At 44.4% G+C, this 288,358-nt stretch overlaps 2 protein-coding genes and 1 long non-coding RNA gene across 6 annotated transcripts; 1 reads left to right on the top strand and 2 right to left on the bottom strand.

Moving 5' to 3' along the window:
• The first annotated feature begins 10,320 nt into the window (after positions 1-10,320).
• LOC130542936 (uncharacterized) lies at positions 10,321-18,384 on the top strand. Its single transcript, XR_008957860.1, has 3 exons — positions 10,321-11,060; positions 11,572-11,777; positions 12,868-18,384. It is a non-coding gene; the product is annotated as an uncharacterized LOC130542936 (long non-coding RNA).
• A 32,817-nt stretch (positions 18,385-51,201) lies between these two features.
• On the bottom strand, positions 51,202-197,937 carry FER1L6 (fer-1 like family member 6). 3 transcript variants are annotated; one of them, XM_057307982.1, is made up of 42 exons: positions 197,678-197,937; positions 167,655-167,693; positions 164,093-164,175; positions 160,019-160,139; positions 157,264-157,318; positions 157,038-157,169; positions 153,896-153,958; positions 150,081-150,159; positions 148,669-148,825; positions 147,878-148,064; positions 145,132-145,324; positions 143,287-143,639; positions 138,056-138,164; positions 137,112-137,295; positions 132,343-132,463; positions 130,032-130,132; positions 126,667-126,757; positions 123,631-123,750; positions 122,010-122,162; positions 116,533-116,710; positions 113,305-113,429; positions 108,241-108,375; positions 104,930-105,079; positions 97,333-97,443; positions 96,904-97,065; positions 95,398-95,578; positions 92,957-93,183; positions 91,292-91,414; positions 89,984-90,023; positions 88,478-88,593; positions 87,577-87,708; positions 86,536-86,661; positions 83,156-83,283; positions 78,933-79,103; positions 76,384-76,544; positions 74,354-74,496; positions 71,798-71,886; positions 71,214-71,312; positions 68,507-68,748; positions 66,966-67,129; positions 54,523-54,623; positions 51,202-53,192 (listed from the first exon to the last, which is right to left on the bottom strand). In XM_057307982.1, exons 1-42 carry the CDS (start codon positions 197,698-197,700, stop codon positions 53,006-53,008), a joined length of 5,655 nt encoding a protein of 1,884 aa, XP_057163965.1. In that variant the 5' UTR covers positions 197,701-197,937; the 3' UTR covers positions 51,202-53,005. The 3 variants fall into 3 exon arrangements, with proteins under 3 accessions (XP_057163965.1, XP_044238541.2, XP_057163966.1); XM_044382606.3 differs by lacking the exon at positions 197,678-197,937 and adding an exon at positions 172,678-172,895; XM_057307983.1 differs by lacking the exons at positions 167,655-167,693; positions 197,678-197,937 and adding an exon at positions 172,678-172,895.
• A 46,757-nt stretch (positions 197,938-244,694) lies between these two features.
• Positions 244,695-287,966, bottom strand: FAM91A1 (family with sequence similarity 91 member A1). Of its 2 annotated transcripts, none has more exons than XM_026495459.4 (24): positions 287,645-287,966; positions 282,630-282,714; positions 281,371-281,522; positions 279,671-279,728; positions 278,907-278,974; positions 278,232-278,345; positions 276,605-276,695; positions 276,131-276,193; positions 271,914-272,020; positions 271,140-271,178; positions 270,516-270,628; positions 269,968-270,083; positions 269,045-269,157; positions 268,625-268,711; positions 266,180-266,312; positions 262,190-262,338; positions 260,310-260,444; positions 260,050-260,163; positions 256,093-256,165; positions 253,633-253,782; positions 251,517-251,621; positions 250,887-251,010; positions 249,552-249,621; positions 244,695-247,604 (listed from the first exon to the last, which is right to left on the bottom strand). In XM_026495459.4, exons 1-24 carry the CDS (start codon positions 287,714-287,716, stop codon positions 247,419-247,421), a joined length of 2,517 nt encoding a protein of 838 aa, XP_026351244.1. In that variant the 5' UTR covers positions 287,717-287,966; the 3' UTR covers positions 244,695-247,418. The 2 variants fall into 2 exon arrangements, with proteins under 2 accessions (XP_026351244.1, XP_026351243.1); XM_026495458.4 differs by having other exon boundaries at positions 266,114-266,312; positions 287,645-287,965.
• Between the last annotated feature and the right edge of the window lie 392 nt (positions 287,967-288,358).

Below are 288,358 nucleotides of genomic sequence, written 5' to 3'. Positions count from 1 at the left end.
AAGGCTAGGAAGTCTGCCTTCCCTCCTTTCCTGTTTTCTAGGCCCTTTCTTGATTTCAGAGACCACTCCCCACTGCTGTCCAGGGTCTCTCTGGTGGACCCTGTATAAAACTCCACATGTTATAAAGGTTAGAAACCCTAGCTCAAGCAAAGGGAAGCATTATCGGCTCATAATTAGTCCAAGGGATGCTCCGGCTTTAGGTATGGCTGGATCCAGGTGTTCCACAATTCCATCTCTCTTTCCGTCGTTACTCCTCTCCTGTTCTCAGCTTTGTTTCATTCTCAGACAGGCCCTCATCCCATGGAGAAAACATAGGCTTTAGCAATTCAGGGTTTAATTGGTCATTACTCCTCTGAGTGATCGCAGAGGAAGAGAACTCCTTTATCAAATCAAATAGTAGGAGGACACTATCTGGTCTTGCATGAGTCACAGACCCCCCCAGTGGTCTGGAGAGTACTGTCTTCTGATTAGATGAGCCCAGGTCACCTGTCCACCCCTTTGGGGATGGCATGGGAATGGGGTGCAGGGTACACAGAATTTATTCAAACAGGAAAGGAGGATATAACCAGAAGAAGGAGGAGGGATGAATAGATAAACAACAGCTATTCACGCACCCACTGTTTTGTTTTGTTTTGTTTTTGTTTTTGATGACGTTGTGTCCCTGACTTATTCCTGCTCTGGTTTTCCACCATCAAAGCTTCCAAGTCCAGCGTTTCATTCCAACAGTTCTGATCTCTGACATGTTGCCCGGTCGATGCCTGGTAGCCGATGTTCAATACATGTGCACTGTTGAATAAAGAAGTAATGGTTTTCTTTCTTATTCGATCTGAGGGAATTCTTATTTTATGAGGGACATTCTGTTACTTCTATAGTCAGTCCTTGAGGACAGAGACCAGGCCTTGCTTATCTTGGGGTTCACCCAGCATGTAGCTTCATGCTTCTTGTGAAGTGGGTGCCCAGAGAGTGCCTTGTTGAGAACCCTTCTCTGCCTCTTCTGCTGCTGTTCTCATCCCCACACCCTGTGCTCTGTCCACACTGAAGGTCCCACTATTCTCAAAACCCCTGAGACCCTCAATCTATGCTAAGATGCATTGCCCCTACCCCAAATGTCCCCTATCTTCTTCAACAAACCTGAGCTCCCCGAAAGTGGGGACCAAGTCTTTCTTGTTTATCCTGTGTATTGGTCAGCATTCTGGCAGAAATGGATGGCACACTCAAATCAAATGGCTTGAGGAGAGTTTATTTTATTTTTTTTAAAATATTTTATTTATTTATTTGAGAGAGCGTGAGAGAGAGCACAAGCAAAAGGAAGAGGCAGAGGGAGAGGGAGAAGCAGACTCCCTGCTGAGCAGGGAGCCTAATGCAGGACTCAATCCCAGGACCCTGGGATCGTAACCTGGGATCAAGACATTTAACCGACTGAGCCACCCAGGCACCCTTGAGGTAACTTTAATAAAGGGACTATTTGCAAGGCATGGGCAGGATTTAGGGGACCCATAAGGAATAGTGCTGTGCCCTGGGCTGGTAACAACGGGAAGCCTTTCTACCTAATTGGGCCTGAAAGGACAAGTTGAAGGAATCTGGAGCTCAAAGGGAGAGCCATGTGGAGGGGGCCACCTGTCAGGAGCCACGCTTTTGGTGGAGGGATGGAATCAATCAGAGGCAACCCCAGGGGGACATTGCATGGGTTGATGTTTGTGTTCCCCCAAAAAGCATATATTGAAATCCTGACCCCTAAGGTGATGGTGTTAGGAGATGAGCCTTTGGGAGGTGTGCAGGGATAGATGAGGTCATGAGGGTGGGGCCTCACATTGGGGTTAGTGCCCTCATAAGAGTCAGGAACGAGCTCGCTTCCCTTCTGTCTTTTCACCATGTGAGAACAATGAGAGGAGGCCACTTGCAGCCTGGGAGAGGCCCTCACCAGAAGCCGACCCCGCTGGCACCCTGCTCTCAGACTTGCAGCCTCCAGAGCTGCGAGAAACACATTTCCACTGTTTATAAGCCACCCAGTCTATGGTACTTTGTTACAGAGGCCAGAACTAATGAAAACAGCCATGCTCTAGCAGATAAATACCTGACCTCATTCTTCTTCCACATGCTAATCTCGTGTTGGTGCTTCTCACTGGCCAAACGCAGCCAGACGCCAGAGGGCAAAGCAGCCTGGTGATGCGGTCCATGTGGGTCAGCCTCCTGGGGCACAGAGCAGGCAGGAGAAGGTGGCCAGGGGATCTGCAGGAGGAAATGGAAATGATCCAGTACATTCTCATGTCTTTAGTACTCAGCACAGTGTTGTCAGTGAATTGATTAATTCGTTAATTTGCTTGATTCATTTCTGAGCTGAAATGCCACCCCCTCTTAGAAGCCTTCCCTGATGTCCCCTGCCAGGTCTTTCCTCTCTTTGCTCATTCGTTCTTTTTGAGCACTTCCTGCAAGTTATCACAAGTCCTCTCTCACAAGTCTGCTGCCTCCGTGAGGCCCCACATGAGCTCTGTTAGGGTGGGGCTGGCTGTTACCGATTTGGACATCTCCAGAGCTCCACACAGGAAGCGGATTCAGAGCTCCGAAGGTGCTCCAGAAGTGAAGGGCTATGCACATGACTTGTTGAATTCATCAGTGCAGAAAAGCTTGCCCGCAGTATTCCAGCTGCCGGCCCCAAGGTAGATGGGAAGGGGCATGGTTCTGGCATGCTGGGTGCATACGTATCAGGGCCTCAGCTGCAGGGGAGCCTGCAGGGCCGCTGTGGGACTGAGAGCTTGTGGCTGACCATGGCCAACATGGGCAACAGCATCCTACCCCAGAGCCATGACTGGAATCAACAGACCTCCATCCTCAGTCAGAGTTCTAGTGCGTGCAGGTGAGAGGTCGTTTACTGTGGGGGTCAAGAGAATGAACATCTGGGGTGCCTGGGTGGCTCAGTTGTTAGGCGTCTGCCTTCAGCCCAGGCCATGATCCCAGGGTCCTGGGATCGAGCCCCACATCGGGCTCCCTGCTCCACTGGGAGCCTGCTTCTTCCTCTCCCACTCCCCCTGCTTGTGTTCCCTCTCTCGCTGGCTGTGTCTCTCTCTGTCAAATAAATTTAAAAAGAGAGAGAGAGAGAATGACCATCGGAGCCAGCCTGCCTATGCTCACATCTTGCCCCTGACATGAACAATGAGCTGTGTGACCTCAAACCAAGTACTCAACCCTTGCATGAAATGTGATGATGTGGCAGGCCGGTACATTGTGGGGACTAAAGGTAAACTCATATAAGGTTCTCACAACAGAAGCAAGCCTTTATTTATAGATATTTTAATTTATGTATTATAATTCCCAACTTACAGGTGGGCGAGCTGAGGCACAGAGAGGCTAAACGAGTTGTCCGAGGTCACACAGCCACTGGGCTGTAGGGCCAGAATACCAAGCCAGGTCTGTTGGCTCTGAGGGGACAGCTCCACCATCTGCCTCACTCCATGTGACCATGTCGTTAAAGAATATTTCTAGAACTGGGCGTTGAAGGGAAAGAGAAACCATATGAATCCGTTCAAAACTGGAAGTCCCATGGCAGGAAGAGTGAAGATGACCACATCGCATTGGTCAGAAAGCCCTGACCTCAAGAACGTTTTAAATTCCCATTTTTCTAAGCATCTTCACCTTAAACAAGATAATGCAGGTGAATCAATAGTAATTAGTTCCCTCTCCTCAGACCAGCTTCCAGAAGTAAATAAACTACCTGGAAGAAAGCCTGCATTTCTGATGTTACAGTCTTGAGGAAAAGAGACCGATGAGGCCCAGGCACTGATTTTTATGGACAGGAGGGATGAAAGGAGAACAACCTAAGACTTTGCTACCCAAATTCTGGTACTTGGACCAGAAGTGTGGGCATGATCGGGAAGTTTGTTGGCAATGCAGAATCTCAGGCTTCACCCCAGACCCGGTGAAACCAAATCCACATTTTAACAACTTTCCCAGGTAATTCAAAGCACTTTAAAGTTTGAGAAGCATTGCCATTATGCAGATACCTGGGTCCTACTCCTGCAAGTTTAAAGTAATTGGTTTGGTGAACCACGAGAGACTATGGACCTGGGAAACAAACTGAGGGCTTCAGAGGGGAGAGGGGTGGGGGATGGGATAGGCCAGTGACGGGTATGAAGGAGGGCACATATTGCATGGAGCACTGGGTGTTATATGCAAATAATGAATCATGGAACACTGCATCAAAAACTAAGATGTACTGTATGGTGATTAACATAACATAATAAAAAATTATTATTAAAAAAAATTAAGTAATTGGTTTGGAGAGTGGCCTGACATTAGGATTTTTCAAAGCTCCGCAGATGCTTTTAAAGAGACAAGCCCAGGAGAAGAGTCAGAGCATACTGTTGGCATAACAGTCATTACTACATACCGTCACCATGCTGAGAACTTCAGACATCCAGGTTTTAACTGGAGACACTCAACACAGTCCTGCACTAGTCTGGCAGGAGCACCAAAGTGCCTTCTGCCACTGGCCACCGCCATTTTGCAGAACGCCTGGACCACAGAGACACCTGCCCTGAAGCACAGGCCGAGATTTGGAGTGAAGGAGTGTTGGGACTTCCTTCTACTTCTGCCAGTGTCCACTACACCCAGTCAGTAGGTCCAGTTTCTAATGGTTAAAAGCTTCCTGTGGAGGTCTTGAGTTGGTTGACCCATGAGGGTATGTCAGGCAGGATTTAGGTAAGTTTTAGGCTCAGAGCTTTGAAACTACAAATCCTTCTGGAAGAGGTCAGAGGAAAAGCTACTTTCTGTCGGCCAGAGAAGGGATACATTTTCTCTTCTCTTTCTGCGGTAGGTTTAATTATCAGTTGAACGAGGAAACACTGGACCCAGGAGAGACAGACCTCACTGGGTGGACTTAGAATGTGTATAAAACTAAAAAGCAGAGGATCAAGTGCCAGGCAAATATTTGCTGCTGGAAACATTTGAGAACAGCCAGCCCAAATGTTGACTCAGGGCTGACCATTGTTCTAAGGGGTTTGCAAGAATGAATCCTCACAATAACTCTCTAATGTAAGAACTGCTATCATACCCACCTTTCAGAGGTTATCACTGAGGCTCAGAAGAGTTCAGGTTGCTCAGCTGGTAAGGGCTGGAGCTGGCCTTCCAAACCAGGCCTCCTGCTGACTCCCAAGCCTGCTGCCACCGGGAAATAGCACGCAGGATTCTAAGAAGCGATCATTTTCATTCTGGAAAAATGCAGTGATGGTTTTTCAAAAGGCCAAATGGGAAGACACACATTGAATAAGAAATAACGTGGAAGGTACTCTTCAGTCCAGGCAGCATTTAGAAGAGAACAAACTGCCACTTGATTTAGATGAGTCTTCATATGTGGACAAGGAACGGTCCTTGCGGTCATCAGTTTAGCACAATTTCATTTTAACAGGACCAGTGAAGTCCTAGGTTCCTGAGAACAAATGCTCCATTGCTTTTCGCCGTTAGCATGTAACTGCTGTTAATGTCAAAGGGGCATTCAGTGACTATGAAGTAGCAGCATTTGAGATGCTTGCATGTTGCATGCAGATTTCACAAGTTTATTCAACCAGTGTTCATGGAGTGGGCTCCTTTGTCACACCCTATATTTTGTGTGTTATAGACACTATTTCCTCATCCCTGAGGAGTGAGCAGAGTATCCCATTGTAGAGAAAAGAACCCTGAGTTTCAATGAGGACCTGAATTAGGTCTCAGACTTCTGGCTCCAGAGATTGTCCTCTTGACTGTATCTCAACTTTATAGTCCAAGGGTTCTTAAACTTCAGTGGACATAGGATACATTTGAAGAGTCGGTTAAAAGGCAGATTCCTGGTTCCTCCCCCAAGAGATTCTGATTCTGGAAACAGCCTGGGGTTGGGCCCCAGAACATGCCTGTTCAGTGGTAAGCCCCAAGTGACTCTAATTCCAGTGGTCTGAAGACCACATTAGTGATTACTGCAACAACACTTCCCAGGTCCAGGCCCTGCATTGAGAAAACCACGGCCCAACAGAGGAAGCGGATACACAACCAGTTATTAGCACACAGCCTTGTAATTGCTAAAAGAGGGATATGTCATAGGAGGTTCGGGCATCAGTGGCCCAGGGAGGAAGAAACAGCCGAGGGGGAGGTTACAAGGCACAGTTGGGGGCCCTGCACTGAAACCAGCAGAAGAAAAGGCCTTCCAGGCCCTGTGTTGCTGGCACGCCCTCCCTTTCTGAACGAAGGCTTCCTGCCCTTGCCCCAGCACTGCCCCGCCCAAACAACCCACCCAGCCACCCACCCACATCCCACTCAGTGAGGACGCCCTGTTGGCTGGAACTTGCACAGGCCTCTGAAATCCATCCATTCTTTCCATGCTGTCCACCGTCCCCCCACCATGCGTGTACATTAACCCTCTCGAGCACCCACCCTCGCTTCCCTCTGGTTCATTGCCCACACAGTATCCAGAGAGATCTTTTGAAAATGCAAAGCAAATCACATCACCCAGCTCCCGTTTTAAGCAGGACTTCTCTGCATATTAGAGGCCCCAGTCTCTCAATATCTTGGTCTGCAGGGCCCTTCACAATCCGGTCTGATTACTGGGCATCTGTGTTGCTTACTTCCCTCTCCCACCAGCACACTGTGAGCCCCACGCAAGTCCTGGCACCTTCTTTCTCCCTGGTCTATTGCATTACGGTTGTATATACTGTTCTCTCTGTTGGGAATGCCCTTTCCCCTTTCCATCCGGGGAATGAGCATCCTTCAGGGCTCTGCTTGTGAGCTGGGTGGCCACCAGTGAGTCGGGTGGCCAGCCTCTGTCTCCCACAGTCCCTGCAGGTTTCTTCTTGATTCAGGACTCAGCACCCTGCATTTTAACCATTCACTGCTCTCTGTTTCCCACGAGACGTAAACCCCATGAGGACAAGGGGCCCACAAACCATGACCTCCCTGTGTGCCAAGCCTCGCTTGGCGCTGTCCTCAGTCTGTGCTTGTTTCATGCTGTTTGGGGGATTGAAGGGACGGGGTGGGTTAAGAAGTGGGGGCAATACCAGGGCTACCCTCACTGCTTCAGAACAGTGCGACCACCACTTACACACCATGAGCCTCACGTTCCACATGTGTAGAGTGGAGCTGGTATTTCCTCCCCCAATGACTGCTGTGAGAATTAGGGACAAAAATAAACCTAAAGCATCCAGTAGCATCTGGCAGGAAAAATGCAACATGAATAGTGAGCGAAGACACGAGGCCGGAGTCCGACCTTGGAGAAGAGGGAAGCTGGATAGGAAGCTCATCCAGTCGTTGCTCCACTCAACTGAGTACCTGCTATCAGCCAGACATCATTCCCAGCACTGGGAATACAGACAGGAGCAAGTCCTCCAGTGCTTCATGGTCAAATGGAGGAGAAAATGTGGCAGGTTTTGGAAGCACCGACAACACAGGCTGAATCAGGAACTTCTCACTGGTACGGCGCCCGGGCACCAGGAAGGGCCACCGAATTCCCAGCTTGCAGCAGGTGAGCGAATTCCAGCCCCCACCACGTGGCTTCACTCCTCCCCACCTCGTTCCTTCTCATTGGTTTGGTTCAAAAAAAAAATGGTGGACATGAGCCCATAGCTGCCATCTTGAAGAGTCTAGTCAAATTAACAAGAAGGAGGAGGAGGAGGAAGGTAGGAGGGTGGGGGAGAAGAGGAGGAAGAAAAGGAAGACGAAGGAGAAAAAGGTAGCTTCCATAGAATGAAATAACCTTTTACCAGACATTATGTCAAACATAATGTATGGATCCATTGTATTCAACTTTTTTCTTAAAGATTTATTCCCTTTTGGGTGTAGGTACTGCGGGGTAGTACAGAGTACAGAGATTTGGAATGAGGCTTTGCTATTTTTTTAAAAAAGATTTTATTTATCCTTTTTTGTCAGAGAGAGAGAGAGAGCGAATGAGAAAGCACAAGACGGGGGAGCGGCAGGCAGAGGGAGAAGCAGACTCCCCGCTGAGTAGGGAGCCCGATGCAGGACTCGATCCCAGGACCCTGGGATCGTGACCTGAGCCGAAGGCAGACGCTTCACTGACTGAGCCACCCAGGCGTCCCTGCAATTTTTTTAAAAGTAAACCCTACCCGCAATGTGGGGCTTGAACACACGATCCCAAAATTGAGTCAAATGCTCTCTGACTGAGTCAGCCAGGTGCCCCTGGATCATCTCATTCAACTTTGGAGGTAACCCTTTGGGGGATACCCCAAGCTCTCACATCAGCAAACCTAGATCTGAATTCAGGGTGACTTGGATAAGTTACCCAACCTCTCTGAGCCTGGGTTTCTCCATCATATTTTAAACAGGAAAATAATGGTACCTACCACAGGGCATGGCGCATGTCAGTAACAGTATTTTTGGAACTGAACTGAATATGTCCACGTCAAGGAGACTCCCAACCACCTTTCTCTCTGAGAGGCACTTGGTGTTACTCCAGCTCTGAAAGAGGCACCCCCAGTTCTCAGATGTCAGCTGGCAGTGCGCCCCCCCCCCACACACCACCAATGTTTTGTGAAGGCGTTCATGGATTGCAGGGAAAAAAAGAAGGAATCAGACTTTTTATTTTGGGGTAATGAGCAAGTTGACATTTCTCAGAATTATTTCTACACCTTTATGAAGAATTCAATGCCCTGCGCTAGTGAAGAGAAATGAACATCACACCGGAAGGACCCTGGGCACAAGCTTCGAGCTCATCCAGAATGTAGGCTCTGGGAGTCATCTCATTGCCTGGCACATTTTGCTCCTTTTTCTTCCTATCTTCCCCCTGCCTTCCAGTGGAGGGACTAAGAAAAATCACCAAGGAGAGGAACGAGGTTTAAGTTGAGATACAAGCAATTAGAAGACTAGTTTTCATCATGGAGTGTCTCACTTTCTGATAATTACAGTTTATTTTCTGTTTCCCCCACGTTATTATCTAAGCTCCATGAGAGTAACGACTTTGTTTGGTTCACTGCTGTCCCTGGGCACCAAGCATAGTGTCTGGCGGTAAAAGAGCATGCTCGATAAATATGTGTTGAATGAATGAGCAAATGACAGCCTGAAGTCGTCGTTTTAAATGCCGACTATCGCCCAACAACATTGCGGGCTTTAAAACGAAAAACGTTAAGTTTTCAGATTCTCCATCCTGAAAATTCTGATATAGAAAACCTGGCGTGGGGACCCAGAAGGGGCGCTTCTTAAAATCTCATATCTCTGGAAGTATCCACAAAACTCGTGACATCAGTCGCATCTGGGGAAGATACCAGAGTGGTTTGGGGCTACGGAGGGAGATTTTTAACTGTATTCCCCTTTGAATTTTTTTTGTTGTCAGTCATATGTTACCTACTCATGAAGGAAAATAAAATTTATATTAAAGTAAAAAAAAAAAACACCCACCTGCCTAGATAATCCTGATATGCAGCCAGGGTTGAAACTCGCCGACAGAAGATAAGTTGTTAGGTTTAAAAAGAGGCTGGGGTGGGGGCCACACTATTGCTTGGGTAACGGGCTGTCACCGAGGCAGGACTAGAAGGAGTCCCGACATACTGAGGAGCAGACATACTGAGTCCCGGAATCAACTGGGGAGAGTGAGTGAGGACTGCTGGCTGTCACGGCAGGTGCTCGGAGGTCTCACAAGCCTGTGCTTGAGTAAATTAGGAAAGAAATTTCCTGTGCTCTCGGATAGCCAAGCATTCAACAAGAAGCCAAAATGTCTGCCCTTATGTGGTAATCAAAAGCTTACCAGAAAATCAGATAAATTTTCTTTTTTGGTTTATCGGATTGACAGTGCTTCAAAGAATAACGCCCAGCCTTGGGGAAGATATGCAAAAAGGGGGTGTCTTATGGACTGTTTGTGGGAGAAGACAATGCTATAGCCTTCCTGGATAGCAATTTTGTAATTCAGACCCGAATCCTTAAAGGCATCGTATGCTACCTTTTGACTCAGGTAGCATTTTCTGAATTTATCCTATGGAAGTATTGAGTCAATGAGCAAATTTATACACATAAGATGTTTATCATGGTATTTATAAAGCATTTATAGTGGTTAAAAACTACAAATGATGTCCATCTAAGATCATTTAAATTATGTACATACACACAAGGGAATGCTTTGCCACCATTAAAAATGTGAAAAGAAAGTCATGATATAATATTAGGCACAGAGAGAAAGCAGATTACAAAACTCTGGGCAGAATATGATGTCATTTTTGTAAAATAAATATATGTATATATGCCTGGAAAAAGGATATAAACTAGGACATAAACTGGACTCTTAAAAATAATTTCATGGAGTAGAATCTTTTAAGATTGATTTCTGTATACATTTTTATCTTTGCTTAGGGTTTTTGTAATAAACGTGCAATCTATGCTGATTTTCAAATAAACATTAACACTTTATTTTTAAAGATTTTAATTTTTTGTCAGAGAGAGAGAGAGAGAGAGAGCACAAGCAGAGGGAGCGGGAGGCAGAGGGAGAAGCAGGCTCCCCACTGAGCAGGGACCCCGATGTGGGGCTCCATCCCAAGACCCTGGGATCATGACCCAAGCCAAAGGCAGACATGTAATGACTGAGCCACCCAGGCATCCCCTATAACCATTAACATTTTAAAACATAAAGTCTGGAATCCTTGTCCTTATATCAGGTAGGAGGGCTTTGCTTACAAGTAATAGAAATCCTACAAAAAGACGCTCTATAACTAGAATATTCACTGCTTCCCCCGGAAAGTCTGGAGGTGGCTGGTTCCAGCGTTGGTTTATGGGTGAGGGCTCAGGGTCAGCCTCTTAAGGGCACTTCCTCTTCCTGAGGTCATAGAGGGCGAGCGGCCAGAGTGCCATGCTTGCGGCTACAGATTCATGGCCTAGGCAGGCAGCATGGGGCGTCTATTCAATACTCTATGTTCCCCAGAGGAAGGTCCGTTTCCAGAAACTAGCTAATACGTTTCCCCTTGGTTCCTCTTGACCAGACTTCAGCCATATGCCCGTGCTCCGACTACACAAGAGACCTCCCGCCTTTGTAGTTCCACTACGTCCGTCAGGAAGAGTAGGCATGTCGTCAGGGTACCGAAATAACATGGTCTGCTGTGCAGGTTAGTCCAAATTGCACCTGATTCGCCACCCATTCCCACCTTCTAGAAGCGAAGGTCTTTGATTTTGCTGCTCTGTTTTGCTCAAGTTGGGGGCCAGGGTGATGATGGTTGTGGCCGAAAAAACATCTCTTCCCAGCCGCCTCTGGAACTCACACTAGTGGGCCAAAGAACACATTCGCAGCCTCCGGTGCCGTTCCAAGCCAGCGGCAGTGATGGAATGACAAGGCCTCACCTTGTACCTGGCTCACACCTGTTTCTCACCGGTGTGACTTTGCTTTACTTCTAAAGACCCTCAGAAAAGAAGATTTTACAATTTTCCTCCATTACCAATTCCTGTACCTGTAGGGTGTTGTGGGCTGAATTGTGCCCCCCTAGATTTGTATGTGGAAGTCCTGACTCCTGGGACCTCAGAGTGAGAGTGTATTTGGAGATGGGGGAACCTTAAGAAGCCATGAAGTTAAAAAAGGGGCCTGTGGGGTGGACCCTAATCCAATCAGTCTGGTTTCCTTAGAAGAGGAGGAGAGACTCCAGGGATGCGCGGGCACAGAGAAAAGGCCACGTGGGGACACGGTGAGAAGCCCATCTGCAAGCCAAGGAGGGAGGCCCCGGAAGACACCAACCCTGCCAACACCTCGATCTTGGACGTCCAGCCTCGGAAACTGTGACAGCCAGTCTGTGATCTCCTGTCGCGGCAGCCCTCGCAAACCCACATATGAGGTAAGAGGACAGTCTCTCGCAAAACGCGGCCCTCCAGCCATCGGCAATGGAATCCCCTGGGGGACCTTGGTTAACGTGGCCTTCTGGGCCCGCTCGAGACTTACCGAATCAGGGTCTCTTCGTGGACAGGTACCCTGTGTCGGCCTGTAGAGCCCAGTGACCACGAGCCATAGACTCAGTCTGACCTGGGTTCGCCTCAGGGCTGCCACTGATGACTAGGGTGACCCTACGAATTGTCATCTAAAAGGGGAAAATTATGAGAACGAAGCAGGGCACTTTAACTAATTACCCCGAGACAACAGGTAGAAACCGGGGCGTCCTTAGGCCGGGACCTTCGGCTCCCATCCAGAAGCTGAGAGACTGAGGAGATCCCTGACCCGTTCGCAGCCTCAGTGAATCGTTTAGAAGCTGTGACTAACGTGTCCCCCTCTCGGGGGTGTGGTCAGAATAGAAGAGCCTCTCACGGGGCGGAGCGATTCGTTTCTCCCAGGCCCGTACTAGCGCGTTACACTGAGATTGCGACACAGCGCAGACCTTCCTCCCGGCGTCACTTCGGGGTCTGTGTGTATATAAACAACCCTGAGGTGATTGCATTTAAACTTCTAAAAAGTGCCTATGAACGGAATTGCCTCCGGAAACGAGCTGTTAGCAGACCAAGAGGGTATTTTTGCATCACTGTTTTATCCGTGCAGTTTAATGAATTTTTATTTTTGGAATAACTTAACCCAGGTCTTGATTCTAGCTTTGGAGGTTTTGTCCCTAGGCTGTGGGAGTAGTTGTTGTGTAGGACTCCATAGCTTTTTTCTGGTCTGGTCTTGTCTTGTCTTTTCTTTTTTCTTTTCTTTTCTTTTTTCAAAGTTACAGATCTACGTAATTGGCAGACCATCAGCTCAGGAATTCCCAAACCCATGTGACCAGCCCCAGTAAGCAAATGGGCAGGTTGTGATGTGAAGGAGGTCGGCATACGGTCACTTTTACCTTCCTCTATGCAAGGGTTTTGGAATCCTTTCGGTCTGGATTCAAATCCCAGTCTCGCCACTTACAGAGCTGTGTGACTCTGAATGAGCCGTAAAACCTCTCTGATCCTTAGGTTCTTAAGCTGAGAAATGAAATCACAAGAGCGTTCATCTCACAGGCTTATAATGAAGTCAAATGAGATATTGCATCGGTTCCTTCTTAAGACTGGTCCCAGAATGGCGATGCTTCCAGAAGGATAGCAAATGCAAACTAAAACTCTTGAAGGTAATGTGAGACTTTCTGAAGGCTCTTGGGGGGGGGGCAAAAAGAGGGGTGTTACACCAGACAGTGCCAGCAAATGCGCCCCAACCCTTTTAAAGTGTCACTTTCCCCAGAGTCTCCCTCATCGTTGTACCTCTCTCTCCAATGTCTCATTTCTGTTGCCCTCCCTCCTACTACCAGCCTGTAATCCACCCCCCCTCTGTCCCTCTTCTTTCTTCCCTGCGTAACTCTGAGGCATTTCTTTGGCTTATTCATGAAATCTATTCCCACATGAGGACTTAGGAGCTGAAGAACTCAAACAAGGAATCCTCCTTGGAAAGAGGGAGATTAGAAATGCTGTGAATACCTATCTTAGATACTTATTTTTGGGTTTGCTGTTGTTTATAATGTGTCCTGGCACGAAGTCGTTGCTCAGTAAATGTGTGTTCTTGTCTGGTGCCCGTCGTGATTCTGTCCGGCTTTCCACCTCTCCTGCTTCCCCACCGTGAGATGCAGGGCGCTGGATTTTCCTGTCATCCCCCCACCACTGTCCATTCTGACAGTCCCAGGGTTCAAGCTTCTCTTCCCAGGTGCCCTCAGTTCTTTACTTTCACTTACGCATCTAGACAAAGGGAGAGGGTTAATAAGACGTGAGTTTAAAGCGAATACCTGATGGTGGACCGAGAAAAAAAAAAAAATCTTTGACTTTGGGAATCTGAAATCTTGGGTTTCGGTTAACGTTGGTCAGGTTTTTTGTTGCAAACAACAAAATAAGCTCTTGCTATTTTAAGCAACAAAAGAATTTATTTAAAGGTATTAGGTGGGTCGCAGAATCTGGAAAGGCTCAGCAAGCTCTGAAGCTACGTAGTCCGGATCAGCACCCCGGGAACTGCTGCAGCGGAAGCACCAAACCGGGGTATCAGGTGGCTCCCACAGTGAAGCCTCTGCCTCTGGCTCAGGTCATGATCCCAGCATCCTGGGATCGAGCCCCGCATCGGGCTCCTGGAGCCTGCTCCCCCTGCTTGTGCTCTCTCTCTCTCTCTGACAAATAAATAAATAATATCTTATAAAAAAAGAAAGAATGAATGAATGAAAGTAAGGAAGAAAGAAAGAACCACAACCACAGCCACGCTGGCTCGGGATGAGACCCCAGAATGTCCACCATGGCAGTGCCCACACACCGGCTGCCCAGCCCAAGGACTCCTTAGCGCATGCATATCCGAATCCAGCCCTGCCTGCATCCAGTTGGTGGGACCTGAGTCCCATGCGTGCAATGAGCTGCAGAGGAACATGGGAATGTGAGAAGTCGGGGAATGGCAGGGCTCGTAATGTGAAAAGTCACCAAGGAGCGGATGAGGGAGTTGGGGAGCCACAGTGCAAATGCCTATACCTAGTCCCCTCCCCTGATATTCACGGCTGTGCCACGTTGAGACAGATCCGGCTGAACTTGTGTCTGTATCTGGAAAATGATCAACACCTGGTGAGGGAGGATGTCGTGGGACCAAGAATCCATTTTCCCCGTATCTGGGTCCTCATCATTGAAATGCAGTCCAAGGAGCCAGATAAGGTTCCAGTGTCAGCTTCGGAAATGACTGCAATCAATAACCCCAAGTGCAAAGCTCTCTGGTAACTTCTGGAGTGAAGAAGGGGGGGCCCTGTGTACCTCAGTGTACTGCATACCTTGCTTGCAGAATGGGTATCCTAGGTCCCAGGGCTGGGCAGCCTCAGGAGGCACCAAGCACAGACGAAACAGCCGAACTATGGCTGGTTTTGTCGGGGCAGGAATCGGGACACACGAGCTCCCACGGCACCCAGGCGCCAGCTTTGAATAGCAGGTCGTCAGGCCTTCAGGAATCCAGCTCAGCTGCGGGACACAGGGAGGCAGAGCTAGGGTTGTATCATTATAGGAACATGCCTTCCTGTGCTTGCCACTGGCAATATGTGAGTGGTAAAGGAGCAACAAGGTTTGAAGCCAAGCCAGAAGCTACCAGAAGCTACTCTGTGTACAGTTTTTCCAGGCATCAAAGGTAATTGTACCTGGCATATTCTGTTTTCATTAATGCCTCATCAAAATGGAAATATTTTCTAGTTATTCAGGAATAAATGGTATGACGCAGTGCATACAATTATAAATGCACCTTTTCCTTTTATTGATGGGGACTGAACAAAATGGAATTTGTGAAAATGTCTGTGTCTGTGGGGAGGTCCAATTCTATGGCAGTAATTCGAGGAGTGAGCGCATCTGTGTGTGACGTTTCACGTTCTGTACTCTGAAGTATCAGTTTGCCCTCCGCGCACCAGACAGGACCTGTGTGATGAAATCTAATGGGTCCAGATGAAACAGCCTGAAGACAAAGCAAGTGTGTGTTTAAGGCACGGGGGCGCTAGGTGTCCTGGGAAGCCTGCCATCACCAGCACAGGGGGTCCCCGTTATGCCAGAGTCTAGACAAATCAACTTCATGGAATGCAATTCAGCTCATTGAAATGGAGCAATGACCTGAGGTGGTCATTAGTACAGACTTTTGGGAGTGGGGGACCTGGAGAGTTCTGCCTTTAAGGACTTCCAGGTAAAAATCCCTCGCAAAAAGGGGTGCCTGGATGGCTCAGTTGGTTGGGTGGCCTACTCTTGGTTTTAGCTTGGGTTGTGATCTTGGAGTCGTGGGATTGAGCCCCGTGTTGGGCTCCTCACTGGGCAAGGAGGCCGCTTGGGATTCCCTCTCTCCCTCTTCTACCCGTCCCCACCCCAGCTCTTGCTCTCTCTCTCTTTCAAATTAAAAAAAAAAAAAAAATCCCTTGCGAACAAATGCAAATCATTCTTGTTCACATTCACTCACTGAGCCGCAGGATGGCCAGCGGTGAGATCTCAGCCCTTGCTGAGAACTGCTGAGAAGAAAGCTCTCTCTCCTTCTATCGGGCTTAACCCCTATCATCTTGCACTTGTCCTCTGTGACTGTCATTACAGCCCGACTGTAACATAAGCTAATTATAGTCTGATAGTGACTAAGTGTGGCCTGGATCAGAAGACCAGGATTAAAGCAGGCCAGGGCTGTGTGTGTGTGTGTGCGTGTGTGTGCGCGTGCATGCGTGCGTGTGTGTGCACTTGTACTCATTTGTATGTTATAAGGCCAGTAATTATACAACAACAATTAAATCGGGCTTTCAGTCCATTCACTGTGATGACAACTACCCATTTCTGATGGATGGCAGATGCTTCTTTAGGAAACAGGCCCAGGAATCCCTGAGAAATCAAATGACCCCTTGAATGACAGAGGACATCTGTTGTCCCATCAGATGAGAGCTGCCCTCCTCCTTCCCTATCCTCTGCCCCTCTCGGGCTGGCCTGGTCCCGGGGTCCTGCCCGCTGGCTGCTGCACTGCCGTGGTGTTCTACAAACTGCCATGACCTGATTCTACCTGGGGGACCCTTTCAAGCTTTCCATCTTGGTTTTTCCCATCTCTCCTCGTATTGCCTAGAAGCGTGGTTCTGGTAGACACCTGTATTGCTCTCGAGTCTCATAGGTAGCTAAATAAAGGTAATTTTTGAAATGTGATACACCATTTTTAACTTGCTGGATTGGCAATTAAAAAAATAATACTCGGCGATATTGCAGATACAGAGGGCTGCAAATACCCACAGGGTACACACAGTTGCGTAGTTTGCTACAATCTTTCTGGGCTCCGGAGAGCATCAGCTGCACTGTGTGCAAGTGTTAGCACGTACCTACCCTTTAGGTTACCAATACCAGTGCTCAGAAATTTAGCCGAAGGGCATAATTAAGCATATGACAAATATTTAGCTACTTGGTATTATTCATAATAGAAGAAATGTGTTGGCGGAGAAGAAACCCTGCGGGTCCAACCACAGATAATTGATTTAATTAAAGCAATATATATCAGTGTTGTGGAAGAACACACCACCATTAAAATGACAATATGAATATATTTATTTGCACAAAAAGATGTTGCATTGAAAGCAGGTAATAAAACAAAGAGGTCAGAGTTCTGCTTCTGGGAAGATGGAATAGATACGCTTTTCTTATTCTCCCCACTAAATACAATTAAGACCTCTGGATATGGTATCTAAAACAAGCCTAGAAAGACTCTGAAAGGTGGAGAGAAGAAGGCAGACTGGCTGGGGACCTCAGGACCCAAGGAATGACCGGGTAGTGAGTCCCCTGGGGTTTTGTTTTGTTTGCCTCATGCACCCCAGAGTGGAACTGATGAAACCAGCAACCTGGAAACATCACTGGGCACAGACATCAAAAGCCCTAAGGAAGACCTATGTTCTCTAGTCACCAGAACAGGGATAGCTTAGCAAGACAGAAAACTTTTAGACAGTAAGTTCTCTCTTCCAGCTAAACACCACAGAGAAGACTGTAGACCCACCCTCATCAGCAAGGTCAAGTGAGATGCTTAGACTTCCACACTCATCTGGTTGTATTGAGACATCCCGTACCCCCACCAGGATGCCCATACTCAGAGGCATCAAGGAGTTTCCCAAGTGTCACAGCGGTTAGAGTCCTGTGTTACTCTAGGACCCTCTCAGTGTACTGTCGTGAAGCCTGTACTGTTTTTGCTGGCCTTGGCCAGGTTTAGCTCAGGGAGACAGAGGAATGAAGTCCTCAGAGCTAGCAACAGGGTGGGGGTGGGGAAGGCCCTGTGGCTTTCCCCTTTCCCCTTCCACATGTGAATGCATCACCCCTCTTTATAGCCCTCCATGCTCACATAGTCTTCTTCTTAGAAGAGACTGCTTTCAGGAAGCTATCCACCATCAATCACTTACACCACAGTGCAGACTTGTCACTGAGCTCTCTTATCCATGGGTCTTTGGAAATGAAATCATAGCTATCCTTCTGTTAGGAAGGACCATGTCCCCCATTACAGGGATTGGGATCTACAAGGAGATGGAAAGATTGGGAGGTATTTCTTGGATTTCTAGAATCTCTTGCCTTTATGTTGGCTTGGGTCCAGGAAACAAGCTGCCAACTGGATACAGGAAGCTATTGTCTGAAGTAAGACTTGGTTGCCCCAGGGCTTAGCCAAGAGGATAATCATTACTCCTTCTGGGAGACAATGGTTCTATTGGTAGTGTCTATTAGGATTAAAAAGATTTGCAGGTATAACTCCTTGCTGGAGTAAGAAGAAATTTACTCTATAGTTATACACCTAAAGGCCAAGGACAGACCCCTAAAAAGGATGTCTTGTTTTTCAAAAGTTTTTCTTTAAGGAGCGCCTGGGTGGCTCAGTCATTAAGCATCTGCCTTTGGCTCAGGGCATGATCCCGGAGTCCTGGGATCAAGCCCCACATTGGACTCCCTGCTCCGCTGGGAGCCTGTTTCTTCCTCTCCCACTCCCCCTACCTGTGTTCCCTCTCTTGCTGGCTGGCTCTCTCTTTCTGTCAAATAAATAAATAAATAAAATCTTTTTTAAAAAAGTTTTTCTTTAATTAAAACAATGAAACTCTTTGTTAAAAATTAAATAATAGATTTCCAACTTTAGTTCCAACATGTAAAAAACTCGAGGTCATCACTCCCATCCTTATAATAAGATAAAAGCTAAACAAACTGAAATCCATGACTTTTCTTGGACCCACCAGAAAGCTGAGGTCACAAGGCAAACAGCTAAGCTGAAATGGAGAGAGATGGTGAATTAAGAGTCAGAGCCAAGATCTACCTACCTGAAGCAGAAACCCCCTGCAGCTAAAAGCTAATGGTAACACTTACATGGTAATTTTTGATGAATTTCTGAAGGCTGAGTGGAGTAGTTTGAGAGTGAGAAACTCACGGTGGCCACAGTTTGGGTGGAGTGTCCCATTTTTGTGGGTTTTACCTCTAGTATCCCCACCAGCTTCTCACAGGGAAAATCCAAGAATTATCTCCTGTGACTCTGGCAGGGGAATTGAAAAAGTAACCATTTGGAAATATGCCAGAGTATTCTGCATGATAAAAGCCTATCTAGAAAGGGAACAGACTTTATCAGACCCATATTCCACCTGGGGGAAGGGCATTTATTAGACTCCAGCTGGCTGCAGCCTTCCTATGTCACTCAAGGTGGTGAGAGGATGCAGGGAGGCTAAGAAGCACTTGCAAAGGTCACAGTCCAGGGACACGGGCTCACTAAATGACCGAAATTCAATAATAAGATTAGAATGCTCCCCCTCCTTACCACATCTTACCACATCCTTACCACATCTTACTGCCTCATCAACAGGACACCAGCATAATGACAGGGAAATACAGCGGAAAGGCGGCAAGGCTCAGACTCTATTGAAGGAGGAGTCCTTAGGGAAACCTAAAGACAAACACAGGGACCCTACAGGAGTTTGAAGGTTCTGGCACCTACAGCTACAGCAAATATTAAACAGAGGCCAATGCCTAGACAGATTAACATAAAACATATTGCCGATACCTTCTGCCAATCCCTCACGGTATTGCTGTTACTCATTTCACTTAGCCACACGCTATAATTATCCAGCACATTGTTGCTATTATTACATTAAACAAGCAGTTATCACTAAAGCCCTGTTTCCTTCAGTTCCTATTACTCAATACTTCATGTCCATCTTTTGACAAAAAAAAAAAAAAAAAAAATTATCAGGCATGACAAAAGTCAAGAAAAAAACCCAGTCTGAAGAGGCAAAGTAAGCATCAGAACCAGACTCAGATATGTTACAGATGTTGAAATTATCGGAGCAGCAATTTAAAAGAACTGTGATTTAACGTAACTATGATTAATATGTTAGAGGCCGTAATGGAAAAAGTAGACAATATAAAAGAACAGATGGGTAATGTAAGCAGACAGATAGAAATCCTAAGAAATAATCAAATGAAATATAAGAAAAAAAACTCAACCATAATAGTCATGAAGAATGCTATTCCAATGACTTCATCAGCTGACTACATATGGCTGAGAACAAGATCAGCAAACTCAAAGATAGGTCAATAAAAACTCCCTAAACTGAAATGAAAAGAGGAAAAATAATGGGAGGAGGGGAGAAAAACACCAGAACAGCACACCTAAGAACCGTGGGATATCAAAAGATATAACCTAATTGGATATGCCAGATAACACATAATTGGAATACCAGGAGAAGAAATAATAATGTAGCAGAAGAAATCATTGAACAGCGGCCAAGAACTTTCCAAAATTAATAACACACCCCAAACACAGATCCAGGAAGCTGAGAGAACACCAGGCAGAAAAATACCAAAAAATCTACATTATTTATGCTATCATATTCAAACTTCAAATAACCAAGGACAATGAGAAATTCTTGAAACAAGCCAGGAGAGGGACAGATCTTGCCTATAAAGGGACAAGGATAAAAATTACAGCAGACTTCTCATCAGAAACCATGCAAGCAAAAAGAGAATGTACTGAAATATCTAAAGTCTTAAAAGAAAAAAAACCCCACCAACCTAGAATTCTACACCCAGCAAGATTATCCTTCAAAAGTGAAAGAGAAATAAAGACTGTCTCAGACAAACAAAAAACTGGGGAAATTCATCGCCAGCAGAACAGCCCTGTAAGAAATGAAGAAATGTTCAAAGAAATCCTTCAGGGAGAAGGAAAATTATTTAGGTCAGAAATTTGGATCTATGTAAAGAAAGCAAGGGCATCAGAGAAGGAATAAATGAAGATTAAATTATTTTATTATCCTTAACTGAGCTAGTGATAACTGCTTGTTTAATGTAATAGTAGCAACAATGTGCTGGATAATTATAGCGTGTGGCTAAGTGAAATGAGTAACAGCAATACCGTGAGGGATTGGCAGAAGGTGTCGGCAATATTTTGTTATAGGGTATCGGTAGCAGTATTGGGTTATTTGAAGACGGATTTAGATCAGTTATAAATGCATATTGCAAAGCCTAGGGTAACCACTAAGTTTTTAAAAATTAAATAATGGAATTGCAAAAAATAAAAATGAAACACTCCCTCCTCTACATTTCCTAGCACTATTCCGGAAGAGTAGCTTCTCCTGGTAACCCAGGGCGCATTCTCTGGGAAGGCCTGGAGTAAGATCAGCTCCCCCCTCTTTTTCGGCACCCTCCTTATATTTCTTCCGCCAGCATTACTAGGTATCTTCCGTGCAGGTCTACTTCAGACTGGGTTCTGCTGGAAGGATTTGGGGGCTCCCAGTCTAGTCTAGAAGGTTCCCTTGAGAACAGTAGTGATGGAGGCAGGTAGCCAGAGAAAAACTGCTTGAGGGAGAAACAACTCATGTGAAGGAGACCCTCTTGACTCCCAGATTTGGTGAGACACTGAATGAAGAGCATTTGCCCAACGCAGGAAAGCTGGATCTGAGGCCTTTGTCCTGGCAATGTGCATTGGGGCAAATTATCCACGTCTTTGAGCCCCATGGAGCAGGCATTCATCACTCCATGCACAGAGTCTCCATGATGCTTTCCATAACACCCTCTCTATGTGACAGCCTCTGTAAGTGGTCACCCAGTCTGCTTGAACCCTGCAATGATGGGCATTTGGAGGGCGGGTGGAATGAGGGCTTCAGTAGTTCTGTAAGTAGCTAATATTGGTGGTGGAGTGGGGAGGTGCTGGCGAAAGCAGTGAGAGCAGGCAGAGGCCAAGAAGGCTGCCAACTGTCAGATAAGAAGCAAGGAGCACCCCTGGAGGTGGGGGTGGGCGGGGGGGGGGGGTGGATCTTGCACTGGAACTGACAAAGGAGGGTGGGTTTCCAAGCCAACTAACCTAAGGGTATTACCCAGGTCCTCAGCGAGTATACAAAAGGGTCCTGCTCAGAAGAGAAGAAGGCATTTGCATCTCCGTTCCCTCTGGCTATCAAAGCTGCCTCCAGTTTTGGAAGAGGTGCTGTTTTCCGTGGGAGTCAGCCAGATTACAGTGGGTTCTGATTCCATGACGTTGCCAGGAGAAAAACAAAGCATTCCGCTTTCTCAGCTGGGGAAGCTCGTTGCCCACAGCTCACAGAGGGCAGGACGGAAGCAGACCACGCACACAGGGTACAGGCACAAACACGGGGTCTGGGTAATTAACATCTCAGGTTTCCTGGAAGGTTCACATTGACTGATTTGGTTGCCTGGAAAATAGTCCAGCTTGTTCTCTGCCAAGCTCAGAGGTGACAGAACCAGAATTAAATTTCTATTTTCCAAAGAGCTGATGGAGGCAGATTTTCAGTGAGATTTCTGGACCATTATTTAAATCTGTATTTTAGACTTTCAAGGGGGATCTGCAGAATAAATACTTTCATGCTTGAGAAAGTGACACTTTTTTTTAAAGGAACCTCCAACCCACAGTGGAGTCTTTTGTTTTAATTCTGATTCTGGAACATTACCAGCAACCATTGGCTGTGCCAACCCCAGGATGTTTTTGAACAGAGTTTTTAATTCTAAAGCATGTGGTTTTACTTGTGGCATATATTAAAATGTTGAATAATTAACAAGAATTCGGCTTTGGGAAATCTAAATTGGTTGACTACAGAGCATTTTTAGAAAAGCATTCTGATGCCTTTAAAGCAGGCACCTGTTGGGATTTTCCCAGAAAGTCCCTTCTTATCTACCAGATGGAAGAAACGATTTAGTAACAAGGATTCCACCTTGTCAATAATTTATTGAGCACCTACTATAAGCTGAACACATGAGATGTATTATTTCTTATCTTCACGTGGCAGGATGTTGAAAGGAGACTCTTTTGACCCAGTTTTCAAAGGTCTATCACTATGCTGGTTACGAGCCAGTGTGAGAGAGCCCTCTCCACGCACAGGATTCACGATGGGAATGAAGGAGAACCTACTCCATGTCTACCAACCCCCGTACCTGATCAGAAATTAGGAAAGACTGAGGGAAGATTCATAAAGAAAGCGGGGTGTCACCTTCTAGCCTCAAGCCTAGCGAGGGCTTGTACAGACTCTCAGACTTTCGGAACATCTTTTCTGATGTCTTACTCACCTCCAGGGCTGGAGTGCAAAGTCATGCGGAAAGCGAGAACTGTCCTCTTCTCTTACCTGGATCCCACGTCCCCTTCTCAGAACGTGGCCAGCAGATCGGAAAGAGCAGCTCAGAGCAGAATGACAGCCTCTCCCTCCCCACTGTTCACGGAAGTAGGCCTGAGCTTGGAAAGGGAAGATGCGAAGCTAAGTCATACTCGAGAGTTCTGGATCGTTAAAAAGAACTGGACTGTGTTGTTGCTGAATTCCAGCTGCATTTGTAGCCTTTAGATTGTCAACGAAGTGTGAGCAAAGTAGGCCTGTGGGATTTGTCAGTCACAGACGGTGGGGGGGGGGGGGGACACTCCTCCCTGCCTTGCCCTACCCCTGCCCGCCCCCTCCCCGGAATCAAGGTTAAAGGGTGTAAGAATAACCAAGTGCGTTTTGATCACAGGGCACTGTCATGCTTGCTTGGCACACCAGTTACACCAACAGTACCACCAACTGTATGGGATTAGGCCCCCCATTTTGTAGATAGGAAAATAAAGGCCAGAAAGGTTAAATAGTGGAGCTGGGAATCAGAGTCAGATTTCCCCATCTTTTGAGGCTACATTATGCCGTACCTTTGGTTATTATACCCAGAGAGGAAAAATGTTATGCTAAAGATTAGAAAGAAGGAAGAAATAGATTTTTAAGGAGGAAAAATTTTCCCTAATAATTGACTTTTGATATTGTCTATACTTTCAAATCACTTTGACAAAGTTCACTATTAAGGTAGAAGTAATTTTTAAAAAGCTGGGTGTAAAATAAAAGCGAGGGGTATTGATTTGTTTCCTTTCAGTCTGTGTGAAACCACATAGTGGGTATATTTTTTCCTCTGCATCCACAACCTCCCAGGAGAACATCAAGCCCTGAGTCCCTTTCCATCTTGAGGGGCTATTATTCTATGTGAAAACCTATTTATAAATTGGAGATTTGAAGAGCCAAGCCTTTGCTTGATGGCTTTCTTTGTGTGTCTATTTACAAAGAGCAAGGGTACCAGGTGCACTTTACGTTTTGTTTGATTTACACAACTTGGAAGTAAGACAGACTTTTCAGGAACCCATCAACTTCCAAGACTTCAGGCTGTACCCGTCATCTGTCTTACCACTACCCATTGACGGTATCGATGGATGGGTGGGTGGATGGATGGATGGATGGATAATAGGGGTGATGAAAAAAATAATAGGGATGATGAGTGGGGCTCAGCTACAATCAGAACTACCTGTATAGGGGAAAACTTAGAGTTGTTTCCTCCTGTGAGGTTTTCCTTTACTACTCACACAGAACACTCGTGGTCCCCAAGTGTGTGGGTTTTTCCCCACACCGAGCGATCCTCCATACTGCCAACTTGGTATCCTATAAATTACCTCAGTGCGGATACTGTTTACCTGGAAATAGCATCAGATCCCACAGGTTAGGGGCTCCGTCCCAAAGACTGCTCCCACCCACTTCAGATGCCAATCCAAGGAGTCCGTCCCCAGGTTACCTGCGGCTTCTGTGTCAACAAGCCTGGTAAAGGATACGCAGGGCAGGGTCTGGGAGGGTCCTGAGCACAGGGGCTTTTGTTCCTGTGAAGGCGGATGTGCTCACCCACCGGGATGCTCTCTAGACCCCACACTTCCGGGATTTTTATGGAGGCTTCGTCATGCAGGTGTGGTAGATCATTGCTTCCGTTTTCAGCTCTTCTCCTTTCTCGAGAGAATGAGAGGCAGGGCTGAAAATTCCAAGCCTCTGCTCATGGCTTTGTCGTCCTGCTGACCAGCCCCACCCAGGAGCCCACCTACAGTCACCTCATAGAACAAAAGACACTCCTGTTACCCAGCAAATGGTAAGAGTTTCAGGAGCCCTGTGTCAGGAAGCTGAGTCAAAGATTGAATATAAGGAGCAAGGACTTGCCTAGCGCTCCGATCACTTAGGAAATGGCAGGGGTTTCAGGAGCTCTGTGAACCGGGGGCAGAGATCAGTATGTATTTTCTAGGATCTCCTACTACCCTTCTGGAAAGTCTACTCGTACAGGTGATTTGCATCATGATTACCTGGAATCCTCATCCGAACCAGGAGTAGTTCCCATTTCACGGGAAAGAGCAGGAAGCAAAGAGGCTGTGACTTGCCCAAGGCAAGGAATCCACCCTTGCCCTCTCCAGCGCATCCTGCCATTCCTGTGTCTTCACGGTGTTCAAGTCCAAGGTTGGCTGGCTCCAGAGTTGAGGGGTGAAGAGGAGGGAGGAATGGCCCCTCCCTGCAAGCTGTGCGACCGAAGCAGACCTGTCTGGCCCAAGTAAGTTTTGCAGGTACGGCTCTGTCTGTCCTGCCCCCCCTTAAGACGCATAATTGGGTCAGCCTCTCTCCTGCCCTCCACGCTCCAAACTGAAGTTGTTAATGTAGTAGAAATGCAAATTGAGCTAAAATTAGTTTAGCTTCGTTCTCCAAAGGCCATCTTTCCCCCTCCTTGCAGAGAATGATTTTACATAATTTTATTCTGAGAGGAAATAATCACTCAGCTTTTGGAAAAAATGAGCCTCTTTAAATATGCATTTCTGCCCTTCTCGGTGACCTTTTGCAAACCGAATAGCTGTTCTCCTTTAGGATCTTTGCTCTCATTTCAACGTTGGTAGACGCAACAAATCTCAACAAGACAGGGAGGCAGGCAAAGCAGGAAGATCTGGGGGACCTGCAAAGGATCCCCTCTGTCGATGACCGCACTGCATTGCTTCCTCCGGGTGGCACCCAGATTAGACCAACAGAAATCACAGGGGGCCCAAAGTTATCTTTTAAGGAGTAAAACTATGCAGGCAGGAATCCTACGACATATGATACTGGGATCCCAAAGCGAGACGGGTCAGGCCCCTTTGCCCTTTTCTAGCCGTAACCTTTCCCATCTGGAAAGTGGGGATTATGCTACAGAACCTGCTATCGTGACCGCGAAGGATCGTTGTTTTTTATTCTGGGTTTCTTTGGGTTTTGGGGGTTTTTTGGTTTTGTTTTGGTTTGGTTTTGCCTTTGTTTTTTGGTGGTGGCAAGGGCTGGGGGGGGGATTGCTTGCTTGTTTTAGGGCTGTGTAAGCTTGGGGACTGGTTAAGAAAACCTGGTGGGCTCTCTTATAGGTAGTACTCCCCGGGCTTGCTCCCCGGTTGATCTATCTTTTTCTTTGTGCCTGAAACCTCAGGGTGACCGGGGCTGGTTTTCAGATGACAAGACTGAACATAGGAGTTTGGATGCTCGTTGTTCTTTCCGAGACTCTGTTCATCCGGTTGCAGGAGTTGGGTATTTCTCAGGCTAGGTTCCAGTGTGCAGTAGGTGCTCTGGGGTGATTGCCTGGGGTGACCCCCACTTCTCCAAGAGCATGCTCAGTCCTTAGAGTCGGTCCCTGTGCCCTGGTCAGTACTGTGTAAGTGCCCATGCTCCCCACCCCTACTGGCCACAGACAGTTCGATTTTTCTAGAGGTGTTTACCTGGCCCGTGCCAAACTAATTAAATTTCTTTCCTGGAATTTGGAAGAAAGGGACAGAGACTGGGATTCGCATGGGTGGCAGCACCAGTAATGAAAGCCAGTGACCTGCTGCGGAGACCCTTCAACCACTGACATGCTCTGCTGTTGTTTCTTACTTAAGTGTTTGATGGAATTTACCAGTGACCCCATCTGCCTTTGTAGACATTTCTTTTTATTAGGAATTCTATTTTAAAAATAGATATAGCAGCATTCGAGTCATTCCTCTCTTGTTAGTTTCTGGCAGTTGTGTTGCCCAAAGAATTTGTCCGGTTGCCAAAGTTACTGGCAAAGTTGTTTATGATATTGACTTATTATTCTAATATCTGTAGGATATGTACTTATAGCCCCTCTTTTACTGCTATTATTAGCAACTTTGTTTTCCCTGCTTTTTCTCTACTATTTTTGGCTTTGTTAACTTTTCTATTGTTTGTTTTCCTTGTCGTTAGCTATTTCATTGATTTCTGATCTTTTATTTTCTTTCTTTGTACATTGGGTTTAATTGCTTTTATTTCTTTTTACTTCTTAAGGTGGAATTGGGATGATTTATTTTAAACCCTTCTTTTTTATTGCGATATAATCGATGTGTACCGTTATGTAAATTTAAGGTGCACAACATTTTGATTTATGTGTTGCAGAATGATTACCGCCCTAGCATTAGCTAACACTTCTATCACATTACGTAATTATTATTTCCTTTTTTTACGTGAACAATTAAGTTCTTGTCTCTTAGCGACTTTACAGTTATTAAAATACTGTTATTGTTATTGTGGATGAGGTCTCCCAAGACTTATTTATCTACTAGTTGCAATTTTGTACCCTTGAACAACATCTCCCCAGTTCTGTCGTCCCTCCAGCGCCGGTAACCAACATTGTCGTGGTTTTTACAAATTTGGCTTTTTTCTACCCCACCTTTGGTGATTTTATACAGTATGTTTCTTTCTCTAACGTAGCTCACCTAACATAAAGCCCTCAAGGGCCATCCATGGTGTCACCAACTGCAGGATTTCCTTTTTCCTCGTGGTTAAATAATACCCTGAGGTATGCGCACATCTCTCCATTCATCTGCTGGTGGCCACTTAGGCCATGTAGATGTCTTGGCCATTACTAATAATGCTGCAATGAGCACGAGAGTGCAGGTAGCTTTTTACTATCCTGTTTCTGCCCTCGATATATCCTTTCATTATATACCCAGAAGTGGGATTGCTGGATCATATGGTAGCTCTATTTTTAACTGTTTGAGGAACTTTCATACTGTTTCCTATAGCGGCTGAACCAGTTTGCATTCCCACCAGCCACGTCCTGGGCTTCTCTCTTCTGCACATCCTTGCCAACACTCGCCTCTTGTCTTCTTTGCGATAGTCATCCTAACAGGTGTGAGGTGGTGTCCCATTGCAGCTTTGATTTGCATTTCCCTGATGATGAGTGATGGTGAGCCTCTTTTTACGAACGTGCTGGACAATGGACGTGTTTTTGGAAAAATGTATTTAGTTCCTCTAACAATCGTTTAATCAGATCTTTTTATTTTTCAAATTAAAAGATATTTTATTTTATTGTTTATTTTTTAAAGATTTATTTATTTACTTGAGAGAGAGTGTGAGTGGGGGAAGGAGCAGAGGGAGAGAGAGAAAGAGAGAGGGAAGCAGAGTCCCCACTGAACTTGGAGCCCACACAAGGCTCGATCCCAGGACTCTGAGATCATGACCTGAGCCAAAGTCAGACGCTTAACCCACAGAGCCACCCAGGTGTCCCAAATGAAAATTTATTTTAGATGCTAGTAGATTTACCTACAGTTGTGTGCTTTTGTTGTTGTTACTGAGTTGCATGAGGTCTTTAGATATTAACCACTTCGCCAGTTTTTGTTCTCAAATATTTTCTTCCATTTCGTAGCTTGCCTTTTTGTTTGGTGGACCTTTTCTTTCACTGTGCAGCTTTTTAGTTTGATGTAGTCCGACTTGTTGACTTTCGCTTCTACTGTTTGTGCTTTTGGTGTCATATCCAAAAAATCACTGCCAAGATTCATGTCAAGGAGCTTCTGCCCTGTGTTTTCTTCTAGGAGTTTTATGTATCAGGTCTTAAGCTTATATCTGTAATCATTTGGAGTTAATGTCCTTCTCCTTTTTCCTAATACAAGCTGTATGTTTCCCCCTACGTACTGTTTTCGCTGCTTCTCCCACATTTTGATATGTAGTATTTTTTGTCATTTACAAGTGTGTTTGTATTGTACTGAATAACATATAAGACTGTTGAATCATTATAATATAGGCCTGAAACTAATATAACACTGTATGTTAATTATACTTGAATGTAAAAAATAAAACAAAATAGAAAAAATGTGCATATCGGATGAAATTGTATGTATATACATATACATATATAATTTATTTATATAAATACACATTATACATATATAAGTTTTATATATGTTTATAAATTCACATAATTTCAACTTTGACATATACATTTTAAGAGTAAAAAAGATCCTGGGGCTCCTGGGTGGTGAAGCGGGTAAAGTGTCCTACTCTTACAGACAGCACATAGGATCTTGCTTTTGGGACTTGCAGTGTTCAATCCATTTTTATTGAATATAGTTATTTACATGGCTGCATTGAAGTCTGACATCTTACTATGTGTTTTCTCTTTGTCACCTGTTTGTTGTTCCTCGGAACTTTCCTAAACTGATCTAAACTAAGGGCAGAGGAGCCCCAATCCTTGGGGGGGATATTCTGTTTCCCGTTTACTCTGACTCCTAGCAGGCAGCCTTTCCTATTGCCCAGTGAAAAGCCTTGCGTACTTTTCAAAATCCCCCCTTTTTGAAGCACTGTGAACGCCATTTCATTTCCCTCTCGTCCTGTGAGAATCCCAAAAGCTCTACTCAGCGTCTTAGGGGCAGCCTTTGTTTTTGGAATCGACATTGAACTGGGTAGTGAAGGAGCTCATTTCCCAACCACAATTCCTTTTTCTTGGCCAGACCTTGGCCCTAAATTCTCCGTGACTTGGTAGCTTCCTGATGTCTTCAGCTTGGCATTCGTTGTATTTTGTCTGCGTTTTCTTATGGTCCTCAGCAGGCTGGTTGGTCCAACACAACCTGGTCAGTCATTGCTGAAAACAAAACCTACCATTAATATTTGTAAAAACAAAGCAAAACACTAATTCAGAGACATCACGCCTTATCTGGAAATCTAACCTGTATGACTTACCGCTGGATAATTTGGAAAGTTACTGCCCTGCCCTGAGAGCTGGGCTCTACCACTGGCCAAACACTCAGAAATACCTGTTTTTCATGTGTTTGTTGGGGGGGGGGGCTTGCAGGGGTTAACCCTGTTGTCATTTGTCTGATTTTTTTTTTCAATTCTGTGGATGAATTTGTTTCATTAGACATTATGTAATTAAATTTCTGAAGCAGGTAACAAGTTTTATCATCTGGAAGGGTCAATTCATTTGGTTTAATCACAGTGTGGCGTCAACAGCAGAACGCAGTTCTGCTAAGGGCCCATCTTTCTCCACAGATGTCATTTTTTTCATTTTATTTTCATTTATTTTAGCATAATAAAGATTTACTCAAGCCTCTCATGACATTTCAGGGCACAATTTTAAATGTCACCTTTTATCTTGTCCCATCCACTTGTTAAATTTATATTGTTGTTTTCCCAATGTCGGAAGGAGGGACATTCATGATTAATTGATTAATTGGTTGATTTAAAGAGTGTGGTTGGGGAACCTCAGACTGGACTTACACAAGTAATTTTTGGTTTCGATTATCCTAAGCTAACTATTTATCACTTTATGGACAGAAATTTTTATTCCTTTTCTAATTAAAAAAAAAAAAAAGAAGAATGTAATACAAGAAAGTAGTGAGAAAGGAGCCCAGAGGGAAGGATGGGAGAACAGCTGGCTGGGAGGGTGGAGGGAGAGGTTGGAAGGGACTCTGCTGTTGCTAAGAGAACACATCTTTTTTTTTTTTTTTAAAGATTTACTTATTTATTTGACAGAGACAGCCAGCGAGAGAGGGAACACAAGCAGGGGGAGTGGGAGAGGAAGAAGCAGGCTCCTAGCGGAGGAGCCTGATGTGGGGCTCGATCCCATAACGCCGGGATCACGCCCTGAGCCGAAGGCAGACGCTTAACAACTGTGCTACCCAGGCGCCCCTAAGAGAACACATCTTAAAAGTTCTCATCACAGGGAAAAAAAAAAAAAAGAACTCTGTAACTATATATGGTGATGGAAGTTAACTAGACTTCATGGGGATCACCCCCTGATATATACAAATACTGAATCACTCCATTATGCCTCTGAAACTAATATAACGTGGTATGTCAATGAGACCTCAATTAAAAGAAAAAGAAGAGGAGGAGAGCCTGGGTGGCTCCTCCTCCTCCCCCCTCCCTCCTTCTATTCCTCCTCCTCCTCTTTTTCTGGTTGAGCTGCAAGTTGTTTGAGCCTCTGACTCTTGATTTCGGCTCAGGTCATGATCTCAGGGTCCTGGGATGGAGCCTTGTGCTCAGCGGGGATTCTGCTCGAGACTCTCTCTCTCCTTCTCCCTCTGCCTTCCTCCCTCCACCCCCAACCCTGCTCAAGCTCTCTCTCCGTCTCTCTCTCTCTCTCTCTTTTAAATAAATAAATAAATAATAAATTAAAAAAATATTTTTTACAGAAAAAAATGAAGAGGAAAACACAAGAGACTTAATGGGGCAGCACTGGTCATGGAAAGGGCAATGGGCTAGAGATTTTGATCTCACAGCTTCTCCTAACCAGCTATGAAGCTTGGGGTAGGTCACTTCTGCCTCCAGGAAGCTCGGGAAGGTGAGGGAGGGGATATCTCCCTTTCCCCAGCTAGCTCCCATGGGTGCTCCACACAGCAGACACTGCGCTTCCTGGCAGGCACTCTGAAGTTGATCCATCAGTAACTCCTTATCTCTAGTCTTCAGTTCTGTGTTTGTGAAGTGAGGACTTTGAAATCAATCATCTGTAAGCCCCTTCGAAGCCTTAATAGTTCAAGACTTTAAAAGGGATTTTTTTAGGTCTAACTCTGCTTTAGGAGCTCTGGGACCTTTTGAAATTGGTGCAAAATTTCCCGTGTTTGTGTGCATGTGTACAGGTGTGCATTCTTCTGGGGAGAGAGTTCTCAATGCTGTTGTTCTAGGATGTTCCATGAATGCAAAAATATTAAGAAACAAATGAATATCTAACTTAATCATATTAATTCATTTCATCATCATAAGCGAACGAGCACCTTATTGAGTACCTTCTGTGGGTTCATGTGAGCACATAGATGAACTAGACACATTTCGAAGAAGTCTTTAGTCAACAGCATGAACAAAGTTGTGCTGTTTCACCTGGGATGTGTTGAATTGGGTTCATGTCAGAAATTCGGGGTTCTAGTCCTAACTCTGGTGCCTGGCTGTGCTCTGACCCCTAGTTTTCTCAAACGAGATGTAACCTGAATTGCATAGATCCTGCTTACTCCTTCCGGTTACTCATTCAGTTGATAAACAGAGCAACATGGCCATATGTCAGGCACTGTGCTCGGTACAAGGGAGACAGCTGGGAATGACACTGACAGCTTGCTCCCATGGAACGACAGACAAGCTGGTAAGCTATGGGTTAGGTTTTCCTGGGTTGCATATGCGACAGTAGGGTTGAGAAGTGGGAAATATATGCTATTATTCACCTCAGATCAGAACAGGAGTAGGTGGCTTTGTTTTCCCTTCTTTTCTTCTTTAAATATTAAATTGAGCCAAGGGAATAAGAAAGCATCTAGACAAGCCATATACACACGATGCTTCCTGAATACAGAAGAGATAACGGAAATGGTAACTGTTTCTCTAAACAGGAGCGATGTGAGTTTTACCAATTGATCTCTGGGCTTTTGGAGATGTTCTGGGGCTGGCTTCCTGGAATTGGAAAGGATTGAGAACACGTGCTCAGACTTCTCACTCACGATGATAGATTGAGCATGGGGGAAAAAATGCCCTCATTTCAAAAGACATAGAAATAATGAAAAAAAACTGTAAAAATAGTCACCATCACAGAGAATTAATAAAAATAAAAAGTAAAATTGTGGAACAGCATACTAAAATAAAAGAAATCTCAGCCACATCAGACACCAGCAGACAATAGAGTGTCAGCCTCAAAGTGTCAAGGATATATGCCTTTGAACATGGAATTTTTTATCTAGCCAAGGAGACACGGGAACGGGGGAACAATCTGTTTTAACAAGCTTTCCAGAGAGTTCTAAGGCACACTGAAGTTTAAGAACCTCCAGACTTGAGCATTTTCTTTATAGGCATCCTGGAGAAAGCTTCTTCGTTCTGAACAACTCACAGCTACCCCCTTTCTTCCTGCAAATACCTAGAACTTGACTGGCCTAATTTTGCCACTTTCACCAACACCTCGTGTGGGTTGTGTAACAGGGACACTATCTTAACCTAAAAGGATGCAGTTACAGTGGGGTGGAGTTCCAGATACCCATAAGGCAGGTTGGAGTGGGACACAGTAATTGGGGAGCTGGGTGGCTTCCGGCAGCCGCCACGTTACATGGAGTGTTGCCTACCTGTGAGCAGTTCTCTCTCAGGGAAAGCAGGCCGTCTTGTCTTCCCTCAGCCTCAGCCCTCTGGGAGTGGGCGCTCCTCTGTCTGAATGTGTCTGCCTTTGTGTGTTTAATTACTTCTTCGCTCTAAGAGCTTCAAATAGAGTTTGCAATAAACTGTCATGAAGGGGCTGAGACCCTCCTGTTCTGTTTTTCAAAGGGTTTATTTTCAGCCTCCTGGGTGCGTGCCCCATGGAAGCTCTTTAGGGGAAAATCTTTTCTATCTGCTAATTCAAGTGTTTACTGTCTGGTTTCTCTAGGTCCAAGTCCAGTCTCCTGACTGAAGGGCTTTCATCATTTTTAAAGTGTTTATTTTTCCCTTTGGGTAAAAGAAAAGAAAAACGTGAGTTTCTATCAGTCACCAGGGGAGAAGCGGTTGGAAGCTTTGCTTTTCAATGAGATTTGTCTCCTTTCGGCCCCGTGCTGCTGTCATTATGGTTGCAGAGCCCAGACTGAGAGGGGTGGGTGAAAGGTGCTCTGGGAGCCTAAAGCAACATTGAATACTGTACCTCTCAGACTCGGGTCCCTGGTTAGAGATGGCCTTATTCATCTTTGGGTCTCCAGCTCTAAGCACAGAGGTGATTAGGAAATGCTGTTTGGATAAATGAATGAATGAATGAATGAATGATTGAATGGTTTCATTTTCCATTTGAATCGGTTTCTATGTTTCCTGGTTCCTGAGGCAAAAGGGTCAATCCCTTGATATGTAGTTGTGAATCTTTGGACAATACTCTGCAGTGTGTAGAAGAGTTCCGAGCTCACTGATTTTGATGCAGCCCCCCGGGGGCACTCAAGCTTGGGAGAAAAGTGCCTCCCAGCCACACAGTTTGAGGGAAGAACCCAAGTCTTGAGGATGTGTAAGGCCATACATTCAGGAAGTAGCTGAATTGAGACAAAAAATTCATCTCTTTAGATTTTCCTCTCCGTTAGGCAGGCAATAGAACAAATTTGTATCTTCAGCCATGCTTGCTCAGAAGGTGGGAAATGCTATTTAAGCAGAGAGCATAAGGTTGAATCACAGTTTCAGTTCAGAGAAGGTATTTGGGGAGGAATAGGTAATACGGTTTGTGTTTTGGAAGAATCCCGTACTTATAGCTGTTTATGATTGAGAAGGGAAAAGTCAGGGAACAGATACTTCCTAAAAATCGTGATACGACTGCTGGATAATCTCAGGTTATTCAGGGTAAATTTGGAACACATTTCCCATTTTCCTTACTCATTGTTCTGCTCCCGTTGATCAATGTAACTTTGCCTCTCAGAACATCTGGGTGCAGGAGAAAATGATCAAAAGATCCCATTTTATAAATGGGTTTATTATTTAAATTACCGGCTTTCTCTTTTTATTCCATTGCTTAACTATAATCTAGTTCTTTGTTTTGATTCCCATGCTACCAATGGTTATCACAGAAAGTTTGGAAAAAACAGAAAAGCATAAAAACATAAAAATCACCTGTAGTCTCAGCACACAGAGAGCAGTGCCGGTAAGGGGGGCGTTGTATTTACCTCCCAGATTTCATCCCCACACGCATACCAATCCACTAATTACCCCAGTTCTCATCAGCCTGGAGGTGCTGTTGGAACCACTATAGGGAGAAACCCTCCTCTTCCTCTCTCCACATTGTTGCCCCTTGTTAGAGACAACACACACACGCAAAGGCTTGAGGAGGATAGAAGGGGCCAGCTGGTCCTGCTTGGCCAGGGACTTCCTGGTTTTAGCATTAAAAATCCCATATCATGGCAGTGCTTCAGTTCCCAGCAAACCAGGATGGTGGATTTCTCTCTCCCACCCCAGCAGCAGAAAGGGGGAGTCCTGACTCATCCACCGGAGAGCTGGTGAGAGGCTGACACTCAGCAGCCCGCTGCTCTGTTGGGCAAGGTTAATGAATTCAAGTCACTGCTCCTTCATGGCAGGGCTCTTGTTTCTTGTTGGATCTGCGTCCAGGCTCAGTGAGTCGTATGATCTCGTCATTCTCCATCTTCCTCAGCAGAACCGAAAGCAGAGTGGTGGATTGGTTAATAAGTTCATCCCGCTCTGCTGGTCCGTAGACCTTCCATGCGGGGCAGGGACGGGGATGGTGACCATGACCCAAAGCAAGATAAGGGGACATTGCTGCCATTGATAAAACTGATTCTTTGGTCCCTGTTTGGCTCCTTGTGTCTATTGTCAACTGCTATAACCCAGAGGGAAAGCAAATGAGTCATTTATAGTCCCAATCTCCAACACACTGTGTTTTGACAGACAGACTCCCTTAAAGTAACGAAAAGTCCAGGGTTTTGGTGTGGGTGCTAGGGTGGGCTTTAGCATAATTTGGCTCATTGTATTATTACCCACAGCTGGTATTCCTGAGTGTGAACAGGGTGCTTTTTTCTTTGTGAAATGGGAAATATGAGAAATATTTTTCTTTGTAGAGGAAGCCAATTGGAAAAGCAGTGAATTAGATTAATGATTTGTGATTCTTACAACCGGTTGGTGAATTTCCTGTGGGCAGGTGTGACTCGAGCTGGCAGCTCTGGCTCCGTGAAGGCTGAATCAAGGTCAAGCAAAGATGAGGTCTCTAACTAGACCCAGCCCTGGCAATCGTGAAGCAGGTGTGTCGATCTTTACCGTCTCCGCCTTCTACTTGGCCTTCCTTGGCATCTCTGGTTCCACCACCCTCCCTTTACCCTACTCTTTCTCACCGTCTTCTGAGGAGCTCCTTCATGTCTGAGCAACTCTTAGCGTCAAAGTTGACTCATTTCTGGCAGTTTTTTAAATAAAACTAAACATACTCTTACCAAGTGATTCAGCGATTGTGCTCCTTGGTGTTTGCTCCTGTCCACACAAAAACCTACACACAGATGTTTTTAGAGCTTTATTTGTAATTGCCAAAGCTTGGAAGCAACCAGGTGTCCTCCAGTAGGTGAATGGCTAAATAAATTGTGGTACATCCAGATAATGGAATATTATTCGGTGCTAAAAAGAAACGAGCTACTAAGCCATGAAAAGACATGCAGGATCCTAAAAAAATGTTACTAAGTGACGGGAAAGGCGGAAAAGGCTACATATTATATAATCCCAGCCATATGATATTCTGGAAAAGGCAAAACCATGGAGACAGTACAAAAAAGCAGTGGTTCTATGGGATGCCTAGTGGAGCACGGAGGGGCTTCAGGGCAGTGAAGCTATTCCATATGATACTGTCATGATGGAGACAGGTCACTATATATTTCTCCAAATCCGTAGAATGGACAACACTAAGAACAAACCCTAATGTGCACTATGGACTCTGAGTGTTCGTGATATGTCAGCGTTGTAATAAATGTGATGGGGGTGTTGATAGTAGGGGAGGTTGTTCATGTGTGGAGTCAGGGCTACATGAGAACTCTGTTTCCCACTCAATTGTGCTGTGAACATAAAATTGCTCTAAAAAATAAAGTCTATAAAAAAACAAGCAAAACTGACCCATTCGTTTCTTTTCTTTCTTTTAATATTTTATTTATTTATTTGACAGAGAGAGAGGCAGCGAGAGAGGGAGCACAAGCAGGGGGAGTGGGAGAGGGAGAAGCAGGCTCCCAGCAGAGGAGCTTGATGTGGGGCTCGATCCCATAATGCTGGGATCATGACCTGAGCCGAAGGCAGACGCCTAACGACTGAGCCACCCAGGGGCCCCAAAACTGACCCATCCTGATGTTCCTTCCTTTAGGGTTGTGAGGCAAAAGGCAAGGATGGATTGAACTTGCCCATCCGGGTGGATTCAGTATCTTGACAGGTCCTTCTGCCTAGACCCAGGGTTCCCACCCTCTTCTCAGAGCCTTGACACTGATATTTTCTGAATAGTAGTGATTTCCCTGGATTCTGACTCCCATCCTACACTTCAGCCCTTCTTCCTCTTTCTGGTCTCCCTACATTCCATCCTCCCATCTCCTTTTCTGTCTGGGAACCCTTCAGATTCAGGGTTCTGCTGGACGATCTTCCTGACTTCAGTTTTGGTCCCTACCCAAATTTCTACGAGTCTCCCTCCCCCCCCCCACCTCCTGGTTTCTGCCCAAGCAGCAGGTGCCTTAGGCCACCCAAGCCAGTCGCCCTGGCACCAGATCATCCAGCAGAAGCCATCTCTGGCAGCTCTCTCAGTGAGCCTGTCTTCAGGGCAGCCAGCAAGGAAATCATGTGGTTCCCAAGGCAACCACCCCCAGGTCCAGAGGAGGAAGCTGTCGAAGGACAGAACAGTGGGTTTGCTGGCAATTTCCTCCCACTGGAGACGTGGTGGGTTGAGAGACAGGTCCCAAAGGGAGGACAGATGTGGAGCCAGCCTGTGAGATGTAATAAACCCTGACATTTTCTTTGCCTTTCTACAGTGCAGAAAGCAGTTTCACCTCCCCTGCCCCTGTGTTCACACCAGAGCCGCATGGGAGGGACAGGAGGGACGGCATGGTCAGCCTCCTGGGGAAGAGGGAGGGGCTGGCAAAAGAGCAGTGCTGTTGAAGCCTGGAAGTTCAGGATTCAGATCCTGGCTGAGTTCTGCACTAGCTGAGTGACCTTGGTCCTAAGCCTCTCACCTCTAAATCAGGGAAACCGCCTTCCTCCCTGAATTAAGATCAAATGACACAGTGTGTCAATGCCCACCCCCCACCCCCCACCCCCAGCGGAGTGTGTGGCCCATTAAATAATAGGGCTTACTTTTATTTTTCAGAAAAAGAAATTGAATCTTTAAGAGGTGAAGTCACTTGTCCAAGGTCACAAAGTCGATTGGCAGCTAAGCTGGAATTCAAATCCTTGTCTATGAATGTCTTATATTCTTAAAAAACGAAGGAAGGAAGGAAGGAAGGAAGGAAGGAAGGAAGGAAGGAAGGAAGGAAGGAAGGAAGACATGAGGGTATAAACCTGAAATTAGCTATTAATATCCAGAAGATCATTATGCAAGACCCAAGCCACAGGTCTGGGTTTTAATATTCTTTTATTGAGCGCTCACACTGTGCCAAGAATTTGACTTTCTTATCACATTTATCTCCATAGCTGGCCTACATGATCGGGACTCTTGTCCCCAACTTACATCTCACAAGGAAGGCAAGTGCTTGAATCTGGATTTAGATCAGATCTCGGGGATGTCAGCGCCCAGGCGTGCTCTTCATCACCGGGCCGCCTGGCGTCTCTTCCCGGCCCGCGTCCAGTCCCAGCAGGGTTTATGAGCCGAGACAGCAAAGCGAGACTAAACATGGGAGGAGACAGAAGCCCTGTCCAGCGATGGAGCTGGAGGCCTGGGGAAGGGGGGAGAGCTGCTCTGGAAGGATTCGACCCTATGGAGGACATACTCCTGACATCCGCTTCATCTTTATTCATTCTTTTCTGGAATCCCTGGCTGACAAGTTCCAGGCCTGGGCAAAGTGCCAAAATACAGCTGACAAGGCCAGGGCCCTGTGGCTCAGGCCCCAGACAAGGGGGACTGGCGTTGAAGCCCCACCAGACCCTTCCATGGCGCCGTCTGCTCCTTGATTCTGTCAGGCTGCCCGTGTCTCACTGCGTCTTCCTCACTCTCCTGTTTTCAAAGCAGCAAGTGTTTCCCCACTGACGAATGACACCGGCGACCCCACTGGGCCATCAATTGTCAGGTGTTTTGCATAGTCATTTGCAGAAGCAAGAACCGCAGAACCAGGACAACACAGGAGCTTTGCTGCCAGAGGAGACCGGATGTGAATTAGGATTCTACCACCACTGGCTAGCCGGGTGACTTTGTATAATTTACCTAACATCTCTGGCCATCCATAAAATAGGAGTGATCCGGGAAGGGGAGGTGGGGTGGAGCCCGGGCAGACCACACCAGTGACACCACCGTCGTCCACTGCATCCCAGGACCTGAGTGCGGGATTGGAAGGCCGGGGATGGAGTCATCAGGGCCGGGCTAGTAGAGTAGGCTTCTGTCCGACGCTGATTAAAGCGCACAGTAGACCAAAGCAAACACCGGAATTCTGATGTATTCCTTTATAGTGAAAAATAGATCCGCCACATGGACTAGCACGTTCGCATTAGAGGATCAACAAGTCACTGGGGAAGCCGAATCTCCAGCAGGAGATTTCTGGAGCCAACGTAGTAGTAGTAAAGTGGAGAAGGCAGACGTGGCACTGATGTGATGATAATACGTCTGAGGGCTGACTTTATGCCAGCTGTGGGCTGGGTCGTTTCCCCCCAAATCCATATGTTGAAGTCCTAACTCCCAGGACCTGAGCGTGGGACTGGATTTGGAGGTAGAGGCTTTCAAGAGGGAACGAAGTTAATATGGGGACGTTCGGGTGGCCCTCATCCAATGTGACCTGTGTCCTTAGGACGAGATCTGGACACCGATGGACGCAGAGGGAAGACCGCACGAAGACACAGGGAGAAGATGGCCATCTGCAAGCCACGGGGAGAGGCCTCAGAAGAAACCAGCCCTGCCAGCCTGCCTCTATCTTGCTCTTAGGAGCCCAGCCTCTAGAACTGTGAGAAAATTAATTCCTGTTGTTCAGCCGCTCGGTCCGCGGTGTTTGTGGTGCGGCTGGAGCTGACTCACACACCGCCAGACTCGGGTGTGGAGACCGTGGGGGCGGGGCAACACTCACCATCCTGGAGCTGCCGGTCCCTCGAGGGAGACTTGAATCCAAAGCAAGGAAGCCAGAGAGTCTCTCTGAGGAGAGACATGACCCAGGAGCTGAGACCCGAGAAATGAGAATGAGCCCAGCATGGGGGAGCCAGGAGACAAATATTCCAGAAGGACAGACTTGCAGGGGCAAAGGCCCTGGGGCTGCAGGACCCCGGGCCAGGTCAGAGAACAGGAAGGAAGCTGGGGAGCCCGAGCAGAGGCGCAGAGGTACAGGGGCTGGGGGAAATACCCCGAGGCTACAGGGCCAGAGCGTGCAGAGCTCAGGAGCCAGCGTACAGAGCTGAACCGTCCTCCTCAGGGCAGTGAGCAGTAACGGAACCGTTGGAAGCAGAGCCCCAGTACGACCTGGTCTACACGTTCAGATCACCTTGGTTGCCACGGGGACACCAGGTGAGAGGTCTGTGCGGCGGTCAGGCCAGCCTTGATGGTGGCAGAAGAACTAGAGAAGAGTAGAAGGATGTGGGTATTTTGGGGCCTACTCCATATTGCCAGGCACTGATCAACGGAACTTGGAGGGTATGGGAAAGAGTGGAATCAATGTGTCCATGGCAGGTGCATTTATCTAGCTGAGGAACCCGGGAGAGGTCCCGAATGATATGTGTTAAGCATACAAGTGACTTTGCCAGAGGGGACCAGATTATGGGAAGTCAGTGAACAAGTCTTCTCCCTGAAAAGCTCTCTGGGGGCTCAGACCAGGTCTCAGATCTGCCCAACTCAAACTAGCTTAACATAAAATATATTGGCTAAAGTAACTGGGAAGCTCAGGGGTAGGTATGTGCTTCAGGTATGGCTGTATCCAGTTTGCTTTTTCTCTCCCTCTTTCTCTCTCTCCTCTGAGATGCTTCCTTCTGGGCTGATTTTATCCTCAGGCAGGCGCTTACCATAAATTTTCCTCCCCCACACACACAAAAGTGAGGGGCAGTGATAGTCCCTGGAACAACCCTGAATGACTCACTGAATTGCTGTGCCCTTGGGCCGGAACACTCCCAGGCTGAATCTAGGATACATGTCGGAGCGAAGGGAGGTAAAGTTATCTCCACCTAAAACCCCTTGGACTGAAGGTGGGAAAGAGATGGTCCCCCCAAAGCAAGGGATCCTGAGCAGATAGCAACTACAGGTGATTATGACCACATTCCACCATGCCCTGGGTCAAGATCGACTCGATTTGGTTTCAGCCCAGAGATCCCACCTATTTCTAAGCCTTCACTGAGGCTGACCGGCTTCTCTCACTGACCAGTTTCCTCCAGTGGTAGTCTCCTAGTGTAGTTCATGGAGGTCAATTGTATTTCCCTTGTTCCTGGATTTTCTAGAAGCAGGGCTCACCGTAGCCTTGGGGAACTGAGGTGTTTATAAATGAAGAATCTGGCTCAGTGAAAGGCACATGGTAGGCCCTCCACAGAGGGCAGTAATTATTATAGTAATTTATTGGACAAGTGTCTAGTGACTGCCAGTCACATGCAAGACACGCCCAGAGACCTTGGGATTTGTATTCTCAGCCCGAGCCTCAGCTAGGGGTCAGTCCTATGAGGCCTGTCTGGGAAGTCAAGGCTCACACCTGCACAGGGTTCTTCCTAAGATAACTTAGGGGCCTCCTGAGAGAGAACAAACACTGGATGAGGAGGGCCATGCACCAAGAGCTTGACCAGCATCAAAACTCCAGTCTTCCGAAAGCCCAGGGTTTACCTCTGTTCCCCACCCCGGGGCTGATGCCTGAACCCTCCAGCTCCAGAGAGGGCCAGGAGGGAAAGGAGCTGCTGGACTGAGATCCCTGGAGGGCCATGGGACAGAGCCGCCCTCGGCCAGGCCCTTCCCGAGCACACGGTCAGCAGTGGGGAGGGCATCCTGCCTCTCAGCCCGGCCACAGCCCTGGGAATGGCAGTGATTCCAGCTGAAAACACAGGCATTAAGTCATTTCGCTGAAAATCAATTCTCTGAAAACTAATTTACTAAAAGCCAATTTGCCAAATGACCAAGTCACCAAATTCCTGAGTTTTTATGAAGTGTTCGTGTCTCTCTTGCCCCTGCCCCTGCCCCTGCTCTGGCCTCTGCTTACAGGTGAGTGGTACTGGTGGCAGGGACGGGGACAGGGATTGTTCTTGAACGTGGGCTACCATTTGTCTGTGGTTGTGTGGACGTCTGTGCTGACCTTGCCTCTTGCCCTGCCCTGCCTCTACAGTTTTGACTCAAATGGGTATGTTCTCCCTTAAAAGCAATTTAATATTATCTGTAGTTTTGGAGACATGTGCCTCGCCATTCTGTATCAGTTAGAATTGCTACTGACTGCAAGCTACAGAAAACCTAACAGGTTAGGGGGTGTTTTCTCCCACGTAGCAGGAAGTCTGGAGGGGAGCAGTGCGGCGCTAAGGCCTCTCAATGCATTATTGTTGCACTGGCTTTGGCTTCAGTCCTCATGTGAAGAAATGGCTGCTGTACCTCCAACCATCACATTTACATTCCAAGAAGGAATCAGGGGATAGGATAAAGGGGAAAAGCTGTGCCACAGCTTTTGACAGGTAAACCAGAGGATTTCAAAAGTGCCAGCCAGCAGACTTCTTAATATCTGTCATTGACCAACACTTGTCACCTGGCCACCCCAGTCTCTGCCCACTTATCTGTTCCTGCCCCTGTAGCTGGAGGTGAAACGATGGTGGGCGAATGGTCCTAGGCCTGGTTGAAGGTTTTATTTAAAAGATTCTGGGGCTGAGTGAGGGAATAAGACTTTTTAGGAGATCGAGGTCCGATAGATCAAATTGGATCAAGAGAATTGTGACTTTGGGGTTATTACTATGACTGTAATCCCCTTTCTACCCATCAGTTGATAGGACCTGAGGAAATTCAGTATGCACGATAAATACGGCATGGTGACAAGGACATATTGATTCTAGAGCCAGAGAAAAGGCATCTGGGTCATGGGAGAGGTATGAACAAAGTACACTGGGGCTTGGCAGCAAGAAAGGAACCCCCCACCACCACCACCAGAGGGGAGGAGCCGAGCATCACATACCTCTTGGTGGGTTTTGTGGTTTTGGTTTTTTGTTTTTGTTTTCATTTTGAAGGTACCATTGACATACAAGTTCTGTTAGTTTCAGGTGTACAACACAGTGATCCGACAGTTCTCTACATTCCTCAGTATTTACCACAATGAGTACAGTTACTATCTGTCACCGTACAATGTTATTACAATATTATTAACTACTCTCTCTGTGCTGTACTTTTCATTTCTGTGACTTATTTATTTTATAACTGGAAATCTGTACCTCTTAATCTCCTTCAGCTGTTTCATGACCATAGGAATGGACCTAGAGGGTATTATGCTGAGCGAAATGGGTTCAGACAGGAGGGGAGGGGTGGAGGGGATGCGGGTCGTGTACTCCTAAGACTTATTTTTAAGACCGACATCAGTGCATTGAATGTCGGCATCAATGCAAATTTACTCCTACATCGTGACCACCAGTGTTGGCTGTATGTGCGTGGACCCTGACTGATCCGGACGAGCTTCCTGAAAGCCAGAGGAAGGAAAGGGCCCCTGGGTGTCTCTTAAGAGCTGTGGGAAGACTCCTAGGAGCCGTAAGTGGTTCCGCTGAAGGAGCTCAGGAAAGCCATAGAAATGATTCACCACCATCTGAAACTTGTTGTTTTACTGAAAATCGGTTGGCTTACAGTTAGCAAGCAGCTTCCTTAAATCATCATAAACAGCACAGAGACTGGTGCAGGCAGAAAAACTGGATAATTCCCTAGGGAGAAAATAGTCTATATCCAGTACATTCCATTACAATAGCTACTCTGTTGGGAACAGGAAGAGAAGATGGTTTTAAAGCCGAAGAGAACTGCCTGGTAACTAGCTATGACACCCCAATTTCTGATCTGTGAATTGGGAGTAATCATACCCACATGTAGAAAGCGTTACTATGACTCACCAGGATCTGGTTCTCCTCTACTTCTGAGCACAGGGGGGGATCGCAGTTCTCTGCTCTCTTGAAGTTGGGTTTGTCCACGTCACTTATTTTGGCCAATGAGCTGTGAGTTGAAGTATCCTGTGCTATTTCCATCTGGAAGCATTTACTAGTCAGTGTTGGAGTCTCATTACTCTATTTTCCCGGACACAGAAATTGCGGGATTAATGTTGATACGGAAGGTCCATATGGAATCCTGGGCCAACATGTGGGGAGTTGCTCAGACCCAAAGCCAAATCTGCGAGTGAGAAAAACTATTTAGATAAAACTCTGAGATTTGGGTGTGTGTGTGTGTGTGTGTGTGTGTGTGTGTGTGTGTGTTACTACAATACATTCTAGCCTATCCTGACCCTACACTCTTCATGGAGTCATCACAGGGACTCAAGAAGATTATGAAAACATCAAGCACACTGGCTACTAGAAAGAGCTGCTAGCAGGAGTGGTTTGTATGAATGAAGCACAGGAAAATATTTACCAGGTGAGGTTTTCAACACACGGGGCTAGGGAAACTGGACATCCACATGCAAAAGAACGATGCTAGTCCCTTACCTAACAACATATACAAAAATTAACTCCACGTGTACCAGAGCCCTAAATATAAGAGCTGCAACTATAAAACTCCTAGAGGAAAACGCAGGGAAGATCTTCAGGACACTGGATACGATCGTGATTTCTTGGATATGACATCAAAGGCATAGGCCACAAAAGAAAAATAAGGCAAGTTGGGGGGCGCCTGGGTGGCTCAGTCAGTTAAGCGTCTACCTTCAGCTGGGGTCATGATCCCAGGGCCCTGGGGTGGAGCCCCGCATCGGGCTCCCTGCTCAGCGGGAAGTCTGCTTCTCCCTCTCTCCCTGCTCATGCTCTCTCTCTCAGATAAATGAATAAAATTGTTTTAAAAAAAAGAAAATCAAGGCCAGTTGGACTCCATCAAAATGTTAAATCTGTGTAGCAAAGGGCACCATCAACAGAGTGCAAAGGCAAGCCGCAGAATGAGAGAAAATACTTGCAAATCATGTATCTGAGAAAGGATCAATACCCAGAATGTATAGAGAACTTCTAAAACCCAACAACGACAACAAAAAACAACCCAGCGTAAAACGAGCATAGGACATGAGCAGCCGTTTCTCCAAAGAAGATAGATCAACGACCGATAAGCACATGAAATTGAGGTGGAGAAGCCGGAGGGACTCCAGTTCAGAAACGCTCTGTCTCTGCTGTTTCTCGGTGAGCCCCCATTTACTCACGTCCTATATTTTACATTGGAGCAAAATCCAAAGAAGCTATGTTCCCGCTCCAAGGGTTAATCCCGCAAGAGGGTTAATCATTCTCTGAGTTTCTCCTAGGCCCCCAAACACCTGATCACATCTAGGAAGAGCCGGATCCCAAACCTGTCCCAGGTCATCAGCTTCAAACAAACCTTGGCTGACACTGGCATCAACACCCCCTAACTTGGATGATTTCTGAAATCACACCTGTTACTCACCTGTCGCTCACCTTTGATTGGACCCTGCCCTGGATTCCTGAAGGAACGCGTTCCCTGACCCCTTTCCAATATAAACCCCTAACCCCAAGCGATGACGAGACTCGTTCTCCTTTCCTTTCCGAGTCTCCCAGACATTCCGCCTGCTATTTTCCGTCACTCATCCTACTCAATAAATTCTGCTTTGACTTTCTCTGGTTCATGTCTGATTTCTATCCTGCATGACGCCAAGGACCTTGGCTCTGGGTCCCCCACGCTGGGTCCTCGGATCTGGCCTGCCTCTATTAACAAGATACTCAATATCACTAAGCATTAAGGAAATGCAAATCAAAACTGTGAGATATTACTTCACACCCACTAGGATAGCTATTCTGAAGGAAAAAAAACCAGAAAAGTAACAAGATATTAGAGCCTTTGTGCACAGCTGGAGGGAACGTAAAACGGTGTCGTCGTTATGGAAAAGAGTATATGGTAATTCCTCAAAAAATTAAGCATATCATTACCGTATGATCCAGCGGTCCCACTACTGGGTCTAGCCCCGCCCCCTCCAAAAATGGAAAGTAGGGTCTTGGAGGGATATTCGTACACTCACTTATGGAGCATTTACAATAGCTCAAAGGTGAAAGCCATCTGAGTGTTTACGAATGAATAAGCAAAAGTTGGTGCACATGTGCAATGGAATATTATTCAGCCTTCCAGAGGAAGGAAGTCCCCACACGAGCTACAACACGGATGAACCTTGTAGACATTATACGAAGGGAAATAAGCCAGCCGCAAAAGGCAAACACTGTATGATTCCACCCACATGTGGCACTTAGAGTCGTCAAACTCATAGAGACAGAAAACAGAATCCTGGTTGCCAGGGGCTGGGGAGGGGGCACGGGAAGCCGCCGGTAATGGGGACAGAGTTTCAGCTTTGCAAGACGACAAATGTTCTGAAGGTAGGGGATGGTGATGGTTGTAGAGCAATGTGAATTCCCTTAATGCCACAGAACTGTACACTTAGAAATGGTTAACATGGTAAATTTCATGTATGTTTTGCTAAAATTAAAAATAAGTAAGTTTTTTTAAAGGTGAGAGTTAAGAGGAGCTCAGGAAGGAAGAGAGAGAACCTTCACATGGAGATTCTAACTGCCTGATTTCGTTCTCAGATGCAGAGGTGCCTCAAGGCCTAAAATTCTCCCTGGGTTTCAGCTCCAACTTGAAGGAAAATAATATGGCTTCACAAAGGGACTAGAGATGCCTGGTCCTCCACTGGCCCGAGGTGAAGAAATTCAGATAAGGTACTGGAGTAAACTGTTGCCAATTCTGTAAGGTCCAGAAGAGTGTTTCTGTATCAGGATTTGGTTCAGCTGCATATAACAATGAAAGCAACAACTACCACTCCCAAATTACTGTGGCTTTAGAAAGATAGTTTGTTTTGCTTTCATGTAGAAAAGTCTGGAGATAGTCCCTGCAGAAATGGTTTGGTGACTCCACAATCAGCAGGGATTTGTGCCTCTTCTATCTTTCTGCCGTACTACTTACGGCGGCTTCCATTGTCAAGGTTGCCTCAAGATCCAAGACAACTGATGGAGCTCCAGCCATCACATCCACAGTTCAGGTGCGATGAAGGAGGAGGAAAAGGCACAAAGGGTCTGTCAGCCGAGTCAAGTCCCTTTAGTGAGATTTCCTGTAAGCCCTATCCCTGAGCCAGGTTCACACAGCTGCAGCTACCCCCATAGCAAGACACAGACGGATGTGCTGCTTGACCTCAGCACGTGGCTGCCCTCATCCAGCTGGCCGCCTGTTACCAAGAAGGAAGGAGAAAATGGATATTCGGTATGCAGCTAGCAGTTTCTACCCTGCCTGTTTCTTCACATCCCTAACTTCCAAATCTAAGTTCTGTGGCTGACTTAGAAAGAGCCCAGTTAAATGTCTGCGTTGTTTTCTGGATTGGGGGTGTGGGGATTCTCACCACAAATGGCAAGATGAGCAAAGAGCATCAAAAGCATCTGGGGTAGCATGAACGAGAACTGCCTTTACATTCTCTTACCATCAAACGCGGTGCTTCAAGTAAGCAGAAGAGACTCCACCCTGCAGCCCTGATGTTGTGTGAAACACACCTGAAATATCGGGGGGGGGGGTTCATGGATGAACCTCCGGGGCATGGATGAACCTTAAAGAAAATCATCGAGGAATTTTCTGACGGGGCGGGGGGGTGGGCAGCCTCACCCACCGTAAGCCAATCATCAGACAGCCCCTGTAAGAGAGCACAGAGCAGAGGGGCAGGAGGGTCAGGAAGGGCTTGAAGTTGAGATCTGCTCCCAAGAGGCTTGGTCATTGCGGAAGCGCCTGGAGCTGTTTCCCTGTCTGCGCAACGGGACCTTTGGGAGAACGAGCAAGGAAATCGAAGTATTGCTCTATAATCTGTAATAGCACTCAGCGAACATTAGTTGTTTGATACTCAGTAAGTGATCACTCCTGGGGATCCCGTGATATAGAAGACAATACTAGACACTTAAGAAAATGTTCCCGTCCCTCCATCCGCAGTAGAGAGCCACCAGCCACCAGCCCACATGCCCAAACGCCGCAATCCTACAAGATGGACATCATCTTCCCCTTATACGTCAGAGAGATTCAGAGCTGTTGAGTAACTCAGCTGAGGTCACACAGCGACTGTCTGTGCTCTGGCTTCATGCCGCTATCTCAGCCTCCAAAGCCCGTTTTCTTTCTCCTGCTAAGATCCACAGAAAAATAGAGTGCTCTTTTCTCAAATGGGCCTTCCTACGTGAGGGAGAAGAGACACGTGCTAGCTCTTGATCTGGGAGCAGCTAGTGCCGCCTTAGAGGAAAGCTGAACTTCAGGGGCTGGTCTGGAAACTCCTGGGGCGGAGGTGGGGGAGGAACCGGGAGTCCTTCCCTTACCAGCTCTGAACGTTCCTCATCCACTGTGCTTGAGAGGATTTTAATGAGTCGGGGAAGGATGGAGCGCGGTGCTTCCTTTTCCCCAAGACACTTGTCACTTGAGAGGCTGAACAACACAGGGGAACAGCTTGTTCCAAAGAGAAAAGTGTCTGTGGAGCCTGGTTCTCTCATGCACCGTAATCACCCCGGCTTTCAAAGCTCTGCTGGGCTGGGCTTCCAAACTGGGCCGAATCCCAATGCCTGTGTGATACTCCCACAGTAGGCAAAATAAGGCCTCCCGCTCCCAAAACAAAGCCCACGTCCTCATTCCCAGAACCTGTGAATATGTTACTTTACAAGGCGAAAGGGTCTTTGCAGATGTGGTTAAGGACCTTGAGATGGGGAGATCTTCCTGGATTATCTGGGCAGGTCCAGCGTAATCACACGCATCCTTAAAAGCAAGAACTTGTCCATTACAGTCAGAGGGAAAAGCGACTATGGGAGAAAGGCACAGAGAGAGGTAACATTGCTGCTTTGAAGGTGGAGGAAGGAGCGACGAGCCAAGGAATGCAGGCAGCCTCTGGAAGCCAGAGGAGACAGGAGACAGGTGTTCCCCTGGAGCCTCCAGGAGGGAAGGCGGCTCTGTCAACACCCTGGTTTTTGTTCAGTGGGCTCCGTGGTGGGCTTCTGACCTACAGAACTGTCTGATAAATTCAGTCCACGGGGTTCGTTGTAATTGGTTACAGCTGCAATGGGAAACAAATACACTCAGGAGTATTACTGGCTGAAAAGGGTCTTAGTCCATGTGCCAGAACATTTCTAAAGCGTAAGTCTGATCCTCTTCCCTCACTCCTCATATCCAATTAGATTCCATGTCCTGTTGGTTCTACCCATAGAAATGATGTTTGTGCCACTAGCCACTGGCCTTCGAGAACTGGCTTCATGCCAGGCACGTGTGAAACACTTTACATACCTTTCCTGCAATCCTCACAGTTCTTGTCTGATAGTAATTCCTTCGTATCAGGTGGGAAAAGTGGGACGCAGAGGTTAAGTGAACTGTCCAGATAGACGTGGTGCGGCTGGGATTCAAACTTCTCTGTCCTCTCTGGCAGGTGCCTGGGCAGTGGGAGCCTCACCAACATATGGGAATCTGGCTCTTCCTCTCCAGCCCCACGGCCTTGGCTCTGGCACGGGTTCTTATCTGCCTCCAGGGTTTTGGCCACTGCTTCCTAAGACATCCCCCCACCCCTGGGTCTCATCCTCACCAATCCATCATGCACTATAGACAGAATAACTTCTTTAATATGCAGACCTGATCTTGCCGAGTCTCTGCTTAAACCCTCCCAGGGGGCCTCACTTTGTGCTGCATAAAGTTCAACTTGGCATTCAAAGTCCCTCACTATCTGACCCTGAGGTCCATCCACAGATCCACCAACATGTTAATTTTGCATCAGAATATGCCATGGACTTTTCATCACCATAGCTGCATATGCCATCCTATGACAAACAAGGAAAATGTAGATCAGAGATGTCAAGTTGTCTGCCTTAGGTCACATAGCTTGTATGAAGCAGAGTCAACACTAGACTCCAAATTCCCCAGTAGACCACCCTGGAACTTTAAAGAGATAACCTCCAATCCCTCCACTTCCCTCCTCTAGCATCATTACCGAGTGAAAACCACCATCCTGTCTTGTGGGGAGGACTACAGTACCTCCAATCTGCTCTCCACATGGAATAAAAATCTAATCGTGCCTCTCCACTGCTTAAAAATCCTGTGCCATCCATTCCTTTTAAAACAAAGACCCAAACTCTTAAGGATGCGACACTTACATGACTTTCCAGCTCCACCTCGGCACCCTTTGTCTCTCACTAAAATACCCACCCTCTTCAGACTCCTTCATGTGCCTCACCCCCTGCCACCCCAGGGCCTTTGCACATGCTATCTTCTCTGTCTGGCGTGCTCTTCTTCCTCTCCATCTTCCTTATGGTTCTACTCCATTCCTTCCCCAGTAGGTCCCCCTGACTGCCAGACTGAGTGGGCCCTCCATGAGATGCTCTTCCCATTTCCAATACTTCGCCCCTGTTCAGACCCTCAGTTGGTAATTATCCGCATGTGTGATTATTTGATCAATGTCTTCTCTCCACCAAACCCTGTGCTCCACTAGAGCAGGGACTTACTTATATGCTTGTGTACTTTTGTGTACCCACTGTTGATCACAGCACCGGGAACGAGGATGGAGCTCAATAATTATCTTTTAAATGAATAAATACCAACTAGCCCCAGCTGCGAAGTCAATCCTGTAATTTCCACTTATGTGTGGTTTAAGGGAAAGAGCAAGGAAGCCAAATGTTTCAACTGCTGGAGACACGGAATTGGATAGCCTCCCGCGGGTTGTTTGGTGGTGGTGCTGGTATTGATTTTGTTTTGCTTAAGCTTGGAGGAAAAGATCCAACTGTTGTGAAAAATAAAAAAATAAACAAACAAAACTGCTCTGAAACAGATTAAAGCCGAAAGAAAAACTGTTATCTGTCAAATGAATAAATTTAATCTTTTTTAAGACCATAAGTAGGGACTCATGGCAACTTCTTGGGAATTGGGTTTTTGCTTTCTAATTTTCACAATTTTTAATCTGTAATATCTTTAGGACCAAGCCTGCAAAATTAGGCCCAGAACATTATTTATTTTTTTACATGCAGGACAGGCCATAAGTGGTAACCTATGTATAGAACAGCAGACATCTCTGATTCCAAAATTACCCTTGCTTGCCACTTCTTCTCACACATTTCTTATGATGCCATCTGATCTGAAAATGTTTCAAATACTTCTGCTAAAGGTTTTTCAGCATTCGGACACCTTTGAGCAGCAAAGCAAAGTTGATGACTTTTATTTAACTTTGAAGGATTTTCAATTTTTAGCTTTTTTTGGTGGATTTGAACAATGCACATTATTTTGTCAAGAGTTAACATCATTTTACTGTCCAAAATCCAGCGGAAAGTATAATACCTTATTTCTAATTCTAACCTAAAATAATGGTATTCTTTTCCTTTTGAATGACACCACAGATGTATGTTGTCCTTTCTCTCAAACTTCATCCATGAAACACATCCCTGGCTCAGTGCTCTTCTCGGATGCCCCATAATTTGAAGATAAAACCAGACCCTGAGGAGCTACCAGAAGGTAAACTCCACGGAGAAGGGGCTAGGTTTGTCTTGTCTCTGCCGCAACCCCCCTGCCTAGCACACAAGAGACACTCAATAAATATTTTTAAAAGAACACATTTAAATCTGTATTTAATTAAATTTTTGCATTTAAAATAATACACATTTTATTTTAGAAGTTTTAGGAAAAATAGAAAAACAAGAAGGAAAAAAGATACCACTACCTAGAGATCATCACAATTCACTTTTGGGCATATTCCCCCAGGCTTTATCTATGCATGTTTACGTTTTCTCTTTGTATCATGCTGTACATACAGTTTGCTAACTTATATGACTTTTTTTACTTACAATGTACTCAATGTATGCATTCCATGCTGTCAAGTATTTTTGCCTCCACCATTCCTGGTGCCTGTGTGATTTCACAGCAAGAATATCACAGTTTATGTAACTAATCCCACCAGGAAACATTGCCAATGCCATAAATGCTCTATTTTCCACCACTTCAGGAAAATAGGGCATTATAGTTACTAGGCAGTGAGCACCTTGGGCCAGAATTCAATGAACAACACTAAGTCTAAAATCACACAGCACATGTTTCAATCTTATTTCCATCAACCAGGAACATTCTAGAATGACTTTCCATGTGGAAGTAAATATCCTTCATTTTAGAAGAGTTACATATGTGCAAGACGATCTAAAGAAAACAGTAGCCCAGGTGCTTCTGGTGTTGAGAAGTGAAGCCCAATCCAGCCTCCTGCCAAATGGCCCCTCATGTTTGAAAGAAGAAATGGTTGCCATATTTATGTATGAGGCCAAACACTCCAATTCCTTTGTTTTAACTGAGAACACCAGCTGCTCACTTCCACTCCCTGCTTTAGATGGGGTGGCAGATGCAGACAGTGCAGAAAATCAAGGTTTTCTTTCAAAAATAACTTGACCCCATCTGACAAGTACATAGGATATTATTTCTGGGCCTGCTTTTGAAATTAACGTGTGCTTGAGAGTCATGATAGTGCCTACTACATATGGCGGTAAGACTACGTGCTGCACAGTGCCAAGAATGGTCAGTCATAGCATGGTCTATGGGAACACCATATTTGGTGGGGCTTGTGTATCTGGCTAAAGAGAATTCCTATTGGTACCATGGAGGTACACCCCCCCATACACACATACACAAAAGAATATTTCATATTTATAAAATTCCCACTTGGAAATTGCTGTAGAGCATAAATCCAAATGGATTTCTCCAGAACTCATTACTACTATTGAACATGTTAAGTGTTGACTTTGATGGAAAACCAGCGACATCTCATCTCTAGATGGGAATTTCAACAACAAAGTATTTTAGGTGATAAAAAGTTTTCTCCAAGCCAATTTCACAGCCTGAGTAAGTGAACGTGTTCTATAAACCGTGAGGATTAAACAAGGTTAAGATACACGGGACAGGTTGAATGTCCAGTAATTTGCTGAAATGCTTTCAGTTTATTTGCTGTAAAAATTATTTAAAAGAAAGTACTTCCAATAAATCTCAGACCCAGAATTAGACCTCTCAGAATAAAACCAATTACATAAAGAAAACATTCACCTAAGTCAATCTGAAGTCACCATGGATTACGCTGAGGCAAAGGAGTCATCATTTCATGCTGTCCATGGGTGAAAACATGGCTTAAGGCTTGTGAGTTTGAAAGGTAGTGGCAGGGGTTGCAGCAGCGTGGGGAGGCTCCTTTCCCATTTCCTCCAAGAAGAGTTGATCTGTCCGAAGACAGAGGGACTGGTTTTTGGGCCCTTTGGGTTCGTCCTCTTAGCACCCAGCACAGTGCCTGCACAGAGCACACGCTCTTACATATTAGAGATGAGGAAGAAGAGAGCATTAGTGGAATGGCAGGGGCCCAGTCCTCCGTGAATCTCTAGGAGGAGCCCCCGACAATCTTATGGCTGATGGCTCCAGGCAAAGTATAGATGAAGAGGACCAGGAAGATGATGAGGATGATCAGAATGAAACCGATGATGATGTACTTTTTGTAATTCCTCCAGATGAGGTGGTAGAGGCACTTGAAGGGGCTCACAAACCAGGAGAAGGAGGTGTCTGGGCGGCTGTGAGGGAAGCAAGAGAAAAATCAGGGAAGGGGCCATGATGCCGACACATGGCATTCTCCAGACCTCAGGAAGTACTTCTGACTCGCACTTTCTAGAGGTCCACAAGGAGATGCCCGGGAATGGGATACGTTCATGTTGCCTTGAAGCAGGAGCCACCCAACATTCGGAGTGATGATTCCTGCATCAGTTTAAAGCTTGGTCTGGAGGAGGTCTGACTGCCCTCATCCGTCCAATCCTGATCAGCTCAAGCCCCCCTCTTCCATGAGGCCCTCCTTGACCACCTTGGTCCATAAAGATCCCCCTCCTTCCAAATTCCTATCGCATCTACCACTTGACTTTAGCTCCTTTTTGGACCTAACATACTGGTCTTCTATACTCTGTTAACTATTTTATGAGTCTGTGTTCTCCCTAAACAGATTGGAAGCTCTTAGAAGATAGAACTTATGTCTTAGATTTCTTTGGTGTTCTTCAAAGTGTTGGGTTTTGTTTTTTTTTAAGTACGTACACATTGTAGGAGCTCAACAAATAATGAATTAATGAATAAGTAAGTATCCATTATGTTTGTAACACTATGATAGATGAAAAGTAAGTACTGAGAAGGGACCACTCATCTTGAGACACTGGGGATCTCAGGAAGGATAGGACAAATACAATTTGAAAGAATATTTGTATACATATTTCATATCCACACATATTTACTTTTTAATTGATATGTAACCATGGATTAAATTGAATAGGGCAACTCTTCTAGTAATTCTACTTCTGGGAATTTATTTTAAAGCAGTATTTTATAAAAGGGAAATATTTTCATCATAGTACAATGATGGAAAAAGGCAGATGTAAATTAAATATCCAATTACGGGCTGGTGACCAAGTCAATTATGGGCACCAAGCCTATGGAATATTCCACAGGCATTAAAAAATCCTAATTCTGACCATTATGACAACAAAGCAAAACTTTGCAGCACAGGATAAATGAAACATTAAGACAATTGTATATGCCTGATTCAAAAATAAGTAGAAAAAATTCATGTGGAATTCATATACACATTTAAAAAAGGAGTAGAAAAAATATACAAAATTATTCTAAATATGCTCCTGTGGCAGTATTACAGAGAAGTACCCTCTCCATTTTCCAAACAGTCTATATTGTTTTTAGAATATTTCCTAATTATAGCAACAAAAAGCTACCTAGATTGGACAGCACCTGTGGGCTGTACCCTTGGGGCTCAGTCCCCCCAGAGGGGCCCTCTAGAGAAATGCCCAGTCCTCTGCTTTGGGGACTACAAAGGGCCTTTCCCATGCTCTTTCCCCCAACCCCACTCACTTGGGTTTGGCCAGAGGCTCTGGCTCCTTCCGGGCTTTTCCGACAGGATTTTTCTCCGCTTCTTCTGCTGTCACTAAGTGGAACTCGGCTTCAACCTTGCCCTGCACAAAGACAAAAGTTTCAGTTTCTAGTCACAAAGACCTGCTGGGAGCAATGCCAACCTTCTAGAAGTGTCTAGTGTAGAACACCAGAAGTATTTGGACTATCCTGCTGCTTTATTTTGAGAAAAAATGTTACCTTTTTGGTTTTGGGAGAAGCCATTTTTATGACGAACAGTAAAAGCCCTGAAATGATGTTGCTGTTGAGTTTTGTGAAAGGAGAGGTCCCACGTGTACACACAGACACACATATCCTTGGTTACCTGTGCTCTTTCGCTTGTCGTCATTCAGTCAAGATCTGATTATAGCAACTCAATAGCAATTAGAAAGGAGACGAATTACCTGAGTGACAGAACCCTTTAGAACCAGCTAGTCTTTCTTCTCTGCCAATGATTCTCCAGAGGAAATGGGTGGGGGTGGGGGGGCTACATTTGCCAAATGGCTTTTCTGTCACCCTTCATTGTTCCTGTTGTCTCCACACATTGTTTCAGAATTACCCTTCTCTTCTTGCACGTCCTCTTTCCTTCTCCTTCAATAAGAAGCAGAATCTCTGCTTTGAAAATCATGTCATGTGCTTCTTCAGAGCGCTGTGTGTTATTAGCACTGAGGTAAGTCTTGGGTTATCAAAGGGTGAGACAGGATGGCTGCAAAAGGTAAGGGCCGCTCTTTCTTGTTCGTTCAGTCATTCACTACTTTTAGGGACCCTCTGTATGCCAGGTACTGTTCTAGACACTGGAGACTTAATGATTAGGAAAAATCGGATCCTTGATCTCCTGGAGCTCCAGTGCTCGGTGAAGAAGGCCCTCTCTCTGCTTCTTTGGTTTTGAGGATTCAGATTCAAGGTAACAGGAGGGACACAGAACTGGAGGGGGACTAGGGCACCATGGAAGTATTTTAGACCCACAATTGTCAGTTTGGAATTACATGTGGATGGGGCATAACTTGATTTCCTACCCCAGTAAAAAGATTAAAGTTTCTGATGAACTAATGGGCCTGTGTTAATTTACCTATTCACCGCCCATAAGCCAGGACTTCTTAGCAGCCACGATGGCTGCTGGCAACCACAATTTTGTAATCATGGGAGAAATTAGAGAGGAGTAGTGTATCTAGGGTGGGGTTGAAGCCAGAGAAGAGAGGCAGTGGCATGGTTGTCTGAATTAGTAAAGAAATGCAGTGGGCATATTACAAGTGAAGTAATGAGTTCAAATCTAGGGGGTGTCATCCATTCTTTAGACTATAACCCTGGCCCAATTCAGAACACATTATATGTCCTGTGATCCAGAAATGTTCCTTAAAAACATGAATATATATAGTCTCTCATTCCTATTAGCAAATCTTGGCCCTATAGGTAATGACTTGCATATATGGGTACTCAGGAAATATTTGAAAACCGGGAAAGAAGGAATCCAAAGCTTCTATCCAGTCTAGTCACTCCTCTCCACTCCACCTCTATCAACAGTGAAGTTGTAGTACTATTACTGTTACTATTACTCTAACTGTAATTGCAATGCTTTATTGAATGCCCACTTTGCCTATGTTCCTTCAATTCATCTATCAAAAAATCACAGCAACAAGCAAGGTAGGTCTCCTTTTTATCGATGGAAAAATGAAGCAGTGGAGGTCAAATAATTTTCCCAAGGTCACAAAGGGGAGAAGCCAACCAACTGGAACTTGAACTGAGGTCCTTATGATGCCAAAGCTCACGCTCTTCCCATGATAGTGGGCTGCCTCCCGACTTACTCATGCATTTGCCAGATAGTTGGACTAGAAGATTTGCAAGGACCTTCCTAACTCTAACATGAGATGATTGGCTTGTTGTCATCATAGTTACCACTTGAAGGCATTTGTCTTCTTGAGCCCCAGATTCCATACCCGTCAAATGGCCAGATGTGCTTCAGGACAACTTCTGGCTCTATTTGTAGGTTTCATGAAAGGCAGGAGACCCTGCAAAGCTTGAGGGCTGGAAGAAACCCAAGAGGCCAGCCTACAACTCATGGCAGAGAGATTTCCAATACGCAAAAAGGGCTGATTCCCAGAGGTCTTCCAGGGGTGACCTACGCTCCACCGAGCAGTGTATTTGTATGTGAGGAACCTCATCCAAGTCCTCTCTCAGCTTAAGAGTTGCTAAGCAATTGCTGGGCTCCAGAATGTTTGGAGGAGAGGACAGAAATCAACAGTGGGTAAGTTAGGACCAGAGTAAGAGGGTCATGGCTGCCTCTTTGTCCATTGCTCGGTCATAAGCTCAGTCACAGGGCTGGAGAACTTGCACGGAGCTTCACACCTACGTCATTCCATCTAAACCTTCCGATAACCGGCAAAGCAGACATCTTTGTTCCCATTTTACAGCTGAGGAAACCAAGGCTTGATAATGCTTGCTAACTTGTGTTATAAAACCAGGATTTGTGCCAAGATACTATGACACCAAAGCCCATCCCCTGCTATTCACTGTGCCCAAGAGGCCCTTCTTTGTGGAAGGAAAGAAGCAAGCTATATATTTAACAGTAAGGAAATGTGCCTTCTTTGAAATGTTCAAGAGAAGCTCCATAATCCTTGCCATGGCCCTGGCGTGATGATATGTTTTTGGCTTCCATCTAAGGGATGACCTTGGGTAGTTTAAGGATTATTATCACGTAGCATACCATACCGTAAGAGCTGAGTGAACAGGATGGTGCCGACGGATCTGCCCTTGAAACCGGGCTCTACCACTTACTAGCTGTGTGGCTCTGGCTGAGTTACCTGCTTCCGTCTCGCTGTCCTGGAGAGGTTAATAGCACGTACCCCACAGATTTGCTTTGACAAATAAATGAAATAACATATATATAGTGCTCAACCTAGTGCCTGGTAAATAGTAACCTCTTAAGAGATTACAGTTGCTACCTTCAACACTATTTCATGGATGGAAACACGTAATTTGATAAGAAACATCTGCCCATATAACAAACACCCAGGCAAGACCCAGATTTCCACAGGAAAAAAAATGCAAAGAAAAGGGAAGCAGAGCATATGAAATTAATTCTGCACCAGACATAGGAGCCACTGGTTATTAGCATGAAGGGCCTTGCCCCCACTTCACTGTCCTGCCTCAGTGGCTACAAACGTTTTTCTGATATCACACAGGCCCCAGGAGGAAAGTGTTTACTGACATTCTGATAAATACCACTCCTCATTCTATATCTCTCCACACAGAGGGTTCCCAACCTTATTTTAATTATTGATACTCAACCAAGCACCAAGTAGAGGTCTTAAGCTAATAATATCTTCCAAATGTAATTTTAAATCAGAGCTAGGAAAAAAATGGACAGTTTGAGAGACTATCTATTAACCTAATGACATCTATGGATGGAAGAAAATGACCAGGAAAGGTCCCGAAAAGATTGGACTTGTTGCACTGAGCGTGTTATTTATGGGCTTTGAACTTCACCCAGCCCAGAGAGTGGATGCCCTGGGGAGGGGTGCAGGTCCTTTAGGTCAGATATGTCTTCTTCAGTGGTAATTATTGCTTATTAAAACAACTCTCACTGGTATGAGGTAAAGCATTCTCATATATTAATGGTGGGGATGTGTGCTGGCAAAGTCTTTTAGGAAGAGGGACACACACATGTATACATATATGTATATGCATGCATACATATAATGTCCATGTAAGTGTGTATATTACCTTATATGGTCATACTCTGGACCTAGGCATGCCATTTCTGGGCAGATAAATTAAGGAAATCATTCAAAACTCAGAAAAATCTTAATATGCAAAGTGCAGTCATTGTTCTGTCAGATGTTCAAATTGTCCTATTTGTCACAATGATATGTCCCAGGCTCATCCTGTGTTCTCTCTGTCCTAGGTCTGGAGTCAGCCAAATATGCCTGCCTGGTTCTTTCAGTAGAGACTGGTATTTAGAAACTAGGATCCGGATGCTAGGAGTCTTCTTGCTACGTGGTGATTTTACTTCTAGATCTTTTCAGTGAATAGAGTTAGAAAAAATATTTTTAAATCCCTAAGTCCATAGTGATACCAGGAAAAATGGAAGAGAAAAAAAATCTCATTTACCACCATTGGAGGTACCTCTTGTACCAAATCTTGATTCTACAGTGTGGTAATTGATAGAATGAAACATTTATCCTTTTTTTTTTTTTTTTTTTGAGGAGGTGGTGACTATAATTTATTTCCATTTGTTGAGAGAAAGCTCTTCTTAACAGAAGAATTCTTACTAATAAATGGAAAAAGATGGGACACCTGGGTGGCTCAGTCAGTTAAGCAGCTGCCTTTGGCTCGGGTCATGATCCCAGAGTCCTGGGATCGAGCCCCACATCGGGCTCCCTACTTGGCAGAGAGCCTGCTTCTCCCTCTCCCTCTACCTGCCGCTCTGCCTACTTGTGCTCTCTATCTCTCTATCAAATAAATAAATAAAATCTTTTAAAAAAAATAAATAAATGGAAAAAGAATGATAGAATTAGATACATAGATGATAGGGATATATAGATGGATGGATATATGGATGGATGGATGGACAGATAATAGACAGATAGATGGACAGGGATGGATGGATGGAAGGAAAGAAGGAATGGGTAAAGAAGGAAGAACGGATTAGAAAAATCATTTTGCAACGCCTATGAAATAATTAATTAAATCACCATTAGGTGAAAGGTGGTGGTAGGACAGGCATTTCCCACAGTGCCAAAGTGTCACCCCCTGGTTACTTGCTAATTGCGAAGAGGAAAATGTGCTTTTACAATGCAGAGAGCTCATGGTCACCAGCATGATCACGTGAGTAAACACAGCATCATTACTAGTGAGACCATCTGAGGGCATGTGCCTCCTGGCCTAATTCAGTATGAAATAAACAGTACCAGGTCTTAAGTATTCTTTTTTTTTTTTTTTAAGATTTTATTTATTTATTTATTTATTTGACAGAGAGAGAGAGAGAGAGAGAGAGACAACCAGCAAGAAAGGGAACACAAGCAGGGGGAATAGGAGAGGAAGAAGCAGGCTCCCAGCAGAGCAGGGAGACCGATGCGGGGCTCGATCCCAGGACCCTGGGATCACGCCCTGAGCCAAAGGCAGACGCTTAACGACTGAGCCACCCAGGTGCCCCAGGTCTTAAGTATTCTTACCAAAAATGTTTAACCTGATCCTGATAATGCTGTTATACCTAACTTCTAGTTCACAAGAAATACAGGGTCTAGAGAATAAGATAAACTACATCATGAGAAAACAACTGGAGAGGGGAGGCCAGTTTCATCAAACAGGTATTGTCATGGGGGAAAAAATGGTGGGAGACAGTTCTAAAACAAAATAGACCAAAGAGACAAAAATAACCAAAAGCAACACATGAACTATGACTGAATCTTGTTTTGAAAAAAGAAACAGCTATAAGATACATTTGAGGGTAATAGGGTATCCTTCTTCTAGATGGAGAAATGAATACGGTATGGATATCAGATTAGGTAATCGTTATTAACTTCATATATGTGATGATGGCACTGTGGTTATGTAAAGGATGCCCATATTCTTAGGACATGCATGCAGAAGTATTCAGGAATTGTTAAAAAGAAAACCAGGGGCCCATGATGGAGTTACTTAGGTTAAGGCCCCATGTCAACAAACCAAGACTTAATACCTACCCTAACTGCAGTGCCCCCCACCCCAGGAATTTAACCTTTAATCAGCCAATATGGAATTTCAACCTGTAAATTTACTGATAGACACCCTTTCACTCCTCTAAGGAGGGCACCTTTCCCAAATAATGCATTCTTTGCTAATAAATTCCTTCCTTTATGCCCTCTCTCTGCCTTTAAAAATCTTCCTTTTGTTTAACTTGGGGGAGTTCCCCTCTACTTGCTAGATGGGATGCTGCCCTATTCATGAATTGTTTAATAAAGCCAATTAGATCTTCAAATTTACTCGGTTGATTTGTTTTAAATAGGGTATAGTGTTGGGATGTCTACAATCTACTCTTAAGTGATTCAGCCAATAAGTATGTTTGCGGGGCGGGGGGGGGGGGGCGAGAGACTATACTCACATATATAGACAAAACCAGTACAGCAAAATATTAACAAGTGTTGAATCTAGGTGGTGGATAAGTGGTTGATCATTACCCTATTCTTTCAACCTTTCCACATTTTAACTTTTTTAAATGAATAAATGTTGAGGAAAAACACAATGATTAAACTGGCATTTCTACTTCAAGAATACAAAGAGTTGATAAGAACGTTGATACCATAACGTAGGGGAATGCTCATTAGAACACCAACCCAAACAAAAAAAAGGCACTATTTTTAATACGGAATGATCACTACTATGTAAAATTAACCAGAATCTACACAAATTGGGCACAACGCAAACATGAGCAGTGGCTTTCTTTGGCTGGTGTGCGTGTGGGTGCTTTCCTTCTGCACTCTTGTGTCTTTTGAATTTCCTGTAAGTGTATATTACCTACTCTGTCTTAAAATAATCTTCACATGAGAATACCCGCTCTGCTCCTAGAGCATCTGAATTCGCCACATACTGTTTAGATGGTCTGTCTACCACCTCCTCAGCTAAGCTGTGAACTTCTGGTGCCAGGAATCTGTCTCATTCATTGTTGGACCTGTACAGCCTAGTGGATGAGTGTGTGGACACAGTAGCCACTGACGGGTGTTTTTCACATGAGACCAGAAGCACAGAAACCTCCCTTTTAATTTTAGTTGATGTTCTTGAGACTGAGCTGGGCTATTTAACTGTCAATTGATGGGATTCACCTGTGTAAGAAACTTCTTGATCTTCACCTTCTAAAGTAGTGATTTCTTTAAAGGTTGCTTTTAGGAGGGTAACATGTACAAAATGCACAGTGCAATGTGTCTCATAAAGCCCCTGTTCCACACCACATTCCTTTTGTCCCAAGGGTACCTGTTCTTTGTGAATCCCACCTGGAGCGGTTTTTCACTGACTCTAAGCGCAGGCGCATTCCACACTAGGAGCTTTGTGATCTGGATGTCTAAACTGCATGGCCTGCGTGTACAGATAAGCAGCTTTAAAAATAAGCCAGGGCACGTGGCAGTGGCCCTAAGCAAATCCCTGCTGGCCGGCTGGTGCCTGGGACAGGATGGTGACGTCCCCACGGCTGGCTTCAGGAAGGGGGCGTGAGGTGAGGGAGCTCGGAAGCAGCGGGTGTCCGCACTGCAAAGGCACCTTGGGGGCACCCAGTCCAACCCACTCCTTTTACAGACGCGGAAACGGAGACTTGGAGATGGCAGGGACCTGACTGAGGTTTTCCATGATGCCACTTGACTCCCAGGGGCTCATCCAACTGGCTGCCATCCTGGGAGAAGGCTACGGGCTTGGCTTCCTCGGTGTGGTTACCCGTTCCCTTAGGGGTCGAGAGGCAGCTGGGTCAGACCCCTGCCACTGCAGGCCAAAGCAGGGATTGCAGGGCTGCCTGGTGGGTAGGGATGAAGTCAATTCTCATTTTCCCTCAGGATATGTAAAGACAAACCCAAATTAAAAACAAGGAGTGTAACATTTCCTGTGGAAAACAAAGGAAGAGATATCCCTCTCCTTTTTCTAAGAACGTCACTTCAGAAAATGTAATTTGAAAGCCCTTTTGTTTCTCTGAAGTGCATATAAATCCTTTGGATTACTAGACAGGCCCTTTGTCTTTAACACCCAGGACCCACCTTTCCCAAAGCCCTGGGAGCCATCTCTTCGCAATGCAAACATCTAGGGAGTGAGCACCCCTCCCTCCCAGTTTCTGGGGGTGCCTGGCTTCAAGTTGCCTATTTGAGGCAGACTCCCTAATTTTTGTGTCCCCCTCCCAGTATTCTCCCTTAACCAGTCACAAAGGATGCCCCCCTCCTAGTTACTCTGCCTGCCAACAACCTCCAATCAGAACGAACCTGAAATCTTCCCTTTTTTTCATTAGAAAGCCTCCCTACTCCCCTGTCTTTGAATCTGCCCCAAATCTGAATGATGGTGGCCGACTCTCCTGTCATAGCCAGCTCTGAATAAACAGCCTATCGCATTTGAGCTGCTTCCTTTCTTTTCGTGGTTCTAAACACTTCATGTATGTTAACTCATTTATTTGCTAAAACCCCATGAGTTACATATATATTATCAATCCCCATTTTATAGATAATGGAAGTTGAGGCACAGAGAGGTTAAGTAACTTGCCTCAGGTCATACAGCTACTCTGGAGGGGACAGGATTCAAACCCAAGCTGTCTGCTTCTACATTCTTTGGTCTTAACCGCTGAGTAACGCTCAGTGCAGCTAGGGGACACACTACCCCAGCCTAAACACCCCTTCATCCCGGTCTTAACCGCTGAGTAGCGCTCAGTGCAGCTAGGGGACACACTACCCCAGCCTAAACGCCCCTTCATCCCTTCTTCACTTGTCCTCACACAGCCTGCCTGCATCCTCGGAACCTCTCACCGTGAAAATCCACCTGTCCTCTCTCTTACTTCTTTGGCACGTTGTTCTCTGGTTTCTACTGGGACACTGAGTCTTATAAAGAAATGTGCGCTGACGTGTTTGCTCTCAAAGACTATTCGTTGAACACTTCCTATGTGGTCAGTCCACTGAATAAAAAGAGAAGGAAATCATAAAATCTCTTCGATGGTAGGTGATGAGGGAACAGAAGGCAAGCTGAGGACAAAGCAGAAACTGACACCCCGCAGCCCCCCCATGGGACGTATGTGACATTCCTCAGGCACTCCTGGCTGCCCTAAAGGACAAAGAAACAGTTAACCTATAGTGACCACGATCCTGCCTCAGTTTACCAATGTCTTAGCGATCTACAAGAACAAAGTGTTTCTATCAGTAACCTAGCTTCCAGAAGGAAATGTAGATACAATTAAATGTCCTTACAATCTGCAGCCTCCAGGAAGTTCCCAACTGTCTTCATGTTAATGCCTTACAAGAGGGGTAAACAACCTTAACTTGACAATGCCAAGGCCTTGGTAGCCTGTGAGTCTTCTTTAACATATGAAAGTACTTTCTTGAAACCTCCCCCGACCCCAGAGTATATAATCAGCCACCCCTCACAACCTGGGGCAGTGGCTCTTTCTGCCCACGGGTCCTGTCCCCATGTTTTAATAAACCACTATTTTGCACCAAAGACCTCTCAAGAATTCTTTCTTGGTCATAGGCTCTGGACTCCACCCCGATGAACCTCAATGATATTCAAAAACCACATCATACAGGGTCAATGTCTTAATTGTTGACTCATTCAGTAAAAATTCACTGGGCATGTACTATGTGCCAGACACCACGTGAGACACTACAAATTCAGAAAAGGAACAGAGAGAAAGCACACTCTCTGGACTCAGAAGAACCATGACGTATACAGACAATTCCAAATCAGTGTCACGAGAGCTATGGAAGTACGAAGGCAAGCAAGCATATCCCAGCCTAGGGCATCAGGGAGGCTTCCCAGAGGAGGTGACTGCTGAAAAGAGTCTCAAAATATTTAAGGAGGAGGAGATTTCCCAGAGAAGAAGGGAACCAAGGCATTCCAGGCAGAAGTACCAATCCCTACAAGAGCAGGGGTGTGGAGGGAACAGGGAGTGGCTGGCAGAGCGTAGCTGAGGACGTTGGCTGGTGCGGTTTGGGGGGAGGAGGGAGAGATGGAATTGTGAAGACTTCCAGTGTCTACACATGTTGTCTCTGCTAACTTATTCCCCACTCGCTCCACAGCGCATGCTAGCCTATGTCTGTCTTCACCGTTCCTCCAACAATGCTTTTTAAATATTGAGATATAATTCCCATACTGTAAAGTTCATCCTTTGAAAGTGCACAATAAAATAGACTGTGGTATATTCACAAAGTTGTACAGTCATCAGCACTGTCTAATTCCAGAACATTTTTATCACTCCAAAAAGAAATCCTGTACTGGTTAGCAGTCACTCCCCATTCCCCTTCCCTCCAGCCCCTGGCAACCACCCATCTACTTTCTATGGAGTTGCCAATTCTAGACATTTCCTATCAATGGAATCATATAGTATGCGGTCTTTTGTGACTGACTCCTTTCACTTGAATGTTTTCAAGGTCCATCCACGTTGGAGCCTATATCAGAACTTTATTCCTGGGGTGCCTGGGTGGCCCAGTCGTTAAGCATCTGCCTTCGATTCAGGGCGTGATCCCAGGGTCCTGGGATCGAGCCCCACATCAGGCTCCTCTGCTGGGAGCCTGCTTCTTCCTCTCCTACTCCCCCTGCTTGTGTTCCCTCTCTCACTGGCTGTCTCTCTCTGTGTCAAATAAATAAATAAAATCTTAAAAAAAAAAAAAGAGCTTTATTCCTTCTTATGGCCAAATTATATTCCACTGTATGGCTATATATCATCTTTTGTTTATCCATTTATCAGTTGACGGACATTTGGATGTTTCCACTTTTGGGCTATTAGGAACAGTGCTGCTACAAGCCTTTACAATACTACTTTTCAAAAGGTCACCAGTGATCTCCATGTTGCTAAATCCAATGGACACTTCTCTGCTTCTTCTATGACCACTCAGGGGCATCTGACAAGTGACCCAACTGTCCTTCTCAAAAGAGACTCTTCTCTGGGTTTATGTTTCAGGCACATTTTTATTATTTTCTTCCTACAGTTCTGCCTAGTTCTTCTCCTTCTCCAATTGTGACCCTCTCCCACTCATTGTCCACATAAGCAATGAGGGATTGTGTTTCCAGTCTGAGTCAGATCCCCTCACTTCCTGCTAGAGACCATTCGGTGGCTTCCCATTGCTCGCGGATAAAATCCGAACTCTTCAACATGGGTGTGTCTGTCTTTGACGCTAAACTGCAAGTAGGCTCCATGCTGGCAGAGACCCATGTCTGTTATCAGTCATGTTTTATTCCCAGGACCTATCACTTGATAGGTGCTCAATAAATAGATGTTGCATGAAATGAAGAAATAAGTGACAGAAAATAAAGAGTCACCTAGGATCAAATGAAATAACAGAAGTCTGAACGTATTTTGCGAACTCTAAAGGGCTATAAAAATGTAATAAATGACAATGGCCATTATGTAATCGTGCATACATAATTACTGTTGATGATTTTCTAAAAACAGGAATTGTATCAAAAGACATGAATTTGGATTTTGGGACTTGGCAGTCCCCATGTCCTGACCTCACGCTGCACTCGCAGTTCTGACCAGTGGCCAGTCAGCCTTCCACACGGGGAGGCTTCATGCCTCCATGCTGTGCTCGTCGTGGTTCCTCTACTCAAGGTATCCACCCTCTTCATCTAGCAAATGCCTTCTCATCAGCCTTTGCTCTTGAAAAACCGATGCTCTGCTTGACTCCTCAACAGCCTCAGAGATAATCAGCTCCCTCCCTCCTCTCATTTCCTTCCCTGTGTCGTTTATACTTTGACTACTGCATGTTCCACTGGGTTGTGGACACATCTGTCTCTCACTGGACTCTGAGCTGGTTGAAGGTACCGGCCATGCTGACTTCATCGCTGAATTCACCCATTCATCAATCAGTTCACTGACTGAGCATCTGTTATGTGTTAAGCCCGTGAGGCCTGCAGCCTCATTCTCTTGACCCAACCTCACCCACCAGAGGTTCAACTGAGAATGGCAGGAAGAGAAAACCTTCCAGAAAATATAATAAAACTAGATGCCATGGAGTCAGGACAGTCAGGTGCCTCACACACACTGGGCCCCTACAGCAGCAAGAGAGAACCAGGTGTGACCAGATAGTTCCAACCTGGGTGTGCTTTTGCCACTGGGCACAGGAGCAGAGGGGAGAACACGCTCTCCACCAAGAGGAGGAGGCAGCATGGAAAGGGGCCACCATGCACTCCCTTTTCTCAACCCTGCCCCTCACGTGGGTCATCTGCCCTCTCTTACGGAGGGGCACTAAGGAGGCTGCAGAACTTCCTTCCCAATACCTGTGAAAGGACTAAGGACCCACAGCATGTTCCACACGGTGGACCAGGCTGGCAATGCAGGGAAAAGGAGAAATGGCTTTCCCTGCTGCCCCCCCTCAAGTAAGTTTTAAAAGTCTGGATCACTTTTAAAATTGAGTCCTGCATTTGAGGGTGAAGGGATGAATTTGTTCCATTAAAATTGTACATTAGTCAAGACTTAATGCATAATTTCAAGAAATGTTGAAAAAAAATAATGCCAGGGGCATAAATTCAAGCTAAGAGGTTAGAAAACCACCTGACATAGCTATTAGATCAAGTATGCTGCAATACAGAAGCTTAATGCATTTATAAAGTTTTCGAAATTCTTCCCTCTCCACAGAACCTTTGCCCTAAAGCGCTCTGTCACTTCAAGGCACTTGATATTTACAACGTGACTCATTTAAAGAGCATGATGGTCCCTGTCTGCCCCCCCCCCCCCGTCTCCTACAGCTGGCACTTACTGTGAGTTCCTTGCTTTTAGCAAAAGGCCACCAGCCCCGCACACGCTTTTGCTGGAATATGGAGATCTTGCTCTCCTCACTTGCATTTTCAAACTTGGTGAGATCGCAGGCTTTGGCAGACTTGGCTGCTCGGGGGAAACTATTGAGGTTCATTTCCAGGGAGCCTAAGAAGAGATACCTTTGATAGTTAAGGAAGGGCTTTAGTATCCATCACCACCAATCATTCACCCACCTGTTCATTCATTCATTCATTCATTCACTCACTAGTCGTTCAACAGCACCACATTGGATCACTAGCATGTACTAGGTTTGGGGGATACAAATATTACCAAGACATGTTTGGTGCCCTCAAGGCCCCCAGTGTAGTAGCAGGTAGAAGACAGGGCAGAGCTACAATATATAACTTCCAAGGCTTAGTTTCGGGTGCTGTCGCTGCTGGACATCTTGTCTATTCCCTGAGTGCGTGGGGATTATGTGCCCGTCCTCGGAGCTCTCCTCTGTCTTAGCGTGGATCCGCCAAAAAGAATCTCCTCCCTCAACTCACCTCCCTCTGAGTCCACTAAACTCCTCCAGGTGCGGGAGTAAGTCTTACTGTCTTTGTAGCTACTGTCTAACACCTTAGTGGGCTCTCAACAAAGTATTTTCCGTGAGTGAATATTATGGAAAATAAGATAATACTACAAGAGTATTTTATCTCTCCCTCTTTAATAGCCTTTCCCTATTACAGAACACTCGTTAACTGTGAGCATTTCCAGCATGTACATAAACCAGAAATTAATAGAAAAAGTTTCCATAATTCCATCCCCCAATAGTTGATCACTGCCCTACACGTTCATTCTTATCCTCTGTCAGTCATTGTTTCTTTGCCTGTCTCTATCTCTGCCTCTGATACATATAAATATGTATTTTGCGGAAAGGGGATTTTTTTTTCTACGTTCCTTTTTCACTTAATAAATCCTGTACAACTATCCAACTCATTAAATATTTGAATATTTTTAATGGCTGCAAGACTATCACTTACTGAGTGCTTACTATGTGTGTTTTAAATTATATTTTAAGATTATTAAATCTATTAAATTATATTAATTTTACATTAAATTATATTAATTATATTTTTATGAAATTTATATTTAATTATAATAAATTAAATGATATTTTAAAATTACATTAGATTTGAAGCTGTACTTCAAATTTAGAGCTCCAAACACTCTCCAAACACTCTCAGAGGTATGTAATATTACTATCCCCATTTATAACTGAAGGAAACTGAGATACATAGGGGACTAGTAACTCGCTCAAAATTTAACAGCTTCTTGGTGGTAGAGCAAAGATGAATTTAAGCCTGTTTGAAAACATATCTTCCACCATAAGGATGAGCTGTAACCTATTCGACCAATCCCCTACTAATGGCTATTTGAAGTCTTTCTAATTTTTTGCTATCACTGAAATTATTATCCTTGTAGATACATCAAATCAAGCTCTCCAAAAACTGGGACAAAACCCTTAACATTAATGTGAGCTTTACGAAGCCACTGGCTTACCCAGAAAGTCATCCGAGGACAGCCTTTCAAAATCCCAAACCTGGAGCACCAGCACGGCTGGCGTCTTACACTCCATCTTCTCTAAGGAAAAGATGTTCTCCCTCTTGGTAATGACCATTTGTTTCTCCGCTGGGAGATACTGAAACGGAAACAGGAAGCGCCAGTTGAAGTTTCCCTCGCCAGTCAGGGAGTTGTAATGCACGTCGGTCTCCTGCTTGTCATCCTCCAGACCCTTTATCCACCTGAACAAAGACAGAAAAAGAATTACACACCCTGAGTCCCTGAGTACATTATTCACGCATCAGTATAATCAGGAGTGATTTAACTAGTTTCAATGTGGTCACAGATCATAGTTTTTAAATTATGATATAGTTAGATTGAGATGGAAGTTTCTATTGAGTCTGAAAGAGAGAAATAGGAGTCAAAGGGTCTGAAAGAGAAACGAAACAATTGGGGCGCCTGGGTGGCACAGCGGTTAAAGCGTCTGCCTTTGGCTCAGGGCGTGGTCCTGGCGTTACGGGATCGAGCCCCACATCAGGCTCTTCTGCTGTGAGCCTGCTTCTTTCTCTCCCGCTCCCCCTGCTTGTGTTCCCTCTCTCGCTGGCTGTCTCTGTCTCTGTTGAATAAATAAATAAAAATCTTAAAAAAAAAAAAAAAAAAAAAGAGAAACGAGACTCTCATTCTAAGCCAGGTTTGGAAGGTGTCTTCTGTTCTGGGGTGGCCCTGAAGCCCCATGCAGTAAAGAGGGAAGACTCAGGAAATGTGAAGGGAAAGTGTAATCAGAGTATCCTCTCCCCCTGGGGCTTCCTGTGAGGGTCCCACCTCTGCACCCACTGGGTTTAGGCTTGTGTTATCAGCCTGTGATTGGCTCCCTCTCCTCTGGTTCTGGGCCTCAAAAATCCAGCTGGCCTGCATCAACATGGCATGGAGGGTAGAAGCCTGTCTGCACCCACCTGGATTCTAATCCTGGCTCTGCCTTTACTAACTGGAAAGCTCTTGATAAGTTCTCCAACCCCCCTGTGCCTCTGTTTCATCTGGAAAATGGAAGCAATGACAGTACTTCATAGGGTTGCTCTGAAGAATTATAAGAGGTAATAGCCGTATGCTTCGTGCACTCCACATTTTATAGAATGTGGTTTCCTCTTATCTGCTCTTCCTCCTCCATCCCCAGGATAGAGTAAGCTACTATTAATATAGTTTCCTTTAGTACTTTATCCCTGGTGAATCATTGAGAAACTAGGTGCTTTTAATTTTAACTGATAACTCCAAACCCTTTGCTTTCTGAAAGCAGACATCCCTTCCCCACAGGTCAGGGAAGGATAAAGACCTTCTTCGTCCCAGAGGAGTGGTACCACTTAGAGTATGGATGCAATTACTTAGGTAAAGATGGTGCTCAATCAACCAATATATATGTGGTTTCTGTTATGAGGCAAGGAGTGAGCTAGTTGCTAGAGGAGTGATGGGAGCACACAGAGATGGTCCTTGCCTTCATAGAGCTACAGCCACAGAGGGAAGGGGATGGAGAGATGGGGGGGCGGCACAGAAGTCACCAGAGAGAGATGCACAAGGGCCCCGTGGTGTGGTGGCACATTCTGACGAGGGAGAGAATCTCAGCATGACTAGAGAGCACAAAGCAAGGAAGAATGAGATGGGCCTGGAGAGAGAGAGGAGGGGCTAGTTAGATGGGATATTTTAGGACATATGAGGGATATGAATCTTCGTCCAGAGAAAATAGGATGTCATTAAAGGGTTTAAAGTACAGGACTGATGCGATCAAATTGTGTTCTGAAAAGAAAACCCATGTTTCAACATAGAGAACAAGTTATAGGAGGCAAGAGTGAGTACAGACAGATCAATCCACGTGGTACTTCAGTGTCCTCAACAAGAAATGACGGAGGGAAAGACTATGGTGATGGTATAGATGAAAATGGACAGTGCTGATGGCTGTTTGGGAGGATAAATGGGCAGGATTCAATGGCACACTAGAAATGGAGCCAATGAAGAAGAAGTTTCCTTGTTTGGGGAAGGCAAAGAGATACCAAAAGGAGACTGAGATGAGTTCACTGTTTCTGAGATGGGTTTTATCCAAGGGGACATGTTTGAATCACTTTTCCTTCTGATTCTCTACCACCTCATCTGTCTCCATGACTAGGGGCTCAAAGGGAGCATTTGTGTCACAGCCAAGACGAGAGAGAGAGAGAGAGAGAGAGAGAGAGAGAAAGAGGAAGGGAAGGAGGGAGGGGGGAAGAGAAAGAGAAAGAGAGGGAATGAGTAGTTTCCTGAGTCCTAGGATGGCATCTTTCTTATTAGTAGAACTAGCACAGGCTAAGGTGCAACTTTTAGCTTCTGCATTAGTCTTACAATCTTCCTAACACTGAATCTCTCGTCAGTTGCACTTCTCTACTTGCTTCAGGTCTAAAGGTATTCTGAATGCCACTCAAAAAGCTTAGGTACCCAACATTTAACTGAAAGAGATGTTTATATAATAAGATTTTCTCACAAAAAATATTTTCATAAGGTAATAATTCTTAGCAAAATGACCAAACGATATTTGACAAAGGAAGTGGCCTTATCTAACAAGGTGAGTAAGATGAACTCCTTCTGTAAGAGACGGGTGGAGTACCTTCCACGACGCATAGGTTCGGTTAGGGGTTAGAGAGAGGAGCAAGGGAAGAAAAGGGGGCATGTAGTTTGTTGGTGACCTTACCCTTTAACGTAAATATCACTTGATTTTTGTCCTGTGAAGATATTCTCATCCTCTAAAATGACATCTTCAGTGTTCCAGATGGTTACTCTCAATTCATACCTGGGATAAGCGAAGGCAGCGTTAGGCTGAAGACCTTGAAAGCAGAGTCAGCTGGTGTGTATGGGATTCTGGTATTGCTGTGAGTCAACGGGCTTCCTCAACTTCACCAACATCAAAAATATCAACACTTAAGGTCTTGGTTCCATCAAAACCGAGTGTCCCAGCTGGAATCACTAAGGACATGAAGTTCTCTGAGCAGAAATTGCTTCTATTAGCTGACGTTTTTCAGAATGTTGTAGAATGCCTATGCGCAGTAGCCCCTCCATAAAACAGGGGCCAGCATTTCAACCATCACCCCCGCTACCATTACTACCACTCGCCCCTGTAGTAAATGGCCAGATGGAAAGTGAGATGTGATTACAGGTGTCAACTAATCCATGTAACCGATGTTACAATGCAACAGTCAACGTAATTGATCAAATGTCATGATCTTTTAGTCGGCCACCATGGTCTCTTCCCCTGAAGGTAGGCTGCAGCTGACTTACCCTTTTGGCTGCCTTGGTGAAATGTCAACAGGAGGTCCAGGTTGAGGCATATCTTTGGGAAACATGTCCACCCACATCTGCAGGCGGCCCTGGTTAAGAAAAGAAGCTCTTCTTTAACTTTGGTGGGATAACACATGGGCAACTGATCATTCGTGGTTTTAACAGATCCCTTGACTGGAAATGGATATTAGCTATATAGCATATCATATCTTATCATATGGATATTATTCATATTATACATGCTTAGGATATTTGCTGACAAAGACAGAACTTACATTTTTATTAAGAATTCGTCGGAGCATATGTTAAGAGCAGGTGAAGGGCAAACAAACCCTATTGAGCACCTACTATGTGGCAGACACAGTGCTATGCACGTGACAAAACATTATGTCAATTCTCCCCATATCCCCAATGGGTAGATGTTATTATTCCTACTTGACAGATGAGAAAACACCTTGCCCATGCTTACACAGACAATATGTAGCAGAGTCTGGATTCAACCATTGTCTGTTGACTCCAGAGACTCTGCTTTTTCTATAAACTCTTAAGGATTAAAAAGATAATACTATCTGTCAAAGGTATCATGCTTCATTGTTTCCAACGTACTTTAACTTCATTACCTCCATAACTGCTTAGCCCAGCTACATTTCTGTGTTACACATCAAAAGAAACCAAGGCTTAGAGCAGCCAAAGAAATGATATGAGTCCTGTGGCTCATTAGTGGCAGAATAAGGCCTCCCATCCATTGCTTTGCACTCCAAACATCAGAATTTACTCTGCTGCAAGGGATCTGAGGGCCCATGTAGGGAGAAGGCCCAGTGGATTCAATGCTCAGCCTATTGTATACATTCTAAGTACTGCATCAGCTCAGACAAGAAGATGAGTGATCAATAAGACCTGGAATGGTCAGAGGAGATTTTATATGAAGGAAGTGGGGTTCCCAACCAGAGCAGGGAGGATCTGTAGGATTTGGGTGAAGGAGGGGCTTTGGCTAGAAAATAAAAGGGCTTTCCTGGGGAAGGGACAATGCAAGCAAAGAGTTTAGCATTTGGGAAGAGAAGAACCAATTAATGGAGGATTACAATCCTAGAGTCTCTAAAGAGATATTAACATTCACTTGTAACCAGGGGCGCCTGGGTGGCACAGCGGTTAAGCGTCTGCCTTCGGCTCAGGGCGTGATCCCGGCGTTGTGGGATTGAGCCCCACATCAGGCTCCTCCACTATGAGCCTGCTTCTTCCTCTCCCACTCCCCCTGCTTGTGTTCCCTCTCTCGCTGGCTGTCTCTATCTCTGCCGGATAAATAAATAAAAAATCTTTAAAAAAAAAAAAAAATTCACTTGTAACCAAAAAGCCACAAGGTAAAATGAAGGACACCAGTAACCAAAAGGTTTTAAACATCTGGTAGCAAATTTCAGGAACCAATCATGGGCTTCTACATCTGATTAAAGCTATCCTTTCAAGACTCTCCCACACATGCTAGCTCTAGTTTTACATCCCAGCACCGCTGAGATGGCAGTGTGGGTGTTCCTGCCCCATTGCAGTCGAGCTCATGTGTTTAGCCAAGTGACACAGTGAGTGAGTCCAGGGCTGGGACAGGACTAAAACAAACTGCCTGGGTGAAATCCCACTCTACCACTTACCAGCTGAGTAACTTTGAGTAAGTTACTTAAACTCTCTGAACCTCAACTTCTTCATCTTAAAAGCAAGGATCATAACAAATACACCATGAGGCTGTATTAGGGAGTAAGGGTAAGGTGACCCACACGCCCCTATTTGTCTAGGAAAATCCTGCTGGTGACCCTTGTACCAGCTTAATTATTAACAGCAGGCTTTTTTACTCTGAAAATGGCCATCATTTAGATAAACAAATCTTTGATCATCCTGAGATAATTTACATAAAGGGCCTAGTATATAAGCACATATTAATTATGTACTTATAATTAATAAGTATGTATCAAGAAGGCTCTTAATAAAGTTGATCTTCTCTTCACTTCTAACTCATAATCCAGATCTCTGGTTATTTTTCCAAACAGCTTCTTCTTGTCAGTTCTTCAAAATAAGTCACCATCTATTGCTTCCCTGGGAAAACTAACGGACCGTGGGGTTACTGATAGATTTTGGACAAGGTCTTGTGCATGCCAGATGGATTTTGAAGTTTCTCAAATATCAGCATTCTTTCAAAAGAGTGTGATAACTCAAATCCATTAAAAAGGCAAAAGCATGAAATCCAGCTCTGACTTTAGGGCTGAATTTCTCAACCTCAACATTATTGACATTTAGGGCTGAATAATTATCTGTTGTGGGAGACTGGCTATGCAGTACAGGATGTTTGACTGCATCTCTGACTTCTACCCTCTAGATGCTAGTAGTATCCCCTCCGCCTCTTGAGACAACCAAAAATACTTCCAGGCATTGCTAAAGTCTGGGGCAGGGAGACAAAGCTGTCCCTGGTTGAGAACCATTACCCTAGGGCACACAAGAACAACTTTTAGGGATAAAGTCCTGTTCCTTGGGGGTGAACACTCCTATTGGGGCCAGAACCATCTTGGCCACTACCTGCTCCATTCCTGGTTTATCCTTGTGGTACAGCGGCCGAGTTTCTATGTGCTCAGGAACCAGTTTACACCCAACCTCTGGTATATCCTCCCACGAGTGTAAAACCCTCAGGGCCAGGTGCTCATAAGACTCCACCGTCTCATCTGCATGGAAGGAAGAAAAACAGAGACATTTGTCAGATATAGGTTCCCATAATGGAACAGTGACAGACTGTCAGATGCACTTTTAAACACTCCCTTAAAGGTTAAATTTAAATGTGCTGAGGCACAGGGAGAGAGCAAAAGAGTAAAAGGGCAAAAAGAGAAGAGAAAGAGGTGGGGTGGAGTGGAGGGAAGGGAAAGAGACAGGAGGTTTAGAGAGCGGGAAGTAAGACGGGTCGACAAGATGACCAGAGTGCAGTCAAGGTCTCAGAGTCTGAGGCTCCATTTGACCCTTGAATAAGATTCGTCTAGAACTTATGAACTACAGGCTTGGCTTTGAGGTACTGGAAAGGGTGTATTTCCTGGAGATATAAAACTGTTTGCTAACGCCATAGTGTAAGAGGGCCCAGTGGATCTGTGTGGTCCAGAACGAGGTGGTGAAATCCGCACAGTATGCATTCATGGAGGTCTTATCTTTCCTCATTGTTGCTCCTTCCCACCAACACACCTGCTCATGAGGAAGGTTCTCTGTTCTGTCAGCTTACCAAAGAAGGCAATACATAAGAAAAACTACCAGTAGATAAAGTACTTGCAAAAATAACATAAAAATTGTTGAAAAAAATCAAATCTTTTTGATAAGGTTTAGAGTGGCCAAATTTGACATAGGGAAAGTTGAGTTCAGTTTTTAAATAAGGCCACACACACACAAACACACAATCTCCCAATAGCAATAATTACAATCAGTAAAAGTTGATGAGGATGATCACATAATCAGTGAACTAAATCTTCTGTCAGAAAGTTCAATCAGATCTTGACTGAAACGAACATCATTTCAGATTTTTGGTGGCCAAAAGAAAATGGTTTCATCATGAAATGTAGAATGTTGACCAAGGACTTAAATTGACCTAATAGAGTATATTGTGAAAAAATACTTTTCTCAAGAGAAATTCATTCATAGGTCATTAATACACAATTTAAATGTCAATTAACTGCATGCAAAAAACCTTCAAGAGCTTCTTGGGGTCAAAATAACAAGGTGAGAAGAAATTTTGGTGTCAAAGTGGCAGGGTCAACGTAACAGTGTGAAAGCATCCAGTGAGATGTCCTTAACTGGGTGTTTTGCCTCAGAAGCTCCGAAACTCTGTTTTCCACGTTGGTAGCTCTGCATCTATCGATCTGCATCAAGTGGATGGGAATGGCATCACAAGAATTGTTCTGTATCATGAAGGTAAAGTAAAGGTGGCTTTTTTCTCACCCTAAATTTATGAAAGCCCCTCTGGGATCTTCCTGGTATGTCCCATGATGCTTCTTGGTGCCGAAGTAAGAGAGCTGTTGGTGTAACATGTATGGGGGTAGTTTGGGATGTGCCCAGTGATTTATTTCATATCATACTCATTTTAAGGTCACTGCCTACCTTCCAAAACAACAGTCCTATTTGTGTGATCGACGCTATAGAAATACCAGAAATGTGGGAAAATATCTATAAGGAAGTTCATGGTAGCTTTGTGTCACTGCAAAAAACAATGGACACAATGTAAATAAATGACACGGCCATAAAATGAATGTTGTCAATGACAGTCTCAAAGAACAAAGGAAAATCATCATAATCTATTGGAAACAGAAAAAGCAGGATACAATACTATATACGGTACACTTCTGATTCTGTAAAAATGTCACACACACACTGTAAGGAAATAGACCAGCAAGCAGCATGCTTATCTCCAGATTTGGGGATTCTGAGTGATTTTCATTATCCTCTTTTCTTTTCCAAATTATCTACCAGGAGCGTGATTACTTTACAAGAGAGGGCTGCTCTCCCCAGCCACAAGCACCACCAGAAGCAGGCTTTAAAAGAAGAGCCACGTCAGCAGGAAACACTGGGGGAGTTACCAGAGTCCTCCTCCGTGAAGACTGTTTTTCCAGAAAAGACCTGATTTCCTATCTGTATTTTCCCAGGACGAAAGTAGGGTCCATCCAGTTTGTTGTCTTTGCAGAGCTTTGTGAGGATTTCAGTGGGTTTGGAGGTGTCTCTCCAGGCGTTATATCCTTCTCTGGAAAGAGGGGGAAAGGATGGAGAGGGTGAGGCCAGCGTTCCCCTGGGAGGACACACTCAAAGTAGCTATGAAAGGGACCATCTGAGTATGATCAGTGGTTCCCTTCAGACTTCTTGCCATTCTATACACTTGGGGCTAATGTTTTTTGTTTTGTCTTCTCTCTTTTCTGGTTAATACCACTGCGTCTGCATGCTTGTATGAAAGGCAGGACTTCTGAGTAGCGTGACAGAAAAGCTCTTTGCTGGTACTTGTTCTTTTTTGGGTTTGGGGTTTTTTTTTGGGGGGGTGTTTTTTTTTGTTTGTTTGTTTTAGAAATGTACCTTAAAACAAAAATTGAAGTGACATTCACATAACATAAAAGACCAATTCAGCAGCATGTCGTACATTCATCATGCTGTACATTCACTACCTGTACCCAGTTCCAAAAACTGTTCATCACGCCCAGAGAAAACCCTGCACCTGTTAAGGGGTTGCTCCTCGCTCCCCGCCCTCCTCGGCCTTTGGCAGTCAGCCGTCTGCTTCCTGTCGGTCTGGGTTTCTTTGCATGCAGTTCTTGTTCAGCTTCGTTCTGTCCCTTGCAGAAGAGCCATCTGACTGCTACTTCTTCTAAGAGGAAGCCCGGCTCAGCCTTTCCATTTCTCTGCTTCTTTCCTCCCCTCTCCTCCCCCACCAAAACCATATTGGAGACAGGTGGAGAGTCTAAATGTGTTGGTTCTCTGATCAGTGATTTTCCTGGTGGTTAGTTTCTAAATCTTGCCAACCCCCTCTTCCCTTGAACACTAGCTGTTTGGTTAAAAAATATTAAGCTGCCATGAAATGCTCCCTAAGAGCCATGACCAAGACAAGCTTGGATTTCTCTGCTCACTGGGACACAGGATTCGTCAGAATTTAACTTCTTTAACTTTTAAATAAATCAAAACATAACTATAAAGCAGTGTTCCCACCTTGTGCCAGAGACATGAGGATCCTGAAAAGTTCATACAAGCCATGCCCAGAGCCATACATACAGAGGCTTCCCCAGAAACAGGTGCTCTGGTTTGGGTTTGGGTTTTGTTTGCTGGCTTTTTGTGCTCTCATCTATTTTTAAAAATTCACTGAATAAAGTTGACAACTCCCTTGACTAAACTATTCTGCTCCCTGGTGGTTCCACTGTCAGGAAATTCTTCTGAACAGAAAAGGCACGATCTTTGCCTGTGGCTTCCTTCCCTGACTTCAGAGTGAGAACCGCTCATCATTCTCTGAATGGTACCTTCTCAGGTACTGTGGATTGTGAACACCGCAGGGGGCTTATACATCCCCAAGAGTCCCCAAAACCAAACTGGATTTCTAGGCTATCAATACAATGATTTCAAAAAATACTTAATGACACTACAGAATGCTGGGGATATAGGGGCAGGTGCAAGTAGCAGCTTACAAAATGACGTGGATAGTGTGAGGCCAACTTCAGGGGAAAACAGCATAGAAAAAACACTAAAAGGAAATAGGTAAGAATTTTTTACATACGTTATGCCTGGGTGGAATAATTTGAGCATAATTTTGTACTTTCTGTATTTCCTCAATTTTCTGCAATGAATATATATTATTTTATATTCGAGAAAAACATTTCTAGAATTATACCATGGAAATCTAATGAATGTTTTTATATTTTTCCTGGTGGAAGTTCTTAAAGTTTTTGTTTTTTTCTCAAGATATCAGATAAAGCGCACTTAAAAAAAAAATCAAGCTGGTAGTCTATATTTTTAAATGAACCAGAGGGACATTTGTGTGGCTCAGTCTGTTAAGTGTCTGCCTTTGGCTCAGGTCATGATCTCAGGGTCTGAGATTGAGCCCCACATCGGGCTCCCTGCTCAGCGGGGAGTCTGCGTCTCCCTCTGCTCCTCTCCCTGCTCGTGTGCATGCTCTGTCTCTCAAATACATAAATAAAATCTTCCAAAAAATATTTTAATGAAGCAGAATTCAAAATCATTGTAAAGAGCGAGAGCTGATCCATTCCTCCCTCTTTGTAAGGTGGGATAACACCTCCATGGGTCTTGAGACAACCGGATGAGGTACAGTGTCTGGTGTATCATAAGCACACACGAGTGTTCGTTATAATTAACTGGGATATTGGCATTTGCGTACTATTAATCATTCTTCCAACATCATTCTTCACTGGGAAACTGCCCACCAGGCCCAGCTGACTGAGTGAACATGTTAATTCAACTCTTGACTCCTGAAGAGCCTGCTGTGGGTTCTAAGTCAGTGCTGCCTCCCAGCCCCAACCACCGTCAAGTGCAGCGAACAGTTTCTCCAACCAGCCTCGCTGACCTGGAACCCCTCTGAGACATTCAAGCTGAGCCTTGGCCGGCCCAGCAGTGCCCCCCCCCTTCCCCCAGAAGAACTTACATCTCGTACTGGCTCTGCAAGCCACAGATGGCTCGGTGTCTGCTGTAGAAACGGTTCTCCAGGTCGATCCTGGTCTCCCCAATTAGGTCATCTGTCCCGATCAGGTCATGGTCATAGATCAGGATGGACAGCAGGGAGTCCTTTGGGAATGTGGCCTGGATCTCAAATGACCTGTGGTCCAAGTAAAGGCGTTAGGAATCTACATCCGGCTACACAGGGAACATCTCCCCGGTCTGTTTCTAGGTAGTCTGCGGTTCACAGGAACTCACTAAACACTCGGCAACTCAGTGAATACTTACTAGATATTTATTTGATTTAATGTTTCATTGAGATTCAATTTCCAATTCTGCTGTCAGTTTCCAGTAGCCAATAATCTCCCCTTCCGTGGGCCGCATCCCACAGTCTTCAACTAGAGTGACAGCAAGATGGGTATGAAAAACCTGGGGGTTTAAATGTCTCCAACAGAACTGATTTCCAATTTTGGATTTGAATCTGCAACTTCCCGGGCGTAAAACTTTGGGAAAGTTATTTCATCCCTCTTGGCCTCCTTATGTGTAAATGGGGATCAATACGTCTTCTTTATAATGCAGCATGGTCGTTGAATGTGATTATTGTTTATACAAAGCACACACCTGGCGTGCAAGTATTCAGCTGGTGCCCAGTAAACTGCCATTGCCTTTCCCCTCCCTTGTTGCTTCACGGGGGGGATGTCAGCTAAGTTTGTTTTAAATGACAAGCCTCCTGAAGGTGGAAAACTCTGAAAACAGAATTGCGGGACTGTAATGCCACGTCTGCAAAATTCTGAGCCCCGCGACCATGAGACCTGTCTCCTTCATCTCTGTATTGCTGGGCCCTGGCTTCACCTGCAGAGCGTAAGCAATGAATGTCTCCCTGAACCGCAAGGGATCTCAGGAATCAACACATCCACCCCCTTCATTTTACGGATAAGGAAACTGAAATCCAGAGAACAGAAGTGACCTGCCTGGACCGTAAGTCAGGTCAAGCCATGGTCAGTACCACTTCCCTGACCCCCTAGTTCTGAGCTCTTTCCATGATACCACAGTGACGCAAGGTGTTGAGAGGAAAAGCGGTGCTGTGGGATTTCCCAGGAGAATGCATTACCCGTGCTGCTGAGCATTACAGAAGATAACTAAGGAGGGCACTTGCACTGAGGAGCACTGCGTGTTGTATGCGACGGACGAATCACTAAATCCACGCCTGAAACCAACATCCCACTGTACGTTAACTCGCCGGAACGTAAATAAAAACTCGGAGGGAAAAAAAAAGAGGTAAATTCTGAGTGCATTTAGGCAAGTGTCTTCTTGAAAACAAAATAAAAAACACACCAGCGTTGTCCAGCTGTTCCCCACTCCAGCTGCCCTGGGACAGGTGCGGTGGGCCAGCCTGTGAGCGAGGGACCGACCGGGAGGAGGTGGGGAGAAAGGGAGGATGGAAGGCCCATGATTTCCCTCTGGTCTGCAGGCCTGTCTGGGTGGCTGCCCTTGCAGTCAGACCCACGTAGCCCCGGCTCTCACGCTCCCGTGGCAGCGCCCGCAATTCTAGCACAGCCCCCGACCAGCGAAGCCTCCCCGAGAGGAGGCAGAGCCGCCACAGCTCCACTGACTGTAACCAACGGAGGCAGCTCCACTGGGCCGGGGACCCGGCTGTGCGGGGAGGATTCCACTGCCTTCCATCAGGACACACAGCATCGCCGGCGGTGCCAAGGTGTAGACCGAACAGGGCTTGATACCCTGGTCTCGCAAGGAAGCCTCCGGCCGCTCTCTCTGAGGCTGGCCATCGCACGGCTGCTGCCACCCAGGCAGGACCTGTTCAGCGCTTCACTACTGCGGCAGCCGCGACAGAAGACTCCATGGCTTTGGTCCATCTTCCCAAGCGGAGTGTTCACAGCTTCACCTTCCCTGATTTTCACCGGAGCTGTCAGTAAAAGAACTGCGGGAAACAGCTCACCGTGGGTGGGCTTCCAGCCCCCCGGGAAAACGAGGCTTATACCCGTTGGAGTGTCAGTGAGACACTACCTCTAAATACAATGGTGGTTGAGAAAAGAGAAGGCATTGGGACGCCTGGCTGGCTCAGCCAGTAGAGCATAAGACTCTTGATCCTGGGGTTGTGAGTTCGAGCCCCAAGCTGGGCACAGAAATTACTCAAAAGAAAAGAGAGGAAGCATCACAAAATGGGTAAAACTGAGCCTTGTTGAAACACTCAGTACCTCTAAGCTTCAGAGCAAAGCAGTTCATTCATTCATTCTCTTACGTATTTGTTTGTTCATATGACATTTATTATACACTGTCTGTATGCCAGGCACTGTGAATTAAGAAAATGAGGAAACGCCGAAGTCTGTGGACGTGTAGCACCTCAGCATGTTGCCGAGTGACGGGGGCCCATATTCTGACTGGAAACTGACTGAAGGTTTGTCCATCCAGCTATTCATTCGTTTCCTCTCCGAATACTTGCTGAGCGTCTATCTGTATGCCAGGCATACACGTAGGTTCTGGGGAAACAGCATTGGTTGGACTAGACCAAGTCCCTGCTCAAAGGGAGCTTACCTTCTCATGGGGAGCTGAGAGACAGCCAATAAACACAGAAACGTATCAATTCATGTCAGAAGCGATGAAGGGAAGGAAAGCAGGCACAGTGCCAGGCTCCAGGGGGTGGAGCCTGTGACATCCTCATACAGTGAGGTCGCCAAGAGGGATTCCCCAGCCCCCAGGTAGGGACAGAAGCCCTCTACTTGGCCTGCTGGAACATGCAGGATTGAGCCAGCAAGTTCTGTCCCCGCGTAACAAGAACACAACGAAGAAAGCATCTACATATGGAGGGCTCTGGGAGAGGCTCCACAATGCCAGGGGCTGGCGGGAATATTCCATCATCCTCTGCTTTTGTTTACCATAGCCATAAACAGGGCAATAAAACCAGTCGAACCCATGGCGCTGTGCTGAAGTACCTAATAAAAAAGTGACTACAGAGCACTTGGCAAAATGAAGTGCTGGTTACATAAGTAGCAAGTAATAATCAAGGTCATCTCTGGATCAGAGAAACAAGGGTAAGCCTCCCTGGCACCATTGTCTTGATCATTCTCATTAATCTGAACAGGCAAGATCATTTATTGCCTCATTTCCTCTGGAGCCATAAAGTGTTAAGAGGTTCATTCTGATCAAATGTCACAGAGTCCACGGTGATCACGAAAGTGTAAATGAATTTAAATGAGGCTGGTGGAGCGTTCCTCTCACGCTCCTTGCTACTCCGGAAAAAAAAAGAAATTAAGTACAGTTAGGACATAGCCATTGTTAAAATGATTATCACGGGGGAGAGGGAGGAAGCGGATGTGTTCTGAGTGTCAACGACATGCTCTTGTAGACGATATGCTAAGTGCTGTATGTTTCATCTTTTAAAGGCCACTGAGAGTCAAGTGTCACAATTGTTTGGTAGAAAAACTGGCATCAGAGAGGTTAAGCCACCTGCATAAAGTTACAGAGCCTATACGCGGCAGAATGTAACCCTCGTTTACCTGACTCCAAAGTTAATAGCAGTCAGGTGCACAAACCCAAGCGGGGAACACGAATGTGCACCACACACTTGTTAGAAGACAAATGGGGGCAGCAGGGCTGCTGCGAACTGGAGAACACCTCATTCGCCCAAACATGCACAAATGCAATGTGTGTTGAAACACTTTGTAGGAAAGCAAAACACAAGCAGAGGATGCAATTCAATTTGCTTACTTAGGGGTCACCTCAAATGAGCTGCAATATGATCTGATGGAAAAATCCTTTTGATAGGAGACAAAAGACCAACGGTATGGCCCCTTCTCCCCTATTCATGAGCTGCGTGAACTTGAATTAGTTTCTAAACCTCTCTGGGCTGTAATTGCCTTGTTTATAAAAAGGAAATCTCTCTGTCCAAAGGCAGGAGGCTGAATCAGATGACCATTCAGGTGCCTCTTAAACGTAAGATCTAAGAAAATCATTCTTGGAAAACTACGGGCATGCAAATCACCAGGTACCAGCAAATTCCTGAAGGGACCAAGGAGAGAATGTAGTGCTTCTCCACGAAGGTTAGTTTGATTGGCTATTACCACAGGCAGAGGTCAGCTCTTAACTTCCTGCCACATTCACTCCCACACACATGCCTACACACAGCTCCCCACAAAAACACAGCAGAAGCACACACACACAGGACAGCACGTCACGACCCAGATGGCCACTGACCTTCCAAATACTGGGTTCAGTTGTTTGGGGATGTATTTGTCCCGGTCTTTGATTTCCGTTTGGCCGAGCTTAACCACAATGTAGGGATCTGCTTTGCCATCCGGGTCAGCGGGGCTGAGATTAAATGCCTGGAGAGAAAGGAAATCCTTTTGGTCCTGTGGTTCCCAACATTGGCTGCTCACTCAGATCACCTGGGATTTTTAAAAAATATGGTTGCCTGAGTTCTATCCCCAGATTCTAATTTAATTGGCCCCCGGCTTTGGGACTTTCAGAAGCTCGCTAGATGATTCCAGTGTGCAGCCAAGGTTAAGAACCACTGCCTTAGCCTCTCCATCTTGCGGCTGAAAGAAAAGTTATCAGCTTTCCTCAAGTTGAACTTTCTCTGGAGTCCTCTCCCCAGTGGAAAGCAACGCTTGGCACAGAGTAATGAGCGCTCTGATGGACACGAGCCAGGAGGCATGACTTTGAGCTCTAGTCCTATGTCTTGTGTGATCTTGGGCAGGCCCTGTCTCCTCCCCGAGATCTATCTGTAAAATCATGGGGAGAGGACCTGAAGGCCCATCCTGCAACTGAGGGGCGCTGAATCCGTGACTCCATCAGGCCTGCATTAAGCACTGACCAGCTGAGGAGTGGTCATTTCTCAGAGTGAGGTCTGCTTCTAGACAAGCTGGGCTTTAACCCATTGCAAGGAAACGCTTTCTACATGAAGGCCCAGGTAAGGGGCTGGTGAAAAACCCTGTAGAAATGCGAGCTGAGTGAGAAACGATCCCATTTTTAGGACTCTGTCCCACAGGTGGAATACATAACCACACGAAGCTCTGTTTCAAGGAGGCTCATCGGAGCATTGTTTACTAGCCACATTTGTAAATAACCTGTATGTCAATTACCTAGGGAGAAGCTCAATCCAAAATACCCCTTCCCCATTTGCTCTCATCACATCACCCAGTTTTAATTTCTCACATGGCAGTTATCCCTGACATTCATCTCATTTATCTGCTCCTCTGCTTATTTCTGTCCTTTTTTTAGTCTCCACACCACCCCCCGCTGGTATGCGATCTCCATCAGAGCAAGGGTGCCGTCTATCGTGTCCATTACATTATCTCTAGGACCTAGAGCCGGGTCTTCTTAGTATTTGTTGAACGAATGAATAAACGGGTACTGCATTAATTCAAGAAAACACTAGGTGTCTACTACAAAGAAGAGGAACACCTATATGTACTGATCTGGAAAATGACCAAGTGATACTAAGAAAGAGAAAAAGAGCTCGATAGGTAATACATGAACCAAGATTCTATTAAGTAAGTAACTAGGTGTAGTTATAGACAAGTGTAAATACAGGTGACTCTTGAAAACGTGGGTTTGAACTGTGCAGGCCCACTTACATGTGGGTATTTTTCAATAAATACAGTACAGTACTGTAAATGTATTTTCTCTTATGGTTTTCTTAACATTTTCTGGTCTCTAGCTTACTTCACTGTAAGAATACAGTGTATAATACATAGAATACACAAAATATGTGTTAATCGACTGGCTATGTTATCAGCAAGGCTTCAAGTCAACAGTAGGCTTATTAGTAGTTAAGTCTTGGGGGGGGGGAGTCCAAAAATTACATGTGGATTTTCAACTGAGAGAGGGGTTGGCATCCCTTACCCCCACATTGTTGAGTGATGAACTATAGATATGGATGTGTTTACATATTCATAAGAAAAGTGAGTTATTTCTGGGGATAGAATTACAGAGGTGGGAAGATTTGATTTCTTTCTTGGAGCAACTTTTAAGTAGTAGTATTTTTTTATATTTGTGGATGTTTTATCAAATTAAAAGGTTTTTTTGAGAATTTATTTATTTATTTATTTATTTATTTGACACAGAGGGGGAAAGAGCAAGCACAAGCAGGGGTGGGGGGAGAGGCAGAGGGAGAAGTGGACTCCCCACTGAGCAGGGAGCTGTGATGCGGGGCTCGATCCCAGGACCCCAGGATCATGACCTGAGCCAAAGGCAGATGCTTAACTGACTGAGCCATCCAAGCACCCCTAAAAGATTTTTAAATTAACTTATTATTTAGATCTTCCCTGAGTATTAAAGAATAATTCTTCTTTGTTTTATGCCTCATTTATGCTTCTAAAAAAGGATACAGGCAATTTGAAGAAGGAACTTAGTATAAAATAAGAGTACTGCAATCAAATAGGATTATGAAAATCAACTCCAAGGGGAGGATATGAAAACAAATACATGAACCATAAAGATTTGGCAGAGATTTGCTTGACTGAACATCAAACGTGGCCCCTAGATTCCAGGCAATCAGGCCTAAAAGTTTCATAATCAAAGTGTAGTGTTCTCAACCAAAAAACAGACTCTTAACTACAAAGAACAAACAGATGGTCACCAGAGGGGAGGTGGGGGGGATGGGGAAATAGGTGATGGGGATTAACGAGTGCACCTGTTGTGATGAGCACCCGGTGACGTATGGAAGTGCTGAATCACTATAGTGTACCTCTGAAACAATATTACACTGTATCATAACTAAGTGGAATTTAAATAAAAACTTAAGAAAAGAAAACGTAGCACTCTCATTATCAGAAAGTAGGAAGCCTAGAGCAGAAACGAAAATTTTCTTGGAAATACATTTGAAATGAAATTTCTGACAGCGACAATGCTGAGGCAGAGCCAGGGGGGAGGATTTCACAGGGATAGCTGCCCTGCTCGGCCCTCATTCCGCTTTCCTGCCTGTGAGCTTTCTGCTCCAGTCCTATTTGGTTTCCAGCTACCAGGCAATCACAGAGAGCAAATGAAGCTACCCCAGAGCAGGCTCATATGCCTGCGAAGTATCTTCCTTAAGTGAAAAGCCAGTAATGTTCACGTTACCAACCAAACTTCATACCCCCTGTTATGGACAGCAGTGTGTGTTCTCAACATTCTGGGTCCAAGCCCTACCCCTTAATGTGACTATATTTGGAGACAGGGTCTTTAGGGAGCTAATTAAGGTTAAATAAGGTCTTAAGGGTGGTGCCCCAATCCAAAAGAACTAGTGGCCTTATAAGAAGAGAAGGAGACACCAGGTCTCCTACTCTCTGTTTCTCTCCCTCTCTCTCCTTCTCGCTCTCCTGATTGTTCACTCACTCTGTGTGTGTGTGTGTGTGCACGCATATATGTTCACAGAGGAAAGGCCATGTGAGGACACAGTAGGAAGGTGGCCATTGACAAGCCACAAAGAGAGGCCTTACCAGAAACCAACTCTGCTGGCAACTTGATCACTGATTTCCAGCCTTCACAACTGTGCGAAATAAATGTCTGCCGTTTACCCCACCCAGTCTGTGGTACCTCGTCATGGCAGCCTGAGCAGATTAAGACAATCCCTCAGAGTAAACAAGGCGGCTTACCGCAACGATGTACACCCTGATGAGGACTTTGACAGGGTGGTTGGGGGGAACCCCTTGCTGGATTCTCAGCTGCCCACTGTCCTCAGTGCTGGAATCCTTGGGGCTCTTGTAGATGCAAAAGGAGCCCTGGAACGGCAAAGCATGACCCAGTGAAACGAGATGGTCATATGCCCCACTGAAAGCCCTAGAGGGCATAGTGCCGGGAAAATGAGCATAGCCTGGGACCCAGCAGGACCTGGGCTGGTGCTACCCCCGTGTCTGGGTGTCCTCAGGCGGTCCACATAGCCTGCTTGCATGCGAGCTTCTTCACGGTTCGTCAGTGACTCTGTGTTGTACACTGGCAGCCTCTTCACAGGGCTGTTAGGTGGGGAATGCAGATAGGAGCATCCGTGGGAAACCGAATACCTTTAACACACGGGGAGCTGAGCTGGTGATTTCCCCCAGCATGTCCTTCAAGCCTGACTGCAGTATTCCTATTTTCAGATGCTGCCAGTAAGTCTCATGAAGGTCAAGTCCAAGATCACGAAGCTAGTTTGTATTACAATACCATAGAGGGGCCAACCACAGTCCCTGTGCTATTTCCAACACACTGCCCTGCACCAAATGGCCCAGCGCACAGCTGTTCAGAGTTAAGTGCCAACCACTGCTTTGTGATGCTGACACAGGGAGTCTGCCAGGATGAACAGCTAGTGTTGTTTGATTAGTTTAATCATCCAGTTGGTAGGTCTGCATAGATCATCTATTGTAGGTCAGGGGTGGGAGAAGCAAAAAAAAATTCAGTGATCTTTTTAGATAACAACTCTGTCTCCTTATATCCCATCAGACTGAGTTCCAACTCACTTCATTGGCCACACTGGCCACATAAGCCAAATATCCCAAAAGACCAGGGCTAGGCTTTGGGGGGTTCCACAGAGGCTCTGGCATAAAGACTAAGGAATTTTCTTACACACATTCCACACCACAATCTCATTAACAGAATTGAGTCATATTGGGCATTTACAGATAGGAGAGCCAAATAAAAGCGTTAACTCTGGAACTTGCCTTAAACTTCCCTATGACTCGGTCCCCGTCAAGGCCATGGTCATCCTCCGTAGACTTGCCTCTGAGGAGCTCAAAGGTTTTCACCCAGTCTTCAAAATGGTTGAATTCACTCTCGAGATCACCATCGTATATCTTTAGGGAGAATGGAGAAGAGAGTGCTCAGAGGAAGGAAGGCCCAGGATTGATTTAATGAGAAATTACAAGATTCTCCAAAACCAGCCTTGATATACACCCATTGGAAAAATCTAAGAGGCCACTGTTCGTTTATTTTTAGCAAAACAAGGAATATGATTGACTCAGCATTCCTGGAACTAGCTACCACTCTGGAATGTATAAAATCTTTTGGATAAACTTTGAAGTTCCAAGAAGTAGAGCTAAACCAAAATTTTAAAAATATATATGATTATAAATATGAGAAAGCTTTTTATAGCAAATTGATATCACTTGGTTATTGTATCTAAACTATAATATTTTGAGGACATTCGAATCAATAAATGTCCATTAAGCATCTAATTCTTAACACATACGAAATGATGGAATATTTGTTTTTATTATCATGCATAGAGACGTGAATTTTCCAAGTACAAAGTTATATATATATGTATTTTAGAAATGCAAAATTGAATTGAGTTTTCGGTTTGGTAATATAATTAAATCACTTATGCAAATTTCCTATCAAAATTACTTATCTAAATTTCTTATATGTAATTTTCATACTCCCAATTTTCATATCGATAAATATGCCTCTAGCTAATAGTCTCTAACTAATGTTAAGATTGGTCTGATGGAGCTGACTTTAGTGAGAGTTAAAACTCCTGTTCTTTGGGGGCATCTGGGTGGTTCAGTTGGTTAAGCAGCCTATTCTTGATTTTGATTCAGGTCATGATCTCAGGGTCCACACCTGCAAGACAGCCAGGTTGGGGATTTCGTCTTCTTTGGGTTTCTTCTTGAGCATTTTGTCCTTCTTCTTCTTCGGCCCATCTTCTATATTTACCACTACCTCGTCTGGTTTCGCCTCTGTGGATATTTAGTGGAAATTGTTAGACTTCTCAGCATTGTTGAGATGAGAAGAAACGGAGTCAACCTCCCTCTTTCCCTTTGTTCCTGCATGTGTCATGACTTTTATTTTATTTATTTATTTATTCTTTAAGATTTTATTTATTTATTTGACAGAGAGAGAGTGAGAGAGAGAACACAAGCAGGGGGAGTGGGAGAGGAAGAAGCAGGCTCCCAGTGGAGGAGCCTGATATGGGGCTCGATCCCATCACGCCAGGATCACGCCCTGAGCCAAAGGCAGACGCTTAACGACTGAGCCACCCAGGCGCCCCGTGACTTTTGTTTTAAAAAGGAAATAGTAACATTTCACTGCAGAGTTGCTACCTACAGCGCTGTAGTCTGCGTGTGCAGTGACAACAGACCCACAGGCCAGGCAATGTGTTGGCCTGTCCTGGTATAGGTAAGAATTCATTAAACTGGGCCCAGAGATGGAAGGAAGGAAGGAAGTTGCCCAGTCATCCAACCGGCTAAGAAGAGACCCAAGAGGGACAGACTCCAAAGATGTTAGTTACATCTCCTCTCAGACCTGCTTAGGGACTTGAGATTCATCTAGTTCGGCAAACTGAGACTCAGCTATGTTAAGGGTCTTACACCAAGTCCCAGATGTCGTTAGATTACTCAGGAATTTTCCAGGAGCAGCCTCTAGGAAAACACCGTCTGAGACTGACCTCTAGCTCTGCTTTTGCAGCATGTAAACACGAGCCAGCTAGTCAATCTCTTTGTACCTCTGTTTCACAAAGTGAAGATCTTGTTATTAATGTCATGAGGCTGGTTTGGGGATTAATCTGCCAATTAGGAGTGGTCTGAGGAACCGAGTGAGCCTGGTTCTGGTTCTCCTACTTCTCTCTTGTGTCACCTGAAACAGCACCTGCCACTTGCTGTCACTGCTGATTTTAGGTCAAGACCTACTGTTGGCCTGAATCAAATTTGTAGTCATTTCAAATCGTCAGCCTCTTTCATTTGAACTTCTGCCAAGCCAGATCTACCTGGTCCTTATAAACCAAATTGGGAACCTAAAATCTGGGTCACCCATATTAAAGTTCACCATGCTGGATCTGGCTCATTGTGCCGGCTTCCTCCTGCTTTTGCTTTGCTGTTTCTACACCAAGACATGAGCCAGAGGGGTGGTTCCAGCACTGAACTGGGTTCAGGAGACCTGAGAGCTGGTCCCAGTCCACCTCAAATCAGCTATGTGACATTTTTTACGTGACAACATTTTTTAGAATGTTGTCATGTTCATGAGCTTGTTCCTCACGTGGGAAATGAGGACATGGAGCACTAGTGTGCCCCTGCTGCTTCCTTTTAGTGTTCTCTTGCCCCAATGGTCCGATTCCATGCTCAAATAACTTACCTGCATTGCCTCTTTTCTCCTTGGAATTGCTCTCCTTTTCCTTTGAGAAAAAAGGGAGATAAGATTATTGACCCAACCATTTGCCTCGTTTATGTGTCCTGACAGCCAACCGCTCCAATTCCGTTATCTCAGCCTTCTGCATTCTCAGAGATGTAATTTTAAAAGACTATGCAAACTGTGTCCAAGAAGTCCCCAAACGAAGCCTCTCTGATAGACCGTGGACCCACCTACAGCAAGATGCCCGGCCCTACAAAAGAAGCCCCCACGTGTCTAAGAAAAGCACCAGCAAGCAGAAGACTTCCCTACCCTGTGTACACAGCCCCCTCTTGGCCACTACCTCTCTCCCCTATTTTCCCACCTTTGGAGCATCACCCAGTCAGCACCACGAGTTCTATCTGCTGGCATGCCGGGCTGTTGGGTCTTTGGGTTGGCTCCAGGGGTTGGGGAGGTTAGCAGAGCAAAGAGAAAGGGCTGAGCCCTCACTAGCAGTGGTAGTGTCCACTGCAGCAACAGGAGGGAGTCTGGAGGCAAATGCCACCATTTGGTTCAACTATATATCCATATTCATGGGTAGTCCTAGATGAAAAACCTATGGTCTTAACAAATGAAAGAATCAGAAAAGTTTCTATGCAATTGAATGTGATGACATATGACATATGAATGTGATGATGAATTTCCTTTCCTTGTTTACTCAAGGATGAGAAGTTTTACCAAATTTGGCCACTGAGGTTTTGTCTGAATCTCTCGATCCACTTTCCAGTGGTTCTCCAGTTTTGTAACTCAATTCCTTTCCTGTTCCATGTGCATGAGGCCCTGCTCTGGCAACCTGTTCATTATTTCCATTTGTTAGGGCCAACTCCTCTGCTTTTATGTTGATAGCTTCCCATACAAACTTAGAATCCTGCTGGTGACCTGGGGCCCTTGGATCTGGGTATCTCCAGGTGCATCTGAAGCCTCCATTGCTATACCCTCCTATCCAGAGACCCCCTTTCTCATGGCTGGATCTTTCAGAGTCTGACGAGGGCCAGATCTCTAGATGCCATGCCTGACTGAACGTCCTTCCAGCATTTACAACAGAGCTTGTCTCCAAGGGTCAGATCCAGCCAGAGGGTGAGGATTTTGCAATTCTGGATCCTTCCAGGCTTTAAACCTTTCTGCAGTTAACAGAACCGCACCTGAGTAAGGCCTAACCTATAGTAGAATCTAGAAGGGGATAATGTGGGTTTGCAGGGGTGGGTGAGGGTATTGTGGAGGGCACTGTGTTTTTGTATCAAATCCCTTGACTGGCACAGCCAGGAGACACTCTACCTTCTGTGCTTTCTTCAGGGAGGCATAATATTTGGACCACCAGTCAATGACGTTTTCAGCAGATTCATCCGCTATGGTCCTCTTTCTCCTTTTGGTAGACCTTCGAGTAGGTTTCCTGGCATCCTGGCAAGGGATGAAGGATGGATTATTCGGGAGGCCTCATGGATCTGCCTGCTGGTGGCTGGCTGGTTTCCCGAGAAGGGAACACACGGGTCCCTCTGGAAGCAGATGAGGGTGTGAGCAGCTTTTGACGCCCTAGCTCCCTGTACCACTTCCATAAATGACACTTCACTCATCAACCCATCCATTCGCTCGTTGACTCAGCAAATATTTACTATTCCTTAAACACACAGATGTGAGATATTGTGTCTGACACTGGGAATGTAAGGGGAATGAGAAACAATCCCCGCACTGGGGAAGCTTCATTCAGTAGGAGAAGACAGGCAGGCGGCATGATACAGCGTGCTATGGCAGAAAAGGCGTTAGTTGACAAGCAATTAACATACATTTTGTGATTCTCAGCTTCCTCTGCTGGGGACAACCTGCCTACTTCACTGTCGTGAGGATTAAGCGACGTCATGTAGACAATTTCCTGTTAGCATCATTTCTGATTTGAATCAAGGGTGCAAATCAATGACACCAACAACATAAGCAGGAGGAGAGGGAGGGACAGGAGGGGGGTGATACATGAACAGCAGAGAAGAGGCATTTTGGGAGATGACAGTGGTCCCATGACAGACTCATCATGCACTCATCATCTGTCTGCTCTCAGACATCTCTGGAGGAGCTACGATGTGCCAAGCACTCTATCAAGAGCAGGGGATACAGAGATCTTTAAAAAATCATCTGTGACCTGGCGGGGCCCACAATTCTATGGTGGTAATGCACACTTAAGCCAGGAATTCTAACAGGAAGGGGCAGGTACACTGCTGGTGGGATCCAGAGAGGCCTTGAGGGGCCATGAAGGGTCACACTGAGTGTAGATAAGACAAGAACAGCCTGAGCAAATATCCATTAATCTGTCCTCCTCCACTTTTAATTTCAGCCTTTACCATGTGCTGGGCAGGCAATCCCTCAGGACTTTTTAAAAACTGGCTGCTTCTTCACTGATTGACACACCAGGATTTTGCACTCAAATGTATGACTTAGAAAGATTCATCACATTCATGTTTTATGGTTCTTTGTGTACTTGTCCATCTTGCCTTCCGGAATCTCAGCTAAGGATGAGAAATCTCATTTCTCTTTAGACTCCAGAGAATACATCTTTTCTTTCTTTCTTTCTTTCTTTCTTTCTTTCTTTCTTTCTTTTTTTTTTTTTTTTTTGTTTTACTTGTCCTCGTACAAAGTATGTTCTAAATATTTGTGGAATAGGTCTAGATAAAGAAACTATCATCTTTCCAAGCTAATGAATTGAGAAGAGTTTCTGTTCAATGAAATATGACTGTCACAGTAGGCTAGCACTTGAATTTCGTATATATTGGTTTATCTGATTCTACAGCAATGCTGTGAAGTGGGTATCAGTATGCTCATTCTACAGATGAGGAAACTGATGCCCGGAAATGCGAAGTTGCTTGCTCACAGTCATACAGCTAGTAGGTGGGAGGACTGATATCTACAGCCTCCAGGGCAAAGCTCTGAAAATATGAAGAGGGGTTACGTTCTGACCTTAGCTTTACCATCTTTGGGTGGCTCCTGGGCTGCAGGTTTGGGTTCGGGCTCAAGCATAGGAGATGAGTCAGGAATGTCAACCGCGCTGCTTGGTTGAATCTGGGTGGAGTCAGGTACCACGGTGGGCGGTGGCTCAACGTCCACATAGATGTGATCTGTTGGCGGCTCCTGGGAGGAGTCAGAGGACCCAGAGGGCTCGGTGGCTATTGGCAAATCTGAAAGAGCTGAAATTAGAAGTACATCATCAGGAAAGCAGGCTGCAAAACAGGGTGGGCATTTCAGAGGCCCAGTACTGGGAATCAGATAGATCTGGATTCAAATATAGCAAGTTCTTAACACCTCTGACCCTCATTTTCCTTATTTACAAAATGACAACCAACAAACCCATCTCACTGGGGGTAAGTGAGAGCACGATGTAAAGCATCTGGTGCATCATCAGGAATCAATAAATGCTTATACTTATTGATCCCTCAGAGCAATTTTAAATAACTGTGGTCATAAGGAAAATGCATATCAAGGTTTAGGGCACAGGTCTTCTGTGTGGATTGTCTCTTCCCAGTCCCAGTTAACTCAGGGACACTTTGGAGGCTGCAGACGTCTGTGAGCTCCCAACTGCAGGCTAGACTCTGGGCACGTGAGCACATGTGTTCATCAGGAGCAGGGGGACGTTCCTGGACTTTGTGAGATTTTTAACTGGATTGTTGATCCAGTGAAAAGTCATAACATTGTCCTTTCTTGCCAAGGGTCCTCTTCTCTCCATTTTGTGCTATAGAATCCAGACACATTTCCTAGCCGGGAGCCTCCAGAGTTTCTACTCCCCAGCTGCCGACTTTTCAACAGCAAATCCAACTCCGTAACACTTGACAGGCGTCTACTCTGCGCTGGCCACAGAGATGGAGAGATCAGTGAGCCAGAAGAGAAAGCTCAGAAGTAGACTAGGGATGTATGGCTACTTGCTTGATGAAAAAGCTGGCAGCACAAAACAATGGGGCACAGTAGACTCTTTGGGGGGAAATGATGTACTCTATGGAGAAAAATGGAGCAGGATCCCTATCTTAAACCATATACAAACACAGATACCTGCAGATCTAAATGTGAAAGTTAAAAACGTAACACTAACAGAACAAAACATTTTTGTGACCAAGAATTGAGAAAGGGTTTTCTAACAAAATCTGAAAGAACAAACCATAAAGTTTAAAATTCAGATGGGTATGATTACATTAAAATTAAGAATTTCTCTTCAAAGATAGGGATCACAGGCAGGTTAGCAGTTGTCAGACTAGGAGAAGATATAATCTATAGGATATAGACACCTAGAATATACAAAAAAGAAAATTATAGAAAAGCACGGGATTTGGGCAAGGGATTTGAGCAGGTAAATCACAGGAGGAAAATCAAGGTGGCATAAACATATGAAGAGATGTGTAAAATCAGCAGTAATCAGAGACAACCAAGCTAAAATAAAAATGAGATACTACTTTATACACAACAGAGTGGCAAAAACCAAACCAAAACAAAACAAAAACTCAGAAATTCGGAAAATAGCTGGTGGTATTGAGGAAGAAGAAAATGGTACTCCAGATGCAGTAATGGTAGGAATGTAAACTGGTGTAGACTGGTGTAAACCAGCACAGCTCTCTAGAGTGCCCTGCGGTAGTACTTAGCAGAATTAATGTACACATCCTCTGGGAGCCAGTAATCTCATTCCTAAGAAAATCCCATGCAGGATCCTCCCTTGGGCAGCACTCACAAGGATATTCACAACAGCATCATTTATGGAAGTGGGGAGTTGGACGCAGCCTAGGGGTCCAATACGAGGGGCAAGGAAAAGCAAAGTGGGGTAGATCAGCAGGTAGTGGTAACAAGCTAAGGCACACTCGGCAGTATGGATAGATTTAAAGCACAGCTTTGAGCACAAGAGTAAGAAATCAAATGAAGATTACAGCATCATAGTATGTCATTTAAAAGAACTGAAATTTTACAAAGAGGGGCAGTGTGGGGCCTGCTGTGTGGGGAGAGGACAGGAGTGGGGGTGGGGAATAAGGTACAGGAGGGCAGTGGGTATAAGACAGAAGCCTTGACCAGACCGTGATGACTACACAGCACGAACAGAGAAGTGCAGTTAACTCTACTCTGCACCTGATATCCAAAAGGGAACAAATCAAAGTAACATCAAGCAAAGAAAAATGTCAGGGAGTGGAGACGGAAGGGACCTGGAGTCACATTCGTGGAAGCCTTCTTAGAGGAGCTGACCCTAATGGCAGTCTTAGAGTCAGAATCCAGCAGCTAAAGAAGCTGAGGGGACTGCAGGAGCAAATTCTTCAGAAAGCTCCATTTGACCGAGGGGCACCCTCTTCCTGTGGGGTCCCCTAGCAGGCCCCTGCAGGCACAGATGGCTCTGTAGTCTAAAGCTCCAGAATCTAGACGGTGCTTCCTACCTGGCTCAACTTGGGTTCCATCCACCTGGGAGGTGAGGGTCGGACGCTCCCTGGTTTTACATAAAAACTGCTTCAAGCAGTTGATGGTGTAGGTGCCCACCAGGGTGCTCCTCCCGAAAGCTCGCCAGTCCACCACGCAGATGCTCAGGGGCGGGTGTAGAAGCTCATTCTCAGGCAGCTCCTGAGAAGGGAGGAGAGGCCAGGGTGAAGTGGGGAGCACGGCCTGGGCTGAGCCCAGCTGCTGGTGCCCTGCTGACCTGCTTAGGGGCAAGAAAAAAGCAAGCCAGGCACCTATCCTCCCTCTGTCCCTGCCTTGTCATTCTGCCCCTCCAGGTCATCTCTGCAGCCCCCCAGAAGTCTGGAGAATTGCCTTCCAAGCCAGGGAATAATTACCCATAATATGAGGGATGGCACTGGCAAGTCATCCCAGGTGTAAATTGCAGATATCACAAACTACCAACTCAACTGAATGCTGACCCAGGCCCAAGATAGAAAACAGATGAAAGTGGACACATTAAAAATGGAGCTGAGGGTAAGGGGCCAGTGCCCTCCCTCTCGTGTCCCCCAGTGGCCCCAGAGGCTCAACAATGCCTAGTGTGAAAGGTTTGCAAACACCATGTACATTCTCTAATGCCACTCTCTGCTAATTTAGAAGATGTGTCCGTTGGAACTGACTGTGTTGCACAAAGCAAACTTTCTTCACAGTTAGTTCCAGATCAGAGCACAAAAATGTGTGTTGAAATATTGAAATAAACAGAAGCTCAGGTGTCAAAAAACATCACTTTAGAAACAAGTTCACATGCAAGCCACTGACATGCTACATACAAATAATTTTTTTTTAAATCTAACCACTAAAATAAGCTTCATTAAGGAAACTTCCAGGCCACTGGGTCACAAACTTGAACATGCATCAGAATCACCTGGAGAGCTTGGTAAGCCAGACGGGTCTGGGCCCCAACTCCCAGAAGTTTCTGATTCAGCAGAACTGGGGCAGGGCCTGAGAATCTGCATTTCTAACAAGTTCCCAGGGGATGCTGATGCTGATGAATTGGGGCCCACACTTTGGGAACCACTGTTCACCTGCTTTGATTTACTGAAACTTTATTTTTTTTGAAGATTTTATTTATTTATTTGACAGAGAGAGAGAGAGGCAGGCAGAGGGAGAGGGAGAAGCAAGCAAGCTTCCTGCTGAGCAGGGAGCCCAATGAGAGGCTCTATCCCAGGACCCTGGGATCATGACCTGAGCCAAAGGAAGACACTTAACCAACTAAGCCACCCAGGCACCCCAATTTGCTGAACCTTTAAAAACAAAAAAAAAGCAACAGCAATAACAAAAGTCTATTTTATCCCATTCTGAGATTCTCGCTTTTCACTCAATTAGACTGTTCTTTCTTATAGGTAGTGGACACCCAAAACTCCAAAGCATCTTCCCAAGCCAAGTGAATGGAGGAGACTCCATCTGTGGAAATGAAGGGATTGAGTGGTCAGGAGAAGGAGAGGCTGTACCACTTCAAAAGCGTCTGCCTGGACGTTGAAGTTCGGGTTGTTCTTGTAGCTCTGGATCACACAGGACTTGACTCCTCGTCCCCCACACTCAATGAGGACCTGAGGGCGATCCACGGAGAGCAGCTGCACCTTCTTCATTTCTCGGACTCCCCAGAAGAGGACCTGATGAGAAGACCAGCAGAGCTGTCACTCAGAGACCCAGGGAGGAGCCGGCATGAAGGCCCTGGTGTGGGTGCGGGAAGTCAGGTGTGCTGCCTGGAAACTAAAGTACGTTCTTCTGGGACAGGACGGTGCAGCTCCCTGAGAGCCCCATCCTATCAGCTATGCCTCACTTCTACCCCGCAATCCCCTTAGATAACACAGGCAGGCACAGCAGTGCATCACTGCCCTCAGCCCCAAAGAACAACTCAGTCCTCCCCTGCACCATACCTCCACTCGGTATTTACTCAGCACTGGCCGAATGTTGGCGGGAACTGGGTAGATCTGGGCAACATCCGGTGAGTCAATGGCAGGGAGCCCTTGCAGTCCAGACGAAGGGACCTACCACACAGAACAAGTGTTTCTTAGAAGTTGGGGGAGAGGTGAGGCAGACTAGCGCCGCCAAGCAACCACCTCCTCCATAGGACACTCGCTTAACAAAACTACTGTTTCCAGCGTGAAGTGTAGTCAAGACAGTGCATTTTACCACACTTAATGATTTATTCATTGACAAATATTTATTCATTGATTCCTTCATGAGGGTGACTAACATGTAGTGAGCACTTAAAATGTACTGCAAAGTTAATAATTTAATAGCTTTTGTAAGTTCACAATACAGAGGGGAGAAGAAAAGACAAGTGGATCCTCACAAGCTGATGGAATAACACTGGAATGACAGCAGAGGCATGGAGAGGGGCTCTAGTCCAGTTCTGAGCTCTGAGACTTAGCTACACCCTCATTACCTACTACTACAAAAGAGATTCGTATTTACTTATTTTTTAAAAATTGTATTTATTTATTTGAGATAGAAAAAGCACTAGTGTGGGGGGCGCTGAGGGAGAGGGACAAGCAGACTCCCCTCTGAGCAAGAAGCCTGATGCAGGGCTCAATCCCAGGACCCTGGGATCATGACCTGAGCGGAAGGCAGACACTTAACCAACTGAGCCACCCAGGAGTCCTAAGAGCTTCATATTTAGTCAAAAAGAGACTACATCTTCAACAGTGAAACAGAAATGAAGTCTTTCAAAGACAGACCTCCAGGATGACAAGGTATCATTTCCTGCGCATTTGAAGATACAGAAACTGCAGGAGGATAATCCCTGTGCTTCACTGAAATCTCACACAAATGGCTTGGCTTGACAAGTCTATGAAGGCCACCCCACACTGCTCTCAAGGCCTGGCCCAACATGTACATCTTCCAAAAAGCTGTCCCTGATTTGACCCCAGTCACTGTGGTGGTTCTCCTACACTTTGGTCCTTCAAATGCAATGTGTCCTCTGTGGAAGCTTATTACAGAAATTAGTGGCCTGAGCCCAGAAACCAGGCCCCACCGTGTGACCCTGTATGAGTCCCTTCCCCTCTCTGGGCCCAAGATATTGGGCCAGATGACCCTTCAAGCCCCTTGAGAGCCAGATGCACTGGGCACATTTGTCTGACTTGGCCAAGAAGAAGCCTCTGTTTACTTCATGTCATTCTCTAAGCCCCTCAAGCAGTGCTCCACATCCAGTGGATTCTTGATAAATGTTTATTGGCTGACTGACACATTAGCTCCATATGTTCGAAAAAGCTTAACTGCTCAAAACAGGCAAAGCACAAACATATCACCATTTCTTCTTCACAGACATATTCTCGCTGGCAACGGCAGATGTGATTAAGCTAATTGCAAGAAAGCTCAGACAAAGAAGACAGCAGACGCTGTGGACGCCAAGGAGGTGGAGACAATGAAGCTGCAGAACCAGACCAGATAAAAGCACTGAAAACCGTGAGGACGCACGTCCAGTACCGCCCGGCCCAAGCAATTCAGCCTGCAAAACCTCGCCTCCCTGAGAAAGCTAACTGCTCCTCTAGCTCTGGAGGGAAAGCCACAAAACAGCTAAAGTGGTGGCATAGGATGGTGCCCCTGGCCGGGCTTTTATAAAAGTACCACGTTTCCTCATTCTGGGGCCGCCAGGAAATGTCCTGAAGAGACGTTATTCCACGGTGCCTGACAGATGCCCTTGAACTCAACACAGATCCTGAAGGGCTCTGCATCATGGTGGAGACTGAATGACTGCTCCCAGCCAAGAGTAGACATTTGCACAGGAAAATGGGTTGGCTGCTGGCTTACAAATCTGCATGGTGTATAGTTACTCAGCACATGGGGTCAGAGGAAGGTAAAGAACAGTTATAAAAGCAGGAAGGTAAGCATCGGAGGTGGGTTGAATAAGTTGGTCCAAAAGCCTACTGCCCTACCATCCCAGTGGAAACAATATATCAGGACCTCAAAAGAGGTCCAGTTGCAGGGCCAGGATGAGGACCTAGAGTGCAAAATTTAGGGAGGTGCCACTCTCAGGTTCATGCATGACCCTAGTCTCAGCCTCGCTCATCTGAAAAGTCACTGCTGCTCAGAAGCCTTTCTGCATCCTGTGTCCCTCAGCCCATCATTTACATTTGCGTTACCCCTCTTCTTCGGTGCTGCGGGTAGCACAGCCCAGGACTCCATCGCTTGCTAGCTGTGTGGACTTGGAAAAGTTGCTCAGTGTCTCTGAGTATCAGTTCTGTCATTCGTAAAGTGAAGATCATGATATCTAATTCATGGGTTATTGTGATGAATGGCCAAGACAGCATGCAAGGTGCCTGGCACATTTTCTGGCACATGTAAGTTCCCTAGGAGTAAGGGTCTACTGGAGACAGCAAAGATGGAAGCTCAACTTCACACCATCTTTGATTCAGGCTCGCTAGGATTGCTAGTACCCCAAACTACCTCAGAAACAAATTTAAATCCTCTCGCAATGAAAACATTATCATCCTACACTCAGATTTTGTCTACGTATTTTTTTTTTTAAGATTTTATTTATTTATGTGACAGAGAGACAGCCAGCGAGAGAGGGAACACAGCAGGCGAGTGAGAGAGGAAGAAGCAGGCTCCCAGTGGAGGAGCCCGATGTGGGACTCGATCCCGGAACACCGGGATCACGCCCTGAGCCGAAGGCAGACGCTTTAACGACTGCGCTACCCAGGTGCCCCTGTCTACGTATTTTTGTGAACAAATGAGACGTGTTTGAAGATATTGTATTGAGAGTCTACGACGTGTGTCTACTATTGTTGGCTTCCATGTGTGACGTGGAGATGAACCTCACACCCTACTTCCAATCCATCAGCTAATCCTGCGGACTCTGCTGGAATTCTCTTTTTTCATGGCTACACTCTTGATCCAAGTCTCCAGTTCTCCAGTCTGGCTTACCTGAAGAGCCTCCCAGCTGGCGTCCTTCTTTCCCCCTTGGCCCCTTCCGTGTATACCCCATCTAGCATCCATAGTTATCAACATAAATCAGACATTAGACTCAAAATCCTCTCTTGGCTTCTCATCTTTTATAGAATAAAAGCCAAACTCCTTACGGTGCTCCACATAATCTTTCCCCTCTGACTTCATCTACTCTCAGCTCCAGACACACTTGTGTCCTTGCTGGTCCTTGAAAATGGCGTACTTCGGCTTCACGGGCTGGCATTTGCTGCTCCCACTGCATCAAATGCTCTTTGCCCCAATACCAGCATGGCTGACTCGCTCCTTCCTTTCAGGTCTTGACTTAAATACCACTTTCTCAGTGAGGCCTCCCTGGATGCCAAAATGTCAACCTGCCCCCTTCCCCAACACACACATGTTCACTCCACATCTAGCAGTGCATTACCTTTTCTTCTTAGCATGTATCACACTGCTGTTACATTATAATTGACACAGTATCCTCTATTATCTTCCCCTCACTAGAATATAAGTCTCAGGAGGTCAGGGAGTTTTGCCTGTTTTATTCACTGATGAATTCTTTTTATTTTTTAAAAATTTTTATTTATTTATTTGAGAGAGAGAGAGAGAGCACAAGCAAGTGGGAGAGGGAGAGGGAGAGGAAGAAGTAGGCTCCCCGCTGAGTACAGAGCCCGACTCGGGACTTGATCCCTGGACCCTGGGATTGTGACTGAGCCGAAGGCAGATGCTTAACTGACTGAACCACCCAGGCTCCCCTCACTGATGAATTAAGAACATGCCTGACACACAGTGGACACTCAAGAATACTTGTTTGACTACATGAACGAATGAGTGAAATTGTCTTGCCTTCAAAAAACTTACAAATTAATGGACACAAGCCGATAAACGATTGACCTTACTATAGCCAGAATTAAAAAGAGAAAGAGGCAATGTGCTATAGGACAGAAGAAGAGAAAACATTTAATTTGATGAGGGGGAGGGTGGAGAGAGCTTCCTGGAGGAGGCATCTCTTGTTCTGAACTTTGATGATGACCATTATCCTAAACAGGTGGCTGTAGCACAGAGGTTGGGGTGGGCGGAGTGGGGGGACATTTCGGAAGGGGCTAACAGCGTGGCTGAAAGCAGAGGAGCAAATCTGTGTGGTGAGGTCAGGGAACCTGGAGTAGCCTGACATAAAGAGGCCAGAGTGTGTGCAGAGTAACATGAGGAAACGTGAGGCTGAAGAAGCAGTTTGAAGACAAGTTTTAGGAGAACTTGAATGCTAAGCTGTGGAAATCTGACATTCTCTTATGGGCCAGGCTTTCTTTTCATGAGATATGAAAATCACGCCAAAAAAAAAAAAAAAAAAAAAAGAGAGTCACAGTCACAAGATTTGGGAAACTTCAGATCTTCTCAGAGTGTTGGCCATGGTAATGGGCATTCCAGATTCCCAGGAGGGATATAATTTGAAGCATTTCCCCAACTTTCTCTTCACTGTAACTAGAGGGACTGTATTTGGTGTTCCACAAAATAGACTTTGAGAAATGTTTTTGGAAGTAAGGAGTGGGGAGCCATTGATGATTTCGAAGAGGAGAGTGGAATGGGCCAAGTTTCTTCTGGAAGAAATGTGGAGGATGACATGAACAAGAAAAGAGTAAGAAGCTAGAACATCAGGAAAGAGGCCAATGCGAGGATCCTGAAGAGAAATATGGCAGCAAGGAAGATGGAAACCGTTCAAGGACAGGCTTCGCCTAGCTAAGGGTGAGGACGCAGAGGGAAGAATTAAACCTGAGTTTTTAAGGCAGAGAACAGTGGAGAAGAGTGGGGCCACGTACAGGGGGGCCACTGGCTTGGGTTGGGGGGGAAGTGGAGACAATGCATTCAGTCTGGACATGGAAGAGCCGAGTTACCAAATCCTTCTTCTGAGACAGGGAAGCATTTCAGTAGCGGAGGTGGAGAGGCTGAAGCAAACCACCCATGGATGAAAGCCGAGAGCAGCTGGTGACAAACGAAGGCATTTTCCAGCTCTTGTCTTCTCAGCACGTACAAGATCTACATACTAAGATTGTCGTGCTGATGATCAAATTACTTTTTGAACAAGCAATCAAATGAGAAGTCCTAATGAAACCCTAATGAATGATATCTCCTAGGCTGCTCACCTCTGACAATTAACGCAGCTGTCAGGAAGCAGCAGGATCTCCGGGTACCTCAGCAGTGGAGGGAGGGGTGAGGGGGGACCCTCAGTGTGGAGGGAGAGAGGGAGGGAGAGGATGGGAGGCCCCTCAGCATGAAGGGAGGTGGGGAGGTGTACTCTCAGCTTGAAGAGAGGGAGAGGGGACTCTTAGCTTGAAGGGAGGGGAGGGGGTACCCTTGGCATGGAGGGAGAGAGGGAGGGAGGGGGATCCTCAGGATGAAGGGAAGGGTGTGCCCTCAGCAGTGGAGGGAGGGGGTGAAGGGGGACCCTCAGTATGGAGGGAGATGGGAGGGAGAGGAGAGGGCGCCCCTCAGCACAAAGGGAGGTGGGGAGGGGTGTTCTCAACCTGAAGGGTGGGAGGGACCCTTAGCTTGAAGGGGGGGAAGGGGGGACCCTCAGTGTGGAGGGAGGGAAGACCATGGAACCCAGAGAGCCATCCCTCAGGAAGCCTATAGGAACAGTCACGCAGCCCCTCACTGAGGGACTAGGGGACTCAGGCTCAGAGCAGGGCGGCAGTTTCTGGTTGTTAAAGATTAGCTGACTGAATCCCCAGTCAGTTAACCCTGAGCCTGGGCTTCCTGACACGTGAAATGGGAGACTTACACTAGCTCTGGTTTTCCCAAGCTGGCCACTCCTCCACCACTTTTATCGCCTGTGTTTTATCCAGTGAGCACTTTCATTAGGTATCCTTTTAGTTTTTAAAAAGGGAACGAACTGAGAGTTTTAGAGGGGAGGGGGTGGGGGGATGGGCTAGCCTGGTGATGGGTATTGAGGAGGGCACGTACTGCACAGAGCGCAGGGTGTTATACGCAAACAATGAATCATGGAACACGACATCAAAAACTAATGATGCACTGTATGGTGACTAACATAACATAATTTAAAAAAAAAGAAAAAGTGGGTAGCCTAGAAATATACCAAAAAAAATTAAGAAAAAGTTATGATTGTAAAAATTCAGTATGTAATACATACAACAACAAAAAAAAAGGAATTTTATGTTGCTAAGTAAAAAAGTACCACTTTTCATAAATGAAAAGCAACATTAAAAAGAAGACCAATGAACACAAAAAAGGATATTGGAATATGTGAAGTATTTCTTAAACTTTCTTTTCACTACCTTTGGACTGGTGTTCCAAGAAACACACTTTGGGAAATGTTGCTACTGGCAACATTGATCTTTTTGAAAGGCACTCTCAGCTGTTTGCTGCCCAAGACACTTTCAAGCCGCTCAGCGATCAGGGGAATCGATCAGTATAGCTGGGTTCCAGGCCCTGACCCGGCTCGGTAAGCAAGTCATTACCTCTCCATTACTCACTTTCTTCACCTGAAATAAACAGGTGGGACTAGACATTTTGCTTTGGTATTCTATGGCACACGACAACTACCACCACTAAAATAGGCGGTGTTTGTTGTTGACTCCATGCCAGGCACTTTTGGTAGACTGATCATCATCCCTGTTCTGCAGGGGAAACAGAGATGAAGCAACCTCCTCGAGGTGACACACTACTAAGTAGTGGCAATGAGATCCATACCCAGGGGCTCCGACTGTCACTTCCCTCTCTCTCGTCTCTATGTGTTAGGAGGGCTTGCCTTCTAGTTTTTCTACCTAGTAATTTTTTTTTAATGGGATTTCTGAAAAACAGGCTTATTTAGAGAAGAATTGGTCTGACCCAAAGGTAAAGTGCCTCCTGCCTCAGTGAACGCAATGGTCTCTGATGCAGGCCCCACCCTGGGTCTTCTTCTTTTCCAGGTCTTCTCCGTGTCCCATTTGGTTTTCCACTGGACAGTCAGACCTAAGAGTCTCAGCTTCCCTCCCCAGTATCCTGCCTCTGTTTTCTGGAAAAGTCTTCTGAGGCACATGTTCAGAAATTCCCCTATGTCTTCATGGGACTGATTAAGAGCTCCCTGTCTTTGGGAAACTACGTGATGCAGTGTAAGAAGCAAAAGGCTTTAAAGGTCTCAGTCCAGCCCTTAGACACATGATGAGGTAGGTCAGTCAATTGCGCCAACCCTCAGTTTACGATCTGGAAAATGGGTTGAGGGAGGTCCATGTGAGGCAGCAAACATCACACGAGGTAGGTGCCCACAAGTTTGCTCCCTTCCTCCCCCGTATCCTCTCACGGTCCATATGAGCTCCAGGATGGGCATATAGGGCTGCTCTGGCATTGCTGGCCAAGCCCATAGGCTCTTTCATCCTGGGACTCTGACCTACAGCACAGGGGCTCTAGAAATAGCCTTTGTCACCTGAACTCTTAAGTGGCAGTTCCCAGATACTGAGAAAGAGGTGCCTCCAGACCCAGGGCAGCAGGGAGTGACCAAGCACAGCTTCATGGAGGGTACTGCCAGTGAGGGCCCTTCTCTGGCCAGGAAGATGGGGTAGGGTCTGGTGCAGATGACACTTCTGGTTTGCCTACCTGCAGCAGTTCAAATACAGCGAGGAGGTCCCCTCCGGAGAGGCTCCCACAAAAGATGGGGTGGTAGCACAGCTTGGGTGGCTCATAGTCCTGGTCAGCGAGCTTCACAACAGGAGCAGCCACTGTGGCACCCAAATATTCTGGCTTCCCCTAAGGCAGAAAAGAAAGGAGTTTGTCCCTCACGGTTACCCGCCTGGTTCTGACCTGCATCAGTACACTTTAAAAGTAATCTTACAAAACTGTCAGCCTCAGTGTCTCCCTCTTGCTACTAACCCACTCTCTTCTTCTGCCAAGCACCTTTTATCCCTGACCAAGGCTGGGGGCGGTGGGGGGAGTGCAGGGGAATCCATTTGGGGTCCCAGGGAAAACTTCCGGGCCCAAGGCTCTCAGGGGTTCTATTTCTTCTCAACAGATAGAACTCAGTGGAATTAAGTTAAAATGATCATCTAGGGTAGACTTGAAGGGGAAAAGAAGAAATTAGGTGGCACCGAACATTCCAAAAGCTCTCCAGGGCCGGACACCATTGTGGTCAGGAACGTGTGGTCAGGACCTGAGTCCAGGCTCCCAAATCTGCTGCTTTCTAGCTCTCTGGCCTTGGCCCATTTACTCAACTTTTTTGAGCCTCATGCCTTAAAAGGGGATTAAAAGTAATACCTGCTAATGGGGCCATTGGTATTGACTTGATGTATGTGCTTTGCATAGTGACTGGTACTCAGTGAGCACTCAGTACAAGGTGATATGATTATGATGATGATGATGATGATGGTCAGTATGTTCAAGTATTAGAGCAGTTCTGCCCCATTTTTCTTGGTAATAAAAGAGGCCATTAAAGTATTATTGTATGTACGTATGCATATTGGCCTCGAGTGCCCTTAAGAACTATGAGATGGTGCCGTCTCCTGCTTCTCCCCGCACCTGCTCCCTAGAGTATGGGTCAGCCTCCCCCAGGAGCAGCATGGGGCTGGAGCAGGGGGCCGCCTCGCTCTTTATCTCAGGAATGGCAGCGCTGCCTGCTTTCCTCACTGCTGTGTCCCCCAGCCCAGGGCAGGCACTCATTACGTTTTACTGAGTGAAAGCTGTTGGATTAACGATTTCCAGAGTACAAGGACAGAGTCCACAGTCAGCGCCCGGCTTCAGCCGGGTTTTCACGGCTGCCTTGCTCCGTTGCCTTGAGACTCAAACCAGCCCTTGCATTCCGGGCTGTAGAAAGAACCTTGATTGACGTGAAAGTGGGGTTTCGTTTCAATGAATGATTATTTGATGATTATGATTAGTTTAGATGATTAGTTTGACATTAAAACGAACGAAGCTGCCTGCTGGTATCTGCTAGTGGGGCCGGAGGGATGGATGCTAGATGTGACGCAAGTTGTCTGCTGTCTATTTCGTCCATGGTCCTAGCTGGGAATAATTAAGTAAAATTGCCCTGGGCACAAAAGAGTATATACTTAAAACCGAGCTAATTTGCCAAATATAAACTCATTGCTTAGAGAGGCAGTAAGCCCTAATGAGGGTTACAAGCCACTGGGTAATGAGAGAAAGTTCTAGACTGGAGCCACATTCTGGCAGAGTCAGAATGTAATCATCTGATCACCACTCTGGGGCTGTGGGCTCCGGGTAACTGCAGCCCCCAGGTGTAAACAGAACCTTCTGCGTGTCTACATGCATCTCTCCAGGAAGAAAATACAAAGTTTTCATATATTTTTTTCTCTCCTACATTTCCTTTGATTGTTTCTCTGTGAAGGGTCTGACTCAGGTGGGGCCCAGGAAGGCAGTCATAGAACGGGGATCTCAAAGGGGGTGAAAGCAAAGGGACAGCAAAGGGAAATCCACGTAGTACAGCAGGTTGGTTTAGGAGTTCACAAAGATGCTTGATCATTGCTACTGGTTTTCAAATACAAAAGTACTTAGGGTGGGAATCATGTTGTTAGCAACACAACTTAAAAGGTATTTATTTTGTGGCTGTCTCTACAGAAAATCTATACTATATGTACAACAGTAGAACTCATAAATATATAAATTTACAGCTCTGATTTGCAGCTGGAGGGATAGGGTGCAAAGAGAGTGATATAGGAAAGTGGAATGTGTGTGTCTAAAGGGATATAGCCACACCAGCTACTCCCACCCGTCCAAGAAAGGATGGACACGGGAGGCTAGTTCAAGTTCCAGCTCTGCCCCCAGCTACCTATGACCTTGAACAAGGCATTTGACTTTCCTGGGTCTCTGGTTCCTTCTCCACGAAGCAAGAGGGCATGGTCTCCAACGTCCCTGCTCATCCTCTACAATTCTCCCATTCTAATTTCCTTCTTACCTTGCATCAAGGTCAGAGCTGCCAGCGTGCTTGAGGAGGTGAGGAGGCGGTAGGAAGGCTTCTTGGAACTATTGTACTTAATATATTTGTGCTTCTGCAACTTCCCAAGGGGGCAAAGACTTCCAAAAATAAATAAATAAATAAGCTTTTGCCTTTTATCTTAGACTTTTTTAATTTAAAAAGGGAGAAGAAAAGTAAAATTGAAAAGAAGAAGGAGGTTTCTCTTAGTAATTAAAAAAAAAAAATCCTCCAGTAAGCTTTCGAACCTCCTTAGTATGGAACACAGACATCTTTGGAGAGGAAAAGTTTTGGTTAACATCATAACCGAAATGGGATGGAGATGAATGTATTGTTGCAGGGCTTGGGAGCAAAACTGAGAGAAAACAGGACCCAGCTACAAGGGCTGAATGGGTGATGATATCCACCCAGTTCCCTCCAGGCAAGAGAGGTCAGTAAACACCTCCAGTTTTCAAGAGGCCTGGACTTTTTTTTTTTTTTAAGATGTTATTCATTTATTTAAGAGAGAGAGAGCTAGAGAGAGAGCACACAAGTCAGGGGAGGGGTAGAGGGAGAAGCAGACTCCCCACTGAGCAGGGTGGCTGGACATGAGGCTGGATCCCAGCACCCTGGGACCATGACCTGAACCAAAGGCAGACGCTCGAGCTACGGAGCCACCCAGGCCCCTGAGGCCTGGACATTTTTACTGAGCAGCAACAGGACATAGCTGGAGGCTGGGTACAGCTGCAGGTGACTTTATACAAGAACCCTGTTCCTGTAGAAGTGTGCGCCGACTGAAGTTTCATGACCCGGATCCTATTCTAATTGCAATCTCATGGGAAATCCAAGTGAAAAACCCCTCAGGAAAGCAAATGACCATCACCCATGTTCCCGTTTCAAATCATCGTTTTCCCAGGTCAGAATGGCATCTGGGTACCTGCCGGGTCTGGTTAGACGAAGTACGTCAGGGGACTGCGGCCCAGTGGGCACCGCCTGGGACACTCACCACCGCGTCGCTGTCATAGAGCTCCACCACCACCGAAGGCGGGGACTCCGCCAGCTCTTTCTGGTCTCCATGCAGCACGAGGTCATTGAACAGCAGCATCTGGTTCCAGGTGGGGGAGAGGGTCTGGGAAATGACCTGGAAGGTGGGGCCGAGAGAAGAGCAAAAGATCATTCGATAGGGCTGGAGGGGGAGGGGTGCCTTCGTTCCACAGTTCCTGGTGGAGGACGGAAAGAATGCGTCCTTGTCATCCTCGTTCTGTCACTTAACATCCAAGCCACAGCATAGACCGACGTAGGGCCACTGTGTGCTAAGTGCTGGGATGCAGGTCCCCGGTCCCGAAGAGCTCACAGAAGTGCCCGAGTAGGGTCCCTGCAATGATGAACACCTTATCTGCATCCACAGTGTCAACTCAAGCCCCGCGGTAGGGCTATGCTGGTAACACGAGCTACCCGCGGTTGAGCACCAGGTACGTGCCGGCTGTTGCACTTTAGATACCCGGTCTCCTTCGAACTTCCAAACCACTCTGGGAGGTGGGCGGTTACCTGCTCACATTTTACAGATCAGGAAACCAGGGCTCACTTTGTCCGGAGCCAGCAAGTGGCAGAACTGGGATTCAACCTGAATCGTCTGGCATCAAAGCCCAGGCTGCTAACCTCATCCACCCTCACCAAGCTAATATGATCTCCGTTTCATGGAAGGCACATTGGGGGTGGGGAAGATCTAGTGATTCTTCACTTATGAGCAAATAAGTGGGGTTGAACTCTAATATTCCTTCTGAGCAAACAGTGGCATCGAACTCTAATATTCCTTCTATGGAATTCCACTGTTCTGTGGGTAGTTATTTGTGTTGAACTAATCAGTCTTCAAAATAACATTCACCATTTTGCATGACATCTTTTTTTCTGAGATAGCAAACTGTGACATTGGCTACTGGCTGTGTCCATCCTACAGATGGAGAAACCAAAGAACGGAGGACATTAGTCTGCATTATTGGTTTAGAACCATGAGTGTCTCACCTGAAAGTGGCTCACAGCCCCCCTGCCAGGCCATTCACTTGCTACCCTCAGAAGGGGGTGTGTCATTGGTGTTCGCCTCCTCTACTCTGGTTTGATGGGATATTTGGACACCTGCCAGTTTCACAGAGCTAAAGACTGGGGTCGTCTGCAGGATGGGTAGACTGTGTTCCTGCGCGGAAACTGGCCTGTTAATGTGTGAGGCTGCTCCCAGAAAGAGGCCACAGAGTCACATTTCCGTCTCTCCCAGGCTGTGCAGACAAATGGGTGATATCACAGGTGAACACAGCACCGAGGCTGCTGGGTCCTGGGGAATGTCCACACCCCCTCTGACCTACGCCCTTACTTCTCACTGTGCATGCCAGAGGGGTCACAAAGGGATCCAGCCTGGATTAACTTCCCAGACGCCAACGAACAAATCAAACTGGCATCTCAGAGTTCTACTTCAGGAGGCATCTCTAGTCAGGACATTAAACTGCTGGCACTGTGGTCAGGAGAGAATTTTTTACTGTTCTTCTTTATGTGAGTCGTAAAAATACCATGCATTCCACCATTTCCTTCCTTTCTTGCTTTTTGCTTTCAGAGTATTTTATGCTTCAGACACAGTGATGTTTTTGACATAAATCTCAAAAAAAAAAATCTTAACTTTTTGGACCAGAATGGCTTCAACCAACCTACGAACAGGAGTTAGGTAGTTGCAATGAAAAGTTACCCCATGTGGGTGTCTGACATCACAAAGAAACAAGAATTTTTATGTTGCTTTTTTAAAAATAGAAACGTGAACCTTTTTGCAGCACGCAGAAATGTGATACCAAAGCAATGTATGATCCTCACAGCATCTTCCCTATAGAAATATTTTGATAGCTTCCTTGGCACTTTGGGCCATAAATACCACTTGATAAGACCCCAGAGGCCAGCATTCATTCGTTCAACATATATTTCTTAGCACGTCAACATCCAATGTGCCGGGCACGTGTCAGGCACCGACACGGCACCCTGTGCGTAGCAGGTGCTCAATCACGATTTGCACGAATAAATGAATGTCCTCAGAGTTGTTCCCATGAGTATAACGTGTGGCTACCTTCAAGAGGTACTAAAAGGCTCACCCAAACAAAAATTCTCCCACTTCTCTGCCGAGGTGCCCATGACTAGCCTCTCTTCTTCAGGGCTTCCTTAAGGAGTTATGCATTATGACTGTGTTCGATGCCATCTGGGAGATTTGGGTAGCACTTAGCTGACACTCTGTAGAAGGAGTGAGGTACTATGGATGGAGCACGGCTTTCAAATAAGATATCCCTGAAATAGAACCCTAGTTCTATCACTTGCCTCAACTTGGGTAGGTGAATTAACCCCTGTGAGCATCCTACCCCCAGGTAAATGGGGTTAGTGCCGACCTTGTACAGTTGTAATGACCACTGTCTGAGCTAAAGCACGTTAAGTGCCTGGCACACAGTAGGTGCTCAGTAAGTGCTTGTTGCCCACCCGACTCCACCCCACCACGCTATTTATGAATGAGTAAGGAGTTACTGAACATCTACAACATGCCAGTCTTGGTGCATTGGGTACTCAAGTCTAACAAGAGACCGTCTGAGTCCTCAGGACTCTGACTGCCTGAAATGTCAAGTTCTGCACTGCCCCCGCTCCGTGATGTCCTCTCCTCTCTTCCAAAGCTCCTCTCTTCCACTTAGTCCCTCTCCCCTTCTGTCTCCAAAGCCTTTCTCTTGGGGGAGCTGTCTCCCTTTCCCTTTATTCTTTAGCTACCATAAGAAGTCTAAGTCTCACATCATCAGTGACCTCTGGAATAATTGGGTTCCCCTTCTGACATATTTCAGATCATGACATCACTTTAGAGAGGACTAGCTGCAGGACCAGCCCTGCTGACACTGCTCTCTCTCAGCTCCATGGCTTCAGTTCAGGCAGGTGCTACCAGGTGAACGGTGGAGCTCAGACAGGATTGCAGGGGCCCCAGGCTCAGCTTTCCCCAACAAGAAGAGTGTGAGAGCGGGGCGTGTCACACACATGCTCTGAGGCAGCAGGACACGGAAGCAGCAGAGGGACACTGGAACTTCTGCTTACCAAAACGGAAACAGAGTGGTTATGCAAGGTGGGTTTGGAACTGGACCAATGTGGGTTTCCATCTTGGCTCTACCACCTTCTACCTACGTGGTCCCTAAGCCTTCCCTTCTCATCTGCAGAATGGGGACGCTAATAACATCCACCTTTAGGCTGCAGTGAGATGTAGTAAACGACACATATAAAACGCTTAGCATGATGCCTGGCACATAGGGAGCTTTTAATAAATGGCAGCTATTATTCCTAACAAAAATTAGGAACTTGGTTCAAAAATACGGAGGCAAAGTCCAGGGCTCAACAGGAACTGTTTTCCCTTTCAAATGATAATTTGATAAATGCTATTTGTTCCTTTGAGATATGAGTTCAAATCAAATGAAGGTACTGGATAGAGATGCAAAATAGGAAGATAATCACTCAACCCAGTGGGCTCACCCAAACCCCTTCCCCATCCAGGGCCCTGAGAGTACCAGACCTGGAATCCCATGGTCTTGTGGCAGGTGGCGGAAGGCCCCAGGGTCCACCCTTTGAGAATCCTCCTTCCTTCTGGTGGGAAGCCTCAACAACAATAACAAGGAGTCACTAGAAACTGTTACAAGCAAGGCACTGTCCTAGGTGGTTTACCCTCTGGGAAGTGTACACAATGTCATCATCCTGAGGACTTTGCTTCTAGAGCTTGGATCTGAACCCAAACAATGTGGCTCCAGAGTCACTTAATCACTGAGCTATGCACTAACTCTCAAAACACAGGGAAGGGAAAGTAGTCTGGAGTCTTCATGCTTCATGGTTTTTCATGCTCCTTCACTAAGTGAGGATGCAGTGACCTTCTTTCCGAGGTCTCCCTTGCCCCCCTCAGACAGAACTAACCTCTCTCCCTGTGGCTCTCAGAAGACTTTGTCTAGCCATGCATTATGGGATTTTCCATGGTGCGGCCCCAAGCCCAGCACGGGACCTGTCACAGAGCAAGTACTCTGCAGGTGCCGGAGAGATGGACGAGATGATGATTCACATTGTGACCTAGGTCTGTGTGCCACAAATCTAACTCGATCTCCCAGGTCACCGGCCTCACTCTGGAGAGACATGTCAGCCTGTGTGCCACAAGCCAATGCTACGGTCTCATCAATCACTTTATACACTTAACTCTGTGCTTCTCTACAACAGCCTTATTTTTAGACGACAGATGGAGGTTTAGTGAGTAAATCTGGCCAGACAGTAGATGAGCTACTCAGGTCTCTTTGGGTCCTCTGTGTTTGTCTTCACTCCCAGAGATGGGAGAATCCCTTGTGAACTCTCTCTCAGAACACTGAATCCTTGGATATTACGATCTAATGGGAAAAGTGTCCTATGAAACGCCTACTGATTAGAGACCCTTCCACTTTTTAGCAGTCAATGTCTAGGAAAGCAGGAGAGCCCAGAGGAAACCAGTGTAGACCCACCTGCTTTAATCCTCACACATCCATTAGGAAGTAGTGTTTTCCAGAGTGAGACACCACATTGCACAGTTGAAAGCGTGCAGAGTCCCCCAGCTGGTAAGTAGAAAGCAATGGTGCAAAGTCTAGGGCTTCCTGACCACAGAGCTGGAAAGCGTCCCTCCCCACCGAGATGTCTCACAAAGGCTGGATCATAAGCCTCCCTCAGCCGTGCGTGTCTGTGTGCTGTTTTCTCGTGTGTTTGTTCCACTCCGAACCTGGCCTTGCGCCCAGGCACTCCAGATGTCCCAGGTTGCACTTCTCCTCCTCATCCCTCTTTCCTCACACCCTTCCTTCACCTTGGGGACTTGCTCTCTTGGCTGCGGGACCATGGGTCACATCAGAAACAAGAGACGTGCCCCGTGTCAATCATTCCTCGCACACGTGCTTTGGAGTCTGAAAACCTGCACACCCAGACACTGGTGTTTGTCACATGACCCTGCTTTGTGCTTTGCTGGGGGCTCTGCTGTGGATCAGCTCTGCACTGCAGGAAGAAGGACTTCGCTGCTTACCTTTGTGGTCTGGCAGTGGGAAAGGAACGTGACCTTGGCAAAGGGGTCTGAGAGTCCGCTGCTGTCGGCTGCGATGAGGCCCCGGGCTTGGTACATGTGCGCTCTCAGCTGAAAGACGTGCCGAGCTGTGGACGAATAGTGGAAAGGGACAGGCATCAGCGGGCTTTCCCAACAGCAAGTGCGACTAGCTGTATGCGCGCCTTGTACGTCTGCGGGTGTGCAGATGTGGGGGCAAAGACTAGGAGCACCACCGTCCTCCGAGGCTGAAGTGGGAGCACTCCAGAAAGTGTGTGTGGGGGTATCTATGGGTACTTCGGAGCCCTGCACTCTCCTTGGCGCCTTTACCGCACTGTGGGTTTTCATCTTCATAACAACCCCGTGATTATATATGTAATTATCCCCATATATGTAGGAGGCAAATGGCTACAGAAGTCTTCCAAGTTTGCAGAGCTATCAAATGTCAGAGCCTGGATTTCCCTTCTGTCAGATTTCAAACTCAACTTCTCTTTCCAAAATACCACATTTTATGTTTTAGTGATTTTCTTGATTCCACTGGCACATGCTCACACACACGCATGTGTGTGTGTGTGTGTGTGTGTGTGTAAGAAAGGGGCTGCCCCACTAATAGCTTTTGCTTCAATAAGCTCTTGAGTGAGCCACTCATCCATTCTTCCATTCGGGCAGCCAATGTCATCTTAAGTGCCTACTGTGTGCCAGGTACAGTCTGGTCTAAGGATTCTGGAGTGGCTACGACAGCCTCTGCCCTTGGGGAGCTCCAGGGAGGGGGCAGAGGCTAAAACAAGCACCTACACCCCAGTGACATGAGGCCAGGGACTAGCATCCTGGGAGAAATACAGGCAGAGGACATGGGCATGAAAGGCAGGAGTGAGCGCATCTGTGGACAGGAGCAGAGAGAGGGCTGCGGGTGAGGGTAGACCAGGGTTCAGTGCGGGGGGGGGGGGCAGGTAAGAGTTGACTTACATATTCCTGGGTTTGTGGGACTCTTTAAGTCCCCTCTTATTTTTTTTCATGTCCACTTGCTCCTTTTTATCCCCTTCCGCATTCCTGTTCCCTATCTCCCCCAAAGGCTACCTTATACTGCATTCAGGGTACCAGTGTTTTGCACTGATGTGGGGACTGGGGTACAGGAACTCTCACATACCAATTTGACTAGTTCTACTTAGTTAAATTAAGAGTGCAAATACCGCCCCCCCCCACCCCTGCCAAGCCACTCCTAGGCTTAGGTCACACAGGTCTATACATGGACTCATACAAAGTCATTACCCCTCTCTGTGCCTTTGTTTCCTCGCCTATAAAATGGGAGTAATAATAGTTCTTCATAGGGTTGATGTAGGAGATTAAGGATAAGAATGGTATCTGACACATGGGAAGAAGTGGTGTGAAGATGCTGGTATAGCTGTCACTACTGTTTATTGTAATGTGACCTGTGATGGTGGCAGCTGGGGGCCACCTGGGCATCCCTCAGAGCCCCCAGCTACAGCCACGTAGGCAGTACACCACACAACTCTAGGGGGCGCCACTTATTTAGTCAAGGTTTTGGTTTTTCTGAAAACTCTTACCAGCTCTGTCCCTTAGACTAATAAATTCAGCTTCCTCTTCGCTTTTATAATTTGGTGGCCCACCTCTTGTGTGGCTCACTTCCCACTTGTGGTTAGTAAAGACAAGTCTGATTGCCCCCACTGGAGGGCCAGATGACCCCTCTCTCATCTCTGCATCCCCTACTAGTTTTCCCACCGGGCCTGCCATATGCAGGTGCAAATTCATTATTGGTTGGACGGCTATTTTCTGTAGCACAAAATGGGTGAAGAAACACAATTCTCCAGTGGGTGTGGAAGGCAGCCAAAGCCATCAATGTCAGGGCACAGCAGAGAAAGTTTATTAGGTCACTCCATGAAAATAACTCACTGCAGAAGACTGGAAAGCTTTGGAAAAAATCTTTCCTCTCCTTTGAATTGTAAGTAGCTGGGACAGCAAATATGTCTGGGTACCTCAGATCTCTAGAGATAGTATCTACAGAAATAACAAGATAACTTGATGTGGGTGTCTTTTACTCAAAGATGAAAACTTTAAAGGCAGGAGAGAAAGCAGGGAAAATAAAGCAGGGTTTGGAGAAGCTGACTTCATCGTTCACTAGCTATGTGATCTTGGGCAATTTCTAAGCATTTCTGGTACACCCTTTCTCCCCCTGTAAAATGAAGAAACTACCCGGGGCTGATGTGACAAATAAATTCAATCTAACATATAAAGGAGAGGGCACCATGCTTGGCACCTGGTAGGGGCTATGTTTTCTCCAAAAAGACAGGGCTGACCTTCCCTTGCTCTTACGCACTGGTACTGGGCACAGAAGCCCTGAGCGGAGCCACAGGACACATGTCCCCAGAACCTTGTCTTCTCTAACTATTGAGCCACTTAGATTCCACTGGCAGTCAAGGTCAACTAACATCAGAGGAGCCTTGTGTAACACAGAAAACCTGGATTTGTGGACAGTTCTGTGCTTCCAGCACTGGCTTAATGCAAAACTTATCTTCAGCTGACGTGAAGGTAAACCTGCAGTCTACTCTGAATTCAGCAGCGAAGATCTGCAAATCGAAGCCATTTGGAAACGGAACGTAAACTGCAACTGTAAGGCATTCATATTTTTAATGAAATCCTAAATTATATGAAAATGAAAATAATGGCACTCATAGAAAATATCATATAGAAGAAAGGATTACATAAAGCATGCTGAATTTCTAAAAGTAACCACGTCAAGGACCACGCTGAAGAAGCACAAGTGACCCCAATGATACCCAGTTCCCACTGGGTGGTTACCGGTAAATGTAAATGCCTGCAGTTTATAGGTCAAACCCTAGCGCCACGCATCATATCAGAGCCAGAACTTACTGATGTGTTTTTAAAAGACATCTTCTGCTTCCAATGCAAACTCAATCTAAATAATCTGCCTACAAAGAAATTCAAACTGTGTTCTCTCCGTTAGCAGAAAAATATAAACTTTTACTCTAGATGTATTTAATGACTTCACTTTGTTCTTTTGAGATGGGACATTGGAAGGTAAGGAAGAAAATTTAGAAACTGTGTATTTAAAAGGCTAGTAAGCTGATCCTAAAATACTGTGCAAACAGCTCGCGCATGCCACCCCTCCTCACTGTTTTCTCCGAAGTCCCCTGGACACACCTAATGACCCTGTTTGCCCAGGGGGCATCATACCTTGGTAGAGCAGGTTGGCTGGGGGTTGAACGGTATCAGTCACCTTGGAGGACATTTCTGCCTCGTAGCCGGCCGGCAAGTTGTCCAACATGGCACCGGAGTGTCTGGTGGAGCCCAGCCACAGGTACACGTCGACTTTCGCTTGCACTGACCAACCCACCGGCCGTTTTCCAGGAAGCTGGTGAAAGGTTACAGGGAAGACCACGTCATTAGGAGGAACCTCACTCTTCAAGAAAAGAGGTCCTGTGGATCTGGGGACACCCCCAGGACAGGTATTCAGAGAGCAGCTCTCAGGACCTAATCTTGTATCAACATGAGACCAATGACCCCAGCTGCCACCATGCACCATTCCAGAGGAAGATCCACGTTTAGTGGGGCCTGCAGCTTAAATAGGCACTTACGAGCCCTGGGTCATTTAAGTCTAACAGGAAGGTATGATTATTGCCCCTGTTTTATATAGAGGAAACTCAGGCTCAGAGGGGTTAAAGAAGTTCCCTAAGTTCACTCAGCTTTCAAGTGACAGAGCCAGCATCGAAACCCAGGGGAGATAGTTCCAGAACTAGATGCCGGCCTCTGGACCCCCATAGCTTGCCTCTTTCCACACTGAGTTGAAACCTCCCTTCCCAGAACCTCCAAGCACCTGGAATTCCAACCACAGCCTCTACCTCTTTGCTTCATTCAGAAGGACGCAAGTGCTTCTTCCATAGGTCAGACCTCCATGTGCTTGAAGGCACCCACCTGCTCTTCTGTGTCCTTCCTTCCTGGCTAACCATCTCTACCCCTGCATCGCTTCCTCATGTAGCATGGTTTCAAATTCCCTTGTTACCCTGCATTCTCCCCTTTGATTTTTTTGTGTTGTTTTGTTTACAGATTTTATTTATTTGAGAGAGAGCATGAGAGAGGGGGGGGGCACACAAGCAGGGGGAGCAGCAGGGCAAAGGGAGAAGCAGGCTCCCCACTGAGCAGGGAGCCCGATGTGGGGCTCTATCCCAGGACCCCAGGATTATGACTTGAGCTGAGGGCAGATGCTTCACCAACTGAGCCACCCAAGTGCGCCCCATTCTCTCCTTGAATGTACTCAGATTTGGATTTCTATTTATGTTTGCCTGAATCTGTGTGTTTGTGTTAGTGTAAGTGGTATGAGTGTATATACAGGTGCATGTGTTCTCAAGATGCGGAGGGTATAACTCAATGCGGTGTGGCTTCTTTATTTCTCAGGCACCAGGATTAGGGGACTCCTTCCCTGAACTAAAGAGTCCCAAACCCCAGACTTGGCTGTGTTCAGGATTGCTGGCAAGACCTTCATTCTGAGAGTAGCTATCTCTCCAGACTTTGTTGACTCGGCTAAGTGTCTCTTAGTGTTTCTTTGGATTTCCTATCAATATTTTCCCCCTCCTTCCACACCACTTCTTTTCCAGAGAGAATCACAAAATCCTACATGAGAGGCTACAGCTTGCTCTGACAGTTTCCAAGGCACCCGTGGAGAGCACCTGAGTCCAAAATTGAGCATGGCTGTTTACCTTTCTATCTTGCACTGTGGGTCCCTTAAATGGATTTCAGCAACTCAATTCAGTAACTGCCTGAAGTGGCACTAGGGCCTTACTGAGACAGTGGGGTCAGGAGGACATTGCAATGACCAAGACACACTTCTGGGCCCCCCTTTATTAGCTCACATCTAGACAAGGAGGCCGACTTTCATTCATTTATTCAAGTGCAAGGTCAAGGGTAAGAGAGAAAAGGCTAAGGGAGCAGAGAAGTAGTAGCAGGTGTTTCCATCTTTTTTTTTTTTTATCAGATATTTCGCTGGGCTTTAATGGGTACTGCAGGAGTTGGATGAGTGGAGAAGGCATCGCAGGAAGAGGGAAGGCTGGAACAGAGCCACGGGGGTGGGAACTAACAGTGGTAACAGAGGCTAACGTTAAGTGAGTGCTTACTCTGCGCCAGGAAGTATTTGCTAAAAGCTTTCAGAGAAGAAAGCAAATGACACAGGCAAAGATGAGGAATCCTGCTCATTATGTGGACGAGAGACGGTAATTCACACAAACTGTGCTGAAGTTGGTCGAGGGGTACGAGAAAGAGAGGGTGCACCTGCTTGTAGAGGTTTCAGTCCGTGGCAGGACCCAGCCACCACTCGGTGCTGCATCCTAGGGAAAGCTGGGTTGAAAGCTGGGGTCCTGAGAAGTGACGGGACTCAGGAGATGGGATACAGATGGAGGCGAGATGGAGGAGGGGCTCCCTGGACTCCAGCTGGGGTGGACTTACAAGGAGCGCGGGGACTTCACGAGGGCGGAGAGAAAAGGAAGGAGGAGTGCTACCCTCCAGCTGCGCTCTGAGTGCATACAGCTCCTTCTACACGTAATTTCCTTTTGGTCATGAATGTCCTTTCCCAACCTATGGCCACTAGGGATATGGTGGGGATGAGACCAAAGCAGGAGAGCTCTGTTCTTTTGGAGGGTAGATTGGGCTGAGCTCATCAAATCTTGTTCCAGCAACTTCGTCCTGTTCACTATAGCATTATGAGTATATTTAAATTAGAAAACAAGAAAGATTATGGAACTAGGGACCATGATTTACTAGTACAATTTACTATTTATTTGGCGATGTGGGTTCAGATGAGACACTTCGGTTTCCTCTAGATTAATATTCCCCAAACCGGGCCCCTAGTAAGAGGAGTTTCCTAACATTTGTAAATAAACTATTCCAGATGAATAATGTTGGCAAGCGTGGGTTGTAAAGGTTAGAGATGGTTCCCAACTGCAGAACTTCTGGGAGCCCTCTACTGGCTAATGGGCATCATGAGACCCTCTCAAGAGGGGGCACCCGCAACTTCCCAGGAGGGTTTGAACATGGAAGCTGATGGGGCCACTCAAAGGGCAACTGTCACACAGCAAAACTTCGAGGAAACTCTGCCCTGGAGATTTTGGAGGTTTGTATTCTCTGCTCTGTCCTCCTGCACTTTTAATTCTCAGCTAAGAAATCAGAGCAAGTGGAAGGTGGGTGAACATTTTGCCTTTCTGGTGTTGCTCCTGCTTTTTTCAGATTCACCATTTCGGTGAAGAGAAAGGGACATAAACAGAGGTGGAGAGAGGGAAGAAAGGGAAAGCAAGGGTGACAATCAAAACTGGACTGAAAGTAGTTTTGCTGAATCATCTTATCAAGATGTTTCATCAAGTCAGCGCAATTGATTTCAACAAAATGTAAAAAGTTATCATCCAAAGTAATCCCAATGGCAAAAGGAAAATACAGACATAAGCCCAGGCCAGGGGCGGAGGTCCTGAATTCTCAGTTATGTCCATCCTCGGGCTTCATGTGACAGCTATTCTTGGTTCTAATTTTAAATAAAGTCAGCGTACATCCAAATATTTAGGAGGGAGGAACTTTACACTGATTTTCTAGTATTTTTAGTGCAGAGCCTTCTGAAATGATTTGCTATTTTTAAGACATAGCTTCTTGTGACCCCAGAATTCCTTGGACAGAGAAAGTCGAAGAGAAACCCTGACATTTGTGGTAAATAGCTAGAGGGAACGATTTTTTTTTTCCCTCAGTTACAGCTTTACAGGGATCAGTTTAAGAATCACATTACACACATGATAGAAAACGACATACAGAGCCACAAATACTTCACGGGATATGAAGGGGCACATGAGTCCAGAAACGGCCTCTAGATGTTGGAGGCCCATTTATTTGAATGCCAACATTTATTGAGTGATTACGCTGAGTGATGTCCACCTGCCCTCTTTATGGGCAGTTACCCACTTAACCCTCAGCACCATCTCCATTTGATGGAGGAAGAATAGGAAACACAGAGTTGTTAAGTAACTTGCCCAAGGTCACACAGCTTGTAAATATTAGCCCCAGAATTCTGTAATAGGTTAAACTGTATTCCTCTAAAATTCATACGGTGAAGTCCATTAACCCCCAGTACCTTAGAATATGACCTTATTTGGAAATAGGGTCATGGCAGATACAGTTAACATGAAGTCAAACTGGAGCATGGTTCTTACAGAAAGGACTTCATGTGAAGAGAGACACACCCTAGGGAGAACATAGTGTAGAGTTTGGAGTCATGCTCCCACAAGCCAAGGAACTACCAGAAGCTAGAACAGGTGGTTCCCTAGTACTTCCAGAGGGAGAATGACTTTGCCGATACCTTAATCTCAGAATTGTGAGATAATACGTTTCCATTGTTTAAGCCACTCGGTGGTCATTTGTTACAGCAGCCCTGATAAACCAACACAAACTCCCACCCACATTCACCTTCCTTCAAAGCCCAAGCGTTAAACCATTATCCCCTACTGCCTCTTTTGTCCATAGCATTTAGCAATCTCATCGAAGGTAGACTTAATCTTTGGATGGCACTTAGAGGGTATCTAATCAAGCTGCCCACTGCCATATTTAGATCAAAGGGACAGAGAACAAATATGGACCTCCACATAGGGACCTATTTCCCCGTCACAGCTATTGTGGGGCCTGGTTCTATCCTCTGGAAACACACACACACCACACACACTCAACTCATCACCCATATGGTAGCCCTACAAACACTTAACATCTCTATCATGCTGTCAAGTCTTCTCGGTGAAGCATTGTTCTCTCTTCACCCATTCTTCCTACGGCATGGCTAATGAGCCTTCTCACCCTCCCTCTGAGGCTGTAGAGCCCAATTATGCTACAGCAAGAAATCAGAACTACACTTGCCAGGAAAGTCAACGATGAGTTGGGAAGAGTTAATCCAATTACACATTCTTGTCAGTCACTGGTGAGTGGTGAGCCTCTGGAACCACTCTTTCTCCAGATTCGCTTGAGTCTACTTCTGAGCTAGAAATCGGTAGTAGAGGTAAAATACCCAGGGTCTCCCAGAAAGCCTCACATTTTGATCTAGAGTCAGCAGCAGCATCCATCTGGAGACTGTATCTACGATTGTCCACTCGTGCGGCATCAGGGGAGCCGTCAGGTGACCTGTCTTCATGAAGCGTGTGTGGACCCAAGATGAAATTTCCCAAGTGAAGGCCACCAGGAAGCCTAAGCTACCAGTTCTGTGAAATACGAACCTTTTCTCTTGTAATTTATTTTTAAAATACAGATGAACTCACATGAAAAGAGGCCATGGACAAATTATACAAGAGAAAGGGTAGAGAGAAAACTAATAGAAAAATGTTAGTTTCTCCTAGCAATCAAAGAAATAAAAATGAAAGCAACCTTGAGGTACAACCCTTAGCTTTAAAAAAACAAAACAAAACAAAACACCTTAAATGTGTCTGTTGACATAGTAATTGGAAAACTGGAAAATATTCAGCCTCGGGACGGTCTACCAAATCAGTTTGAATCAAGAGGGGGCCAGGTGTTTCAGCGGTCTGTCCTCAGACCTTTGAAAGTTTTGGGGAAGAGTCAGAGATAGGGACACACACTAGGAATGCTGAGAGACTCAGGAGAAACAGAGATTTCCTGTGCTTGAGTCAAAAATAGTGCAGACTTACTTTGAGGAAATGAGTTTTGATCTTCCCACAGTGTTTGCCCATCTGCTCCCTGATGGGGGAATAGAGCAGGTCCTTGGAGGCGATGCGGGCATATGCCACTTTCTTGTTGTTGCTAAGCATCCAGATGAAGACGTCGGGGATGGTGTGCTGTGGCTGTGGGAACGGAGGGGAATGGATTTGATGGGTTGGTGCTTAACAGGTACCCTTCCAGTGTTCTCCTATCCTGAAACAGCCCCCCTCTGTAAAACAAATTCTGTGACTTAAACCATCTAGCCACTTAAACATCTATGCAAGCAAGCAAGTTAAGTGTAGCTTCTTTGAGAAGACCTATGTCATGACTTACAGGTACATGTATCCCCCATATGCCCAACTGTGCTATTGTGCTTTAAGGATATGCAAGTTGGACCCATGATGTGGCGTCTCTGATGGCCTACTCATTTCGGTCTATGGAACAAAAACATCTTCCCCTTTGTTTTGCTTTTTTGTAATCATGTAATAATGATTCATCCTCAAACATTGGTCCTCCTAAAAGCCAGGTAACATTTCAGAATATTCAAATGTGAAAGCAAAAACAAAAATCCATGAACGTCTTTGAATGTCTTTCTATTTGCTCTTAAGGAAGGAAAAACAATTCTACAAGGGATTTTTGACCTAAAATATGGTTGCTAAGTATTTTAGCTTCATTTTAGGTGGTTATTCAGGAGAAAGTCGACTAAATTGCACATTAAATTCTATTTTAAAATTGAACTAATCAAGATAGGAATTGCAGAATTCCCTGCCAAGAGGCCCATTATGTTGTGAGTGTTTAAAATGCACATTTCTGAGCCAGCATAGCTACCAAAGCAAAAGGGAGGTACACTGTCATAACGATGCTTTGGCTTTCTTGGGCTCAAAGCAGGTGTTCTGTCTTCCTAACCCTATAATCCTCTGGTGTCATTTGCTCCCAAAGAGGACATCCCTTCTCTCTTGATACGAAAACAGAAACATCAGTGAGGAGGCTTTCCCAGTCAGAGGGTCAGTCACAGAGCTAAAGTCCTGATGCATGGTTTGAACCTTCTGGGTGCTTAATAAAATTCCTGTATCTACTACCCTAACTTCCCACTGCTTATTTTGTCCCCAGGGAATGACGGATTTGGAACAAGAAATACAACTTTTGAGATTGACAGAAGCAGCAGGTCTGTACCTCTCCTTGAAATCTTCCCACACAAAACCTGGTATCTGACCAAAGCAAATATGAGGACCTTTTTAAATCATTCTAGAAGTCACAAAAGATTTAAACTTTAAAATGAAATGTTGCTTTGACTTTTGCTGATATGAGTTTAAATCCTCTTACAGTTGAAAACTTATCAGAGGTCCCATACTTAATTTGACTTTTCTTGATTCCATTAAGGAACATGCTTTTTATTTCTGCTGAATACTCAGGCTTCATTTAAAAAATCAATAAAGCTGTATATATGGCTTAATTTAAAAATCTCCATTGTCACCCCTAAACTAATTGTGCCTGCTCAGCTCAGCAGGGCTTGGGAGAAAGCACTGGTCTCCATCTTGCATCCTTATCAAACCCACTAGGAATACAATGGGTCTAATCTCCCAAAGGAAGTTTGCCTTTAGAGTTGATTACCTCGTCAACAAGGAAGCGGATTTTTTCCACAAAGTTTTCTGCTTCACGGATCATTTCATCAAGAGATAACTTTTTCTTTTGCTGCTGAATGATCCCCTTGGCCTCCTTGGCCATTGCTTCCTGAAACGAGACAAGAGTCAGTGTAGATCTTTCCAGAAATCCGGACAAGTGCTCTCCTGTTGCTGGAGGATCCTGAAGATGCTTGTAAGTTCCACACTGAGCCACTCATGAGGCTGGTTCAGGGCCCGCCAATGTGCATGTGGCCCATTTAATAAAAATTTCATAGGCATATCGAGGCGGTGAATATCATCTCACCTTTGTTTGACAGATGAGAGGCCAAGGCCTAGAAAAGTTAGAGGTCTGTCAAGGTCCCGAAGCTCTATTAGCTGGGACCCAAATTCAGGCCCTCTCATACAAAAGTAACTAAAATGTACTGAGTTCTTAATCTGTGCCAGGCAAAGTTCTAGCTGCAGAATCAATCCTCATTGCTCCTCACAGCAGCCTTGCGAGCTGGGTACCATCACTGAGGAGGGAGAGTAATGCATTACTGAGAGGCCAAGACGGAGCGGAGCCCCAGCGGAGTCCAGAACCCACGTCCTTTGTCACTGCTCTCACTACCTCTTCTAGAGGCTTGGGGGATGCCTCCAGAACAAACTGGTATTATTTGAGAAACTCTGCCAGGGAGCTCAGCATGAGTGTTTGGAACATCCAGAAGTGTTTATTTGAATTCATTCATTCAGCCACATTTTTGTGCTTAGGAAACCCCCAGACACGTTCCAGTGATTTCTGAGACACTGCATGAGTGGGCCTGGCCTATTCTCTCCTTTATCTCGTATTGCTTCATATGCTGGACCCCTGGCACATGGGTCCTCAAAAAGGCCCAAAACATGCCACACTCAGTCCACTCTCAAGACTAGGGCGTGGGGGCTTTCCTCTTGCTCAAATGCCCTTCCTGGACTCCTCATGTCTCGTTTCTTCTCTAGCCTCCACTTAAGTGTCACCACTGCCTCACGTCCCCCACGTTCTCCTGATCACTGTGGCCTTACAAAGTTGCCTTCATACTCATAACCTGTAATCATTTTTGTTTATTTGTTATGTTTCTATCTTCTGTCTACTCCACTAAAATATAAACTTCACTGGTCAGGGACCTCCTCTGGCTTGTTCTTACATGTTCTTACTTATTCTCAGCGTCTGGCAGAGTTCCTGGCACATAGCAGGTGTTAAATAAATGTTTGTGGAATGAATAAGCCAGGCAATCAATAAATTCCTCAAGGACAAGTACCAAGTCCTTACAACTCTGTGTTCCCAGCACCTAGCACAGGGCCTGGCCCATAAGAAAAGCCTTATGTCGGTGCAGACCAGGATGACTGAACACCTGCTTTGGACCAAGCACTGTCCTAGGAGCCAAGGCCTCCCCCGAGACTTTGACAGTTCAGTGAGCTGAAAACAATATATGTGCAAACCATCAGGGGACAGAGAGAGGCAGAGCTATGTTTTATAGATGACATGACGTTTGAGTTGAAACCTAAACAATGAACAGAATTCATCAGGTTATAAGAAGAAAAAGGACAGTCCAGGCAGAAGAACCAGTTGCTGATGGGGAGTATGTAGGACTAACAGATGCCAGCTATTTGGGAGCAATGGCGATCTAATCAGGCTTGTGTTTTAGAAAGACCCTTCTGGTTGTGGTATGGAAGATGGGTTGAAGAAAGCCTACTGCAATAGCCTGGGTTGAAGAAAGCCTACTGCAATAGTCTGGGCCTAGTGGATGCTCAGGAAGTCAGTTTAGGCAGCGGTTCTGGGGATGAAGAAGTGGAGCATGTTCCAGAGTCTTTAAGGGGAGGAATCAATAGGGCCTGCAGTCGAATTGATGGCTGAGGGTTAGGAATAAAGATTCAAAGTTGAGTCCAGGCTTCTGGTTGGAGCAACGAATGCAGCCGGTGGTGCTGACAGGATGTGGGACGAGCTTAGATTGGAAGCTGATGGGTTTAATAGGATGGGCTGAGTTGGATGTGTTGTGAGTCAAGCAGGTGACGTGTCCACTGGGAAGGTGGAAATGCAGGTCCGGAGATGAGGAGGGAGAGGTGGGCCACTACAAGATATCAAACTCATGGATTCATTCAGCCCAAGGGCTATCGGATGCTAAGAAGAAAACAGAGCTCTGCGGGCAATATGTGTAGTGGATGGACATTGTAGAGACAGGGAAGAGCAGTCAGAGGTGCTCAAGAAGAAATGGGCTGGAAGGAAGTTCTTCTATACAGTGACAGTCTGGCCTCCCTCCAAGTCTAGGGGAGGAGTACGCAAACCTTTGCTTATTATTCTGGAAAGAAAGGTAAAGCAGTTTAGAGACTTGGGTTTTAGTGTCTAGCTGTGACCTTTAAAAAATCATTTAATCTCTCTGGGACCCACTCACATCTTAAAAATGTCCCTGACCAGTCAAACACTGAGTAATTTTTCTTTGCAGAATTATCATGGCCTCATTCAAAACGTCCCTTGGTGCCACTGCTGGAACTGAAGTTTCGAGGTGAGATAATCCAGGGTCTGACTTGGTCTGCCGTTTCTCAGCCATCACTCATGCGACCGGGACTGAGGATCTATAAGGCATGCCGAGTTACGGACACAGCGCTCCTGCCCTGTTGTCAAGAAAGCTTACAACTCTTCACACAATTCTTAATGGAAGGAAGCCGCAGAGGGGAAGAACAGTTATTTTTTTTGGTTTCTCCATTTGTGAGGCGAAAGGTCAAGTCAAAGAGTCTATAGCCTTTGCAAAATACAGATGTCAAGAAAATAGGCAAGGGAGAGAAATCCATCAGAATAGGATGTAGGACTGGTGGGCTTCTAAATCATTCTTGTAAATGGTTGATAAATGCTAGTTCCTTTCCAACTTCCCTTCTCACTCATGCTTTTACATCACACAAATGTATAACCTTGAGGACCTTACCCTCATCTAGTCTATGACCTATGCCTCGTCTGTGAGGTTTATTTTTAAAGTACATGTTTTAATTTTGTTCAAAGTATAAATAGATTTTCACATACCAGCTCCTGCCAACAGAGTGTAAGTCGTTTCTTATCTAAAGTGGTTTGGTTCAGCATCTTGGGTTTCTTCTCTGCTTCAGAGATAAAGGCACTGTAAGAGAAGAATAACAATTTTGAAACCTACTTAGTGAAAATCCATTTATGTAATTCCAGAGATTTGCAAAAATACTTTCTGCAACACAATGGGAAAGCTGATAAAGCCACGAATCCAAGATTTCTCATTTAGAATTAAGCAATGGTATGCTAGCTTTTCTAAGAGACAAATGAGGGTTGGAAATGATGCCAAGACTCCACATTAGTTTTGGGGAATAGACATTTGTTTTCCTACTTTCTTTCACATATATATCTATTACGATTGCTATCCAAGGTCATAACAAACAGAAAATAATGCAGTTTTCCATCATCTTATACATTTAACACGCACCAAGAGTTTCCTGAAAATCTGTATGTAAAAAATATTTTTGACTCAATACTGGGTTATGTCCTCACATGTTAAAAAGTATACAAAAGAATGAATAGTAACATTTTGAGGGATGATGCTGAAAATGTGCTCATAAGAACATGGGAGAGGTTATAAATGCAACTGAAGAAGAAACGTAATGGCTTTAAAACTTGGGGAAATAAGATATTGCCCTCATTAACAATAACATAAATGCAAATTAAAATCAATGCCATTTTCATCTATTAAAAATTGGATAATATTCAAGGTTGGTGGGGAAATAGTCACTCTCCTCCAATAATTGCTATAATGTTTAAGAGAGAATTTGACAGCACTTGTCAAAATTTAAATGTCCATATAATTTGATCCAAAAATTAAACTAGAATTCTGTCCTTCAAAAACAACTGAAAAATTTTGCAAGAAGATATTCACACAGTAATGCTTATCACAGCATTGTTTATAGTAGGAAAATAAGTAGAACCGACTAATATATCAGAGACCAGTTAAATACGTGATATATATCACACAGTTAAATATTGAGGACTAGCGTGTACTACTGTAGAAAGATGCCAGTGATAGGCTGTAGAGTGGAAAAGCAACCTGCTGAGCAAAGTGTGCAACATTTGTGCAACAATACAGTGTTTTTAGGAATGTGTGGGTTTGCAAACGCACAGGGAAAAAACCCAGAAGAACAAATCACACCTGTCTCTGGAGAATGGGATTGGGAGAGAAGTGAGAACACTTTTCCTTTATACATTCCTACCTTTTTTTTTTTTTTTTTGTAAGATGAGCGTGTAATTCTGTGATGAAGAAAATCAAGGAGAAACGAAAGGAAACAAGGAAACAAAAGGAGAAGTCTAAAATGCCACACCTCCCAGTGAGGGGTCCTACATCAGCGCAATTGGAAACCTCACCAGAAATCCTCTGTGGACATCCTAGTCAAGTTACATGTTCTCTTAATTTCTGAAAAGGATCAAAAGGATTCTATTTTGAGGAAGGCAACTTGTTGCCACATATCTACCTTTCTGAGAGCTACGAGAAATTCCATTCCACTCCCAGGATGGACCAGCTCAAGGAGACATGGTGGGCACTTCTGACTTCTGAGTTCTCTCTCCCTTTCTCACAGCGGGGGAAATCACTGATTTCCTCATCAGAATCGGAGTAAATGACCATGGTGCCTGTTTCTGTTCATTCTTTATCTTTCAGACCCAGCCTGCTGTGGCCTGTGGACAGCTTCCTCGCCTTCACGCGGCAAGTGGCCTATCTCTTCTCCGGTGTGGGAGGGGGGGGGACTCGGAAGTCCAGCTGCTTAACCCCAAATGGGTGTGTGTGTGGGCGGGGGACCAGGAAGCCCACCTTGACCTCAGGTGCCTTTTCAAATCCAAGATTACCAAATACAAAACTAACATTTTGAGCTCTGTCTGACCCTCATAATTATGTTTTCAGTTGCTTGTAACTTGAGGAGAAAGGGGAATGATTATCACCCCAAATAACCCCCTAATATAGAAAATTATCGAGCTATAATTTGCCCATAAACAGTTTCTAAAAATATGAGATGATGAAGCTTTTGAAGATGCTTAAAGAGAGTTGCCGGTGGCGCTTAGCTCACAGCAGGAGTAGCACTGATACATACTGTTTCTATAATGAGAAATGAAAAGGAAAGATAAATAGAAAAATATATATATATATTTATTTGTTTGCTTCTCTTTTTAAAATCAAGAATGCAGGGTAATTCAGAGATTAGGAAAGAGAACTTATAAAGCAGAACACCAGAATTTAGCTACTTAGCTACCCCCTATCTACTAATTTTTGCCTTCCATCAAATAAATCTCTGCTCCTTCTTCATTGCTTCCGTTATGACAAATTCTCATTTTTGTTCAAGTCTTGAGCTAATTAATTTCAAGTGTTAGCTCAGGCTGCTTCCTTATGTGATAGGCAGCCCCTATAATGGCCCCCAGTGACCTCCTTCTCCTGCTCTTCTTGCCATTGGGTCATTCCTTCCCTTTGAATGCGCACTGGACCTAGTGATTCGCTCATACTAGAGTATGTCATGAGTGATGGGATGTCACTTCCAAGATTAGGCTATAAAAGACCATGACTTCCATCTTGCTGGCATGTTCTCTCTGACTCTTCTAGCTTGCTCACTCTGATGAAGTCAGCTGCCGTGTCGTGAGAGGTAGTCCACACGGTAGAGAATTGAGGCTGACTTCCAACCAAGAGCCAGCAGGGAACTGAAAGTCCTCAATCCAACAGCCCATGAAAAACAGTTCTGCAAATAACCATGTGAGTGGTCTTGGCAGTGAATCCTGCCCACTAGAGCCTCGAGGTAACTGCAGCCTCCATCAGTGCCTTGACTGTAGTCTCTGAGAGGCTCTCGGCAAAGGACCTGGTTAAGCCACACCTGGACTCCTGAACCACACAAACTGAGATCATCAATACCACGTTAAGCCACTAAACTGGGGAGTCATTTGTGACTCCGTGATAAGCAACTAATATACTCTACTTTTAAGTCTTTTATTATAGTGTTTGCCACCTGGAATCAGAGTCCTTAATCGATGCTTATTGTGTTATATAAAAAATTCTATTAAATGATATTTGATATAATTTACCATCTAATTGTCAAATAGTTGCTGAGCAGCTACCAAATGCAAAGAAGCATGCTGGGCCTAACGTTACTAGCAGTTTTCTTGTTTCATTTAAAAGTCTCTGCAGTGAGTCTTTCTTTTCTTCTCTTTCTTTTTTACCCCTTTGCTTTAGCTTTATTTATGTGTCAGGAAGCAACAGTGAGCCCAGAAGTGCCAGCTCAATCACTGAACAATATAAAGATGGATAGAGCACTATAAAATGACCATCTGAATTCACGGAAAATCAACTGTTTTCTAAGGTAATTAAAAGCTGATTCCACGTAAGCTCAGCAACCCGGTACCTGCTTTGACTGATGAAGTCACTGAGCACCGTCTTCATTTTATCTTCTGATGCTTTCTCTGAAATCTTGATCAATTCTCTCACTTCTTCTATACTTTCTTCCTGGAAACAAACCACAGAGATGGAGGGATGAGGGGCAGAAGGAGACACTGACTGTGGTATCTCAGACATAATATTTTGCTGATTTTTATCATAGAAATGAAGGGAGAATTCCCTCATTTTCTTGTACCAATCTGGCAAATGCTACTGCATTCTAACTTTGAAACTTGTTTTTCTTAACTGGAATCCATCTAAATACAAGTCTTCTCCTGCGTTGCTCAAACACATCGTTTCTATCCCAGATCATTTCCTAATGGGGAACAATTTATTTAGAGTCTACCCTCTGGGGAAACCTAATGTCAAGAAATACCTAACAAAGTAGAGTAAATTAGATATAATTATTTTAAAAATCTTCAAAAGCAATGTTTAAGTCAATTGGTTATATGGGAATATAATAATACTGAATAATTCTAAATTACAAGGGTTATCAATTATTCTGATGACAAGAGTTTGGGCGGGGGTGAGGTGTTATGGAGGAGGAGGACGGTTGCATATGACAATGGCTATATGCTTGTATATTTAATAATCATGCTTTTCTTTCTACATCTAAATTCTATTATTCCATTCGGTGGCTTGGAGGGATATAGGACTCAAAAGGCAATATACATGTTATCACTGCTTTGCTAGAATTTACAAAAACTACATTCTCTACTACACATCAAAGTTCGCTGTCTGGGCTTATATGTTTCCCTCTTTCCCCTTTACTGTAAGAACAGGCAAATTGTGGAGTGGTTAAAAATCTAGGCGTAGGGTCGAACTACCTCTGTTAAAATCCAGGCTCCATCCTTATAAGTGAACTAACCCCTTTATGCCCAGTTTCCTGTGAAATCAGGTAAGAATAGTGCCCACCAATAGCACCAGGGGAAGTGTGGACTTCTTCAAACACTGCTTAGTGCTTAGTAAACATTCAGTCATGTTAGCTGGGACACACCAAGCGTGGCAGGGATCCTGGCACTGAGAAAGGAATTAGAAATGAATGGTAAGGGCAGCTATGGCCTCTAGGGAAACATTATTGTTTTGTCAAGCCTTTTAGAAATAAACTCTCTCTTTGGCCTGAAGGAGAAGCCAGTCTTACAAAGCAAGTCTGTGGCTTCCACAAAATGTGACATCAGACCAAGCACCCACTACCTCCAGACTCTACTTCCATGACACCTGGAATCCCCAAGGTCAGAAAGGAAACTCTGTTTCACACAACTAGAGACAGAATGGTAAAGCAAATGAGAGAGAGAGAGAAATGTGTTCTTTCCTTAGCATAGGGTTTCATGGAATGAGAGGGTCCCCTGGTGAGGCATGGCGGGACAGAAAGTAGAGGGCACGAAGAGAAGTATAAAAGCAGGCACAGACACCAAAGGGCAGGCTCAGGAGCCCAGAGAAGCAGAGGTCCTGGGGTGCCTTCCTCCCTGGGGTCGGATAGAGCAAGCCAGCAGTCACTGCATATTGGCACGGTCATAAATACTTCCACACATTCAATCCCTCAAATAACTCTTAGCCCCTTTCAGGTCCAGGTCTTACGCCAGATGTCGCAGAACAGCGGGAAATGGTTATTGAACAAATAAACACACAAATCAATTGTAAAAGACGGAGAGGTAAAGCACGGGATAAGAGAGGGGAGAATGGGGAGAAGCCAGAAGGCTTCTCTGAGGAAGGAGTTGGAACTGAGCTGTGGAGATTGATGGGTGACATAGCAGAAGCGTGGAGGGGAGAAGTAGCTCCGGATGAGGGAATGGCATGGAGGTGGCTATGAGGCATAAAGAAGCTTCGTTTCTTCAAGAAAGTAAAAGTCCAGTGTGTTTGGAACAAAGGCAAAAACATGTGAGAGGCAGAACTGGAGAGGTGGCAGGACTTCATCTTGCAGGCAATTCTCCACCATGTTAAGGACTCAGAATTTTATATGAGTTGAAGCCAGGATCTATCAATTTTGTGAGAGTGTTGCCAATCTCCTGCCCTCTAGAGATTGGGAAAACAGCCTACCCCTAGGTCCTATAACATTAAGAAGCAGGGCAGGGATTCTAATCCAGATAGTTCTATTTAAAGTCAAAATGTATTCTCATTTCCCTGGGTCCACAGGGCAGGAATTATGTGCCCTCCAATGCAGCAGCTGTAATTTATTTGTATTTAAATTGAGGTCAAGACCCTCTCCTGGATGAATAAAAAGATCCCTTTTGCCTCCAGCTGCCCAATGTTCAAATCCATCACCTGTGAGAGTCACCTACCAGGAGGTCCGCCATTTTCTCCAGCATGTTGGACCAGTGCAGCCTAAATGTCTGTTCTCCCCAAGAACTGATGAAATAGACACAGGGCTTCTTGGCCTCAAAAGGCAAATAGTTGTAATTCCTGTGAAAACAAGTTAGGTCTGGAAGTTAGTTGGCAATCAGTATTATTCAGGCAATTCCAGACACATATTCATGTTCTACACATTCTGAGTGGGGTGGGGAGGGGTGATGACAAAACAATCAAACTATTAACTCTGTTCTAATCGGAGACTCATGAATAATGAACAATGAATAGATAATGTGGCGACAATGGAGAGGTACTAACAGCAGCAGCCGTCAGACCCAGGGCAAAGCCTAGAGCTGAGCACCAGGGGGCAGGGTTTATCAGGTAAGCCTTCTGCAAGCAGGAACTTCCCTTTCCAGTTGAGAGAGGGGAGAAGGGAGAAAAACTAACATGTTCCCTTTAATGTCTATAAGCTACGCACTGTGTGAAAATCAAGCGAGATAACAGATGTGAATGAAATTGCTAGATAACTGTAAGAGCATAATATATTAGTAATGAGGATGAAGCATGTGCCTTAATTTAAACTGCAGCAACCATGCTGCCATTCATGCATGCATCCATCCATCTAGGCATCCATCCATCCATTTATCCATCCATCCATCCATCCATCCCGCCATCCATCCATGCATGCATCGTTCCATCTACCCATGTATCCGTCCATCCATCCATCCATTGTTCATCTGTCCATCCATGCATCTACCCATCCATCTGTCCCTCCATCTATCCATGCATGCTTACAGTATTTACTACTGCCAGGCATTGGTGCTGATAACGCAGGCAACCTGCTTGGTTAAGAAGGGACAAGAGGGTGGCAACATAGCTAGAAGAGGAGATGTGGAGCCAAAGGAGATTTTTGAGGATAACAGTTAGATATGCTTAAATGCTGATGAGAAAAAGACAGTTAACAGGGTGAGACTGAAGACACAAAAGAAGGAACTAATTTTTCAGTTTTGGTCCCCAAGAAAAAAAAGGATGGGGTGAGGCAGGTAAGGTGGGGGAAGTGTGGCAAAAAGTTGAGGTTCCCTGTCTAACGACAACTATATCCTTAACTATGTCTTCCCCAAACCCCCTGTAATTTTCCCACAAACAGCTGGGTCCGGGAGAAGAGAGATATGGAAGGCCAAGGCACAGTTCTTGGAATGGGCAGGGTGAGACTTGAGGCCCTATGAACACAAGCAGTGTTTGGAGTCACACACCTATAGAGGCAGAGAGAGGAGAGACCAAGGGAGAGAAAGCTTTGTTTCCATCCCAAAAAACTAAAGAGAACTTCAGCCTGAAAGAATGGATGGTTGTTCTTTTTAGTTCTCCAACCCAAATTTCTTCTGGAGACCATAAAATTAGCAAAGGTGTCCTATAGTCTGTTCTGCAGAAAATAAATCAGCGGGCGTCCATTTAGAAGAGAAGCCAATAAATTCTTGGCAGAGCCTGAGGTTGTTATTATAGCAGGAGAACAAAAAATAAATAAATAAATAAGTTAGAAATCAAACTGCTCTTTCATTTCTTTTAAATTTATTGCACCAAGAATCCTACAAGATACATTCTCACCCAATATTGTTCTTTGTTCCAAGGTTTCTGTGGTTCAGATGATTTTGTGCTAATGATGTTCAGGGCCTTTGTCTCTTGGATTCCCAGAGTCCTCCCAGTCTTACTGGGTCTGGGACTGGGATGCTGTGGGTCTCAGGCACACTCAGTACAGATGGAGCACGGCAGATGGGAGGGCACCATGAGGGCACCATACTGCCAGTGGGAAGAGAAGGCTGCCAGTTTGAATGGCTGCCCTGACACAAGACCAGCCTTGTGACTTTGGGCAAGGGTAGCCCTAGAGTCCTGGGAATGAAATGATGAACTGCCATGGGATGTCCTGTGCTCTGATCTCATTCCTGAACTCCAGCCCAATACATAAATCGTATGTGAATGCACGTGCTTTGTAAAACTAGAAAGCCCAGAACAAATGCAAGGCGGTATTTTAATGAAGGCAACACACAAATCAAGTGACTCCATGCATGTGCGTGTGTGCACGTGCACACATGTGTCTATTATGGACATAGGACCTTCCCATTCAGCTGCTGCCACTCCTGTTTGCCACTATGTGGACAGAGCCTCAATATAGTGATTGAGGAATATTTCTGAGAGACAGAAAGTCCAAGAAACATAGCATGATTCATTCGGGTCTCCTTGAGCCAGCTGGCGAGCACTAATATGAGGTCCATCCAAGGGTGTTTTGAGACGTCTCATTTCTTCCCAAACTGTTCCCACACTAGATCTCCTGACATTCTCACCCATCATCAACTATGGGCTAGTCCAACAAGGTGGAGAGCTTTTCACATCTGGTCCCAGTGAAAGGATGCACAGTATCTCTGAATAGTCTCAGAAAAGTCTCCCTGAGTTGCAAATCCAGTCATAGGATCCACTCATTGATAATTCAGTTTTGAGAATAGACAGAGAAGCCATCAAAGGACTGGGAAGTTTGGGTTCCTTGTTGGGTGTGTGGAGAGAAGAATGCACAACCAACTATGGCTGCCAGGGAGCAAAAAAACATCCCAAGGAAGGTGATCCATGGGAGGGGCAGGATTTAGAAAATATAAGACACACTCAAAAATGAGCAGATAAGTAGGGGTTCTTGGGTGGCTCAGTCGGTTAAGTGTCTGCCTTTGGCTCAGGTCATGATCTCAGGGTCCTGGGATTGAGCCCCACGTCAGGGATCCCTACTCAATGGAGAGCCTCCATCTCCCTCTCCCTCTTCCTGCCACTCCCCCTGTTTGTGCACTCGCTCTCTCTCTCTCTCTCTAATAAATAATAAAGTCTTTTTTAAAAATGAGCAGATAAGCAGCTAAGATTATTTTCACTCACTCCTTCATACTTCGTCCCAAACACTCTCTTTTCACTGCTTAAGCCCCTTCCCATTCTTTAGGATGTTGCCTTTTCTGTGACCTTTCTCAACTCCTCACCTCCTCCCCAGGGAAAGTAAGTTACCCGCCTCCTCTCTCCGCGCCCATAACACCGTGTGCCCGACTCAGTTATGGTAATTCCTTAGCTCATTTAAAAACATTTATGAGGATCTACTACATTCCAAGCTAGAAAGGAGCAGATACACAGGTGAATAGGACACAGTCTGTGTCCTCAGAGTGATAACAGTCTCATGGGGAGACAGACAAGTAAAAACATCTTAATGCAGTGTGATTGGTGCTTGGTGGAGAAATCAGACTTGGGATTTGGGGAAAGGAATGTGGGCTTAGCCTTGGAGGGTAATGGGAACCAGCAGTTCTGACAAGGGGGCTTGTTGCCTGGCAGAGGGCAGAGCATACTCAAAGGCCCAGAAGCAGCAAACAGCAGGACACATTTGGAGAACCACCAGAGACATTGTGTGGCTGGAGGAATGGCGGAGTTTGGGCAGTGACTGGAGATGATGGTAGAGAAGTTGATGGGGATGGAAATAACAAGGTGTGGTCTTTGCAAATAATCCTGAAAGCCTCAGGCAGCCAATGAATGTCAGAGTAACTGGCTCTGATAGATAGCTTGGTGAATTTCTTAAAGATCCTAGCCAGGGAGGAAGTTTCTAAAATAATCCAGGTCAAAGATGCCAATGACCAGAATTAAAGAAATAACCATCTATATGAGAAATACTTGAGAACCAAAATTGGCCAGACTTCATTGCTGACTGGATGTGGGAAGGAAGGGAACAGAGGACGGCTGACAACTTTTTGATTTGTGGTTCAGAGGACACAGAGAAGGCTAGGACTAGTCCATGAGATGGGAAAGATAGGAAGACGAGCAAAGTTGTCTATGGAGACAATGAACCTGCTACAACTTTGGGACACCCAAGTGGGGGGTTTGGATTTCCTGCTCAGGGAAGAGCGCTGTCTGGGGAAATGCATTTGGGAGTCCTTGTTATCTGACAGTGCTCAGTAAGCCATGGGTCTGTGCCCAGAGTGTCTAGATTGGGCAGAGCAGAGAGAGGGACGAGCACCGGCAATGTGGCTCCAATCTCCTCACATACAAAGGGGGAGAACAATGTTCTCTTATGAGAACCCAATGAGAGGCTAAAGCTTTTCTCATGGCACAAGGCTCAGAACACAGAAGACTCTTGCTGGGTGTGGCTTTCTCTTCGTGTAAATCACGTGGTTGGTGCTGGACACCACTTTCTTACAACAGAATTCTAGAATTTTACTTCTCTTTGCATGTTGAAAGTTTACGTGGGTTAAAGATCAGTGAGTGTGCATGGAGGTACTCCAGATGTTTTCTGAAATGGTCTTTTCTGGTGGCTGACAGTTGTTTTTTTGAGTTCTTTGGTCTGACTACAGCAAAAACAAGATAAGAAATGATGGATCCAATAATCCAATTTACATAATAGCACAGAGCTCAGAAGAACATAGGAACTGGTAATGGGGTTTGGATTGAAATGTTAAATTCTGACCTTCCTACCCTGTTATGCTTCAAAGTTATAGCTATGGTGATAATAGCCATCGTCATTGTCCTGCCCTTAGATGAATTACCCGCATGTGACATTTGGAGAGTTGTCAACATGTCACTGAAGATTCAGTAGAGTGGCACTGACCATGTTGCCCCTGTTCATGCCCTGCTCCCATAACTGAGATTTAAAAATGATGTTTCTGGTTTTAGGGAAGAACTGAATCAAACAGTCCCAGAAACAGGTCAGACTCCCATTGTCAGAACCCTGGCTGTTCTCCCCTACAGTGTCTCCTACCTGTTCCCTTCTGTCACGAGTGGCTTCTCTGGGTGAGTGGTGGAGACCATAGGGATGGCAACATTGTGGGCTGCATCCCCTTCTCCTTCATGCAGGAGTGGGAGGCTGTCTTCTTCAGCTGTGTCAGCTGACTTCTTCTTACTCCCATGATGGGACCCTCCATCAAGCAGGTTCCCAAAATTACCTATTGAGACAGTAGCAAGGGGAGAGAGGTCAGGTGTCAACGAGCAGAATCAGGCTACTTAGCATAAGGGATCCAGGGTCATATCCTCCCAGGGCAGAAAAATAAGATTTCAGTATGAAGGTGGGAAGTGTGATGGCCAGACCAAAGAAATAAGATTGACAATGATGGTGAGCCATCATCTACATCCATCTTATGTTCTCTTTTGTAAAAACTACTTCAGACACAAATGAACTGGATTCCAACTCCACTTTCTTCTGCTCCTTGGAAGGATACCCTCCTGATATGAATCAAGACCTTCTCTGATGAAATGCTCTTTCTTGGAAAGGTTTTCCAGCTGTACATCAGCCCAGGAAGATCACTGGGAGTTATAGTAACTGCACCTACAATATGCACAGGACTTTGCATCCATTAACTCATTACACCCTTGCAGCAGCTCTATGAAGTGTTATTGCTATTCCCATTTCATAGATGAAGAAACTGAGGCCCAGAGAAATTAAGTGAGCCTAGAAGTAATGGAACTAGGATTAGTAATCCAAGTCTGTGTGAATCCAAACTATACTCTTAATCCTTTTTCTTAAGGGTGAAAATAAATCTGTCCCTTACATATTGACACAAGTGAACAAAGAATTATTCATTTCTTTCTGAGGTACAAACCTCTGCCAGAATGCTATCATTTCTATGTAAGACACTAACTCATTCATTCAAGAAACAGGTTTAAAGCCAGTGCCATGTGCCAAGCGCTGTGCTTGTTTGCACTTACCGATAGAAACTTCAAAGCTAATGGGTTTATCTCCAATCTTCCGGTCAATCATGGAAGCTTCAAAAAATGCTCCAAAAAGTAAAAATTCCTCATATTTTTCTGGTATAATCTATAGAAACAAAAAAAAATTTTAGACAGGTCTGGCTCTATTTTTTTTTTTTTTTTATTACCAGGAAGCTGAATTAGTGAGGTTAACTGGTCCAGGGTGATTTGTAGGCATTTGAGTTTCAGTGTCAACCTGAAAGGGCACATCATTTTCCCACTAATCAGGAAGGCAGGAACCAGGACCTACAAATTACAAATCCAAATTCAGCCATCTATCCAGAATGATGTAATCTCAACCTTCTGAGTTTCTGCCTTGCAATTAAAATCATTTTTTCTATTTAAAGACAAAGACTGGCATGTGTATCTTTCTACACTACTATTGGTAAAACACAGGTTTGGAATCACCTTCAGGTGAGCAACCATTTAAAAAACAGTCACAGGATCAAACCTCTACATCGTTTTATGGATTATACAGGTTGGTCACATACATTATGTTTGTTCCTCAACAACCTCGAGAGGTTGAAATCTGGATCATTCCCATTTTACAGGTGAGGAAGCTGAGGAAACTAAACTTAAGGTTGAATTTAGTAACTTTCCCAAGTATTCTGACCACAGATCAGTGCTCTTTGAGCTCTACCATGTGCTAACCCAACACCTCGGTGCTGCTCAAAGACAGACCTTACTCCCCGAAATAACACAAGCCTGGATAAAAGAGACAGGAGGGCTAGGCACTTGCATGAGCGACAACCAATCCAGCAAATCCAGGACGAATAAGCATGCAGAGGGTCCCAGGATCATCTCTGCTTTTACACTGAAAGGGGCCTTGGAGTTCATCTGCTCCAGCTTCTACCTGAATAAACTAAAGCTCACAGAGACTAAGGGGTTTCCCCGGGTCACACAGCAAATTAAAGTCAGCCAAGGTTTGAGGCTTGGGCTCCCTCAAGGCTGCCTTCTCAAGGAGCCTACACTGTGGAAGACAGGACCATGACAGGTCACAAGACCGGAGCCATCCCAATGGAACCACGACTGTTTGTAGATGACTACTATTGATGTGGAACAGGCTGATGGTTCAGGGAGCAGATGTAGCCGAGACACAGACACAGCATCACATTTCTGAGTGAAGAGGCCGAATGAGCTGCCATATAGTCTGTGCTTCCTGCTTTCACACTTGGATTTATTAAATTCCATGGAAAAAGCAATAAGGTTCATCTAAGGAAAATAAGCAGTTGTGGCTTTAGAGCTGAAGAGCCCCATTCAATCAAAAGCCCTGAACCCCATCCCTCCGAGAGCCAACAGGTCTCAAAAAGGTGACCTTTCCTTCACGTAGGAGCGTTCTTGCTGTTGGAATCAGCAGGAAATGTTACTATTGACCAGAAACTGTTGGACAGGGTGGGGGCTCAGTGCTGGATCTTAGTCATAGAGCACGCACCCCTCCCACCTGCTGCTGCTGTATGCACTGGCTATAAATAAGCCACATATCTTGCCTTTCTGGGGCCAAGTTTACTCTCTGGGAGGAGGTTAAAAAGTATCTGAAGACCTGATGGGAAGACAGGCCATATAGCCTTGAAGAGGAATGGCAGACTCTCTAGCCAGATAAACCCTTCTTCAAATCCCAACTCTGCTACTTCCTAGCTGGTTGACTTTAGGCAAGTCATGTCCACTCTCTGGGTGTCACTTTCCCTGTCTGTGAAATACACATTGTCATAGGGCCTACAGGGGGGGAATAATGAGATCATTCATATGGAGCACCTCATATAAAGCCTACGCATAAAAATGCCACAAGAATGGTAGTCATGGCAAGTCTGTCAACAGATAGAATTCATCCCTTAATCCTGCCCATCCTTCAAGGTCTAACTCAAATGGCCCTTTCTTTTGGAAGCGTACTTTGACTTCCTGAGTTTAAGAAATGATGATGGTAATGTTTACTGAGCTGTTATTATGTGTCAGATGTGGTATTAAGACCTTTACCTACATTATCTCATGTAATTCTCATAATCACCCTGGGAGGGAGATGCTTTTATTCTACCTGTTTAAAGATGAGGACAATGCAGGCTGTAAAAGATTAAAACATCTGTCCAAAGTTACTAAACATGCCTACTGTTTACTGAGCACTTACTATGTACCAGGCTCTGTTCTTAGCACTTTGCACGTATTAATTCATTAAATCCTCCCTGTGAGCCCATGAAGTAGAGTTTATTATTGGAAATAAGCATAAGGAGCTTATGCCCAAAGGTTCAGAGGCAATGTTTCTCCAGAGGCTGGGCAATAACCGCTGCCACATCTGAAATCCAGCTGTCTTACTTGAGAGCCCAACATTTTAATTATTATACTTCACTTACTCCAGAAATATTAGCACTTTATCTGTAGTTCCTTATTGCACGCATCAATTTCTACTTCCTGTACATTTATTTTGTATGTCTTCTTCCCCTTCTATATCATAATTTCCATGGAGTCAAACTCTATTTGTATTCCTACCCATACTGAAGATGATGTTTTAAAAAAGAAGCTAGTCAGTACATGTTCACAGAATTTGAAAATGAACACATCTATTAGAGTAGTTATGCTCTGTGAAAGCTCGGCATAGGGAGATAAGCTTCGACGGTGGTGATGAAGGTGAATTGGAAAAGCCAACGTCATGGGATCTCATTTGTCCAGGTATGCAATGAGAGCATGGCTGCAGCAAGGGAGATAAGGGCTCAGGACCCTGGAGAGCCAAAAAAGAAGCTGCTGCAAGAAGGGATATCACCATGTTGGTAAGGGTGAGCTCTGAGGCTGTTGAGGCTCTGGAGAAGGTAGAAAATACACCCACAATTCCTTGGAAATCCCCCACTCAAAAGATGAAGCTTAATCCCCCCCCCCTTTTGGTGTGGGCTTAGTGACGCATTTCTAACAATTAGAATGTTGTATAAATATCGATGTGTGACTTCTATGGGTTTGGTCATAAAACACATTGACGTTTCTGCCTTGTTCTCTCTTGGATTACCCAGTCCACTCAGGGGAAAGCCAACTGCCATGAAAAAACTAAGAAGCCTATTGAACAGTCCATGTGGTGAGGAACCAAGTCCTCCTGCCAAAAGCCATGAGAGTGCGCCATCTTGGAAGTGGATCCCACAGTTCCAGTCAAGCTGTCAGATGACCGCAGCCCTACCAACATCGTGATTGAAACCTCATGAAAAATTCTGAGCCAGAACCACCAAGCTAGGTATTCCCAAATTCCTCATTCACAGAAAATAAATGTTTGTTTTATTAAGTTGCTAAATTTGGGGGTAATTATTATATAGCAATAGATAACTAAGAAAGCCAGCAAGAAACTGACCACAAACAAGAAGCCAAGATAAAGAGAGAAAGGAGAAAAAGGGTTTGAATGAGACCTGAATTTCCCCTTTCCTACCACCTTCATCCAAAAGCCAAGATTGCTCTTGGCCTTGTAGAAAATGTACACTCTACATAAATTCCCAGCTACCCTTGCTTTCTGCTAGATTTTTTTTTTTTTTAAGATGGCCTGAGCAAAATATCTTGAAGATACTGACGTGGGTTAAGAAAATCTTCTATTAGACCCTTTCTACTTGGCAATTCCTGTCTAGAAAAGAATGGCCAGTCTCAAAAGTAGAAAAGATTCCTGCAGAATCAGATACAGTCAGATATCAGCATAGGTGGCTACTTAAGGTACCCACAGTTTCTGGCAAAGTCCAAAAAATGTCATTTCCGAAGTTGGCATGTATTCTGAAAAAATACACATAAATACAATCACATCAAAGCAATGTCAATTCTAACTACAACAAACTGACAGTACGCATTTCCAGAGAATACTTCCCAATATACAAGTACATAGGGGAAAGCTGGGGAGGTCCACAAAATATCCAAAATTGGTCCAAAAAACAAGGTGGAGAGCTCTGAACAAATCATAGGAACACTGGTCACAGCAACAGCAAAGGTACTGCCTGCCTACCACGTATGTGTAAAGAACCCTGTTGACCGTTTTACAGGCATTCCCTCATTTACCCCCAGGGGATGCCTATGACAAAGAGACTGTTACTACCCCCTTTTGTTGATAAGTAAACTAAAACATGAAGAGGTGTTACTATCAGAGCCATGAATAGAACCAACCCCCAAGATTTCCAACCCTGGGCTCCCACCTCTCCTCCACACTGTTTCTTAAGATGTATTAGATCCCATCAGTAAAAATAAGTGGCTCTACCAGGTGACCCAGACCAGCCATCATCTCCCTTCCCCACCCAAAATGATTGTCCGGTTGACCTGAGAAACAGGTCCCAGAGCCAGAATCATCCAAGTTGAGAGCTGGAATCCACTCACCTCTGCTACTAACAAAACACAAGTTCCTTCTTTTGCTTAACCACAAAGCAGTCTTGCTAATCTAAACAGTTGATGGGGGGGGGGAGCGCTTGGGTGGCTCAGTGGGTTGAGCTTCTAACTCTTGATTTCAGCTCAGGTCATGATCTCAGGGTCATGAGATCGAGTTCCACACTGGGCACTGAGCATGGAGCTTGTTTGGGATTCTCGCTCTCTCTCTGCCCCTCCCCCACTCACACTTGTGTCTCTCTCTCAAACAAACAAACAAGCAGTTACGAACATATTCACAGTTTGTATTCATCTTGGAGACCAGATCTCTTTCCCATAATACAGAAGAACCGGGCAGAAGAACTGGGCTGGAAAAATGTTAACGTGTTTTATGTTGAGTAATAGGCAATCTTTGAATTGTGATTTCCCCCCAGTCTTAGGCAGGGGAATAGGTTTCTGGAATTCTTGCATCCCAGCGTGTCACCCACTCTTCCTCCTTTTCCTCCTTCATCCCACATTACCTCACATCCAGAGCACATGCTAAGCTAACAAAGCTAAACGAAATTAGGCAACAGATAGAACTCAGTCCGTCCCCCCACCACCCACTTCCACCAGCTCTCCCAGAACACTTCTATTTCCCTTTCACTTTGGTTCTCGTGGGATTCCGTGTTTTGGGGAACACTGGAGGGATTTATCATGAGCAGGTGGCTGTGATGTGTCAGAAAGAGGCAGCAGATCAGCCCAGAATACAAGGCGGACCAATGCACATTTTGCCGGGGGAGTAAGAGCTGTGCACGCCTTTGGGAGACTGTGGGAGCTGGGCTGGCAGGTGCTGCCTCCATTCTAGGTTCTCCTCGCGGGGGCGGTGGAGCAGTGCTCAGACCTACCTCGGGGGGCACATCGAAAGGCTCCACCTCTACCTCTGTTGAGTTGGTCTTGTCTGAAGCCTGCTGGGATTTTCCATCATCGGTTTTGTCACCCTTGTCTTTACTGGAGCCTTTGGAAGATTTGGAGTCTTTGTCCTTCGAAGACGACTTGAGCTCCTTGAGTGCCTTAGAAAATCTAGATTCCTGCGCCCCTCCCGAGAGGATCTCTACAGCAATTTCCACCAAGATTCTGCCCCTGAATGACACGCCTTCTCCAAAGCCTTCATTCAGTTCCTGGTAGTCGTCCATCAAACTGTGGTTCCTGGGTGAGCCATACAGGTTAATCCAGGCAGGTCCAAACGTTGGTAGAAAGCCTGCAAAAGCCCCAAGCTTTAGTTGCCTGGTAATGTTTCCTAGATGACTATTTCTTGCTTTATGAAAATTACACACATTCATTTAAAATGTAAAATATACAGAAAAAAGAAAATATTTACAGAATATCCCATCCCCAAAAGAGCCACAATTGCCACTTTGTTATATCTGCTGTACTTCTTTCTTTCTAGTGCTTCTTGCGTGCACATGATTACACTTGCTCACGCCTGTAATGATACCACCAACGCCGACGCGGACCCTTGTCTGTTCACTCATTCAGCTCATGTTTATTGAGTCCTGACTTGTGCCGGACCCCGTGCTGGACACTAAACATGGAGCCCAGTGGAGAATGAAGCAGAAACAAACACTGAACAAGTAAATACTTACATTATAAGTGCTAAGCAGGAGATTTACCTTAAGCAGCGAGAAGAGATAACAGGCTGAGGAGGCATGGAGAGGGGTCAGGCAGAAAAGAGATTCTGTCCCAAAGGAGAGTCAATTTTAAGAAGCAGAGATACTGTGTTAAAGGGGATAAAAAGATTTTATGACCCCTGACATCTAATTTTTAAAACTATTTTATACATTTCTTTGAACACCATCAAGACATTCCTGAAAAGCTGGGGTAAAACATGTTTATGTCAAGTTGAGATATTCTGAGGGCGGTGCGCATTCTGTGGAAAGCAATCCTGTGGCGAACCCTTTCACAGTAGGAAGGCTTAAACGATAGGTATTTACTGAGGCCTTTCTGTGGTGTCACGCTGTGAGAGGCATAAAAATATGTCAATCTTGTCCTCTGATTAAGCAAAGCCTTTGGTATATCTGTTATATGCCCCCCCACACATATATATGCATAAATCGACTCGTCAATTAACGCCGATTTGTAGTGCAGAGAAAGATTGCCTTGGGATTTAAGGAGGGAGGGTTTGTTGGGATATTTAGAAAGTTATCACCTGCTAATTTAGGTTTTGCAAATAAAGAAATAGTCAAAGCTCTTTCCTCTGACAGGTGGATTAGCTGGGACTCCTCCTTCACTCCCTGGCTCTCGGAGACAGCAGTCAGCAGCACCTTCCTGCAACACTCAGGACTGTGTGCTCCTAACAATATCTTCTGGACCATTTAAACATGTAAAAACCAGTCTTAGCTTGGGAGCCATACAAACATATTAGGTCAGTGGGATGTAGCCCATGGACCATAGTCTATCAATGTCCGACCTAATCTAAACTCTTCATTTTGCATTTAAGAAACCTAAGGCCCAGAAAGGGGGAGGGACTACCTCAAGGACACACAGCAATGTTCATGGAAGACCTGGGACCAGGTCCAAGCCTCCTGGCTCGCACAGCCCGCCTCCACCTACTGCCCTGAATCAACCCGAACCACAAACCACGCAGAGCATAGATATGACCAACACACTGCCTGCTCCAATCCTCTCGCTATGAAAATGAAGCCTTCAAATCAATCATTTGGTGACCCCATTTCCAAGTGAGACACATTTACCTTTATCTCCATCCTGCTCATTGGAGATTTTCTTCAGGTCGATGAAATGGGTGGCCAAAGCTACATCATTCACGCTGCCTTCGTCCCACACCTGGATTTTCACCCTCCGACACAAAGGAGGGAACATCTCCTTGAAGACCACCTGTTCGTGCCACACGGGATCCGCACAGTTCTTCTGCACTGTGGTTCGCCCCTAAAAACAAACCCAGCACTACATAAGCCATCAAAAGAAAGGAAAGAGGCCCCGTTAATTGACTAAAGAAAACTCTTCCATGTATACAATGGAATATCACACAGCCATCAGAAGGAACGATTACCCAAGATTTGCATCAACATGGATGGGACTAGAGGGGATTAGGCTAAGTGAAATAAGTCAAGCAGAGAAAGACAATTATCATATGGTTTCACTCATTTGTGGAACAGAAGGAATAATAGGGAGATGATAGAAGGAAGGGAAGAATGAAGGGGGGGTAAACAGAAGGGGGAATGAACCACCAGAGACTATGGACTCTGGGAAACAAACTGAGGGTTTCAGAAGGGAGGGGGTGGGGGATGGGCTAGCCCAGTGATGGGTATTAAGGAGGGCACATAGCGCATGGAGCTTTGGGTGTTATACGCAAACAATGAATCATGGAACACTACATCAAACACTAAGGATGTACTATATGGTGACTAACATAAAATAAATTAAAAAAATAAAGATATTCTGTCATTTAATCTTTACCACAGGCCATGAATTTTGCATTACTATACACATTATACAGATGAGGACCTGATAGCTCAGAGAGGTTAAGAGATTTGTCTAAAGGCAAACAGCAGAATTGAAACTAAAATAGTTTACACCAAAATCCATGTACTGTCCTTTCTTTCTCTTTCCCATATAGCATTATTATGTCAGTTCACAACAGACCTTTTACCGAACTTCTAGCTCATGCTAGGCACAGTGGGTTCAATGACAAATAAGATTTGATCCCTGTCCTTAAAATAATTTTGCCTATGGGGGCGCCTGGGTGGTTCAGTCAGTTAAGTGTCTGTCTTCAGCTCAGGTCATGATCTCAGGTCCTGGGATGGAGCCTGCTTCTCCCTCTATCTCTGCTGTTTCCCCTCCTTGTGTTCTCTGGTTCTCTCTCTGTCAAATAAATAAATAAAATCTTTAAACAAACAAAACAAAACAAAACCCAGCTGGACATATAAAGTAAGTTGCCAGAAATAATGAATCTGCTTCCACCTAACCGCCATGGAAATCCGTTGCGCCCAGGAACAATACACTAGCCCCCCCTTATCCGCAGGGAAGGCATCCCAAGACACCAGTAGATGCCTGAACGCGCAGACAGTACTGAACCTTATATAGATTATGGTGGTTTTTTCCCTATACATACATACCTATGATAAAGTGTAATTTATAAATAAGGCACAGAGATTACCAACAATAACTCATAATAACATAGAACAATTAAAACGATATACTGTAATAAAAGTTCCCGTAGATCTTAACAACCTCAGCGTACAATCTCTTTCCCTTTCTTATTGAGGACTTTCACCTTTTCACCTCAAGGAGGCACTTACAGCTTCTTTGGTGCATCCCAATTGCCAGGACCACTCCTCCTGCCTCTAGCGGACATTATTCGGTAAAATAAGGGTGATTTGAACACAAGCGCTGGCCTAGCGCCACCGTGTACCCCATAACCCAGGGAGCTAAGTGACTCACTGCAGGCCGGGCTGTCGCGCTGGATAAAGGGATGATTCACATCCGGGTAGGATGGCGCAGGATCGCGCGAGATTTCGTCCCGCTGTTTGGAACGGTGTGCAATTTAGCACTCCTTGGTGGTTTATTTCTGGAATTTCCCATTTAATAATTTCAGGCCCTGGTGGACCATGAGTGACTGAAACCATGGCAAGAAAACCACAGATAAGGGAGGAATACTCTGCACCGGACACCATGCCCAGCATCAGCGACAAAGGAAGTGACTGATGGGTCCTGCCCTTAGGAAGTTCTCCTAATCACAGGGCGCTGGGGTAAAGCCAACATGCACGTTCTGAACAGGAGTTCAGAACATCTCCAGGGACGGAGCAGATATAGTTAGACCCTGAGTTTGTGCCTTGTGCAAATCCCTTCCCCCTTCTGGACTTCAGTTTCCTCATCATAAAATGGAGGTGATGTCCTATATGACTCAAGGGGTCCAAGTAAAAAATACTCCAATGTTCACCCTGCCAAGAGGAGGGGTTGGAGTAGCATATATTGTAAAACCAGAGACAACATGCGTGTCAGCTGAAGCTTTAAAGTCCAGCCAACCAGGATTAAGCTGTGACCATGTGCCCAGGCCCTGGTACCTCCAATGGCTCTTGAGCAGGGAACAGCAGGGAACAGAGATGTCCAGGCTTACAGAGTTCAAGGACTACCTGGGGAGCCTGGGGAGCAGGTTGGTAGATAGGCGGAGATGCTACAGAGCCTGTGGACAGGGTAATCGCTCAGAGAAGTAGCCAGAGGTGAGGAAGGAGGCCTGTCTGCCTGGGTTCTAAACTGTAATACCCCATAGCCCCTCTCCATGATCTCAAATGGACAGTGAGTGGGTCACCACCACCCCCACTTTCCTGCCATGTGACTCAATACCTTTTGTGACAAGCTTTCTCTCTTAAGGCGCTTCCTAATTTTTATTTTAACTTGATTTCATTTGATTAGAAATGCCCTAGGTGCAGAGCAGAGTTCTGGCCCTGGTTTGCTGCTGGTGGTGATGACATTCCTTACCATCTGCCCAGCAAAGGAGACCTCCACGAAGGGGTCCACGAGGTCCTTATTGTCACCTACAAATGCTTTAGTGACGTTCGCCATGATGCTGGAGTTCATTTTGGGCAACCCCTCTGCTTTGTAGAGTCTCACATAGAATCTGGCCCAGGGTCTCTCTGATGGAAACCCTCGAGGGATCAGAAGGTTCCTTGAGGGGGAACAAAAAACAAAAAATAAAAAAGCTCTCTCACTTGGAAGAAGAGAGAAAAGGTAGAAGGAATTTGGAGACAGAAATAAGGATCCTGATATAGGAGAAAAAAACTGAAAAGAACAGGATTCATTGCTAAAATGAGTTTTCTTTGTGGTGTAAATGGCAGCGAAGGCTATGAATAGAGTGAATGCAAAATCCTTCAAGTCCTTGAATTATAGAATAAACACCGTCTCCCACTCTGCATCTTGAAAGAAGCACATTAAGTCTTCCCATTTCACAAACCACTGGTTGAAATGATAATTCCTTCAAAGAAAAATCAGCCAAGTTCAGATAAATAGGATAAACTCAGGAACAGCTTATCTATTTTGGGCTATTATAGGGAGACAGCTGTCCTTGTCCTAGAAGCTGACCTCCCAAAGGCTAGTGACACCTTTGATAAGACACATCTCAGTGCCTCTGATAGAGCAGAATCCCTGGTAGACAAGCCATGAATTTGGCAGTTCTCATGTACCCACAAGGAAAGGGAGGGAGAGGGGGGAGAGAGAGATGGAACCCAGGACATATCATTTCTCTTGCATGACCCTGGATGGGCCTGTCTCACTTTTCTATTTGCTCCTCAGCATCGGGGGTTTTGGGGTTGGTCTTCAAGACGTCGCCTTTCCCGGTCACGCTGATGTCACACTTCAGGTACCCCTTCGTGCCAGTCCTGATGTCGCCAGGGTCTGTGAGCAGGGCCCACTTGTCACAGAACTGATGACCTGTAAAAGCGTCCTGACAGCTCAGATCCCCTGCACCCCTGGATCCAGCAGGTGCAGCCAGTTCTGTCCCACACCCCAGGCCTCCCTCACTCTGCTCCCTAGGAGGCTGCAGCTCTTCCCGGTATTCCCAGCCTCATTCTGCCCCTCCCCCCAATTTCCTCCTCTCCTTTTGTTCCCACCCTCTTTTTTGTCTTCTCCCACCTGCCACACGTATTTGGAAAGCCTTCCACCCAGTGCTGATCACCTAGACAGGTTCCTAGCTTCGACAGGCTAGGAGGACAGTAAGGGAGTAGAGAAGTCACATATTCTTTCAAAGGCTGTAAATGGGGCTCATGGATCTTTTTGTTCGGCCTACTCTGTCAGTCCAAACTTGAAAAGCTCTTACAAAATCTAGACCGCTGGCTGATCTAAAAAAAAAAATTGTTATCTCTGCCAATACAGAATGCACAGTTCCTCGGGTCAGCAGGTGGTAAAGGAACTGAGGAGCCACTGCTCAGATCGTGTGGGTTGTGAGCCCTCCTGTTCCCCACAGTCTGCAGCACCCCTTAAGGTATTAACCCTACCCACTGTGCTCTGTTATGCCCACGGCCTGGCCCCCTGGATTCACGCAAGTTGGAATTGCTTTGAAGAGCAGGGACCTTTCACGAGACCATCTAGATTTGTCGATGGCCCTCTTACTTATCAGCTCCTGACCTTGGACAAATTACCCGCCTTCTCTGAGTTTCACTTTCCTATAAATCTGAGACAATAAGAATTATCATAGCAAACCCTTACATGGCATGCCACAGCCGTTACTCTGCGCTAGGTTCCATAGGCAACACTTCATATATCAACTTAATCTTCCAACAACTCTGGAAAGGAGGTATTATTTTATCTTCATTTTCTCAAATGAAGAAGCTGAGGTGCAGAGAAGTCAAGTCATCTGCCCAGGGCTGCACAACCAGGAAAGAGCAGGTGGAATTTGAAGCCAGGCAATCTGGCTCCAGAGTCCACATGTGTAATTCCTAGGCCACCTTGCCCGCCTCTGTCTCACGGCATCTCAGCACTACATCATAGACAGAGTTTGTTGGGGGGAGGAAACTGCTGTCAGTAGATTGTAAACATTGAGGAAAAGAGCCAGGTTTGCTCCAATTGTGTAATTGGTGCTCCTGGGATTGCATGAGTGGGTCAGGGATGGGCACACGAATGAACTGACCTCCAGGTGTGGCAAACTGGACATGAGTGAGGGAGAGATTGGGAGGCGATGCCTTCTTACCAGGCTGGTTGTACACAGTCCCCAGGTCGACTTTGAAGGAGCCGATCAGTATGCTGCCTATCAGCTTGTGGTGAAAAACCTGAGGAGAGATGGAGCAGTGAGTCCGGCCACACTAGATTTCTCTTTGAGGATAAATCTGTGAAATGGGTTCGTGACCCCTCAGCAAGGATTCCAGACCTTGATGCTTATCTGGCCCTCACTCTTGTCTGGAGCACAATGACATGTAGTCATCAAGTGAAAAGGGCATCCAGAAGTTTCTCACCCGGACTTCTTCCTCCGGCAGGTTCTCAGCTATTGAAGGACACCTAACAAATCTCACTCTCAGAAAAGTATCTTTTGAAGCCAAAGTGAGCTCTCGTACAGCCCACCCTTTACACCCATCTCTGCCTATTGAAACTCTACCCATCTTTCAATGCCTAGAGCAAAAGTTGCCTCCTCCAAGCAGCCTTCCCTGATTCCCCACAGCTGAAAGTCCCCTTTCCCTCCTGAACTTCCACCACATTCTGCTCACAAGTTACTCAGAGAACTCATCACATATTGCTTTGAGAAGTTTGGGACATGTACACTAGTCAGAACAAGGGGAGTGCTCATCCTCAAGGTTTTGTCTGCTCAGAAGTCGGCAGCAGAGTGCCTGGCTGGCGACAGCAACACATTTTAATGCAGTGCTATCAAGATGAGGAAGCTCTAAAGGAAAGCAGCAGAGCTGGCACAGGGTCCAGAAGCCACACCGCATGACAGACTGCTGAAGAAGCTGGAGTGGTTTAACCTTTAACTCAGAAAAGAGAAAACTGGGGGTGTGGAGGAGGGGTAATGGTGACTGAAGTGCTTTCCAATCTTGGAAACGCTGCCTGTGCAAGAGGGAGTAGGTTCCCCATGTGGATCCCAAGTCACAGGAAAAGAGACTCACCTCACTATAAGGACAGTTTTATAACAGAACTTCCTAGCAATGTATAGGCTTTTCTAGAGATAGTGATCGTCCATCACCAGATATAACCAAGCAATGCGCCCAAACCCCATGTCATGGAAGTGGTGACAGGGTTTCCTGCACCAGCTGCAAGTTAGACTAGAGGGTCTCTGGGCTTCCTTCTATGACATTCTATGCATTCCTTGAGTTGAAAACAGTTTCCTACTTTCTTCTACCCACCACATGCATGGCCATATTCAGAATAGGTGTTCAGGAAACATTCAGTGAATTAATGAATGACTGACTGATCAAATGATGGATGAATGGGAGACTTCCGTGGTTTCTAAATAGCTTCTTTTGGTGGAGGCAACTAATAAAGATAAATTCAATCGACTTCAGGAAATGAAGAAATGACAGTCCTTCCCATATCCCTTTCTACCCTTACTCCCTTGCCCAAACTTTGCAAGGGAGTTAAGAGAACTGAGGGCAAGTAAGGACAGCTTGGCTTGAGAGGAGGAGTTATTTAAGACCACACATACAAAGCTCGCTCCAAGCCTCCCCACGCTTGCAGTTGCTAACGTGGCTTCCCAAAGGCCCCAGCAAGAGCATAAGCCTGACTCAGGCTCTCTTCTCAGGTGAAAGGCATCTGGGTCCCTGTGGGCACAATAGGACATAAGAGCCCACATGGGTCTTTAAATAACACAGGAGGCCTCTTCAAATCATCCATCCACCCAGTCTGAGCGCCAGACAGCCCTGGTGTGGGCACGCATGAGATTATAGGGGCTTCAGGGAGTGTCACACAGAGTGCTTGGGGCCCTGCGTGCCTGGGGTCGCTGTCAAGGAAAGATGGTCTTCGGCACCACCACGGTCTGCTACAGCCTGTCTATCCCAATAGCATCTGCTTACTGCACTCCCCCCTTCTCCCATGTTGAGTTTACTTTGGGCACGTTGACTGTTAGTTCATGGACTAGCAGAAATCTTGTATTAAACACTCCCCTCCAAGAGGAGTTTTCCCTTTAGAATCTTTGGTCTCTATCCCTAATGGCCATTGGGGATCCCAAACTATTATCTTCTTCCAAGTTAGGGAAGGAAAGAAAGGCAATACCAGCTTTGGTCTTTGGTCTAAAAATTCACTGTCCCACAAAAAGTCATGACCCTTGTCTACGATATGGTATAAAAATCTCGCTATTAACTATTTGTCTGAAATCTAGACAGTTTCTTAGGACCCAGCTACACTGCTGATCTCACAAACAGGTGGTTGCCAGAGCTATGCAATGTAACAAAGTCCTAAGCAATGCCCCAGGTCCCGAAACATCTTCTGCACCACTTGTCATCATGCCTAAAATTCAAATTAAGAATGTTTGGCTTGGGGCACCCGGGTGGCTCCCTTGGTTAAGCACCCGACTCTTGATTTCTGCTCAAGTCATGATCTCAGGGTTGTGAGATCGAGCCCCCTGATGGGCTCCACCCTGAGCGTGGAGTCGGCTTAAGATTCTCTCCCTCTTCCACTGCCCCTCCCTGTTCTCTCTCTCTCTAAAAGAAATTAAATAAATAAAAATGTTTGGCTCTTTTTCTTAAGAATATTTGACTCTTGATAACTTCATTCTTCAAGAGTCACATTCTTCAAGTGCCCCTGAGAAAGGGGGTATATTAATTCCACTATTACCTAAGACTTAATACAGGACCTATATATAATATGTTATATATATCTATATATCTATATCTATTACTATGTGTATATATAATAAAATATATAATAAATATAATATAATGTAATGTAATATAATATGTATAACAGAGATGTGTGGGTGATAAGGACAGACAAGGTAGTCTCCAAGACAAGTTTTGCCATCTTCAACGTTGTAATAGAGTTGGTGTCACTGCTGAGGAAAACATTTCCTCATTCTCCACATGTCTTGCATTGGTTCATAAAGTACAGAGTCTGTCCTTCCAGAACCATTAGGAGGAGAGCGCTTGCCCTTCCACCAGTCTACCTCTCTCAGGCATGCATAGCCATGCTAACCTCTTCGTGGGAGAAGCAATGATTTCCCAGACTGGTGAGATAAATGCAATCTGTCACCCACTGGTCTGTCTGTCCCTTTACTGAGTGGTGTGAGGTTGGTATCAATCCTGTCTGGCCCCCGTTCTCTCTCTTTTGGGCTAGTGCTTCAGCATGGGCACTCTCCCTTCCCGTTCCTGTCCTCCATGTGGTGGGCCACCTGGATAAGGTGCCTGTCTAGACCAAGAAGCTTCTCTGTCTCTACTCTTCAGACATGATCTGTGGAGACAGGAATTCACCCACAGAGTGGAGAAAGCGTCTATGCAGCAGACACAACCCCCCATGAGCAGGTCTAAGGTCTACACTCAGAGGCCGCTAGGAAGAGGCCAAATGGCAACCACTTGCTCCCAATCACGTTCTTTGATCCAGCATTACTGATATGTTTGGCTCCTTCCTGATGCCTTTTCCTACTTCTCTCTTTATTACCAACTAGAAAGGGGGAGCAGTGTGATTAATTATCATTAGTGTGGATATCATCCCAAGAGAGAAACACTAACATTTCATCTCATAAAAAGAAATAAATCAGCTCAAAATGGCAATCTGTCAAGATGGCATTTGAAGCACGTGTTGCACATTCCCACGTTAGTAAACTCCACAATTCAATTCATGACGGCTTGAGAGTAGCTTATAACTTGTTTCCAGGAAACACAGATCTCCTTGAGGAGGTTTTCCTTCCCAAATTCCTCCGCATTAGTTATTTCATGTTTCATCCTGTTGGTTTTGAACTCACCATCCCACACTCACCCTCCCAGACCTATTCACCCCTAAGCAGGCTGAGCTGTTCTAGAGAGTTCCCAATACCTAGAATCTCTCCCATCACCCCCTCCCTTCCATCACCAATGATATACTTACTGAGATTTTGATGATCTTGTCAAAAAGATGCAGTTGCGGTCCAATGAAGTCGAAGACAAAGTACTAAAAAACATGAAGTTCATTCTGACCATAAATTCCAGGCTCGCATCTAAGAACCTTATTACTGGACTAGTCGTAGATTTCTATCGTTTTAGCCCATTGCTGCATGGTCCTCAGTGTCATGGATATACCAACAATCAATTGGCCATCCCCTATTTAGGGTCACCTAAGTTCTTTCCAATTTTTTTTCAAATGCAAAAAAAAAAAAAAATTCTATCATCTCCATCTTTGCACAAGATATATGTGAATTTTCCTCTAAAACGGATATAAAATGTGCAGTTTTTGGGTTATGGCTTACGTGCATGTAAATATCTAGTAGATAATACGAAATTTCTTTCCAAAGGGGCCAGGCCATTTTACATTCTCACTGGCGGCATACAAAAAAGCCATTTCTCCATACCCCTGCCAGCCCTTGATATTGTCAATTCTCTTAACTTTTTTGCCTATAAATAATGATGGGTGAAAATCATATCTCAGTGTGGTTTTAATTTGGGGTGAACTTGATTAAGATCTAATTTTCTCAGAATTTTTCAGTTTCAAACATCTCTGTGGCCATTTCCAAGATTAACCAGGAAAAGAATGAAAGAAATTATGGACAAGGAGGGCTTCTAATTTTAAGAAAGTGATTGAATTTGAGTTGAAGAAATTCTCCAGACCAGTCTATATTCTACAAATAAGAAGACTGAAGACCAAAGGATTTGAAAGACGCACCTGGATTCAGACAGTTGGTTATTGCCGAGCCTGAGAGCATGGCTCAGTTCTCCAGAAGTTATCACACAAGGGGTTCAAGTACTAGATGTTTCATTTGAACTTTACCCAGTACCTTCCAAATGTGAGGTTATATTCTCCTAAAATGCAGGACACTGGAGTGCCGTTCTGTTGGGGGTTGTGTCTTTTGGGGACTGATGGGGGTGGGGGAGGGAGGACCAGGAAGTTGCTTCGTGGGTTGTTTGTTTCTGAGCTTCAGGGTGGAGGAATAACGCAAGGACCTTAGAGATGAACAGGACAGCAGTAGGAAAGGGAGAACTGACTGTTCACAGCCTGCTTTTAAAGGGTGTTATACGCAAATAATGAATCATGGAACACCACATCAAAAACTAATGATGACTAACATAACATAATTTAAAAAATAATAATAAAGGGCAAAACAGAAAAACCAGAATGTGACAATGGAAAGGTGCCATCATCCATCATAATAAGAAACCTTCAAAATGGCGGTCCCTAGATATCAATGACAGGCCATATTACATTCAACGCCTTCTGTTTAAGAAACTAGGAAAATATGCATGACATTTCAGGAAGTTTTTCATATATATGGTCAAATTTTTAAAGAGTTGTGTTGTTCGGAATTTCTTTTATGTGGAAAACTCACATGAAATTCCTTGTTCTGATATATAAAATGCTGTGGGTTCCTTAGACCAATAAATTAGTTCCAGTGTTTATTGCTTTCTGTTGAGTTTCACATTTCAAACTCAATTGCCTCACACAGGTTCCCTAGACCTTTGAGCCACACACATTTTTCTAGCTGGAAAATATTCCCCAGCCCCTATTAACTGGTTCCTTCAACATCTGATGGCCCTTGGGCTTGAAAATTAGGGTCAAAAGCTGTAATAAAGGTTTTCAGTTCAACTTCTATGTTTTTACTTGAGTGTCTACTGATGACAAGTGGGCCCAGTTTCATGTCATTTGGATCCTGGACTTGTATGCATAAAGAAAATACTAATTATAGCACTTCACAATCTGTAGAGTTTTGCAGTTTTAAAGCATTTTCATACACATTATTTCATTTCACAACCATGCCAAAAGTTGTTATGGAGGTGAGGGTAGGACAGGAAGGAAAAAACTCATGGTAAAAGGCTCAGAGGCAGGAGTGATGGATAACTAGGAAAGGAGTTAACAGCTCAAATGGGATTTGGTTATTTTCTGTTGATTTCATTACCCATGGTCTCCGTTTTCAATTACTACTCCCATTAGGGAAACAATTAAGAGTTTTTGCATTTTTAAATAATTCAGTGTCAAAGTGCCTATGGGGAAATAAGCATTCTTGTGCACTGTTAGTTGGAGTGTAAATTGTTACCTCGTTGGAAAGCAATTTGGTGATATCAAAATTTTTAATACACATGCTCTTTGCCCCAGTTATGACATATTAATATTACTATAAATAGTGGCCAAAAGCTGAAAAAACTTAATATCTATCAATGAGAGATTGACTGGTTTAGTAAATTACGGCGTATCAATGCAATGGGAAATTACACCAGGGAAGGGAAAATGAGATTGAACTATATGTCTTAATATAGACTAATCTCTAAGATATATTGTTTTGTGAAAAGATCAAGGTCCGAGACAGTGTGGATAGAATGCTACCATTTGGTTACAATATTTATTTGTACTCTTGTACAAACCTAGGATATCTCTGGAAGGATACACAAGTGCCTGGTGAGAATGGGTTGGGGGAATAGGGGCTTAGGGATCAAAGATCAGAGGGACACATATTTTTCATCATATATCGTTTTATACTCTTTATATTTTTTACCACTTTTTACTATGTATTTTTTTATTTAAAAAAAGAGAATTTAGTGTGTATAACATTTAGAAGCTTCCTGTCTCTCTTTGATGTTTCCCTCTCTTTGATGTTCACCATTTTTGTACTGCTTAGAAAAATGCGTCTGCTTTACTTTCCATTGCAACTTGCCTATTTCCAAAATTAATAATTAAATTTCTAGTGTCTCTTTCATGAAAAAGATGTTTATCTTCTTCATAACCAACACTCAATACATTTATTCAATATAAAACCAGAGCTTATAATGGATGAAGATGAGCATACGAGAAATAAGAAAATGGGTATATTGAAAACACGGCAATGAATTTCAAATCAGTAGGAATTCCTCGCCTCTCCTTTTCATCATGTTTTTGTGAAACTCCATGAGGTTGTTTGTAAGGAGGCTCAGAGAGTATGCCAAGGCTTAGATGAGTGGTGGGAAGCAGTGGGGAGGGGCCCAGCTTTTCTATTTAGCTACCACTACCACAGATGGCAGTGGAGGGAGTGCGGGTGGAGAAGATGTTGGTGACCTCCGCGACTTACTTCATTGTAAAATGGGCTGTTGGTTCCTTCCTTCACTGTGCTTTGCTTCTTCTCGTCCCCGACCTCAATGACCACAACGGGATCGATGTTCTCACCCACCAGCTGGCGGGCCTCGGTGATGGTGATGGCAATCTACAACACAAAGCACATGTCTGCACTCGGGACCTCGCGCTCATTCACACGAGAAGAACTGAGGGAGGCTGGGCGGGAGGAGTCATTCACTTACTTGATAGTTTTGGGACCTGACCTCCCCATCATGGATCTTAGTCAACAATTTCGATCTATTAAAAGAAAGTTTAACATATTTGTTTCATTAAGAACATACTTTAGATCCATAAGCCATGATCATATTTTCGCAGGTACATCTAAGTATTTTTATTTATACTGTATCACATAGTCTCTCCCCATCTCTGGAGGAGATAATGTAAGTGACCAAGTGACTTAACCTCTCTATGACTCAGCTTCTCTGTCCTAAAAATGGAACAATAATAGCACTTACCACCTGAGGTAATTGCTACAATTGAATGATATCATGCCTGTAAAGGTTTAACCCCGTGCTTGGCAAGAAGAAATGTTAACTCTTATTGTGAGTACGGTAATCAGCATCATTTATTTTTTATTTTACAGAATGAGAAGCTGAGATGCCCCAGCAAGTCGGCGGCAGAGCTGGGTGTACGTAAAGATCTCCCTTGTCTCCTGTCCGATCCTATCCACAAGACCTCTTTGCCATTTCTAGTAGATACACCAACCCTGAATTTTATGATTGCTTTTGAAAGGATGAGTAAAAGAGAAAATTGGAAGGAACGACCAAGATCCCATCTCAGTGAGATTTCACATTCCAGGCGATTTCATTGATCTGGACTGGAAACAGATGTGCAACCCCTGGGCATTTAGAAACTGGATAATAGTGGAAAGAGGTGAAGAATCCCTCTCATCACCAAGGCAGCAATGGGTGGGAAATGAATGAGCTTGAGTTCCTATTGAATTTTATTCTCTTGCCTTCTGACAATACCATCTTGCATTTGACTTCATCCCATTTCTGCTGATTATAATTGAGTCTAATAGAGAACAGAGTAAGCTAGTAAAAAAATCTCAAAGCTTTGGAGTCAGACTGATCTGAATTAAAGTATTTGTTTTTCCCAATTTTGTGAGCTTACCCTTAATTTCCTCATCTGAAAGTGGAAATAATAATCTGACCACATAGGTTGCTCTAAGGATTAAAGGAGATAAAGCACGTAGGGAAGGGTCGATATCAAAAGGTATATATGTTCATTAATAAAATGGCAAATTCATACTGACCATTTACTGTGTGAAAGTGCTTTGCTGGTCTCAGAAGATAAACAGATGAATGAGCTAGCAACCTGGCCCTTGTAGAGCTAGCAATCTATCCCAGGGAGAGAGGACCAAAGCGTATCAAGAAAGAACTAGTAAATGTAAAATGTGTCATAGAAAAAAATGCAACACAATTTCAAAGGAGAGAGACGTTCCTGAGAGCGCAGGTAAGCAATAAAGACTTTAATGCAGTGAGTGGATGTCACCTGAGCATTAGCTGGTGGGTAGAATTTTGATTGACGCAGAATGCACTGACCAGGGAAAAAGAAAAAGTCTACTCCTCCTTACTTCTTTCTCTCCTGCCTTCCTCCAGTCAGTGCTGTTACTCTGGTGAAAGAAATCACAAGGGATCCCTTCAAGGATATTTAAAAATAATTGCAATCCTGACTCAGGGGGCTTGGGGGGCCATGATTGTCATGATGCAGTATAGGGAGAAGGAGATACTGCAGTGAGTATATGCATACAAATTTCATGTCTCCTTTTAAGAGTCAATATTTCATCTATCACCATCTCTGATTTCCAGCTCCTTCCCAACCCCCCTCTGCCCCTTACACATATCTACTGCGTGCCATCCTGTCGTGGCCCAGTTATAACAATTCAGGGTCTGCCACACGGGGAAGGACTAACTTGCTTTATTGATAGTAAGAATTATGAGCAGAAATAGAAGGGAGGGTGTGAGGAATTACCATGCTTAAGAAATTGACATAAATAAATATGGTAGACTGAAGGCACTGAGAGCTCCAAGTATTAGTTCCCTTGGATCTTTGCTCTTTGCTTTGTAACTTGTAGTCTCCGTTCTGACATGGGCTGGACTTGTGACTTGCATTGGCCAATAAAATGCAGCAGAAATGACTTTTGCTAATTCCAAGCCTAAGCTCAAGAGACTTTGTATACTTCCACTCTGTCTTCCTTCTCTTGGGTCTCAGCCATCACCACCACTGGAATAAGCTTGGACCAGCCTGCTCGAGGATCTAACGCCATATGAGGAGAGCTCAGTGGTCCAGGTGAAGCAATCCTAGACCAGCTCACCACCAGCCAACCCTCAAACTAAAATCAGCAGAGTAACCAAATGACCACACACACATGAGTGATGGATGTATAACTACCTGCAACCAGTAAAACTAACCAACTAACTCATAGATTCATAAGCAATAATAAATTCTTGTTTTACGCCTCTGAGTCTGGGGTTGTTACGCATGAAGCCCTAACTGATGACAGCAAATGACATGCAGGAGGCCAGTTTGTTCTGACTTTTTTTGGGTAGGATAAACACTTGGGACAAATACAAAGCTAAGACATCTGGCACCTTGATGAATTAAAGAGCAGGTGAGGGACAGCTCCTGAGTCCGTGCCCTGTTGTTGCTGTCATTTCTGAATTATGAGGCACAGCAGGACCTCAACTCGGAGGATTTAAGACCAGAAGCTGGTCAAGCTGGGCCCCTGGCCTGCTGAAGGCTGACCGGTATCAAGAGGCCAGCACTGCCATAGAGGATACGGAGTAGATACAGACCTCCGTCTTCCTGTCTTAGACCTTTGGCTCCTTGCAGACAGTGATCGGGTATTAGTCTCTGTTCCCCAGAACCTGCAGAAGGACCTGCACGTGGGAGGGGTTTAGCAAACGTGTGCTGACTGCCGGCACCAACTCGTACCTTCTCTTTGGAGGAGCTGAGGGGACAGGAGTGACAGATTCACGATCATAAATCAAATCTCCTCCCGGTCCTTCCTGGTGAGAAGGCCCCTCCTGTGGTGCGTCAGCTTCCCCTTGGCCATCTAGAGAAAGGAAGAAAGCTCTGTCAGTTATCACACACGGTGGTGATCTGAGCCTCAACTGTCCAGCACCATGCCAGTCACCATCAGGGGTACAAGGAGGCTAAAAGACAGTTCCTGCCAGCAGGAACCTTCACATCTCGTTGGCAGAAAAGAAACGCACATACCTTAAGTTTTCTAAAAAAAAAAATATATATATATATATATATGTATTTGTCTCTGTTTCCAGAAAAGAGTAGATGTATATACATGGTATTGTGGAAAGAAAACTGGATTATGAAATTCAAGACATGCTTTCAAGTCATGACCTTGCCACAGTGGACCTTCAGACAAGTCATTTATTCTCTCTGATCCTCCTCAGCAAAATGCAATGCACACAAGAATCACCCGGGGAACTGCTGAAACGCAGAATCTGATTCAGTAGGTCTGGCGTGGAGCCCAAGACTCTGCCTTTCTGATAGCAATGGCCCACAGAGATCTGTTCCTGCTGTCTGAGGGCCAGTGTTGAGTAGAAAGGTGTCCTAGGTTGAATTATTTTCTCCAAAGACCTCGAGTCCTAGTCCCCAGAACCTGCAAATGTTACTTGGAAATGGGGTCTTTGCAGATGTGATTAAATGAAGGATTTTGCGATGAGGAGATGACCCCTGATTACACAGGTGGGTCCTAGTCGCAATCGTATGTATGGTTAGAAGAGGGAGGTAGAGGGAGAACCGAAGAGCACAGTGCGATCACAAGGCAGAGATGGGCCCGATGCCACCCCTGCCATCGGAAGATGGAAGAGGCAGGAATCAGATACTCCCCGAGGGGGTGGGGCCCTGCCCCGTGATACTGATGGTGAATTTCCTGCCGCCATTACTATGAGAAAATTAATGTGGGCTATTTTAAGCCACCCACAGGAAATGAATGCACGAGTGTCTAGAAAATTTAAATGAATGGATAGTAAATATATTCTTTAGACCTCCTCTTCCCCCACCAAGGGCTTCTGATTTAAATTGATCTGGGATGTTGCTTGGATGTCAATTTTTTAAAATTTCCGCAGGTGATTCAAATATGTAGCAAAGCGTAAGAACCACTTCTCAGCCAGATTTTGGCAAAAACCAAAGAGTGGGTAGAGTGGTCTCAGGCGCTAAGAGGCTGCACGGTGTAGTTGAAGGTTGGGTGGAAACCCCAGCTCTGCCACTTGCCAACTGTATGATTTGGGGCAAGTTACTTAAGTTCTCTCAACTCCATGGTCCTCTCTAAAGCCAGGCAAGGCCAATGTTACCTACCTCGCAGAGGTGTTATTTTTCTACTGTCTATTTTCTTTATAGTACTCTTCTCAACCTGTGATTCAGTTACCTCCTCAGGTCTCAACAGCTAAAAGAGGCTCCCCCAACCCCTCCCCCCAAAAACAGGATGGTTTGAAGACTTTTTACAAAGGTGTGGGTACAGAAAAGTCATAAAGAGTTGTGCAGCTATCTGGGGCTCACAGCAGCCTAGATGTTTCCGTGTGGAGGCCCCCAAAAATGAGGCAAGAGAGCAGTTACCAGAACCTGGATGGAGAGGAAGTCAGGTCTGGTTGGCTTCCCTCCAATCGTTCAGCTGAGGAACACATCCAACCACTGGATCTGAGCTCCCGCTCCTTCCTCCCTCCGACTTCCTGCAGGGCCGCCACTGGGGAAGGGACTGGGTTCTGCATCAACAGAAGTCAGCCTCCTGAGACCCAGAACCGCTGGAGAAGGGTGGAGAACTGATCTGGAAAGGCACACGGAAGAGTCCTACACAGGGCGGTCCTCCCTCTGAACTACCCGAGTGCACTGTTCTGTACCAGAATCTCGCACAGGACCCAGCACTCAGCCGACAGCCCACTGGCATTTGTTGAGGAAATGAATGAATGACTGATCCTGGGAGGGACTCCATAACTTTGCTGGGTAACTAATTCATGGGTGGGTGAGGATCATTGGAATTTTATAAATTAAGACGTAGCCACAGTGCCTCAAATACACAGATATGAGAGCCACTGACTTCGAGAATCTCCAAAGGCTTCATTCAGAAAAGCCCTAACTTCCCAGGCCAGGCCAGGCCAAAAAGGAGAGACCACAGCGTACTCAGTTCTGTGGACTTTGTTCTGTCACTCTCCTATGGGGCAGGGCAAGCCCCGGGCCAGCAGCACAAATGCTATTTACCTTCCAGGAGAGGCCTGATTCCTCTCCGCCCTGTTTGCTTTGTGGGCTGAAGACTCTAATTAGAATGAGCCGGGGAGTCAGCTCCTCTGAAACGCCTCGGGTTGACTGCCCTACATCTCCGCCAGTGTTGCTTTCCTCCCCTGTGCGGTCCGTGGAGGCTGCTAGCTGGAGGCTCACCCACGCAGTAGGAACACCCAGGCTCTTGTGTAAGACTGACCTCTGCTCAGGAGCCGGCTTTTCCGCTTCCTGGCTGTGCAACTTTGGGCAAGCACCCAGCCTCTCTGCACCTCCTTTGTAAAACAGGAACAAAGGAGCCTACATTTCACAGTCCATGCATGTCAACTAAAAAGCAGCAGGAAGTTGTTAAACGTGTCCTGGATATAATTTTTCATAAGGTCCTGAAAGTAAGGAACTGTCTTATTCAACCTTGTGCCCCGGAACCTACTGCAGGGTCCTAATTTCAAGGACACCAGAAAAGTCCTAAAAGCCTTTTCCACCCACTCCCTGAGTAGGTCGCTTCAAGCCCTGTCCCCGCTTACAATGCCCCTCTCATCCCATCCGAGGATGACTTCATCATTATTTCCAACACTTTAGTATGAACAAGTTTCCATAGATTTCCACTGTAGGTTATATGTGAGGGCAGGAAGTAGAGTTGGGGGAGAGGGACAGGAAGCGACAGGACACCCACAGGGGGCAGCAGTGAAGGGCGAAGGAAGCCCCACAAGGAGATGAGAGGGGTGAAGATAAAGCAGACCCATGGCACCATGTTGGTTTAGAAATGGTCCAGAAAGCTGGCCTTGAATTGGCTGTTGCCACGGCCACTGGGCAGAAGCCTCCAAGAGACCACCGCAGGACCGTCCATTGGGAGCGGTTAACTCTATTTGACTCAACAAACATGTGTGTCTACCCGATGCCGGGCCTGGCCCCACTGGCACGGTTCACACTATAACTTGGGGATTCATTTGCTCTTTTGAAGAAGCAAGCATTCTGAGGACACCAAGTCAGACAGCTGGGACTGACATCCCAATGCCACTCACTGCTTCCTGGCTCTGTGCTTCCAGCTTCGGGGTGGCTTCTGGGGTCCATGCAGCCACACAGGGTCCTGTGATCTGAAGGACCTCATCGCACTTGGCTCAATACTCTGCTTTGTCATCCAAAAACTTTATAATTTCTTAACAATGGCATTGCATTTTCGTTTTCCACCGTGCCCTGCAAATTCGGCAACTGTCCTTCCCACTTGCCTTACTCTCTCTGCATTTCTGCAACCTCATTTGTAAACCTGGGATAGCCACACCCACGGGGACGATGATGGCGGGGTCGAATGAGACAATAAATGTAAAGCCTCTCCTGTGGCAACTGCTGTCCTCACTCTTATTTTTAAAATCTCACTGGATCCTCCCCAAGGCGTGGGAGGTCAGTGCAGCAGCCCCCATCGGGCCCACTTGACGGAGGGAGAAGCTGAGAATCACAGCTGTGTTGGGATTCCTGGACCACAGAGCAAATCAGGCCAGAAACAGGAGCTTGAACCTTGCCACTGCCTCCCCCTGGGGTCCCCTTTCATGGCCCAGCAGGTATCCACCCCACCCCTGTTGGGCCCAGTGACCAGGTGACCAGCAGCACCGGGGTGGATGTCGTTCCTGCTACCAGCAGGACCCGAAGACCCGAAGACCCCGCAGGCAGCACACTTCCCACCTCACTCCCACCGAGGGAGCGCTCCATTCTCAGCCAAGGAGCTCTGTGCCACCTGTAGTCCCCGGGGCAGTGCATTTTCCCCATCCCCCAAAGCCTCACCTTGGGCAGCCTTATTGGCTAGGATCAACCCCTTCTCTGCTTTCTTCTTCTTCTTCTTCAGCTTGAGCCCAAACATCCCCTTTCTGAAAAGAAGAAGAAAAGCTAAACACCACTGTAATAGTAACTTGGAGTCATTCAGACATATAAGGAGGAAATACACACACACACACACACACACACACACACTGAGTTCTCCTGGAAGCTGTCCTCTTCCACCCTGGATGGAAGACCAGTGTCAGGATGACCCAACAAGCTCTTCAGACAGCTCTGCATTTGCAGAAACCATGAAGCCCCACCAGAAATCATGGGGTCCACCTAGAACTTAAACGGGGCAGAATATGAATACAAATAGCCCCAGCCAGTATTTTGCTGTTTCTCCTCTCTCACCTGTACCAGTTACTCAAAATGAATGACATCACTTAATCATTATAGCGACCCTCTCTTACCCATCTTGTAGATGAGAAGGCAAGGCCCAGAGAGGGTAGGTAGTGTTTCTGAAGCCACACAGCTCTGAGCATCAGGACCACAGGAACCCAGGCTCTAACCATGGACCTGCCTAAGCAGGTTCCCTTGAGCAGAGGGGACACCCTCTCCAGAGCCAGGCTCCCAGTCCACTTCAAGGTCAAGAGACCCTGGAACTTACTAAGGTCCCACCACAAGTGCACCGCTCAGCTGACACATGGTCTGTACCCGGAATATCAGCTACTATTATTATTGTCATTATTAGCTGGGAGTGGAAGCTACTTAGGGCCTCCTTCTATCCCAGGAAAGGCTCGCTTCTCTGTCTTAACAGACAACGGAAGAATTCTGCACACTCGTCCTAAGAGAATCCTTTTCTGGAGTTCAGGGACTGAACGCTGGATAGAAGGATGGATGGACTCAGAAAAAAATCCTGGCCTTGAGTCAGACAGTCTGGTGAGCTGACCCTTGGAGGAGGGAGAAGGAAGGACAAGGACAGAACAGAGGAGAAGGGAGGAGAGAGCAGCAGACACTCCCAGGAACACCTGTGGTCCCAGAGCGATGTGAGGGAAGTGGAGGGCCATCCACGTTGTCCACTCTGCTTATGGATATAGAACTCGTGAGGGGCTGAGACCAGGGACTCCACGTCAGGCTGTCTGGGCTCTGGTCCCAGCACTATGTGCAGCCTGAAACTTTCTGCATTTTAGGGTCTTCATGCATAAGATGAGATAAGAAATGTCAAGCATTTAGCATAGTGCCTGGAACACACCAGTTGCTCAACAAACGTTAGTTCTGCTTGTTATTGTAATGGGTAGGATTAGGATCAATGAGTGGAAGCTACTAGGTGACAGGAGTTCACTCCATTTATTTATTCATTTACTTACTTACTTATTTGTTTACTATCTTTTTATGTCCCTTAATTCAACTGAGGAATTAAGGAGCCCTCTGCATTGGTGTTGTCTGAACAGTGAAATGGAATGCATAGAGTGGGAGTGAGTTCCCTGTTCCTGGAGGTATACAAGCCAGCGGCCACTGGAAAAGGACGTTGTAGAAAGGACAAACATCAGAAGAGGGGGACTGGCCTATGGGATCTTGGGGGTCTTTTATGACCCTGAGATACAGTAGAACGGAAAGAATGGGCTCTGGAAGCCCCCACGCAAGGATAGATTGGGCAAGTCACATTTCTCCTCTGAGACTCAATTTCCCTGTGGGTACAAATTAATGGAAATAAATAATAAGGTACCTAACTTGACAGAATTGTGAGAATAAAATGAAGTGAAGTAAACAAAGCACTGAGGGCAGTTCCTGGTATACAGAAAGTGCTGGAATGTGCCCTTTTCAGAGGTAGCATTTTCCCCTTTGATCTACCATCATCGGTGATACAAATCATTCTAAGTCTCCCAAGAATCTCAGGAGAACATACACAAGGAGGATTTCCCTCTTCTGAAATTTCTTAAAGGCAACTTCCAGGGGCTCCTGGGTGGCTCAGTCGTTAAGCGGCTGCCTTCGGCTCAGGGCGTGATCCCGGCGTTCTGGGATCGAGCCCCGCATCAGGCTCCTCTGCTGGGAGCCTGCTTCTTCCTCTCCCACTCCCCCTGCTTGTGTTCCCTCTCTCACTGGCTGTCTCTCTCCCTGTCAAATAAATAAATAAAATCTTAAAAAAAAAAAAAGATGAGATAAAGGCAACTTCCAATAACCTTCCTGTTTTCTAGCAGAGGGCCAAGGCCAGTATCTTTCAAACCCTGACTTGCCATTGTGGTCTCCAAGGGCTCAATGCCATGATCATTTCGTGGAGGCAGAAGCTGATGTCCCCTGGGACTTGGCCAATGGGTTCTGCAGACTATTTGAAAAGGCTGAGTTACTTCCATCAGCAAACAGGAAGTCACTACTAATAAATGACAGTATCTACCACAGGGAGATTCGATGCTTCTGTAGGAAGCTGACATCCTCATCACGATGGCCTCAGCATTCTGAATCTCCCATCGGGCAGCCGGTGACTGAGGCATTGAAGCATGCCAGAGGCGACTGGCGAGGGCAAAGGCAGAGAGAAAGATGGGTACCCCTGTCCCTCTGAAACCAGGAGCTCTTGGCCCCACTGACCATGAGGGGCACCTCCGGAAGTTTAGAAGATACCAATGTCTGGGACCACTTTCAGAGATTGGTATTGCTTTGGAGAAGAACCAGCGCTGAGAGGCCCTGCTCTAGGCACAGCGCAGACCCAGCCACCAAGGAAGCCAGAGAGCCTTTTGCAGTCAATGTCCAATGGATTTACAACCAGCGAAGCTCTCCTGGACGAGCTGCTATGTGTTCCACAAACACACAAGGCTGTTTGCCTGAAACCCTGGGTCAGTCATCAAGGGTGCTCCCAGCATGATTCCCAGCATGAAATGCGTCTTGATGAAAATAGACTTTTCCTCCTCAGCCCCGTGACATCTGCGGTAGAGCCAAGGCATGGCTCACCGGCCCAGAATAATCGTGCCGCTGGCAGACTGGGCAGCAGAGTGAACCGGAGACAGAAGACAGCTCAGGGGCCTGCTCGCATCGCCTGTTAGCTCTCGAATGTGGGACCAGATACTTAACCCAGATGAGCATGTTTCATTCCCACGAGAGCATTTCTTACCCAATTCATATGGTGGCATCAACATGGGAAACAAGGCTTGTAAAGTGTGAAACATGCTACAAAATACTGTATGACAGCATCAATGACAAGGAAATGTGCTACAATATTCCCCTGAGTGAGTCTAATATTCTTTAAACATGTATGAACACTCACTTTGTGCCAGGAACACCAGGAGACACATACTATTTCCTAGGATTCTCGCAACATATCATGAGACAGATGCTGTTATTTCCCATTTTTACAAATGAGAGGTTGTCAGGGGTTTCCAGCCAGTATATTGGGATCAGCCAGGAAATCAGGTAGGAAGTCCCTGGGGCAGGAGCCATCGAATCCCCTTCTCCTTCTCAGTGCATCGAAGACTTCAGCATGGGAACCCTCTCATTTCACAAAGAAAGGATGGGGCTCTCTGGTTTCAGATCTACTGAATTTCCTCCCAGGGCCACCCCAAGATAAGTTAAGACACACAGAAACCCCCATACCAACCTGGTCTCCTCAGGATGAAAGCTACCATGACTCCGATATCTGTATCCAAACAATGAGAGTGTTAAACAGTGCACGTGTTAGGCTCCCTTCAGCACCTCTGTTCCAGGTGATGTCCCTCCAGGTGGCCCCACAGGGCCGGCACTGCCGGGAAGGCAGCCAGCCTGGCACACAGAAAGGGGCTCGACAACCAGGGTTCGGGTCTCATCTGTACCATTTCTAACTATACCAGTGGGGCTGGGCATGGGACTTCTCTGAGCTTCAGGCTCCTTTTCTGCAGGAAGTGGCAATAAAGTTAACTCTGCTTGTCTCCTGGGATGTTATATATCTGATCTCACTGAGTGCCCATGCTGCACTGTTAGGAGCTCTACAAATAATTAATTTCGTCTCATGTCCATGGCTCACTGGAGCCAGGATTAGGAAATGGCTCACAATTAGGGTCTCCATGTGGTTTTCCACTTGCCTCACAAAATTCCCCTTCTAGAATCATCTTTTCTACCTTCAAGGTGGAATAGAAGCAGCTCAGGCCAAGCAGCCAAACATGAAGCTAATTGAGTCAATGGGTGTGACCAGGACTAGCCCCTGCTGCTCTCCTCCCACCTAAGAGGACGCAGGTCACCTGTGCACCTGACCCTCTGAACCCAGAGTCATGACATCCAGTGTGGAAAAAACAAACTTTGATTTGTGAATTTATCTATATGGTAAACTCTTATAAAATTTAAAATTCCTTGTTAAAAGAATGGATTTGTATCTAATCAGGACTGCCTTAAAAATAAAGCAAAACCAAGCTTTACCACCATTCTGAGCTTCTCCAGAGAGCCTTGGATAAATTCCCAGTTGCCTACTGAGGAATATCTGCTCTGTGTACTCATCTTACTTTTAAAACTGGGAGGTATTCATTAAAGGCAAACCACCAAATATAGAAATAGCCATAATGTGGATTTTGACTGAAGATTGTTAAAGTATGAATCCATGGGACCTCCTGCCTTGCCAAGACTGAGCGTTTCTTCCTCTCTCCCTGTCATCTTCCTATAACAACTTACTTCCTCTAGATCCTGTTTCTTAGGCTATGATGCCCATATCAGACTCATACGGGGACTTTCTCAAACGGTCTCCCACACCGCGGCCAGATCCCATCCCAGGGAGTCTGATGTCCCTGGTCAGCAGTGAGGCCAATGCTCAGTACTTTTCAGATTCCCAAGGTTCTTCTACTGTGCAGCGGTGTTGCGAATTCCTGTGCTTAAGTAATTCGTGCCAGAGAGCTCTCCTCCCGAAGAGAAGGTGTATGGTTTTTACAGGAAGTTCAAAGACACATTTTCAACCAAAGGGGGATGGTGAAACTTAGGAAATTCAGAGCACTTGGGGAATATATTTGGTAGGCTGGACTTTATCATCCGACCCCAGCTCCTCTGCCACTCAACCCCCATCCTGGCAATGAGCCCACAGAATTGGTCGCCTTCTCTACTAAGCACAGGGTCATCCTAACCTTGGAGGACCAGACTTCTCCAGTTTGAAAGAGAAGGATCAGTCCTCTATTTGGGTCCAAAGTGTCCCAGACAATGGCCTGAATAGACTGAGCACTGACTCCCATTCTCACGGGAACCGGATCGCTCCGGCCTACTGCGATTTGCCATCTCCCCCCTCACTGCAGCAGTAAAGGGATGCTTCTCTGTTAGGCCCTCACTTTGCACATTCCAGCCTCAGTGGCTGTCATAAGGAGAGTCACACGTTACCAACTGCACAGACAGTCACTGAGAACCTCGCTACTGCCCCTGTAAGAGTCAGCGGAGTCGAGGAAATGCACCTCGGAAGAAGCTAATGAATCCCTCCCGTAGTTTCTCCGAACCAAGGCTGACTTGGGAATAATTCGGAGCCACATCGTGTAGAGTTGGCCTGGTTCAGCCAGCTTCTGACAGCCCGTCAGAGAGCTTTGCCAAATGTTCAAGGACAAGGTGGTAGAAGGCTGGTGCTGTAGGACTGCCCAGGAAAAGGGGGGCTTTGCCCTCACATGCTTCTCGCCCACCCTGCAGCATGCCGACAGACCCGCCATTGATGCCTTTTTCAACCTGTGCCCACTGGCCTCCAGCCTCTCCTGCTGCTCCTCTGTGGGTAAGATCAGCACATGACCGCTTGGTTAGAGCGCGAGGAAGATCCGACACAAACATTGGCGGCGGTGGAGTTAGGGCTGCGGAATTCTTCCCAGCCCCAAACCTTCTCTTGCCTGAGCCCCTACGAACATGTTCACTTTTCTTATTCCATCCTCTTTATATCCAGGCTAATGGGAGCCCTGATCTCTGTTCTCCTAAGACAAAAGAATCAACCTTTCATCCAAAAATAGACTACAGGCGGCTTCCCAACATTTGGAACAAGCAGCTCTCCCTCCCTGCGTCTCAGCATAAGGGAGTCTTCAAACTCCTACCCTTTCCAAGCTTTCTCCTTTTCTTTACTTCCAGAACCCTCCTCTTCCCATATATTCCTTGATTACCTTTTGGCAGAATGGCAAGAGTATGGCATCCATTGTTGGGGTTTTCCTCCCTTGGGTTGGGTTAAGGTCCAAGGCTCCTATTCCCAAGTGGTCTTCCCTGCTTTGGGTCTACCTTGTCCCAGAATATTTTATTCCACCTCATGTCAGGTAGAAGAAGTCACTGAGAAGGACTTCTCCTCCCTGCAGCTGGGCACTGACTTCATCCGATTCTCAGGAAAAGATCTGAAAACCAATCTGGACTCCAATCCATACAGCTTCCTCCAATCTAGCTTTACCAGCAATAGACGTGATATTTTGATCCCTATTTGATGAATAGTTCTATGTCTCATTGGGTTTTGAACATAACAGGGAAAGAGAAGGGCTTGGTTATAACCTCATGGATACCGATACACTAACATATAAAGCTACTGTCACAAGTGAGAGCCATTAATTCCGTGATGGGTAAAGAAAGGACCTAGGAAATTCCTTCTGAACCTCATTTCTTGGTGTCATGGACATTGAAGACAGAAGGATGGGTGCTACATTAAATTAAATAACTACCTTTGCTGGAGGGTCTCAGAGCCTTTAATAATGACGATGTACATTGTGATTCTCCAAACAGATGACAGAACATTCAGATTTTTCTAAATTGACTTGACCGCATCCTCATCACAAAACACCTGATAATATCTTAAAGACCACTGTGTGGGACACCCAGAGAAAGAGAGTCTTAGAAACCTTTAGTGCTCTTTTCTCTTTTGAAATGTCTATGAGGGGAGCGGTGATTAAGTAAGAACCACTGAGGAAACAGAGAGCCCAACACATTCCTTCTCTGCATCCATGTACACTGCTCCTGCTGGAGAGAAGGACCTAACCGGTCTTCCTGCCTCCACTCTCTCTCCTCCCTGCAAACTAGTCTCCATCTTGTAGCCACCTTTGCAAAATAGAAGAGCAGAGAGCTTTCTTAACATGATAAAGAATATCTACAACCCCCCCCAACCAGAGTTCATATCTTATCAATTGTAAATATTGAAAGACTTCTCCATAAGATTTTAAAAAAAAATGAAACAAGAATGTTCACGAACACCCCTTCTATTCAACACTGTGCTGGAGGCCTTACCAGGTCAATAAAGTTCGACTATTTGAATCACTAAGTGAATTAAGCAGTGTATCTAGAAACAAGGGCAATATACAAAAATCAAGTGTACCTCTCTGTGCCAAAAACAAAGAATTATAAACTAAAACTGTAAATAAAAAATAGAATAGGATCAAAAATTTTAAACTTAGGAATCATTCTAAAAAAATGACCTCTGTGTGGAATTGCTGAATCACTATATTGTACACCTGAAACTAATAGTGTATGTGAAAAAATTAAAAGTAAAATAAAATTTAAAAAAAATTTAATTACATAAAAATTAAAAATTGACCTCTACACTGGAAGTTACAAAAAAAAAGATTAATTGAAGAATATTCTATGCTCATGGATTGGAAAATGCAACACTGGAAAGATGCCAAACTTCCCCAACTTGCTTTGGAGATTTTATAATTTATTATAATAAATAATATCATTTCCGGGATCTCCAGTTTTGCAAGGAGGAACAAGTCACTCAGTCCTCCGGATTCCTAGCACTTTGTTCTCATCCTTATTATAGCCTTTATTATACGGATCATAGCAGTTACTTGCAAAAGATCATTCTCTTTTATTCCATGCTGAGCTTGTGAAGCCAGTAACCACGTCCAGTTTGTGTGCCTTCAGTGGTCTGGCACGACGCCGGGTACAGAGCAGGCTCAATGACTGTTAGACACACAGACGGACAAATGGACAGGTAGAGTGTACACATAGAAAGCTCCACAAGATTTCACCGGAAGTTCTTTGGCTAGCTTCAAAAATGTATCACACTGAGCAGACAGCAGTTAAGGCCATTCCAAGACTCTCTCCTCATGGCTAGCCGAATGCTTTTCTTTCCAGACCACACTGGGATTGAGCCAATATTTGGTTATCCATTGTACAATGTATCATTTATTCAATATATTCATCCATTTTATTATCATTATTCCAAGTGGTCTGGAACAGTCGTAATAACCAGTCTCTTAGGCATGCAGGATAAGCCAGGCATTGGGTCAAGGTTCTACATACATTGTTTTTTTTTTAATCTAGTCATCCCAACAACCATTTGATAGAAGTCTAAAAGGTTAAGTAACCTGCGTTAGATCCCACAGCCATAAGCTGCGACTGAGCTCTGGCCTGGCAGACCTCCGCTCTATGCTACCTCCAAATAGCAGTCAGAGCCACAGTTTCTCAAGCACCTAAGAGGAGCCAAATATCGTGCAGTCCTCACTTCCCGGATGCTGAACATCGCAGCTCAGAGAGGTTCGGTAACTTGCCTAGAGCCACACAGCCGTCTGCCACCGAAGCCTAGGCTCTGCGCTCTGGGGCCTCCCCTGCAGCCTCAGCTCTCTAACAAGCAGCATTCCAACAGCCCCAGCAGCCCAGGGGGCTTCCAGCAGCCCGGCTCCAGCTGAGGGTGCAAGGAAGCTCAGCAGGGAGAGCCCTAGCCTCACCTTGACCAGGGGGCCTCCTCACAGTGCCCAGACGCACTGGCGCTCACTAACTTCTTGGACCCGAGGTAGGTCAGCGGGGCAGGAGGCAGGGCGTCCAGCACTAGTCCTGGGAAGAGGGGAGCTTCTCTCTGGAACGCAGCGGTCCGGGGGAGAGGGTATCAGGCATAAGGCTGCTCCATCGCGAAGGGCAGGTGCCTCCCAGGAAATGCTTTTCCGTGTTGTGTCTGCCAGCAGCTCCCTATCTCTGTTTGAACTTCAGGCCCTCCTCCTGGCTTGGCTGCCAGAGCCCAAGACTCCGATCAGCGGACACACCAGCTCAGAGCAGGTCCTGAGAGGAGGGGCCACTGACGCGTTTCATTCCAAGTCAGGTAGCCCCAGGCAGACCAGGACCCAGAAGAATCCTCGCTCCAGATGGTGCCAAAGCCCTGGGTGCTCTCCAGCCACCATCCAGCCATCCAGCCTGGCCTTTTAATCCTTCACACCATCCCCTTCTCATTTATTTACTTAAGGCCAGTTCCAGATGCCTTTACAAATATTAACCTATTTAAGACCCACAACAGCCCTCAGAGGTAGAAACTGTTATTGCGCCCAGTGTGTGGATGGCAAAACTGAGCCACGGAGTGGTTGGTAGGCGCTGGGGTTTGAACTGAGGCCACCTGACCTCAGAGCCTGCACTCCAGGTCCTCTGGCCTGCTGTCTCTGCGGCATTTCACTGGGATTTGTGTCCTCATGCTATTTCTCAGAGGTCAAGCGAGGGAAAAAATGAATAAAACAAAAAAAAAGAGGAAATTTGGATGTCAAATGCCTAGAAACTCTGCCTATAGTGGGCAGAATGTGGCCCCCCAAAAGATAAATCCACGTTGTAGAAAATGTGAATATGCCCTTAATGGCAAAAAAAAAAAAAAAAAAGAATCTTTGTAGATGTAAATTTAGTTAAAGATCTCAAGAGGAGATCATTTTGGATTATTTGAGTGGTCTCTAAATTCAGTAAGTGTCCTCACAAGAAGCAGAAACGAAGACACGGACAAGACCATGTGGAAACAGAGGCAGAGGCTGGAACGATGTGGACATGAGCCAAGAGCACCTGGAGCCACCAGAAGCCAGAGAGGCAAGGAAGGGGCCTGCCCCGGAGCCTTCAGAGGGAGCACGGCCCTGTCAGCTCCTTGACTTCAGACCTCTGGTCCCAGAACTGTAAGAGGACCGATTTCTGTAGCTTTCAGCCTCCAAGCTTGTAGCCGTTTGTTATGGCAGCCCCGGGAAGCCAGCACCCTGCGCTGGGCCGCTTCCTCCTGCACGTATGGGCATCACGGGAGAGGAGGCAACGGTGGCCTCCCTGCACTGAGCACGTCATGGGGAGGGTTGGCAGGTTAGTGCCTGCGGGCCAGCCGGGGGTGTGAGAGCCTCCACGGTACAGACCCCGAGGCAGGAAGGCAGCCAGTCCCCAGCGCAGGTAAGGACAGGGCAAGTTAAATCGGGGTTCCCAAGGCAGCGTCACTCAAATCTGCAGCTGAGTGCTCACTGTCCCCAGAGAAATGAGCCTCGGCTCAGGGATTCACAGAGAGCGAGCGGGTCCCGCGTGCATCCCTCCTTCCATTCTAGATCATGGGAGATTTGATCTGCATCAGAAGCAAAGGTCGTCAGAAGTCAGGGAGTCCCAGCCTCACATGTCACAGGTGGGGAAAGTCATGACCACACAGCAGACATCGTCTGAGGTGGCACAGCTCGTCATGGCCCTGGCAGAGCTGGAACCCATCTCCAGACCCCTAATCCTTTCAAAGGATCCAAACCTCCTCCTCTCATCTGCTCTCCTCTTCGCCAAGATCCTGCAGCAACTCTTATCAGAGCTGAGCAGCCCTCAGCCCAAAGCAATCTCCAGCTAAAGTTCCCGTCCCTCCTCCTAAAATTTAAACTTCTTTCTCCTTGTTTGCAGAGTGATACCTTCCTGAGGCTGCATGTCTGACCCAGACACCAGTACACATGGTAACAGCAGACAGCATCTGGCTGTACCGTAGACACTCTGCAGCAAATGTTGGTTGATTGCTCGTTGCAGGGAAGTAACCAGTGAATGACACCACTCGCAGTCTCATTTCTCTGCTACATCTCCTGCTGCTTGCTGTCCACCCAGCCAGACTGCCTTCCTTCAATGACTTGATGGGACTATGCCCCTCCCTCCGGGCCTCTGCACCTGCTCCTCTCCGTGCCTGGAATCCACATGCCTTCACAGACCTCTGCCGGGATCACTCTGTCCCCTCCTCCTGGGTCACAACATCACTTTGTCAGAGGCTTTTCCCCAGGGTCAGCAGATCCCCAGATCCTCGGTGCTTTTTCTTTTCATTACTGATCCTAGTTCATAATTTTATTTTTATGTGATTCTTTTTCATTACTGTTCACCACTGTCATTAAACAAAAAGTTCCCTTAGGGTAGGAACTCAGTCTGGCAGACTCACCATTGTCATCTCCCCAGCACCCAGCACATAGACCGTACATGTAATTCATTCATTGGTTCATTCTGCAAACATTTGTTGAACAAAATGCTGAGCCAGTGAAAAGAAATGTACAAAGCAGGAATAGACAAAACCACCACCCCTCCAGGAAAGGGAAGTCAAATAGATGACCTATGGTCAACTCTAAGAAATTACCCAGTAAGAAATCACCTCACTGACCCTCCTCCCTGTGCTTGCCTCTTAACCCTTTTAGTCCTGACCCGTATTTCCCCCAAAGGTTGAGCTGGCAAAAACTCAAAGCAGTCAGAAATGTAACTGGAAAACAACTCTGGAAAATGAAATTCAGGGGAGTGGTGCTATACAATTATCTAGAATGAAGTTTGGGAATTGTCTTTACAATTCAATTAGCCTCAGAATTATTTTAGAAATGCAAAAGAGGGAATATGTTGCCAAGCAAGAGGGTTGAGCAACTCTCCTCCAGCCCTCCCCACTCTGGGAAGAACAGTCCCCTTACCATGAAGCTGCTACATTGTTTCCAGATACAAATACAGATCAAATCAACAGGAATCATCCCCCACCTTCCCACATGCTCTGCCTTCTGCCATGTGGTCTCCTGCCAGAGGAAATACATTGCAGTGTCTGCAATCATTATCCCACGTACAGCCAGAGTCACGGACTGTTTCCTTGGAGAACTCACAACACTCGTTATCATGATTCAACAAACATTAACTCAGTACCTATTAGATGCCCAGCATGGTAGTAGGCTTGTGGGAAATTCAGAGCAGTGATGGCAAGACAACGGCATTCTAGCAACTAATACACTTGAAAAGCCTACAGCTACTCCAAAATAAAGATCTCTATTTCTAGAATGCTCATAGAATACAAACAGCTTTCCAACGTGGCTATGCGTCACAGCAGCTATGTGAGGCAGAAGGGACAGATCTGACCCCCCTCTCGTTTAGTAGATTAACAGCTTCGGTTACAGAAGCCTTGACTGACTTATTCAAGGTTGCTTGGCTAACAAGGGACACAAATAGAAAATGTGGCAGTCATGAAAATGTGCCGCTCAGATCTTCAGCTGCAGAAAGCATTGTTAACTGACAGTCACAGCTGCTACGCCTCCCAGCCCACTCCTTGGGCCACACTGAGGCCACGCTGCCCATGGACTTCTCCCAGCTAATGACTACTCACAGCCAGAAAACTAATTCAGACCCCTCCTGCAAGACTCAGAACTCCTCCAGTGGATGACGTGGGCCATAGAATCCCTATGGACTTGGAGGAGGCTTTCTTAGAAGATTCTCCCAACCCAATTCCCCTTCCTTTCTGCTCTCTGTCACAGATGTCAGACCTGCATCATGGTCTGAAGACTCTCCTTGCTTCCTCCTGCTCCTACCTCTTGATCCTTCCCAGGCATTTCTCCAAATAAATCTTGAGCAGACCAGTGCCATCTTGGTAGCTGCTTTCTGGAGGACCCACCCTAACAGAACTAGAATCCAGACCTTGCCATTCACAAAGGGACCTCCCACCAATAAAGAGATTCCATTTTATTCTTTTTTTTATTTAAATTCTTTTTTTTTAATGATTTTTTATTATGTTAGTCACCATACAGTACATCCCCGGTTTCCGATGTAAGGCTCGATGATTCATTAGTTGTGTATAACACCCAGTGCACCATGCAATACGTGCCCTCCTTACTACCCATCACCGGTCTATCCCATTCCCCCACCCCCCTCCCCTTTGAGGTCCTCAGTTTGTTTCTCATAGTCCATAGTCAAGAGATTCCATTTTAAAATACATTTGGAAAGTGTGGGAGTAAACCCAGTGTCACCGGACTTCCTTGATGCAACAAGATGCTAACGTGTAACTGACTCCTCGAAGCACAAAACTCCCGCAGAATCCAGCAGCTCCCGAACTGAGTTGACAACAAGAACTTTTAATCAGTTCTCCCAACTTGGAGAAAGGAACGTTGGTTTTCTACAGACCACAGTTTGGGAAATGCTGTTAAGCCCCACTCTCCAACAAATAAACACCTATTCTTTCCTTGGTATTGCTAAGGAGCCTCAAAACGATGGTTTGATACTCTTTTCTTTTACTATTCTCAAATATATGTGCAATACTATTGTGAAAAATAGGCAGAAAAAGCAAGCGAAGCAAGGCATCCCTCAAACAATGTAATCTTCCCTGGAAGAATAGGAAAGTAATTATCCTTTACATTAAAGCTTTATTCCTATTTTTAGAAAATGGTTTGATTTTAATTTTTTAAAATAGGTTCATCTTCAAGAGATGGGTAAACTGGAAAGCTTTCAAACGTAAGCAATGGATCTTAAATTGTCTACAGGTTTGAATATTGGACCTGTTATGCCTGCAGGCATTTCTCAGTGAATTCACATTAAAATGGTTCTACTCAACATCAAAAGTCAGGGATTGGACCTCAACAACGCTTCGTGATTCAACACTTGAATGAAAAGGGAACAATCCATGACACAAACTGTTCTACAGCTTTTCTGTAAAATTCCTGGCAATGCCAAAGCTCAGTGTGTTTGGAGCTTAGTGGGAAAATGCAGTTCTGTGTACCAAGGAGGTGTTCCTTTTGTAAACAGGTGAGAGTCACCCGAAGAAGTAAACTCGGGTCATTTCGGGGGCAAGAGACCTACAAATCAGTCTATATGGGATTCAATCTTCTTAACCTTCACCGATTTTCCTTCTTCTCCCTCCTTGAGAGGTACCGTAGAGAAGAGAAGACGTTCTTGGTAAGATGCGATGGGGGGAACCAATTGCTCTTTGGTCATCCTCTAGACAATAGGCAAATACCATAGCAGGCACCTTACGAACATGTCACTGAGCCCTCCTAATCCTGGCGGAAGTCAGACCATCACCCCCCTTTCTTTTTAGATGAAGAAACAGAGGTCCAGAGAAAGTAAGCTACTGGCACAAGATCATAAATGTTGCAAGTGACATTTCTTAACATCTCTTAGAATTATGTTTGCTTCTGTCCTCTGTCATCTCTTGGTTCTTTTCTTCTTTCCTAAACTTCTCTGTAACTTTTCAACAAGACCCTTAAATTACTTTGATAGTAGAAAAAAGTGTTTCTACAATAGGAAAAGTGAGGCACCTTTATTTTTACTAAATATTTGTTGAAAGGACAGATATATTAGTCTTGTGTTACTGACCAGTTATCCATATGAGGCCACAAGCAGACACAAAAGAACCAGAAAGAATTAAATTTCTTTCCTAAAGTTGCTATTATTCTAGAAGGGAAAATGAAAAGCATTAATAAAACTACACTATATACATATATAATTTTAATATTATAATTACATATAATTATAATATTATATATGTTAACAATTATAACATTATTAACATCTATTGACATATATTAACATATACAATACTGCCTCCTATCTTTTTCTCAGCTTGGGTGTCAAGGGCACTGTGAGCTTTGGTGGTCTCTGCTCATCCTTGCACCCACAGGATTGGAAAGACTGGGCTGAGCTTGCCTGTGACCCTCACAAGTCCCTTCTCAGAGGTCAGGCCATTCTGGAACCATGTGACCTCAACTGTTGGTCGCTCAGCAGTCTGGGACGTGACCTGTCACAAAAATGATGAGTGAAAGGATTTAAATTCAAATCAGACAGAGCTGAGATGCTGGTAGCAGGGCCAGAAGCCCAAACGTACACAGGGAAAGACAGCCCGCTGAGGTCCCAAGCTGGGAGTAGCAACAGGACTTCAAAAGCTATGAGTCCACGGAAGTCACGATTTAGAGAAGGAGTAGAAGGAGATTAACTGGTGGTGGTAGCAGCAGTGGACGCAGAGACAGAGGGGCTGAGTCTACACACGATCAAGCAAGAAAGAATCAAAGGAAGCCTGGTGCCCCTGGGGGTTCCGGGGCAATCCGAGCTCCTGAGCCAATGTGAACCCAGAGCAGTATGCCATTTCCTGAGCAACGCTCCCATCCCGAATCGGGGGCTAGACTGAGGGTTCTGCTCACCCACAAGGCTGCTTGCTGGAATTCATTCCACATGTAACAATAATGATATTCATGAACATAATGGCAATTATTAATTTAAGCATTAATGACATGCCAGAAACTGCAACACTTTTATATTCTTATTTCATTTCATCCTCAAAACAACTCTGTAGGGTAGCTACTATTACCCCTATTTTACAGACAAGGAAACAGATACAGAGAAGTGAAGTGATTTGCCCAGAATCAGCCACCCTACAGGTGGGGGAGCTTAGATGTGCCTCCGACGCCTTGGCTCTTAACTTCTATACTTCCTTGCTTCATTCTCCCATATTCAATGTATCCGTAGACCGAGCTTCCCTTACTAGGGGTAACCTGAATGTTATTTTGTTCTGTGCAATCTCAAGGAACCCAAATCACACTAACGCTGAACCACACAGGGGAATCATCACCAAAAGTGGCTATAGGACAAGTTTCTTTCTGGAAAATACAATCATCTTGTGAAAGATCCAGGAGAAACAGGACATCCTCACGCAACTATTGTTGCACAGTAAAAAGTGGGCGATTTTGATTCCACGTGGCTGAAATATTCTGAGAGACTGAGGGCGCATCCGAAAGCAATTACCATCAGCACCACCCTCGATGTCTTCCCAGGCACCCAGAAAGCTCCTGGAGACAGACAAGATACGCGTCACTTTTCTTGCCCTCAGCATCTCATTCAGTGTAGGTATCCAATTAATAATAGACAGCATGCACTGAAAGATTGTTAAAATGCAGAACGTACACTAGAGAAAGCTTAGCAATTCAGTCCAACGCCTTCCCTCTGCAGGAAAGCTGAGGGGCCGATCAGCTCCCAGTCACACAGATCAAACTCGGGTCAGGCTTGGAGTGGAACCTGAGACCTCTGCCTGTCAATCTCCTCTGTCTGCATCTCCCTTAGCATGTGGCCTTTCTTCCTGAGCGGAACAGTTGTCTTAAAAAAGAATTGTTATTTGGCTTGGAGTATTTCTTGGTTCAGTCCATTAGAATAGATTGAACATTATCAAATGTCCTTTGACAGTTAAGAATCTTCTACCAGGGTCATCATTTTAACCAATAATGAGCAGGTATATGAAAGGGGAAGAGAGTGCATTGGAGCTGATCTCTGACCTGGGTTACAATAAATGTAACTCTCCTCAGTGGTCAGTGGCTCCCTGGAGAAGCGGTTCAGAAGGTTCTGAGGCTGTGGTAGATTACCTGCGTCTGCAGTGGGCAAGGTGGAGAATATGGTGTGAGTATTTACTGACTCGACTCCTTAATATCCCCCAGAAGTTGACTTTTTAAAGCTTGAATACTACGTATCTGTTTTATGAGTAGTCACCCTCTTCTCTTAGCAAGCAGAAGACCAGAAAATGCTGGGTGGTTCGGTGCAAGTGGATAAGATGTCACAGTACTCTTATTTTGCCTTAGAAAACTCACTGCTGTTTATTTGAAAGGTCAGCCTGCAACCATCTTTTATCTAAAAATATCGGTGCACTTTCCAAACGCAGAAGGCAACGTCTTAATTAACTCAGTAAATAATACTAAAGGACCTGATAAATCTATGGTGAAAAGTAGGACAACACACTGTGGGATAGCAATCAGCTGCTCCTCATATCTTCCCCAGGATGTGTCCTTCTCATTGAACTTGCCCCGCCGTAAGGAGTGTGGGCTCTTTTCTGGGGTTCTGTACTTAAAACAGCTGGGTGAGTGCAGAGCAATTTTAAAGCATGTGGACAGTTCACTGGGAACATCCCTAATGGCATTTATCCTATTGTGATTCAGATTCTTGGTGGCATGGCCAATGGCCACCTCTGACCAAGAGGTTACTTTTTTCCCATCCTAATACACAGGTATATTTATTTCTTTTCACTTACTCATCTGGCATTGGACAGTTGTTTGAGGGACAGTTGCCAAGTGAAATGCGAACCATCTAGAAGTCCCTGACCCTAAGTCTCTGTCTTGGTGGATCATTTTCACATTTAGCTTTTTTTTTTTTCATCAACCAATTTGGGGGATTTTTAACCTCATCATCGTCTCCATTTTACTTTTATTGGCCCCTTTTGCTGAGCACCCCCATCTCTACAGATGAGAGGGCAGGTGAAATTAAAATTGATGCAGAACAAATAGATAATTTCATAATTGGTTTGCTGCTCTCATATTGTTCATGAAGCAAGAGTTGAAATTACTTGTGGTTTTAATTACCGTACGCTTCTTGTCTTCCATAACCACGGACACGCTCAAGGAGCTGTGCCGACCGGGCGTTTATGAAGCTGCTCTTGGCTGAGCCCGTGGGCCTGCCCGTCACCAGCAGGGGCTGTACCCAGCAGCCTCTCATAGACAACTGCCTTTCCCACAACCCATTTCTGGAGCTTCAGTGATGTGCAAGACCAATCTAGAACCCACCGATTTTTGTCAAAGTTCAGGGCTGTATTTGCCAGTGTTGAAGTTGAACATTGATTTTCATCTTCCTGTTTCTTTTCTAACATTTTGATGATAAGACCTGAGATAGGCCGTTCAATTCCTCTCTTACAATGAACCTGGAAAACCTTACTATGCCTGAAAAGAAGAAAGTGCTCAAAAGCTGATGGGAACATGTCCAAAGGACACAGGAGCCTACCTGAAGGGGCTCCCTCTAGCAAAAGATGGGACAATTTGAGTATCAGAATAAATAACCCAGGAATGGATTATAACCTGTTAAATAAGTAACCCATAAGCCCATACTGACGCTAAAAAGGGGGAGGGGGTTGGAAGAGAAAAGGAAGAGGGTAATCTCTTTTTATACACAGAGGTAATAATAGAAAAAAATTATAAAGCACCATTTCGCAATCCCTATAGTGATCATTAATTAGCTAAGAATCACCCATGGGAGCTAAAACCATTGGGTGAGAGACCGTTGGGAGGAATCTGGTAGACACCTCTTAACCAGCCAATGGCACTTGCCAACAATGATGAGCCAATGGATATCACGTGCCTTCCCCAGGGAGGCACTGAGAGCACATCAGCTGTGTGCTCCTCTGAAAAAAGAAAGTTCAGCCTGCATCTAATCATGAAGAAGTAATCGAACAAGTATAAATTGAGGAAAATATGCAAAATAATTGGTCTTTATGAATGACGATTTCAAAAAGACAAAACAAAAAGGAAACCACCGTATACTAGAGGAGATTGGAAAGTTCATGACTCGGTGCAATGTGTGAGACTCCTTGCCTAGATTCTGGGCTCCCCCAAAAGACTTTTTTTTTTTTTAAATATTTTATTTATTTGACAGAGAGACAGACAGCCAGCGAGAGGAGGAACACAAGCAGGGGGAGTGGGAGAGGAAGAAGCAGGCTCCCAGCAGAGGAGCCCGATATGGGGCTCGATCCCAGGACCCAGGGGCTCGATCCCAGGACCCTGGGATCATGCCCTGAGCTAAAGGCAGATGCTTAATGACTGAGCCATCCAGGCACCCCTCCCCCAGAAGGCTTTTAATAGATATAAAGGGCATTGTTGGGACAACTGGAGAAATCTGAACTTGTGCCATATTGGATAATAGTATTATATTAATAGTATCAATAGTACTGTATCAAATTCCTGAGTATAGTGGTTGTATTATGGTTGAGTAAAAGAGTTCCTTTGATCTTAGGAAATGATGAATGATAAGTTATTGGATGGTTATGTATCATGATGTCTATCACTAACTCCCATATGGTTCCAGGGGAAAAAAAGACAGAAACTACAACAATAAAAAAAAATAAAGATAGAGAAAACAGATGGCAAAATGTTAACTACCCTATCAAGGTAAAGTGGCTGTGTTTATTACTTGTCCTTGAAACTCTTCTGTAGATTTGAAGATTTTTGAAATAAAAATTCACAGGGAGAAGAAACTGACAAAAAGAAGTGAAGAAAGTGGTTGCCTTCGGACAAGATTGAGAGAAAGGGAGGCGGCAGAGCTCGCGGCTCTGAGTGGTATTTACATGACTTTGGGATCATTTATTGAGTTGTTCTTTTTGTTTTGTGTACTTTCCCCATGTTGTTCCATAAAAAGTTGATTTAAAAAAAAAACTTCTTTATTCAACTATCTTCCAAATTTTATGACTCTTTTTTTTATCAGCAACACCATGCACACACATACACACACGCACATACACACATTCACGTAAGAGCTGGGTATTGCCTACTGTGTGTCAGACACTGAGTTACGTGCTACAGAGACAGGAAGAGTGAAAACCTGGTCCCTGTGTTCTGGCCATAGGCCAGTGCGAGGCTTCACACACACACACACACACACACACACACGCACATACGATGTGATGCGATATAATATGACATGACATGTCATGATCAAGTGATCAAGTGATCAAAACATGCACAGAGGAGAAAGCATACTTCTCCAAGGTCATGGAAATTCATATCGTTTTGAAGGACTAAAGGATTTTGACAAGAGGAGAAAGTACTTTCTGCTCTGGTTTGGAATACTGTGCTTACAGGATCCATTAGTGGTTCTGGGGACAACCTTTGGTGATGGGCTTCAGAGCTGTCCGGAGACCTCCAAGCCAACAGGTTGGGGCAGCCGGACCCATAGCCTTTACTGGAAGGCACCCCTCCTCTCTAGGGAAAAGTAAACCTCTGCCACAACAGGTTTAGAAGGGCCATTGGTTTAATCGTGAAGAACCTGGGGCTCAGAGAAGTTGAATGATGGGTGAAAGTCAGGTCATAAGTGGCAGATCCAGGGCCAGAACCCAGCCATATCCTGCTTTCCTTGGTAGTTGGCTCTTTGCTTCCTCCACTAATACGTCAGCTTGCGTGGTGTTTTGTTTTAGTCTCTAAACTTCTCGAGGGCAGGATTCGTCCCCTTTTCATCACAGGAGCTTCGCACTCAGAAGCACAACGTTTTGCAGACAACAGGTGTTTGAGGAATATGTCTCAGAGACTCTAATCTACTGATGTTACAGATAAGGGAATGGAAGCCCAGTGAAGCGGTAAGCTGCCCAGGGTCCTATTATACTTGCTGAAAGATCTAATTCTACAAGCCAGTTCCCCTCTCGCCTAGTGCTTCCATTACACCAATGCTTTCTCACTTCAGCTATTTGAATACCACCTTCAGACGATGCCAAAACCACATCTCTCCTTCATCGTTAACTGAGTTTTTAAAATTAGTTCACCATTTATGAGTCAAGTAAATTTATCATTAAAAAACCTGTATGTTTTGTTTTAAATGGTAAACTAGTGACGGATGCCTTCATAGAAAGTAACTTTAAATTGGGTGGGCTCTTTCCGTATTTTGTTATTGTGGACGTTGCTGCTACAAACATTGGGGTGCATGTGCCCCTTCGAATCACTATGTTTGTATCCTTTGTGTAAATGCCTAGTAGTGCAATTGCTGGGTCACAGGGTAGCTCTATTTTTAACTTTTTGAGGAACCTCCATGCTGTTTTCCATAGTGGCTACACCAGCTTGCATTCCCACCAGCAGTGTAAGAGGGTCCCCCTTTCTCCTCATCCTCGCCAACACCTGTTGTTTCCTGACTTGTTGATTTTACTCATTCTGACAGGTGTGAGGTGCTATCTCGTTGTGGTTTTGATTTGTATTTCCCTGATGGTTAATAATGTTGAGCATCTTCTCATGTGTCTGTTGGCCATTTATATGTCTTCTTTGGAGAAATGTCTGTTATGTCTTCTGCCAATTTCTTGACTGGATTTTTTGGTTTTTGGGTGTTGAGTTTGATAAGTTCTACAGATGAACATAGGGGAAGGGAAGGAAAAATAAAATAAGACGAAAACAGAGAAAGAGGCAAACCATAAGAGACTCTCAACTCTACAAAACTGAGGGTTGCTGGAGAGGAGGGGGGTGGGGGATGGGGTAACTGGATGATGGGCATTAAGGAGGGCACTTGAAGTAATGAGCACTGGGTGTTATCTGCAACTGATGAATCACTAAATTCTATCTCTGAAACTAATGATACAGTATATGTTAATTAAAAATTTAAATTAAATTAAATTAAAAACAAATTGGGTGGGGGAAACACTATGGCTAAACCATAGCTATAACTGATTCTGAATATAAGGCTTATTCTCATTCAAAAAAAGAATTGGCAAATTTTAGCTGTCAAAGACATTTTCTTTGACAAAAGTGGAAATAATTTTAAAGAGAACAGATTTCTTCATGACCCAAGATTATTTAGTGTCATGTCCCCATGGCCCGTAAAACCATTGCCTATGTGAATAGCAGTCTTAAGTCTTACGTCCATTAATTGGGAAACAGTTCATTACCCACCCTGCCCTGCACTGCCCATACTTAATGTGTTAAGTCCCTGGCCTGCTGAGATTATAAAAAGCTCTGAAGAAAGATGGAGATAGTAATATTTGATAGCACACAATAAATTCTGATGATGACACTACTTGAAAAGAAATTTGAGGATGGAAGGAACTTGCCAGGCTCTGCTCAACCTCAGATTTGAAAAAGAAGAGACTATGTAGTCTGTGCAGCTCTCCGGACAGGCCTTGGCCGTGGTGGCCCTATCGCAGGGGGTCTGACAGCTGCAGGGGGATCTGTGAGGCTTCCTTCACTTGGACCCTGCTCAAACCGCCTCCGTCCTTGGGACCCACGGCGATTTATTTTCTCACAACAGGTGTGTACACAGTGAGGGAATTTCCATGGAACCGGAGAGGTCCAAACACACTGCCAATCCGCCCCACAGTAAACACCCCTCCTCCATCGCACAAAGCGGGAGTCGCGGAGAAGGGGAGCTGGTTCTTGTAAATGATTTCTTACACGCCTCTTAGGAAGAGCTCAGGCCGTGGTAAAACTCTTCCACTACCTGTGCAAAGTTTTGGGGGGGCTTTTGGTACACAAGACCCTGGTTATTCAGATGAGAAGCCCCCTCCACCAGAGCCTTCACTAATCCCCAGATTCATAACAGCCGGTTGACCTACTGTTTTGCCCACAGAATGTAATAAAGGATGTGAAAAGTGCAATCAGTGTCTCTGGAGCCTGCATGGGAGTGACCACCAGGGCAAGGATGACAGACCCGCGGTGGGGCGGTGGGGTGGTGGCGGTGGGGTGGCGGCGGGTAGGACCTCTCCCATAGCAGCCTCAAGGAGAAGTTTCGGTCCCCACCCCCTCACGAAGGCAGCTTTAGACAGGACCTCCACTCTCACACTGGAGACCCCTCTCCAACAACCAGAACCGAGACTGTTCAGAGCACCCTATGTTTATGGAGGTAAGTGTCACCATGTATCAGACTCTGGCAAGGGTGCTAGAAGCACCATTGCCTTCGTCCCAAGGCAACCCCTGAAGTGAGCCCTAGTGCCATCCCTATTTTAAAGATAAGAAAATTGGGGCGCCCGGGTGGCTCAATCAGTTAAGCGTCTGACTCCTGATTTCAGCTCAGGTCAGGATCTCAGGGTTGTGCGAGCAAGTCTGGCGTTGGAGACTGACGCTGGGTGTGGAGACTGCTTAAGATTCTCTCTCTCCCTCTGCCCCCTCCCCCCGCAAAAAGATAAGAAAACTGAGGAGGCCTAGGTGGGACAGTAAGTGGTGGAAAGGAAATGTCAACCCAGGCAGTCCCTCTCGAGGTGAGTCACAGTGCTGTCCAGCCCACATCATAAGTGCCCACTCACTGCTATGCTCCGCCTCTCTCTGTATTTCTAAGGCCCAGGTCAAATGAATGGCTCCTTCCCCTGCCCTCCAGAGGACTTTATTTATATATGTTAATCTCTTATGGTACTGTTAGTTGACTTATTTATATAATACAAATTTATTAAGTAGCTTTATAGATACCAAGGACACATGAGACAAAAATAAATAAAACCAGGGAGGGATGGAGGTGTGGTCAGGAAAATATAAAAGGGCAGCCCATGGGATCCTTGTGTTCTGTATGTATCTTGACTGTGGTGTTGGGGTCACAAACCAACACTGGTGATAAGACTATAGAACTCAATACACACACATACATACACACATATGCACACGTACAATCAGTACAAGTAAAACTCAGGAAATCTAAGATCAGTGGGTTGTATCAATGTCCATCCCCTGGTTGTGATATTGTACTACATAGTTTTGCCAAATTTTACCATTGGGGGAAACTGGGTAAAAGGTACAGGAGAATCTCTGTATGATCTCTTACAACTGTGTGTTCTCTACTTTTCTCCGTCATCTACAATGATCTCATAAAATATTCAATTAAAAAAGAAGGAAACTCATGCCATCTAGTAAGCTAAATGTAAATGAAGAGGCACGGGTCTAATGGTAGGGATGACTCAGCCTTGTACATACTTATCTTGCCCACTAGATCGTGGTATCAGGAAAGGGTGGGGACCGTGTGTTTTCTAATACCACAGCCGTAGGGGAAAAATGGCCAAGTAAGTAGAGTTCTCTTTCTTGTACCCCCTGCTCCCCAATTCTCACACCTGACTATATTCTATGGTACCCAACCCCATCTCAAGATGGTACCCAACCCTCATTTCAAGATGGTACCCAGCTCTGATCTCAAGATGGTACCCGATTCTCATCTCAAGATGTCCAATGTACTATTGATATTTTCTCTTCCCTGTACATCATCCAACAAGGGCGGCTCTCAATACCATGTTCCCAATCCACATATGAATGACAGAGGCAGCCTTGGGTAGTACAAATGAGGGATGGTAAGAGGACTACAAGCCTTAGAAAGTTTTTATTTACCAGTTGTTGTTTTTTTTAATTTGCCAGTGTCAGCCCTCCTTGACTCAGGCTTTCTTTCCAGAAATGGGAAGAAGTAGCCATATTTTGACACCTGTCTCTCAGAGTTGATATGAGCTCTGCCAGGTAGGAAATGGCTGGCATCCTGGAAAAAATACAGGATCTGGAACCAGAAGAATTGAGTTCATTTCTTAGTTCCACTACTTGCTGTGTGCGGTTGTGGATAAATCACTTAAGCTCTCCAGTGTCCAGTATCTGCAGTTGCAAATAGTGATAAAACTTGTTATCCTTCCTCATGTCTGCGTGGGAGCACGTGGAACCCCCAGCGCACCAAACAAAGATCTGTCCGGCCCTGCCCAATTCACCCCTGTCGCCCCAATACTTTGCATGTACATGATGCAGTGTACTTATTAAATACGTGTTGAATCAGTGAATGGAAGAATTAAATCATGGGCCTCTAGTGAAATGTAGTATTTGTTTCAACCAGCTCTTAACGCTTCTCAAGCCAAGAACTTGGAACCTTCCAGGAGATCTCTATCCAGGATCTTTTCATGGCTCATCTTTTAATCCCCTTTCCTAAGGCCACGGGTAAATTCCAAATTCATAGCCAGTCATTGCACTGACATTAAATCATCCTCCGTTTTCTTCAGAAACACCCTGCCTGCGTACGCATCACTCTCTCCAGCTCGCTGTTCTCAGCAGCCAATCAGTTCAAGTGGATGATGACTGCGGTAAGAATGACCCAGCAAATAGTCTTATTCAACAGCTGAAAGGAGATACACATAAAAGAATCCCGTTCCCTTGTCATTATCCTCATATCCCAGCTGTATCAATTACATTTCTTAGTTGCAAATGACAGAACCTCCTTCCCCCGCTAGATTAAACAGAAAAGCAGTGATAGTTTCCAGATTTCCAGGAGCATGCAGAGAACCAGATTGAAGACAAAAAAACTAGGAGCTACGCCTCTCTCACACCACAGACAGCGCCTAGGAGACCCCACTTCTGGACACAGACACTTCAGCTTATCCACCACCCTGGAAGCAAGAGGACACTGCCGCAACGTCCAGTACCGCCCTTCCTGAGAAAGCAGGTTGATTTGCCCTTTTCCTCACCAAAATGGTTCTATGCCACGCTTCTTATTTCTATCACTGACTTTCAATTCAGAACCTCAAGTGCAAGCATCTGACTGGGGCAGCCTGGTCACACACCTGCGTCCTTGCTGAAGGAGAAGCTGGGAAGGCAAGTTTACAGTTTTTACTTGGGAAGAATTTACAGATGGGAAAGGAAGTTTAAAGATGCAGAGCAGTCAAATGTGGAGTCAGATGCAGAGTTCCGTTCCACCAGCAATAAAAAAACTTCGATGAACTACCAGGCTGCTGTGATATTTGTTAATCCAAGAATCATTTTTCTCCAAAATATTAAACACCTTGGAATATTCATGCTTCCGTATACAAAAGTAAGCATTTATTAAGAATCTGTTGAGAAACTATGATGAGAAAACTTTTTTTCCAAACCTCATTAAAAGGTAATTTACAAATCAACAAAATCCTTGATTCATATTCAAGAAGGAATTAATTCTCCTGTCTAACCCCTATCATCCTTTGTAGCAATTGTATAAATAAAACCATTCATTATTCATGATCCACACACGGCATCCATTTCCAGGAAAAAAAAAAAACAGTGAGAAGAAATTATCAGACAAACACTTTGGGTAGAAACACAGTGATTTATGGAGGTATAAGAGAGCAGTCAGTAAAGCTTCATAAAGAACAAATCCTGTCAAACGAATCTAATTCAGCTCTCTTACCAAGACAAGTGTGGAACATCTGGAAGAAGCAATAAGGGTCTATTTGTATTTTGTCAGGGTTTGGGACTCTGCCTTGAATAATGTGCGCATCAGTAAAGTAATATACTATCAGTCAGCCCACCCAGCTCTTAACCAGAAGTACGGTTTTGGAGAAAAACATTAAAGTAGATTTCTACTAAGACGGATAGTGCTTTCACAAAAGCCAATGTAGAGATTTTTTAAATACAGTATATCTATTACAATCAAAGCCAAAAATCCAATTTAACAAATAAAACTTTGGTTGCCCTTTGGATATTTGAATAAAGAAGTGTTATTTCTGTCAATGAAGCCTTATCACTCAAAGGTCACGTGATTTCCCCAAAGGATCAGTACAGTTCCGACTATCGTGGAGATCGTAGAAAGAACACTTTTTCATTAAGCCTCATACCTCACCCAACAAATAGATTCGCTACTGGGACTGATTTGCCCAATCATTCAGCCGAGCCATTGTGCCCCAAAACGAGATTGGTTGTTGATGCCTCTTGAGCTGATTCACCTCCATGATATAAAACTAGGCCCCCCTAGACGCTCACCTTTTTCACTGCCTGCCATTTGCCAATTATCTATGACCATAGGCAGATTACAAAACTCCTCTGGGTTCCAGATTTCTTACCAATCAAAAGGGGTAAATACCGGTGTCTATCTCATACATGTATTCATATCTCTACAGCAAAACCTGTGACCGTTCCTATTAACTGGGATAAAGACAATAAGCAGGCTCACATCAGCTTCCACAAAAGAGATTCTGCGCCAGACCTAGAGAAAACTGTCAGATTTCAGAGCTGTATGGATTTAGGAATTGTGAATACAGGGTCGTGGGCCAGGCTGTGACTGTTTACAGCTTATATTCCGTACAATTTGCCTTACTCCATTTCTGTTCTGCTGCCTACAGTCTTCCAGAACTCTTGGGTTTTATATTGCCTTTTTACAGCCTTGACCTAATAGTTGGCAAGACTTCCCTCCGCAACTATAACCTGAACTTACATCCCACCAGTCTAGCCCTCCTTGTGATGACCTCCCAGAGCTGGCCCCAGCTCAGCATCCCTGCAGCATACACTCAGTCACCACGCACAGAAGCAGGCAAAATGAATGGGCTGACAATTTCCAAGACATATGGACATAGCCTTTGTCCCAGAACCCAGAGGAAAGTAGGTCATCCAGATTACTAAACATAGTACTAACCAACCTTCAGGGGAAGTCGTGCAAAGAACATTTAATGAAGTCATAGGACAGATTCTCTCTAACTTGCAGAAATACATGACTGGTATCCCAAGTCTGAGAACATTCCCAAAGCCTGCACCAGTGGTCACCCCACCACTCTAACAAACTCTAACACTTAGCTGTTGAAGTCCTACTTCGGGTGTTGATTTACACCATATTGTGTGTTATAACTGCTGACTGCCAGAGCTTACGTAGCGATGGTAAGAAGTCAGTGGGAACTTTAACACCCTTCCTGCCACCCCCAGGTAAGAGCTGAGCAGAGCCAGCTTCGTCACAGATATGTGACCTATGTAGTTGCACTGGGCGCCACACTCTTAGACGAGCCCCATGCTGATTTCGTTGCTCTGGTTTTGCCATCTTGAAATTCTTAATAATTTTTGAACAAGGGATCCTATATTTTATTTTGCACTGGACCCCACAAATAAAGTATCTGGTCCTGAAGCTTATGTTTCTAAGGACAGTATTCCATTATTTTCAGAGAGGGTACTCCAATGTGTTGGAAAATCAGACAACCCTATAGGGCAATGTTTTCCAAGGAAGAGGACATACGCTCTGGGGTTTGGGCAAAATCATCCATTACAGTGCAGAAAAGAAATATTAAAACCTCTATTTTTTTATTTTTTGTCATCATTGTTCAGCTTTGTTTTTGAATACTGCTCCCTGCTATCCTTTTCTCCTTCTACTTCATAGTAAGAGTCAATTTTTAGCTAGGCTTATAGCCACAGAAGTTACAAAATTACGTTTCCCAGCATCCCTTGCAGGCTGGTGCCTTGAAGCTGAATGTGGCTACGTAATAACTTTAGCCAATAAGAGGGTCATGAATGTGATGTCACCCAGCTCCATCCTTAAAGACAAGGGTCATGTTATGCCCTGTCTTTTCCCCAATTCTGCCACTTGGAACATGAATAATTCAGCAGACCCTGCAGATGAGAGAAATACTGTCAGGATGTCAGAGCTACAGGGGAGACAGAAACAGGGTCCCTGGGCACCCTCATGGAGCAGAGCTGCCATCCCAGCCCTGGACTGCTTGTCTCCTATCTAGTCCATGAAAGAGAAGTCCATTTGTACCTGTACAAGCCACCGTTCTTAGTGTCTATTACATACAGCCAAACCAACATCCTGACTAATACGTTAGTATCTTAAAAGAGGAACATAATTTATAAATAACAAATAACAGTAATGGAGCATAATTAAAACAACCTAAAGATTTCACTTCTAGAGAATTGACTTTAGACATCCCACTGAATTTTAGATCAAAGTCAAAAGTTTATCATATATAAACAAATAAGCATACAAAAAACCCCACAAAGAAGCAACCTAAAAAGCACCATATTACACCCTCCATTCAGTTTTGACAGTCACTGTGAGAGAAGAGTGAGAAGAATGGGACACAGAACTGAGAGGAAAGAGCGGGTGCCTACACTATCCAGCTGCCTTTCTTGTCCAGAGTTCCTCATCGAAACCACAAGACACAGAAAATGATTTGTGCGACTTCCTCAATTCTCCCAGGGGTAGTATAGAGCTTGTACCATTCTAGTTGCATAGCAGAGAAAATACTTTATGCATGGTGGCTGCCTCTGAGCACCAGGACTTCATCCTCTCATGGTAGTCTGGTTGAGCATCTTGATTAATTGACCATTTTGATTAACTGAATGTTTTCACTTTCTTAATCTCAAATTTAAGTTTCCTCATCTGTAAAATGGGGACGATACTAGTTCATACCTTACAGTTGGAAAGATTAAATGAAATAATGCATGGGCAGTGCTTAGCAGAGGACCTGGCATGTGTTAAATGTTCCACAAGAGTTAAGCTCTCATCATCATCATCACCATCATCATCATCATCACCACCATCATCATCACCACCAACACCATCATCATTACCATCATCATCACCACCATCACCATTATCACCACTACGACCATCATCATCATTACCATTATCATTATCATCACCACCATCATCATCACCACCACCACCATCATCACCACCACCATCATCATCACCATCATCATCACCACCACCACCATCATCACCATCATCATCACCACCACCACCATCATCATCACCATCATCATCACCACCACCACCATCATCATCACCATCATCATCACCACCACTACCATCACCATCATCACCACCATCATCACCACCATCATCACCATCATCATCACCACCATCATCATCACCATCACCATCACCATCATCATCATCACCATCACCATCATCACCATCACCATCATCATCACCACCATCACCATCATCACCATCATCTTCACCATCATCATCACCACCATCATCATTATTATGCCTAGACATCTGACTTTAAAAGGAATATAAAATAGTAGATTAGGCTTCTCCTAATCATAATTCATTTTTTTCTGCACTTAGGAGTACTTGCAGAATCTGCCAGACCTTAGGGGAGCCTGGTATTAAGCTGAAGCATATGAAGTTGCCTGTATTCAATTGTATTTGACCGATTCAAATGGCAACTGCCCCACTGCTCTTGGAGCAGAGCCAGGTTCTACAACTGACGGTTACCCTATGCTGCCTGGACATTTTTATTTTACATCAAGAGAAGATGCAAAACAAATCCTCTCCGCAAAGAAGCCCAGCCTGGCCCAGTAAAGGAAGGGAGAGAGTCCAGAGGAGAAGACAGGTGTGGGAAATAGCTCTAAGGACCGACCTCCCTTCCTGTGCTTTGCGCTCCTGCCAGGCTGGACCACGGCACCCCACACCCTCTCCCAGCCTCCAGCCTCTGCAGGGCTGAGACTCTCAGAGCCGCTCCTCAGTTGCCCGAGGACTCCCCGCTCCTCTTTTCTACCGCCAGCTCTGTGAGAAGTGTCCTCTCCACCCGCACACCCCCGCGGTCCACCCAGGGTCATCGTGCTGCCTCTCGAGCAGGATTCCACGAGAGCATGTCCACTCCGAGCTGCCACTGCTGTTGGCCACCATGTGTCTCCCCTGACTGAGAGCTCCTTGATGCCTGAGCCTTATCCCATGCCTGGCACCGAAGGGGCACTCATGAAATATTTGTTGAAGTGAGAAGAGGCTAGTCCCGACTCTGCTTTTAGGCAGGGCTCTCTCTAAGAGATACACTCATGGATGAGGGTACAGGCTATTTTCAGGGACTCCAAAGCAAGGTCACCTCCTTTCTCAGAAACTGCTTCCAACAGTCAGTGACCCCTCCACGCAGCAGTGTTCATTCTTCAGCTCTCTGCTGAACACTTTGGCTCTGTTCTCGGGCTGTGCCGTGAGTTTTAAATGCCACCGGCCCCGCTGAACCTCCAGCTTCCACAACGTACACTCCTCTTAGCCCTTCATAGTCCCCAGCACAAATATGAACGAAAACTTAGAGAGACTTGGCCTCAGCCTTCTCATTTCTAGGAATGTATCCTGAAGGTGAGATTGCAAAAGTTTGCAAATGGGCAAAGTTAAATATAAAAGGATGTTGATTACGGAATTACTACATTCGTCAAAAATGGGAAATAACTCAAAAACCCGTCCACTGGGGACTAATTAAACAAATAAATTTTGTACATTCGATGGGATCCCATGTGCTCATCAACAATGACAGCTCAGATAATGCATTTATTGAGTTGAGAAAATACCACCAGACAACACCTAAACACAAACCTCAGTAATTCAGGGAGAAAATGCAAGAAAAGGATTCAACATACAGGATCCTAGAATGCTGTGATGAAACAAACCACAGGGATCACAGCACTTTTTAATGCTAAACACTTCTTTTCAATCACCCACCTGATAAGAGCGCTGCCAGTGTTCGCTGGTACCGCTCAGAGCGAAGTAGGCTCCAGAACAGCGCGGAGCGTATGACGCATTTATGTAAAAAAAAAAAAAAAAATGCATAGAAAGATTCCCGGAGGGATTTTTCATCAAAAAGATTGTCAGGTGGGATTTGGCATTAATTTCACTTTCCTTTATATCCTTTTCTATATTGTTTTACATTCTTATAAAGGCTGTGTATTATTTTTCGTTCAGGCCGAACTGTAAAGCTCTTTTTGTTTTGGGGAAAGCAAGCACAGGGAAGAAGGAGGCCCTCAGCAAACACTAAATGGAAACTGTTGCGCAGTCCTCTCCGCACTCTGAAGGATTTACACAAATGCCAGGAATCGAGGAGGCGCCAGCGGGCCTTCGGAAGAGCTGTATTGCGCAAAATGCCCGAGCCTGTCCTGAGTCCACACCAAGGAGCCGAGGCTGTTGTTGAGTTGACGACACGCTTTAGTGAAGTCCTGTACAGTTTCAAAGGCTTTCACTTTCACTGTCTCGTGGGACCTTCGAAACTAGATGCGCGCCTAGAATCCCCCAAATGTCTCTCTGGTCCCCATTAGGCACCATTTCCCTGTTAGGGTTGGCACAGTTGTTCAGTGGATGGATAAGTGAGTAGACGGATGGATGGGTGGATGGATAAAAGAATGTCTTCTTTTCCCTCTTTTACAGACAAGGACACAGAGCAGGAGAGGGGAAGTGCCTAATGTGATGTAGTGAGTAAATAAGGAAGTCAGTGGTTGGAATCATTACCCTATCCGGTTTCCTAATTAGCTCTCTTTTATCCAAAATGCACCCTAAACCCTGTTTTCTTAGCAGGAAATACTTCAGAATCACTGACAGACACCTACTTGATCAACGGGAGTTGTGGTCAAAATATCGATGGCTCAGGGAATCGACCTATCAGAATGCCACCAGTCACGGCACTAGTGCAGGACCCTGGAGACCTCCCACTATACCCGGTGGTAACCCATTAATCGCTGGATGTGCGTGGGTCCTGGGTGTCAGAAGGGCACTTGGTGGGATCAAGATAAGTGCGCCTCAACTACTGGTATGAAACTATTTCATTATTTTAACAACGGATGCAGCCGTACACGTGCGCCACGGTTGGCTGTGAGCCTTGCTACAAACCCTAGAAGGGTTGCTACCCACGCCAGGAATTCCGCTCTCTGTCCGCTCATAGCAGAGCCCGCACTCCACACACTACTTGTACTGCCACTTAAAACCTTCATCTTAATGAATCCAATCTGCATGAATAAACAAAATCAAATGCCACTCTTTTCTTCTGAAAATTATCCTGAGCCTAACTGTGGTAGGGTACCAGGGCAGGCGCCTGGAGGGAAAAAAAGATAATTGCAATGAGGGAGAAAATGTGCTAAAAATCTAAAAAAAAAAAAAAAAAAAATAGCATGAGACACAATAGCAGAACATAAAAGACCAGTTCTAGTCACGAACCCCGAATTCTCCGAACATACACACACACCTGTTGTTTAAGTGCGTGTTTGCTCTCGGCACCAGGTAAGATTCTGAAAGGCAAGAAGACTGTCCCTGGCCTTAATCTGTTCATAGTTAAGGCCGAAGGAGAAGCAACTGTAAGGAACTGTTATATAAAGTGTGAGGTTCACAGAGGACAAGAATTCTGTGGAATTCAGAGGAGGGAGAGTTTACTTCCACCAGAGGAAATTCAGGAAGACTTCCTGAGGAAGGTGGCCTTGACCCCATTCCTCTTCAGAATGCCAGTGGCATTTGTACTTGGGGAAGAAGGGAAATGTGCCACCAGAGATCAACACAGGCCAGTCTTGAAGCAAATATTATTGTCCAAGACATTTGCCAGCAAAATATGCAGAACGGACATTATAGACACTTTACTGACCACGTCATTTCCAAATGCATCATTCTTTCTCAAGTCCCAGCCTTTCCTCGAGCTGTTCCTTCTGCCTGGAAGATTCTCCCTCACCTTCCCTTCTACTTCCACATTCTAGCGTGTTCTTTCCTAATCATCCTTCCTTTCTCAGCTTAGATGTACTTTTTCTAAGAAGCCTTCCTTCATCTCCCCAAATGTGGATGAAATATCTCACCCTGCCTGGGCTCGCACAGTACCCTGAGCAGACCCCTATCCCAATACCTCTAACACCCAAATCACAATCAGCTATGTTGTTGTTGATCAATACTTGTCTGTAAGCACTCTGAGGGAATAATCTGTTTAGATTGCATTTTTGTGAGCCCAGTGCCTAGTAAATCACTATCTTCATAACACAAATATTTATGAAAGGATTGAATTTTTAAAATGATTCAGCAGCAATCCTATACCAGAACCCCAAACCTGTCCCCAGTCTGAGCTGATGACGTACCCATGTAATTCTATCAAATCACTTTGCAGATGAAAAATACAAATGTGTTCAGACCCCTTTTATCCAGCCCCAAACGAAATGAAAAGACAAGGCCTGCTCTGGACCTCACAACTGACCCCCGAGGCCACCATGGTCACAAGGGTAGAGTTTGAACCCCAGAGGAGCTGCAAGTCTACAAATGAGGCCATCATTCTTGCAAAACAACTGGAAAGACCTCGACTGTCCTTCACAAACCAAGAGAAGAGAGTCTGAAGCAGAAGGAGATGGCCAGAGAGAAAAATGAAACCAGATTTCAGTTGGCTTAATAGGTCATTGCAATTAAGTAAAGGAAAGCCCTGGTTTCGGAAAACGAAAGCATTTAATACTAACCCTTTATAGTCCAGCTCGAGGAAGTAAGGAAATTGTCTTAAATGTTAACAATGGCTATTTCCAGTTGCATTAGGAGGGATGCTTTAAATCCCCATAGCTTCTGTATTTTCTAAATTTTCTACAATGAATAACACATATTTTCTCATCAGAAGGGGAAAGTGTGTCTCTTCAGCACGTCATCCCTCCTGGCCCATGACCTTCGCCTACTAAACCTTAAGTCTTAGTTAACAACCCTTGAGGATTTTTGAAGGGAGACCCTTGCCCCCAGCTCCCAGCCCCTTGGCTCCAGCCACACCCAGAGAAGCCTTCCTATTAGGAGAAGGAAATATGTTACTTGGCTTTGGATGGCTTCTCCATTCTTCCTCTTCTTAGTGGCTTCTCTGGGCTGGGAACCAGCAAAATCCTGGTGTCTGGCTGTATCTAGATCCTGGACACAACTTCTGAGTTTCAGACTAATCTGTCTGGTGGGTGAGACTCTCTGGGGTGTGGCTGAATCAACACTCATTGGTGTGCACGGCTGGGCTGTTCTGAGCATCATGTTACCTATTATAATCAAAGGTGCAAAGGCAAACTGTCCCAAGAAGATGGATCGATCCGTCAGGGTTCTTAGCTACACCCCCTCCCACTCCCCTCAGGGACAGGACGAAGGGCTAAATGCCTTCAACTTCAAATTCATGTTCTTCTGAGAACTGTATGGTAAGACTATCTCATCTCCAGGAAGACACATTAATAAAATCTTTAGTTCATTTGGCTGTCTAATAGAATTTCTGTGATGATGAAATGTTCCATGATCTACCCTGATCAATATGGCACTAACCCACGTGACTACAACTGAACATGTGAAACTGGTTAGTGCAACTGAATGGATTTTTTTTTTTAACCACATGGGACAAATGGCTACTGTTTTGGATACTGTAGTTTAGAATCCCAAAATGTCAGACCTAGAAAAAACCCAAGAAACCAACTGGACCTATAATTCTCAACCTTTACAATTTTAAGACCCATTCTTAATATCAAAGATATATTCAGACCTTCCTCATATTAACAGAACACTTAGTATCTGTTGATTAAGAACATCGTAATGACCCAAATTAGCAAAACTTGACTAACATTTTAAATTACATCTTAATTAAGAAAATCGTGATGATCAAAATTAGTGATTCAATAAGTTTAAATTGCATCTTAAGGAAGAAAAGCATAATGACCAACATTAGTAAAAATTCAACAACACTTTAAATTACACTTTATTACTTACAACAACATCCTCATATACATACGTAATGGATGTGTGTGAAGTATGATTTTGTCCTGCCCTGAGACTTGTCCAGCATACGGTTCTTAGATCTTCTCCAATAACTCGCAGCCCCTGACTGCCATTTCCAAGAGTGCACAGCTCGATGTAAAAACCAATGGCTAAGTTCAACCCCCTGGTTTGAGAGAGAGAGAGAAAACGGAGCCCAGGAAAGAAGACCTGTCCAAATCACATAGCTAAGAAGCAGTGGAGTCAGCCTGACAGCCCAATGCTCTTTTCACTCTGCCACAAAGCTCAAAGAAAAGAAACAGCTGGAAATTCACAAGGGAAACACAGCTGGCTAAATTGAAAATACCTCGCTGCTTTTCTTTCTCTTGGGAGCTTGGAGGACTAGAAGGAGCAGACTTTTGCAAGATCAAAAATAAATTAACCAATGAATAATTACATAAATATGCCTATGAAAAAGCTGTGAGGGAAATAGAACTAGCCCTTTTTATTTCAGTGAAATTCAATAACTTTGAGATTTTTCTGACTCTTTTATAGCTTCCCCAATCTTCATTAACATCTTCGGGCACCCTTCCAGAGACAAGCAATAAAATAAAAATCACCCCTTAAAAATAAACCATGTTCGAGAGCCCCTTTCAGTGACAGCAAGCATGACACAGAAGAGAGAGCCAAGGAGTCCCCTTCAATTACAATGACCACCAAGTTCACTGGGAGGAAGAGATGGTCTCAAAGCCAGATCTCTGACTCCCGTTCTCTATTTTAATTACACCACACTGCCTCCAATTTCACACACTGCCCTCTTCTTCAGGATCACTGCGGCTGGCAGGAAAATTTATTAAAGTCACTGAATCTAAGGAGTCAGTGTAATTAGCTTTCAACTTTACAAGCTTCTCCCTTTGGAGTCCCCTAGCATTTATCTATCTATCTATCTATCTATCTATCATCTATTTTAAACTTGACCACCAGGACTATGACCTTGGACTGAATCAAGACTCTAATACCTATTAACTACAGAAAGCTTGCCAATCTGTGGCACCTCTCTTAGCCTCAGTTTTCTTATCTGTAAAATAGGGATAAAAAATTCATTGCATAGCCATGCTGAGAAATTAAAGATAATTCTCATAAATCTCTTATAAGAGTGCCTGGCAGGAAAAAAGTCAATGCTTTCTCTGTGGTAGAATTAATCACGTTTGCGTCCCATGTTAGACTATAAACATCGTGAAGACAAAGATTTCACCTTTATTTCCCAGCCACCCCCACCCCCCATGGGTGCAAAGCTCTGCAGGTGCAGCCCGGGTGTGTGTGTTAGCTACAAATATCAGCTCTGGCATCAAACATACCCGGGAATGAAGGCTCTAACCTGGCTCCAGGACTTATTAGGGTTTGTTTGTTTTTTACATTGACAACTTTCTTGATATCTCTGGGTCTCGAATTTCTCATCTGTTAAATGGGTTTAATCCATTAACTTGTAGTTTAATCGTGAGAATTAAAGGACCCTGGAAGGTAATGAACACTCATAAAGGCAGACTCTTTTCGGTATATTCATGTGCCACCCCCACTCCCGCCTAAGGAAGGCACCAGGGAACAGTTATGCTAGAGGTAGGTGATAAACGAGAACGTAGGGGTGGATTTTCAGTGAACTCCCTTATTTGTTCATCCATGACAAAGAGCTGCCCCACTGCCAACAGAAGCCAGAGGCGAGCCACCATAAACCCGGGGTGTGTCCCTATACAGACACCAGCACACATGCCAGCTGTTCCCCCAGGAAGGGGCCATGTGACCTGTAATTCTCTGGAATAAAACCAGCAGCCTGTTTGCAAGGCTGCACGGTTATTCAGAATAGCTGCACACCAGAGACGCAGCCTAGAGCAGACATCAGGCTACTGATCTGAGACTCAGACGGCCTGAGGTGGAGACTGATCTCAGCAGTAACGAGCCCTGTGCCCTTGGACCGGCCGTTTCGCTGCTCTGGGCCTCTTTCCTGTTCTCTCAAAAGAAGGACCTACACTAGGCCTTCTCCAAGGATCACTGCAGCCCCTCGGTTTCACTGTTCAAAAATGAGCTACTTAGGCCAACAGCAAGATGAGCACAGAACACAGAGCCAGAAAGACCGGGTTCAAATCCTTAGCTGGTTGACTCTGATCCAGCTTCTTAATCTCCCTGAGCCTTAGTTTTCTCATGGGTAGAATGGGGATAACAGCCTGGCTGTTGGAGGGTGGGAGCCAGTGACTATCAAGTACTGGGCCATTGGAAATGTTCAGGAAGTGGTGGCTGCTGTGGCTATTATTAGCCGCATTACCAGAGTCATCGTCATTATTAATACTACTTCTCTTTTAAAAGGCAAAGGCCCAAAAACATCTTACTGCCTAACCATCATGTGGAGTCCAATAGGAACATCAACTCTTCATTAGTAATTTGTCTGAAATCTGTCCATTGCCTTCTCCCATGGATAACAGCTATTGCTTTCCAAAGTTGTCACCTTAACCCTTTTCATTTCCAACCCTTTAACTTTAGTTCCTTAATAACAAACCATATGGCTTAGTTCATGAGGAATTTCACATGCATTTTCTCATGGATTCCTGTGCCGCCATCATTATTACCACCATGACCATGACATCTCCACTCATCAACGCCTGGGGCCCTGCAGGCCTTACCTGAGATCTCAATGCCCACCCAACCAGGAAGTCACCAGGCTTGGACTTCTGGGTATAAGGCTCCTAACTCTAAAGTCCACGATTATTCCACTCCATCAACTTTATGAATTATTCACCTTTCCCCCAGTCATTGCCTGGACTAGTTGTAGAACATCTTCTTTTTTTAAAGCAGCTGTCCTTTTGTGGGAATTTGAGGGACAGCATGTCTTAAGTGTTTGACACTTGATTTCTGAGTCTACCCAGTCACGTGCCATCTAATTTAACCACTTTTTTCCCCACTTGAAGACATAAAGCCAATTTTAGATGACCTCTGTTCTTAAATTCAAACACCTCAGAAAAGGTTATGCTTATTTTTGGTGAATAGGAACAGTGTTTCAGGAGAGTCTTTCAGTTGCGAGGAAGAACTAACTCAAGGGAAGGGTGAAGATTATTTTAAGGATTTCCACTGAATGGAATTTTATTGAACAAAATAATAAAAATTGGCATGGCCTCAGGGAGGCCAGGACTCTAGGGTGGCTCTTGGCCTAAGGCAACGGCAGCAGTGCTGTATGTAAAAGGCACTGGGTCTTCTCTCTAGTGATCTTCCATCTTACCATCTTCCATCTACAATCTTACCATGGAGTGGTCTGCCCTATTACACATCTATCCCTTTGTCCTCACGCGGTAGATTGGGTGCCTTACACGTTAGTTCCCCACTAAAATTCCCTACAGAAATTACATTCCTGGCTCAACTAATTACCATTATTCCTGTTTGGAAGAGTCTTTTTGACACAAGGGTATGTCCTAGACCGCTCATCAGCAGATGAATCTATTGCCCCTGGGTCAGGCATGGCTTGAGGTGTCAAACATGGCTGCCTTGGGTTGCGCCCTCAGCTAAAGTAGTGAGTGGATCCATTTTACTTAGAAGGTGCTGTAAGCCACAGTACATGCCATGATTATCACTGGTTATATCAACAGAGTAAAATTTTCCTCTCCAGATGCTCTCAATTCATATAAATCTTAAAACAAATGGTCACTGTCAGATAATAACTTTGTATGCTCCCATATGTTTACAAAGTCCTAACTGATGCGGAATCCCAGAGCTGACTATAATAACACCAATAAAAATCACTTCCACGGATACAGTCTTTTATAGAGGTGGCTGGTCTTTCATGTGCTCAGCTTCTCTCGATTGCTACTGCGTCCCGAGTTGACAGGACGGTTGTTATTGTCACTGTCTGATGGAAGAAAAGCTAAAGTTTAAGAGAAATAATTGACCTTAGGCCACAAAACTAGTTAGTGGTCTATCTGGGACTTAGCCCTCAGTTTCCTAAATCAACCTCTGAAGAAATAGAAAGCAACCTTTATTTTTAGCCAGTCATGGATGGTTTTTGACAGTCACTGTCTCTCACCAGTCCGCTTTGGTCTAGATTCAGACGCTCATCCATTCTCATGCTGGACTCCTGCAGCATCCTCTTAACCCATCTCCAGGCCCTCATCAACAGCCTCTTCGATTCATTCCTCCACAGGCAGCCAGAGTAGTCTTTCTAAACCAGAGCATTCAACAAATCACCTCCAGGATGACAGGCTCCTTGCTGCTCCCAGAATAAGATCTGAATTCCTGCAAAGTGCATTCAGTGTCTTGGGAGGGCCAGCTCTTCGTCTTATTTGTCTTTATTTGTCTTTGCTTATTGCCCCTGCTCATGACCACTCATGTCCACGCACGTCCGGCAGTGCCAGCTCCCAGCATGGCTTGCAAATTTCTCCCTCTGCATCTTTATGTAAGTCACCTGTCTACACACTGGATTTAGATGGATTTGGATCACATGATGTTATAGTGGTTGTTGTTTTATCTAAGCCATTGGCAACATTAAGAAAATTTCCAGCTTCTCTTGGAGAAGTAAGAGATCAAGGTAACGGGCAACTGAGCCCAAGAAGTGGTTAATCCCTTCAAATGGGGCACACCCTCTCCGACTGGCTACAATCCCATTGTTTTACATCCAACTGGCTACACTCATGGTTGTGATGTGCTTGGCGCCTTAGATATTCGAGTTTGCAACCTTTACTGTAGGGGCTCACCACCAGAGAGTTCCTCCCCATACACTTCTATCAAAATACAGTCATCTCTCAAGTAATTCTTCCATGAAGTTTATATTGATTCTCTGAGTGGGAATTAATCCCTTCCTCCTTCATGTGTTAATTGATGCCTCTAACACCTAGAGAACTTCACTAGATTATAACAGATTTGAGGCAAAAACTAATTCTTAATTTATCACGTAGCCTCACACTGCCTTACACTGTATCTTACTCTTTATAAATGTTCAAAAAAGAAATCTGTTGACTTGAACTTAGTTTAATTTAGTTCAATCGACATTTAAACTTCCCAGTAGAAGTCAACTCTTCCGTGATTGTATTTTCCCATTCCTCGTCTAGACTTGAGCTTTTATTAGTGCCAAGAGCACCTGCCTCTCACCACAGGTCTTATCTACTGAGGAAACAAACTATTTTTCAAAGTCCTTTTGATTGAAAAGTGTAAGCTCTTAAATAAATCATCTTCCAAGGAAAAGCAAGAGCAGGAAATTTGCTTTGGCCCTGAGCCAGTACTACTCCCCACTGCAGAGTATTCTGGAAGGTCTTCACAAGAGAAGAAAGAGAAATCCCCAATCTCCACCCTCAGGTGAGCACAGCAATCACACTGCATCAGGGTCTACTCACAAACTTCAGGGGCGCCTGGCTGGCTCGGTCGGTGGAGCATGTGACTCTTGGTCTCAGGGTTGTGAGTTCGAGGCCCATGTTGGATGTAGAGATTACTCAAAAATAAAGTCTTAAAAAACAAAACCAAAAAAACACACAAACTTCAGTTTCTTCAAATAGCACATGCATTTCTTATATACATTTGCCCATGAGAAACTATTGTCCTCTTATTTCAGCAAGTTACAATTTTATGAGCGACTTCCTCATATTTTTGAATGTTGACTTTTAAAATAACATTACCCTTTCATTCAACCAAGCATCTAACAATTCATCAGGCACTCTGCTTGGTTCTGGGCAAAACAGATATACCCTGTCTGGCAGAAACACGTATGTTTTGTTCTCAGCTCCTGGGAGGCTCACAGCTTAGCGGGGAAACACGCAAATCATTTAGGGACATTGTGTCAAATGCTACACGTGAACAGAGCAGATCCTTTCCACCACATTTGTTGTGTATGACGTGGGGGGGGGGGGCACTCTGTGTGTGTGTACACTGCCGCTCTGACCTTCAGCTCATGTAGTGAGCGTTTATAACCTACTTCTCTGCCCACAGCCTTGTTAGAGGAGGCAGTTAGGTTCTAACAGGAGACCTGGAGGTCAGCAACAAGGAACTCATGGCCAGCTTTCAGGAGGTCAGAGGCCTATCCTGGCAACCCTCCACAAGAAGCCGGGTGGAACCAGACAGGCCCAAGATGGCGGCTGCCATGACAGGAAACTCCTGGCCCAATTAGGAAGAAAAATCAGGAAACCTGCTTCCCTTCATAAGTAATCAATATTCTACCTCCTAGTTAACAACTATCAATAAAAGATAGAAATCCAACCCCCGGGGAGTGCAGCTCTCACCTTCCTGCTCAACCCCCTCTCACATCTCGAGAGTGTACTTTCCGCTTTAATAAACGTTTCCACTTGTGTCACTCATCCACTGTGGTGCGTGTCTGTCCTTGAATTCATTCTCGTGACAAGACCAGGAACCTTCAGTGACTCCTCCTGGCCTGGCTGGGTCAAAGCCCCAGGGCCCTAGGTCTCCCCAGTTCACCAGGCGACAAGCTGAACTTCTTTCCTAAGCTTTGAGTAGCAAGGAGAAATAGGGGCTGTCGCTTCCCAGACAGAGTAGGAAGAGCATGGTTAAGACTCGGGAACTCCCCTGGCTGTCTCTCATATAATCATGCCCTGTGGGAAAGTCCCTGGATGACCACTCCAGCCCCAGCGCAGACTAGGGCCACCCCACCAGATAATGAGCCACAACCAGTTCAGATGCTGACTGACAAGGGGACACAGCATGGGCCCCAAAGGAGAGGAGATACCAGCAGCTGTGACCTTATGGTCTCTTGATGAGGTGAGGCCCATAGCCCTTCCCTGTGCCTCTACTCCTTCCTCCCAGCATTACAGACCGTGTGTGTGAGTACGTGTATACAATAACAGCCCCCTGCCCCCTCATGTTGCCTGATTATTATACACAGTGTGTACTGGTGATAACAAACTTTATAATCCGAGCCAGGGGCTGGCAAACTGCAGACGGCAGACCAAATCCAGCCCACTGCACGCTTTCATGAATAAAGTTTTATTGGAACACGACCACACCCACTCATTTCCATATCCGCCAAGGCTGCTGTCCTGCTACAACGGCAGAGAATAACCTAGACAAACACTGTGGATTGCTACAATTCTGACACTGATCCCTCTGTGTCTGCTTTTTCTACAGCACCAAGCAAGTTTCTGACACCAGCTAGCTGTCCCGCAATTCAACTCAATTCTGACACCACCTACTGGGAAAGAGCGTCAGATCCCACAGGGTAAGGGCTTAGTCCTGTAAGACTGAACCCTGACCCCATCAGATGCCAGTTGCCGGTCCAGGTTGTTCCCTGAGCTTCTGAAAGACTGCATGTAAGTCAGAGGTCCCACGACCTCCTTCTTGGGTTCAATTAATTTACTAGAGCAGCTCAGAGAACTCCGAAAAACAGTTTACTTACTGTTTACCAGGTTATTTTAAAAGGATACGATAAAGGATACAGATGAATATCCAGATGGAAAAAGTGCACAGGGCAAGGTGTGGGGAAAGGGCACTGAGCTGCCACGCCCTCTCCAGGCATGCCCCTCTCCCTGAACCTCCACTTGTTCACCAACCTGGAGGCTCTCGAACTCTCTCTCTCCTTTTCGGATTCTATGGAGGCTTTGTTACATAGGTGTGGTTGATTAAATCATAGGCTGTAGGTGATTGAAAATCTCCAGCCCCTCTCCCTTCCCCGGAGATTGGGGTAGGGGGGAAATGAAGGTTCCAAACCTCAAGTCACACTGTTGACAACCCCTGGCAACCACGGCTGCCCTCCTACCACCAGTCACCTCATTAACACAACAAAAGACACCTGCATCTTTCTCCTCACTTAGGAAATTCCAAGGATCTTAGAGGCTCTGTGCCAGGAAGAGGGACAAAGATCAAATACATATTTCTTATTATAAATCACAGTATTACAATTGCAAAGCCTCAAATGTATTGTATGATCCTTTATGGAAAAGTTTGCCAACCCCTGGTCTAGTGCGCAGGTTACAGAGTATTGGTTGGGACCCCCAAAAGCGAAAGGAAGAATTAGCCTGAATCAGAGCTCCAAAACGTGGAGCAGGACTTTAACTCAGGAGACTGGTTGGTCTCTCTGCAGAGGGAGTCGAAGTGTTTTCAGATGTGCCAGGAACTGTCTTGTTACATTAAACGGAAACGTGTTTTGTGGTTGGTTTTGGTTTGTTGTTATTTTTGAACAATAAATATGGGGGGAAGAATGTAAGGGCACCTAAATGGATACACTATATTGACATGGGTCACTTGCCCGGATTTTTCCTATGTTTGGAAATAATCCACAATGTGGATTTTGGTGGGAGATAGAGCCCATCCCCTAGAACAGATCCTAAAAACATCAGATGCTTGCTTTTACTCAACACCTCTGGAAATTAAGGTGCTGGTACCTGACAAGGATTGACCAATTGGACATACCTGCTCATGGCTGTGAATCTGATACTCAGACTGCAAAGAAACCGGGACAGGTAATACATTCTGACGGTTGGGTTTGGGAGAAGCAGAAACACTCAGTGTGGGAACCACAGGGCCAGCGATAAGACCAGTCACCCAGGGCTGTCCCTGTGGCACAATCGTGCCTGAATTTCCAGCCTCCTTGCTTTTCTCAGTTCCTGCTTATTATCTGATCCTGGTTCTTCTGCATTTCCATCAGTCATGGAACACAACATCCTCTCAATCCCCCCTATTGCCTCATGTAAACAGGAATAGTTTCAGGAATCCCTTCTGTTGTTTAAACCCAACACTGCAGCTTTTCACAATGTGTAGCTTAGAAAAATGATCATAACAGCTACTTACTCATTTGTTGAGATTATCATGTGCCAGGAACCACGTTAACCATTGTTCATGAATTATCGCATGCAATTCTCACAACAATCCTATTAAATACTATCATTATCCCCATTTAATAGATGAAGAAACCAAGGCCTAGAGAGGGCAAGTAATTTGTCCAAAGCCATGCAGCTTGTTAGTACTAGGTCTGTCTGTGCACAAAGCCAGGGGGCTTAGCCACTCAAATCTTCCAGGTTCCTGTTCTCTTCTGCTAGAAGAGGTGATGCTGAGTTAGTTTTATAGATCCTAGCTAAAATAAAACATAATGGCTGGGCCAACTATGTGTTAAGAGGTGTGCCGGTAAACCAGCTCTCCAGAGAAAAAGAAAGGCCTGAATTATAGTGTCTGCCAATTTCCATGGTGTACGTGCTCCCGCCATGGCTGAATGCAATGGTTTAACCATCTCTTCTCAAACTTCCTGAAAACTTCATAGTTCGCTCTTGGAAGCCACGAGGAGCTGGCTCCAGGACACCAGTATACATGTGTCCTGTGTGTTTCTTCTTCCTGCTTGCTGTTTGCTGCCCCGAACACGTAATCTTATACTCTTGGAAACTCAGAGTGAGGTGAGATCTCAGAGGACGTTCAGAGTCACCACATACCCATGAAAGACCCCTCCAGGCCATCCCCCTACCTCGGTGTCCATCTTCGGCTCAACACTGGGGTGTCTGGGAGCTCCCCACCTTCCAAGGTTCCTTGTTTTATGTTGAAACAATCGCTGTTGCTCCAAAGACCAGCTCTAGTGTTATGAAGAAGCCGCTGCACGCCACATTTCAGAGGTAGGCTTTCTCTCCCGACCTAGGAGTGCTTGACCCGCACCTCCTGCTGACTGTGGCTCTTGGAAGCTGTCGCTGGCCCGGGTTCCACTGTCCTGTGCCGTAGTGGAAGGGGCTTCAGGTGTGCAAGCTTCTGGGTATGCAGTGTAGACTGGATCTCCCATGAGGGGATTATATTTCACACAGGTGCTAGGTGTTTTCCAACCTTGCCTGGAGACTCAAGCAAGAAAGGATTCATGCTTAGCCCCACAGCTCCCAAATACACATGTGCGCGTGTGTGCGCACGCGTGCGCGCACACACACACAGAGTTTATTAAGGATTATATGAATGGCTCTGTCCTTCAAGACCAGCACCCATGGCAGGCACAGCGAGCCTCCTATCCTCCAATCCCATAGCCTTTCTCGTGCCACTCCCATCGTTTCAGGCCTCGGGGCAACACTTCTCGCACCTGCTACCTACATTCTGGAAACTAAGGGTGGCCGCATCCAGTGCTTTGCAATGTGGGGAGGATTTGAGTGGCAGAAGTGCTTAGGTAAGAGAAAAAGTAAGTTAATTAAGTTGTCAAATCCCTGCTCCCAGAGAACATGAGATTCTTGCCTCAATAAGTATCTTGTCCCAGCGGCACTCAGCATCCCCGGTCTTGCTTCTCTCTGTGCTATAAATCGCCAGTCCAGAAGGACTCGCTGATTAGTGCCGTGTTACCCACAGCAGCACTCCTAGAGAACATTCTGCAACATGAAACAACCCAAATGCCCTTAAGTGTGTATATATCTAAGTGTTGACGCAACGTACCTGACACACTATGCTAATTCTTTACATTGGCGACCACATGGACACCGAATGTGAAAATTGCCAATAGTTCCCTTTTTATACAAATATTTAATAATAAGATATTATTAGTCTCAAAAAACTAAATTAAAAATTTCAGCTTTATTTAAATAGCTCTGACTTAAAATTTCAATAGTCATTAATTATACTTGTATTCTGCTTTGTAATTTTGATAGTTTGGGATATTTTATAAGAAAATTACTATTAAAACATATCGAAAACATAGATGTTTTTAATTTTTACAATTACTTTAAACTACATTTTGACTAAGATATATTCAGATTTGTATATTTTGACTACAACTGCATTTTATTTTTTTAATCTTTTAGGTCAGGTAGCCACAACCTACAACCTGCAAGCCAAATCCAGCCTCCTGACTGTTTTTTAAAATTTTTTTAAAGATTTTATTTATTTATTTGACATAGAGAGGGAGAGAGCACAAGCAAGGGGAGCCGCAGAGGCAGAGGGAGACGCAGGCTCCCCGCTGAGCAGAGAGTCAAAGATGGGACTCAATCCCAGGACCCTGGGATCATGACCTGAGCTGAAGGTAGATGCTTAACTCGCTGAGCCACCCACGTGCCCCTCCTGCCTGTTTTTGTCAATAAAGGTTTATTTACCCATGGTCCTTTCTTGCTCCTACAGCAGAGTTGAATAGTTGAGATAGACACAAACGGCCTGTAAAGACATTTATTGTCTGACCCTTTATAGCAAGTTTACCAATCCCTACTTTACTGCCAACAGAACACAAATTATGTGAAAATCTTGATTATAACAATAAAGCTAGTGAGTTGCTGACACGAAGTCAAGAAAATCAACCGGTATCAAATAAATAAATAGCTTGCTATGAGTTGTATTCTTACATAGATTACTCACCCTAACATGGCCGGCCTGTCAATAGAACACCTAAACATGTAAAATCATCATTAAATTCAGCCGACCTTGATACGGTGCCAGTTTCAGTTCTCTAAAAACAACCGTTTTACCCATATATTTTGCTATGATCATATGAAGGCCAAAGTGTCAAGATATAAAGATTTGCGATGTTTCACTAAACAGTTGATGGCTTGATTTATAATGTGTAAATCTTGAGACATATGGGATGCAGGTGTCCGCTTGCCAACTGATCCCAGACCCCACATATATTACTGGCAGGTCTAGAACTTTCCAAAGGGCCTCACTTCATTGGCAGAGCCATGAGACGAACAAGATTGGCCCCATTCTACAGATGGGGAAACTCCCAACAGTCTGAACAGGGAAGAAATAAATGTTGGGAGCTTTAGACTGTCCGAAGGTGGCGTGATTGAACTCATGTTTTGAAAGGAACGTTCTGATTGGTATTTGAAGAGGATAAGGACAGAACAAATGACAGGAAAGGAGGCTACTGCATTGTTCCAGGTAAAGGATGAAAGGCACCCAGACCGTGTGGCTACAATGAAAGTGGTGGGAAGAGGTGGGAATTTGTTAATAGATCGCCTGTGAGATGTGAAGACAGAGTCCAGCCGAGGACGCTCAGGTGGATTTTCGGTCCAAGTAATGGACTGAATGGAGATGCGAGTCTCCAAGATGGTGGACCCTTTGATAGAGCAGCCCCGTGGCTATATGGGCACGGAGTTCAGGGAGAGGCTGTGATGGGGCTGTCAACGTAAGCGGGTGTTTAAAACCATTGTTTTCTACCTAGTGCATATGTTTACACAGTGAGAAGAACCACGAACATGGTATATAAGTCTTTAAGAAGGAAGAGCAGAAAAACCAGGGCAACACTCAAAAGCAAAGTTGGAGCAGTGGAGGGAACAATGAGATGAAAGAAAAAATTGAGAGACTTATGACCTTTCAGGCAAAAAGAAAAGAAACAAATCACTGCCAAGATTCATCCTTCCAAAAATCTTTCTAGATTCAAAACGGAGAGGCAGAGTCCTTAAAAAAGAGCCAAATCAGAACAGTTTCAGGTTTCCCCTAACAGCACATCGTGAAACACCATAATGAAAACAAATTCCACGTGCTTGGCTTGATTTCACCGTGTTGTCGAGCAAAGCAAGGAAGAAGCCAGGTTTTCTTCGATGTACAAACTAGTTGCAAATACGACACTTGGGTGCCCTTCCTCGGGGAAGGACTTAAAGTTCTATTTGGAGTGAATAGCGCGTAAAGGTGAGTGTGTTGTTAGCACTGGGATGTGGAAGCCTTTGAGCTGAGCGGGGCTCTCCATCACCCACAGCCCCCAAGGCTGTTTGTCACACCTCTGCTTGTTGGCTTCACTGGCCACCACCTCCTGCAAGCCCTCCTTGCTTCCTCCTCCTCCCAGGCAGCACTGGCTCTTCCTAGAGCTGTGGGTCCAGATCAAGCCCTCTTTCTATTGGCCCCCACGAAGCCCATCTCTGAGCTGTCCCCGCAGGCAGCCTGGGCTGCGTGGGCTGGGATCCCGCCCTCACTTGCAGCCTGGCATCGAGAAGGCTAAGAAGCCTCCCTTACTCTTCATCCTGCTTGTCTCGGTCTTCTCGTTTCCATTTCCCAGCACCGAGCATCAATATGTTCTTTGTAACTTGACTCTGCGCATCTTACTACGTTGAGCTCAGCCGTGGGCTCATACATCACAGCTAATGCATCCTGCAATTTTTCTCAAGTTAAATTGATGAGCAGATCAATGGTTTCTCAGGCCTCCTCCCCCAGCCCCTTCAGGGCTCTGCTCTAACCCTCTCTTGCTCAGCGAGGTTGTCCCTGACCACCATGTTTCAGTCAGAAGCCAGCGCCCGGCACGCCCTGCTTTTGTCTCCCCGTTAGCATCAGTTCACCCTCTGGTTCCCAATTTGTTTAGCTTATTTGCGTGTTTATTGCTTGGTCCTACACTGAGAGGCAGTTTAGTGCAGTGATAGGATCCCACCCCAGTCTGGGCAATCCCAGCTCTGCTACCCCTAGCTGTGTGATCTTGGGCAAGTTACTTAACCTCTCTGGGCCTCAGCTATCTCATCTGCAAATCAAAACCTCATGGGGTGGATGTGAAGGTTAAAAGAGTTAACACGTGTGTAACATACAGAAAGGGAATCTCCATCACCTAATCCTTAGACCCCTCTCAAGTTTCACCAACAGTACCACTGCTGTCCTTAACAGCCAAAGGATCCGGCCAGAGTCACATTCTGCATTTCGTTATCAAATCTCTCAATTCTTCAATCAGGACAGTTCCTTGGTCTGTCCTTGACTGTCATGGTTTTAATACATTTTTGAAGATTGTGGGTCACCTATGTCGTAGAAAGTCCCTCAGTTTTGGTTTGTCTGACATTTCCTCGTGTTCAATCTGGGTCATGCATCTTCGGCAGAAATATCACAGAAGTAATAATGTCATCTCATTTGATCTTATCAGGTGGCATACAATTCAGTTTGCCCCATTACTGCCTCCTACTTGCTGTGTGACCTTGGATAAGTTCCTTAACCACTCTGTGTCTTAGTACCTTGGCCAGAAAATGGTTATAACGGTAGGACTTACCTCGTAGAGTTGTTGTGAGACTAGCAATGAGCTAATCCACATGTGGACTGATTATAACAGTGTCTGTCACTAGATTCAAACCGTATCAATGTCGCCTGTTACTAGCGAAGAAACAGAGGAGCAAGAGGAGGGCAAAAAGGAGAGAACAGCCCTGCCTGCGTTTACTTCCCCGGGCTGTCGTGCCAGCTGACAGCAAACTGAATGGCTTAAAACAATGGAAATGTGCTCTCCCATGGCTCTGGAGCCCCGGAGCCTAAAGTCAAGGTGTCGGCAGGGCTCTGCCCTCTCCGAAGGGCTCCAGGGCAGAGTCCCTCCTTGCCTCTTAGTTCCTGGCTGTCCGACAGTCCTTGGCGGTCCTTGGCTTAGAGACGGGTCACTCCAATCTCTGCCTCCGTCTGCACCTGGCCTTCTCCTCTGGGTCTCTCTGTTCTTTTCTGTCTCTTATAAGGAGATGCTCAGAGGATTTAGGGGCTACCCTAACCCTACCTCATTACACCTGCAAAGACTCTATTTTCAAATAAGGTCACATCCTGAGCTTCCAGGGGACATGAATTTTTGGAGGTTGTTACTCCATCCACTGCACGTCCCAAACTTGGGACTCGGGGAAAGTGGGCACAGCCGTTGGGACTGGGGAGCAGAAGGTGTCGCGGAGAAGGACAGAAAGGCCAGGCCAGGGCACGTATTTCCCCAGCTGCTTCCCTGGGGGGTCAGCAGAGGCCACCCTGTCCTTGTTCCAAGGGCCACAGCTCCTGTCAGAAGCCCCTCTCTGTCTCTAAGTGGTTATGGCTCCTCCCCAGATCCTTCCAGAGCCCTCACGAGCACTTGGTGTGAGCTCTTTCCCTACACCCTGCCTGCGTCTTTACAAATAGCCCCTCTACTAAACTTCCCTCCATTCTGAGCGTGCCCTCTGTTCGTACTGGGACCCTGACTGATACGCCCATAAGTAGTTGCAACATCAAGGATCCTGAAGCAAACTGCCGCAGAGGAATTCCAGAACCCTCCGCAGAGCCGGAACAGCCCACGCTGTGGATCCCAGCAGATCACCCCTGCCATTCTCTTCTCTCTGTCCTTCCCCGGCCACCACCCCAGCCAAGCTGCGTGGCCCCGGGAGGGGCTCTGGCCTGGGGGCAAAGGGTCTGCGTGTGCAGCCCAGACGTGTCCCTGCTACCTTCACGGTCACCTACCGCCTCCATTTCCTAACCTGCTGTGTGGATAATCATACCTCCATCCCAAGATTGCAGGACCGTTTAAAGGGGTGAGATGTCTTACCCTCCCCGAGATCCCCCCCCCCGGGGCACAGCACTGCTTACCTCCCAGGCAGCCCACGCGTGATCTCTGTGAACCGGGCATCGTAGCGCTCAGAACGCGCTGTCATGATTCGCGGCGCAAGGAAGTGACACAGCTGCCCCGGGGCTTCTGCGTGGGCCCCGGGGCTTCTGCGTGGGCCCCCGGGCCAGGCACTGGTCTTGCCCACGGCAGGTATCTCCCAGGAGCTCAACACGTGTGTCCAAAACACTACTGAGTGTGTAGAAGGACCTGAAAAGACACCACCTGAGTCTGAATCACCATGATTTTGTGCCACCAAGTGTCCCCACATGTCTGTCCAGCCTTCCTTTCGTCAACAAACACCATCGGCTATTTCTAAGTCTCGTGCCCGTTTGCCTCAGGGGCCACGTAACAGTCACGATGTGCTCCAGCTGGTTCCCTGGTCACCGACCGAGGGACGCTTACCCGAGGCCCTGTCACGCCTGCCCGACAATGCGTGTGCCCTGTTTCCTTCCCCAGAGGTGGCCTCTAAGGCAGGATATGGTTCAGCATCCCCAGAGCACCTCCTGAGAGCCGGTCCTGGGCCGGACCCCAGGAGTGCGAAGCTGACTGGGGGCTCCCACGTCCTTGCTCCTGCCGCTGACCCTCGGCCAGGAAAGCACTTTCCCCGGCTTCTCAGCCCGGCTCGCCCTCTTTGCCCCTATCCCAGCTTGAACGTCTTTTCTGAGAGACCTTCTTTGATCACCTCGTCTACCAGAGCCTTCTCCCTCCCCGTCATGTGTGTCATATTTCTAACACCTGGCACCATCAGAAAGTTCCTTATTTATGTATCTATGGTTTGGTCCCCTCACCACCCCCCTCGTCATATGCTCTGGGAAGACACTTTGTCTGTCCTGTTTAATGACCGCGTCCACCTAGCACGGAGTCGGTGCTCCGTAAACGTTTGTGGAGTGGATGCATGAACGGCTGAATCAACCGGACATGGCCACCGTTCTTAAGGAGACGTCAGAACCTCTGCACCCAGCGCTCTAAGCATATCTCCAGCCGGTCCCCGCATCCCTATTCCTCACTAACCACACCCATTTGTCCTCTCAAGGGCCTCCAAGGCAGACATCGGGGAGACAGGCAGCCGAGGGGTCTCAGGCAGGTGGGGTCTCTTGCCTCATTCCTTTGCTCTAAACTAGGGTAAACAAACCTACTAGAATCTATTTCAAAACACTGTTGGTTGGGGCGCCTGGGTGGCACAGCGGTTAAGCATCTGCCTTTGGCTCAGGGCGTGATCCCGGCGTCATGGGATCGAGCCCCACATCAGGCTCCTCTGCTGTGAGCCTGCTTCTTCCTCTCCCACTCCCCCTGCTTGTGTTCCTTCTCTCGCTGGCTGTCTCTATCTCTGTCGAATAAATAAATAAATCTTAAAAAAAAAAAAAAAAAAACACTGTTGGCAGAGCACGGAGGATTTTCAGGGGGTGAAACTACTCTGTAAGATACTCTAATGAGAGATTCACGTCATCAGTCATTTGTCCAAACCCACCGAACGTACAACACCAAAGGCGAACCCTAATGCAAGCTATGGACTCTGGGTGATAATGATGTGTCGCTGTCGGTTCATCAATTGTAACAAATGTACCACTCGGGTGGGGGATGTTGAAAATGGGGGAGCTGTGCCTGTGTGGGGGCTGGAGGCATATGGGAACTCTCCGCACCTTCCGCTCAATTTTGCTATAAACCTAAGCCTGCTCTCCAAAATAAAGTCTTAAAAAAAAAAAAAACCACTCTTGGTCATTAGAGGCTTCGGAAAAAAATGCGGAGTGTGGTTGTACTGGGCAGGGTTTTAAGACAATCCCATTAGGAGCCAATGCCCTTTATTTTTATTATTATTTTTTTTAGTTTCAAACCATTTTGTTACCTTTAACATCCTTATTATTTATTAAGTTACAAAACTCAATTACATTGGTATGAATTGTGAATTACAACACACTCAGCTTTACTAAAGAATTTTAAAACCACTCTGAAAAGGGAGATGGGGAAACTATATTTTATGTATAGGAATGCCAATGGCATAGGTTAACAAGGGAGTTCACATGTAGGAAAGGACATAAGATTATTCTTAAAGAAAATATGAAATGTAGACTATTTAACTGTCTACACATTTCAAATATCCCTGGATCATAAGCAAATTACAATGAAGAAAAAAAATTAAGTAAGTATACAATCTATTCAGTAAAAACAAGAACCAAACACCTGGTCAAAAATATTCATTAACCCCCTAGTGTGTAACTTTAAACAATTAGTGTATCATAACAATGCCCTTTAAGTAAGTAACGCATTCGCATTCGTAGGAGATTTTCCTCCTTTGAGCCCCAAAGGATTGCCTAAATTAGTTGAAATCTACAGATCTTAACTTAAAAGAAGGATGATGCAATTTGGTTATCATGTAGTTGTTTGAATTTCGATACAAAGGCAGTGATTGAAAAGGTGTGAAACCTGATTCACAGGATGTGAAGGGAATGGCGGGGTGGCGACCCCGGAGAGGCCCAGCCCCTAAGTGCCTGGCAGCTGCACAGAAGATCCATCAGTATGGTCAACAGGCCCCACAGAGAAGAGGACCCGTGATGCCTCTCCTCTATGATGCAACTGAGGTAGGGACACATGGTCCAAGGCCTTGCTGGCAAGTGGGCCAGGACCTGTGGGAGGAATCGTACCTTTTCCCAGCATCCAGCTCCGCAGGGACCCTCACACTGCGGGCTCAAGGCCCACGGTAAGGAGGATCACACTGGGTCTGGGACGTTGAGAGCTAGAGCCTTTACTCTGGCCCTCGTGGCCCGGGGGTGGCTGGGAGGTGTCTTGAACGCTTGCTTTCCTTTTAGGCATCCCTGGCCGGTCTGTGTTCTCTGGATGACAGAGCCACTCCTTAGAGAGAATCTTCTCTCAGGGTCACCTTTGGAAATAGGACCTTACTCCTCACACAGACAACTTCATGTAAATCTACACTCAGAATCTTTAAAGAAAATCCAGCCAGTTGATTTGTAACATCAAAATACAGAGAACGCGTTCCCAGTTGCAGCCCTAAGGGAATCAGGCTAACTCTGCTTTCCTGCCTTTTATCCCCAACTCCCCGGCCTCTTCTGGGTGTGAGGCAAAGCCCCCAGAACCATATCACAATTAACCATCGGACTTGCCAGGCAGGGAATCCAGGGCTCCTAGTTCAATGGCAGGAGCAAAACCATCGCCTGCTTTTAAACAGACCAGTGCAAGGGCGCCTGGGTGGCTCAGTCCGGAGGCATCCAGCTCTTGGTTTCAGATCGGGTCATGATCTCAGCGGCATGAGGTCAAGCCGCGAGGGCTTGGTGCTCAGCCTGGAGTCTGCTTGAGATGCTCTCTCTCTCCCCCTCTGCCTCTCGCCCCTCCCCCATTTCACCCCCCTCAACTACAAGCTCTCTGTCTCTAAAGTAAGTCAGTCTTTAAACAAACCGGTGCAAGGAAAGAGACAGTGCTGTGTACTTGGCGTTCTGTTTCCTTTCTGAGCACCGAGAGGGGTGTGTGTGTGTGTGTGTGTGTGTGTGCGTGCGTGTGTGTGTTTGAATGTTTCCTATAGTAGGGGACACATGCCCACAAGATATCGGTGGTCCTGAGACTATTTTAGGTGAGATTAAATATTATTAAAACTTATAATACAATTATCATAACTGTCTCCTTGGATCCTTGTGATTATACCAAACGGAAGGTTTCATTTTGGTGCTACTGTATCTTTAATGCCCAGCATCAGCTAATCTCATCTTCTAACAAAGAAAAGGAGGCCTTGGGCTCTGAGCCTGACTCAGGACACAGAATATAGCTAGAATTTAATAACATTGTTTTGTTTTTATTTTTAGGTACCTTCTTTTTATAACGTGGTCCTTCATTTTCAAGAATGACATAAAGCTTCCTTCTAAGATAAATAAAGTGAAATGGAAAAGTTTACGGAAAAAAATAGTTCTTGGACAAGGCAAAAAAAACAGGCATTTTGTTTAACGTACACACAGTTCTTGCCATGTGCCAAGCATTATTCCACATTCTTCACAAACATTAACTCGTCTATCCTAAGGATAAGCCTGATGGATGATGAGACTTACACAAGGTCACAGAGCTGGTGCCTGGCAGGGCCTGGCAGGGGCACTCAGTAGCTCTCGGGGGCGGTGGGGAGGTGCTGGGGTGAGGCCTGCGTTATCATGAGGAGATCCAGATCTCCATCACCGCCCTCCATTTAAATTTCTCCCACCCAAAGGCAGATGCAGGCTCTCCTTATGACCTTGGCTTTATGAATTCCAGCTTCTGCCCACCGTGGAGGGGTTCAAAGGCACAATTCTGGGGGCAAAATGCTTCAGGTGAATTCCTCAAGTTCCCTGCTGTAATTCTCCGCGCTCTTCCTGCCTCTGCTCTTTGCTGTGCGGGACATCCCTGTGGCTGTGCCCCCACATCCCCAGCTGTTTTTAATTCTCTCGAAGGCTTGCTGTCCCTGGGAGAGTGACACAAGACGGCTCAACGATTTTAAGCCTGATTTCTTAAAGGACTCCCTCCATTTTACTAAAAATAATAACAATGAGAGATGTTAAAACGACCACAGCATTAGAAACTGCACGATACCAAAAGATTTCTGTAGATCTCTCTTCCTTTCTCTCTTTCTTTATTGCACTCTCTCCCAACTAGAATATACGCTATGACCAAAGAAAGAGACAAAAAAAATGTCTTTGCCTAGATAACTCTGCTTAAGCAAAGAACCAGAGTAACTTCTCAACTTCTACTGCACCTGCTAATCCTTTTTCATTATGGCTAAAGCTTTGTTAGGAAAGAATCCATCTCACTGGAGATAATAATTTCATTGTCTTTGCCGGGGCAGGTAGAGAAAACAGAATTAAAGGAAGCTTATTTCACACGTGTATTCTGGAGGATTATTTGCATACCATGTGATGGAGTTTCCTGTCATTGGAGAAATCTTATGGAAATGCTAATTCAAATCCCCAGAGATGTAAATTCAAACAAGAGGAGGCTGCCAGTAAGGCTACTCACAGAACAGGTCCAGAAACTGCCCATCAGAGCGGCAGGGTGGCACGGGCCCTCATCGTCCCTGCCCTTCTAAAACACTTGGCCGTTTCCCCACAGTTCATTTGATGCCAAGCACATTCACCCGCGGAGCTCCCAAGTACCCTCTGAACCCCGCCTGAGCCCAGAGAACTCAGGTGTGCGTGCCCAGAACCTCTGCTATTTTGTGCAGAGAAACAGCATCGATCAGAGAAAATCTCACTGCTATTTTGGGAGCAGACAGGAAATGGGATGGGGAAAATATGCTAAATAGACAAAGGTTGGATAAAACCACAACGGTGAATAAAAAGAAGGCGAGCAGTTCCAGACCAGTCCAACGAAATAGTTTTAAAAAATGATTAAAAAATAAAAGAATGACTCAGGTGGATGTTTGTCAAATGCTTTCACATAAATTACATAATTTTGTCCTATCAGAAACCATTTTTAAGATTTTTTTATTTTTAAGTAATGTCTGCACCCAACGCGGGGTTCAAACTCGCAACCCTGACATCAAGAGTCACATGCTCCACCGACTGAGCCAGTCTATCAGTAACCATTTCTATGCCAAGTGTTGTGGTTGGCATCAGGGCTCCGAGGAGGAGAGGAAAGACCTGGTCCATGTCTAGGAGTCTTACAGACCAGTGCGGGGTGAGGGCTGGGACAGAGAGACCCACGAGCAATTATAAATCTCTAAGTGCAGGGCGCTGGTGAGCAAAGAGGAGGGAATGGCCAGCTCCTCTTGGGGACCTAAGGGACATAGAGTCAGGTAAGTCTTTCCTTAGGAAGTGACAGGTAACCTAAGTCTTGAAGGATACCCAGAACTTTTGTCCATACAAATATTGACAAAATATTCAAGGTTCGAGGCTACATTAGTGGAAAAAATAATGTCCCTGCCCTCATGCAGCTTATATTCTAGTTGGGGGAAAGATATCAAAAACACACACCTGTATCATACGTCAGGTGCTGATAAGCACTACGGGGAAAATCGGGGTAAAGTGAACGGAGAATAATGGAGTGACAGTATAGTCATTATTTTCTGCAAGGTGCTTAAGGAAAGGCTGTCTGAAAGAGTGACATTTGAATAAACCTGAGGAAGGGAAGAAGCAAGCCATACAGCTATCTAGGAAATAGGAACAAAGATATCCCAGGAAGATGAACCGGCAAGTGCAAAGGCCCTGAGGTAGGAGCTTACTTGGTATGTTCAATAAACAGCAAGGGGGGAGTATGGCTAAAATGTAGAGAGAGAGGTAAGGGTGACATAACATGGAGTCAGAGAGCTGATGGAGGCCAGACTGAGGAGGGCCTTGTAGACCATTGAATAGACTTTGGTTTTCATTCTGAGTGAGGTAGAGAGGCATTGGAGGGCTTTGAGCAGAGTGACGTGATTTGACCTACATTTTTCAAAGATCACTCTAGATTCTGAATGGAGAATAGACCGTAGAGGAGAAAGTATAGGGACAGCCATGAAATCTATTAATGCAGACAAAAGACAAGAGTGGCTTAGACCTCCTCTTAGACCTTAGAATGGTAGTGACAGAGGTAGGGTACATGGTTTGCTTCTGGATGTATTTGGAAGGAAGAGCCTGCAGGGTTCGCTCTCAGGTTGGACATGATATGCAAGAACGATGGAAAGTTGTCAGTAAGGATGGCTGGAAGTTGGCAGGTGAATGCAATAAAAGGAACTAAGAGCAAAAGAACCAAGGGTGTATGCAAGGTAGCAAGGATAAGATGGTCTCTACAGAACGGAAACTGATAGAAAGGAAAGTGATGATATGAGAGGCAAGAGGAGCTGTGAAAAGATGATCCGGCCAAGGTATTCCAGGTCCCCGTGGCTTGAATAATTGTTGGATTCAGGGCATTTGAGGACAAAAATATAAAGATCAGAGATTATGGTCTGAATGGAATGAGACACAGAGGGGATGCAAGCACAGATATTGGTGAGTTCAGGGTATAGCCTTGGGAATGGGAAGCTGGGGCAGAGCAGAGGACAATGTCACTGGGTCAGACGAGGGTGAGAGGCTGAGAGCTCAGGATACTGCAGATCCGTCCATGCAGACCCTGAAATCACTAGGCATTAGGAGAAGCAGGGTTGGAGAGAATGGTGGTGAGCCAGGATCTAAATCTTCAAGGAATGAAGAAGAATGTCCTGGGGTTAGGGAGGTTGCCTGTAAATTATGTCAACAAAGCACTGGTGTTAGCGGGTACTTTAAATCTGATGACAGAAGGTTCAAGCCAGAAGATTTCAGGAAGGAGAGAGAAATAGTGGTATAGAACATTGGTGAGGGGCGCCTGGGTGGCTCAGTCATTAAGCGTCTGCCTTCGGCTCAGGGCATGATCCTAGAGTCCTGGGATTGAGCCCCATATCGGGCTCCCTGCTCCGCTGGGAGCCTGCTTCTTCCTCTCCCACTCTCCCTGCTTGTGTTCCCTCTCTCGCTAGCTGTCTCTCTCTCTCTGTCAAATAAATAAATAAAACCTTTAAAAACAAAATAAAACAAAACAAAAAAACATTGGTGAGATCTATCTCAGAGCCCAGTGCTGTGGAAGATACTACGGGTAAGAAAAAGCTGTCACTATTGGGGCTGTAGGAGAAACAGTGACTTGAATGTAAAACAGGTTTCCATCAGGCATAGGGCCTGAGACAGGAGAGTATAGATGGAGGAGATTGTGATGAGTTCCAAGAGCACGGCGGACGGATTTTAGGATTTGGGAGGAAGGAGAGGTAGAGTCAAATTAGAGGCAGTGGAGAGCCATAGGCGATGACAGTGCCAGTGAGGAGGAAAGATATGGGGGTCTCAATCTGCCAGAAGTGGCCAATAGAGCCAGGGAGAAGGACAGAGTGGATCTTGACCATCCTCAAGACAGATAACAGTTCTAAGGCTGTAAGGGGTAGTGGGGAGAAAGGGGGTGTGTGTGCTTTTTTCCAGGATCACACTAAGCTCTAAAGTCATGTCTTCGTGAAAACAGCATGAAAGCTCTTCACACGATGTTGTGGATCTCTGCAAGACAATGAGGGGAAGACGTTCCAGGCAGAGAGAACATCGTGTCCAACAACACGCAAGTGTGAGCAAGCGCAGCATCTGTGGGGAGCCCCGTGTAGGCTGATATGGCCGGTGCACAGAATTTATGTGGGGACTACGGGGAGACAAGAGTGACGAGGTAGGCAGGGCTCTCATCAGGGGCACCTTGTACACCATGTAAGGAGTTCATCCTACCCAGTAAATATAGGGAGCCACTGAAGGATACCAAACAGGGGAACGACCCTATCACACATGCTTTGTGAAATGGAATTTTCTTTTTTTTTTAATTTTTAAACTTTTAAATTGTAGAATAGTTTAGACTTACAGAAAACTTGCAAAGAGGATAGAGAGTTCCTATAATTCCCATATCCAAAATCTCTTATTAGCATCTTACTATAGGACGTTGCACTTGTCACAATCAGTATACCGATATTGATAATTATTTTCAACTGAAGTCTATACTTTATTCAGATTTCTTTAGGTTTTCCCTAGTGTGTTTCTTCTGTTCCAGAATCCAATCCAGGATACCGAGTGTCATTTAATTGTCATGTCTCCTTGGGCTCCTCTTGGCTGTGATAGTTGCTCATGTGTAATGGATTAGAGCTGGAAACCTCAGAATGAACCCGTGTTTAGCTTAATGTAGATACAGATGGATCCCTACAGAAATATTTTAAAATGTGTGTATATGCATGGGTTAGTATACATAAATATATTCTGTTGGCAGAAAGGACCTGTTAAAAACAATAACACCCTGGTAGGGACAAGAACATCTCCTCCAATGAAAGGAGCCAGGGCTCTTCGGGGAGATGGCAGATTCTAGGTCTGGTGCAGAAAGTGTACAAGATGAGTCTGGAACACTTTGTAGTGCCAGAAAGCTAGGAAGTGCTCCAAAAAAACAAAAACAAAAACAAAAAAACCCCACAATATTGAAGGGCATGTCAATAGGAAAAAAGATCCAAGTGGGAGAGGTTCCAATGACCAAGGTTTACTCCAAAACTGAGAAAAAATGGCTCCCGCCACCAACCATCCATTTCCTTAATTGCGAAATTCTCCTAGGCACGTAGAGTGGTGTTAGACCCACTAACGCATACCCTGTGAAAACAACATTAGCAACGATAGTACACTGTGTATGTAGCTGCTTTTGCCATCAGTCTTGCAGACTCCACTCATTTCAAAGTCACTCAGGCCAGCACCTTTACCCCACCCCTTCAGTGAGGTGGTTCTATCCATTTTAATACAGTTGGATTACTTGTCATGTTCTGCATTCCATCCTGGAATCCTCCAACCTCTTACATCATTTTTTAATACTTGCACATATTAAGGTCCACTCTTTCTGCTATGAAGTTTTATGGGTTTTGACAAATATGTAGTATCATGTATTCAGCACTGAAGTACTACACAGAATAGTTTCACCACCCTCAAACAATTCCTGTGTCTCATTTGGTTAATGCTACCCCACCCAAAGCCCTGGCAATGCTGAATGGTTTATCACCTTTATGGTTTTGCTTTTTCTAGACTGTCACATCAATGGAATAATACAGTATGTGTTATTATTACTATTTTACTTAGAAAAATGCATTGGAGACGTATCCATGTCTTTGCGTGGCCTAATAGCTCATTCTTTTTTATTGATGAATAACATTTCATTATTTAGATGTAACACAACTTATTTATCCATTCTCCTATTCAAGGACACACTGAATGCTTACAGTTTTTGATAATTTGGTAAAACTGCTATAAATATTCAGACGTTAGCTTTGGTGTGCACATCGTTTTCAAATCTGTCGAGTAAATACCCAGAAGCATGATGCTAGGGGACCTATGAAGATGACATTTAGGTTTGTGAGAAATTGCCAAATTGTCCTCCAAAATGACTGTACCATCTTGCATTCCCACCAGTAATGAAGGAGAATTCCTGTTGCTCCACATCTTTGTCAGCAATTGGTTTTGTCAGTTTTTCAGATTTTAGCCATTCTAATAGATATCTACTTCACCTCATTTTGTTTTCCCTTGCATTTCACTAAGGAAAATGATTTTGAGCATCTTCTCTTAGGCTTACCAGCCATCCAGGTATCTCCTTCAGCGAGATGCTGTGCAGATCTTTTGCCAGTTTTTAAATTGGGCTGTTTGTTTTCTTATTATTGAGTTGTAAAAGTTCTTTGTATAATTTGGATGCAAGGCTTTTATCAGGTATGTGTTTTGCAAATATTTTTCCCAGTCTGTGGCGTGTATTTTTATTCTTTTCACAGTGTCTTTCCTAAGACAGAAGTTGTTAACTTTAATCAAGTTCAGCCTATCGATTTTTCTTTCACAGATCACACTTTTGTTCTTGTGTCTAAAAGCTCATCACCAAAGCCAAAGTCACGTCGATTTCTCTTCTATATCTGCTATATTTTCTTCTGGATGTTTTACATATTATATGAAGTAAAGTTTTCCAAACTGCGTACTTTTATTTCTTTTTCTTGTATTCCACTGACTATGAGTTCCACTAGGATGTTGAATAAGAATGGGGAGAGAGGACATTCCTTGCATTGCTGCCAATCTTAGAGGGAAGCATCCAGTCTCTCATCATCAAGTATGATGTTAGGTGTCGGGTTTTTGCAGAAGTTCTGTGTCAAGTTGGGGATGTCACCCTCTATTCTAAGTTTTTGTCATGAATGGGTGTTAAATTTTGTCAAATTCTTCCTCTGCATCAATTTAATATGATCATATGATTTTTCTTCTTTTAGCCTGTTGATATGGCAGATTACATTGACTGATGTTTGATTCATGAGCCAATTTGGCATACCGAGAACAAATACCACTTGGGTTGTTGTGTGTTTTTTGTACACACTGTTAGACTCAGATATGATTTTGACATTGATCATTATGCCATCAGTGTTCAAGGTAGACTGACAAGACCCATCTGGTCAGACTGGAGACCAGATGACTACTTGGAAGACTACTGGAATAATTTGCTTAAGAAATAGAAAGGAATCAAATTCCCAGAGGTGATGAGAATTGAGAGAATCACCAGTTGGACTTAAGCAGTATTTAGAAGGTAGAATGGGCAAGATTTGGCAATAATGGAACACATGAGAAGACATAGAGAGAGGAGAGTAAGTTGACTTCCAGACCTGGAGCTTGAGCAAGTGGGCAGTGTCAGTTACCAAGTCACGTAACACAGTATGAGATGGATTTGACAGGAAAGGGGTAGAAATGCTAGACTTACCTTCAGGCATATTCCCTATGGAGACGATGACAAGTCATCAGACGGAGGTGCCCAGCCAGCATTTGGATCAGGAGATGGGATGTGCTCCAGCTACAGATTTGGGCGTCATCTGTGCAAGGTAATGGTTGAGGCCATGGGTGCGTACCAGGAAACAGGGAGCTCATATAAGGGCAGTTATTAAGAATTCTCAAAATGTCCAACTCTACAATGACAAGTGAAAGTAAAATGTTAATTCTCGCAAAGATGAAAAGAAACTAATCCAATCCTTTGCTTTTTCTATCCTCAGACCTTACCCACTTCACTTCCTTATCCAACAGCAACCTCCTTTACTATTTCTTTAGGAAAAATATTCCTGCCCATTACTCTATCTTAATCACCTTGAACAACCATTCCATCTCGCCTGGCAGCAATCCCAGATTCAGCCACAAACTGGACGCTGTTGTAGCTGTGGGTTATAACCCACAACTCTTCCTCCCTGGCTGAATTGTTGAGCTATTTATGAATCTCCTATGGAGCTATACTCTTCACTTTGTATTATACCTCTCTTGAAATGTCTGGCAACTCTTTGTGACTTCCTGCCTTGTCAAAGCATTAGCTCAGAATGGGCTTTGCAGCTACAGTAAAAGAGAGAGAAATTATTACATCCACGTCCTGAAATTAAGCAGACAATGACTCCTGCTGGAGTGTAAAGGTGAACGTTGATTCAAGCCAACAGACTTTTATTTATTATTCACACAAATAGACCAACAGGCCTGCAGGGAGGTATGCTAGGGGACAGAAGCAGAGGGGTCACTTAGGGCCACCTCACTAAGTGTACAAGCAGCAGAGATCATTTTTCTGGGAGTGGAAAACATGATGTACTTAAGAGTGTATTTTCATTATATAAAGAAAGAAACCTTCGGTTATAACAAATAGAATTATCAGGAAAAAGTTGTAGAGGGAGATGAAATAGCTCTGTTGAACCAGCATCTCATCTACCGACAGCCTAGAAAAGATTGCTAAGTATGGTTTGGTGTTTTGGGTTTTTGGGGGGGTTTGTTTTGTTTTGTTTCATTTTAGTTTTTATTACTGTCATTCTTTGATTCCTTCCACAGAGCCTAAATCACTAATTCAAAACTTCTTACCACACTTGGAATTCTTAAGTGTCAGGATTTTTAAAAAGGCAGAAAAGCTCAGCAAATCCTCTTAATTAATCTAAACGGTATGTTTTCCTTTTAAAAATCCCTATTAAGTCACCACCCCTATATTTTCCCTCCATACCAGCACTTTAGTCCCTCCCAATAAACAAGGAGAGAGGGAGAGGGCAGGAGTTGAGAGGTACAGGACTCACAGGTATGATGTCGAGTGAAACAAGCCAGACACACGCAAAGTGTGTGCTATGTGTTTCCATGCGTGTAGAGTACAAAAGTTGCAGTTGGTGTGAACGTGTACCCGAGTTGTGGGTCAAGTACACGAACAGAAGTGACTTACGCCAGCTCCCGTGCTTGCGAGATTCACTCCTGTCCCTCTGCTCGCTCCCCTCCCTCATCTGCCAGCAGGTGTGGAAGACGGCACGGCGCCCATCAGTCTGGGACCAGCCACTGGGATCACAGACTGGGACCAGTCACCCACTGGTGACTGAACTGTAAGTCAGCAAGAAAGAAGCGTCTGGCGCGTTTGCCACTGAGGCTCCAGGGTGGGTCTGCTCTGGTACAGCAGCTGGCCCCGGCCTCATTGACACAGGAAAGGAAGAGCAGACCGCGGGGCCAGGGTCACGGATTCACTGTCTTCCCATCATCCCGAAGCAGCTGGCTTCACGGAACAGTGGAAGACTAAGTCACAGTGTTAGCCGGCTGGCGGTCCCTTGCAGGGCTGGAGCAAGGCCCTGCAGGGGGCTGGATGTGGTCTCAATCAGCATCCAACATATGGTGCTGTTTCGGCCTTAGCGAAGACGCATGGAACAGACGTCAAGGAACAGAAATGAGAGTGTCACCGCTCATTACTACCCACTAGCAGAACTTCGGCTTCCTGTTCCAAGCAACAACAGAAATCAGTCTAACAGACGTCTCGATGAGCAGAAGCCCAGACACACCGCAGTGCAAACCGTACGATCTCACGTATATGAAGTTCAAAAGTAAGGTGCTGGAGGTCAGCACAGTAGTGACGTCTGGAGGGGGCGTGAGTTAGGAAGGAGAACACGAGAGTTTCCTGGGGTGTTGGAAATGTTCCTTTCAGATATCTGTAAGTGCACACGCGCACACGCACAGCGTCTGAGTCCTCCAATTTCATGACGAGGTCAGAGAGAGGGAAGGGCTGAGAGGCAGTTCCCTAAACACAGCCCCACGGGAACAGTGATGTAGGGGTGGACAGTACAGGCTGAGTGACCAGCCTGGATCCTTCTAGTCTATCTTCTCTGTAAACCTCTCACGAGAAACGGATTTTATTTTGATCCCAAGAGAAACCATTTCACTGTTTTTCTTAACCTTTGAGATGGATTGAATGATGTCATTTGGCACAAGTTCATTGAAAGGGCAGCATCAGAGGGAATGTAACCGTCTGCCCAGCTTTCAAGTTACGCAGACCCCAGACTCTTCTGACAGTCCCACCGGTTATCCCACTTACGTTCAAACTGGAGACCCTGGCCGGGTGCTGGCAACCTGCTGGGGGCTCTGATGGGGCTGTGAGCAATTCATGCCCCTGCAGGGCCACGAGGTCAGAAAGGCTGAAACTTCGTGGACCTCTTATGTTCATAAAAGGGAACATTCTGGTCGGTGACACTGCCCCTGCAGGAGTGGTAGTAACAGCAGGTTGAGCCGAGTGTACTTGGCAGGACTCACGGAGGGTGATGATACACCAGGAGCTGTCACTTCACGTCATTTAATGCTTGCCTCAGTCTGCAAGGTAAGTCTTATCCGTCCCTATTTCCCTGATAAGGAAAGTGGAGTTCAGAACGATCCTGCAGCCTGTCCAAGGGCACTTGGCCAGTATTCTCGAAACCGATGTCCTGCCTTGTTTTCAGAAAGCGTGGCCCTGAGAACCGTCACTCCTAGGCTGCTGGTGGAGACTGGGCCCCTCCATGACTGTCATCCACGGTGTGAACGTCAGGGACGGATGATAGCCAGCCTGGAGAACGCTCCAGCGCGATGACGGAACTGCGACTGACCCCCACAGTCTGCAGACCTCACGGAGCCGACCAACTTCATCAAGTCAGACGAGCAGTGGGACACCCACGGGTCGGAGTCATTCCATGGAATAGGAAATGTCACCATCTTCTGTAAGTCCTTATAATACGCCAACCCTTTGTAAAATGAGAGGACTGTTCATCTCCTCCCCCAGTAAGGAGTGAATGAGTACTCCTAAGAATACAAGCACAAAGGAGGCAGGAAAGGAAGAAGCTTACGAGGCATCTTCATGCTGACCTTTCTATCACACTATTTCTCGAAGTCTTCAATGCATCACGGTGAGGAAGAGGGACGTCCCCACTTTACAGACAAGGAAGTTAAAGTTCAGGCAGTGGCAGAATCTGGCCCCTGCCACACTGAAAGGGAATGGTGGGACTGGAATCACAGAGCGAGCACGGGAGTCTGACAGCCCTGCAGGGCTGCCACGAAGACGGCCAGCTTGCAGCCAGAGCCTAGTATACGCACCCCTCATGAGGCTCTCGACCAGGGGGGCTCCGTGCCAGGGCCAAGCAAAAATACAGCTCACTTTCCCCAGCAACATACCCAGTGTTGTGAGCCCCACCAATCCCCCCTCAGCCCACCCCAGAGGTCACCTGCGGCTTCAGCTCCTGTGTATGTTGCTGCCTTCCTGCCCCATGGGCAGGTGTCTCCCCGCCTCGAAGTGTCACACTGACCTGGGAAGTATGCTCAGCCCCCTGGAAGGGCAGGTCAAAGGTGCCAGGGAGTTAATGTCCCCAGGAGCAGCACTCAGCCAATGAGGGACGGGGTCAGAGAAGCAATCCCCAGAGTCCTTGACCCGCAGGGCACATTGCTCAGCTGTGTCTCACCCAGTCTCCCAGAGGGTCCCCTTCGGAATGGAGCCCTGACTGTCCACAGCCTTAACCTTCTCATTGACCGACCCTTAATGGCTTTGCTCCCTTCCCTCCCCCACCGCCAATGTGATTCCAGGGGTCAGCCCTCATAGAAGCTATCTGCATAAAAATCTGTCTTGTTTAGACGTAACTCCCCCCCAAAAGCAAACCTTTAATTGGTGCCCCAAAGCAAGACATCAAATAGAAATATCACTACTACTTCACTTCACACAAATATACAAGTTCAAATACAAAGGGAAGGGCAGCCCTCAACGCTTGCTGCTGAGCTTGGGGCTACCAGGCGCCCCTGGGGGAGCCTGTGGTTATAGTGAAGCCGGGTACAGGGGTGTGGGGTGCAGATTTACGTCTCTTTTCTCCAGTGTTTTCATACATTGGTCATGACTTGCTCAAATCCTTCTAAACTCTAAGGCTCTCTTTGGGGGGTGGGGGGAGTACTCTGAACTGTCCGAGCAGCGAGCGCACCGTGCACCACGTGTCGATTTCGGGGCAAGCACGCTGTCATGTCCCTCCGCAAAGGAACCCTCTGCTTCCTCCTCCATGAAGCCAGCCGGCCTCCCTACAGACCCAGCGCTCTGCTGTGTGCAGACCAGGTGCTGAGGCGCTAGAGCAGGGAGGCTCCCCGGGTCGGCCTGAGGAAGCCACCCTGCTGCCTGCGCAGAGCCCCCACCAAGAAAATGGGACACACGTGCCACCTCGGTCTCCCTTTCTGGTCCTCAAAATCCCACCATTGCACCCTTCCGTCCCCCCGGGAAGGCTTTTCCTCCAGCTCTTTGCATTGTTGGTTCAACTCATCCCTTGGTAGCTCCACTCCAGGTCCCCTCTCCAGAGAGGCCTTGGCTAAAGAGCCCGGGGCAGGTGGCTTAGGCCACCCGCCACCCCAGTACCTCCCCGTTAACTTTCGTCACGGGCACTCGTCACCACCTGAAGGTACCTTGTTGCTTCTTTTCTTCTTTTACTGTATGTCGCCAGCCCAGCGGCCTGGTCAAGAATGGAAACACCGTCAGAGCGGGGAGCTTGCGTGTCTTATTTCTGGCACCTGAACGGTACCTGGTGTGGTGACAGAATTCCCGGCCCCCGAGATTCCCCGCCCCTGGTGTCACAGATATTCGCTCAGTTCTTTGCTCAAGCACTTACTTAGGTGCTGCTGTGAAGGGGTTCTGCAGATGTAATTAAGGTAAAATAAGGATTCTGTGTGGGTGGGCCTGGCCTAAGCACCCGAGTCCTAACAGCTGAGCCTGGAGATCAGACACAGAGAAGTCACGGAGAGTCACAGCGTGAGGATTCAACACAAGGAAGATTCTCCGTGGCTTTGGGGACAGAGCGGGACAGGTGTCAGGGGATGCAGGCAGCCTTTAGGAGCGGGAAGAGCTCCGGGCAAGATGGTCGACAAGGAAACCAGGACTGCAAGGCCCTGAATTCTGAATTCTGCCACAACCATATGAGCCTCTAGGCAGCCTTCCAGACACCTTGATTCTAGCCTCAGGGGACTCTGAGAAGAGAACCCGGTTATGCCGCGCGGACTTCAGACCCGCAGAACGGGGTGTCGTTTTAAGCCACTAAATGTGTGGCAGTTTATTACACAGCCATGGAAACCCAACACACACGGAACATTTCATCAAATGCAAAAACTGATCAAGCGTCGGTTTTTCGGGCTCAGTAACAGACCTCCCCACGAACCCACCCTCTGTGCCCCTCTGATGCGGGGCTGGATCAGACCCTCCCGCTCGGCCTTGTTGGGGGAGGGCTGATTCCTAGAACAAAGTCAGCAAGCAGGGGCCGCGGGCACCCACCTCAACCTTTGCCACCCAAATACCGTCAAGTGGCTTTTTGACAACGTTTCTGTGTCGTCCTACACACAGACACCGCCAGCACGAGACATTTTCCCTCGGAAATATATTCGCATCAGCCTATAGCAGTAAGTCCTGATGTTCTCCGAGTAATTCTCCAAGCGAACAACGGTTAACAGGACTGGGGAGGTGGGCGAAGAAGGAGGACCACCACCCGCTCCTGCTTACTCTTCTGAAAAGAAAATCCGTGCTGGCCTCCGGCAAGTTGAGAATTCCCCAGGAGCAAGGAGGATTAAAAAGTGAAACACTGCCACCCACCGGACGGGAAAGGCCTGCAGAGGGGACTCGAACTACTCCAGCCATTTAGACCCAGCACCCAAGCGGGCTTTAAACAGAACTATGACGTCTTTCATGACACGTCTCCAAAGGCAAGTGAAACAAAAGCGAAAATGAACTTTTGGGACTTCATCAAGATAAAAAGCTTCTGCACAGCAAAGGAAACAGTCAACAAAACAAAGAGGCAGCCCACGGAGTGGGAGAAGGTATTTGCAAATGACACTACAGATAAAGGGCTCATATCCAAGATCTATAAAGAACTTCTCAAACTCAATACTCAAAAAACTAATAGCCCAGTCAAAAAATGGGCAGAAGACATGAACAGACATTTCTCCAAAGGAGACACACAAATGGCCAACAGACACATGAAAAAATGCTCAACATTATTAGCCATCAGGGAAATACAAATCAAAACCACAATGAGATACCACCTCACACCTGTCAGAATGGCTAAAATTAACAAGATAGGAAACAACAAATGTTGGCAAGGATGCGGAGAAAGGGGCACCCTCTTATGCTGTCAGTGGGAATGCAAGCTGGTACAGCCACTCTGGAAAACAGGTTGCTCAGGATGGTAAAAATAGAGCTACCCTATGACCAAGCAATTGCACTACTAGGCATTTACCCCAAAGACACAAATGTAGTGAAAGAAGGGGCACATGCACCCAATGTTCATAGCAGCAATGTCCACAATAGCCAAATTGTGGAAGGAGCCGAGATGCCTTTCAACAGATGACTGGATAAAGAAGATGTGGTCCATATATACAATGGAATATTACTCAGCCATCAGAAAGAACAATTATACAACATTTGCAGCAACATGGATGGAACTGGAGGGGATTATGCTAAGTGAAGTAAGTTAAGCAGAGAAAGACAATTATCATATCGTTTCACTTATATGTGGAACATAAGGAATAGCATGGAGGACATTAGGAGAAGGAAGGGAAAAATGATGGGGGGGAAATCAGAGAGAGAGATGAACCATGACAGACTATGGACTCCAGGAAACAAACTGAGGGTTACAGAGGGGAGGAGGGTGGGGGGGATGGGCTCGCCTGGTGATGGATATCAAGGAGGGCACGTATTGCATGGAGCTCTGAGTGTTATATGCAAACAATGAATCATGGAACACTACATCAAAAACTAATGATGTACTATATGGTGACTAACATAATAAAAAAATTAAAAATATAAATAAATAAATAAATAAATAAATAAATACAGAACTATCAGTGCTTTGCCCAAGTCCTAATGCCGGCACTCCAGGGGCGTGGACAGTGACTTTCCAAACACCGGCAAGAAAATCCAAACACCGAGAGATCATGTTAAAAGAAAGGCTTAATCGGGCAACCGTGCCCTTTGGGCATTCTGGATTTTCAATGTTGTTGTTCAAAAGACAGCAGGAATGGTCTAAAGACGGATTTCTGCCAGACAACCCTGCCTGGGATGAAGCAGGTGTCTGCTTGGGGAGTGGAAAGTGTCCGTTGTTTTCTCTCATGGGTGAAACATACAAAAACACCGAAACATTTTAGAGCAGACTCAGCATTTTCCAAAGCTCTGTCCCTTTCCTCCTGCATGGAGAGAAAAATCATACTGTTGCTGATTTGGTCCTAAGAAGGGGCCTCTTAGGATTTATTCAGGACTGACGTTCACTGTGCTTTCATCGGGAGATTTTTGGATTGAGAAAACGGGTAGTCGTTCGTGGACTTTATTTTAAATAAGTGTAACTTTCATTTTATTCAGTTGGCCTTAAGGAACCACCAAAGTTTTTGACTCTCGTGATTTTTTCAGACAATTTACTTAACTAACGATGCTGTGTATCGATGAGGACATTGTGGCATGAAAAGTATACATTTTCAGAGAACATTTGATAGATGAAAAAATCCTAACTAGGTAATGTGAAATGGAGAAAGCAAGAGACCAAGCTTCATGTAGAGGGTAGTTCCCGACTGTTCCAGGAGTTTACCTATGTCCACATGTCTGTGTTTCTGTGTTGAGTAAGTCGGGAAAAGTGCAGCCAAGAAACACAGCAAAAACTTCCCAGTGTTTATCTCTGGGCAGTGAAATTATGGTTGACATTGTCTTCCTCATTTTTGTCTGCATTTTCCAATTTGTCATAGTGAAAGCAAACTGTGTCCTAATTGGAAAAAAACTGTGACTTAAAAAGCTTTCTAAAAATAATACAAAAATTGTAAATGATTATATAGGCCATGGCTGATGGTGATTTTAGAATACGCGTATACCCCTAATTGCTGTCACAGTTGGAATAGTCGAGGTCAGCAGCTCTCAAACATTCTGGTTTCAGGGCTCCTTTATAATACTAAAAATTATTGAAGCCTCCAAAGAGCTTTTGTTTGAGTGGATTATATTTATATCTGTTGATCTTTAGTAGAAATTAAAACTGTGAAAAATGTTGAACATTTATTAATTCAGTTAAAAGTATAATAATAAACACTGGGGATCACCATCTTTTTCATTTTTGCCAGTGTGTTGGGTGGGAAATGCTACCACATAGTGGTCTTAATTTGTGTTTAATTATGAATTGATCTGTTCTAATTTTTGTTAGCTATTCTATTTATTTTCCTACGAACTGCCTATTCATTTATTTTGTCCGTTTTTCTGCTCTAGCTTGCCTTTTCTTCTTAGAAGGGGTTTTTGTATGGTGAACGTGGTAGGCACAGAGATGCAGCCCTCTGATCCCCCGTCAAGCTGGCCGGCTGCAAAGGGGGTGGATATCTGGTAGCCCCTGGCTGTTGGTTCCTTTGGGGTCAGCCTCAGCTTTCCAGCCTGGGCCACAGTCTTCTCATTGGCCCACAGCCAATGACTGAGCAAGAAGAAAGAACATCCAACAGAGAGAGAAAGGGTGAGATGGCCACTCCAGCCAAGTGGAGGGACAGGGACATGCCCACATGTCCCTTTCGATCAACAGCACCTCCATCCGCTACGCCCACCCCCACAGTGGCTTCCTCTGAGGGCGGAGATCCTTGACCCCTAAGGGAATAAACAACATATAATGGGGCTGGGAGAATTTCTGACTTCAAAAAGTTAAAGAACATTCTGCCCTTCTCTTGGCAACCACTGCTAAAAACCACAAGGAGAATGAGAAACGGAGATAATCACCGATAAAAAGAAGAGAGGTTTGTAACCAAACCACAGCACATGGAGATGGAAGGCGGATAGTTGGCATGGGCAGATGGCTTTTCAGAGCAGACGAAGGGGAATCCAACAGAGAATAGAGTTCATTATAAAGAGCACTGACTCCCCCAAATCACACCTTTTCCTCATGCAGCTAGGACGTAAGAAGAAACTGAGTCAGAAAGGCACAGGATGGAAGAGAATGGTTAATAAAACTTTGACTCCACCTCCCTTCCCAGCTCCCAGAGCTTGGTAGCCACACTTATAATATGCCTGGGCAGGAACCTGAAGTCTCTCTGGAACCTCTCCTTAAACCAGAAATGGCACAAGCATCCCTACCGCACCATTTTCACTAACAATTAACTGTTGAGACCCAGAGAAAACACCTGCAGATCCAGATAGTTAGAAGAGCCATAGTAAAAAAGCAGCTCCCTCCTTCAGGGATCCCCACTGGCCAATAAGCCCCACTGTGCACACAGCCGTCCCGATGGTCTTCTGGGAGATACCCACCTACCCTTACAGCGATGATCACCCGTCATTACAGGAAAACCTCCAGAAGCACAAACAGAAAAAGGGAACTCAGAGAAAAACAGAGACGAGGCCGAGGGCAGAAGAAAATATCAAAAGAAAACTAGAATTAATATCTTCATGGTGATCCTAGAACATATTGTATCCATCTATAAAATGGATGTTACAATTGAAAAGGACCACTAAGAGTTATAGCTCCTTTCACTTCCGCAGAATATGTCAACATGGGAATGTAACACATTTGTTAATTCTTCTAGTGAGTTTTGGGTTGTTTCCACCTCCCCTTTTTTTGCTATTAAAATTAATATAAACAATGCTGCTACTTTACTTGCCTTCTAAGAGATTTTTAGGGCTAGAACTGCTGGATTTCAGGATATGTAAATGCACGACTTTGCAAGCTTGTATCAAATTGTTTTCCAAAAAAGCTTGCTCCAAATTATACTCCAGCAGCAGTACTCAAGAGCTCCCATTGGGAAGGTCTTCTCCACGTGCACACCCGGGGGGTCTATCTTACAGTAGCCGAAATACTTTGAATCAGGGACCACCTCGGGCCGGCTCTCCCATGTTCAGAACCCAGTCCCAGGAGCCAAGGAGGGGAAATGGGCATGGCTCCCTTCACAGCTACCCTCATGAACCGTTTGCAGCATTTCTGCTTTCCACCTGGAGATTTTAGGCTCCCCAGGGAGGAATGCTCCCCACCGTGCACTTCTCATGTCATTGAAAGAACAGGTAACCAAGGGGGTCACTGGCCGGCTAACTCTGATCACGGGGAAACTGAATTGCTACCACACTAATGGGCCACGTTAGTCCAGTTTCCGCTTCTCTCCCTCAGCCAGGGGGTGCTCCTTCCTCCAGTCCCAGCACCACAGGGGACGTCCTCCCAGCTCCTGGGGCAGCGGCAGCAGCTCAGTGGTGCTGTCTCCTTACCGGTCACCTGCCCGACTCTGGAGGGCTCCTCCTTCGTGCTTCTAGGTTCCGGCAACGCCAAGCTCTTCCCAGGGTTTCTTCAGACCTGGAGACAGGTAGAGTTCCTGCAGTTACTGACTCTGTGTTATCTCGGTTTTCCTTTTCCCGCAAAATTATTTTACTGACTCCATTTTATTTATCTCTGTTAAAATAATTAATGTGGCTTCTATTTTCTCCATAAACCCTGATAGACAAATAGCAATGCTGCAAAAATTCTTACCACCTCAATCCTAGGAACTTGATGTTTTTGCCATATAGTACCTTCTAAGATGTTTAATTTTTGTTTATTCCTGGTGAATAGAGTTGCATCTGATTTTTAGCTGTGATTATACATCTATCCATGTTGTGTTTATTATTTCTAATAATCTGCTAGGTTAATTTATTTTCTATATAAAGTTATATTATCTGTAGATAATGACCATTCCTTTCATTCTTTCCAAATCTTTTTGTTGTTGTTACTTTACCACTAGAACCTCCCGCATATGATTTAATAAAAGTAGGATTTACGGGTATCCTAATCTAGTTGCTGAATTAAAGGGAATTCTTCTAACACTTTACCACTAAAATGATGGTTGGTGTAGGTTTTTAGTAGATACATCTTATCAGGTTGAGAAGGCTCCTTTCTACTCTTAATTTGCTAAAAATATTGCCCTTTTTTCTTCTTTAATTGGGTGTTGCATTTTATCAAAATCATTTTCTGCATCAATTGAGATGATCATGACTTAAGTTTTAGTGAGATGAATTGTATTATTAGATTTGTTAAATGAGCCTTGCATTCTTGGAATAAACCCAACTTGCTATCTTTTGCATATTTCACAGGGGTATGGTTTGCTCATATTTTGCTGACGATTTTGCAACTATATTCATGGGTGAGATTAAACCATAGTTGGCCTTTCTTGACCCTTTTCCCTGAATTTGCCCTCAAGGTTATACTAGTCTTGGAGTTGAGGGTATTCCTTCCTTTTTATTTACTGGAAGAATTTGCGTAAGTTGAAATGATCTATTCTTTAGAAGTGTGGTAGAACATACCTATAAAATTATCTAGATTAGGTGTTTCCTTCATAAGATTTTAAACTACTGATTTAACAGTTACAGGACTATTCAGGCTTTTGGTTTCTTCCTAAATCACAATCGTACTAAGTCATACTGTTTATAATTTTATCAATGCTTTCAAATCTACCAGCATAAATTGTCATATATCCTTTTTTTAAAAAAAAAAGATGTATTTATTTTAGAGAGAGAGAACATGTGTGCACACATGCAACAGAGTTGGGAAGGGGCAGAGGGAGAGAATCCTCAAGCAGACCCCCCCACCACCACCCCCGAGCGCAGAGCCCTACGATGGCTCCACTCAGGACCCATGAGATCATGACAGGAGCCAAAATCAAGGGTTGGCCACTCAACAGACTGAGCCCCCCAAGGGTGCCCCTTGTCATATATTCTTCTATCTTTTTAACTCTACAGGATCTATGGTGATGACCCCTTAATTCCTAATGCTATTTTGGTTTCTTCTCTTTTTTATGATTAATCTCACTTGTCTTTTGGCAGTGGGTTTCCTGTTTGTATTTTTGTTTTCCTAACTCATTAATATCGGCAGTTAATCCTTTTGTAAAAGAACTCTCCTTAAATGGTCCTAACTTTAATGTGCTATCTGCCTCCATTTGGAACCCTGATGCACTCTCCATCCCCGAAAATGCTTTTGTCTTAAGGTCTACTTTGCCTTATGTACATATCAGATTTCTTTTGGTACCTAGTTTCCTTATCTGTCTTTTCCATTATTTCATTTTTAACCCCTTCACGTCTCTAGGTTTTCGGTATGTCTCCTATAAACATCAAGTTGACAGTTTGGGGGGATATGGGATAGAATTCAACCTAATAATTTGGTTGTTCCCTTTTTTTTTTTTTTAAGTTTGCAAGTTTAGTCAGTTTATGTGTACCAGGATTCCATGAATTTGGGCTATTTCACCCTATTTTTGCTTTTTATTTGACTTGCTTTTTCTTCCCTCCCCCCCCTTCTTCGTGTTTCTCAATTCCATTTTTCCCTTCTACCGGTTTCAAAGCTATAAACTCTATTCCTTTAGTGTTACTCATATTTTATCGTGCATAATCCAAATCATATCCAGCTGTTTCCATGAACTGTCTTCTATGGAATACTTCCGTGAACCATCATCACCAAAGCCATCAATACCTCACACATAGATTGTTGCACATATTCAAATTCCATGCTTGTCCCTCGTTTATTCTCAACATACCAGCCATAGTGACCAAATAAGATGTCACACTGTATGCTTTTCTGCTCAAAACTTAGTGATTTCACACCTGAGTCCAAGTGCTTACAATGGCCAATAAGATACCCAAACTTCTGGCCTCTTCCCCTGCTACCAGATCTAGCCAACAATCCCCCTCATTCTCCTTACCTAGTCTCATCACGTTTCTTGAAGTTCCTGGACGTGCCACACATGCTTCTACCCGAGAGCCTTTGCACAGCTGGTTTCTTCTCCCTCAACACTCTTCCCCAGACGTCTACATGACTCACATTCTCATTCTTTGTTTAAATGTCTCCCTCTTCTTGAGGTCTTCTCTGACCAGGTACTGTGAACTGTAATCCCAATCCTTAGTGTTTCCCATCCTTCTCACCAGGACTTTTTCCCCATAGAATTACCACCCTCTAATGTGCTATACTATTTTGTTTACTGTCTGTCCCCACTAACTAGAATGTAAGCTCTATGACATCCAGAATTTTTAATTCACTGATTCATCCTTAAAAACTAGTACCACGTTAGCCTTTTAGTAAATGTACAGTTAAGTGTTGAATAGGCAAATCAAAGAATATTATTTACTCTCTAAAAAATACAGTGAGCATAGAGTGCTTTAACTCTGAGTAAAGCGTCTCCTGACTCACATGCCATTATCTTTTAGGATTTTAGTCCTGTTTCCTTACTCTCCCAAATTAAACATCATTTTTATTTTTATTCAGAAAAAAAATTTTAATCAACATTTTAATCAACATCTTTGTGCAGCATTCCTCATATTGCAGAAATTCCTTCTGGAGTAATTCGCCTTTATTTGAATTTTGAATTTTTTTTTTATGTGAGTCTAGTAACTTATATTTGAAAATATCTTTTTCACCTTCGTTGTTGAAAGATAGTTTTGCTGGATTCACAATGTGAAGCTAACATTTTCTCTAAGTACCTTTGTGATGGGATTGAATTGTTTCCTAAATTCATTATTGATATGCACTGGATCCCTGCACCTCTGGATTCCTTTCATCTGTTCTGGAAAATTCTCATTTTCTCTTTGGAATTAACCTCACTTCATCTTTTTATTTTCTTACTCTGACCCCACGGACTGAAAGGGCAGTAAGGGAATATAGGCATACTTTGGAGATATTGCAGGTTGGTTCCAGACCACCGCAATTAAGTGAATACAACAACCTCAAATGAAGTTTTTGGTTTCCCAGTGCATGTAAGTTATGTTTACATTATACTGGAGGCGATTTTTTTTTTAAATTTAAATTCAGTCAGCCAACTTATAGTACATCATTAGTTTCAGATGTAGTTCAATAATTTATCAGTTTCATATAACACCCAGAGCTCATCACATCACATGCCCTCCTTAATTAAGGCCCATCACCCAGTTACCCCATCTCTCCACCCACCTCCCCTCCAGCAACCCTCAGTTTGTTTCCTATAGTTAAGAGTCTCTCAGGGTCTGATGAGAACTTTCTCCCTGATGACTTCCCATTCTGTTTTCCCTCCCTTCCTCTAGGGTCCTTTGCCCTGTTTCTTCTATTCTACATGAGTGAAACCATACGATAATTCTTTCTCTGATTGACCTATTTCGCTCAGCATAGTACCCTCCGGTTCCATCCACATCAATGTAAATGGTAAGTATTCATCCTTTCTGATGGCTGAGTAATATTCCATTGTTTATACATACCACATCTTCTTTATCCATTCATCTGTCAAGGGACAGCTCGTCTCTTTCCACAGTTTCGCTATTGTGGACACTGCTGCTATAAACACTGGGGTGCAGGTGCCCCTTCAGATCACTACATTTGTATCTTTGGGGTAAATACCTAGTAGCGCAATTGCTGGGTCGTAGTGGAGACAATTAAGTGCGCAATAGCACTGTCTAAAAAAAGCAATGTACATACATTAATTTAAAAAAAAAAAACCTTTGTTGCTAAAAAATGCTAACCATCACCTGAGCTGTCAGTGAGTTGTAACCACTGATCACAGATCACCATCACAAATAGAATAATAATGGAAAAGTTTGAAATACTGAGAGAATTACCAGAACATGACACAGAGACACAAAGTGGGTAAATGCTCTTGGAAAAATGGTGCCGATAACTCTCTCAACCCAGAGTTGCCACAAACCTCCCATTTGTAAAAAATGTAATTATCTGTGAAATAATAAAGTGGAGAGCAATAAAACGAGATATGCTGTACTATGTACAATAAATACCTATAAACTCAATAATTTAGATGAAATGGACCAACTCCTTGAGAAACCCAAACTTCCAAAACTCACTCAAGAAAAAAATAGCTAACCTAACTGTACCTATTAAAGAAATTTAATTTGTAGTTCAAAATCTTCCAAAAAAGAGAACTTTAGGCCCAGATAGTTTTGCTAGCAAATTCTACCAAAATCAGACCAAGATATTAGAAAACCACAAATCAATATCCTTCAGGAATATGGACATAAAAACATTCAATATCAGCCAATCAAATCCAGCCCTAGATAGGATAATCCATTGTGACCAAGCTGAATTCATACCAAGAACACAAGGCTGATTAAAGATACAAAATCTAATCAGTGGGGGGCACCTGGGTGGCTGTCAGTTAAGCGCCTGCCTTTGGCTCAGGTCATGATACTGGGGTCCTGGGATCGAGCCCCACAGCAGGCTCCTGCTCAGCGGGAAAACTCCCTCTCCCTGTGCCTGCTGCTCCCGCTACTTGTGCTGTCAAATAAATAAAATCTTAAAAACAAACAAACAAACAACTAATCCATGTAATTCACCATACTGAGTCTAAATAAAAATAAACCACATAATCATCTCATTGAATACAATGAAAACAAAGACAAAATCTAATATCCATTCATGATTAAAAAAAAAAAAGAACACCTCAGTAAGTAGAAGGGAACTTCTTTAACCTAATGGTCATCTATTTAAAACTCTACAGCTAACAACCATACTTAACAGCTAGAGACTGAATACTCTCCCCCTAAGATGGGGGAACAAGGCAAGGATGTCTGTTCTGACTCCTATTAAATACTATACCCGTAGTTTGGCCAGTGAAATAATGCAAGAAAAAGAAGTAAAAGGCATACAGATTAGAAAGAATAAAATGTCTTTATTCAGAGACCACATAATCATCCGTGTTGACCATCTCCAAGAATCTACTAAAAATTTCACTAAGTGAGCTTAGCAAAACCAAAACATACAAGTCAGTCATACTCCTATATACAAGCAATGAATAATTTCAACGTGAAATCTTAAAATAATTTCCAACAGCACAAGAAAAAATCAAGTACTTATGAAGAAATCTAACGAAATATGTAGTTTATGTATGCTGAAACTACAAAACAGAGCCCACGGCCCCCCAAGGTTATAAATGGGGAGATATTTGTTAGGTTGTCAATTCTGTTTTATAGATTCACTATAACTTTGATTAAAATCCCTGCGAAGCTTGTGTGTAGAATTAGACAAGCTGATTCTAAAATTTATGTGGAAAGACAAAGGAACTAAAAGAGCCAAAATCAATTCATCAGTTCTTTAAAAAGAAAAATAAAATAAAAAGAACAAAGTTGGAGGGACTGCCACTATCCAACTGCAGTGTGGTATTCAAAGGACAGACACATTTCAGCAAGGGAACAGAGGAGGGAGCCCAGAAATACAACCCACACAAATGTCAACTGATTTTTTTGAACAGCTTTATTGAAGGATAACTTACACATGATAAAATTCACTCGTCTTATGTAAGTGTACAACGCAATTAATTTTTGGTGACATTTCCAGAACCCCAAAAAGATGTACACCCATTTGTACTCACTCCCCATCTCCACTGCAGACAACCGCCAATCTACCTTCTCCCTACAGGTTTATCAACTGATTTTTGATTAAGGTGTCATGACAATTCAATGAGGAAAAGAGAGTCTTTTCAGGAAATGGTACTCTATCAGCTGGATGTCCATATGCAAGAACAAGAGTCGATATAAAGCTCACCCCATCTATTAAAATGAGCTCGACATGTGTCCAAGACCCACATGCAGAACTATAAAACTTTCAGAGGAAAAGAGGAAAAATCTGCATGACCTCGGGTTTGTGATGAGGTTTTTAGGTAACTGCATCAAAAGAACCCACTGAAAGAAAAAAAAAGTAGATTCCATCAAAATTAAAAACTTTTGTTCTTTAATAGACACTATTAATGAGTGACAAGACAAGTCAGACTGGGAGAAAATATTTGCAAAACACGTATCTGACAAAAGAGCTGTATTCAGAATAATATATGGAACTCTTAAAACTCAGCAATAAAACCTCATTTTTAAAATTTTTTTTTTTTTAAGATTTCACTTATTTATTGCAGAGAGAGAGTGCAGAGCAAGAGAGAGGCAGGGCTTGATCCCAGAACACTGGGATCATGACCTGAGCCAAAGGCAGACACTTAACTGACTGAGCCACCCAGGCACCCCAATAAAACCCAATTTTTAAAATAAGGACAACAGATCTGAATAGGCACTTCAGACAAGATATACGGGCAGCGTATAAACATATGAATAGATGCTCAACATCATTTTTCCTCAGGAAATGAGTATTTCAGCCACAACCTCTGCTTCACTGCTGATGGGATGCAAAATGGCAGTCATTCGGGCAGACAGTGTGGCAGTTTCTTATAAAGTTAAATACACACTTACCAAATGAGTCAGCAATCCCACTCCCAGCAAAACGAATTATGTTTATATTACAAACCTGCACGTGACCATTAAATGATAAACAAACCCCGATATATCCACACAAGGAAGTACTCAGCAACAGAAAGGATAAGCTGTTGATTCACACAACAACACGAATTTAAAATGTATTCTGCATTGCAAAAGAGGCCAGATTTAAAAAGCTATGAATTGTACAATCCCACCATTTCGGTGACATTCCAGGAAAAGCAAAATTATAGGAATGGAAAACAGATAAGTGGTTGTGAGGGGAGGGGTGGGGGTGAGTAAAAGAAGAATTTTTAGGGTGCTAGGACTGCACAGTACTGCGATGGTGGGAACACTACCGTGCACTTGTCAAGGCCCATAGTGAATTTTATGGTATGAAAAACTCAACTGGGATGTAAAGGACCCCAGATGAAAGGCACGGCGTGACAAGTCGATCTGTTTTACAAATGTCTGACATAACCTTATTGAAGGAAGTGGGAAATAAAGGGAGCTAACTAAGGTACTTTGGAAAACGGTGCTTGGAGTAGATAGCGTAAAGCTCAGGACAAAACAATTACTTGAACGCTGTACTCCAGTTGGGCCATTTTTCTCACAGGGGTAGAACTTAACTATTCTGAAACCACTTTATAAATATTCTAACGTTCAACAAACAAGCAAATAAATTGTAGACAGAGAAGCCAAGGTTCTCACTCTCAGAGAAAGAAGTTACAAATGAACACAGAGGCAAAACTAGAAGGAACCTTGCGGTGCTGGTTCAGTGAGTGTAACTGAATGCTTAATCTCATATACATACAGACAGATCTAGAAATCATTTAGAGATGTATACTATATATTGGTTAGTATGCATATTGGTATCTCTTAGCACATTTCACTGAAAAAGCGTAGAAGCGGTAGCAGCGAGCATACCCAACACCCGGATCTTGGTATCTAAATTTGAGGCTCCAATAAAAGCAACCAGGGCTCCTTGGAGAAATAGCTGATTTTAGGGCTTGCATCCAGATATTACTTGGCAGCTCTAGAAAGTAAAAATATGGTCTTTAAAAAAAAAATGAAGGCACATCAAAAGAATTTAGGAGCCAACCTCAAAGAGTTCCCAAGAGCCCAAGTTGAAACATTTTATACAATAAATAACAGTATTAGATTTTAACCTAAAGTATAAAATAGCCATGATCACATACTAATATGAACAAAGGATCAAATAAATAGGAAAGAGGAACAAACTCTAAGAAAAATTCTAAATAATATATGTAGATACTACCCTCCTCCCCTTGACTGGTGGGCTAGACCTGGCAATTCACTTCCAAAGGCAAAAAAGTATGGAAAGTGGGAAAATACAGTAGAAATACCTAGCAGACCCCAACTTAGCCATTGAAGGAATATCACCAGTAATGACATCGTGTACCCCATAATATGATACAGTGTAGAAGGGCCTATCACCTCTGTGCTACCCTTCCTGATAAAGCATAACCTCAAATCTAATCACAAGGAAACATCAGACAAACCCATTTACTAAGGGACATTCTACAAATTAACCAGTACTCTTCATAGTGTCAAGGTCATGAAAGACTGAGAAACTGTCACAGATTGGAAGAGACAAAAGAGGCATCAAGGACTAAATAAATGCAATGTTGTGTCCTGGACTGGATTCTGGAACAGAAGGACATTAGTGGAAAACAGATAAATACCAAATAAAGTCTGTGGTATAGTAAAAAATAGTACTGTCCTAAGGTTAACTTCTGAGTTTTGACAGATACGCCATGTTTGTAAGGCGGTAACATTAGAGGAAGCTTGGCAAAGGGTACAGGAATCATCTCTGGACTACCCTTGCAACTTTCCTATAAATCTGAAATACAAAGGTCATTCTAAAGAAGTATAGGAAAGCCTCAGCACTGAGAGCATGGCTGTATTTAATATTAAGAAAGGGACTTACAGATTATATACACATTTTTGCAGTAATTTGATCAACACCACAGTTTATTTGTAAACATATTATGTGTCAATAATCAAATTGACAACACTTTATACATTTTGTTGTAGAATATTAACATCATACCAGAAAACAGTCCACTGTACTCAGTTACAGAGTTTTGGTACTTTAAAATCTTTAAATACAAACTGTATTTGAAACACTGAACTTAAAACAGAAACATGAATGGCAGAGAAGATTGACAACATCAAGTAAAAGAAACTGATATTCCCCCCCCAAATGAATACAAAATCATCTGATTACATATTTAAAATGAAAGAAAGAAAGGAACTGAGAAAATCAGATACGTTTTTAAATGACATAAAGTTGCATTTCTTTAGACCCACCTGAGAGGTGAAACTGTACCCATACCAAATTCTGTGTCCTTTTTGATATTTTTCTCTTGGTTTCTAAAAAATGTTTCCCATGGTTTAAGCACATTAAGAAAGGGGAGGTAGCACAAAGCCAAATGAAATTACTTTAAAATTCTTTCATAAGTCGTCTTTGGCAAATGAAGTCTACACTTAAAATTTAACGTTTGTCGAACGGGATCAACACGTGTAAGATGAGGAGATGCATCTCTCCATGAGTTAACATATGGATGAAACAAAGCCAAATTCATAAAGCGAAGCACAAAAGCAGCTTTCACATTTTACTAACAGCTCTAAAAAGCAGATTCCCCCTCCTTAGAAATATGAGAGGTTTTCAACTGGGAATCAGAACCTTTCCTCGTTCACTGGAGAAACCAGAGTTGTCCATCTGTTTTTCCAGTACTTTCCCTAAAATTCATGATCACTATCAGATTCTAATTCTTCCTCCATTATCTCTCAAAGGAAATATAGCAGCAAATCACTCCCATATTTTAAGTTTTCAATTCACCACCAACTGGGTTCACTGCCAACAACTACGAATTATTCGATTCTTTATTAGTGTACCTGTCATTACAGTAGGCTAAGATTGTTAATACAGGAATAAATAACTACAGTTAATATAAACAAAGCAAATGAAAATGAGATTAAAGAGCCCTGATCAAGTGAAATACTTAACAACTTTCTGTTGAAAAAACTGTAAAAGTTACATACATACCTAATAGCACTAGGAATGTACAATATCAATTATTGGAAAAATAAATGAGTGATTCACAGTCATAAGAAATTACTTTAATATTAGTATGTATTTTTCCTTTTATAGACAAACATTTATAACATACACTTGATTTCTACCTCATGTAAGACAAAGTAGAAAACGAAACATTACTGCACTTACCCCAAAACACAGCACTGACTGCGTGCACAGGGAATCTGCTCTGAGATATTCAATTCTATGGGTTGGCCGTGGTACTGAATGCATGGTTAACAGTTTTAAGAAAGGCATATATTTCCAGAAGTATGTTAAATACACCAATACCAGTTCTATAAATAACAAAAATTATCAGCAAAAATGTTTAGGTTCTAACATTCCCGAATTTTCTAACGCTTTAAGTGTTTTAGATATATGTTGTTTGACCAGTTTGGTTACAGTTTTAAGCGAGCAAACCATTATCCTACGAGAAGAGCTACACTAAACTATAACACTGCACAAACTTCCCAAGGAAGGTAACTGAGAAAATCTAGAAAGTGAATCCAATTATTCTAATTACCATTTGAGATCTAAAAGAATCAATGACTCAAGAAACATTTTGAAATTACTCAATTTTTCTTTATCAGTTCCTCCAAAACTATGCACATAAATTTAAGATCCAGATTGCCTAAGACTGTCTTCAAAGTAGGCTTATCACCAAAGTGTTTTTGATCAGAAGACACAGCCTTAATGCCTCTAATGTGTAATTCTAACCGAAAATCACAATCCTTGGTTTCAAAACATCAAATTCGATTTCCTAACAACTCATTGGTAAAGCTACTAAACAAACAATCAGTCGGGGTGAGAACGTGCAGCAGCCACAGTTACAAGAGTGGAAAATAAATTCGATTTTTCCATAAAGACTCTATGAAAATATAAAGCCCGAGGTGAGTGACAACAGAAGTCCACATATAAACGCTGGTTTAAAAATAGAATGTTTTCCAAAGCTTCTCATGAGATGTCGATGTATAGTCAGAGTCTGAGTTAAGACCTTATGAATCAAGGTTAGCTTATACATAACTATGCTGATTTACAAACCTTCGACAATGTTCAACTCATATACATAATTTACAGACATCCACAGAGATTCTTAATGCCCCATCACACCATCTCTCAAAACTGGATGTTTATTGTTTTATAGTTTTGCTACTTTAAGTACCAAGAAGCCTTGTCAGAGGAAGAGTTCCGCCTCTTCCCGTGATCCCCTAAAGAGTAGGTAACAAAATATAAAATTAAACAAGATTTATGTTTGATAAACTAACATATAAAATTACCACTGCAATATTCATAGAGACTGCTTATAAACGTAACAGTCATCATAAAGCCTATAAAGTATATATCCTCAGTTTTATAAAAGAAATGCAGATTGTCTCAGGGTAAAAAATACAGTGCAGGCTGCTAAAAAGCTCTTTGTTGCATGAGGAGGTGCAATAATGAGGAAAACTCCAGAAAACACGAACATGTTCCCCAACCTTAACATCAGCGGCGCGTGAATCGCACTGCGGCAGCACGACGCTTTTTAGTGGCTGGCACTATAAAGCTAACGTTAAGAAAGAAAAAAGGCAGAAGTGTGAGCAACAAATGGTGGAACCAAATTATTGCAAATGGAGATTAGCAATAAGAAGCGAGGAAGGTGACCGTCCACTCCATTCTGATAAGATGCCATCTTTAAATATTAAGTTCTTTGCAGGAAGTGGGACTCCCGACTCGGCGCAGGACGACTGTGAGAGCACGCCGGGAAAGCTGGCCTCAGTGGCAACATCCAGGGTGGAAGCACCTTCCTAAAAGACCAAGGAACAGGAGAAAAATTCTATGTCCAACACTTTACCAAACCACTTAATACAGCTCATTACAAATACGGACTTTGATGAGCCAAGAAATGTTTATGGAACGCAAAGCCCTGTGGGAGACGCGAAGATCTACTTCACAGACCCCGAGATAATCAGTGACGGGTATCGCTGTGTGCGGTAATGACTAATACCAGGCAGACTATGATAAGTGCTTAGACATAAATAGAAATAATGGGCTCTGAGACTGTAAGAGAAGACAAACGTTCATTCCTAAACAATCCCGAAAAACCCCTCACTTAGCATCAAGCACCAGAACACTCCGTGAGCTCCCAGGGCTCTCAGATTCCCCTATTTAGCACAGACCTTTCCCCGGGACTCCAGTCTCACACACCCACCTCTCTGGCATCAGCTCTTGGATGTTTCACCATCCATTTCACACCTACCATGTCCGTAACCTTCACTCTCCAAGCTCCTCCCCCGTCCTCCCTACTCCACACACTGAGCTAGTTCAGAACCTGGAGAATCATGCCTGACTCCTCCCTTCCTTTCGCCCTCAAATCTTTTCCTCACATTGAATTAACCGCCAGGTTCTAGCAATCTGCCTCCAACATGTATCCCAAATTACTGTATTCATTCACTACAGTCTCCAAAGTGGGGTATGGGACTATAAAAATTTTAGAGATCCTTTATCAACTACTGCATCCTTACAAAATTTCTATTTTTGTGTATATTTCATAGTATACATAATTTATTGACATAACAGTACATATGGGTAATAAACTTTTATTATGGGTATATGCAAAATTTGGGGGTATTTTTAATTCAAAAGGGAGCTCAGCTACCAACAACTCGCACGTGGTCTCTGAACTGGTCTTGCTTCTCTGCTTGTCCCTTTTTAATCTGCTCTCCAAACGGTAACTAATCTTTTAAAACAGTCGATCAGAAATAAATGTCATTCCTGTTTAAAAGTCTTCAATAATTTCTCTTTGCACTTGAGCATAAATACAAATTGTTTGCTATACTCTAGAAGGCCCTGCCTCCCCTCCTCCTCAGCCTCACCTCTTGCCAACCCCCCCACTTTCATGAGGCTTCTGCCACACCACGCTTCTTTCATTCCCTTGTACACCAAGTGTTTTCCAACACAGGACCTTTGCTCCTGCTACGCTCTGCATGGCATACTCTTTCCCATCCCTTTTAAGTTTCAGCTTATATATCATCTCTGTCCATTTAAATTAGGTCTCCCTTTGGACTCCATCAGATTCCAAGGAGTTTGGCTCCTTCAAAGTGCTTGCTGAAATCTGTAATTAACTTATATATTTCAATGTTTACTGTCTCAGTCATTACAAGCTCCACTAGTGCCTTGGACAGCATTGCTTCCCTGGTACCCAGTAAAGGGTCTGGCATAGAGCAGACTCAAGTATTTATTGAAAAAAATAAATGAAACAAAATTCCAAAATACTGATTTCATAAAGTTGGGTCAGATATCCTGAACAGAAATACTCCATTCCAAAACTTTATCTACAAATCAAGTCTACAGAGTATCCTTTCTTTCCCTGGGAGAGGGGGAAGGCAGAAGGTCTACGGTACTGGCTTGCACTACGAACAGCCGCCTCTCAGCAACCGAGAATCACTGCAGTTAAGGGAAGAGTACTGTACCCAGGAACCAGCACCTAGCATGGTGCGTGGCCCACGGTAGATGCTTAACCCATCTCTGTTGAATAAAGCACTGGCAGAGAACAAAGGGTCCCAGCTTTAGACCCTCTCTACCCGGCCAGTAAATCATGTGCAGGAAAATGAACTTCCTAAATCTCAGCATCTTTATCAATTAGAATTAATGCTTATTTCATTACTGTGGAAGCCCAAGACAAACACGGAAGTGCTCCACATCCTATAAAGCTCTAGGCGAATACCACCTGGATTTTTTTTGAGTTTTGTTACCTGGAATGAGTGAACGAAGTTAAGGACGTGTAGAGAGAGTTTTCTACTGGAATGTAAGAGGTTCTGAAGGCTGAAAAACAGGGGTAAAAAGTTTAAAACAAATAGAATGACAAGAACGAACATCTCACAATAGTTTAATTTCAGCAACTTATACGCATTTATATATGTAAGTACATTGATTAACACATAAATTTTTTTTTAAATTTCAATAGTTCTCGTCAATGAAATCTCTGCCAGTTTTAATATTATTTAAACTGAGTGTTAATAGTGCCTACAAAGACCATTTTGAAATAAAAAATCATGTATAAAACCAAAACTGAGACATTACTGTTAGGAAAAGCTTAAACTATCAGCAAATACAAACATTAAATGAAAGAGAACTTTTCAGGTAGGAATGACAATTATGATACAAACTTTAAATACCCAAATTAATTTTAAAATACATCCTGATAAGAAGTCTGACAGATTTACTATACATCAACCCACCGAAATCAAGTATTTTTCAAATACGTAAATTGGTAACAATTATGGCGGCAATCTTTAAAGCTGTATAGTAAATTCTACTTTTTTATTCACACAGGTGACTTTCAGAGAATTATTGAAATTATGTGTCGATGGAGTACTTTTAATCTTCTGATCAAGTATATTAAGCCAATTGAACAAATTACTTCTTATCCAACTTTGTTTTCTTAAATGAAGAAGTCAAGGAGACCTGTGGACATCGGCTCTCCCAGCCGCCCTGCCAAGAAAATCAGATTCAGGGATACTCCTCTCTGCTCAACAGTCACAAAACTTTTACAGCACTGCCTCTTAGGAACGGCTCCCAATAGAACGGAGCTGGCATGCGAGATAAAACCTCCGTGTCACCTCTGGTAAGTAATAGATGCTCATTTCAGAAAACATGGAAACTGAAGAAAACTTAGAAATTCAGTTATAATTCCAACAAAAGAGATAACGTGAGTGTGTGTTTGCTCAGAGGGACAGAAGGACAAAAGGGAAACGTTCTACAGACACGTATATATGACACACACCAGGCATAATCTCACATAAGCTTGCTAATTTTATCACACTTTTACCAAATCTGGGTAACTAAGTTAACATAATTAAAATCAACCAAAATATGTGCCCCCAATGTTTGCATGTGTCAAATTTTTGAGGTGCTGAAGTTTAATTTTGAAAAATACAGTAAAACCCTTAAACTAACAATCTTTATTGAATCAACAAATAGACACAATGCAATTACTATGCTCATGTGAAATAAAAGAAAATAAGATGTAGCAACTAACAGCCTAAAAGTCTCACAGATGAAAAGATGAAATGAACATAAACCCTTACCTCTCTTTTCTGCAAAGGCCATGTGTAGCAATTTTTCTACAAACTTTCCGGTTTAATTCAGAACTAAACAATGGAATTCCAAAGCACAGCTCGAGAGGAACCCAATCTGCTTCTGTTGTGGCAACTACAAAACGATATATAATTATTAATCACATGTGCATTTATATATATCACAACTGACCAGGGCTTCTTAACTGACATCCAGAAATTTTCAGATTCCTCCCACCCCTGGGGTCCGCCAGTGGGCTTAGCAGGGGAGAGGATTCAGAAGGGGTCAGTGAATCTCTACAACAGGAAAGAGTCTTTGAGTATGTACGTGCTTCTGGGGAGAAGGTACACAGCTTTCACCAGATGCTCCAAATGGCCTCTTACCAAAAGACACTGCAAGACAGCTACAAGATCAAAGAATTTAACAGAGGACAAATGAAACTGAAGTCTTTCTTCTCGGGTCATATTTTTTTCACACTTTCATCGTTAAAAATTCTAAATATATAAACGTGTTTCCTAGTAAATACTTATTAAAAGGTCCATTAGGGATAATCGGAGCAGACAAATGACATCCGAATGATTAACAGAAGAGTTAAATCTCAGAAACTAGTCTAAAACTGCAAGTAATTCTTGTAGCCTTACCAGAGTTTAGTTTTGCTGCCGAGTCTATAGCTGCTTCCTCAATGACCATTTCAAATGACTCTGTACTCCCATTGACATCTGAGCCAGAAGCCAAATCAGGTTCTCCTTGCAATGGAAGGACATACACAATATTAGGATTCTCGTAGTTGGCACAAGTCGTCCACCAGCCCTAACGGAAGAGAAGACTTCCAGCGACAGGAATGACAATGGAGAACAACGAAGGGTCTTCATCCTAAAGCAGCTGTTCCCAACTAGGAGGCAATCCTGTCCCCCAAGAGACCTCTGACAATGTTTGGAGACTGATGCAGCTGTCAGGAATGGGGACAGGGATGTTACTGATATCTAGGGGTGCTCGACATGCTACAATGCACGGGACAGGCCCCCACAACAAGAACTGTCCAGCTCGGAATGTAAATAGCGCGGAAATGGTGAAGCTCTGGCCCAAGGAAACAAGGACTCTAAAGTCAGAACACAAGTTCAGCCTTTCACTTAATCAAGTCACTTTTACCCCCATGGAAACATGCAGATTATGTCATTTCTCTTCAAATTTCTTTGATTGTTCATATCGTCTAGCACATAAGATCCTCCAAGATCTCCCGACCTTACTACTTTCTCTACTCTCGTTTTCTACTACTTTCCAATAAATTCTTTCTTTTGGCCAAGATGAGCTAGTCTGTTGCCTGATTCCCTCTGCCAAAAGGCTGCTACCCTCCAAATACACAGTCATCTTTTATGCACCCAAATCCTCACTTTTCAAAATTGAGTTCAAATTTGACCTTCTCTAAGAAGCCTTCTCGGATAACTTAACGGGGCTGAGATACGCCTTCTCTGTCCTGCCTTAGCACGTTAAGCTGATGCCAAGCTCTACTGCAGACTTTGAACACTACACAGCAGGCTGATTCACTGGCTTGTCTCCCTTGCTAGGGTTTTGGTTTTTTTTTTTAATTCCTTAGGTCTTAGTAATTTCAATCCTTTCAGCACCTAAGCGGGTACTCCATAAATGTCTGTGGGATGAAAGAAATAAAACATGACTGTAGCAGACATCCTTGAAATGACTGCCTAACCCATACCACCCCCTGTTTGGAAAATGCCCTGTGATATGTGGCAGCCAACTGTTAAAATTTACTCAGATTCTTTGGCCGAAGGTAAAGGACCAAGGCTGGATATTTAACTCAAAGCGAGCCAATCCAATCCACTGGATGGTGAGCAATCAATCATACTGACTCAGGATTTCACGCTAAGAGGCTCAGGGAATCACCGTCAATCAACAACAGATGTCTGAATTGAAAGGTTTTCTAGAGTCACGGACCAGAGCTGGCACCACGGCCACCAAAGCCACACACAAGCCAAAATTCTGGCAGAGCAAAAACAATCAGTAACCAGAAGAAGGTGACGTGAAAATACATTTCATTAAAAAGAAAAAGGAAAATCAGCTGTTGTCAACATACAGGCTGGGTGGGGGACAGAAAGAAGGAGAATGAGGCCAGGAAGGCTAATGAGCAGGAAAGGGCTGCAATGACTCACGACTAGAGGATGAGACGCAGACTAGCATGACAGTCACGGTGAATTTAAAAAGAAGAGAGAAGGGAAGACAGGATATGAGAGACATTTCTAAAGCCTAATTCACAGAACGTGGAAACTACGTGGACAGCGTGGCAAAAGAAGGAAGAGATAAAGATTAAGACTACAAGCCTGGGTTACTGAGACAGTGGTGCCTTTGCCAGAAAGAGAAAGTTTCAATGGGAGAAACTGTTCATTGTACTTTAGAAACATCTGTACACAGAGACTGAAGTTTTTGAAGCTGTCGCACCACCAAAGAACTTAACTGAAAGCCTACAGACATGGAGATGACAGTACAGGGCTAACACCCCACAGCCATTCTGTACTCCAACCCCAGGCCAGCACCCCTTCAGAGCTGGGCACTTAGTATTTTCTCCATCTGAATGACTGGTATTTGTCCAAATGATGTCACGGAATATTTTCTCATCTTAGTGAAAAAACACCAAGCATAAAATAATGCAACATCCCCACAAAAGTCTCCCTGCTTCTTAAGTATGAAGATTGCGATCAACTCCATACAGTGATCTTAATTCAAAGAACCCAACTGTTGGCTGACCTCGCTCATCTGAAGCGTCACTGAGTTTTCTGTTTGCAAGTTGGCTAGAAGCATTCAACATGGTGACATATCCACAAAAATGCTGCAAGTCCACTTTGTTCCTTAATATTTGCAATGCTTTATGAACACCCATATTGACACGAGTAAACTCTAAGGACAAAGATTGACATCACATTATAAGTAAACAGCTTTATAACACAACATCAAAAATGTAAATATACTTTTATTAAACAATTCTTAGAACTACTTTTACCTTTATCAACACTGATACCAACCAAGAACTCCCTGTGAATGTGAAAGGATGGGGTACACATACTATTTATAGCTTTCAGGAGGCACTTATTGTATCAAAACAAATCACCTGCTAAGTAAGCAAACAGGACCAGACAGGGGCAAATTCTCGAGGCTTCTCTTGGTGGTTCTATTCTGCCTCAAATGCTTACTTGTTGGGCTTCTGCCAGGAAGTGTATTAAAGACATACCATATTTTTGAAAAATTTTTAAAAGTAAAATTATTCCTACTGAAACTAAAGCTAAAAATGCACTTGAAATTATATCCTTAATAAATTAAATATTAGTGCAAGCCCTCATAAATAGGTGAACTTATAAACAGAAAGATGCTCTATTCTGAAGTATGAAGGTTCCTTTCTTTTATAATCACACAATAATCTCCCAAAGCAAGAGAGCTATTAATCATCAGTTTTTGAGATTTTATAAATTTTAGAATTCTGTTGTCACTAGCCTGTACCTTCAGGTGAACAAATAATTTTTCCCACACAATTTATAAAGTGTCAAAGCATTAAACAGCAAAGTTGAACTGCAGAGAAGTACTTTTCTTTTTTTTTTTTTAAAGATTTTATTTACTTATTTGACAGAGAGACAGCCAGCAAGAGAGGGAACACAAGCAGGGGGAGTGGGAGAGGAAGAAGCAGGCTCCCAGCGGAGAAGCCTGATGCGGGGCTCAATCCCAGAACGCTGAGATCACGCCCTGAGCCGAAGGCAAACGCTTAACGACTGAGCCACCCAGGCGCCCCAAGAGAAGTACTTATTTCTGAAAAAGGGTCTGTGTTTTGGAAGAGAAAACTCTTCTCCAAATTTCATGCACATTTATTCACAACAGACAAAAGAGTACTGAATTTCAAACTCAAGGCTTCTGCAGTCTAGCTATGTGAAGAAGAAAAAAATATTTTAAAAACCTTCCTTTTCCCTACTTTGGGGGAGTAAGGGAGAGTCGTAACTACTATCATTTTGGAAGAACATTAAGTTCTTATATAAATTAACCTGAGTCAGATTGCTTAAACCATTCACTGCTCGCTAAAAATTCAAGCAACATGGCTCCAAGAACCAGAAACATAAGATTACAGAACAGCAGTTTTACATGGAGTGGGAAACATAAGTGCAATATGAATATATGTCAGTTTTAATCAGATAGCGTTTTTCTTTTTAATATATACACCTTCTTAACATTCGAAAGAGAAATGGTTATCTGTATTAAACAAAAGGAAGAATAAATTTGCTTTTAACAGAAATTCTGTGAATATCTTTCATCAAATGCACTGTAGCTCACATCCAATTCTAGAAGGGGATAACTTTAAACAGGGCTTTCCCCCTTGATTCCAAATAGATTAATTCAGCGCAAACTCTATAATCCACTTACATCCTCTCTAATAGCAAAAATAACATTTAACAGCAAAATCGAACGCTGAAAGAAGAAATACATGCAAGTGCTTTGTACACAGTAAAGTACATACACACGTTCACTGACATCTAGTTCTAAATTATCTTAGAAAGCCCCAGGGAGGTGGGAGGGACAGTAAGTAACATTGGGGGGAAAATTCAACTTTCTAAGCGTAAAATGTTCTCAATGAATTGTCTTCTCCCCCAGCCTCCAAATAAATAAACAACAAAAGGAAAGTGAAAGGCTAAACAGAGAGAAACTTAGTCTTCCATCAGGCAGAGACCCACTGAAACTCTTCATCTCCAAGGCCGACCAGCATTCCTTCAAAGGTCCTAAGTGAGTCTTATTCTACTAGTTCTTTGCAGGAAAAGGCACATGACAGGAAACTGTATTTGCCAATGTTCTTTTTTTTTTTTTAATTAAAGATTTTATTTATTTATTTATGTGAGATTTATTTATTTAACGAGCATGTGAGCAAGCTGCGGGGGTAGGCAGAGGGAGAGAGAGAATCTCAAGCAGACTCTTCACTGAGTGCGGAGCCCAACGTGGGGGCTTGATCTCACGACCCTGAGATCATGACCTGAGCCAAAATCAAGAGTCGGATGCTTAACCGACTGAGCCACCGAGGCGCCCCCACCTTTGCTGCTACTCTTTAAAAGCAGCATCTTAAGACCCTAGAACTTAAAAATTTTAAGAATTCACTTCCTGCTATGTATTTTACCAAACTATTGGCAAAGATTAATGATACAGAAGTCAAACAGATATAATTTAAGAGTAAGATACCTCCTTGTAGTTCTGTTTCATCAAATGGAAACGGTATGTGGACAGTTTCTCCTATCCCATGCAAACCGTGTCCCTAAACAAGAAGAAACACACAAGACACCTGTATTTCTGAGAACAAACAGATAATCAAACCATAAATAAGACTATGCCATGTGACGACATATCCTATATTAATATTCCATTAAAAAGCTTTCAATAATTTTTAATTTTTCTCCAGCAAGCAAAGACCATCTCAAGTGCACATTAATTTACAAGGCCATGTGTCTCCAATGGAGTGTATGGCTAATGAAAAACAAAGAGGCCGACTTAACAGGTAGATGAGGTGTGAGACTAGCGAAGACTGAAGTCAAGTACACTCACACAAGGGTTAGCTGTAGGTCTGATAAAAGAATCCCATCATCAATCACCTGGCGTATCATGAACCGGGAATGCAAAACCCAAAAACCTGCACTCGGGGATATATATTCAAGATTATATAATTATAAAAGCCCCTCTATAGGGGTTAAATAAATTAATGGATGTATTTTCAAGGCAGCTGCAGGAAAAAAAAAAAAAAGAGGAAGCTCCCTACGAACTGAAATGGAAAAGCCTCCACTTGCTAAGTGCAAAAAGCACGGGGACAGCACTGTGCATTGGCTCACGCATGCATAAGAAATTCTAGACAGCTATAGCAGAAACTAATACATGTATCTGATTTGGAGGAGAAATGGGGAGAACGGAGCAGACAGTGTTAGAAGTACAGTGATACTTTTCTCTGTGCATCTTACAATAGTGTTTTATTTCTGAATCATGGGAAGGTTCTATCAATTCAAAAATTAAGAAAAATCTTGAGTCTAACCACCCCACTCCCATGCTACGCATAATAATTTAGTTTTAGCCATTGCATTCAATTAATGTTCATTTGAATTCTGTTAGTTTTAAAGGGTTTTTTGCATTTAAATCCCTAAATTTGTTTTGGTGTAAGAATAATAAGCGTGAAGAATTTAATGTTTACGTGCATTTAGTGTTGTTATAATACAAAATTTAACAATGGAGAGCTATACATTTTTTCCTTTCAAAAAACTTATATATTATTGAAATTCAAAGTACTCTGATATAAAAGAAAAATCAAAGAAAATTCACACTTATTAAGATGGTTCATCTAACAACTTGAACATAATTCTTCAGACAGCTCCCTTCTACTTCATTGGTGCAGTTGTGATTTAAACCCAAATCAAGACTGTTACAATGAAAGCATGGTTTTAACCAAGATCTTAATTTTGTTATAAGTTCCAGCAAGGTGAATTTCTTCCATTCTTGTTGAGCAAAAACAGAACTCTGTAACCAACACTGAAACTCCTCTGTCTCCTCCTACCACTGCCACCGCACAGCGAAGATGTCGGGAGACCTTCCAGTATCCTAAGTGCAGGACTTTACCCATTTCATACAGATTATGCAATTCAGTCATAAGTTTCAACAACCTTATAAAAACAGAACCCATTATTATCTGCAGTTTGCAGGCAAAGGAATTCAAGATAACTGAACTTTCCCGAGACTGAATAAGTGGCACAATCAAGATTTGAATTTAGGCAGACTGACTCAGGCCCACACCTAACCGATACTGTTACGCCATCTCCCACCACGAAGCCCTGCTCTGTGGCCCCCGCTCCAGGCTCATGCCGACGCTACCATGGTTTCAACTACCTCCCTCAGGGTTTCAAGTACCTCTACGGGCTGACGTGGAGACTCAGGTGAGTGTCTGCTGTTCAACTCTCGTCTGGAGTTCAAAATATTTTCAATTACCGATAGATAGCTTAGATAGCTCCACCATCCAAATGCCCCACGGGCACCTTACACTTAACATGCCCTAAACACAACACATCATCTGACCCCCATCGACTGGCTCTCCCTCCTCTGTTCTCTCAAGTAGTGATATCACCACTCTTCCACCTTCACAAGCCAATACCCCAGGAATCATTCTCTTCCTCTTCTCATATCCTTCTCAGACATCTGATCAATGCTACTAATTTTAATTGGTAATAATTCTTACATCTATTTTTTCCTTTCAATTCTTATTACCACTTCCCTGATCTAGGCTGTCCTCAGCTCTTACCAGGACTCCTGGACTCCTACACTAAATCCTAACTGGACCTCTTGCTTCAGGTTTCTCACCCTATTGGTTAGGGTAGCATTCTTGGGTAGCATACTCTCCAAGCCGATCTTCCCAAAACAAACTGACCTTAGAAATCCCCCTTCTCAGCACCCTTTACTGGCTGCTGTCAATCTACAGGGTACAGTCTAAGCTCTGCAGCAAAACAGTCAAGGTACACTACATTCCAGGGCCTGCCGTCATCAAAACCCTCATGAGAAACTACTCTGACTCAGGTACTATTTTAAGTACTTGGAAAGTAGCAGTGGAGAAAAAGAAAAAAAAATCTCTGCCCAGAGATTTATTCCTGCTAACCCCTCTGCGTGGCCTGGCTCTCTTCTGTATCGTCCTTCTATACTCAGCCTGAGTCTCACTGTCTCTGACAAGTGTCCCCCAAGCCTATCTCCTTGCCTCAAGGCTGAACTGGGTACTACTCTCTAATGGTTGCACCATATATAATCCCATTCAGCCCTCAGTAAAAAACTGAAACTGACTGCTTATGCAACATTTCCCACCAGACTTAAATCCCTGTCAGGACTGTGTCTTATTTGTATCTACATTAATTAGCACAGAATACAGCACATACGACTGTTAGTTGAATAAATTAATGAAATCTTTATTGAGAACCTACTAGGAAGCAGAAAGCGTGCGGCACACTTCACACACAGTCTTATTTCATTCCTAACCCTAGAACTAGACGTTGCTTATCTCATCATTAGCTGCTACTAGTACTTTTTGTTGCTCTACAGTAAGTATTGCCATCTCCATTTTACAGGTGGGAAACTAAGTATAAGAGAATTATCTTCAAAATGTCACACAGCTCATTAGCACATGAAAAGAGGCTCACCATCATTAGGCATCAGGAAAATACAAATCAAAACCACAATGAGATACCGCTTCACACCCTAGGAGGGTTATAATAAAACAAGACAGATAATACTAAGTGCTGGTGGGAAGGTAAAATGGTGCAGCCATTCTGGAAAAACAGTGGAAGTTCCTTAAATAGTTACACACAGAATTACCATATGATCCAGCATTTCCACTCCTAGCCACATACTGAAGAGAAACGACAACACAGCGAGCCACACAAAAACCTATAAATGACCGCTTACAGCAATGATTACTAGTATTCATAATAGCCAAAAGGTGGAAACCCAAACGTCCAACAGCAATGGATGGAAAAACAAAGTGTGGTCTATTCATACAAGGGACTCTCATTTGGCCGTAGTCCTGATTCATGATGGACGGATATGTTCTACAGCGTGATGGACCTCTAAAACATTCTGCAAGGTAAGAGGCCAGTGACAAAAGACCACCCATTATGTGACTCCACGTATGTGAAATGCCCAGAATCAGGATTCTAGAGAGCGAGCAAGTAGATCAGTGTTGTTTAGGGCTGGGGAATAGGGGAGTGAGAACTAAGCGTTCAGGAGTTCTTTTCTGAGATGATGAGAATGTTCTAAAATGAGCAGGGATGGCTGTGGATACCTGCGCCCACACCAAAAACCATGGAGCTGTACGATGGAAACTGATGCATTGCACGGTATGTGAATTCTAGCTCAACAGAGCTATTCTAAGTACAGCCACACGGCAGCAAAGAGGAAGCCGGAATTCCAAGCTGGGTCTAACTCTCAAGTCCGTGTTGTTTCTGCGGTTCCCACACTGCCAGACAAAGGCCAGGACGAAAACCCACATCTGAGCCCTTACATGTTTCAGCTTTACAAAGTTCAAATGACTGACATCTGACTGCTACTCGGCAGAAAGCTAGACAAATTACAATCTTCCAGATCAAAATCCAAAATTGGTTGTTTCAAATAAAGCAACGGTACCTGAATCAAAACTGCCGAATGGGTCAAAGCATCATTCAACATCGTGAGCACATTTGACGTAGGAACTACCCCAGGGTCATGACCCCAAGATGTTATGAGTAATCGATCATAACCCTATGGGAAAAAAATGAATAAAAGATGAATAGAATGGCATTTAGAAATTAAGAAAAAACAAAAAATTAAGAAGGTCACTATAATGCTGCTTACCAATTTCTACCCTCCTCAAAAATAAAGGAAGAAACACACCTCACACAACGTACCTGGAATATATCTGGCAGTTTTCGAAGTCTTGTACCTTTGGACAGTAAAAGAGATGGTGGTCCTTGCCCAGTGATGTAGTAAATGTACAGTTTAAACCACACAGAACTGACTTCTGGGATAGCTGGTCCAATATGCTGTGATGACAAAACAGGAAAGAGAAAGCTGTAATCCTTAGGTAAAGCAGACAAATTTCACAAGGGACCAAGGATGGTCTTACAAACAGCTAATGCCTCACATAAGTGTTAACTGCTATTATCCTTATGAAAATAAATTTCAAATGCTCCATTCGAACAGTTTCAATATGACCCTAGAATTGAGAAAGCATGCCTTATCACTGCAATTGGGAAAATGGACTCTGGAGCACAGCACCAAGGTTTTGTTTTTTTTTTTTTTTTTAAAGATTTTATTTAGTTATGTGACAGAGAGACAGCCAGCGAGAGAGGGAACACAAGCGGGGGGAGTGGGAGAGGAAGAAGCAGGCTCCCAGCCGAGGAGCCCGATGTGGGACTCGATCCCAGAACGCCGGGATCACGCCCTGAGCTGAAGGCAGATGCTTAACGACTGCGCTACCCAGGCGCCCCAGCACCAAGGTTTTGAATCGTGGCTTTGTCCCCTCAGCTATATCATCTTAAGAAGGTCACTTAAACTCTCCTGTGTCTCACTTTGCAATTCTGTAATGTGGCGATGAAGTATCTACCTTGTAAAGACACCATAAGCTTGTTCAAGGTTTAAAACAGCACCTGTCATATAATAAGCTCTACTGCAAAGTTCTAGTTACTGTCATTTATCACATGCGATTTTTCACAAAAGGGGCTACTGAACCTTCCATCCACCTTACCATTCACTCAGTTCATGGACTCCTATTATGCCTAGAAGTCATGTTACAGAATAGGAGGAAGTATGTATATGGGGTTGCGGGGGGAGCACACGAAGAATTATTTTTAAAAAGCTTGGTAAATGCCAATCTATAACCACTCCTAAACAGAGGACAAGTCTGGGGGTGCAGGACGTATGCTCACTAAGGCAGCTAGAAGAGCACAGCAGGAAAATCAACCTTGTACAAAGATCCCTTCCTTTCTTCTACACCATTAACCTCGCACATCTAGGAGACCAGGCAGGACGTAGCACTGAAGAACAGCAACATGACCCTCACTCTCTGAAAATGGCACAGGCCACACTGTCCTTGCTAAGTATACAAATACACAACCGATTTATTTTTAAAAGATGAGCAGTAATATTCATAAGTCGATTTTAGAGATACCTGAAGTTCTAGCTTTCAAGCACCATCTTTCCTTTCTGGTTTATTTAGCAATCATAGCCCCATTCTAAGACACTTTATTTTTCCTAATTAAATTGACTTTATTCCTCAAGGCGATGCAGGCTTCCCTCCTAGAGCATCCAAACATTCTCTTTAAAATACTGCATTCATCAGTGTGGCGCCCGGGTGGCTCAGCTGAGCTTGTGACTCGGTTTCGGCTCAGGTCATGATCTCAGGATCCTAAGAGTGGGCCCAGCTCCGTGCTCAGGGCAGAGTCTGCTGGAGATTCTCTCTCTCCTTCTGCCCCTCTCCTCACTCACGTGCTCTCTCTCTACATAAAATCTTTAAAAAATAGTATAAAATAAAATACTGCATTCATCAAGAAAACCTCAACGTCACAAGTCACTAGATGATACATGAATAAAACATACCAATTCTACCTCACAAACCGAACCTCTTACAACAGCATAAAATACAAAACTGCTTTCTGAGTTAGTGATTTAATATCTGGCATTTCTGCAAACTGAGAAATAACATGATCAAACTGGTAAACCTCTTCTGCAAGTCACCATAGGGAAGTCTGAAAGGACGCCACTCGCGATGCTCCAAGTGGCTCTTTACCTGAGGGGTGCAGCTGCTCACAGGCCGGATTTCATTGGTGAGAGGAGCCATGGACACGAGCAGTGTGTAATTTTTGTTTAGAACTCGGCTGCAAGTTGCAGGGTCCAAACCAAGAAGGCTCTCACAGCGTAAGAGATCCAGAGGAAAACCTGAATTATAAGCAAGCACACAGGCAGGATGAAAGACTGACAAGATAAAACAGCAATGTCTAAGACAAAGTATCGGTAACTGCCTTGGTGTGTAAACATTGTTTCAGTAGAGAGAGTATCTCTGTTAACAAAGTGCCAAATCCCTTGGAAACCACAAAGACCCTTTAAGATTTAAAGTGAACAGTCTTTATTCCCTGATCTAGGAAGATAACCATCCACCGGTGTTTTGTGAGGCTACTACTTCTTACATTAAAAATATGTAACAGATTTTAAATGTTCCCATTCTTAACCCTTTCGGAAAATACCAGTCCTATCTGTTCTCTAAAAAGATAGATAAGGCTGAAAGAAATGTCAGGAGACCAAGTTAGCCCATCTGCTCCTCAAGCAAGAATGAATCAAAAAACATGTGGCCTGCTGAAAGGGCCTAGAAGCACTGAGCACAACTAGCCCCAGGACTTTGGTCTCTAATACCATACTCTAGTAAAAGAAACCAGGCTCCTAGGAGAAAAGGCTGATTCCAAGACTGGGACAGAAGTACAAGAGAAGACTGTTGTGCCAGAAAGTAAAGAACTACTCCAAAAGTAAGAATTTTGTTAAAAGATGGAGGCATGGAACAAGGAAACTGGAGGCAGCGTGAAGAGAATCCTACCGGCAAAACAGGAAACAACCATAGCACATAAATAATTAAGAGAGAGTGATGAATTATTATAAGCCATTGAAAAAAACAGGAATTCATCAGTCCATACTGGGAATATAAAAGAATGCCTAGTCTCAACTGTTACGGGAAGAACTGGAGTTGGAAAAAACGATCACTGTACCACCATCACAGCAAAGAATGGTTCGGGCAGGACCACCACTGGATGCTCCATCTGGGGGGAGATACTGATGAGGAGTCAGGTATGTGCTTGGTCTGAAAGTATCTGCCCACAGATTACTTAGTCGCTGCAGGTGGGGAGAATATTTAACCACATAGTGGAAAAATCAGGAAACACATTAACTGGGTGATGAAAACTACCACCACAATGGGGGACAGATGGAAATCACACACCTCCGGATGTGTCACGCCGTTAGAAGAACAGGACGTTACGTAGGTAATACTCTGGACCTGAGTGCATAACCTGAACCTAACCACAACAAAACATCAGACACACCCAACACGAGAAACTTTCTAGTAAAACCAACAAAAAGGGACAACATTCTGAAAAAATAAGAATGTCATAAAGGACAAAAAAAGGTTACAGATTTGTTTCAGAATAAAGGCGATAAAGGAGACCTGACAATTTAACACAGTATCATATCTTAAACTAGATCCTGCAATTGAGGGGGGGAAATCCTATTAAGGACATTACTGGGTCAGCCGATAAACTGGAATACCAATGGCAGGTTACTGTATCAATATTAAATCACCTGAAGTTGGTGTCAGGGAACAGCCCTATTGTTAAGAAACGTACCCTTAGTAATTTTGCAGAGAAAGACCATGATACGCAACTTACTCCCCAATTCTGGATTAAAAGTAACTATACCATTCTTGTTCTTACAAACTTTTTGTAAATCTACAGTATTTCCAAATAAAGTGTTGATAATGGAGGAGAGCGAGTCCTACGGACGTCAGGAAGAGCATCTGTTGTGCACAGCCGGCAAACAAGGGGGGGGCAGGAGAAGAAGCGGCTGGAAGACAAGTCTGGCTGGAGCCAGATGTGACGTTCATTTCGAAGTAAAATGCCAGTTGAGCAGGTGGCTTAGGAAAAAGAGAGAAGGGAAAAAGCTCTAGAAAGACTAGAGAAAGGGCGCCTGGGTGGCTCAGTAGGTTATGAGTCTGCCTTTGGCTCAGGTCATGATCCCAGGGTCCTGGGATCCAGTCCTGTGTGAGGCTCCCTGCTCAGCGGGGAGTCTGCTTCTCCCTCTGCCCCTCCTCCCACTTGTTCTTGCTCTCACTCTCTTTCTCAAATAAATAAAATCTTAAAAAGACTAGAGAAATTTATGCTTGATTATGTATAATAAATCAAGAACAAATTTAATAAAACTGAGAAATCAGAGTCATGAGTGAAAAAGTATCAGATAAAAAAATCTTAGCGAGGAGAGACTAAACCATGAAAGCTCTAACTGGTACCAGAAACAGTCAACTATCAAACCAACCTCAAAAGTTAGAATAATACTTAACTACTTTCATCCAGATAAGGTTTAGGTTTTTCATTTAACTTACTTTTTGGTACTCAGATAATTCATGGTGAAAAACAAAGTTTAGTCCAGACTACTAAGCAACAGATTGTTTATGAATAAAACAATAAAAAGCTTAATGTTCAAGAGAAGATAATGAAACGGATAGAGCAAAAAAAAAATTTTTTTTTCAAGAAACATGGATTTAAGTCCCATCTCTTCCACATAATGACTAAATGGGCAGGAGATTTGACCAAGCTTCAATATCTTTACCTACAAAATGAGTTACACTTGCCCGGTCACTAGCACTAACATTCCTGGATGCGATGATGGGCAGGAAAGGATAGTATATTTCAACAGGCTATAACAGAGTATTTCAAATATTCTAACACGTTATCTCCCTAAGTCACTAAAACAGTCCCAGTAATTTCAGGATTTCTACATACAAGGACAGCTTCAAGACTGTGCGGCTCATTGCTTAGGTCCCATGACCTATTTGGTAGCCAGGAAATGGTTGCTATTAACAAATGCTTATGAGTAAGTGCTTGGGCCTCTTGGCACTTGGCGACTTCATATTCTCAGTTGTAACTATTTATGAATAATCTCAGAAACAGCCCGGCATGGAAGCAGCCCCAATTCTGCTGAAGCAGAACCCGGACCCTGACACGCTAAGGCTGCAGAAGCCAGTGGCGAGGAACTGAGTGTGTCCTGCTTCACTCAGCTCAACTACCCAGTGTCTTTGTCCTCACCTCCGCAACCACTTTTGTGAAGTGACAACCGATTCCGTCCTTCAATGTTTAAATTGAGCTGAAAAGAAAGCCAGATGCTGGTGAAAGAAGTAGAATGAAAATGGATATGACTCAGAAACCAGTGGTTCTTGGCCAGAAAAAGAGAACTTTAAAATAAATCAAAGAATAAGTGAAAGTAAAGGTTCTCCTGGTGCGAAGAACTCATGGAGTTCCAAGATGCAGCCCCGTGAATGAGCGAGGACTGGAGCCAAATGTTCTTCCCTGGTGCCCAAGCCATGTCACCTTTTTAAAAACATGCATTCCTCGGTGGCACTGACCTACTCAGGACTGACCATCCGTTCAACCAGTTTGGGGTTGGGGACCCCTCCGCTCCTCCCCATCTACCCCACGCCCGAGAGCGCACCCCTGGGCAAGAGCCACATCAGGGTGCATCAGAGATTAAAACGGCCACTGCCTTCTTTTACTCTTTAAAGCTTCTCTGTTCTCTTTTTTTGCTTTTTAAAGTAAAATACTTCAGTAAATATTACAACAGTATTTCAATTGGAAGCTCCTTGCTTACTCTTTTTATACAATGGAATCTTCCATTCAGGAAATGGTGTTTCCTAAATCAGCTAAACTTTGCCTTTGTTCACCCCTCAAACTGAGGCCTGTTCTACATGCGATCCAGCCACTTAAGCAAGTTACACTCCGACCGTTTCTGCAGGTACTAAGCAGACTGAGATACTACAAATGTCAGTGGCACGTAAGAAAGGAGACTAAGTAAAAGAAGAGTTGACGAGCAAAGAAATTCACAAAACAAGCCTCTAGTTGCAAATGCAACACGCCGGCTACACAAAATAAATTAGGCGGATTAAAAAGGTGAGCACGACCTGTTTCATTTCTTAGAAAGAAGTTCCATAGAGTCATGTCTTCAAAGTCGAGTACATTCATCATACCATAATTGGGTTGCTCTGGCTGTGCAGTCTGCGCAACTAGATCTTTATTATGACGCAGAAACAGTATTGTGTTTCTCAGAGTAAGTGCGTGATCAAAATATCTCTGTGCTTCTCCTTCACCAGTGCTCTGAACCTAAACCAAGAGAAAATAAATTTTGCAATTCCACTCTCCAACCATTCATCCTAATATATAATAACCACATAGTACAGACATTATCAAGAATCAGTAAACCAAAAATTTGCCCAGGCAATACTGAGACAAATCTTAACCTAAATCTCAGTTGAGTTTCCATTTGAATCCATCTTTGAAGATGACAGAGATTAGCCCGGCAAGTAAAACTAACAATTTTAAGCAACCAAATAATGCTAAATTGTACCAATATATATAAATTCTATCTCCCACATATGATTCAAATTGGATGCTTAAAAAAAAAAAAAAAAAAAAAGCTAAGATCTATAATATTCTGCTTCATCCAGAAAAGTACTCCAATCCATGGTCACCAATTATACTTCTAATTCGCATCACCATGTCCACAGTTCTGTATCACTGGCTGCAAGGGACAATGGAGTATGTGATTCAACATAGCTATTTCAACACCACTGAATATACAGCTTAAATTCATTCAAAAGGGATTCACTGAGTCCCTATTATGTGCTAGGTATGACCTGTCTAGGATGTAGGGACAGAACAGAGGACAAAACCCTATGCTCACTGGCCTTACATTTTAACACATGCACTTCTGATAGTAAGTCAGGTACTTTAATATGTAAAAATACATACATCCCAGAAACAACACAGGAAATGGAAGGACAGGTCTACAAGGGAAAATGACTAAATGAGATTGGCATTAAAAAATAAGATCAACCAGAGCACTTGGGTAGCTCAGTCAGTTAAGTATCGGCCTTCGGTTCAGGTCATGATCCCAGGGTCCTGGGATGGAGCCCAGCGTCAGGCTCCCTGCTCACTGGGGAGCCTGCTTCTCCCTCTCTCTCTGCCTCTCCCCCTGTTAATGCTCTCTCTGTCTCGCTCACTATCTCAAATAAAAAAATCTTAAAAAAAAATAAGATCAACCAATTACACTTAATCAAGATGAGGCTTCTTAAAAAATAGCTAAGAAACTATTTTTAACAACTAAACTTCAGACTAAAAGGCTTTCCCAAGAATGGCTACGTGGCATAAAAGGATATAGATATATAAAGAATAGAGTGACCTTCTAATTCGCTACATGTGATAAAAGACTAGTTAAGGTGAGAAAAATAAAAATCAGGAAAACAGAACTTAAAATATGCTAGAAAATAAAAAGTAATTGGCAAAAGATGATATACAGTATATGAGAAATGGGATTAACAAGATATTAAAAGCACTGAGGGAATAATGGATGTATAAAGGTGAAAATGAAAGAAACCAATTAATAGCAAGGATTATCTCAAATATAATTCTGCACTATCAAACTAAAAATCCTACAGAAAAGGAGAGAAAAAATGTTATGGTCTTTTTCTTTAAGATATAGAGAAATTAATGGAATCATCAAAAATCCTCTAAGTAGCATATTTAATATACAGAATTCATTGCTAAAGCACAAAAGGTACCAAAATTATTAGTCAAGGAAAAGATTCAGCACACAAACTATTAGCATAAACAGCAGACAACAACAAAAAAACAAAACAAAACAAAAAACCCAGGGAACGGAAAAACCATGAAAGGGCAATCGAGATTTACAGCTAAGGACAACTAGGGCTATCTTCATGGAGGGAAGAGGTGGCTATGAGCAAAAATGGCTGAAGTCTTCAAGATGCTAAAGGGGACAGTGAGAGTGGACATAAATACGGTACCCATGGACACTGCTCCAGATTTAAGACAAGGGAAACAAAAACTTCAAATAAAACTGCTGAAGAGGGGATCTCAAAGAGTCATAACAAAAAAAAAAAAAAAATCAAACGCTATTTTAGAAAAATGTAATTTAAAAACTTACACAGACTATTTCTATACCCCATTTCTTTTTTTTTTTAAGATTTTTTTTTATTTGACACAGAGAGAGAGCTGGGGGGAGAGAGAGCACAAGCAGGGGGAGCGGCAGGCAGAGGCAGAGGGAGAAGCAGGCTCCCTGCTGAGCAGGGAGCCCAATGTGAGGCTTGATCCCAGGGCTCTGGGATCACGACCTGAGCCGAAGGCAGATGCTTAACCCACTGAGCCACCACCCAGGCGCCCCACCACCCCCTTTCATTAAACCAAATCATGCTAAGTGATAGATAAAGTCCATAAACCACCTTGTAATCACAAAATGCGGTCCTCCACTCAATATTTTTAAGCATAAAGGACTGGTGCGGTATTAAGATGGGGAGTGAGGTAGGAATGAGCAAGAACACATCAAAAATCAACACATTAACATCAAGCAAGAAATGGTGTCAAATGCCGACATCCCATAATGAGCAATCCAGATTTACCTTCTCTAGTTCTATAAGAAAGCTGTCCAGAGACTCATCTGAGAGTTTGCCAACTTCAAACATTGTGACCGCATGGCTTTTCAGGTTCTGGCATAAAGAAACAAACAAAAAAACTAAAATGGATCTTAAAACCTTTTACAAGTCTATCATGAATAAGTTCTAATTTTCTCTTTTTATAGGAAACATAACATCTTACATTTCTATTATGCTTTTCAACTTAATGAAAGTTAACGGTGAGTGAGGTGCGAAGCTAACCCTCACGAAAAAGTTCCTACACTCCTCGAAGGAATATAAAACAAAGACGGTTGCATTTTGTGTTTTCGGGAATAAATCCAGTACTTAAAAAAAGGATCTCAAAGCATGAACTATTTGACATCTAATCTTTAAACACTGTCATATTTAAACAAGAATTTGACTTACTGGTGAAAGATTTCCCATCATTAAAAAGGCAGTAAGAGTTGAGTCAAATAGAAAAGCAATACGCTTTGTATGTCCTGTAGATAAACTCAAGCTGCTCACACTGGCTGTGTCGGCTGCGGGGAAACCAAACAAGCCATAACTTAAAATCGAATCAATGAAAATTACTCTTTTCTTACCACTTGGAATGAGAAAGAATTCCATTTCAACTTGATGTATAATAATTAAAAGTACATAACTAAATATAAGCAATTTTATAGTCCTAAGAGGCACCAGTCCTACCTATCTCCAAACAAAGAAAGTTAAAAAGATTTTTTTTAAGTACTTTTGTGGTAAATTTCTTGAAAGCCAATAATAAACCAAGACTAGATAACTGTCAGAATACTAAGACTAGCTAACCTAACCTCTTCAGACAAGTCACCTGGCTCAGGTAAGAGCCTGCAGTAAGAATAGGAGCTCATGTTGTGCTCCTCTCCCCCCGCCCCCCCCACCCCAACATGAAACCATGTGTAGCCCCTTCATGCACTATGCTTTGCCTCCCTCCTTTGTGCTTAGCCCTTGTGAGGCCTTCCCTCACTCACCAGCTGGCAAGCTCTTATTCATTCCTAGCCTAATTATCATCTTCTCCATGAAGGCTTCCCAAACCTCTAGGCAACAAGAGAGCTCTTCCTCTTTGCTCCCCACCAGCACCAAAACACTTCTCACATTGTTGTGGTTTTTGTGATTATATTGCCTTCTCTCTCCCTAGACTCAATGCTCAGAAGGAAGGTACTGTATTCAATGCCTAGCATATGGCTAAGTACTCAAAGACTACATATCAAATGAATGCTATCAAGAGCAAAAAGTCAGGTTCACTCTGTGAGTGTACGTATAGACACATGGCGTATCTATAAACAGACTCTAAATTAAACTGAGTAACTGCTAACCTGGATCTTCTTGACTATTTGTATCCGTGTCAGTAGCTGATGAAGCTTCTTGTACAGGACTCCTACTTTCCCCACCATCCCATGATAGCAGCATCTTTTGTGGATCTAAAGTACTCCTATTAATGAAGAATACATCCACGTTTTAAAAACCATATAAATTACATCTTATATAAAAAGAGCTGCTGCAGTCAGCACTCAAATTATGAATACCCACCCAGTCCAGTCTTATGTTCAAGCCCCCAGTTGAGATGTAGCCCCAAAATGTTCGGCCCACATACAGCAATGGTTCTTAACCAAGACCCACGGAGAGGCCTCAGGGATCGGAGAACTCTTTAAAGCTGTATGTAAAATACCGTATGTACTTTTCTCTGGGGAAAGGGTTCTTGTTTTCATCAGATTCTAAAAACGATTCATCACACAAAAGATTAAAAACCACTAATATACCGGGTTCACCTCAATTGACAGGTTGATAAATAAAATTGTTGTACATAAAACAATGTTTTTTTCAAAAGGAAACTCTAATATCTCATGCTGAATAAATGAGTTACTTTAATCTGTTTACGGATGGAACATTCCTCCACGATGAATGAAGCTGATCCAAATTTATTACTTGTCCCTTCTTATGGGCAAAGCCCAATCGGCAATACATTGAAACAGCATTCTGAAAGAATACAAAAGTTAGCATTTAAAATAAGCTAGACATCAGAATATTTGTAGAGAGAAAATATTGTCATAGACTCTGCTTATAGTGATCCTCAAACATTTTTATCACGTAACTAGAAAAAAACCATTTCTCAGTAGGCCTGCTCTTCCCCTAAGGTGTTCACAGATACAGAAGAGAGAGCGCTTCCAATCCTCTGGCCTGGCGCTCTCTAGGTCACAGCAGCAGAAGAGGCTTCTTTCGGTGACCTCGTCACTAGACACCGATCAGGCTGCTTCCTGCCTACAGGGGGCGTGAGTGCAGGCATTCCCTGCCTGGGGAGGGACAGTGCTTCAGGGCCCGTACCTTGCCCTCCTCTATCTTTGCAGGTACCGTCCTTTACTGTCCTCACTCCCTTGCACAGCCAGTAAGAATCTCACTGTCTCTATTTCTCAGTAGCTTGTCGAGACAAAAGTCTATAATAAAAGTCATTCGGTATTTATAAATTAAAAGGAGTATAAAAATCACATACCTTAACCAAGGATAAGTCTATTTCAAGGACATTTGCAAGCTAGAAAATAAAACAAAAAAATTATTTACACTCCTCGGATCATCAGTATTACACGGTTGTCATAAACAACTGAAACATAATCAGCGAAATTTTAAATTATGAATAATTCAAACACTGAATAAATTTTGAAATCAGAACTTCTTTCTTCCCTATGTCTAAGATGCTTAGAGTAGCATGAATCCATATAGCGACCATAAACGATGGAAGATTCTTTGCTCTTTAATTTAGTCTCGTTTAAAATAAGAAAATAATTATATCAATCGTCTACAATCCTTTTACCAAGAAATCATATAAAGTTATTTACCAAATTATGTTATTTACTAAAAAAAAAAGTTACTATGTATATACAGAAAGTAACTTAAGAATCCTGATTCAAGGGGTGCTTGGGTGGCTCAGTCGTTAAGCGTCTGCCATCAGCTCAGGTCATGATCCCAGAGTCCTGGGATCAAGCCCTGCATCGGGCTCCCTGCTCAGCGGGAAGCCAGCTTCTCCCTCTCCCTCTCCCTCTCCCACTCCCCCTGCTTGTGTTCCCTCTCTCGCTGTCTCTCTGTCAAATAAATAAATAAAATCTTAAAAAAAAAAATCCTAACTTAAGTGCATTAATGGTCTATGATCTACCCATGTATAGATTCTGAAAACATTTTAACTTTATCATTAAGTAACTTTATCTACTTTACACAAACTTATTTTATAATCCTGAGGTGAAGTTCACTCATAAGACATTGTCATACTTACCTCTGCAACATTAGTATGCTCATCTATTGAAACAAATATCTTATAGAGTAGAGTTTCAAAATAATCACCTTGCACCCGATTCATTACAAAACCTTCAAGAGGAGGAACTAAAACAAAATAGACTTTTATCAGTGATACAATTTTATAAAACAAAAATGCATAATCCAAATACCTATTCAAAAAGGGACTAAATTCAGCTTTTGATTTATTTTATCCACTCCACAGCAAGTTTTCTAAAAGCCCCAAAGTTAAGGCCTATAACCCCGTCTACATAGAGGACTCTGATAACAGAGCACGAACCCTACAAGAGTAATCCCACGGAACTCTCAGCATTACTGAGACAGGGGAAGTGCTGGAGGGCATGAACTGGGTAGCAAGGCAAGGGGACCGGGGCTGCTTCCAAATGGGGTGTGTTTTAATGCCTCACAGACAGCAGGGGTGACTGGGGAAAGCAGAAAAGCAAAGGACAGAGAACGGCTGTGCCAAACAAAGACCAGGTGGACAGGGAGTACCGACTGCCCTTCTCCCATCATTCCCAATCCATCCTGAGAAGAGAGGAAATTCACCTGCATGACCGCCACTTTTACCAGCAATCACTAGGATCATATGCTCTGTGGGGCTTTCTAGTCTGTGTCCTCCTCAGTGGCCTCAGCGGGAAGAAGGGCAAGACCTTCTTCAGCTAAGGAGGCAGCGCAGTGGGGGCTGTGCACCCGAAGGTGTATTCATACTCATTTCTCTCCATCTCTTTGGTCCACGCACTCTAAACCAATTTACTAGAGCACTCTGCCCAGCGGATAATGAAGAGGCACTATGCCTTCCTTTACCATCTCCCTGTGCACGTTTCCCTTGAAAATATCCTGGCAAGGAAGAGTGCCTAGGCCATCAAAGGATTTGAGTATCCCCATGTCCCCTGACCCTAATACCATCTAATTGCACCCAAAACCTAAGTTATTCCTAACAAAGAGAAATCAGAGAAAACTGAAGTGGTTGAAATGAAGACACCATGAAAAATCACAATGTACATTTCAGGACAGATTATTTACTTTCCAGATCTGGCTCGTGTCACTTTCTAATTTAGTGTTACCTCTAGTTCTAGTCATCCAAGTACTTTTAAGGATCATAGGTTTCTCTTCAGAAATATTTTAGAAACCCCATTATTTGATATCATTAATTCTTTCCCTACACTATCAATTGTGTGAATAACCGCAAACGTTTACTGAGCACATACTAAGTGCCAGACTACTGCCAGGTGCTTTACATACACAATTTCATCTAATCCTCTTAACCTCATGAGATGTTCAACACTATACCCCTATATTTTAGAGAAGAAAAACCAAGACACTTAAGAGGTTATAAATATACACACAAAAAAAGAATGACATAACTCTACATGAAGAGATACCAAGGAGTCTCCAAGATACCAAGGAGTCTCCAATACACATTAAGTTAAAAAAACAAAGTACGAACTACAACACACCGTCTGTGTAAAACTAAAACCACACAAAAAAGGATACATACATATACGTTTATGTGCTTAGCATACTTCTGGAAAGATAAACTAGAAACCTAACAGTGGCCCCTGAGATAGAAACTGGGTGGCCAGACACAGGGGTCAGAGGCAGATGTTTTTATACTCTTTTATAAATTTAGAATTTTATATCCTAACTATTGCCTTCTCAAAAATATGTTTAAAAAAAAACCAAGCTCACATATATAGGAAACAGACTGGTGGTTGCCAGAAGTGGGAGGTGGGTGAAATGGGTAAAAGGAGTAAAAAGGTATAAACATCCAATTATAAGATAAATAAGTCCTGGGGATGCAACTTACAGCACAGCAACTATAGTTAATAATTCCACAGGGCATATTTGAAAGTGGCTAAAAGAGTAGATCTTAAAAGTTCTCATCACAAGAAAAAAATTTTCTGCGAACTCTGTGTGGCGATGGATGTTAACTAGACTTGTTGTGGTGCTCATTTCACAATACATACAATCATCAACAGTACAGTGTATATCTGAAACCAACACAGCAGATATCCATTATAACAATAAAAAATAACAAAATAAAAATTTTAAACATGTCATTTTATAAAAATAAATAAATACAATGAAAAAAATACCTGGAAATAGCCAAGAAAGTGGTTTAAAAAAAAAAAAAAACTCACAAGGAAGGCCTGGCCATAACTAATATCAAAGGTTACTTTAAGTCACTGTAATGAAACAATACAGTAGAAAAATAAAAATAAATCAGTGAAGAAAAAAGGATATCAGAATTAGATCCAATGAAGAGGGGAATTCAATGTATGACAAAAGTTACGCTTAATTTCAGTGGTCATGAGTTATTGAAAAAACAGTCCTAGCATTTATCCAAATGTTACTGGTTTTCCACACAGAAGAAAACCAAGTTGGGCCCCTATTTCACATCAAATACAAAAATAAGTTCCTGTTACAGGTTTAGATTTGTATGACAAAAGTTTTTAAGAATTTTTAGACTATTTTTATATGTATCCTAGAAGTATCCTATTGAGGTGTAAAAGAAATCTAGAAACTATGAATGAAAGGGGAGACATAAACTGAGCAAGTACACAGTTTGAGGCATGATGGACTAAATATGTTTTAACAACAGACCCCTTCGTGACCACTCTCTTCAAAGTATTTCTCTCCCCCGATTTCTTTGTTTCACCATCATAGTGCTTGTTTTGTTGAAACATAGCTGAAATGCTTTCTCTGAAATCAACTTCAGGTAGTCTTTTGTGCTAAATTTGATGGCTTCCATGTTGTCAAACTGCTTTTCTTTCACGGGTTATTCCACACTGGGGAACATCCCATGTTCCATGGTGACAAGGAGGGTACCTTCAGCACTTGTAAGAGCATGAGTCTGTCTGTACCACCAAAAATTGCTAAAAGCTAAGACGAGCCTGGCAGAACACATCTCTGTAATGGAGTAGCCATCCACTTGGCCCTTCTCTGACCACACCTTTCAGATGCACTTAGTGCTAATGTGAGGCAATGTTTAACCACTCAGTCAACAGGGACTGAAATGAACTAATCAAAAACCAATCTTTTTAGGTGATTCTCACATGAGTCAACATCAGTTTATCGATGAGAGTAAAGACTAGAATAATGCATAATGCATTCCTATTTTCCCACAGTGACAGGAAACCACTACCAGCCCTGTCCTGCAGAAATCAATTCCTTGTCAAAACCTTTCCAATTGTACAACTAGTATTTTATTTGTTTTAGCAGCAATTACACAAACCAGAATTAGTATTTCATTACTTTTTGGCTGTCTTTCCAAACTTAAAATAGAATTCATGTATGCACATGGTTCAAAATCCATTATTAAAGGTCACAAATAAAGGTCAGAACACACTACAGAATGATAACCTGTTAGGATTCAACACTGATATGAGGGAGTATTTTTGTCATAAGCCGCTACCATCACTCAATAGTTAATAGCAAAGTCATGCCCTAGAAATTTTTGCCATTTTATATTTGATTACACAAATATTTAATATCTTAGTTTGATAAACGATACCAACAAGCAAGAACAACAGCTGAAAGATGCTGGGAAACATACTTGCAACACATAACCTAAATATAGTAAGTGCTTCTAAAAATTGGTAAGAAACCCAACCTAGAGAAGAAAAGCTCCACTGTGTTCAAGGATGTTAACCACATCTTCTACGACAGCAAAAAAACTATAAGCAACCTAAATAACCAGCAACAGGGGAATGTTTTAATAAATTAATACATCCACAAGGAAATACACAAAGGCTTTAATATCAATTTAACTTGGGAATGGGTGAAGAAGGAAGGGAGGAGTAGAAAAAGACAAAAAAGACAATAGTGACACGAAAATATAAGACAGGCAGGAGGAGTGAAAATATCACAGGTGACAGGACTGAACATCTGTAAAACCAAAGACAAAAAGAACAAAAATCTATAAAATCACTGAGTTGATTCGGGACGTGAGAAATTTATTTCAGACTTCCAGGATTTTAACATTGCGTGTAAAACAATGCAAAGGTAAGAATAAGGAATCTAAGTAAAACACACTGCAATGTCTTACAACATAACACAGGAGAAATGTCTTTCTTGAAAAAATTCTAATATCATAGATCTTAGAATGATATGTGTCTAATTTATTAGGGTGATACATGCAATGCCCAGCACCTAATAACCACTCAAAATCAGTGGAAAATATAAGCAAATACTCACCTGCTATACAACTGTCATCAGATATTGGTACATCCAGATAAATAAATCCTTTGTTATATAAGCCTACAGAAGCAAACGTACTTGTTTTAGATGGAATACTAAACAACAGTAAATTTAAAACAAACCAAACCAGATTCCCGATTTTCTATAAAGATTTTTACAACTGAATGCTAGATGAAGGAGGGAAAAAGAGCAAACAGATGAGGGAAAGAATACAAGTTTTCAAATCTATTTCCTTCATATGCTCAGAACTACAAAAATTTCCTTAGGACTCATTTGTAGAAGTTTCTAGTGTATGTGAATAACTGAGTAACAGCCACACTGGGAAACAATGGACTAAAGTCACAGTTCAAACAATAACATGCCTTTGGAAACAGTACTATGTGTACCTAATTGATAAAAATTGTTATTAATTGCTGAAGGTTTAAAGCAAGTTTTTACATTGACAAAAGACCGTTTCTACTAACCACTTACTATGTACTACATTGTAATCTAGTGATCCGGAGAGCTGAGGGCCCGCATCGATGATCTTATCAATAGCGCATTTCTCAGGCAAAGTGCATATCTAAGGAAAGCAAAGTATTTTCAGTTAAGTTCTACCCAAATTAATTCATTAGTCTCCTGAAATCTCCATGTTTAAATCAATGATTATTATGATTATTACATATGATTATATATTATTACATTTTATATTGTATATTATACATGATTATTATGTGTCATTAGCTAAATGTACCACATATTTTTTTCTTTTATCACCCTAGAATTCAAAGGAAAAAGCTACATACATAACCGCCAATTAAGGTGCCATAACATGCTACCACCAGAATGGGGGACAAAGTAATTATAAGTGCCAATACGTGCTGTTAAGTACTAAGTGTCACCTAATAAATACCAATACTTAATCATCTACTTTGAATGGGAATCAGATCCATTTGCTGACGCAGAATCTCTCAGATCAGAAGTTTATCCAGACTCCACACGGGTATTATCAGTGACAGGAAGTTCACGATCTTGTGACACAGTCTGACAGCTCTGCTGGGAAGTTCCTACACTGAAGCAAAATTTCTAAGCCTTCCGCTCATGGGATTTAATTCGTCTTCTGAAGTAAAATAAAATGCAAACTAAAAAAAAAAGTCCCCACGCTCGCTCTCATGCCTTCAACCACACAGAGACGTGAGCTGGTCCCGAGGCCCTCTGGTCCGCTGCCCCGCCCCTTCTCCTCTAAACTGGCATCTCTTCTACCACGCATAGGCTTCTGTCCAATGTGTCGGACCACGGGGAACAGCACTTCCCTCGATCCTGGCCCTCGCCCCCACCACAGCACCTCGCTTTTCAGTACAGCAAGCACTTCAGCAGAGCGACGAACAGCACAACTCCCACAGCAAACTGCCTGAGGTAAAATCCGGCACCTTCCCCACCACTGTCACTCGAACCACGCCTTCATTTCTCTGTGCTCACCTTCCTCATGTGAAATGGGGTACAAGTAACACACCCCGGGGCAGTTATGAGAATCAAAGGAGACAATATAAAAAGTGTGGGAAGAGAGCCTGGGCCATCCAGCGCGCAGCAGGCGCTCAAGAAGCGCCGGCCAGGATCAGGGCTGCCAGAGGCAGCATCACATCACTTGAGATGAAACCTCTGCCTAGTGGAAGTCCCCAGAGTACTGCACATGAACCAAGTCAAGTCTCCCTATTATTTTATTTTTAAAGATTTACTTATTTGAGAGAGACAGAACGCGCATGCTCGCACACACCGCCGGGGAGTGGGGCAAATGGAGAGGGAGAGAGAATCTCAAGCAGACTCTCTGCTGAGCGTGGAGCCTGATGTGGGACTTGATCTCACGACCCTGAGCCAAAATCAAGTCAGACGCTTAACTGACTGAGCCACCCAGGCGCCCCTCCCTCATTATTAAAGAGTATCTTTGAAAGCCACCAATTTTCTAGCCTACTACGGTCATTTAAAATTTTGAACTTATGCTTAATTTTCTTCAGGAAAACCAAACAGTGTTACGCTTTAGAAAAATGACAAAACTAGAATTAAAAGATATAAGCTAATTTGAAAAATAAAAATCCAATGTTTAATTTCTAAAGGTATCTACCTTTATGTCATCTTCTGTGATATATCCAGCCTGTACCACCCACCACGCCTCTATGGCAATCTCCACCGGCTTCACTGGTAGAAGATCACGAGCTGTTTTCCTTCTGAAAAATTTCTGCAATTGTACAAACATTTGAGAATTTGCAATCAGCCTGAAATCACTACTTTTTTTTTTTATTGATCATAGTATAAGACTGTTTCTCGCAGGCTAAATAAATCTTTCTAAATTCTCCTGCCTTCAAATCTGAAGAATTTTAGATATACTGAATAGAGAAAAGTCATTCTTCAATTATTCCAAAGTAAATTACTTCAAAACACTAATCATCAAGTCTGGATCTAAATCCAGAAACTCAAAGGAAATTTAGGAGGTAAAAATGAATTTGGAGAATGTGTCCTTATTTCACCCATCAAGTGAACGCTGGGAGTGGAATGAGCAAGTAAAAAGACCAGCAGAGCAAAGTTAATTTTTAAAAATAAATGTTTTATTCCCTAAATATTTTAATTCGATAATCATATAAGCATAACCTAGAGAATATGGAGGAGTTGTTCAGGTATTATTTTTGTGTGAAGCATATTTTGCTTGATCAAAGAAATTTCATTATTTCTACCACTTAAAACAATCAGAACGTGTGATAACAGGGAAGAAACAAGAAAGGAAGGGAAACAACTAACTTACTTTTGATGACCGACACTGATTCATCAGGTCAATGTACTGGTTTCTTCCTATGCCAAGAAGTCTTAGACCTGAAAGAAAGAGCCTTTCCTTTAAAAACATTTAATGTATCTTAAAATATCAGTACACCCAGGTCTTTTAGGAAAAAACCCTTGGCTTTTGTTCATCTTTTGATGACTGATTAACAATCAATATCAAATTAAAAGGAATTCTTCAAATGAAATATAAAAGAAAACCAAACTGGGAAAGATGAACTCAAGCTGACACCTCTGACAATGTCACATGGAAAAATCTTTAAAAAGCAGAAACGCTCCCAATATCAGGAAGTCGAAGTGTACTTCTCAGCAAAAGTTTGTCCTTACACAAGAGAACGGTGTCACATGTCAAATACATACTTCCTTAAAATAAGCATAATAAAGCAAATTATTTTAGTAACAACTGTGCATCACGCTGCAAAACCATCGTGTACAAATTTTCTTCCTTGGTACATAACACAGCCCAAGTATCAGAAAGAACTTCAGTTTCTAGAAATATATAGACTAGTCTCATTTTCCTCATTCTACCCTCCAAAATATTCCTCCCTTAAACATTTAGACTAAACCTTATACTTGACTTGCATCAACTGATAAAATTCCTACGAACAGTGTTGCTTGCTGTTCCCATGCTTCAGGTGTTTTAGGTTAAAAACACACACGACGAGACAGACAACAGCATGCATGCACAAAGACAGACTCTAATCGTTACCTTCAGCATAATTAAATACTTACAGTCAGCAGCAGTAAAATTGGGCAACGAATCATAACTTTTCTCACTGTTCATGATGTCCTTTCAAAAAGAAAACAATTAAAAATTCTAAATGCAAAATGTCCTGAGATAAAAACATGTGAATAAGTATGTATTACGATAGCCAAACAGAATAATACTTACTGGCCAAAGCACGGAGATTAGAGTGTGCAACCCGAAGCACGCGTGCCACACTGTGGTACTTGCTACGTGGTCCCGACCCAGTAACTGAACATCAGACCTTCAGGTCTGGGTTTCTCACAGCACGCTCTGTGAGTCCCAAACATCTGCCCTGCAACTTCTGCCCTGTGGAAGCTATGCAAGGAATCCCTCTTTCAGAGCTCCTGGTTCCTGCCTCCCCACACCTCATGCCTGATCCTAGACTCATGCCCTGCAAGAGCAGGCACCCTGTGTCCTGGTTCCATCAACATGCAGCTGAGACACGCACTACCAACAAAGATTGTAACCACTTAGTCCTCTCTGCTCCTGTGAGACCCAACCAGCAGCAGAGTGAAACTCAGTATCCAGCTTCTTCCAGTCCCCATCTGTTTCTCCAATAATAAACCAACTGTTTACTGTGGGGATAGGGCCCATTTTCAACCCAGGAGCTACACCCAGTGGTATAAGAACAGAAACCAGACAGACGCAAGCACATGGACATAACTGAAAGCTGGTAAAGGGGAAAAACCTCCCCCTATTTTCTCTCCTAAACCTTGTGGTCAATACCAGCAAAATAATCAGAGAGACAGCCACGATTACTCTCCTTACTGATGAGCTATCGCCTGCATTCTGCTGTCCTGGTTCTAGTGAAAAGGGACTGACAGAAACCAGAGCTGTCAGGCCTCAAACTTTATACGAATATTTCCTCCCAAAGAGGGACACAGAGACGCAGGAGATGCAGGACAGTGTAAGTGCCCATGAAGAAGGGGCTCGGGGGGAAAAGCAGAGGTTGCTCTTGCAAAGGAAGCCACATCAGAAAGTGACCTTGCTGTTCCTGCATGTTCCCAACTCCTCCAGTTCTAGGCTTCCCCCTGCTCTGGAAGCAGCTAGTGGGCCCAAGACTGTAGCACTCAGATAAAATTAAGTAGCAACTGAACACTAGATAAACGCTGCCAATCTTTACATACAGCTCACTTAAAAATAATATATTTAAAGTTACCGATACAGGCCTAAAAACTGCCTTTGGAAAAACGCTAACACCTGAAAGTTAATAAAAATGGCAAGAAATTAGCAGCCAGGACCACAAAAATATTTCTCTTTTTCTGACACATGTATTGCATGTTGGGTTTACAATCATTAATTCTTTCTCTAGTCAGAGAAGTTAAACACATTATTTCTCTGAACTCCATGTTCAGTTCTGTCACCCACATTTTCAACCTTAATCATGCATTAAAAGCAGCTGGTTTTACAGACTCTGCTAACAAGAAGACTAATGCTACAACAGCACAGAGGGTCAACAGTGCCCCCAACAGCAGGTACCTTTCCACTGTGAAAGCCCGGACAACAACTACTTGTACAGTGTGGATGACACAGTTAGCTTGTAACCAACACTCCTTTTCCACTGTAAACTCAGAAACAATGCCCACTGGGGCCGAGAAGGGCACAGCCGGTCATTATTCGCATCGTCATTGACGACATGTAGTCCCGTCCCATTCCTACTGGCCCACGTACACCATAAACTCACCTCCATGATCCCAGTATAATAGGAAAACGGTGTTATCCTCAGGCCCTTCACCATGATATCTGACAGATGGTAAGGGTACAGCATGAGATGATCACGGCTGTACTTCAGTAGTTCCTCGTAGTATTTGCGTTCATCCTTCTTGACATGTTTAACTGGGGAAAGAGGAATTTTCCATTGTCAGGTGTCTTACAGTTACATATAACTATAAATGCAATAAGAACTACTTCACAAACCAACAGTACCTGAAAATAAAAGCATAGTAGTTGGAAAAGAGCAAATGAAATGATCTAAGTTGGAACAAAGAAAGCAATTATGCCACAAAAAACAGGCTTCCGAGTATACAAGCGGAATCTGTAACAGGACAGATAGTAGAGAAAGAATTCTTACTACATCAGAAAGCCAAGGAAGCAATCACGGAATGTCCTCTCCAAAAGATGCAAAACACAAGCCAGAATTCATCAAACCCTTTACTATACTACAAGAGGGTGGGACTGAATCAAGTCTATTTCAAAAAATTACTTCATTGTTTTTGTTTTTTAAATGTAAAAAGACGTCTGACTCCCATGAAATACATTTAAATAAAAAAGCTGTCTCTGAACCACTGTGCTTAAACTGAGAGTAACACATGGAAGGGAAGACTGCAGCAGGGCAATGGAACTGACTAATTCAGTCATCTCACAAATAAAAAAGGAAACATTTAAAGAGAGAGTTAATTAAACTTCTAGATTGGATTGCTTGCTATTGCTCTTTGTAAAGATACATATCTTTCAGTAAAGGACATTTTTAACTTTTAAAAGAAAAAAGAAAGAGAAAGTTAAAAAAAAACAAAGAACCAATTATGCTTAAAATTCGTTCTAGTTATTACAGAGTTTTCATTAAATTTATATTTGGAAAATTTATGGAAAAAAACCTACAAAATCCAAAATCAAAAACTATTAAGAATTAATGTACTTCTCTTCTGGCTTATTTTCTCACTTAAAGTGAGAAAAGTACATATGAATTGAGATTAATATTCTATAGGTAAAATGAATTTACAAATGATACTTTAAAAAAATAATCTGAATCAGATATAGAAAGAAAAATCTAGTTGCTAATACAAACTGTTGTTAGGTGGGATGGGTCACTACGGAGCTTCCTAAATGTCTTATACGGTATAATTTCAGTACTATGAAATATGGATTGAAAAGATAGGATACATTAATGAAAATGGTAAACACCAATAGTCATTTCCACCTTGATGTAAAAATGCGTCTACTTACCTAAGTTGTTTCTATATCGTAACTGATTGCGGATACTGTACAGGACAACCTGCTTTTCATATTCTCTCTGTGAATTTCCAAGACTCTAAAAAAAAAAAAAAATTCAAATAGTTTTAAAAATAGCTTCTGAACTAAACAACAGTACTTTTCCAGCATACAGTTTCAAAACCATGCCCCCTAATTTTATCCTAATACCTCTAATTTCCAAAACAAAGAGCGTTTTCTTAAATGTTATTATACTAATTTTCATGCTATAAGACGGAGCAAAAACTCAATGTGTTTATTTTCAGTTTGCCTTTCTGAAAGGACTTACTGAAATTTCCTAAAGTACTTAATTATCAAATAAAAGAGCAGTCCGAGAGCACAACTTCATTAAGTCAACAAAAAACTAAGTTCTACTTAAAAAGATTTCTTTCTTGACTGCTCCTAATTTGTGTGTGTTGAATGAATGGACGGATGGATGGACGGATGAATGGATGGTTTCTGGCACCTACATATCTTTTTTAATTTAAGAGTGGCAACTAAAGACAGATCCTTGTCTGCTAATTATTTACATTTGAGGGCTTTGATTATTAAAAATTAACATTTCTGGAGAAAGTACATTTCAAATGTACCTCTAAATGATAAGATGACTTTTTTCTTTTTTTAAAGATTTATTTATTTGAGAGAGAGCACGCACATACATGCAAGTGTGGAGAGGAGCAGAGAGAAAGGGGCTGAGAGAGAATCTCAAGTGGACTCCCCGCTGAGCACAGAGCCTGATGCAGGACTCAATCTCAGGACCCTGAGATGACGTGAGTGGAAATCAAGAGTCGGACGCTTAATCAACTGAGCCACCCAGGTGCCCCCACAGATGCCTTCTTAAAAACATCATCTCCTTATGGTTTTGTTAAAAAACATTTAGACAATTTTAGAATTCTGGTACATTTTTTAATAAGCAAAAATATCTCTAGCCGTGCTTTGGTGTTTTAAGTTCAAAACTGGGCTCTCATAAAAGCAAAGAATAAGTATGTCTGATTACAGTCAACATTATAGTCAATGTTCAACCATAAGCTGAATTTAACATGACTGCTCTCCCCCTTCTAATTATTAGGTATGATCTTTCCAACATGCTGTAATATAAAATTAGACATCTCAGAAACCAATGGCAGAAAGATCAGAGGATTCAGTTATTATACTTCCTACTCACAGGTCTGAAAGCCAAGGTAAATGTTCATACGCATACTTTCAAAAAGGCAACCTTCACAAGACAGGTAAGACTCACATATGAATAAACTGGAACATAACTGGACCACCGGTGGAATGTATATTAACAAAAAAGTGATGATGTGAGAAAACAAAAATCTTTCCTCCTGCATCTAAATCCATTAGTTTGTCATAGGTTAAACGGTGACCCACACTACCGCCAGAATATATGTGCTTCTATTTTTTTCATCCATTTTAACATTTCCAGTGGTTAAGAGCAAAGTTCATCATAGAGAAACTACCCTACATCCTCTACGCAGCACCAGAGCCTGGGTCAGTAACCAAGATGTTGAGAGGAGTTAAAATACTGGGCTTGCTTCACACTCGTAAAGGGTTTTCTCAAGCTTTGCTGCCAGAGAAGTCTCTTTCTCAAGGAACACGAAACACACATGCACACAGAGCACACACTTCGGCTAGAACCTGAGCAACTTTCACACTACAGGTTGTGCTCTTCTGTTTTAAAATAAATCTCTTCATTTATCCCAACTTACAACCATGTTCTCCCTTTCTAACCTCATTCCTGGGAATTCCAGAACAAAAAGTGTAATCAAGCCACTCATACAAAATGTAAGGGCCTGTTATTTGTAAGCTAGTTAGAGAATACAATGTTTAAACATCTAAGCCTTCGTGCCAGGAATTAAGGAACGACTGACCCTGATCAATCAATACATATGTGTTCCCACAAATACCTAAAAACTGCATTAGAAGTTGATTTTGTTCTTCACTACCCATATACGTAAAATAGAATTGCTTGTTCACAAAGATTCTTTGGCTTCTCTCCACACCCACCACAAATTTCCCACCATTCACATTACGAAACACCGTTCCCACTACAGGAGGCAAACTAAAAGAAGGTTCATTTTACTCTGAGTCGTGCTGACCCTGCAGAAATAGTGCCCAGGTCCGACAAATGAAGCAGAGCTGCACAGAGAAGGCACTGTAACAGATGCCAGAGAGACACACGCACTGGCCGTGAAACACCCACTGTGCATCAGATTATGCTGACAGCAGAAAGAACGTTTTTCTAAAGACTTTGCTCTTACAAACCCCAATCACACTCCCCTCCCACAAAAAGGATACACACAACTTTTATTGATCTTTCTTAGATGATACAGAACCTCATCATAAGACTTTCCCTAAAATAAAATAACTATGAATTGTTCCTGAATAATGAATGCAAGAAGATACTGATGAACTACAGAAAAACCCTGAAATAATGGCCTTATCTACAACTTTTAATGTATTTTTTAAAGTCTTGCATAGCCCATATCACATAAAAACAGTTCATCTCATCCACATAAAAAGCTACTGGCTTTACATACATTTTGTAAAAATCTGAAATCCCCTTCTTCCCGCTTGACATACACTTTTAAAAAAAAATCTGAAATCACCTTCCCCCAGCTTTCAGAAGTGGGAAGTGAGTCATTTCCAAATTAAAGTGATCAATGCTTACTGGAAACTCTATCAAAGGCTTTAGTATCTATAATGGCAAAAAACAAATTCTTTCCATACAAGGACTATTCCCCACTTTTAAAATGACTGAGCTTTAGGTCCTGGAAAAATATCACTGACTGATACCATCACTCATTCGCTTCAAAAATATTTACTAAAAGCCAACCATGTGACAGGTGCTCAAAATACAAAAGCAAAACCAGTAATGTAAGCAGCAAATGCAACACAGTGGGTAAGTGCTATGGGTGGGAAACACAGTGCTGCGGAGGTCAACTTCTCCAGATGTAGAAGGTCAGGGGAACCTTCCTGGAGGAGTTCTGACATTCAAGAAGCTATCAGTGATCTACTGGAGACAGTACAGGATTGAACTGGCCTTTTCGAAATCTCACCCCAGTGTAGTGTGAGGAATGAATGTGAGGGAGTCCTACACTGAGGAAGAGAGACCAGATAGAAAGCTGATGTAGCAATTCAAGGTGGAGCTTGACCTAGGCGAACAGTAGCAAGGCTAGATAAGTCCAAGGAACTAACTTGTCCAGATGGGATTTCCAACACCTTCTGCAAGTGGAAGCTTATCCTAAGCTAAAACAGCTATTCTTTTAAGTGATCTTACCAAAACAAATTTTAATTTAATGTCACATTTCTACCTAATTATAATACTGATCTCTGATTATTTTTAATAGTCATGACTAAGTATTAGATATGCTTTTGCCAATACTAATTGAGATCAATTATTCATGCTGAACATAACTGAATCATCCATCTTTCTTCCATTATGCTACATTTATTTTTGTGAAAAGAAAAGTAGAGAAAAGATGGAAACAAAGAGAAGGAACTGTTGGTTCTTCCAGTTGTCTTCGAATACACCACAAAATCTTAAACAAAAGCACCGAAGCCCTCATTCAAGCTTAACAAGAGAAACTTACTCTTTCAAGTTTAGAGCTTTGTTCTTCCAAGTCAAGATAAATGCCACATGGGCAGCCACTGACAACCAAGAATTCTTAGTTCCTTTATCTTTCTACTTTCTTGTTTGTTGGGTATCTTATGGTGAAAGCACTTTCCCTGCCATGTGATGCCTCGCCAGAACCTTAAATTATTCTTTTCCCAGTACTACGCTCCCATGCTGAGTGAGGAACAAAGTAATAATCCTACACCATCACCACCACCATCCCAAACTTTCCAAATGTAACCGGCCAGCACCAACAGAAAACAGAATTTCACTCTCAACCACGTAGAAAGGGAGGAACTTGAAGGTCAATCTATGGCCAGGGAAACAGCGCCTTATATGCAGCATGTATCACTACCTTCATAAGGTTCAACACCACCTGCCATATTTGGTACTAGTTCATTTATTTGTTTATTGTCTTTCTTTACTAAAATGTAAGCTCCATGAAGGCAGGGTCGATCTTGTTGACTGGTGCCAACTACTCGCACCTAGAACAAGGCACAGCATGCAAGTGTTCACTTAATATTGGTTGAGCAACTGAGTAAAAATGACACTCAAGCAATTGAGAGTTAACTCTCAAAACAACGACAACGACAACAAACCTCCTGTCACTCTCTTGCTGAAACATCTCTAGGAAACCTATCCTGTCCAGAGGATACAGTCCAACAAACAAAACAATCAAAGTAGGAAAACCCCTTCAAAATCTGGCCCTGCCTGCTTTTCCAGTCTTATCTGCTACCAACCACCCTCGGCTCACTCACAAAACCCCACCTCTAAACACCAATATACCCACATCTCCACCACCCGTGATACTAAGTTGCTAGCTACTCTCAACACGCTCTTTCACTTGTCCAAGCCCTTAAAATAACTTTCCCTCTCCCCGGAAAATCTTACTCCCTCTTATCGCTCATTCGTCCTTTAAGGCCCAATTTCAATGCCTCCTCCACACAGGCTCCAGACACTCCGTGGACAATTTCTTACTCCTCTGTGTGCCCACATATACTACAATGCAAGTACGTATGAGCGGCTATCATCCTGTAACGTATTCAATTGTTCCTCGTCTATTCCCCACCATCCTGAAGTTCTGGAGGTCAAGGGCCGCGTTAAATAGGTTTCGCAAGCGCCTAACCCAGTGCCTGGTTTAAACTAGGCTACGGGCAAAGGTGCCAGGCGAGTCCACCCCATTTAGCAACGGCCCCATCCTGCCCCTGTGGCCCCAGAGCCGTCCCCTCCGAATCCCTGACCTGCGGGACGATTTCCCCAGAACCACGGCGGGGGAAGGGCGGGAGTGAGCCGCGAGGGGCAGCCCCGGCCCCGCCGGCAAGGCGAGCAGGTGACCGCAGGGCGGGGCCCCGACCCCAGGTTCCCGCCGTACCTGCCTCACGTTGGCCGGCAACTTGGTCCAGGGGTAGTTGTGCCGGATGTGGAACTCCACGTCTATGTTCATGATGCCGGGAGCCCGGCCGGCAGCCGCCGTGACCGCAGCTGGAACGACGCCTCCCGCTTGCCCGCCCTCGGCCTATCGGGGAGCCCGCGGGAGGCCCCGCGCCTCACACTGCGGAGGGCCGGGGCTGCCCCATGGCCAGGGCTCCCGACAGCTCCGCGCTGCCGGGCCACGGGGCACAGGAGCAGCGGAGATCCTGGCAGGAGCGCCTCTGCAGCTCCAAGTTTCTTCCTAGTTTCGGCCCGCCGGAAATGGCTTTGGGCTCGCGTCACTTCCGCCCTCCGGCGCGAGCCTGGAGGGGCGGGGCCCCGACTGGCCTCCTACCCCGCCCCCAGAGTGTAGGGGGCGGGGCAAGAAGATGGTGAGGCTAAGCGCTGGGTAACCGCCCCCTGCCCACGTGTTTGGCTCCTGCTGTCAGTCTCTGCATGCATTAAGATAAATTCCTGGGTCTGCATCGCCATTGTTGGATGTCCCGTTTTCTCCAGTTTCAGGCACTGGAGTAAGTTGTCTAAGATTGATGGGCTTGGGGAGGAAGTCATAGCTGGCTGCAAATAGAAGAGCAATGAGCCTCCCCACGAAGCCAACCCTGAAGAAGCTCTCCAGTCAGTGAGGTTGGGGAAACTGGACAGCTACAAGCAAAAGAAT

The sequence above is a fragment of the Ursus arctos genome, unplaced genomic scaffold, assembly GCF_023065955.2.
Source record: "Ursus arctos isolate Adak ecotype North America unplaced genomic scaffold, UrsArc2.0 scaffold_6, whole genome shotgun sequence".
Taxonomy (NCBI): Eukaryota; Metazoa; Chordata; class Mammalia; order Carnivora; family Ursidae; genus Ursus; species Ursus arctos.
This window is presented reverse-complemented; position numbering and strand designations above follow the sequence as displayed.

Excerpts from the sequence above, each read along its gene's own strand:
- FER1L6 (XM_057307982.1), bottom strand. The coding sequence starts at position 197,700 with ATGGAGAAGCCATCCAAAGCCAA. Across the intron at positions 164,176-167,654 it reads TTTCATCCTGAGGAGACCAG|AAAGGGGATGTTTGGGCTCA; the intron begins GTTGGTATGGGG and ends TCTTCTTTTCAG. Across the intron at positions 76,545-78,932 it reads TTGCAGAGCCAGTACGAGAT|AGAAGGATATAACGCCTGGA; the intron begins GTAAGTTCTTCT and ends CCCTCTTTCCAG.
- FAM91A1 (XM_026495458.4), bottom strand. The coding sequence starts at position 287,716 with ATGAACATAGACGTGGAGTTCCACATCCGGCACAACTACCCCTGGACC. Across the intron at positions 270,084-270,515 it reads CCATCCGTAAACAGATTAAA|GAGTACTTTAGATCCACAAA; the intron begins GTAACTCATTTA and ends CTTCATTAATAG. Across the intron at positions 266,313-268,624 it reads TTCTTATAGAACTAGAGAAG|GTTCAGAGCACTGGTGAAGG; the intron begins GTAAATCTGGAT and ends CTCTTGGTTTAG.